At 40.0% G+C, this 245,330-nt stretch overlaps 1 protein-coding gene, 2 long non-coding RNA genes and 1 pseudogene across 6 annotated transcripts; 2 read left to right on the top strand and 2 right to left on the bottom strand.

Moving 5' to 3' along the window:
• The first annotated feature begins 69,346 nt into the window (after positions 1-69,346).
• On the top strand, positions 69,347-73,367 carry LOC116574266. The gene is made up of 3 exons (XR_004279179.1): positions 69,347-69,754; positions 72,382-72,582; positions 72,824-73,367. It is a non-coding gene; the product is annotated as an uncharacterized LOC116574266 (long non-coding RNA).
• Positions 73,368-79,444: 6,077 nt separating this feature from the next.
• LOC116574462 lies at positions 79,445-88,622 on the bottom strand. Its single transcript, XR_004279326.1, has 3 exons — positions 88,399-88,622; positions 87,824-87,919; positions 79,445-82,512 (listed from the first exon to the last, which is right to left on the bottom strand). It is a non-coding gene; the product is annotated as an uncharacterized LOC116574462 (long non-coding RNA).
• Positions 88,623-109,049: 20,427 nt separating this feature from the next.
• On the bottom strand, positions 109,050-233,159 carry CDK8 (cyclin dependent kinase 8). Of its 4 annotated transcripts, none has more exons than XM_032314528.1 (14): positions 232,331-233,159; positions 172,748-172,823; positions 161,040-161,150; positions 156,757-156,897; positions 129,380-129,437; positions 127,034-127,165; positions 119,939-120,082; positions 117,488-117,557; positions 116,628-116,700; positions 113,846-113,943; positions 113,244-113,282; positions 113,055-113,133; positions 112,777-112,932; positions 109,050-110,239 (listed from the first exon to the last, which is right to left on the bottom strand). In XM_032314528.1, the coding sequence occupies exons 1-14, from the start codon at positions 232,456-232,458 to the stop codon at positions 110,114-110,116; spliced, it is 1,431 nt and encodes a 476-aa protein (XP_032170419.1). In that variant the 5' UTR covers positions 232,459-233,159; the 3' UTR covers positions 109,050-110,113. The 4 variants fall into 4 exon arrangements, with proteins under 4 accessions (XP_032170419.1, XP_032170418.1, XP_032170421.1 ...); XM_032314527.1 differs by having other exon boundaries at positions 112,777-112,935; positions 232,331-233,157; XM_032314530.1 differs by lacking the exon at positions 113,244-113,282 and having other exon boundaries at positions 232,331-233,156.
• On the top strand, positions 190,830-191,015 carry LOC116574682 (annotated as a pseudogene).
• Positions 233,160-245,330: the final 12,171 nt, after the last annotated feature.

Genomic DNA, 245,330 nt, shown 5'->3' with positions numbered 1-245,330 from the left:
GTGTATTCATAATCACCAAACACTGGAAGCAACCAATCCTTCAGTAGGTGAATGTATAAGCAAACTGTTGTCATCCAGACGATAGGACATTATTCAGTGATAAAAAGAATGAGCTATCAGGCCATGAAAAGACATGGAGGAATCATAAATGTGTATTGCTAAGTGAAAGAAGCCAATCTGAAAAGGCTACATTCTGTAGATTCCAACTATGAGATTCTGGAAAAGGCAAAGCTATGAAGACTAAAAAGATCAGTGGTTGCCAAGGGTTGGGGGGAGGAGCAATAGATAGGCAGAGCACAGAGGATTTTTATGGCAGGGAAACGATTCTATATGATACTACAATGGTGAATACATGACATTATATATTTGTCAAAATCCATAGCATATACAACACAAAAGCGAACTTTAAGGTAAACTATGGGCTTTAGTTAATAAAAATGTGTTAGTATTGGTTCACTAATTAAAACCACAAAAATGCAAAGTGTTAATAACAGAAGAAACTGTGTGAGGGGTAGAGGAGGAGGGGGTTAGGGTAGACTGAGTCTGTGTACTATCTGCTCAATTATGCTATAAATCTAAAACTATACTAAAAAAATAAAGTCTGTCGATCATTTTAAAAAGGGAACTATACTTAACATAATAATATTAACATACTGAAGCTAACATAATAAAAAGGAAATAAGGTTTGTTTTTGGAGAAGTCACCTTCATTTTATTTATAGGCCTTTAATGGATTTACAGACAAATTGTATTGCCCTTCAGCTATTGCTAAATCTTAAAAGATTTAAATCTTAAAAAGTCTAAATCTTAAAAAGTCTATCACATATATATTTTTTCAATTAGGGGTTCCCTCCAATTTTTACATTGAAAATTTTCAAATGTAAGGACTGGTACAATGAACTCCTATCTACCTTGTATCCGGATTCACCGAATGTCTAGGCACCACCATATTTGCTTCTTCATTCTTCATTGAGTCTCTGTCTCTGTGTACATGACTTTTCTTCACTCAGCCACTGAAGGCAAATTGCAGACACCAAGACACTTTAAATACTTCAGTACATATCTCCAAGAGCAAAAATGTCTTGATTGCTTTAGTATATAAAAAAAGACAAGCAGAGCATATCAAATGAGACCAAGGAGACGAGGTGTGTCTAATTACTCAAGATGCATTGTTCCCCTTTTTGTGTTCTGTAAGTAACTGTCCAGTCTGACATAGAATGTCTTTATCCCCATGAACCGGTATCATGAGGAAATAGTAAAATCAAACTCAGGGGCAAGGGAGGCTGGGGTAAGGCACCACACTAAGAGAGTTCTGGTGATGCTAGGTGAGTGAGCCATCATTCATGTTTTCATGAAACGATTTGCATGAAGCCCAAGGTGCAGCCAGTTCTGGATCCACCAGCGAGCTGAATGCCTGATGTCTAGTGTTATTGTGACAACTGAACAAGCTCTCAAACGTGCTCCTAAGATCTTCCCAACGATATTTTTAAAATCTCTTGAAATGTGTCATCTTTGTTCCTCTTTACCCTTGCCTGGTCAAGCTCTTGGATAAGTTCCCACAGTTAAAAAAGTAGTTCTAGTGTCATCTTTACGTTAATCAGATGACGTGGGTAGTGATGATGCATTGTCTTTTTCACGAGGCTCTATAAATTAGATACTTTCCCAGTGATTAGCTTAAGATCTCTTTTACCATTCCAAATTCTTTGGTGAAAAAACAATTGCCATTCTTTTTACTTAATAGAGTGTCATAGTACATAAAAATTACAAACTCTTTTGCATTAGGAACTGAGTTCAGTCCTACTTTGGGGAAGCTAAAGAGCCAGAGTGGATACTGATTAAAAGAGTATAATTCGAATATGTAAGAAACCAAATTAAAAGCCTAATAACTGTCATACTTTCGACATGTTCATTTGTACTTGTTCTCAGAATGAAGTGAAATGCTGAGTACAAATACCTCGGTTTTCAAGAATTAATTTAGCTCCATACATAAATCTTTATAAACATGCTTCACTTAGTCTAGCTTCCTTTTGAAGGAGAATATCTATTTTTATCACGACGCCAGGGTGAAATAAATACACACATCTACATACCCACATTTTCCAAGAATAAAGTCTGCCTGGGAAAAATGAGGAACTTCCTCTTAACTTGGAATATTCACCCAATTATCTCATGAGGGCAGGGCAGTCTATTGGTACTAACTTTATTTTTAAGTGAGAAAAAAATGGGAAGGTAATATAACGAACGTGAATTGAGAATTCACAACTTACCATATGGTTTTACTTGTGATATTTAATACAATATCTGTAGGATATATGGTGTTATGCCCATTTTAAAGATAAGACACGAAGAAAGTTTTGTTATTTATCAGGGCTGCTCAAGGGGTACTATCACAGGAAGGCTGTTTTTACAGAGGACAGGACAGCCCTGAAAGTCACTAAATGAGTCAGCAGGACGATGTGGCCACACCATTCTGACGCCGCAGCTGGGACTTCACTCAATCTGTCCCCCCACTCCTTTCTTATTGCCACCACTCAGGCTGAGGGTGTTGCCATGGTCTTCTGTGCTGGAATGGCATTCCTAATCCATTTCCCATGGCTTCATTCCCCTCTCGTCTGTCTTTGCATTATTTCATGGTCTTTTTTTTTTTTAATACTTTATGTATTTATTTTTCAGAGAGAGAGCATGTGCACAAGCAGGGGGAGTGGCAGGCAGAGGCAGAAGCAGGTTCTCTGCCGAGCAAGGAGCACGATGTGGGACTTGATCCCAGGACCCTGGGATCATGACCTGAGCGGAAGGCAGAGGCTTTAACCCACTGAGCCACCCAGGTGCCCCTCATGGACGATTTTTAAAACACAGATCTAATTGCATGTCCCCACTGTTCAAAACCTCAGAGGCTCCTACCGTCTATGACGTAAGTCAAATACAGCCCTTAATAATGCCCAGCTCCAACTAATTTCCCCAAAGCCTCCCGCACCCCTGCCTTCCCGTGTGCCTGGACGTTTCCTGTCTGAATACCTTCCCTGCCTTTCTCCCCTGGGGAATCTCGTTTTCCACAGCGCACTTCAAATGCCACCCTCTGCAGAGCCTCCTCGGTGCAGGTCTTCACAGCGGCACCTGGACTCCCCTTACCTCCTTCGCCCCCCTCTCCTACCACATCTCATTGTCCGCCACCAGGCAGGCAATCCCCGGAGGGCGGAGACTTACTCATCTTGAACTCCTAGCTCCTAACACATGCCAGGTACATAGTTAATATTTGTTGAATGGATTTTCATGATATCATAGGGAAAACTAATATGGAAGCAATCCAAACAGCACTTAAAGACATCAGGCTCAGAAATTTCCATGGGCTTCTTATTATCATGAAGCTGATGACAATAGCACCAGGAAGAACAAAGTGCCCCGGTGATGGTGGGCCGGGCAGTGGGCACAGCCCCAAACACCATGGCCTGTGTAAGCTGCCTGTGTCCACACTGCCCTAGCCCCACGTGACACTTGTCCATTTTGCTTGACCCTCCTCCAATAGACCCACAGTCCTGACCTTGCTGGGGGAAGAGGGGATGAAGAACTCCTGGACCCGAGGTGTACTGGCTGCAGAGAGTGTTAGAGCAAGATGAACATGGGCCATAAGTAGACGCCATTCATTGTCTGCTTACTCTGAACCCCAGAACCTTAGGAGGCATGGGGACAGGATGCAAAGGGCATGAGCCCTTGAATGAAACCACTGGGGATTCACGCTCCGTATCCACCACTTCCTTAGGAAGGGAATTAATGCCTCCGAGCCCCCATCCATTTCCCTCACATAACATGAACCTAAAAGTCGCTGTGCAATTTCAGTTCCGGTGTCCAGAGAACATTAATGATGTTCAACCCTTTCCCTCTCCAGACTGCGCTTGTCAATGGAAGAGATCCAAGTCCTTCACCACCTGAAGGAAATCTGTTTCGAATCAGTATTTTACAAACAATACAAAAAGTTTACTGACTAACCCAGAGCATAGGAAGTGAACTGAAGTTCACTCTACACATTTAAGCAAATGGCCAGTAGACTTTAGGATACACCGATCTACTGCAATAGGACATTTTTAAAAACAAACCCCATTGCCTGATATTGTCAGAGGAATGGCCCTGTGCCGGTCCCCCAGAGAGCCTCCTCTGATTTGCTCATCCCTGTCTGAGAACTCTGCGGCTTGAAGACCCACATGTACGCCACCTTCAGATTACTACAGAAATTGAAAAGCAATTGCTCCAAATTCAGTTATTAAAATGCAGAGTCTTCATTCTACTGCTTGGGTTATTACTGTTCCTAATTTGCTCCTGAAATGGACGTACAACACTGTCTTGCAATGCATGGTTTTCAGAATTACCTGCTGCAATTGCCCAGGACGGCTTTTATCTCGGTGCTGTGGTCAGGTAGAGTTACATAAATCAACCGGGGCAGTAACTCCCAGGTTGATGCTACCTGAAGAACTTGCCTTCATTATCAGTCATTCCCCCTGGCCATCGGTGCCTGGGAATTTCGCTGGTTAAACACACCAAACCCATTTATACGGGGGTTATTTATGCAAAGACTTTTCCTATAAAATTTGAAGATCTTAACAGATTTGGGCAGTTTTGAAAAGTTTGTTTTTCCTTGGAAAAGCCCTTGAAGATATGATATTTGACAGATCAGTTATCTGAGATACAAGGAAGTTAAATGACTTGCCTTGGGCCTCAGACAATTTTTATTTTAACAAATCCCAAATTTCCTGATTACCTTAGTTCCCAGTCGGAGTCATTCTGCTGGGGGCGGGGGGGATGTTTTGTGATCCCCATGTCCTGTCCTATAGCGCTCTTAAGAGATAATTAGGCTTTCTTAGTTACTACATACAAAGGACTAATTATGTTCAGTAAGCATTCCTAAAAGGAGATATATGTTGCAAGATGTTTTGGAGGATGCCACGCCAAGAATAATGGTTTTTCTTGCCATCAAAGAGAATCCCTCCAGCACAGAAAGGGAAACTCAGTATGTTTTCAAATGCAAAAACAAACAAACAAAAATGTAAGTCAAGGGAAAAAATGTAGTAGATTCTAGGAGAGAAGTAAATTATAAGTTGAATTCCACTGGAATATCATGGAGAGGGAAAATACATCCATCCAAGTAGAAGCATGAAAAAAGTACCAGCCAAGTTGAGCTTCAGGGAAAGATGTCACTTGGCGTGAGCAAAAATGACTGGACGAGAGCCCCCGGGGTATGAAATGGCAGAGTTGAGAGAAACTGCAGAACTGGGAAATGCCAAGAAAGTTACAGAGAAGCTGGAAGAAGAGATTAGGTTGTACCTCTGTAAGGTCACTAGAGTCTTGTACAGAATTCAGACCAAGATGGTGAGGCATCCCTGAAGACAATTTGTCCATTCAACAAGGTGTGTGAACCCGGTGGCTGCGCCCAGCTCTGTGACAAAAGTGCAGAGATCCAGGGGGTTAGGGGAGGGTGGTGGCGCTTTTGAAGACTCCTCTTACCCATTTGCAGTGGATCACGGAAGAAAGAGGAGTATGTGACAGGCAATGAAGGTGCCAACTGAGAGGACCGGCAGGAGCACACGGGGGGTGTGTTCTGAGGGGTGTGCTCTAGAGCGATCTTCGGGGTTTGACCCTGCACTGGAAGAGGAGAAGATTAAAATGTCAGCTTATTTCAAGGTTTCAGGCTTTGGGGGGTGGGGTGGAGCAGGAGGATGTTTTTACAGGGCAGACCCGAGAAAGAGCAGGTTTGAAGGAAAACTTCTAGAACTGGATGGTGAATGCTAAGGCAATGTACTAGGTACTGTATAAAAGAAGAGATAGAAATGCCTAAACACTAGCTGTGTGAAGGTTTAGAGTCCGAAAACCTGAACCATCTCTCTACACAACTGAAAGCAAGGTCAGTGTGTAGAAAACCAATATCATGACAGATATTAATAGAGTGAGTGAAACCTTGCTCTCCAGGGGGATCCAGGCGATTTAAGGTAATGTCATCCATTGACATTGATGCATGATGAAATGACTAGATCAAATCTACACAGACTAGATGTATCCACCCAAACAAAGGCCCATACCTCTGGAAGTGTCCTCACTGCTTTCTATTTTACATTTCGTCACTCATTTCAATGTGGGCACATGTCCAGAGAACATTTTACTTGCACTTACTTAATGGGAATGTTCAAAAAGTGAAAGTCCCAGCCCCCAGGGAATTCCTAGTTTAGTGGAGAAGATCAAGAGAAGCAAGCAGACTATTACAGTCAAGATACACACTATTCTAGAGGGTTCTATGAGCGTTGAGAGAAGTATCTTAAGTGGAAAGGCAGGAGAGGGAAACTGAAGGAGGAGATTCAGCGGCCGGAGAAGGAGATTCAAACTCTGAAAGAATGAGTGGGAATCAGTAAAGTAAGCAAAGGCTAACTCGGGGGTAAAGTGATACCAAATGCAAAGCAGGAATGATGTACGGTGTGTTCAGGTAGATATCTCTGTTAATTCTGGATAGCCCTGCATATGAGTGTGTGTGTGTGTGTGTGTGCGTGTGTGTGTGTGTGTGTGCATGTGTGTGCGTGTGGTGTGTAGAAAAGAGCAGTGTGAAAAGACTTTTACAGAAATGAGACTGAGGAAGTGAATGAGGCAGGTCATGTTCATTTAGTTACTTTGTGAATACACTATATTATTACAAAGAAGATTTAAAGTGTCTGACAACACAAACAGGATTACAGATTAATGAGAAAATCAAAGAACAAACATGTGAGTTGGACATTTGCGAGATAATACTAAAATCATCAACAGCAACTGTTCTATTTGGTTCTGAGCTAGCTGCCAACCCAAAGAATGAAATACGATGCCCGATAGTTATTAAATAAAAAGAATTTAGTTGCTCAGAAGAAAGAGGAGCACTGGAACAAAGTACTCCTTAAGTTTCACTGGTAAGAAATTTTATGTTGGGAGATTTGGGGAGAACTCTCCTTGAGAGGCATGGAGCCCGAGGAGGAGGGCAGGAGGGTAGCTGCAGTGAGAAGCCGAGCCTCCAGCCTCCCCTCTTTGTAATGTGAGTTTCTGTCCTGCCACTAGGAAAATAAATCAAGGTCATTCATGGAGCCCGCAGGCCATATACAGCCAGCAGACATGTTTATCTGGCTGGAATAGTGTTTCTGTTATGTTGACTTTTGCTTTTGTTTTTACTCTCCCCTTATTATTATTGTAATTGACATTTGTAAAATGTTGAAAACATAGACAAACAAAAAGGAAAAAACCAAACTATAATCCTGCTCAAGAATTAGCACCATTAACTCCTGCTTTTCATCCACGATATTTGCATCAATGTTGCTTTTCTTCATTTGGATCTTCTAGTCAGGAAGTGCTCTCACCAGGGAACTGTGCCATCAAGCCCCCTGTCGTCTTCCATCTGGCTTAAATCACATATTTCTGTTTCCTGTCTGGTCCTGTGATCCCCCAAATCAAATTCTGAACTATGCATGATCCCTAAAATGAAATCATAAAGTATTTAAAATATCAGAGAAAAGAAAGGAAAGAATAAAAGGGAAGGCAGCTGTTTAAGGGAAGACTAAATCTAATCAGTTAGGATTAATTCATGGTACTTTAAAACATCAATTAAACATTTTAAGAGAATTAATTAAGCCACATCAAGACTGAAAGTCAAAAAAGTATAAACAATGAAACAGAGATCGGGTAAATATAATTTAGGTTTAAAATCTAGAAAAGTAGAGCACCTGGGTGGCTCAGTCATTAAGCATCTGCCTTCAGCTCAGGTCATGATCTCAGGGTCCTGGGATGGAGTCCCGCATCGGGCTCCCTGCTCAGCAGGAAGCCTGCTTCTCCCTCTCCCACTCCCCCTGCTTGTGTTCCCTCTCTCGCTGTCTCTCACTCTGTCAAATAAATAAATAAAATCTAAAAAATAAAATCTAGAAAAGTAAAAAATTAAAATGCAATGGTAGAAAATATAAAAGATGAAGGACTCTGAGCAAGGCCATGATCGTTACCTCCCATAGAAGATCTCCTCTCCCTGACAGTCACGACTCTTCTTGGGTGCTGTCTGAAATCAGGGGTGATTTTCCTCTTTAACTCAAACACTTGTGGGGTGCCTAATTCAATCTCAGAAATCATCCTTCAGTTATTTACACTTGTCAGTGGAAGACACACCACTTAGTCTAAACTACGTAGAATTTGTGCATAACCAGGTTGCCCTTGAGAAATGAAAAGCAGAAGAACATGCAGAGAAAGCAGAGCTTCACTGGACACTCACTGCGTGCTGGGACGCCTCTGCTCCAGAATCTGGTCTTCCTCTTGACAGACTGGAGACCTCATTCATGGGCTTACGTCACCAAGCAACTGGCAGTCCCCAGGGTAGTGTGCTCGACCCAGTGGACGTGGTTATGCTTGCTTGCTCTGAGCAACATAACGCAGACCAACAATGGCAGATTCTTAGGGAAAAAACAATTGTGTTATGACATTACCTTAGACATGTTAAAACTAATGAGACCTTAGCATAATTTCTCTTACTAGTAGCCACATTTTGGCATTTTTATTGAGAACTGAGGTTCACTTAACTCTTTTGGTGATACCAAAGGATACCCACGATGGGGCTACATTCTCCTGGACAGGAAATGTCCCTTTTTTTGTGTGGGATAGCCTAGGCAAGACATCATGCTAACTGAGAAGCATTCTCGCTAGTTTTCCTAATTCTTGATATGAAATCTATTTGAAGCTTAGATCTGACTATGCATCTTCTGCGCTTAGGTAAGAGTTCCCTATGAAAAGCCAAGAAGGATGAAGACTGGGTAAGATTGTGGCTATTTATGGTTCTCATTTCAAAAATAAAACCAAGAGCTAAAATTCACCTTGTATTTTTGTATCTCTTTTTGTGATTTTTTTTTTAAAGATTTTATTTTTGAGTAATCTCTATAGCCAATCCTGGGGCTCAAACTCATGACCCTGCAACCAAGGGTCATATGCTCTACCAACTGAGCCAACCAGGCACCTTGTATCTCTTTTTAATATTATCACCACTGTCACCCTCCCATCCACTCTTGACAACTAGATTACCTGGCAAAACAGTACCCAGATACCCTTGTAAAAATTTCCTTCCTAACTATGGCTTAGGATCTTTATAGCACTTCTTTCTGTGCTTCCCAAATCATAATGTTGATACTGGAACAGAGCAATTATGTATAGGTATGCAGGAACCTAAGCTTCCATCTACTTATCTATCTATCCATCCATCCACCCATCCACCTATTCACCCATGCATCCATCTGTCTATGCAACCAACAATCCATCTATCTATCCAACCAACCAACCAACCATCCATCCATCCACCCATCCATCCATCTATTCACCCATGCAGCCATCTATCTATCCACCAACCATCCATCCATCTAACCATCCAGCCATCTATCCATCCAACCATCCATTCATCCGTCCATCCATCTATCCATCCATCCATCCATCCATCCATCCACTAGTCTATCTTTCCAAACACCTATCTACCCAGCCATCCACCCAACTCTCCTTCCCCTTCTCCCTCAACAGGAGTGAGATTTCAGACCTTGGAAAGAAAGAACCAGAGAGCACCTGTTTCTTCTTTTGTGATGGATCTTCTGCACTTTTTCTTCTTCCTCCATTTCTTTAATGGACATTTATTTTATCTCTATTCTGGCCACTACACAAAAGTGCTTTCTTACCTATTCCTTTCCTTTCCTGTCCCATTTTTGTAAAGTTCACTGACCTGCTGATAGAGCCCAGGAGAATCTAGCATGGACCTCCGGAACGTTTAAAGAAGATTATGGAGAAGAGACAGTGGGGAAGGGAGCTAGTTGGGGGTGAAAGAGAAGGATGAGATTAACAGAGGACCTCCTCTATGCCAAGGGTTTCAATAGGTTTATAGGTTGTTTTCTTCATGACAATTTCATGAAGAAGGTATTTATATTTATACCTCCCCCTTTTAAAAATGAAGAAACTGCTGGGGTGCCTGGGTGGCTCAGTGGGTCAAAGCCTCTGCCTTCAGCTCAGGTCATGATCCCAGGGTCCAGAGATCGAGCCCTGCATCAGGCTCTCTGCTCAGCAGGGAGCCTGCTTCCCTTCCTCTCTCTGCCTGCCTCTCTGCCTACTGGTGATCTCTGTCTGTCAAATAAATAAATAAAATCTTTAAAAAAAAAAATGAAGAAACTGCAACTAAGAAAAAATACCAAAAGTGAGAGAAGAAGGAGAAAGCAAAGAAACACAGGGTGAAGGAGCGTCACTGTAAGTGCTGCAGGTTCTCTGGGGTGGGTCTTCTGAGAGAGGAATAGCTATCTCTGCTCCCACCCTCCTATGTGCCTGCTCTTCTCTGCCTGACCTTGAAGGGCTGTATCAATGCACAGTTCAGGCAATGGGAGGCATTGGCAGAGGTTAAGAGACCAGCAGGACAGAGTGGGCAGCTTATTTATCTACTCTCTACCCCCACCAACTCCTGCCATACTTGCTTACTGTTTCCATCCAGCTGCCTCTCTTCCACAGCTCCTGTTCAGCCAGGGGCTCCAGCAACACTTTCTTCCCCTTGTCCCTCAGGTCGGGTATGCTAATGGCATCCCACTGTTTGCCAGTCCCGGATTTGCCCCATCCTCCTCTGTCCCTTCTGCCTTGCACACACGTCTGGAAATCATCCCTTCCTTAAACTCAACGATGACATCCTCAGAGTGAACCATCTCCTTCTAACAGTACTATATCTGAAACACTTCCTGATATGCTTCTGTCCAAAGTAAGTATCATGAGATGATGTCTAATACTTAGCTATAAACATACCCAGAAGTGACTTAGCCTTTGTAAGAGTTTGCTAGAGCTGTTAACAAAAGTGCCAACAACATGCCATGGGCTGGGGGCTTAAATTTATTTCTCACCATTCAGGAGGCTGCAGGTCCAAAGTTACGGTGCCAGCAAGGCTGGCTTCTCCTGAGACCTATTTCCTTGGCTTACAGATGATGGCCACCCTCTGGCTATGTCTTCACTGGTGTTCCTTCTGGGCACACACCCACTGGTGTCTCATTCTCTTCTTATCAGGACAGCAGTCATACCGGTTTAGGGCCCCACCCTAAAAGCCTCATTTTGACTTAATTGTTTCATTAAAGACCTCATCTCCCAGCGTGGATACACTTTGAGGGCCTGGGGTTTGGTACTTTAACATATGAATGAGGGAGCACAGTTCAACACATAACAGCATTATTAATAAAGCTTCCCTGGAAAACACTGGCTTTGACTTATATTTATACAGTGGTTTCTTTTTTTTTTTAATTTTTTATTTTTTATAAACATATATTTTTATCCCCAGGGGTACAGGTCTGTGAATCACCAGGTTTACACACTTCACAGCACTCACCAAAGCACATACCCTCCCCAATGTCCATAATCCCACCCCCTTCTCCCAAACCCCCTCCCCCCAGCAACCCTCAGTTTGTTTTGTGAGATTAAGAGTCACTTATGGTTTGTCTCCCTCCCAATATACAGTGGTTTCTAACTTTGCATCTGCCCCAACACACAAGATACATCGCAGTCCTGCTTGTGAGGCCTCCCAATGATAGGTACTCTTTTTTTTTTTTTTTCCAATATATTTTTATTTATTTATTTATTTTTATTTGACAGACAGAGATCACAAGTAGGCAGAGAGGCAGACAGAGAGAGAGGAGGGGAAGCAGGCTCCCTGACAAGCAGAGAGCCCGATGTGGGACTCGATCCCAGGACGCTGGGATCATGACCAGAGCTGAAGGCAGAGGCTTTAACCCATCGAGCCACCCAGGCGCCCCAATGATAGGTGCTCTTAAGAACATGATGGAAGTGTGCAACCCCGCCCCAGAGAACAAATCAAAGATGATTGGAAGACAGGGTAGTGCAAATCCCCTCCCCTAGATGTGAAATCATAGTTTTTAAAGGAGTTTTTGAGAAACCTGTCTTTATGTCAATAAAAATTGCTGGGATCGTAGAGATTGATTCTTGTAGGTTTAAATATAGCTACAGTTAATGACTTATGGATTTGCCGTGAAGCCTTGCTAAAAGCAGTTTCCCACTCAATTGTGACTCGATTGTCAGTGGAAACCAGAAGAGGTCAAGCTCAACCAGGCTAGGGAGACTAGCAGTGCCCCACAATCTTTCTGTAATTTCAGTTTTCTGAAAGATAAAGCACCTTCAGCGTAGCACCATGATACTTACAGCACAACAGATATGTTGTCCACATACTGTGAAGGCTGTGAGGGCTCTGGGTGCTGGGCAGTTACACTCGCTTAGCGTTGTCCCGTCTCCCCTCCATGTGCCCACATGTCTTCCTCTCTTCCTTTTCCTAGCCTTGGGTCTTTTGATCTGAAACAACGGAACATTAATCTGTCACTCTCCCCACCTTGTCCCCACATGCCATAGTAACAGTAACATTTCTCTTTAAATGATTCAAAATGAAGTCATTTTCTCTTTTAAAATGATCCCCACTGTATTTTTAAAATCATAAATGAAAGCTGAAATCTTTCTGGATCAATAAATAATACATGTCTCTTCCCAATAACTTGGCCCGTTTGGGCCCGCATTATGTCCCAGGTTTAAAGGCTTGTTTTCAAACTCAGCAGACATCCATCTATCCATTCATGCCTAACTCCCTCCCACGCATGCAGAGGAAGTCCCAAGAGCCAAGGAGAAAAGCAGGAATGCTTCTGGATAAACAAAGACCCTGAGGTCAATGCTAGGGCAGATTACATTCCCACTACCTCCTCCTCACCCCAACATCCTGCTGCTCAGAAAAGTCTTAGAGAGATAGGTCTCAACCTTTCAAGGCAGGACATCAGTGGACACAATGTCCCAAAGCTCTGTGCTACCCACCATCGCCTTTAATTCTCTTTACGTACTCTGTATTTTCCCACCACCCTAGCCCAATTCAGGAATTCTTTGTCCGGTGAACACGGCAGGTTCCTTATGGGCAGACACCATTTCTACAATCACTGTCTTTCAAAAATTGGCATTAAACAAGCGTTAAGAGGCAACCCATCGATAAGCATTTATTGAGAGCCTATTTCACATCCAAAGCAACAACAGTGCTTGCTAATCAATTTTCAGTGGACTTGGAACAGGAGGTGGTGTAGTGTGCCATTGAACCCAGATCAAATGTGTTGTGACATTGAACTCTCATTTGTAGCCACGTCGCTTCAGTGTACACCGCTAACATACAGCTGTGTGCAAGGAGGTGTTCAACACTCTAACTGCTTCCCACTGACAGATGCTGATGCAACACTACAGTTCAGATACTGGGGCTGCCCCGCAAAGGTAATAGAGAAACATTTGAGAAGGAAGTATGATCTAGATGGAAAATAACAAACGACATATGTAGTTTATTTGCCAAGACATGTAGGAGGTAAATATAAAACAAAACTCTCGCAAGTTTAGCATTTTTCTTCTCCAAATAGAACGTCGCTGACTACAGGCCAACTACACAGCCTTGCACAGTTCCTCACGTTAAAATTGGCCGGGAACGAGATGCCATCCCTCTTCAGCACTTGGATGCCATCGCAGACATTTGCAACTTTGTGGCCAGATATGGTTCCCTCCAACAACCTGAGATCTTATTTGCAACCTACTTTGCAAATAACACAGATAGGAATGGGTGCACTCTTTGATGCAGTCAGCCTTTCCATGTCCCCTAAGTTCACCATTTTAAATGTGCAGTTACTCTTCCTTCTACGTGTCAAGCAACAAATATTCCACTAAAGCAGTAAATCTCAGCACTTCCCAGGGGCCCAGGTGAGAGATCGCGGTTAGCATTTTGGCAGAACAAATGGATCATCTTCAAAACGTGTGGTACGACTCCAAGAGTGAATGTGTGCGACAGCACGGAAGGGACGACACGGGTTCCTGGTGTCTGGTTCTAAAAAGGGAATGAAACAAGTCACACGCAACTGTGTTACTCCCCCCTCAACCCTCAACCTCCCTCAACCTCCCTGTCGGCCTTCCAGTAATAGCTAATGTTGATTGTGCAACTAACTGTGTACCAGGCACCCTTTAAAGTACTTGTGACATGATATGATCATTTTTGACTCCAAAATACTCCTATAAGCTTGTCCATGAAACTATCTTATCTCATTTTTAGTATCAGAAAAGCAAGGCACAGAGAGGTTAAGCAATTTGCCTAGAGTTGCACAGCTCTCAGGTGGTGAGCTGGAATGCAAACCCAAGCAAGATACTAGTAGTAGCAGTGTTAAGCACTCCCTTAAGTCTTAAGCACCTGCCCTCGGGATTGTGGGCCCCACACTTTGGGATTCTAGTCCTCAAACTGAACTCTGCTTTTGGGCTGGTGCTTGACGGTGGACCTCTGTCCTGTTTCTGAAAACCAGGATCCATGAAGTTACCTTGTGTTTTTTATTTGTAAAAAAAAAAAAAAAAAATCTTACTATTTTCCTTACTAAAAAACAATTCTCATTTACTATATAGTAATTAGACGATAGAGATAAACAAAAAGGAGACAACAGGAAGACTTCCATAACTCCACCCCAAAGACAACCACTCTTCACACATTGCTGAATACCCTTGTAGACTGTACTCTTGTACCCTTGTAGTATTCACATTACTGAATACCCTTGCTCTGTGCATGGTCTAACCCCATAGCTGGGCTGAACACAAAAAATGCACACTGAAAGTCTGCTTTTTTTTTTTTCACTTAACACCAACACCAACATTGATAGACATTTCTTTGTAGCGTGATTTTAAATTGTTCCCTCTGAGCGTTACCCTCTGATAGGGAGTTGGATGCAAAGCAGACAGATCGGGGAGGGGTCATTTGGGGTCTGAACCAAGCAAGAAGGCGGTGGAGCTGAACGCAGGCTGAAGTAGGAGTGAGTGGTAGCTTTGGAAAGGGATCACAATGACGAACCTAGCTCAGGTGAGCAGCGGGGGCATGACCCATTCAACCTGTTTCCCAGCCAGTACAGGAGCCCCTACCCCCCGCCAGGACCTCGTGGGGGTGGGGGGTGCTCTGCTAGGGTTTACCACTAGGCTGAGACTTCAGAAGGGCAGAGTGGAGCACGTGGGAGGGGCAGACGCAGAGCCAGGTCAGAGCTCAGGGTTGTCCAGGCCGTGGAGGTGCGGGAAAGCAGGAGGCAGGCCGAGCCCAGGAAATGAGGCTGCCAAATGAGGCAGGAGAGCACGCCCACATGGGTGGCTTGGTCTTCCTGCTGGTCTTCTGGGCTCCAGGCCTCCAGAGTCCGGCAACCAAGGACTGTGCCCATCCTACTGATTAGGGGGCCATCCTGAGCAGATGCTGTTTCCTTGGAGAGGGGGCAGGAGTGACAGATTTCCAGATCATTATTGTGAGCAGTGGGGACAGAGCTACACTGGGTCTGGGCTTGACATTCTATCTTATTGCCCAGCTGGGTTTGATAAGCGTTCCTTCTAGGGCTCTAGGACCACAAATTCATGGCTGGGAGCCTGCTTTGGTCTGTGATCTTCCTGTCTGCTTGAGCCTCTGAATAGGACTACCCAGCCTCATGTGACCCCTCCCGTCCTGCAGTGGGCTTCCCTCATGTTTGCACACATGGCCTGCAGGTACCACATCCTGCCTGCCAGATGGAATTTCCCTCCCACACCTGTGCCAGGCCTGTCCCTTCCAGGGCCCCTGGAGGAGACCAGGAGATACCCAGGAGATAACCAGGCCATGAGGCATAAGAAGAAGGCAAGCAAGTCACAGCGCTAAGGCTGCCATGGGCTGCCATGACACAAAGTGTCTCCAAAGACAGGCCAGGGAACCCGATCAATGTCAGAGGTAAATGGAGAGAAAATGAAGTGTTCCAAAGCATGAGACTTTGAAAGATTTATCTGGAAGCAGTGTGGAGGAAAGGCGTCCATGGGGAGAGGCCAAAACAGTGGATCGGGGCGCCTGGGCGGCTCAGTCAGTTAAGCCGCTGCCTTCAGCGGCTTGGATAGAGTCCCACATTGGGCTCCTTGCTCAGCGGAGATCCTGCTTGTCCCTCTCCCCTTGCCCCTCCCCTGCTTGTGCCCTCTCCCTCTCTCTCAAATAAATAAAATATAGATAATTTTTAAATTAAAAAAAAATAAAGCAGTAGTTCATTCTGGCTTCTTTAAAATCACCTGGGAAATTGCTGTTTTGTTATTTAATGCCTAAGGCCTGGCTTCAGAGACTCTGATTTAACTCAGGAAGATATTTTTAAAATACCATGAGAGTTTTAAGTGGGAATTGGAAGTCCTAAAGAAAAGAAATTCCCTCAAAGCATCGCTGAGTGGTATACCTAATCTTTTAAATGCAGTCATCAAGGAGTGCCTGGCTGGCTCCCTAGGTAGAGCATGGGAATGCTGATCTTGGGGTCATGAGCTCTGGCCCCAGGTTGGGTGAGAGCCCGCTTAACAAAAAATAAAAAAGAAAAGCAGCTGGTAAAAAGCTATTTCCAGGATTAAATTCATTTCTCCACACCCTCCTTAGCTCTTTGGTTCCTGCCCTCTCACTTGTGTGCAGTTCCAGAATTCGGGTCCACTACTCTGGCATCCATCCCTCTCCCCTTCCACTTCTGCCCCCTTAACAGCTGGCTACTCCCGCTCACCTAAGTCCCGGTCTCTCAGGGCAATGCTCACAAATTAACCTTGGTTAGGGTTCCAAATTCTTTTTTTTTTTTTTTAAGATTTTATTTATTTATTTGTCAGAGAGAGAGAGAGCAGAAGCAGAGGGAGTGGCAGCAGGAGAGGGAGAAGTAGGCTCCTCGCTGAGAAAGGGGACCTACATGGGACTTGATCCTAGGACTCTGGGATCATGACCCGAGACCAAGGCAGACGCCTAATGGACGGAGCCACCCAGGCATCCCACTTGGTTCCAAACTCTGCATCAACCTTCCAGACCGACCTTAGTATTTCCCTGTTGTCCCACTTCAAGCCCCCCGCACCAGTCCCCTTTCTGTGTCCAGCCGCTAAGAGGCTGGAAGCATTGCAAAAAGGAAGCACATAGGTCTGGGCAACGGAGTGGATATGACAGGACACGGCTGTCGACATTACAGAGGAAGAAAAGAATAGAGAGATTCCATTCAACCCGCCACTCATTCTTGCAGCTTTAGTAACATTTTCTGAGAATGCAGTGGGTAAAGTCTGTAGGAAGAAAAAGATTTCCTAGGTTGCATATCTTTAGATGTGGGAGGACTTGCGTTTCCGGCAACAGTGTGAGCGTGATGGTGAACTTGGAGAGGAAAATGAATTGACAGGTGTGGCAAAGCAGAGCAAGAGCCTGTCATAAGGAAAAGATAATAGAGATTAGTCAACCCTTGCCGGGGAGGATTACAGCTGCACGGGAGCTGTGGCCACAGAGATGCTGGAGTGAAGAAGAACGGCTCCATGGGAAGGCGTGTTCTGGGATCTGAAGGAAACCACAGTGAGGGAATGAGCTTTCCCCAGCACGGTGTAAGCACTTTCTCTTCCAGCACGACATGAAATGATTACAGTTGAAGATGAGCGTATGCTGAATTTTTCTATTTCCTCCGTGCGTTTCATGGTAAAGATGGACTCAGTTTGGAGCTGGCACCTAAGACAAGAAAGTTCTGGGCTAATGGGAACAGAGTCCTGCTTCTATTGGTAGAGAATTCCCATGGGTTCTGAGATGTGCTGGGAGGCCCATAAGCCCACAGAGCGCCCACCCAGGGACTCTACCATTTGATATTCATTCCCTTATGTTCCTTTCCCTTTGGTCCTCTTTTTAAAATTCAGACGCTTTCATTTAGAGGTAACACATCACGCACATTTGCAGCAAGGTGTTAATGATTTCTCACATCTTCTTTCCTGACGGCAGAATGTTGGATAGGGTGCGATCCAAAGGTTGGATTATGAAACAGAGAGAGGGAGAGAGAAAGAAGGGGACTTATGGGTCTTCCCACGTGCCTGGCAGCATTATTCACAATAGCCAAAAGGAGGAAAACACCCAGATATCTATTGAGAGGTGAATGGATAAACAAAACGAAGCCTGTATGCACAAGGAGATATTTTTCAGTCCACAGGCTACTATGGTGATGAATATTGAAGACATTATGCTACGTAAAATAAGCCAGTGATAAAAAAGACAAATATCAGGGCGCCTGGGTGGTTCAGACATTCAGCCTCTGCCTTTGGCTCAGGTCACGATCCCAGGGTCCCGAGACTGAGCCCCGCATTGGGCTCCCTGCTCAGCGGGAAGCCTGCTTCTCTCTCTCCCACTCCCCCTGCTTGTGTTCCTTCTCTCACTCTGTCAAATAAATAAATAAATAAAATCTTAAAAAAAAAAAAAAAGACTACTGAACTACACACTTGAAAGGAGTTAAGAAGATAAATTTTACATTAGGTGTATTTTATTACAGTTTCTTTTTTAAAGTTAAGGGTAGTGAAAGCCAAAGATAAAATTTGTCCATTTTGAAATTTTGCACTGAGCAGGCCCTGAATGATATTTTGTTGTTTTATTTTTGGTTTGGTTGTTGTTGTTGCTGTTTTTGTGGGGGGGGGTTGTTTTGCTTTTTCCTTTTCTTTCTTTTTTTCTTTTTTCTTTTTTTCAGAAACAGAAGGGAGAGATGTGTTGTAGTCATTGCTTTTCTATTCTGGAGCTCCCATCTCCGAATCCTCATTTGGTAGGTGTCTGAGTCTGTCGCCATCACCATCCTACGCAGGAGCGGCAGCCCTACTCCCTTACCATTTACCGAAGGCCTCCGCGGTGCCAGGAGCTCCAGGCTGTTGCTCTCCTGAGTCCTCCCAGGAGCCCCAGTGAGGTAGACACTATCATCCCTATTTTACAGACGGAGACACTGAGGTCTGGAAACTCCTCTAGGATCAAAGAACTGGTAAGTGGTGAAGTCCCATTTTGAAAAGTTCTTTTTCTCCCTGTCTGAGATCAATATTCATATTCCCCACAATCTCTTTAGTTATCTTAAAAGATTACAGGACCTTTGTAAGTAGAAAATTAGTGTCTCCGTGTATCTTCTTGAGAGCAAGTCGGGGAATCAAAGTAAGGAAATGAGTCCAATTAAAGGACAGCCCACCGTGTGCCCAGTCCGGGCCAGCTTCCCATATGCCTGATCTTCACTCTGTGCATTTAATCAAAACGCAGCACAAGAAAATACCCTTGGTTGTTAAGATACAATACAAGGAGCTCAGAGAAGTTTGTGAATTCTTGTGGCGCTGCCAACACGCTGGGCAGCAAGGATTTCTGGGCTTGTTGGCTTCTCTCTTCCAATCAGTTGAGGGGTAATGGGTAGAGATGGGCTTTTTTTTTTTTTTTTTTAAGATTTTATTTATTTATTTTGACAGAAAGAGACACAGCAAGAGAGGGAATACAAGCAGGGGGAGTGAGAGAAGGAGAAGCAGGCTTCCTGTTGATCAGGGAGTCCTCGAAATGGGGCTCGATCCCAGGACCTTGGGATCATGACATGAGCCGAAGGCAGACACTTAAACAACTGGGCCACCCAGGCGCCCATGGAGATGGGCTTCTTGAGACCCCTCTTCCCTTCTCTGTTCCACTGCCTGACTACCCCAGCTGTCAGTCCACACCTCACCCCTGTCCTAACTCAACCTTCCACCACTTCTCTGCACATAGCCCACACTCTGACCTATAACGTTCCCTCAGGGTGGCTGCTTCCAGCTCCTCTCTCTTGACTGTGTCCAGGTCCACCCTGACTAAGTTACTGGTTGTTCCCTCTACACATCGCTCTTTGATACCTTCCCCAGAAGAGTAAGCACCTCTATTTATCGACTGTAACCAGGCACTGGGCTAAAAGCTTACCATATGTCATCTTTCTTCACTTGTAGAACAATGCTTCAAAGTAGGTATCATTGATCCCGTGTCATAGATGAGGAAATGGAGCCTCAGAAATATGCAGGAATCTACCCAGGGTCACAGAGCCAGTACGTGGCAGTCAGAATTTGGATCAGGCCTGCCTGACTCCCAAGCCAGTGCTCTCAAACATGAACTGTCCATGTGGCCAAACTGCACTTCTCAGACACTACCCATACTTCCTCACCGCACACGCAATCCTGGATCCCATCACCTCTGCCCGCCGTGTGTGGGCGCATTCTGTGGCCTCAGCCTGCCCACCTTCACGGCATCCTGGTCATACTTACAGCTGTGAGTGCATCTGTACTGAGCACGTGGGGTCAGCTAGGCTTGTGTGGTGTGCACGTGACAGCAAGGGGAACTGTCACTCCCTCAGGGGCAGGGACTGGGTTATTCCTTGGTTGACCTCCCTCATCCTTCACAGTCCCTCAGTTGTTGAATGGACAGACCTGATTCTCGGTCTGAAAGCTAATGGTTAGAAAAGTGTTCACCCACCCGGGGACCCACTGCCTAGCTTTGTGGGTCCACCCAAGTTGTGTGTGTGGGGGGGGGGGGGGGCGGTTCTTCTTCTTCCCAAATCATTTGTGATGCCCACACACAACTGAGCAATCCAGAATAGACTCAGGGCAACAGGCCATGGACCCATTTCTCCCCAAGCTGTGTGACCACCACAATCTCCAATTTATCCTCTCTTTGAATCCAATCAACCCTTTGGGCTGAAATTCTATCAGCCCAAAAAGCCACAGCTTCCACATAACTTCTACAAAATACCTTGCTCACATTTGTCATAAGCTGGGTTATGACACCGTTGCCTGGGCATGGGTTACTGGGAGAGAAATCAAGGGTGACCTCTTCTTTAGAGGCCCACAGAGTATTTTCCTGCAGAAAGGGACGACCGTGAAGATTTGGTCCTTGTGTCCTGCAAGGTGATCTTGAGATGCTGGCTGCAAAGGCAAGAGATGTCCCATAACTAGGGATGTATTGGTCATGGACATCCAGCTCACTCATCTTCAACTTATCTCCCCTCGATGGGACGGGACTCCTGCCTCACCTGCCTGACACTTCCGAGGACCGCCAAGTCATCTGTCATCAGTTATGTGCCATGTTGCTAGAGAACAAAATGCTCCAGAGGAGGGGACTCTGCCCCTGGACAGTAAGCCAGAGGGAACCTGCATTAACTCTAGGAGGCCATGAGAGTGCCATTTACCAGATTACTATTTCACAGTAATCAGAGCACCTGCCTCATTAAATTAAATAATGATAATCACATGGCTACATTAAAACATGTGAATAAGAAATTAACTAGCACGTGGAGGCCTTGACTATTTATTTGGTGCCTTAGGAATCCTGTCTACTCCATGAAACGTGTCAAATCAGGGAATTTTCCTTATAAATTGTTAATAGGCCACTCTGTGAAAGGCTGCCTAATCTATAACCTCTTAACTACCTTGAATCATCAACGTGGAAGATGAGGCAGCTTTGAGAAAGATGATTAGACACTGCCAGCAGAGGCTTGCCTATGTAGCTACAACCTCGGTAGTATGGTTTCTTCCTCCCTCCCTGCCTCCCTCCTTTTCTTCCTTCTTTCCTCCCTTCCTTCTTTCTTTTTTTTTTCTCTCCGGAAACACATTGGAAGGGTACATCAATCAATGTGGGCCCAAACCTTTCACTACATTTTCCTTCCCCTCGAGAAATGTTGTATTTGTAAAGCTGGACTAACAGAGGTAAATATCTCCAACATCTCATCAGAAGCTCTCTTTTTTTTTTCCCTTCCCCTGTTTGTATTCCCTATATTCTTGGTGTTTCATGTCTTTTTTAGTCTAAAAAAAAAAAAAAGACAGTATTAAAACCTGTATTCTCATTGACTTCTGGTCTATAATTTTTCTTCTGGATAGATATTCCTTAATATAGCAGGACCAAATCATGATTTTTCTTTAAAAAAGGAAGAGGAAACCAGGTTTAGGGGTGATGGCAAATGAGATTTTAGCCTTTCTCTATTTGTGAATATTTTCCAAGGAAGCATATATTTGTGCATTACTAATTTACTTAAAAATTAAATTTAAATAAGTATAGACAATAATGTGGCAAAAGCATGTCAAAACTGATTTGGAGGTTGCTATTGATTCCCCCAGACACAGCTGAATGGATGCCTTCCCTAGGTCCTTGCTGTATACTGAGGAATTCGCTCAGCCTGTACACGCTCTGTTGCTGTTGCTTGGCCAGGCCTGCACACAGCCACCCTGGTGATGGCCACTCACCATGTCCTGATGATGTGGGAAACAGAGGCAGAAGAATAATTATTAAATTTCCTTACCTACTGACAAGCCCTTAAAATTGGCCAAGTGACTCTCCTCTAGGGAACTCAACTACCCCCACCTTAAGGCTTTGCTAAGGGCAAAGGACAATCCTAGCCTGACTGACCCCTACCCCCAACCAGGATCCTGGGTCTACTTTAACAATTCCTTTAGGAAACTTTATCTCTAAACCTCCAAGATAGTGTCGACAATCATTCCCAAGCATATGACTCACTGATCTACATCTAAAGGGTCTCACCAGAAGGTTTTATTACTGGTAATGAATAACCTTTTCCTCAGACAATAGCTAGCCCCTCAAGGTCTTGGAACCTTGCTTCCAAAATTCCTTAGAGACTTACGCCATCCCTAATCCCCTCCCTAACTTGCAGGTATATAATAGACCACTCCTGACATCCCCAGACCAGCAGCTCTTCCTGCCCATGGGTCCTGTCCCCGTGCTTTAATAAACCACCATTTTGTACCAAAGATGTCTCAAGAATATTTTCTTGGTCATCAGCTCCGGACCTCACCCCACCGAACCTCACCTATGTTCTAGAACTTCATCAGCTTGACAATAACCAGGACTCCAGTATCCTGACAGTCTTCTTTACCGTGACAACCTTTCTGAACACCCTCTTTGTCCTCACCTACCTAACTCCTGTGGATATATACACAGCCACTCCTCAGGATACCAGGGCAGCAGCTCTTCCTGCCAATGGGTCCTGTCCCCGTACTTTAATAAACCACCATGTTGCACCAAAGATGTCTCAAGAATTCTTTCTTGGTCATTGGCTCCGGACCTCACCCCACCAAACCTAACTATGTTCTAGAACTTCATCACTGGTAGTTATTTCTGCCAAGCCTTGGGGGGTGATGCTGCCCCTGCCCCCAGCAGCTGCTTCCAACACCCCCAAAGCTGCAAACTCTCTAGGAGCCCAGATAGACTTCAGTTCCCCTCATACCTCCCAGCCCTAGAGTCTGTCTTTCTATTCATGGATTGGGAGAAACGCTCCTCTCCCTAAAATTTATCTTAGTCTTTGAGGCTGGGATGAGCACCATATTGGCTCCAGGCTCTTTGACTCCTTCCTTTGGCTTAATTCAGGAATTTACCTGTTCGTTATTTGCTTCAAGGACCTTAAAAAACTTTCCCTTTGAAGACCCTCTTCCTCTTGCAAATCCCTCAGGAAGGTAATTTGCAAGAGAAAACAATAAATCCTCACTGGGCTTATATGGAAATAGCTTAGATTTACCATATATATTTACTAATACATGGGTGTAAGGAAATATATGTGTGTGTATTTGAAAACGTAAAACCATATTTATATATGCAGATATATGAATGAGCACAGATTTCAAAAAGGGACTCAAGCAGCCACTAAAAGTAGTGCCTAGCTATAATTTTCCCTCTTGTTGTTTTTAGAATTTTACTTTTACTGTGGCCTAATATACCTTTATTAACACAGTTCTAGCTTATAATTAATCCTCACTGGGACACACTGTGTTTGGAGAGAACTCCTTATGCCTTTAAATATAGTTTAAAAAAACAAAAACCAAAAAACCTTGCAAAGCCATCAGAGAGTAAAAAGATTTCAAAATACCAGAGGTTTATTATTAATGCTATTTTACAGGTTACATTATACATTCGGGTTAACTTGTAAATGATGAAAAGTGATGATATAAAATTCAGTGACTAGCCATGATCAACAGAGAAAACATACCAGCGGGTACTCCTCTTGTGTTTTCACATCCTGTATCCACCACATTTTTTTTTCAAATTACTGCTTACACAATAAATATATGTCCCTTGACACAAATACATGTGAGATACATATCTCTATGAATAAATGGAAAAAAAGAATGAAAATATGCTAAAACAAATGAACTTACTTGGTTTCTTAAATAACTCATTCAGTTAATTTCACTTGGTTCTTAGGGTGGCTAAGCTTGGAAAATCAGGCTCAAGAACATCTGTTGCCCAGCAAAAGAATCTGTAATTCCAAGCAAAAAATAAAAATAAAAAATGGAGATAAGATAGCCCACAGCTCATTTGGTTGGAACACATGGACTATTTCAGGTATGTGTATAGAGGGGGAAGAGGGTATGCATGCTTACCTGCATCTTTAATTTGCGGTGGCTTGGCTCCTGGCATAATCCATACGCTCAGCAGTAAGAGAGAGCGTGCTTAATTACTTAAGAGACCCAGAGAATAAGAGTAAGATCTTTATTAATGGAGGCGTTCCTGGCCTGTTGTGCTTCTTCCTTTGATAAGATGATTATGGCTTTATTGGTTCCAGTCTTGTCAGGACCGTGGACAGCTCCAACACAGCAGGGAGTGTCTTCCCTGCCTCCTTTTGCTTGTAGAGTTTTAGAGGAAAATAGACCTGAATGATTAACTATTTTCACACCTTCACTCCAGACAAGGAAACGGATGCTCATAAAAGTTAAACAACACGTTCAAGTGACACGCTTAAGTCCTGAAAGCAGTCTTTCCCCGAACACAGCACAATGTAGGGGAAAGATCATTAGAGTAAGGGGGTTCAAATCCACACTCGGCTTCTTCTTTTTTTTTTTTCCCCTAGTATTTTGTGTTTTTTGTTTTTTTTAATTTATTTTTTATTTTCAGCATAACAGTATTCATTATTTTTGCACCACACCCAGTGCTCCATGCAATCCGTGCCCTCTATAATACCCACCACCTGGTACCCCGACCTCCCACCCCCCGCCCCTTCAAAACCCTCAGACCGTTTTTCAGAGTCCATAGTCTCTCATGGTTCACCTCCTCCTCCAATTTCCCCCAACTCCCCTCTCCTCTCTTTCTCCCCATGTCCTCCATGTTATTTGTTATGCTCCACAAATAAGTGAAACCATATGATAATTGACTCTCTCTGCTTGACTTATTTCACTCAGCATAATCTCGCCCAGTCCCGTCCATGTTGCTACAAAAGTTGGGTATTCGTCCTTTCTGATGGAGGCATAATACTCCATAGTGTATATGGACCACGTCTTCCTTATCCATTCGTCCATTGAAGGGCATCTTGGTTCTTTCCACAGTTTGGCAACCGTGGCCATTGCTGCTATAAACATTGGGGTACAGATGGCCCTTCTTTTCACTACATCTGTATCTTTGGGGTAAATACCCAGGAGTGCAATGGCAGGGTCATAGGGAAGTTCTATTTTTAATTTCTTGAGGAATCTCCACACTGTTCTCCAAAGAGGCTGCACCAACTTGCATTCCCACCAACAGTGTAAGAGGGTTCCCCTTTCTCCACATCCCCTCCAACACATGTTGTTTCCTGTCTTGCTAATTTTGGCCATTCTAACTGGTGTAAGGTGATATCTCAATGTGGTTTTAATTTGAATCTCCCTGATGGCTAGTGATGATGAACATTTTTTTCATGTGTCTGATAGCCATTTGTATGTCTTCATTGGAGAAGCATCGGTCCATATCTTCTGTCCATTTTTTGATATGATTAATCAGTGGCTTTCTTATACACTAATAATGAAAATACAGAAAGGGAAATTAGAGAATGGATTCCATTTACTATAGCACCAAGAACCATAAGATACCTGGGAATAAACCTACCAAAGAGGTAAAGGATCTGTACTTGAGGAACTACAGAACACTCATGAAAGAAATTGAAGAAGACACAAAAAGATGGAAGACCATTCCATGCTCTTGGATCGGAAGAATAAACATTGTTAAAATGTCTATACTGCCTAGAGAAATCTATACTTTTAATGTTATTCTGATCAAAATTCTACCGGTATTCTTCAAAGAGCTGGAGCAAATAATCCAAAAATTTGTATGAAATCAGAAGAGACCCCGAATCGCTAAGGAAATGTTGAAAAACAAAAATAAAAGGGGGGGCATCACGTTACCTGATTTCAAGCTTTACTACAAAGCTGTGATCACCAAAACAGCATGGTACTGGCATAAAAACAGACACATAGATCAGTGGAACAGAGTAGAGAGCCCAGATATGGGCCCTCAACTCTATGGTCAAATAATCTTTGACAAAACAGGAAAAAATATACAGTGGAAAAAAGACAGTCTCTTCAATAAATGGTGCTGGGAAAACTGGGCAGCTATATGTAGAAGAATGAAACTCGACCATTCTCTTACACCGTACACAAAGATAAACTCAAAATGGAAAAAAGACCTCAAGGTGAGACAGGAATCCATCAGAATCCTAGAGGAGAACATAGGCAGTAATCTCTTCGATATCAGCCACAGCAACTTCTTTCAAGATATGTCTCCAAAGGCAAAGGAAACAAAAGCGAAGATGAACTTTTGGGACTTCACCAAAATCAAAAGCTTCTGCACAGCAAAGGAAACAGTCAAGAAAACAAAGAGGTAACCCACGGAATGGGAGAAGATATTTGCCAATGACAGTACAGACAAAAGATTGATATCCAGGATCTATAAAGAACTCCTCAAACTCAACACACACACACTCTGCTTCTTAATATCTGTGTGTAATTTGGGCTTTGGCTTCCTTATTCTGTAAAATAGCTCTAAGGAGTTTCCTGATGCACAGCAGTGAGAATCGGAGATGAACAATGTGAATTTCTGAACCCAACCTGACAAAGAGGAAGAGTTCCATAAATGAGAGCTAATGATAAGGTCAACAGTCAGTCCACATACCTCACAGAGAAATAGTTCTGGGCAAAATACCACCAAAGTGCTCTTGGCACAACCAAATGAGCAAGACTGAATTCCAGAGAGCTCAACCTTCTACCTGACTTATCATAAGGCATATACCTGCCTTTTAGAGCAAGCAATTTCAGAGAAAACCATGTTATCTTTTTTTTTTTTCCTTCAGATCACAAGGCTTAAGTATTAGCAAAACCATATGTACATAATTGAGTAGTTTGAACCCAGATTTATCACCTTAGCAAACTGGGACCTTCTACTCAATCTCAAAACGTTGTTCTTTAGCCTTCTAGATGGTGTCCTTTCCATCAGTCTCTCCCTTTTCCATGTCTTTCTCTCTCTCTTAGATAGTATTGATATCACTAATATCTATGCTCCCTTTCTCCACACCTACCTTCTCCACTTTGTATAGGATGTTTACTGAACACCTGCTGTGCCAAATATCATGTGAGAAGGCAGGCATAGTTCCTTGCTTTGTGAGGCTACCATCCAAGGGAGAAGACAGACATTAAATAAGCAATTACCATAAATAGGAGTATTATCACCTATAAGGATCTCCCTGTTTCAGAGTAGTGAAAAGTAGCTCTTTCTTATAAAGAGCTTAAGGACTCTCATCCAAACTGAAGAAAAGTGACAGAAGAAATCATTATCATTATAATGGCTTGGTTGTCTCCTGCACAATAGATGCATAATGGCAAAACCCAGCATTTCAAATCTTATAAAATAAAATATATGAATTTTCATAGTGCTGTTGATTTTTTCCTCCACTGGGGGGAAAAAAAAGGAAGATCAGAATGGAGTCTTTCTAATGTATCTACCACACAAAAAAGGGGAAATCTTCTAGAAGTACATTGAAATATACTTCAAAAAGCTCAACACTGCCAATAATCACATTGGAAAGTACACAAAGGATTAATTGGTAGCTCAGTCAGGAAGGAGCGTTTGGGAGTTGTTGATTAGATGATTAATGTAGATGCTGAATGTGTATTTTGTACATGCTTTCTTACTTTTGAGCCATGTTATTTGATTTTTTACATAAATTTCACATCTAAGCCTTATTATACAGAGCATAAATAATACTAATAAGGATTTGTGTGCCAATTTTCATTTTTAAAGAACTTTGTAAGCATTTATTAATCCGTTCAGCCCCTTGTTAAAAGATATGTTTTGCATCTCTAGTTTCAGAGACTATGGACTATATAAACTTCATCTTAGGGTATTGAGGGAATCAGTGCTACAGTCTGGGTATTTAAGCACATAAAATCCTTATGCTCAATTGTACTTGGTGTGTGTGTGTGTGTGTGTGTGTGTGTGTGTGTGTGTCTAAGTATGTTTTCCCTCACTCTCTTTGTCTTTTCTTTCTCCTATTTTTACTCACTAATCTTAAAGATCAGTAGTTAAAAAAAAACTTGTTAAAAAGCAATCTGAAGAAAAAGAAGCGAAATTGAGAAGAAAAAAATGTAGTTTATAAATAATTCATACTAACTTTTATGATTCCTAACTGTCCTTCCCATGATTTACTACTATTTTATTAGAAATGATCATTACAGCTATCCCGTGTTGAGTGACATAAACCGGACATACTGCCAGGCAGCAAGGATTTTTCAATGAAAGAGAACAAGGTCCTTGCTTTCAAGGAAATGGGTATTTGTGATATACTGTGGTAAAGATATGATAGCTGTACTCCTGGGTGTAAAGACAGCATCCAGAAGTGTTTGATCTAGCCTGAAGCAGTCATGGGAGAGTCCCTGGAGGAGATGAAGCCTTGGCACAGTCTTAGGAGGAGAATGAGAGCTGTCCGAATGAAGTGGGAAACCAGCCAGAAGGGCAGCACAAGGCAGCAGCAAGTAATCTGACCCAGCATGCTGAGGAAGTGTGTGGTAGGTGGGCAGCGGTGGCTGGGGAGAGAGGCAGGGAGAGAAGCAGCAAAATGTTTATCTTTGTTATGGCACAGTGACCCAGGTAAAGAATGAGAGGAGTTAAAGTTGGAACACAGATAGAAGCCAAGCCCATCTCTAATGGGAAGCCATAATTTCCCGCTGCTGACACCGTATTATCTATATTGTACACATTTTATGGAATGAAACTGTGTTTCTGAATATATTTTTCATAAAATTGGCTTCTTTCATTTGAGCCTCTAATGGCACCAGCAGCGACCGTCTTCTCAGGATGCCAAATGAGATAAGGATTTTTCTGCCTAGTCATTCATTCTACAAATATTGATGTGGAGCACTGCACTGTGTGATAGGGAGTGAATGCTAACAAGATCACATCACCCTCAAGGAGCCCATGATCCAGTGGGGAGAGGAAGCAGGGACACCAGGCATTTTCAAACTCTGGAATACAAGCTAATAGATATATGCTCAAGGTATCACAAGGGCACAGAACAGGGTTGAATTAGTCAGCTTAGGTGGCCGTAACAAAACCCCAAAAGCTGCTTTCTCACAGTCTAGGAGGCTGGAGCCAGGTGTCGGCAGGGTTGGTTTCTCCTGAGGCCTCTCTCCTGAGCTTGTAGGTCACATTGCCCCGGTAGGATCACGTGGCCTTCACTCTGCACCTGCATGTCTGGTGTCTCCTCCTCCTTATAATCCTTATAAGGATTAGAGCCCACCCTGAGGGGTGCTTATCTTAATGTAATCACTTCTTTAAAGGACCTATCTCCAAATAGAGTCCCATATGAATTTTGAGAGAACAGAATTCAACCCATAACAAGGGGTATTTAATAGCTTAATGCTGAGGTGGAGGAGGATCTGGAAAGACTTCCCAGAGGAGATATTTATTTATTTATTTATTTATTTATTTATTTATTTATTTATGGGAGGATAGATAGTAGGCAGGCAGAGAAGGACATGAATGAGACATGTGGAAATGAGAGGGTACATTCCATGTGGAGTGGGCTTGTTTTCAGGCTAGAGGGTGCCTTGGTGTCTGTCATAAAAAGTTATTCTCTCTGGGAATAACACAGGTACTCTGTAGATACCTGGCTCAGTAAGTGGAGACTGGGCTGGACGTCAGTCCTAACTTGTCCCCTACACCAGGAGCCCTTGGAGAGTGTACAACCTGTATGATCGTGGGTGGCAGCCCTAAAGAAGAAATAGCTTGGGGTCTCACAGGCCAGGAAGAGGACAAAGTGTCCAGGGTCAGGTGATTGCAATGGGATAATGTGAGGGACTAGCTTGAGGTCAGGTCAGAAAACAAATTAGGGACCCAGTGCTCAGGGGCCTTCTAAGGAAGATGAGGAAGATGTCTGAATCAGACATCTCTTGCATTCCACCTCACGTCCACTCAGCCTACTCTTTACACCAACCACTGCTGCAGTGACTGCCTTTACTCAGATGTAGCCTACAGAACCATGTCTCAGCTTCTGCTTGTACCTTCCCTTTGCCTCCTAGGGCTTCTCTGATGCCAAATAGGAGGCCAGCACTAACCCACCTGCTCTGCAGGATGCACAGCCTCAAAGATGGCCTTCCATGAGCCATGCTGGACCAATGCAGGAGAAAAGCAGGGGAGAGAGGCTCTTCTTTTCCAAACCACACAGGGTTAAGAACCTGTGGAGACAAGCCCTGGCTATACACAGAGGGACACCCTTTAGTGTTAGCTCTGCCACTTTCCCTGTTTCACTCTTTCTCAGTTTCACTCTTTCCCAGTTTCCATTCCTATTCCATGGAATCACGTCCCAAACCAAAGTGTCTATCCACAAATCCTCATTTCAGGGGCTGCTTTCTAGATTTATCCTGGGCACCTGTGATTATGCAATTTTGGGGCATTTTTAGAGTAAAAGGAAGAAACTAGAATAAATTACCTTGGGACAACAAGCATAAAACTGAACTATACCAGGCTCATCAGAACATATGGGTAATACTTTTGTTTTCTCACTTTTGAAAATTAAGGAACTGTTTACATACAGTGAAACTCATTCTTTTCAGTAGACAGTTCTGTGAATTTTAACCCATACATACACTTACATAACCATCACCCCGCAGTCAAGATATGGATACAGTTCCATACTTCTCCCCACATGCCCCTGCACCCTTTGTAATCAACCCCTCCCCCAGCTCAGCCCCTGGCAATCAGTGATCTTTCTGTCCCTTGTTGTCTTTGCAAAAGCGTGAATAAATGGATTCACCAAGTAGGTAGTTTTTTGAACCTGACTTCTTAGAGCAGTGCATATAAAATTCATACATGTTATTACTTCTGTCAAGAATGTGTTTCTTTTTATTGCTAAGGAGTATTCCATTTTACAGATGTCCCACAGTTTGCAATCCATTCACCAGTGAAGGGACTTTGGCTTGTTTCAGGTTCTGGCAATCATGAATGATAAACATTTGTATACAGACTTCTGTGTGAATGCAGATTTTCATTTTTCTGAAGGTAATCATGTAGGGATAGGATGCTGGGTCATATGGTAAATGTATGTTAATTCACACAAAATTCCCACACTGTTTCCCAAAGTGGCTGTATTGGTTTGCTTTGCTACCAGCTATGTAAGAGAGTTCCAGTAGCTCCACACCTTCACTGGCACTTGATAACATCGGTCTGGTCAGCCACCTTTCATACCTGCTGAAGAGTTTGAACTTAATCCTGAAAGCAAACAGGGGAAGTGCTGAAGGGATGTAAGCAGAAAGTGGCATTATGGGACCTGCATTTTGGGGAAATCACCTCCTCTTCAGGGGGACTGACGAGGATGTTGTAATTCAGGAAAAAAAAATGATGAGGGTCTGAATGAAAGCAGTGACAGGAGAGAGGAGAAGTTTCAAAAATGTGTCAGAAATAAAAATAAATAAGACTTTATCTCCTAGGGGTGTGTGTATGTGTGTGTGTGTGTGTGTGTGTGTGAGAGAGAGAGAGAGAGAGAGAGAGATTGAGAGAGAGAGAGATTGAGAGAGAGAGAGAGATTGAGAGAGAGAGAGAAAGAGAGGGTAATGTATTGAAAAAGCTACATAAAAACAGGTTTTCCTCAATCCTCTTGTCTGTTGCTCCAGAATAACTAGAAAAGATTACTGGCAGCTCTGCCCATTCTTCCCCCAAGGTGGAATTAGTTGTGTTGATGCAAAATAAAGCACAAATAAAGAAGGAAAATTTTATTAGTCTTGCAGACTGAATTGTGTCCCCCTGAATTCATACACTGAAATCTTAACCCCCCAGTGCCTCAGAATGTGACTCTATTTGGGGATAAGGTCCTGAAGGAAGTGATTAAGGTTAAATGAGGTCATAAGTGTGTAACCCTAGTCCAATATGACCAGTGTCCTTACAACAAGAGGAGGAGACACCAGACATGCAGGTGAACAGAGAAAAGACCTTGTGACGACACAGTGAGAATGTGATCTACTACAAGCTCAGGAGAGACCAACACTGCTGACCTCTTGATCTTGGACCCTCAGCCTCCTGGACCCTGAGAAAACAGTTTTCTGTTGTCTGAGCCCCCTGCCTAAGGTATTTGCTTATGGCAGCCGTAGCAGGTTAAGACAGTTAGTTCACACATTTCCCAGATAACTAAAATCTATTCCTTTAGGTGTAAAAAGTTTAAGAAATGTGTCTAATCATTTTGGAGAGCTGCATTTCTAAACTGTTTCTATAAATGACAATGTAATGGGCATATCTTAACCCCTTGTGGGTACCAGCAGACCCCATCTGTCTTCATTCTTACATCAGGCAGTAGGGTGGCACTGCTCTGCCCTCAGGTACCTGAGCGTACAGAGTTACCTACCTCCTCCTAGGGGGTTCCCCAGGATGCTGTGCTTAGTGAGGACTTTGGCCCGTTTTTAGGGCTTGTTTCAGTTTTGTCTTGGTCTCCTCCCCCATCAGGTTGTGATTTCCCTCCACTCTTTCAGCTCCAGCCTCTAGAAGCCTCCTGCCTTCTTCCAAAGGTGCTTTCTTACTGGCTGGGAATTGGATACCAGATAACCAATTTTGTCTAAAAATTCATGGATTTTGTCACAGATTCTGAGACATCTCTTTTAGCACCTCCAAGATGCATGGACTTTAGCACATCCTCCCGGGTTTTGACAGCATCAGAGATACTGGAGGTGGTCATCTAAATGACAACCTGGTAGGTGAGATATTGCGTCTTTGGCCAAAATGGTGGACAGTCCTCCCTAATAGGCACAAATGGTTTTCCAGGGGTCTGGAATGTGTGGTTCGTTTATACCTTTCACCTGTGTCCGTCTCCCTTGTCTGAGAGCCTGCGGTCTTCCAGCCTGTGCTGGCTGCTGGTTGGAGCTGCTGTACCTGACATTCTGCTGAATTTGTAACTCTCCTGGAAGACAGATGCAATTTATCTTCCTAGATCTCCATAAAGATCCAGAAAGATATACTAATTCATTAGAATTCATTCAGAACCATCCCCCAAATCAGGGCCCATAGACTGACGAGGCAATTTTTTTAAATGTCAAAACAAAAATCTTGAGGACCAAAATTGAATTTGAACAAATTGGTCCATGAGGCAGAAGCCATGGGCATTCGTTCTGACCTAGCACAGCTGGGCTGAAGGAAAAATGCTCAAGCCTCCTGTTCAGCTCTGGGTACAGCTGCATTAGGGACCCTGAGTACTGGCTAATGTGGACCTGTACATTGACCACACTCATGGTATGGATTCCTAAGCACAGTCACAAGGACCAGGGAGGGACAAAGTGGACAGATCAACCTTTTGACCATCTCCACTGCCACTTCCAGAACCACAGACCCGTCTCCCCTCCATGTCTTTCCCATGGTATTTTAAATCTAACATCCTCACAGCAGATATAGAAAAAAGGTATTTCCACCTTGTTTTATGGATACATTCAGACCCAGGTAAGCCAATTAACCATTCAAATCAAGGGTTTTTATACAAAAACACAGGCACCAAGTGAGAAAGCCAACAGTCCCTTCCGTACCACATTCCTACCACCTGTAGCAGCCTCCTTAGGCCCCAGGCACACCTCTCTACTGGAACACTGTTTCACAGGACTGTCCTTGGGATTCACACAATGGTGCTCTGTGACCTTGAGACTGCCAAAGAGCTTTCATAGGGTTTCAGAGTCCTCAGAAATAAGGCGAGCAGGTTGGACCATTTAGGAGGCTGTTTCTAATCAATCTTTGTTCCATAAATATTAAGCACCTACTATGTGCAATGCAGTGATCTAAGTTTCATGGGGAGGTTGCTAAGAAGAGACAGACGGGAACCCTATCTCTGAAGAACTTGCTGATTAGACTTCAGCAGGGGACAGAGAATCATCCATTAATGTCCAGACCAGAAGACAGAAAATGGGTGGATTTGAGATGGATTCTAGATGGCCAGCTATTCTTTCCCACCAGAGGTTGCATTCCCCTGCCCTTGAATCCAGCTGACCCTGTGGCTTGTCTGTACCAATAAAAGGAATGACAGTGAAGCCATGTGACTTCTGAGCTGGCTCTCAAGAGATCTGTAATTTCTGCCTTTGCTGCTTAGAATGCTTCCTCATAAAAGTGATGAAAATGGTTCAATTTCCCTGAGCCTGCCATGCTATGAGGAAGCCCAATTAGCCACATGGAGAAGAGGTTACATGAAGGATGCTGATCAGGATATCAATCCTAGCCTCATTCACAGGAAGTGCACACTGAGGTATTTAGACATTAAGAGGCCAAATATACAGTTGGCCCTTGAACAACATGGGGGTTGGGACACCAACCACCCATGCAGCTGAAAAATCCACATACAACTTTTGGATCCCCCAAACTTAACAAATAGCCCACTATTGACTGAAAGCCTTACTGATAACCCAACAATTAATCAATTTACATTACGTTACATTTACGATACATTACAATATATTATAATACATTTACAGTACATTTAATTAAGCAATTAATTAAACAAACACATGCTTTGTATATTATAGGTATTATATACTGTCACTTACAATGAAGCAAGCTAGAGAAAAGTAAACATTGTTGAGAAAATCATAAGGAAGAGAAAATACATTTACAACACTGTACTGTGTTTATTGGAAAAAATCTTAATAAACGGACGCACACATTTCAAAGTCATGTTGTTCAAAGGTCAAAGCTATGTAACTGACTCATAAACTTCAGAAAAATAGTCTTTTGCTCATATAATACATGATATAATGTAACAAATAAAAATTACAGTGCACAGGTAATAAAGCAAATGGAACGAAATATTAACAGTATGTGAATCTGGGAGGTATGGGTGTTCTGTGTACTACTCTTTTTTTTAAAAGTTTTTTTTTAATATTTTATTTATTTGACAGACAGAGATCACAAGTAGGCAGAGAGGCAGGCAGAGAGAGGAGGAAACAGGCTCCCCGCTGAGCGGAGAGCCTGATGTAGGGCTCGATCCCAGAACCCTGGGCTCATGACCTGAGCCGAAGGCAGAGGCTTTAACCCACTGAGCCACCCAGGTGCCCCCTGTGTACTACTCTTATCCTTGCAATATTTCTGTATATTTGAAGTTATGTATTTTCAAATTTAAAGTTACTGAAAAATAAATTCTGATGGTAGGGGTAGGGTATCCCACATCGTCACTGAACTCTGCCTGTTCCCACCTACAGAAAGGCAGCTCTTCCTCTTCTTGCGGAGGAGCACTGGCCTCAATTTTACTTTGTGCACTCCTGTGGTAGAACCTTCTTACACTGCTGGTTTAAGGGAAAAACCTACACATCCTCTAACCCCTCTAACGTCATCTTTAGGGCCTGGAATCTTTCTATACCAAAGATTTACCAGATAGAGCTGCGTGCCCTGTCGAGTGTCACCATTTGCCCTGTACTCTATCTTATTTTTTTTTTAAGATTTTTATTTATTTGAGGGACAGGGAGAGAGAGAGCGAGCAGTGGGGAGGGGCAGAGGGAGAGAAAGAGAGAGAAGCAGACTCCCTGCTGAGCCGGAAGCCGGACATGGGACTCGATCCCAGGACCCAGAGATCATGACCAGAGCTGAAGGCAGACACTTAACCAACTGAGCCACCCAGGTGCCCACAGTGCTCTATCTTAATTCATGGTTTAGCAAAGGGTGGTATTGTTGACTATTTTAATTTTACTGTACAACCTCTACAAGCTCCCATTTTAGATAGTGTCCACAGGAAGAGGGCTGATGTGAGTCCCTGGTCCTGATCTGTGCCATCCTCCACAACCTTCTTAATCTGAGATTTTTCAGCCTGTTTTAAGCAGCAGGGACTTGTCTAGTGCAATCAGAGGCGACCTTAATTAGAATCTAGATCTTCTAACATCTCCCTGCTGGTTAGTGCTACTTTCAGAAACAGACTGCTCGAAGCGAGTCTACAGGCTACTGAGTGTGTCGGAAGAAGGAGAGGGAGAGGAGTTCACGTGGTCGATAGCGGCTGAGAGTGAGGGGGTTCTTTGCTTGCAAAAAGGAATCCAGGCGAGAGAGAATCAGCTGATACTTTTGCCCTGCCCTCTGCCCCCCTCCCTCTCCCATAGCTCCGGTCCAGGGGTAGACTAAGGAGGGGCAGAGAAATGAACAAGAAAGAGCTCAATGGGGAGAGCATGAGTGCAGAGAGGAGAACGCTCTTAGCTCTTCCTACCCCATTCGACCCTCAGTCCCAACAACAGCTTAACCCTACCCACCCGGGGAAGTGTGGGAAAAAGCTGCTTTTAGCCTTTGCCATTTGAAGTAAAGACCGGAAAACAGAGGGGAATTTTGGGGTGGGGGGGATTGCTCTTTTTTATTTCTTTCCTCCAATCCCAGAGGAGAGAACTCATGTAAGTAAACAAGAAAAGTACAACCAAAAAAGGAAGCAAGGAAACCCTCCAGTAGATTGCACTGCTAGGTGCATGGTCTAAGCAATTCTGTAAAAACGAGCTGATCTCGGGGTGACACATAGCCAACCAGAAGTATTAACTAACAGAAACATGGACAGAGAGAATACCGCAATGATTACCTGCCGAAGAACTTCTGCTCATGGAATACAAATCACCCGCAATGTACCATCTGGTAAGCTATGGAGTCAGCTTTAAGCAAGCGCCCCTACTGCCATTTACATTTTAATTATTATATCATACGGGACAGTTAAATTTTATTGAAATACAAATTTGTTTACCCAAATATCCCTTTGCCATATGGCTTAATAATTGGGCCTGTCTCATTAGCTTCGTGGGGTCAGGATAAAGAATAATGAGGTTTCCCAAGAGCACGTTATTGCAGAATAATGATGGCCACAGCCACCATGGACAGGGGAGGCCCAAACCAGCCTTGGGAGTGAGACTCGAGGATATAAAATGCCATTTGAAAAATCTCTCCTCAAAAGAATTGTTCTCCACCACTGCTCTCAAATCATGTGTGAGGGATTTGAATTGATCTTAAAATAGAAAGTGTAGAAGCCAGTCTTTGTGTCTGGGGAGGGAAGGGCTACCTCTTATGAGGTTTACTCATTCCTGACCAAGGAACATTTTATTTTGTCATAATAGAAAAAAAAAAAAAAAGCTTTTTTCTGAAATGGCATATTTTGTGGTGAGACAGGAGGCTCCTTCTACCTTGCCAGGAGGAAGTAGTTTGTTTTTTTTTTAATAAATAAATTCAGTATTCCCTCTTTTTATTTAGAAATTCTCTCCTGGAGATCCTCAGAATTAGTCTCTGAAGACTGAAGAGGTTTGGAGAAGTTAACAGCCTCAGGGGTTCCCCATGACTTTCTTGTTGCCTCTCTCCCTGTCTGGTGCTGCCTGAGAACAGAGAAGGGGAGCAGAGGCCTGACCATTTTCACAGGGATAGTAATTGTTCCTTCCCTGTGTGAACAAGGAAAGAAAAGTTGCCAAAGGCAGAACTTGGGGGGTCATCAAGGCTCAAACCAAGTTCAGAACAAGTGGTAAATGCCTCCCTTGGATCTATCCCCAAATCAGGCTGGAATTACCCTTCCCACTGCCACGTCTGGATCACCCCAAATTGGTCTCAGTGGCTGGAAAAGACTGGAAGCCAGGGGCCAAGGGCCAAAGTGAATGCTGATTTGGGAGTCCGTCATTGCTGGCTATGGACTAAGGACATGGAAGTCAAGAAGGGATAGCCAAGCTGGTTGTAATTCTGGCTGTGCGAATATGGAGCCCTGTGGCAGTTGTCTAGGAACTGACTGCAGCCACATATGTGCTGGGGACAGCAGATGAGGGGAGCTCCAGGGATGCTCCTGGAACCCTGGCTAGGCAGAAGGGCCACCTCGCCTCCCTGCCCTTTTATTAGAGCTTCTATGGATGATTATGATGATGGTGATGATGACAAAAGTCACCTTTAGGATTCTGTCAACTGTTCAGTCACATGGCACGCTTGTCGTTATTAAGCAGTAGACTGGTTGGGAGGTTATGCCTATTTCAGAGACAAAGACATCAAAGCTCAGAGAGCTTAAAAGATTTTTCCCAATCTCATGTCAATAAAGTCAGGATTCAAATGATTCAGAGGATGTAACTCCAAATCCTATGTTCTTCACTACACCAAGTTTTCTTCCTAAAATCCCCCAAGAAAACCAAATATGAGAAAAGAGGGTTGGTCTTTAAGGAATGTCTAGTTGTAATGCTGAATAGTGTGCTTAGCCTACCAAGAGTGGGATTCTCAAAGTCAGGTGGAACATCTCAGTCTTCTGTTTATACTTTTTTATTTGACAAGTTCAAAGTTGCCTGGAAACAACTAGCAGAAGAAATGAAAAGCCAATATCCCATCTTTTCTTTTTAATCCAAAATTTTAATTCAATTTATTACTCAGATGGGAAGTCTAATTTTAAAAGTCTATTTTTATATGGCCTTTGGAAAGGTAGGTTTCCTTCACTTTAACTAATAAAACTTACTCAAAATGGCTTTGTAAATTCACAAGTGCTTTAGAAATCGCATGAAGGCCAATATAGTTTTCTATTAATCAGATGATTAATACTATGATTAATATAATATTATGATTAATACTATGGGGAGGGAATACAAAATGTAATCCTTACCTTCAAGCTGTTTATTATCTAGTTGGAATTGGCATTATGGTCACCAAAGAAAAAGAAAAGAGAGTGGATGAATGAAGGCCACAGAAGAAAAGGAGAGGTATGAGAAGGGATGGGCAGGACACACAGATTAGCACCTCAAGACTGGTAGGTGGGTGGACCCAGACTCCGCAGGCTAGAGAAATGCATAAGCATACAGGCAAAGGTGACCCGGAGTTTGAGAGCAGAGCTCTCATGGCCTGGAGCATTCCAGAAGGAGAGCAGGAGCTTGAACACGTGTGCTGGGAAGAAAGAGCCAGACAAAGGGGCTGGGGTTCTAACTTATCCACAAGGCAGAACCTTGGGTAATTTTTGAGCAGGGACACCACATAATCTGAAGGCTTATGCTGGAGGGAACCTGGATGAACAGACCCACCAGGAGACCGTTGGGCTGGGAGTCAGAGAATGAAAGCCTGCCCGAGAAATAGCAAAGAGGATAACAAGAGAAAAGGAGATGGCAAAAGGCACAGTGACTATGATTACCCTGCATTCAAGATTCCTGCAAAGCCGTAGTCAAGGACGTGGTGGGCTTTCACCAGGTTCGGGGACACCTGAGACAGTTCTTGGACAGGTGAGGAAGTGAGGATCCAAAAACACAACCAGGGCCAAAGGAAATGATGGAGATTTTCCATAGTCTCTACCTTTTGAAACACTCATCAGTGCTTTGCTGTTTCTCTATTTGTAGCTGCAAGAACACCGTCCATGCATCCATTTAACCTATTATGGAATGCATGGGTATTGTGTCCCATATGAGCAGGAGCCGTTCTGGCATGTTGGAAACCCTTGTCTTATGTTTTCTCCTCTCCATACCCAGTCCTTTCACTTTGACCAGGGCTGGCTTCCAAGCTTCCAGTCCCAGGACTTTTCTGCTCTGCATTGGTCCTCGTATGGTTTCCTCGTATGGTTGTTCGCATGACTTTCATTACTATTGACCTCGGGAATTTCTAGAATTAATTCTCTGTGTCACCTCTTCTTAGGATAAACCACAGCACACCAGATACCTCCCAGTTTGGTGGTCTGTCCTACTTCTGTCCATCTAATTCCACTTTTCACGCATTGGCTTCTAGATTCTCTTTGTAGATCAGTAGATGGTCACAATTGCCATGAGCTCATAGGAATTTATAGTCTGTGACTCAAGGCTTCAGACTTTTCTAACAGTGCTCCCTCTCACATATTCTTCCTCTGTACACACACCCTTTCTTTCTTTTCTTTTCTCTTTTAAGAGAGAGAGGGAGTGAGAGCAAGAGAGCAGAGAGAGGAGGGGCAGAGGAAGAGGGAGAGAGAGAATCTTAAGCAGTCTCCATGCCCAGTGTGGAGCCTGACATGGGGCTTGATCTCACAACCCATGAGATCATGACCTGAGCCAAAATCAAGAGTTGGACACTTAACCAACTGAATCACACAGACGCCCCCCACAACACACCCTTTCTGATTCAATGGAATATCAATCTATCCATCTGCATGTGTTCTGTTCTCACTTACCCATAAAGCATCAGTTACACCACTTTCTAGCCTAGAATACCCTTGGAACACTTGAACCAAATTTTCATGGCACTGCTCAGATTTCATTTCTTCCTTGAAGACTTCCTACAAGCACGCAATGTCAGCCAATCAAAAATGGCCTACAATCAGAACTTTTTTTGAACCAGAAGGAATCTTAGAGGTCATCTCTTTTAATTCCCTCTTTTTACAGATGAGGGAACTAAAGGCTTTAAATTTAGATGCTTTCCCAGCCTTTGTGTGGTGGATGTGCCCCCCGGACCCCCATGCCGCTTCTGTCCCCACACAGAGCAGATGCTCACTGGGCACCCATGGTACTCAGGGTCTGGGCAGGCACTGTGAGGGCTACGAGCCCTTCCTACCACCCTCATTCCCTGGCATTATTGATATCTGATTTCCAAATACTGCTGGTTGGTTGTGATAATATGATCTAAATAAGATTCTCTGCCCAATTGCAATCTGGCTGACCTTTCTGCAATTTGCCTTTGCCAGATCCCAGGAGATGTCTGAAAGGAAATTAATAATGAAGCTGATTTTTTTAAAGGTTAAAACCAGATCACTGTATTCCAGTTCAGCTTTGAAATTTTTCCAGATTTTCCAGATTTTTCCTTATTTATGAATGTACTGCTTTGAAAACTACACAAGCATCCAGGAGGTGGGTGCTAAAATTAACCCGTATGACAACTAATAGGAATAGTTTCTATGTTCGCTCCAAGATATCTGCAAAGATGAGCATAGACTATGCCCCAAGCAGGGATTCTTTTTCCCATCTCTTCTATAATTTAAGGTTGCACGGTTAAATAGTAAACAACTCACAGCTGCAAAAAGGAAGTTGGAGACAGACTATAATTTCACATCAAACACAATTCCAGAAAGGTCTGTAATTTGTGATAACGGTACTGTTACTCTGATTCTTTCCTTATATATCTCTTTCCCTCTAACACAAACATTCATAAAGGATTCCACATTTTGAACTATTAACACCTCAGTGAAAGACCTGAAGAGGAATTTAAAATTTGCCCTCAGACATAAAAATTGCTGATATTATAAGAGGACTGTGTGTTACTATTTAATGGATGCACTTTGTTAATATGCATATAATGAAATATTTTGAAAAAAATAAATTGGATTAAATTATACAAAAGATAAAATAAAATAAAATTTGCCCCCAGGCCCCCAGTCTCCAGATTTTGGTCAAGCACTTGGACCACAGCAGACACCACCAGAAGCTTCAGGGACAGTCTTAAACTAAGCAAGGTGGAAAGGAGGCATTTCTGGTGCTCTTTTGTCATCAATAAATCTGGGCATATAATTGTTCCTAGGTATTGTTAGCATGCAATTGACCTGCACGTGTACAAGTGTGGTGGCCTGAAATTCATCAGAGCACAGAAGAATTTGGCATTGAAAAAAAAACCCAAATGAAGCAATTTTATAGCCTCGAATTTTAATAGAAAAGATGCTAACAGTTAACGAGGTTTCAAAATGTTCTCGTCCTCCTCAAATTCCAGGGTTATGCTCCACTAAATCCACCGGAGATGACTTGGAATAAATGACATGAATTGAGAAGCCAAGGCAATTGGAAGCTAATGGTGTGTAGCACACTTCAGCAGCACTGGACTACGGTGAGGGCTGTGGCCTCTTCCGTGTCAGCGCTGAATGGAGCCGCAGAGACAGGGATTTGCCCCGCTGCCAAGGTTGGGAAAGAGAGAACAGACTCCCTCTGAGCCAACCTAGAGCCAGAGCCCTCTCTCCCCGACTCAGCAGGTGAGCAACAGCGTAGCTAAGAAGCAGCAGTGCATTTTCCTCTTCCAAACTTCCTCAGGATTTAGATATATCATGAAAGGGGGAAATCCTGAAAATGATGAGGAAATGGAGGAGGCGCTGGCAGAGGGGAGAGTAGAGGGGAGATCAGGAAGAGTTCTCTCCAGCTGGCCCTGGGGAGCAGATGAGAGAGACAGCAGGGCTCTCAGGAAGCTGGGAGGGGTGCCTGCAAGAGAGCCTTTAAAACTGAGTCTGAGGGAGTTGCATTTCAATATGAGACAATTTTCCTTGCTATCTATTTTTAAAAAGAATATCAAATCACCCCCAAGACAGTCCAGAGCCAATTAAGCTGCTTTTCTTCATCTTCAAAGCCCTGGAGGAGACAGGCCTTGAAATTTAACTACCTGTCAATTTTTTTTTTCCTTTTTCCAAAGTAGGAATAAAACCCTGCTTTAGCCAAAATGATAAGGAATTCCCCAGATTGGGGTGTGGGTGGAGGTGGAGGGTGTCCAGGTCAATGTTTATATTTAAAAAGACAATGTTATTCAAACAAAGCAAAACAAAACTCTTTTTAATCCAATCTGGTCTTCAAAACAGGAACCAACTAATCTCTTTCTAGAAAATTCTCCAAGTGGAATTCCAACTCCAGCTAGAAGTCCTAGGGCGGCCGTAACAACGTTCCACAAGCTAGGAGGCTTGCAACAACAGAAATTCACCGTGTCATAGTGTTGGAGGCTAGACGTCTAAAACCAATGTGTAAGCAGGACCTTGGTTGCTCTGAAACCTGCAGGGAAGGTTCCAGGCCTCCCTCCCAGCCTCTGGTGGCCTCAGACAGTTCTTGGCTTGTAGAAGGTCATCTTCTGTAAGTCTTCACGTTATCTTCCCTCTCTGTGTGCCTGTGTCCACATTTCTCCTCTGCGTGAGGATCGGGTCGTATCAGATCAGAGCCCACCCCTCAGCCTCTTTTTGACTGGATTGCATCCATAAAGGCCTGATTTCCAAAAAAGGTCACCTTCTGAGGTACTGGGGGGTTAGGGCTTCAGCATATCTCTTTTAGGTGGACACGATCTGACCCATAACAGGACTTTTAGTGAGAAAGTAGATGGCGAGCACGACATTGCTGCCTCACCTGGTTCCACTGGAAGTTGTAACCACCCTGAGCGTGGACCTTCCAAGAAGCACCCCCAGAACTGAAATCTCCAGACAGCCCTGAGTCTGTCTGCATTGAACCTCACACACAGGTTTTGAACTTAACCTATGTAACACTTTTCTTATGCTTACAGCAACCATCTTCCTTTTAAAAAGAAAAGCCATGGGGTGCCTGGGTGCTCAGTTGATTAAGCGTCTGCCTTTGGCTCAGGTCATGATCTCAGGGTCCTGGGATGGAGCCCTGTTTCGGGCTCCCTGCTCAGTGGGGAGCCTGCTTCTCCCTCTCCCCCATCCCTCCCCATGCTCCGTTCTCTCTCCCTCTGTCTCTCTCTGGCTTACAGCTGTAAGGAGATGGGCTTTGTGCCCAGCCAGGTCTGAACCTTACGCTGTTGTCACTGAAGACACTGAAGACACACAGCCTGTGTCACTTCCTCAGAGACCCAACTAAAGCCACCTTTTGCTTTCACATTCTCTCCTCTTACCCCGTCTTTTCTCTCCCATAGTGGTTAATGACCAAGTGACATTGCAGTGTATGCATACAGTGCATGCAGCAGAGTGTGTACGAGGATGCTTATTTGTATTTTCTTTATTAGCTATCTCCCCCCCCCCCAAAATATGAACTCCTTGAGAGGTTTTGTGTGCCTTATTTATCTCTGCTCAATGCCCAGAAAGATGCCAGACATGTGGTGGGCACTCAAAAAATATTAGGTTAATGCAATAATAAGTAAAATTAATTTTAAAAACAAAAAAATGGATGTAATCCTGAAGAGAAAAATGGCTCTACAGGAGAACCCTATATAGGATACTTTGTCTCTTAATTTGGCACCAGGGTCTAGGGAAAATGTGTCTTCCTCATTCAGGATCTTTTCAACATCTTCAACTGTGTAGCAGTAAAAAACAAAACAAAGCAAAACAAAACAAAAAACAGAAAAATGCTCACAGGCAACATTATATGAACAGGTCATCTAGCATTTCCTATTCGATTCATGCCCTTAAAAAACTGGTAATTGAACTTATAACTGTCATGGTCATCAGGAAAATCCCACTGTCAGTACAAATTCAGCCTTGTGGGTTCGTGGGTTGGAATCCCCGCCCTCCTCGGTGGACGGTTCCATGTTCTGGTGCTTAGCGGGAGGAACTTGCATCACAGGGCTGGTCCTTAGCTTGTACTTAGCAATTATCCCAGCTGGTTAGGACTCGAGCTCCCAGAGTGAGCTACCGCCAAGAAAATATTTTGCTTGAAAAGAAATCTTTTACTTTCATGTGCTCTAAGAAAATACAACTGATATTCTCATGAACTGGCCGGAGGAAGCCTGAGGCTGGTGCACTGAGTCTGTGTGACAGAGCCACTCACAAAGGCAGTTGAAGGTCATCAGGATATCAGGTAGCCCTCAGCTTCCGTGTCCTGTTCACACTCCGTCTTCGGGGCGCCTCCCACCTCACCGCAGCATAGGGAGGATTTCCTGTCTGCCGACTCAGAGAGTAGGGACAAGTAGGCACGGAGGCAAATCCAGCCCGGACGGAAGACGGAGGGAGGACCGTCAGCTCTGTCTCTGGGTTCTTTTGTTTTTAAGATTTTGTCGATTTATAGGGAGATGATTGAGAGTGCATGTGTGGGCGAGCAGGAGGGGCGGAGGGAGAGGGAGAGCATGGCAAGCAGAGTCCCCGCTAGCGCGGAGCCTGCTCCAGGCTCGTTCTCATGACCCTGAGACCCTGATCCTGAGACCATGACCCTGAGACCATGACCTGAGTCAAAACCGAGGGTTGGGTGCTTACCCCGTGGAGCCTCCCAGGCACCCCAGCTCTGTCTCTTTGGATGTTGCCCCGGACGTTTGCTCCTCCAGGTCTTCATCTCTAAGGTGCAGATAATCATAGTGCTCAACCGGCAGGGCTGGGATGAGTATTCAGTTAATACACACAAGTGCCTACCAACTGCTCTTCCTACCTCACTAGAACGTAGGTTTACTGGGGGCAAAGCTGTAGTCTCTTTGGGGTAATTTAGCACCCCCGTGCCTAGCGCAGGGCTGGCATGTGATGAGGGCTCACGAAAATGTTTGTGGCATGAATGGATTTGGACAGAAGCAAAGGAGGAAGAGCAGCAACTCTATCTATAGAAATAATGACGAGGGACGTTCAGTTCATGTCGAGTCGAAGCACTTACGAGGGAAGAATTCAGTGCCTGGCCAATCGGCCCTGACGTCAGGGAGACAAGGACCATGTAGGATGGTCACTGGACTTGACGTCGAGGGCATGGGACCCAGACACTCAGATCCAGGGCGACAAATGAAGAGTAACCCTTTCCTGGGTGGCTCTTGGATAATGATACCAACTTCCTAGGGAAGAGGGAGCAGATGTTAAGAACAAGACAAGCTTCCAGTTTCTCAGATATTTGAGGATGACCAATGGGCTGTTGCTACACCTTTTTGCCCAGCATGACACGCCCATCTGGGGACTAGAGCCGCTCCCATCCGGGATCCTCAGGTCCCTCGTCACCCTGACCTCTCACCTCCGGTCACCCCCACTTCCTGGCTGCCGTAACATGCAGCTCTGGACAGCAAAGTCCACGTTCAGGTGGCCAGTGCAGAGAACAGCAGGAGTTCTAGAAATCACACTTTAATGAATACCACCTAACCAGCAGTAGCCGTCCTAGCAACTACCTGCATGATCCACATGAGGCTGATTCACTGGTGACTCATGCTGAGTCACGAAACAGGCAGTCCTCTACACGGGGACTTCTCTCAAGTCATACACCTGACTTTTAGGTCCAGAAGAATGAGATGTCTCAGGGGGGTCTGTGCAATCATTTTTTTTTAAGGTTACATTCATATTTTTCTATTACAAATATACAATTATGTATCTGAAAATTTAGAAAAAAAATCATCCATGATCCTGCTACCCTTCTGCAATCACTGTTAATGCTTTAGGAAATTTTATGGCAGGGTTTTCCCATGTCTCTAGAGAAGTACATGGATATGATTTAATTTTACATCCTCATTTTTTTTTCCCAGTGGACTTAGCATTTTTCTCATCACTTGTAATGACTGAATAATATTCCTTCCTGGAAATTTACATGGATTACTTAACTATTACCACCCTATCATTAAATATTTAAAGTGTTTACTGTTTCTACATGCTAATAAGTAGTGCCATACTAAACATAGTCTTGAATGTAGATTTTTCAGAATTTAGGATTATTTTTTTGGCAAATTCCCAGCGGCAGACTGGCTGACACACTGGAAAAAGGAAGAGATTGACTTTTTACCAGGGACCAGCCGTCTTACCCGTTTTGCGAGAAAATCAAGTTATTCCTTTTTAAGTAGACCCTACAGCAATTGCTACTATTTAAATTTTTTTTTTTTTTTAAAGAAGCAAACATTCTTAGGGAAGCTAATGATGAGGCAGAACTCCACACACTTGAGAACCAAGCCTTCTGGAACAGGTTGCTGGCCCCACTCCTAGCTGGTAAGCAAATGGAATGAGAGAACAGAAGTGCCTTTTTTCCCTCTCAATACTCTGAGCTCCATCATCTATAGTTTATGTCCAGTTGTAGAGGAAGAAGTACTGATTGAGCCAAAGGGCCCATCTCCCTGCTTAGCCCTCCCCCACCTTATTTGCAAAAGCCTATTTTAAGGGCTGTCAGCCTAATCGCTGAAGGACAGGATTGCCAAGGACACTGGAGTTTTGCCTCCAGACACAGGAAGTCCTGGGGGTGAAACAGTCCTTTTCACACTGGGCACTTTCCTCCCAGATCTGCCATGAGGCCCAGAAGCTGGCAGCTCATTGGCGCCCTGAAGCATTCGGTAGAAAATCCGGGCTGCAAGAAAAGCCCATCATCCTGATCATCAGGGACGGTCTGTAGGCACTTGGGAGTTCCTTCGAGAACTGGTCTTGGAAATAAATCCGGAGCTGGAGCCTGGGGACAAGCTGTCATGCACTTTGACCCCCTAAGAATAAAACCCCACTGGTTCCATTCTTCCTGCTCAGTCCAGCTTTTCATCTTGGGGTATCTGACACACTTCTCCACCTGCCCCCCCTCAAAAAAAAACCCTCTTGGGCTCTTTGACACTGTCCCTTTCACAAGTATTTACTTTGAAAAGAGGAAATGGCTAAACTTCTGGTCAGCGCGGGTCCCATTGTCAGGAAGAAACAGGCGGGATGGGCTGAAAGTGGGAGAGAACTTCCCTCTGGCCGGTGACTTACAAGTACTTCCCTCCGGCCGGTGACTTACGGACCTGCGGCAGTGTGGTCTGCCGTCTTGGAAACCTTCCTGCTCTGGGCTTCTCTGTCTCTGTCTTGGGAGAAAAGAAAGCTGGGCTGGGAGCTGGGAAGAGGCAGGGCCGGGGCAGCAAGATGCTTCCTTGCCTCCCACTGAGCATCTGCCTGGCCTAGGTACTTCCGGTACCTTCATAGAGCCTTTGTTGCATCCACACAGAATTCTGACGCTGAATCGGAACCTCCAGGGTAATGTATTAGGAGGTAGGGCTTTCGGGATGTGATTAGGGTGTGAGAACAGAGCTCTCACGAATGGGATCAGTGCCCTGGGAAAGAGAGACTTGCACCTTGCTCCCTGGGAGGACACTGAGAAGGTGGCCAGCTATGAACTGGGAGGCAGGCTCTCACTGCACACGGAACCTGCTGGAGTCCTGATCTTGGACTTTGCAGTCTCCAGACTGTGAGAAACAAGTGTTTGCTGTTTAAACCCCCTGGCCTATTGTAGTTTGGATACAGCAGCCCAAACAGGCCTATGGCTGATTGTCTAAACCCCAGGGATGAAGGGCTTGGAGTTCTCGGGGAAGTAGCACCCTAAGAAAGAGAACAGCTTGCGTTGGGAAATTGGCTTCCCTCTCTGCTTCTAAACCCCCGCACAACCCTGGGGAAATAAATCACTTCTGTGTTTGGGGTGCCTCGTCTCTGAAATGCCATTCGTGGAACCTTGGATGTGTGGCATCAACGTCCCACAGGAGCTGTGACAGCCTGTGATTCTGTGAAACCAGTTGTTAATTGCACGACGGACTTAATTCCAGAAAGGACGCGCCACCCAGCAGCTCGGACCATTTTCTGCAGAAAGGAAGAAGTATATCACCGCGGCTCGTTCCTGTCCCTGACAAGGAGTCCCCTTTAATCTCGTTGTACTAACAGAACAGTCATTTCTACACCTCTTTGTGGACTGTCATGTCGTTCTGTCAGGGGTGCTGAAAGCCTCCGGTGATGGAACTCCTCCTGGGGAGGAGGGAGCCTCCCCCAGGGAGCACCTGTCAACAAAAAAACATGGTGTTTCATTCTGCTGCTATTTACAGCTTGAGGCCCTTTCTCTCCCTAAGGCTCCATGCTTTTGAGATTCTGGTTGCACTCAACAGACATTACATTAAATCCCCACAGAGAGGAAATACAAGGGACCCGTTGTACACATTACAGCGACGTCATGCCAGGCAAGCAGATGGGCTCTCTCGTCTCCCGAGGACCCGAGGTCCGGCACCAGGCAGGGGCCCACGCTGGCTGGCACCGGCCCCCACCTGCCTTGCCTGAGTCAGCTCTGGGAATGGTATCTGCCTTCCGGTTGGAGAAAGTAAATACATTCTAGCATTTTCCCTTGTCCCATCGGGCTATGTTTTCCAGTTTTCTGGAAAAATAATACTTCCTTGGGAACACAGGATGGATGAACACATGTAACTCTGATTCCAAAACCGGCCCCCATGGGGCCATCAATCCTTTCTCGTCTCTTGCCACTGAAAAAGAAAGGCTTGGATTTCAGAATTCTATGAATTCCACTGCCTGTTCGGTTGCTCACAAATTGCTGGGCTATCAAGGGAGGGCTGGGGTTTAAAGCATCTTTTATTGGCTGCCAGCCACAGTTTCACATACTATTGGAATTCAATATTAGCAATGACTTCTTGGAGACAGGAAGTGTCTGAAATTGCCCTGTCTAGAAAAATGAGGGTCGATGGATCTCTTAATAAATATGTAGAGTGAGGACTTCTGCGAATCCAAGCCGACTAATGCTGAATGGTAATTAAATTGAATGTGTTCTTGGTTCTTCAAAGCCAGGTCATCCTATAAACCAAATGTTTTCTCATGAGCGGTAGAATGGTAAGAACTTGCCAGAACCGGGTCTTGCTGGGAAGTGAGCTCATGACTCTCTTCAAACACATTCACTTTCTTCCTGGGGCTGCTTGTTTCATACTGGTTATCTTGGACACCAAACTAGAGAGGACTTGACTTTGGTTTCTTTAAAACTGTCAGAGATTGGGGTGTGGCCGTGTCTTTGTCCAGCAGTATTGAGTGGCTGTCATGCAGAGGTCCTGTGGATACAAGAGGAAAGACAGGCTCAGTCCCTGTCCTTGTAGATTAACTCCAGAGGTAAGAACACAGCGCGATCCTCACTAGCCTGGGGATGCTGTAGGAGCTTCTGGAGACAATGCTCGCCCGAAGGAAGTGACGTGATAGCTAAGGTAATACCAGAGGGATACAGATGAAGGCAGATATGTCAGTGCTCAAGGCAAAAGGAACGATATACTACAGCTGTAATCATCAAAACGGGATGGTTTTGATCAACGAACAGAAGAGAGAGCCCAGAAATAAACCCATGATTATAAGGTCAATTAATCTATGACGAAAGAGGCAAGAATATGCAATGGGGGAAAGATAGTCTAGTCTTTTCAATAAATGGTGCTGGGAAACTGGACAGCCACAAGCAGAAGAATGAAACTGAACCACTTTCCTAGACTATATACAAAAATAAACTCAAAAGGGATTAAAGACTCACATGTGAAACCTGAAACCATAAAATTCCTAGAGGAAAACATAGGTGATAAGCTCTTTGATATTGGTCTTTGCGGTATTTTGGCGGGGCCGGGCGGAGTGGTGGGGGGAGTCTGTCTCGTCAGGCAAGGACAACAAGTGCAAAAATAAACAAATAGTACTACAGCAAGCTAAAGAGATATCGCACAGCGAAGGAAGTCATCAACAAAATGAAAAGGCAGCCTACTGCATAAGAGAAAAAATTCACAGATGAATAATCTCTTAAGGGGTTAATATCAAAATAAACTCAATACTGAAATACAACCCACCTGTTTTAAAAATAGGCAGAAGACCTGAAGAGACACTTTCCAAAAAAAAAAAAAAAAAAAAAAGACAGACAATCAACAGATACATGAAAAGATGCTCAATATCACTGAGCATCAGGGCAACGCCATCACAACTACAACGAGATCTCACCTCACACCTGTCCGGATGTCTGGTCTCAGAAAGACAAGAAATAAGTGTTGGTGAGAATGTGGAGAAAAGGGGGAACCCTCATGTACTATTGGTAGGAATGGAAATTGGTGTAGCCGCTGTGGAAAACAGTATGGGGATTCCTCAAAAAATTAAAAATGGAGCTACCATACAATTCAGTTGCTCCACTTCTAGCTATGTACCTGAAGAAACCGATTTTGATATGTGCCCCCCATGCCCATGGCAGCATAGACAAGATATGAAAGTAACAGAATTTCCATTGGTAGATGAATGGATAAAGATGTGGTAGGGGTGTGTGTGTGTGTGTGTGTGTGTGTGTGTGTGTATGCATACACACACACAATGGGCTATTACTAGGCGGTAAAAAAGAATGAAATCTTGCCATTTGCAACCATGTGGATGAAACTGGAGGGTATTATGCTAAGTGAAGTAAGTCAGACAGAGAAAGACAAATACCTTAGGATTTCACTTACATGTGGAATCTAAAAAACAAGACAAATGAGTCGGTTAAGCATCCGACTCTTGGTTTTGGCTTAGGTCATGATCTTAGGAGTTGGTAATCCTGCTCAGTGGGGAGTCTGCTTCCCCCTGCCCCCCTCCCTGCTCACGTGCTCTCTCTCTCTCAAATAAACAAATAAATCTTTTAAAAATAAAAATAAAAGCCAAGACAAGTGAATAAAGAAAACAAGACTCGTAGATACAGAGAAGAATCTAGTATTTGCCAGAGGGGAGGGGTTTGGGTGAGGGATGGAGAAAACAGGTGACGATGACTAAAAGGTACAACTTCCAGAGATGTAATGTAGAGTGTAGGGAAAGTAGTAGTAATATTGTAACAACTTCATATGGTGACAGATGGGACCTAGACTTACTGTGGGGACCATTTTGTGATACACACAAACACTGAATGACTGTGTTGTACACCTTCAAAAAATACAATATCGTGTGCCAGCTATTCTTCCTTTTTTTTTTTTTTAGGAAGAGAAACAGGAAATCCAGATGTCTGTGCAAAAATCTCCCAATATTTAACTCTTGGCAATAAATGCAAACGTGTGTAAGGCATGTTCCAGGCCAAATCAGATAGTCTTGGGGCTATTTCTGTTTGTGACCTCTCAATGGGTGTTGTTTATTTTGATTAAAAAAAAATTCATCACTTCATTTGGTCACTTGGCTTTTTTCTTTTTGCTCTTGTTTTCACTATTTTTGATTCAGATGCTCTGTTTTGGAAGTAGGGGATTGTAGTAAGCATCTTCCATTAACCCCAGCCCAATCCATTCTCCATCTTTCTGCACCTTGATCTGTATGCTGGGAACACAAACAGTGTCTCCTGATCAGAGGCTTCCATTAGGTCCGCACCGGCAGGGTTTGAGGGTTGGGAAGAAAGTGAGGTGAGAAAACATAGCTCCCCTAGATCTCCTTCAACCCCACCTCCGCGGATCCTTATACGGGAGCAGGCTCAGGTCAGGCAGACTTGCCTATAGTGACCCTCTCCAGACTCTGGAATCTGCTCCCTCCTCTTGGCCCTTCTATGGCAGGTGAGCTCAGGAGTCTTGAGACCTTCTCCATAACCTACTGGTCTCCTTCAACCCTGTCCAAATCTTTGTGAATATCCCCTTCATGAAACTCTCATTAATTATGTAGTTTGAGGGTCCCACTTGCTTCTGGTCAGGGTCTGTGATTCCTGAAGTATCAAGTGATTCAAAGTAGCACATGGGAAAATGGGAGAATCATTTTCCTCAACAGAATATAAGCAACACGTTGGTTTCAGAGCATGGATATTGGTCGTACAGATGGGAAACCTACAACCTAAACAGGGTGAGTTTCTGGATTCCTCAGTCTCCGATCAAGTTCCCGTCATGTGACATGACTTTGAACCCTTGGTTGAAAGCAGCTCCTGGTATTTTCATGCAGAATGGCGTTCATCCCACATGGACACTGTGATTTCCAACATGGAAAGTTCGCCCTCGCTGTGAAGTGAGTGAAGCATTTCACAGGAGCCTCGCCTGCCTGTTCTCAACACTGCCTATCTCCATCGCCTTTGCTGACTTCTCTTTGGCCTCTTGCTCATAAAGACCCACCTGGGTTTTTCTAGGCAGCGCAGAGTAGTGGTGAAGAGAAACTCCAACACAATACGTCTGCGCCGGGGTCTCAGGTCCTATGGTTTTCCCCGGATGGCTGCGCATACGCTATCTCACTCCACGTCCACAACCTCCCAATGCAGAGCTCAGAGGGCGGCAGGAAGGGTGAATAAGAAAATGTAAAGAAAGCACTGAACATGGCTCATGGCACAGAGGGGGCCAGTAAATGGAAGCGATTATTAACAGATCAACCCCTGTTGCCCAGGAAACTGCTAACTGTTAGCAGTTAGTGTGTTAATGGGAACATCTGTCCATCTACAGTACACAATGAACTTGTCTAGGGTAATGGCCCTGAAGCAAGGCATGATTCTCAATAGCCCTCCAGATCGTCGAAGCAAAATTGGGTTATGTCCTGTCTGGCGTTCCATGTATTCTTATTGTTTCCACATTTCGACAGTTCTGGCCGCATTATCTGTCTCCGGTCCCTTGGTGCTTCTCCTGTGTTGCGTTTCTCAAAGATTCTGAAATGACATGTGCAAATCCCATTAGCAGTTTGCAAAGCAGCATGTTGCTTCCTTCTATTTTTTCATTGATTTGGGGCTGTACTTCCCATTTTATGTACCAGCTTCAATGGGAAGCCTGTTCTCGCAGTATACTCTTAACTTGCCAGGACAACAGATTTCACCTTAAAATCAGTATGTCCCTTGCTGGGACCATAAGACCAAATGTGCTGAGTTGGAAGAAAGGAAGACTGAAAGGCTGTGATGATTCAAACCCAATAAAGAAAACACAGAGTAAAAGGGAAAATATTGAACCCTCTCTCTGTATTTAATGTGAAATTTTATTCTCTTTTAAAAACTGAATTATGGGGACTTCTGGATGGCTCAGTCGGGTAAGTGTCTGCCTTTGGCTCAGGTCATGATCCTCGGGTCCTAGGATCAAGCCCCACATTGGGCTCCCTGCTCAGGGGGAAGCCTGTTTCTCCCTCTCCCTCTGCCGGCAACTCTCCCTGCTTGTTCTCTCCCTCTCTCTCTCTCTCTCTCTCTGTCTCTCTCTGCCTCTCTCTCTATCAAATAAATAAAATCTTTAAAAAAATAAAATAAAAACTGCATTATGTACCCCACACCCACCTCCCAAATAATCCTGCCCCTTAGGTTCTTAGTCAGGGGTGAGGTGACATAAACAGTCAGAAACCTGGATTATAGGCTGCTCCTGTCCTGTTGCATGGCTCTCAGTTCTGTAGCCTGTCAGTTTCACTACTAAAATCAGCAATGTTTTAGCTGGCATTTGTTGCATATTTGCCATGGGCCAGCACTTTATGAAGACTGTCACTTTAATCCCCCAAAACAAACCTGTGAAATGGAAGTCCCTGTTACGGTCATTCCCAATGAGAGACTGAGGATAGCCGAGGTTAGCGTGGCCTGGCATGGAAGCCCAGAAGCTCCAGGGACACGTGGCAAGTGAGGTCAGAGAGGTTCGCACAGACACATCAGCATCTGAGGTGTAACAGGCCCCGTGTCAGCCCAAAGGTGGCGGTTCTTAGCAGTGGGCGGGCCTGGCCGGTTTCCTCTGCACGGAAGGACAGACAAAGCGCAAGACCAGGGAGAAGAGCCAAGCATACAGAAATCCTGGGACAGGAGTGCCCTTGATGTGTCCGAGAAGCCAAAAGAGGGCCTGTTTGGCCAGGGATGAGCTGTTGCTCAGAGATTGCTCAGAGAAACTCGCAAGGGCTGGTCTTTGCATCCTGTGGGCTTCCATAAAGATTTCCTATTTTATTCTGAATGTAATAGGACATCGGAATTTTGAGACCAGGGGTTTCTTGGTCAGTTGGTGTCTTCAACAGGAGAGCATATTTGCTGTGGGACTTCTGTGTAGGTTGGTGGCAGGGGAAGTGGGAGGTGGTTTGGAGAACTATTGTGTGCAGGTGAGACATGACGGTGGCTTGGACCAGTGTGGCCATGTCAGAGTCAGGATCTGATCTAACAGCAGAGCTGGCAGGACTGGGTGATGGACAGGAGAGGAGAAGGGACAGAAGAAAAGTGCCATGGGGGACTCCTAGGGCTTGGGCTGAGCAACTGGGTGAATGGGAACCCTATCCACTGGGGTGGGGAGGAGCAGAGAGGTCTGCTCCGGGCACATAAAGTCTACAATGGCCACGAGACAACCATGTGGAAACCCCAAGTTGGCCCACCCACTTGTCATGGCTAATTTTATCTGTCAACCTGGCCGGGCATGGTGTTGATATTTGGTTAGATACCATTCTGGATGTTGCTGTGGAGGTGTCTTTCTTTCTTTCTTTCTTTCTTTTTAACATTTAAATTGGCAGACTTTGAGGAAAGCAGATTATTCTCCATGTTGTGGGTTGGCTTCCTCTAATCAGTTGAAGACCTTAAGAGAAAAGACTGAGGATCTTCAAGGAAGAAGGAATTCTGCCAGCAGATTGCCTTCAGACTCAAGACTGTAGCACCAACCCTACCCTGAGTCTCTAGCCTCCCAGCCTACCTTGCAGATCTTGGACTCGCCAGCCCCAAAATCATGCAAACTAATTCCTTAAAGTCTCTCTCTCTCTCTACACACACAGAGACACAGACACAGACACACACACACACACACACACACACACACACACACACGTGGATGCGCCTCCTACAGGTTCTGTTTCTCCAGACAACCTAATACACCACTCCAAAACTCAGAGAAAAGAAACTCAAGATAGAAATTTCAGAGTCATCAGTATATAGATCAGAGTGTCCCATAGAAATAAGGTGTGAGTCACTAAACTAATCTAAAAATTTCTAGTAGTCACATTAAAAACAAGGTCTAAAGAAGCAGGTGACACTAAGTTTCCTGTATTTGATTTAATCCAGTGGAGCCAACGTTTTATCATTACAACATATAATCAATACAAAAGCATTAATGAGATATTTTACATGTTTTCCTGCACTAAGTCTTCAAGATCCAGTGTGTACATACACTGATGGTGTGTCTCAGTTTGGGCCTGTCACATTGCACATGGTCCGGAGCCACACATGGCCAGTGACCACGTACTGGACAGCACAGGTCACAGCGATGCTGAGGTCTGTGGGGTTGGGCAGAACCATGTAAAATGAGCGTGCAGGTGGAGAAAAGGAGCGTGCAGGTGGAGAAAAAGCCCTAGACTGAAACTAGGACTCCCAAAGTTTTTCAAGGTAGGAAAAGAAAGAGGATCCCGCAAAGGAAACTGAGACCAAGCTGCAGTCCCTTACGAGAGGCGAGAGTTCACGTGTGTCAGCTCTTTGGGTTTTACGGACAAAAGCTAGAGCCTGCAAAGAAATACTGGAAGGTATAGTGGGTGAGGATGGCTTAGGCTAGCATCCATCCCCTTCCTCCATATCTCGAGTATGACTGAATCATCATCTACAACCTCAGTCTGCCCACCCCCAGGGAAAGGAGCCAGCTGTCCAGGAACTCGTCCTCGGCTGCCCTCGAGCTGGTTTGTTCATGCATGGTTGCATGCCTGCTGCGTGCCAGGCACGCACCGGGAGGAAGAAACATGAATTAGATATGGTCCACCCTTCAAGGAGCTCCTGGCTGAGCAAGGAAGAAAGCCAGGATGCAGCTGCCTCTCTGGGAGCAGCCAGGTAGATTCTCACATCAGCATCACAAGGAAAATCAAATATAATCAAAATTACTCTTGGGGAAGAAAAAAAAAATCCCTCGGGGAGGTGGTATGTTGGCATCTGAAATGCAGCCTCCCAATAACTACAACACAGCCGGCTTCCCCGCAGCCCTCGAACAGATGGCTGTTTCCGCGGCTGAGCACGCGAGGAAGCTCTTGGCTTGGCTCGTGTGTCGAGGTCATGTTGTATGAAAAATATGCATCGTAGCTTCAAACACTGGCGTGTGAGATGCTCCCGGCAAGAGAGGTACAGAACTGGATGCAAAGGCTCGCAGATTCACGCTCTAGGGCAGAGGAGGATCGTGGGGGTATGGCTGGCAGAAATCTCAGTCTTTCTATTTTTCATTTAACGTTTTCTTTGGGCACCTGCCGTTGAATTCACTTGCGCTGTGTACCTACGACGGGGTTCAGCCGCAAATAGACGATGACGAAGCGGTGTGGCACGTGTGATGCTCTTTCGGAGGAGGGGAAGGGTGTGGGAAGATGTTGCAGGAATTCCTGCTCTCGAGCTCCAGAGCTCCCCGAGCTCCCAAGCTCCCTGAGCTCCTGAGAGAGGCCGACAGGGGCTCAGGTCTTTGCCTCCGTGAACCGTGAAGCGAGAGGAGAGCCCTGCTGTTGTAGTCTCAACCCCAACTTGCTTCTTGTTGTAAAGGGAAGGAGCAGGAAGGGCCCATCGAATGGTCCTGCAAGGGAAGGAGGAGGCAGAGCCGCAGCTCCAGCTGGCCGCCGTAGAGAAGGTTCCAGTCCTACCTCTGCACGTTCCCTATGCCCTTCTTCCTCGGGTCTTCTCTGAAGACTCAGAACCAGGTTTCCTGCTCAAGTCCTGCCAGAGTCCCTCATCCCAGGCTCAGGAAGAGCTTCGCCCCCAGGCAGGTTCATGATTCCTGAGACCCAAAAAGCGTTAGGTCTGCCCGTGCCATCACCGGGAGCTGCTGGCACCCTTTTCCCTCTTCTCTTCTTACCTCCTCGTAGGGCCTCTCCAGCAAGCCCATCCCAGCCCTGTCACCCCCCTGGAGCTCAGTTGGCCTTCAGAACTGGATGCAAAGGCTGCTCACAGAGGGGCAGACACCTACCTGCCACTCCGTCTTCACCAGGTGGCACTGGCCAGGCCAGCCTTGCCGGACCTCCTGCCAGAGAAGGAGATAAGGCAAGATTGCAGAGAGCGGCCAGACCCACACTGGCGGTGAGAGCCTGTCCCCATGACGCCCTTGGTCCCTCCCACCTTTGCAGTGTGAAACATGGTGTCAGGTGGATGTCCACACACTTCTCCTGCCCAGGCACGCATAAGGTAGAAAGCCCTTCCAGGCCGAGGGAAAGAACAAGGGTGAGAAGACAGAAGAGGGGAGGAGAAATCACATGGCTAAATTATTGTGGGACAAGAACTATGCTGTGGATTCACAAACCCACTTCTCTTAGAGATGTCTCCCAGCGGATCTGCCACATGGCGAATGGTGGTGTGTCCATGGCCCAGATGGGAACAACCGAAGCCTGCGGCCGTGTCCCAGCCCTTGATAGCCTCTGTTGGACTACCTTCAGGGGTTCCCAGTGATTCTCTGCTCTTCTTTCCTCCCCATTGAAGCCATGTTTATTCTCTTTTTGGGCTGCTGATTCCTATAGTCAGTTCCAACTGGCGCTCAGCTTCACTCTTGATATGTGCATGTTACACGGGCTTTCTGTATCCCAGATATAAAAAGAGGTCACCGCTGGCGTAAGATTTGCAATGCTACCTCCATTCTGCCCTCTAAGTGACAAGAAAGCCACCATATAGCTGTGCTCCACAGCCTCCTTGGGACATGGATCTGTCCTTACACAGCCTGCCATGGGACTAGGCAAGTGACATAAGGAGAGTGACAGGCCGGGGCAGAATGAATTGGCCAATGGATGTAGCGATACAGAAAGCAGTGAGTTCAGAGGCACATCTGGATGGACTTGGGCACAGATTTCTGAACCTCTGCTCCTCACTTCTAAGCCAGAATTCCCAATCACGTCCACCTGCAAGGCGTGTGTTCCCTGAGTTCATTTCTATAAAGCATCTCGGCCACACGGTCGTCATTCAACGAGAGTGGCTCAGGTCCCGAGGAGGTCAGAAACGATGGTGTAGGCAGTGTGGCAGGGGCCGGACCCTTGGAGCTGCGCCCAGAGAGGTGATGGGCTGGGATTGTGTCTCTGCTTGATGGCATTGTGACCATTCCCGTTTGTCTGGCTCAGTGGTCCTCCATCGGTGGGGGTGGAGGGGTATTTGAACCTTGTGCAGGAGCCACTTGGTGATGGCTGGAGACATTCGTCACACCAGGAGAGGAAGAGCTGGCATGCGAGGTAGAGACCAGGGATAGTGCTCAATATCCCGCTGGGCACAGGATGACCCCATAACTGAGAAGATCCAGCCCCACGTGGCACTAGCGCTCACACTGAGAGACCCTGCCTGGCTAGTGCTGGGGCTCTCCACCCGGTCAGCTGGTGAACTCAGTAACAGGCAGCTTTTCCTGGGTACTACCCCCCGACCCTGACATTCTCAATCAGGAAGTTTGGGGTAAGACCTCTCCCCCACAATGGACACACCTTAGAGATTCAGAAACAGGTGCTCCCTGACCCTGGAACCCCAGGAAACTGCTCTACAAAGTGGACATGGGACTTGACAAGTATGTAACAACTGACAGAGGCTTTCCAAACTTCTCCCCCCTACCTGACTGCACTGAGTCCTAGAACAGTCTTTAAAGACCAGTATTGTCCTTTTTAGGAAGGAGGAAACGGAAATACAGGGAGATTGACTTGCCCACGGTCCTGATAGCCACCAAGTGGCAGAATTAGGACTTGAATCCCACTGCCTTGCATACAATAACAAATTTCTGTTAACTGAGTGAATAATTGAATAACCAGATAAATGAAGCACCTTGATTTCAAAATTCATTTTTTTTCCATTCTTGCATGATAACTCTCTAATTATCTCAGAAGGTGCTGAGGAATTGAGATAATGAAACTGAAAAGATAGCGGTTATAATAAAATGTAATATGCGCAAAGAATTGCTTTTTGGAACAATCGGTTTTGAAATTTCAAGACGTTCACACCCACTAATGGAAAATTATCTTAGTAGGTGATCCCAAAGTTTCAAAGAAAGGGAGATTCAAACCGATAATCACTCATGTTAATAAGCAGCACAAGGTTGTCTCTTCCTTTTATTTTAAAAAAGAAACTATTTAGGCTTATGAAGAGTTAAACAAGGCTTGCATTTTTAAATAGGCACTTTGAAAGTTTGCCCTCTGGTGGACAGAGGTAAAAATGCATATGATGTTAATAAAAACATGATGCCTGGGGCACGAGGGTGCCTTGGATGGTTGTGGCTGCCTTCGCTCGGGTCATGACCCCAAGGTCCCGGGGGTCGAGTCCCACATCAGGCTCCTTGCTCAGCAGAGAACCTGCCTCTCCCCCTGCCTTTCCCCTGGGCTTGTGTTCTCACTCACTCTCTCTGTCTCAAATAAATAAATAATCTTAAAGAAGGAAGGAAGGACAGGATAAAGAAAAAGATGACGCCTTACTTAGGACAGGCGGCACTTTATCTCTGAGTTCACCTGAAACAGGACAGCTGCTGCTTTGAGCTGAACTGTGTCCCTCTCAGATTCGGATGTTAAAGTCCTACCCCCAGAACCTCGGAATGTGACTGTATTTGGAGATGGGGCGTTTAAAGAGGAGCACTGTTAAAATGAGGGCAGGCGCTGATTCCATCTGACTGGTGTTCTTACAACAAAAGGGAAATTTGACCCGGGAGACACCAAGATATGATGCATGGAAGAAAGGACGCGTGAGGGCACAGCAAGAAGGTAGCCATCTGCAAACCAAGGAGAGAGGCCTCAGAGGAAAGCAAACCTGCCGACCCTCTGATCTGGAATTCCAGCCTCCAGAACTGCGAGCAATACATTTCTGCTTCTTAAGCCCCTCTCCCCACCCCACTCGCAGTCTACGGTATTTGCTGCACCGACTTTCTCAGACTAATGCAGCCACCATTCAGAAACAAGCTTCCCTGTTGATGAGGAAATTCAATAGGTGGTGTATCACCGAGCATCTATTCTTGATTTATTTTTTTTTAGATTTTATTTATTAGAGAGAGACAGAGAGACAGAGCACAAGTGGGGTGCGGAGGTGGGAGGGAGAAGCAGACTCCCTGCTGAGCAGGACTTAATCCCAGGGACCTGGGTTCATGACCTGAGCTGAAGGCAGATGCTTGACTGAGCCACCCAGGTACCCTGAGCCTCTTTAAATTTGTGTGTTACCTACCAAGGGGCCTCTTGGGGGTTGACTGCAGTCTACTTCAGGTCCAAGTCCAGCTAGGTCACCCGCGACGAGGTTGGGTTTTCCTATGGAGCTCGCATGGCTGGCAGGATGCACTGTCACCCCAAACAAGCATTTGCTTCCTTGTCTGCTTCCTTAGGCGCCCCTGTGTCTATGTCTCTTTATTCGCTGAAATTTTACATTAAAAAATTTAAAACCATCATTTGTTTCTTACATGTGGATTTCATAGAAAATTCAGATGAGCAAAAACAGGGAAATAAAACCCAACAATGATTCTCCTGTACTCAGAACTGGTCCCACTAACATTTATTTCTTACTCATGCTAGGATTCCTTTCTTTTTTTCCTATGACTAGAGATGTGTAGAGCTGGCTCATTTGCAAAGAAGGGATCAGGCTTTACATATCAATTTTTACCTTTTTTTTCACCAGTAGTAGATCATAAACCACTTGCCACATCCTCAAATATTATTCTAGGGCATCATTTGGACAGCTTTTACTACTCTGTTGTAAGAACGCATCTTAATTTAATCCAGTCTCCGGAGACTGATATTTGCTTCATTCTCAGTTTCTTTGCTCTGCTAGTCAGTGTTGGGATGAACCACCCCGTCATTTCTCATATGTCTATGATCGTTTCCTTGGAATGCTAGATTTTGATTTTTAAGTGTAACTACCGGTGACTGGGGAAAAAAAAAATCTCCATATACTCCCAAGCAATAAATGGCAAAGCCAGACAGGTTGAAGGAACAAAATTAGGTCTTGAAGTGCTCACCTTTAAGACCAGATTGTGAGGATGATAATTTCACAGACGGCGGATGGGAGATTAACCAGGGGAGAAGAATGAGGACAAAGAAGGGAGGAAAGAATTTTGCCTTTCCTTAGGGCAGCTGAAAAAGAAACCACCAGAAAACAACTAAGGAGACAAAAAGATAAGTAAAGAGAGTTAAGGAGTGAAGAAGGTGATCCTTGAACAGGAGAGGAGAGAGAAGGCACAGTTTGAAGATCTGATATGACTGGTAAGCACACCGTTTCTACTCCCTCCAAGACTAGTTGGCGTGTCTATTGTACACCAGGTGCTGTACCGGAAACATCTAACGGGCCTCCCCACTGTGGCCAACAGCATCCCCTCTATTGATGTGTGCTCAGAAAATACAAAAAAATGGGTGGGGCGGGGCGGGGGGGAACATTTGACTTGGAAAATAGACACAGATCTGCTGAGGGAACAAAATTTATTTAATGCTTTCCAAAGTAAAACTTAGATAAGTTCTAATATTTTTTTGTATACCTCTGGTGGCCCATTAATAAAAATCTGAAATTATGTAGAACGGACATCTATTCAGGGAGCCCCATTTAAGCTACTTTCTCATTAAGCCCTTTGTCAAGAAATGGAGATGGGTGTTTTAATGAGCTCTATTAACCATTAGGAGAGTGATACTTTTTGTTCAGAAATGGCCCAAGACTCCTGTGGGTAAAGACCACATCATGAGAGGAAAAGGTGTGGTAGGTACACAAAGCTTATTCAAGCTACAAGTGCTGGTACTTGAATTGTTCATTTCACGTAGTTTTCCTGGTGGTGCTTCTCAGTGTTCATTTACCAGCGTCTGCATCTTTCTGTGAACTCCTGTTGGCCATCATCAGTTCCCTCCAAACACAAACATGCTGAACCCACCTTCCTGTGTGTGTCCTGCTCACCCCTGGGGTTGGGCTCTGCCCAGGATCCATGTTTCCCTGGCCTGGTGGACTGGGAAGGCATAAATGCAATCTGCAGAATGAATTCGACCCTAAACCAACTTTAAGAGATTGACATCCGTTCTAGAAGTCCAGCCATGGCATTTGAGATCTCAGACATCCAGAAGGAAAAAGTAAGGAATGAGCGCTACCCAGAAGCAGACACAGAGATGCTTCCCTGAAAGGAAGGACTCTTGTCTAAGAAGGAGACCCTGTGACCACATCTGACTCAAGAACACAGCCCAGTCAGTCTTCTTGGGATGGTGCTATGGTCCAGTGGGCTCTGTGGAGCAGGCCACAGGGTCACAGCCCAGATCCATCATGGGCTCAGAAGACCCGACAGGAGGGAGGACAGAGAGGACTTGTTCTTTGTAGGAGCTCTGCACGGCCACAGGGGATAACCAGGGATGAGAGGGTGAGAGGAAGAAGAGCAGGAATCGGAGCAGAGAAGATGCGGATAGAGTACAAGTGGGAAGACTTGGGGACAACGTGTGACATATGCCATGGTTGCTGAAAGTCCACATACCATGGTTGACAGCTCTGGATCCAGAGTTTTTGCATGACAACACTCAAGCTTACACAGGATAAATATTTATCTGGAATTTTGGAATTGGCAAAGATTTCTTAATCAGGACACAGACATGCTAACCCTAAAGAAAAAAGTTAGTGCATTGGACTACCTAGATCTAAGAACTTCTGTTCATTAAAAGATACTGAGAAGAGTGAAGGCACCATATGGGAGAAGGTATTTGCACACACATCTGACAAAAGACTCATCGTGAACTCCTGCTAATCAATAAGAATAAGGCAAACAATCACTAGAAATATGGATTAAAGACTCGACTAGACATTCCTAAGGGAAACTAGCCAAATGGCCAATAACCATATGAAATGATTTCTCCTATTCATTACCATGGAAAAGCAAATTGAAGCCACAGTGAGATTCTGGGGCACATTCACCAGAATGTCTAAAAGAAAAATGGTGGGTTATATCGAGTGTTGACAAGGGTATGGAGCAGGAATCCTCATTATTTGCTAGTGGGAATGTAAACTGGTACAACCACTTGGGAAAACCGTATTTCTCTAAAACTGATCCTACATGTACCCTAGGACTTAATGATTCCACTCCTGGGGACACAGCCAACAGAAGTGCATAGACAGTTCACCAAAAGGCATGGACAAAACTGTCTGGAGAACCCCTGTTTTTAATAGTCCAAAAACTGGAAATCCACCTGCCCATCAGCATTAGAATGGACAAATGAATGGTGAGATGTTCCACCATGGAACACAATCCAGTGATAGGTCCCTAAGTATGGTCTCCTGAAGAACAGAATCGGTATCATGGGCAACTCATTAGAGCAATCTCTGAGGTCCTTACCTAGACCTATGGAACCCAAAACTCTGGGACAGGGCTCAGCAATCTCTGTTTTAGGAAGCCCCTAGGTGACGACAGTGTCCGCCCAAGTTCAAGAATCACTGTTTGACGGCAACAAGAGTGATCCAACCACATCTCCCAGCAAAAATATGGGTGAATCTCACAAACATAATGCTGAGCAAAAGATGTCAGACACAAAAGAGCATTTTTGGATCATGCCATTTCTTCAAAGCTCAAAAACAGGCAGAACTGATCAGGGCTATGTGAAGTCAGGATCAAGGCGGACTAGAGCAAGATGTAAGGAGTTTTCCTGCTAATCCTGAGGGTGAGTGCCTCCGAGGGGCCTCGCTGGCCTCACCTGACCCTGGTCTTGGTGTGGATGACCCTTACCCCAGAAGGAACACAAGGGGCCCCTCCAGGCTACTGTTAATGTTCTGTGTGTCAGTTTGAGTGCTGGTTGCCATGGGATGTTCAGTTGCACAAATTCATCATCATGTATACAAATTCATCATCATGTATGATTTATAAACTTTTCTATATGAAATTTGGAGTAATCGTTCAATAAGTAATTTTTCAGTAAGATTATGTGTGTATGAAACGAACAATATAAGCTGGGAAGTTCAGTGATGAAACAATGAATTTTTTGGTAGACTTTGAGTATAATTGCTTTCAGAATATGGGCCTTTTTTTTTTTTTTAATGAGTTCAGAAATTAACAACAACAAAAAAATTCAGAGCACCTGGGTGGCTCAGTCAGTTAGGTACCTGCCTTCAGCTCAGGTCATGATCCCGGGGTCCTGGGATGGAGCCCCAGGTTCGGCTCCCTGCTCGGCGGGGAGTCTGCTTCTCCCTCTCCCAGTGCTCCTTCCCCAACCCGTTCATTCTCTCCCTCTCTGTCAAATAAATTAAAATCCTAAAAAAAAAAAAAAAAAAAAAAAAACCACACACACAATTCAGAGTAAAGTCTGGTAGATGGTATGTGAGATCAAAATAATACCATTATTTTTGTTCTAAAAAATGAGATGGGGCTTTCAGTGGGACTTAACAAGACTCTGAAGGCCACTGCCAGGGAGAAGTGAGTCCCAGCTATGTCCTGGATGCAGGAAAAACTTCGGAACGAGATACAGCTCCTCAGGAAGCAACTTTGCACACACTCCCCTGATGTCAGGGATTGCTGACATACGTACAACTTCAACCACCTTGCTTTATAGGCACACCTGGCAAAGACAGAGCACCCATCCCGTGTTGCCCGCCTGCAGGAAAGAGGCGCTTTTTAGGCTTATGTCTTTATGCCTAAGAGAGCTCTAGGTCTGGCTTACCCCACCTCTGGGTTTTAACATGAAGGGGAAATATCCCCATGGGCTGTGCTTCCCACAGCTGGGCTGGAGTAACGGCCACACACGAAGGATGCGAGACCCCAGGAATCAAAAGCACTTTTTGTTTAGCTTATGAAGAAAATTTGAATAAGTCATTCTGGCGTCTCCTGCCTGGATACTGGGATGAGCCACGGTGGGGTGGAGGGACTGTTGAGGGGACTGAACCCCACGGACTCCTGAGCCTCAGACCCCGGGTCAGCAGCAGCTGCTTTCTGGATAGAGTCAGGATTACAGAATGGTAAATGGCTCTTACAACAAGTCTTTCCTGTAGCAAAGTCCTGGGGTTTCCAGTGGGAGTAAATGGGGTTCCGCTCTGGTGATGGTGCACCCTCTCTGGTTACGGACCAGTCTGGGAACAGCCCCGCTTCCAACCCACCAGCTCCGACTTGGGAAATGTGACAACCAACCAGGCCTGGCAGAGGGACTGTCCCAAGGCAGTGAGGAGCCAACTGAGCATAACTCTGGGTCTGTTTTGCTCTTACTTCACTGTCTAAACTCTCCTGGAATTTTATTGAAATTAAGCATTTCCACAAACGTGTGATCCTATCCTTAAAAGTACGCTGGAGAGGGCCTATTTTCATTTTGCTGCTTATGTGAGGAATCACTTTAGTGATCTGTCTGTCTGTCTTGTCTGTTCCACCCGCCGCCGCAGAGCCTCCATCCTTACCCAAGCCCTCACCTCCACTACCCTGGAATGTTGTGACCAGCACCTAACTGTCCCGTGTCCACCCTGTCCCCTTTTGGTGGCTCCCGCACCAGAAGCCAGTCCTGAATACGCAGCAGCCTGATCACACCCCTGCTTGGCTCCGACCCTGCAATGCTCCTGTTTCTCTTTGAATTAACCTCCTATTGCCAAGGCTTTGACAACCTGGGGACTTGCAGACCCTGGAGAGACTGCCCCTCCCTCTCCCCACCCACCATTGGCCTATTGGCAGAGAGAGCAAACCCCGGTCCACCTAGGAGGGAACTTTCATATGCAAACCAGCCAGTCCAGAACCCACACCCCCACCACCTTCTCCAGGGAACTCTTACCCTCCAGGGCCACCAAACCCCTGTCCTAATCACCGCAGGGCCAGCTACTGACAACTGGGGGCAGCCAGCCCACTGCAATTATTCAAACTACCAATCCTAAACCTCTCCTGTTCCTTCCCATAGAAACCACAAAAAGTCCACGTAGCTTTTGCTTTCCCCTATCCCTCTGCCTCCCAAAGGCCCCCGGTTCTCCTGGTGTGGCCCCTGTGGAGTGCCACGCCCCTTCTCTTGGGAACTGTAGGTGTAATTAACACATTTTTCAATGACCTTTTGTCTCCTGATCCATGGCCTTTGCCATACCTGAATAATAATAAGTCCTACATTTTAAAACACTCTCAGAGGAAAAGTTAAGGTCTTCACAGGGTCTAGACGCGGCTGCCCTCTCTTCTAGCCATTAGCTACATGTGACTATTGAGCCCTTGAAATGAGGCTAGTCAGTATCATGATGTAAGTGTAAACGGTGCACCGGATTTCAAAGACAATACCAAAATAATAATAATAATAATAATAATAATAATAATAATAATAAATTTAATTAAGTACTTCATCAATAATTTTCTATCGCCCACGTGTTGAAATAAGAATATTTCAGATACATTGGCTTCAGTAGAATATATTCAAATTAACTTCACCTGCTTGTTTTTTACTTTTTTAGTACGACCTCGACAAAATTTTAAAATGCACGTGTTGCTCTCATGTCTCTGTGGGACAGCCTGGTCCGCAGGGCCCTACGTGTTCCCACCCTACTGGCTTTCTGGCTTCATCCTCCCTCCTCCACGTCACCGCTCTGCCCCGTCACACTGGCCTCCCGAGGCTCCTTGAACGCTCCTGCCCCGTCACGTCCACATTTGCTGTTCTCTCTCCCTGGAATGAGCCCTTAGATCCCCTCATGACTGCTCCCTCAATGACCCCCGTCTGTACCCGACTTCATCTCCAAGTGAAGCCTCCTTCCCTAAAATATCCACATTACCCTCCAGTTCCTTTCTCTCTTCCTTGCTTTATTTTTCATACTTAGTATGCATCACTAGCTCAAATTTCCTTGTTTCTCTTGTTTATTATCTATGTCCTCATCAGCCTGAGAGCTAGTAAAAGGCAGGGATTTGGGTCTCTTGTGCTCTCTGCTGTGCCTCTGTATCTAGAAAGAACAGCGTTTTGCACAAAGTCATAATAAATATTTGTAGAACGAATGAACACAGGGTACAGGCTTTTAGCCTCAGGATCTTCATTCCAAATGAAAGAAGTCAAGTACATATAACAGATAAAAACAAGCCTGGGGGTTGGAGCAAGGAAATGCCTGCAGGGAGTCGGGAGCTACGCCTGCTGAGGGGGTCTGGCCGAGGCCGAGAGGCACTCAGACCCAGGCTGGGCTGCTCAGACCTGTCAGATAGCAATGGTGGGGGGCAGCTGGGAGTGAGGGACAGGGGTGGGGGCAGTTAGAACTGGCTAGAAAGGAGAGAATAGATAATCTATATTTTTAAAAGGCTGTCTGTGAGTTCTTTCATTCCTTGGTGCTACCTCTTATTTTCAAAAGTGGTATAGGACACGGTGCCTGAAGAACTGGACTGGCTTGGACCGGCAGGTGGTCCGGAAGCTTACTGCGATCTCAAGCCCCATCCCAGAAATACCGATTACAATCTGTTTAGCCCCATCTCCAGCGAGTCCTGTGTGTACTGCTCTTCAAAATGCAGTCAGTTACAGGAACAGATGATGGAAAGACAAAATGTGATCCATCCATACAACAGGATAGTATTCAGTCTCAAAAAGGAAGGACGTTCTGACACGAGCTGCAGGACAGATGACCCTTAATGACACGAGGCTATGTGAAATAATATGTGCCTTCCCGTGAAGGCCACACGTGTCTGCTGCCAGCCAGGCTCAGTCCTCTTGATGCGTGCTGATTTCAACAACAAACTCACAGTAATGTCTCACCCTCGCTGAGGGAGTATTTCCTGGGCAGAGGTTTGTAGAGGAGCTTATTATAGAAAGCTCATACGGAACAAAGAAGTGAGGGAAAATGGCTGAGAGTAGTATTCAAGAGGCATTTAATAAATAAGCAGCATAGATATAGGGCCAGTAAGGGTCAAAATGATCATTCTCATTAATCAAACAAAAAGGAAGAAAACATTACGAGAATGCATTTTTCATCTAATGGGTTGGAAAAAAAATATTAAAGTCTAGCCAGTGCTGGTGTAGGTTTGAGGAAAACAACCCGTGTCCTCAGATTGGAGGACTATAAAAGGTATTTCTAAGGAACAGAAGAAGCCTTCACAAAATACATACTCTTTACCATTCCACCTCCAGGAATTTGTTCCTACAAAACAGGTGTTTGAGAGGACAAACATGCATGCACAAAATTACTCACTGCGGTATTCAGAGCAACAGAAATAATCCGAAACTCTTAAATAATTGGTAAAATACATTATAATCACATATATAATTATTATAATAACATAATTATATCACATATAAATAATTGTAATCAAGTAAAAGATTACAACCATTTAAAGTGATGCTGAACATTATACTTAAATTTTTACGTATTTGGAAGGGTGTTCAGCATATATGTGTTGGAAAACAGTGTAGATTCATTTGTGTAATGTGAGTCAAATTTGTTTTAAAAGGTCATATATATTTACATGGGAAAAGTCTAGAATCAATGTTACAGTGGTTATCTCTGGGTGGAAAGATTTGGAGTGTTGTAATTGTGTTTCTGGTTGTTTATCTATATTGTATTATCTAATTTTTCCTACAACAATTAAGTATTATTAGAAAGTTTTTTGTTTTTGTTTTTGTTTCAGTTTTTTAAGCTTCCATTTTGGTGCAGGAAAAGGAGTACACATAGGAAAGCCTAGTTGTCAAGATTAAAAGTGTTTACCAGGCTGAGCTCTTGTGTACTGTGGGATCATCGCCGGCAAACTAAAAAGGGAGTAATTAGACTGAATGCCAAGGGACGAGCCATTCGGGGAAGCAGAGATCCCTTTGGAAGAAGCAGAATCCCCGGTGTTTACCAAGCTACGGGTCACCTAATGCCAGCAGAGACACTGGGAATCTGCAAATGGCACCAGGCTATCCGTAGAAAAGTGGTTTACTTGCTCACCAGGGGGCACATGGGGGTACTGGGCATGTGCCAGGCTCCGCACTTGACCATGTCCTCTCATCTAACCCCAACGATAACCATGGGAGGTGATGATGGTGCCCATTTGACAGTGGGGTGGTTAGTGGGTGCTGGAACTGGATTTGAATCCTCCAGGGATGAAGGGGCACTTTTCCCCAGGAGCCAGGCCAGGCCCAGGTCCCTTCCAGACTCCTTTCCCAGTTAGCCTGCGGGCCGCCCAGACAGTGCTGCTGGCCACTTGGCCCTGCCGCTGTGGTTTATCTTGCAGCAGCTCTGAGGGGTCTGGGTTTTGACCCGGAGCGCCCCCGCATGTTCCCACGGCAACCTGGACGCGTCCCAGCAATGCTGTGAGAGAGCCACAGTCCAGCTGGAGGGCAAGGTCATGGTCACGCTCTGAATGCCGTGGGAGGGAAGCCCGGCACAGTCTTCCCGTAGGGCACTTGGGACTTTTGTGATCCGTGTTTGGCGTCGCTGCGTTTTCACAGAGCAGCAAGCCTGGCTGGACCCCGTGCCCAGAGCCCCTCCCCATCAACTCCGCCAGTTCCACTCCAGCCAGAAACAATGCATCGGCCAGGAGCGAAGCCAGGGCAACGTTGCTGTGCGTTTCTTTAGTGGCAAGTTCAGAGCATCCCTGCCCAACCCCCTCGGCCCCTCCCCCTTGTGAAACGCAGCGCCGGTTATACCACCCCCGGAGCTCCTGGGGGCGCTGTTCGCGTAGACTAAAACATGGATGTCGCCTTCGGAAGGCTTGAGCCACAGCTGCACGGATTCCCCGTGACCCACTCATGGTAAGCTAAAACTAGGACAATCTATTGGGGACCCAAACAACAGCTCCTTTATTTAGGGCACGCTTTTCCAGGAAATTCAACTTACCAAACACAACCAAGTCATGGATGGGAAACAGAAAAATCTGAAGTGGAAATGCAGATTTCTAAAGGCAGGGTTTTAAAATCACTCACTAGCAAGTGAAATCAGGCCCTCAGTCGGAACAACCTGTCTTCTCTGGTGCACGAACTGCTTGCTATTAAAAAGCATCAAAGCCTGGGGGGCTTATAAACACCAGAAATTTCTTTCCTATGGTTCTGAAGGCTGGAAGTCTGAGGTCCGGGTGCCAGCCAGGTCAGGTGTTGGTGAGGAAAGGCCTTCTTCTGGATTGCAGATCACTTTCTTGTAACCTTATCGTGCTTATCCTAATCGCGCTGCTGGAGGGATGGGAGAGATCTTTGACCTCCCTTTTATGAGATCACTAATCCATTCATGACCTTTCTACTCACATAACCTAATAATCACTTCCCAAAGGTCCCTTCTCCTAAATTCATCACACTGAGAAGAGAAGAGCCTGGGAGCAGAGTGGGCCCCTTTTATTGTCCTCCTGTCCCTAGCACCTGGGGATATTGGCTGTTATGGACACACAGGTGTCCCCTTCTTGGGAGAACTGTCTTCAGCAGAACAAGCTCCAACTCACTGAAGAAGTTAGAAGCACCCCCTGCCCCACGCCCAGGCTCGTCCACTGCCAACAACCGCCTCACATGGGGGTACACAGGGTTGACTGCCTTGGGCATCAGAATCCTTGTCTCAGTCTGTGCTCTTAGAAGACCTGAGCTAGAACTGAGAGATGTTGATGTCCTATTAGCAGAAATGGCCCACCCCCCCACTCCCCACCTTTATCAAGTCAGACACTTGGGTGTCATCTTTAACTCCTCCCTCACACCAGACAACAAACCAAAACCGCAACCTGCAGATTGGGTGCCTCATCTTGGGTCTGTCCATTCGTCTCCGTGCTCTGTGATACCACCCGAGTTCAGGCCACCATCGCCTCCCCGAGGTCTTGCTGCTCCTGCTTCTTCTTCTCCACTCTTCTCTCCTCATGTCATCAGGAAGCATATTGGACCATGTGACTTCCCTAGTCAAACTGCACAATGACTTCCAGTCCTTTTAGAATGTAGTTCTCCTCGACAAGAACTGACATAACCGGGCCTGTGCTGACCCGGCCACTCACATGCCTCTGCCATCCTTGCATCTGCAAACCCCCAACAACCCCACCACCTCATCTCCCTCCAGACAGCTGGAACCATTCTGAGAGTGTCTTAAACATGTGCAGGGATCTCTGGTACCTTGGGCATGCTATGTCTGGAAAGCTCTGCCTCACCTCTTTTCCTGGCTCACTCCTTCCTGAGCATTCCTCAAGATGGGATTTGGACATTCTTTCCCACCAGAAGCCACCTGTGTCTCCCAGTGTGCCCCCTTCCCTCTTATGTCCTCTATTGGGACAATTGCTTGTATTCTTAGTATCCTCAAGCACATGATGTCAGGGATGGAAATGTTTTATTCATAGCTGTTCAATGAGCACTCAATAGTTATGTAATAAATTAACAAAATGGCAGTGCATGGCCTGATATCCAGAACTCAGAAAGCACAGCCATCTGAGGCCGCCTTATATGGGACAAGGATCCTGGCTACTTACTTCCATGGCTTCTAAAGCATTTCTGCGGGAGTCCAGAATACTCTATTCTGACACACGGAGGGAAAAACTAGCAGGTTCTCTGGAACTCTAATTTTAATAGGACATGTTCCAATTCTCTGCTCCAGTCACTGTGGCCTCCAAGAACAGGCAAGTAGATGGTGGCCCCAGGACCCACACCAGACACCAGCATGGCTGCCCGCACCCCACCTTGGAGGTGACTCCCAGTGAGACCTTCCCATCCCTACGCCCAACACTCTGTTCTTCTCCACAGCAGTAACTACCGTCCAACATAATTTGGCTTATTTCTCTTGTTTATGGTTTGTCTGCTGGTATATGGCCAGCTGCAGGGGGACAGGGCTGATGGCTTTGTTCAGGGCTGTGTCCCCAGTTAGTCCAGTGCCTGGCAATAGCTGGATAACCCCTTGTTGAATTAATGTATAAGAGAGAAACACACTGCTGAGAATGGACACACAGGATACAGTCGTGCAAATTTTGAGACTAGATTTGGGAAGCATGAAGCCCAGAAGCTTTGAAGCTCTTCTTGGCTGGTGGCCAGATGGTAAAAGAGAGCTTGGTAACGACAGAAATACATCCTAGTTTTCTCCTCTGTCTTCTCCATCAGTGAAAATGATCTAAACACCGGGAGGGAAGAAAGACTTATGATGTCATGACATCAGTTAGCTCTGAGATATTCCTGAGGGAGGACAAACCACTTTCTTCAATGTTTCTCAATCCCATCAAGCCTTCTCCAATCCCTCCTTCCAGGGCTGGCAGGAAATCCAATTGCCATGGTTTTGGGGAAGACTTTTCCCCATAAAGTTATTCAAGAGGTCCTTGGTGGGGGTTGCTTAAAGTGACTTCATGCCCTTTGCAGCGGCTCCTTGTCCTGACCCAGGCCATGCGTGAGAGGGTATGAGCCCCCCCAAATAACACTCTCACTCTTCCTTCCAGACCTGGCCACAGAGACCCATGTCGAGTCCCGGTTAACAAGGAAGTGTGTGGTTCAAGAAAGAGGAAGAAATTGGCAGCTGTCATTGAAGCCTTTCCATGAATTCAGATAGGCAAGTCCAAGGCAGGACCTCTCAGGAAGCCAGCACGAGGCTCCTTGGAGGTAGAGATGATTAGAAATCTTGGAGCAATTATGGAAAATTGGTAAGAGGCAAAAGGACTGTGGACATTCAAAGTGGGGGTGGGGGATACCAAACAAGGTGGATACCAGAAACAAAGACCCAATGAATGTGGCCTTGAGTACTAACAAATGTCTAGGTTAGATTAACAAACTAATGGCATGTCATTCAGTTGTTATTTCATGCAAATTAAGGAGAAGAATGAATGATTCTGGGGTGTTAAGTTGTGTCCAGTTAACCTCATACCTCACTAAATGTCTTGATAGATTGAATTGCAGGATAAAAGAGTACCTTCATTTTGGCAAGATGATTTGGGACTCTTCTTGATACTCCTCTCTGTGGACGCGGGGAACGGTTGGCCAGACAAGTCATCCCTATCATGTACATTGTACACTTGCTGTGCTCTGCATTGAAATCACAAAGATGAATAAAACATGGTCCTTGCCTTGGAGAAACTCAGCATGGTGAGCGAGACATCTATGTGAAGAAGTAATTATGATACACTTTGATAAATGCTGTAATTCAGTCATTTGCAAAATGCTGTGTGTGATGGGACAAGCAGGTGACCTTGTAGTTGGTTGAAGAACATTAATTATTCAACATCAAGATAGAGGGAGGTCTCTTCTGTGCCACAAAGATGTATATCAATTCTGTGTTATCTATGCTCTTTTTTAAAAGTTTATAGGAAGACATCAAAGTCATGTTGATCAAACTTGTCAATGACAGCAGCTCATGGGGGCTAGCTAGTACATTGGCCATGGAGCAGGCTTCAGAAAATCCTTCAAAATATAGAAAACGTATGTCAAGACTGAAAGATGAAATTGAAAAAGAAAAAATGTGAAAGTCTTGGGGCTCCTGGGTGGCTCAGTCAGTTAAGCTTCTGACTCATGATTTCAGCTATGATCGCGTGGATGTGAGATGGAGCCCTGTTTGGGCCCCATGCTCATCAGGGAGTCTGCTTGAGATTCTCTCTCCTTATCTCCCCCTGCCCCTCAGCCTTGTATGCTTTCTCTCTTTCTCAAATAAATAAATACATGTCTTTAAAAAATGTAAATTCTCGACTTATATTCAGAGCTGAAAGGGTTCTAGAGGATTTGGATGTCTTCAAGATCAATGGAAACCAGTCTTACTAAAAGCTGAATAAAGAACTTGGTAGCTACAACAGCAGTTTGATGTCCAGAACAAAGAAGATATTCATTCCACTTTATTCCATGCTGATTAGACCACTTCTGGGTTACGGTACTTGATTAATCAAAGGCACTCAATCAGGGTGACCAAGAATCCATGAAACCTGAGAGGTATCAGGAGACCCAAGTGTCTGGGGCCTGCCCCATCCTGGCACCACAATTGAAACTTCAAATGAATCCTTCTGCGCAGTCCCTGCCCCTCCTCAGAATGAAGGAGCCCAGGCACATGACAGCCCTTGCATTACTGGGACCTAGAAATAGCTTTAGTTCTGAATGAAGGGGACATCACCCCACTCTGATGTCATAAGCCAGCAGCAGGTCTTTTTCCCCCTCCAAGGAGGAATGGCTGATTTCCTTTTGCTCTAGTCGCTTGGGTATTACGGGGTTTCACCATATTATCTTCTTTAACTTCAGCTGGTCTCTGATGCTGGCTTCCTGTCCCCCACTTCCAGTCCTCCAGGTTTAAAGATCAGGCCAGTGACACTATGGTTGGAGGCACTTGAATAAGGTAGTCTTATGTCCATTTTGCTTCTGCATGCCTCTCTTTCCCATCCTGCCCTAATCTCTGCTTCTTGGAAATTGCCGGCTGTTGGACCGGGATGTGCCAAGTGCCCAGTTGATCTGTAAATGTTAGTTTCACTTCTGTCTTTTCTGCTCCAGCCAGTACCCCGAATGCATGCAGGCGTGCCTTCTTGTTTACACACACACATTTCTGCACATGTGCACACACAAATACACTCCTGTCCACAGTCCACCCATTCCCTTGCCCCGGGCTGTGCCCCTAACCCCCGACTTCAGAAGGCTTTGATTTATTGTGCCAAGGGGTAAACCAGGGCAGATGGGGAAATACTCCTCTGAGGCCGATTCCAGCTCAGTAAGAGAAACAACACTGTTAAGACTGTTTGGCTTGGGGATATTGTGGAAGGGATTTCTAAGCTTATGGGGAGTTAAACCAGGCCAGTGTCCCCAGATCTGGCCACACACCAGCCGGTTTAAGTGCAGATTCCCTGGCCCACTCCAAGCCTACTAGGTTAGAGCTCAGGGTGTGAGGAAGGGGGTTGTATTTTTAGCAAGTTTACCAGGCCAATCTGAAGGAGCTGGGCCTGAGACTGGCATCTGGATTAGGTTATTGTTTTCTAAAGCAAAGATAGCATTTGTGCTTTTTGACAATGATAATTCTAAGAGATCAAGAAACTGTGCAAAATTCTAAAGAGTTTAAAAGGTTAAGTCAGCGTTCCTCATTCCTGAACGCTGCCAGCAAATTCGGGATTGGTGGGCATATTCGAGGATGCTGTCGCTACTCGGGATTCTTCCTTTCTTGTGCGCAGCTAAAAGGTCAAGTGTGTAAGTGCCAGACCTTTCCAAAGGCTGCGTTCCCAGAGTGTTTCAGGAAGAATTCCCTAGGGCACTGTCATGGCCTTGCCTTGGGAGCACAGCCTTGATCATGGCCTGCCTCTGCCAATGCTGGGAACAGTCCTGAACATCTGCTTCCCTCTTGAACTTGTGAGCCCCATAGGTGAATCGACAATGTCGGGGCCAGGAGCCACCACATGGCAAATGGCTGTTCTGGCTAATTGTGCGGGAGATCAGATCCCATCTCCAGTGGGAAATCATCCCTTCCTCCTCCATCTCACAGCCTGACCTCCGTTTTCCTTCTCCCTAAAGAAAAAGGACTTTTGAACTTCCGTCATTCAGTACTTGAAATTAGCATCTCTCTATACTTTGAAATAAATATGTATCACATATATGAATATAAAATATAAATATGTATATATATAATATATTTATAATCTACCTACCTACCTATCTGTCTGCCTATAAAACCTGACATTTATTTGGCCAATTCCTAACTCTTATATTAGGGATATACACTCTCTCTTTTTCAGTATATCACCTTGCTACAAATAAAATCTTTCCAGTATCCAAAAAGAGGCTAATAATATCATTCATAGTTACCGTAGAACCATTTTACTTCTTAGTGTTACATTTCATCCCAACATACACTGAGATTCAAATAAGTATATACGAACAAACTAGGACACATTTTAGTAACGCTGGATTAAAAGGGACTTTTTACTGAACAAGCCCCAAACAGTTGCAGTAATAGCTACAGTAACCTCTGTGTTGAGGACAGAGAGAGGACAAGTAGAGGAGGGAGCATCCAAGGGCTTAGATGTCCCTGGAGCTCTTCATGGGAATGAATGTGCATTCAAAAGTCAGAAATCCCACAACAGCTGCTCAGTGCGCGGTTGCCCATGAAATCCACCCACTACAAATCTGAGGCCTCGGTGGGATTTATGCATCAGTTTGGAGGTAAAAAAAAAAAAAGGATTTTCTGATATCAAAAGGACATACCAAGGGAGTCAGAAGTTCCATGGTGTTCTTGAATAAGTAAAAGCGTGTGCAGGGTCCTGTTCATCCTACCATCTGCACGATACGGTGAGTGTGGTGTCTCTCTCGCTCTGACCCTGCCAAGGAGCTTGGCCATCCCTCCAGGGCCCCTTGGTCAGAAAGCACTGGAATGTATGGCACACAGGACAGGTCAGTATCACATTCCGTCAGAGATATCTCTGATAGAGGAGGGGTCAGAAGAGCAGAAGCACTGTCCCTGCTGGTCTTTGAGGCCCCTTGGCCAGCTTTGACAACCACTTCCTTAGGCTGGGGAGTACCCATCCCCACAGGGGCCATAGATCAGTCTTGCTCTTGGGAGAATCACAGTTTTACCAGCCTGTTCTGTGAGTCATCCTGCATATTGGATGGACAATGAGAGCTGGGGTCTTCATTACTTTCTGGCTGCAGACATGGAGAGTTGGAGGAAGGCTCTGGGAGGTGGTGTGTGGATGGGGCCATCCATATAGGTAGCGGGTGCAGTGGGATGTTCCTCAGAGAGTCCCCTTGCCCTAAAATATCTTTTTCAACAGGAGACCAGAGACCCGAGTTCCCAACTTCACAGTTACTTTCTCAATTAAAGTACTCCCTGAGGGTACTGTTTAATGGAAGGAGTAAGGAATAATGCAGTAGTTCCGTGAATGTTTGTCTAGTCTCAGTTGATTTGTAAGACTAGTTAAGGAATCTAGAAGAAACCAAGAACAGGTAAGATTTGGAGGGGAGCCACGCCCATGGGTGTGGTTTGTGGGAAGCTCCGCCCCTGCACTTGTGTAGACTCATATAAAGAATGAGGGCTTTGAGCAGCCAGCACGGGGCGGGGAAGGGGCGGAGGGAGAGGAGGAGACAAAGTCACCATAGGCTGGGGGTCTTGAGAATAAATAATGGTCATAACAGAGGTGTTGTCATGCTCTGCCTGCAATTTCTATCTGTTACAACGAGGTGGAGGAAATGCAAGTGGAATTGATCTAAAAAGCAGCACAAAATCATTCTGAAAAACAACTTTTTTTCCATTACCAGAAATCATTTGTTGATTGTTAGGCACAGGATCTGGCCAAAAAAGAATCACAGATTCAATCTCTGCCTCCTTCAAACCTTGCCAATCAAAGAAAGACACAGAAGTAGGACACAGAGAGCAGGAAGAGACATCTAAACGTGAATGGGTGGTGAGATATTTATAGTGTGTATAACTCTGGAATGCACAGCTGTAGTCCTCAGCACAGCTGAGAAATGAGCAGTGGGCAAACCAATCAGTCAGCCTATCCTTCATTCAGTCCCTCAGCATTCAGAGTGCAGGCCGCGTGCCAAGCCCTGCACTGGGAGTCTTGAGGTGTGTAAAGATGAAAAAATATATATATATGATCTGTAGACTCAAGGAAGTTACCATGAGAGGAGAGTTAAGACAGATGTGATGGAGTGGTCTATTACCACTATTAGTCTATTACCATCTATTAGCACAGTGTAGAGTCAGCCAGGCTGCCATTTGAATTCAATTTCAGGGTGCCACTCTGAACCACTGTTTCCTTTTCTGTAACGGAGGTAATTGTACCCACCTCCCTGGGTTGTGTAAACATTGAAGGTGCTAATCAAAAGTCCTAATGTCATGACTGATCTGGTGTTAGTTTTCCTCCTTTCGTTCACAAATTACTCTATGATGAGGCAGAAAGTGAGGTGACACAAGAAAATTGTTCTGAGTTCAGAGAATGGAAGTGCAATTATCTATAGCTGGGGAGCTCAGAAGAAAGTTCACGGGAGGGGTAGCATTTGAACCTGCCTTTGAAGATGGGTGGCTTTAGATAGGTAGAAACAGGGGGTAAGGAACTGCAGACAGGGGAAACAACATGGACAAGTCCAGGGGCAGGTGAATGCTGGAGTGGTCGATAATGTTGGGAGATCATCAGGGGCCGGTCATGGTCTTTAAGGACCTTGATGCCAAGCTAAGGTGAAGCCTCATAGAATCAAAGGTATTTGAGCTGGAAGGAGAGATTGGTTGGAGCTATTTTTTATAAATAAAACCTTACAGCTGCATTTCTTTTCAATTGAAGAGGAACTCCTCAGTTCCAGAGGCCAGAAGGTATGACAAAACATAATGATGGTCCCAACTGTGGAGGTGAAATGGAGTAGGAGGTAGCTGGAAGATTCGAGAAGCAGGATGTATGTGTGAGGAGTGCCAAGAAACAAACTCCATGGTATCTGCTACAGTCTCCAGGACTCAACGCAGACAGCAGGGAAGGTGCGGGTGTCAAGCTGATGGGGGTTGTTCCGGACTATTTACATTTCTGGGAGGAAAGGAACTATAGGCAAATGGGACACTGAACTGGAGCACAGAAGAGAGGTCCCAGATAGATCTGCCTGTGAGTCACCAACATCAAGGTTGATAGAGAGGATGAAGGGAAGAGAAGAGAGCTCTGGGGACCTGGACATTGTGTGGGCAGAGGAGGGAGAGGTGGGAGAGGAAGAAGGCATACTGGAGAGATAGAAGACAGGAAGGTACAGCCAAAGAAAGGAGACCTCCTAGTTAAATAAGATATATGTACCCCCGTGCTGACTGCAGCTTTATTTACAGTAGCCAAGATATGGAGCAGCCCAAGTGTCCATCAATAGATGAGTATATGAGGAATATGTGATATATATAGTGGAATATTACTCAGCCATGAAAAGGATGAGCTCTTGACATTTGTGACAACATGGGTGGACCTAGCGTGTATTATGCTAAGTGAAATTGAGTCATACAGAGAAAGAGAAATACCAAAACAAACAAATGAACAATGAAACAAATGAAAAATGAAAAGCAGAAACACACTTGTGAAGACAGAGAACACACCGATGGCTGCAAGAAGAGGAAGTGGGGGATGGGCAAAACAGGTGCAGGAGAGCAGGAGACCCTGGCTTCCGGTTGCGGAATGAGTAAGTCACGGGGATGAAAGGCACCGCACAGGGAATACAGTCAGTGGTGCTTTGATGGTGCTGTGTGGTGACAGAGGGGAGCTCCACTCACGAGGAGTCTGGCATCACACAGAGTTGTCCAATCACTCTGTTGTGCACCTGAAATGAAAGTAACATTGTGTGTCAACCATACTTCGACTTAAAAAATGGCAAGGAAAGAAGAGAGAAGAGTTCCTGGTGGAGGGGGAGGCCGCTGGTGACCAGGAGGGCAGAGGCTAAGGAAGACCAGGAATAAGAGTGTGGGTTTGCAGTTCAAAGCTCCCTGATGGGGCCTCTTTCATACTCCGACTCATTTTTGTTGATGGATTCTTTTTGTTCTTTGCTTTTGGATTTCACAGGAATCGCTTTTGTAGGAACAACAACAACGACTTGAAATACACCCACAATGAATGTGTTGACACCACAGACCTTGGCAAATACTACCCATCTGCCCCCTGCCCTCACCCCTAGACAGGGGTAAAACGCTTCTCCTCTGTTTAGATGGAGATAGCAAGCAGGGTTCTAGGCTGGGAGATGGAAAAGAGGGTTCAGGGAAAGGGTAGGAGGTGGGGAGAAGGGAAAGGGAGCAGATCCAGGGTCTGGGGACACCCAGCTGTCTCCATGCCAGGCAGGGACAGGGAGGGAGGTGGGTTTGTGAGGACAAGATGTTGGCAGCATCACTGTACGGACTCGGAGGAAAGAGTTAAGAGACTCCTGACCTACCTGTCTTGACTGAGCTGATGAGGATTGCCTCCATGTCTCATCAACTGGAGGAAATTAGTTGAACCATGACAACATAAAGACCCAAAACGCATCCTTCAGGAAAAAGTCATTTTAGCTGAAGTTGGAAAGCCACGCCTTTGTCACGGTGATACTTCTTTGGGCCATTGAGCTTGATGCCTTAGAAATTGCATCCTTGCCAATGTGGAGCCTTGTGGTGGCGATCTCTGAGTTTTATAGGATCGCTCAGTCCCGTTACCCACGAGAGTAGTTCAGTCATTCAGAAGAAGAACTGGGCAAGAACTTATGAATTTGGGTAAACATGACCCCCCGCCATATAACACACTCTGTGTTTTCTAACTTAGGAGAAAATGAACAATCCAGATAAACGTAGCCACCATCACCGGAATTTGAGGCTGAAATGTGAAACTTAGCTCTGTGGGGACGGTACCCCCCAAAACCAGATCTGAAGTTTCTTTTCTCAAGTAAGATGTTTGAGATTTACTCTTTCCTGATACTCCAGTGAGACAGTCCTGACCTTTCAGAACTTTAATTTAAAAGGAGTTACAACAAAAGTACTTTTTATCCTAAACATATTTAACCTTCATTAGAGGTTTTATTAAAGTTCTGTGTAGGTATACACGCACAAGAAAAGAAAGTACAAAGAAGGGCAGGAGAGCGAAGAGACAGAGACAGAGACAGAGACAGAGAGACAGAGGGAAGGACAGAAAAGCTTGGCCAGCTCTCCGGGGCCCAGGACCAGGTGTGATTTAAGCATCTGTAATGACCCGCTGTCACATCTCTCAGGCCCCTGGCACTGGCTGTCCAAAACAACGGAATTTCACAACATTTCAGGGCTGATTGTGGGAGAGAGCTACCAGCTGCTTCCTTGCTTCAGACACCAGTCCCCCAGGCTCCCTTGCAAATGTCAGAAATGTCAGACCTACTTCCAGACAAATACTCGGGAAAGACTTTCTCAGGGCAGCTGAGGACACTTGGTGCTGTTCCCTTGTATCAGTAGTGTCTTTGACGAACGCACTTAGCCCTTGGCTGCCGAGAAACTTCCAGTGGGGAATTCTTTGCAACTCTGTATGATACTTCATCAGGCCCATAAATAAAAACCTGCTTTTCTTTCCTTTGAGAATAAACGGTGTCATCAATGGACTGGAGTGGGGGGTGAAAGGGTGGGGGCAGGGGGAGGGGGTCCATTCTCAGAGTAAGACAGAGTCCAAAATCTTGGACTCAAAAGTTCAGGGAAGGGTCACCTTCTCTGATGGAGGGTTTAAATCCAGGAGACTTTCACTATCATAGCTCAGTGTGAATTAGCATGGAAATGTGACATGCTGTGGAAAGAAGCTAAAATGACATGGGGAAGACAGGAATAATAGGCCTGACAGAATCTAAAAATTGTGAGGTGGGTAATGACAATTTCCCAGTATGTCCCTGGCACTGTCCCTCAGGAGGGTAACGTGGTGTCTGATCTGCTTGGCATTCTTATCGTGAACTAATAATTCAGGGTCCTGGTTTCTAAAGTGGTGTGAATCTTTTCACCAGGATTTGAAGAGATCTAAGTTGTAAGAGAATTTCCGAAAATATTTCTTAAAAACTAGCAATTAAACTGTTGGTTGATATACAGAGACTTCACTGTGTGCCAGGAACTGTGCAAAGAGCTTTGGATACATGCTCTCATTTGATGTCAGACATTGTCGCTTACCTCTCCATCACCGCCACTGCCGTCCCCACCCCCATGTCATAAGTAATGACCGAGGCTTCGAGAGTTTAAGTAACCCCCCAAGGACAGCAGCTAGTGGCTGATATGCGCAGACCTGGAATTTGAGGCCAGGCTTTATCCGGCTTCAAAATCCATGTGTTTAATCATTTCCTGAGACCCTGAGGCTCCAAAGAGTTGGGCGTAAAGACACAAAATAGAAAGAGACCGAGGGTGTTGCGGCTGTGAGCCAGGAACTCTGGACAAAGGCCAAATATATACAAGAACTATATTTTGGTCATCTGAATGACCAAATGTATATTTGCTATCAATCACAATATTGCAGCAAGCAATCGTGTTATGACATGGTTATTGCTTTGATGGAAGTGTGAGAGACTGTAGCTGGAACTAGCAGAAGGAGCTCCCGAAGTATGCCTGGGAGAGCCAAAAGGGCTTGAAAAAATGAGTCGGAGTAGCCAGACAGAAATGGGGAAGTTTCCTTCCAAGAAAAGACAAGAGCATACGCAGGGAGACAGAAAGAGCTAGACAAGTCTGAGGAACGGCTGAAAGGCAACAGTCTGAGATGGCTGAAAGACAACCCTGGGGCAGTGGAGGGGGACAAACATGGGGGGGGATGAGGCAGGTGTGAAGGTCGGTAAAATGCATACCATGGTGGGGACTGTCATATACAAGATGCATAAACAATGTATGTCTCTCCAGCTCCAAGGCCCTATTACTCTACAAGTAACATGTGAGCTGGACTTTTATTTCAATTCAGTTTAGCAAAATCTGTTGAGGGACCTACAAGGCATAACCTTCACCTTTACTGAGTCTCCAGGTAAAATCCCTGTCCTTTAATTAAACCACAAGCAACTATTTCCAGCAAGTAGTAAACCTCGGAGAAGCTCTGCGTTCCTCCTCGGCAGGAATCTTTTCTCGGCAGGAATCTTTTCCCGGCAGGATCCCTGGAGAGTCTCCTGTTCCTCCTCCTCCAGGACATCAGCAAAACTCCCCATTGCCTTTGTGGACCCTAAAAATAGAAACTGCCTGTTATTTTGCCGGTAAAAGATGGGTTCATCTAGGGATGAACGAGAGTTGCAATCTGGGACAGACAAACTGTAGCAAAACTGTAGGCAAGTTCTGGAAACCAAAGGAGAACCACCTGTTTTTAGGGAGAAAGAGGGTAATTGAAAAAGGCTGTTGCAGATTAAACGTCCACTGGAGTAAACTGGGAGCTCCGAGTGTGGTGGCTTTTCATTGGCTGAGCTGTTGCCTGGAGAGGAGGAAAGCTTTTCTTCCTTCTGCTGGAGTAGGACAGTGGTATCCACGTGCAAGCTCAAGTCCGTGCAGGGTCAAGTCCAGCTCCTCCTGTCGGGTCTGCAGTTGACTACAAGTGATAGGGGTAAGGGGTACCCTTGCGGGGAAGACTCCCATCTCCATTTTAGTGAACTTCCCCATTGCTAGTTTTCACTATTCTGCCTGGATGTAAGACCCCTGAAGGTCTCCGCATTTAGTTGCCTGGAACTTTGAGGCCAACAAGCCCAGCCCCCTGCCTCTCATCCCTGCCATCCTGTCACCAGCCTAGTGGGCCTCCAAGTGTCCTCTTTTGTCCAGACTTTCCTCTCATTTTCCTTTTCCCTCACTTCCAGGGGCTACTCACTTCCTCCTAACCGGTGTCCTGCTGTTGTCCAGATTAGCTGTATCGTCATTTCCAACTCTTCCACCTCCCAGCCTTACAGGAAACATGGCCGAACCCCAAGAATAGCCCCCCCCACTCTCTGAAGTGGAGACCCCATTTTCCTTTGTACCTCAAACATCTTAGAGCCCTCAGCTGCAGCAGCACCCTTGGTCTCTCCTGCTTCTTTTAGACCATTACTCTTACTCTCATGTATACACCTTGAAGTCCAGGCCACGTTCACCATACCTACGGTTGAGAGCTTCTGGCCTCATACTCATCATTCACTGTGGACATTGTTGCCCCAATCCTTTCTACCCACATCATCCTGGGGACTTTAACCCTCATGGCAAGACTCACATGGCATCGTGGACTGGGCACCAATGATCTTTCCTCTCTTCCTCTGACTTCTCTGTTTTTCTTCCATTAATTTTAATCCCCACACCTCCGCTTTTGCTCCTTCCAGCCTCATTCCTGAAGGTCATCTCTTTCTCCATTTTGTTAAGACTCTTAAGTGTCCTCACCACCTTGCCTTTCTACCTGTTACATCCATATCTTGGGTCAGTTCAACAATGTTTTCCTGATTGCCACTCATACACAGTTCAGTGCTGATGCAGAAAAAGCAGAACCATTATAGACAGATGACACTGTGGACATATGGTGCAACTTCCAGTACCCTTGTTAGCTCACGGATTCACTCCCTTTCTGATACCTTGCAATGGCATTCCAAGTCTCACTTCTTTCCTCAAAACCATTGAGAAATGAATCTTCAGCTACAAACTCCCTCAACTTCCTTCCAGATTATCTTTATTTGGACTTGCCCTCTATGTCCTTCCTGAATTCCCAGAGTAAAGGGTGTTCTCTTCCTATTTCAGTCCTTCTGGTCTCCTTCATGGCTAAGATCTTTCCTCTCCCATGCTTGCTCTTCCTTGTATCTGCCATCTTGAAAAATATCACCACCAGCCACCCCATCACCCCAGCCAGGATCCAAGGAGTCCTGCTTGACTCTTCATCCTTCTCTCATGCAGCATCCTCCAACACTTCCAACTATGCTCTCTTAATACCCCTCATGGGTCTCGCCTCCACGTCACTCCACAGAACAAAACTCATGGTTTATCACATCTGAGTGATGGCTACAGTCTTTTAGTTGGCTTCTTAGCCTTCAATCTAGCTGTCACCACCCTCTGATCTATCCTCCAGAGCAATATTTATAAAACACCAAACTGAACCTGTTTATTACAGCTCCAAACTATTCAGTAGTTTCTCTTTGTTTATGGGACGAAACTTGAGTGTCCAAGTATGTGTTATGAGACCCTTCAACATGTTCATCTCCGGACATGCTCTTCCTGGAACCTTATGTTTCGACCAACTGCTTGCATTTCCTGGAATGTGTCTAGCTATTTCCAGCTTGTGAGGTTTTGTTCTTGGGCTCTTACTGCTTAGAACTGCTTTCTTCCCCTTTATCACTTTGCAAATATCTACCTATCTTTCTAGACTTGGGTCAATACCCCCTAGCCTGTTCTCCCTCCTCTGGTGAGAATCGACCTCTGTCTATTCTGTGTAGAGTTTCTGTCACAGCACTTTCAATGATATGTCACACTTATTTTTTTAATTGCAAGTACTTGTAGGTAGATGCCGTGTCTGGTTCATCACAAAGTTCCCAATGTAGCGCCCAGCAGGCCAAAGGCTCCAGTAATTTTTTGTCAGCTTGCTTGAAATATAATTTATATATAGTGAAGCTTATGGTTTTTAACTAAGCAGTTCAGTGGGTTTGACCAATATGTACAGTTGTGTACCATTATTGCAATTGCGATATCGAATATCTCCATCTCTCCAAAAGTTCCCTCAGGCCTCTGTATTCAATCCCCACTTCCCAAACCCTGACTCTTGGCAACCGCTGATCTGCTTGCTATCAGTATAATTTTGCCTTTTGTAGAATTTCACACAAATGAAATCAAATACTAAATAACCTTGGTGTCTGGCTTCTTTCATTTAGTATAATATTTTAGTGACACATCCATGCCAATGCCAGGTCTCTAATTCATGCTTTTTTCTTTCTGAGTAGTATTCCATTGTTTGGAGATACCATAATTTCATAACTTATTTACGCATTCATAGGAGATAGAGATACTTACATATATCTCAAGTATGGTCATCTCAATGATCTAGCATCATTTGTTGAAAGATTATCTTTTCTCTGTTAAGCTGCCATGTCAATTTTTTAAAAAATCACATTGCCATATATGTGGGGATCTATTTTGGGATTCAAGCCTCTATTTCAATGAATTACTTGCCTATCTTTACACGGATACACTATCTTGATTTCTGTTGCTTTGTAACCAGACAGTGTGAGTCCTCCAAGTCTGTACTTTTTTTCAGTACTGTTTTGACTATTCAAGGCCCTTTGCCTTTCCATGCAAATTTTAGAATCGGCTTGTTCATTTTTGTAAAAAGGCTTGCTGGCATTTTGATTGGTATTAATAATGCATGGAATCCATACATTAATGGAGAAAGAGCTGACTTATTTTTGTTGAATATATGAACTTCTCCTACATGCAAGGTGCTGAAACCCATTCAATTTGTATAATGCTTTCTAGTTTACAAAGCCAATTCACATGCTTTACCTCCTCTGACTCAACTAACAACACTGTAAGTCAGAGGGCAATGCCGATCTCACTTTGCAAATGAAAGACTGAATCTCAGGAGACTTGACTCAGGTCCACTGGCAGGTGTACGGAGTGTCAGCTGGCCTGATGTTCTCATTTCCTTTCTACAGTGTATTTGATACTTGCTCCTTTAGAGATCCATGTGGTATATTTAAAATGCTGGCATGTAGGTCTAGGCAGAGAAGACTTGCCCATACTGCAAATTCAACCCTACACTTTCGCTCCCTTTCTCCAGTAAGAAATGCCTTGAGACCCAACACCCCTGCTTTCACACCAGCTCTGGGGAGCTAGCTCCAACCTTCTCATGTATCGCAATCATCTGGGGAGCTTTACAAATGACACCCCCCCCCAAATTTTGATTCAGTTGTCTGGGGATAAGGCCTGAGTACCAATAATTCATAAAAGCTTCGCGGGTGATCCTAGTGTACAGCCAGGATTGAAAACTACCTCTCTGCGGTTTCCAGAAAAGGAAGAACAAAAGTCAGAGGGGAGATTTCTGAGAGTCAGGCAAGAAGTGAAGGCCCAGTGGTCATTGGCATAAAGGGTTCCTGTCGTGGGCAGGAAGGAAGATGGGAGAGCTGGTGAGAAGGTCTTGCCAAATTCCTTAGCAGATTTAAGAAGAGATACTAAAGGGGTCCTTGGGTGGCTTAGTCATTAAATGTCTGCCTTTGGCTCAGGTCATGATCCCAGGGTCCTGGGATCAAGCCCTGCCTTGGGCTCTGGGAAGCCTGCTTTGCCCTCTCCCCCTCCTCCTGCTTATTTCCCTCTCTTGCTATGTCTCTCTGTGTCAAATAAATAAATAAATCTTTAAAAAAAAAAAAAAAGAAGAGTTACTAAAATTATGGCAACTCTCCTTTGGGGAATTGATCCCTATTCTCTTAAAAATATCCTTATCCTTACTGAATAAGAAATTAGACTCTCATAGATTCAGATAAATTCATCACAGGAAAGTGTTGGGGATTATTTTGTCTAATTTTTGTGTTTCACAGTAAGAAAACCAAAGTGGGGTTGCCTGGGTGGCTCAGAGGGTTAAGCCTCCGCCTTTGGTTCAGGTCATGATCTCAGCATCCTGGAATCGAGCCCCACATCACGCTCTCTGTTCAGTGGGGAGCCTGCTTCCCTCTCTCTGCCTGCCTTTCTGCCTACTTGTGATCTCTGTGAAATAAATAAATAAAATCTTAAAAAAGAAAAGAAAAGAAAACCAAAGTGTCCAGATGTTGATGACTGTCAGCCTGTCCACCCAGTCCACACAAAGTCAAAACTGGAATTCAGAGCCTTGGCTCCCAGAGACGGCTTTTTCCACTTCTCTGTGTGGCCTAGGACAGAGGCTCACTTTTTTTATGAGGAAGTAGAGCTTACTGGGAGGCAGGGCCCAATTCACCAGTTCATGGACCATTCCTGCCAACGGTTCCCAGGTCTTGGAGCCATCAGAATTACAACCAGGGAGTTCAAAACCTAGATTTCTGAATGCAGCCTGGAATCCAAATCTTGGAGTTGGGGACTAGAATTGGATTCAAACCATTCACTTCTTCTCCCTTGCTCCCCTGTGGCCTGTTTTACTTAGTGTTTGTGAACTCCAAGGTCTGGAGAGGTCTGACCCTAGAGTCCTTGGAAATTCCTAGGTTTGGTGATTATCTGTGAATTATTCTTATTGGAAAGTCGATGCCTCCCTGCACAATTAGGAGTGAGCAACACGAGATTTATAGCCTTATGCCACCAAGATTTTTTCTCATTTCCATGAACTAACATACAGACTGAACATAGCAATTTTAAGGCCACAGAAAACCTAATCTCAAGACCAGAGCTTTGCGCAACAGCAGCAAAGCAGGACCTGCCCCAGCTCCCATGGGTCTGCTCTACAGGGCAGGCTGGGACTGAGGGCAGGGAGGCACCATTCCCATTCCCTTACCCCCACCCCAATGCGTACACCTGAGACCCAGGTTCGAATCCCCATGGGGCTACCACTGGGGTGGCAGCTCTCAGAGTTCCTCTGTCCTTACCTGCAGAGGGGCGGGTTCTTGCCACTTTACAGAATGCTGCACAGCTCCAATGAGTTACCTCCTGGGAAGCTCCGTGAGCGGCTTGCGGACACAGGCCTTATGCGGGAGACACGAGGTCGATCAAGAATAGTATTTGCAAGTGCCCCATCTCCTGGGCTCTGCAGGTCCCCAGAAGCTCTCTCCCTGCAGGGGTGTCCTGGCTGACTGCTCTCTGCCTCCCAGACCCCCTTCCCTGCTTTCCACTCTGCATTAGGGGTCTCCTGAAACTCCCTCCCTTCCTTCTTGAGTCACCCCCTCAGGGCAGTGGTCCTCAACCCTTGTGCACATTTGAGGAACCGGGGGGAGCATTTTCAAATGCACCCATGCCTTGGGCTCCCCGTCACATGCGCATTCCCACACAACGATGGGGTGGTGGGAAACCAGAGAAGAGGTTTACATTCCAGCAGTGCAATTATAAACTTAAGCATCTTTGTTTTTAAATGGTCTTTTCCCTGCCCCCTCCCAGGAGCTGATTACAGTCCCCCTGCTTCCCGCAGTCGCCCCATTAGCTGTCCTTCCCACCTGCCCCTCCTCACCTTTTCTTCCACCCTCTCCACGCAAGTCTCCTGCTTTGTGGCCTCTGCCTCATCTTCCACTCAAGAGCCTCAGCAGAGCAGTTCCCAAAGACGGCTCCCTCCCTAGGAAGTGTCAGCTTTTAAGGGAAACATTCATTCCTGTCCTCTTTCGTGTACTCCAGTTCCTCCCCTATGCTGGGCTGGCTGCTACGCTCCTCCCGGAGCTGCCCTGAGTGCTCCAGGCCTCCCTGGCCTACTGAACTGAGCTGGGAGCCGCACGTGGGCAGAAAGGCCAGCCCCGACCTTCAGTGGCCCTCACAATGTCCTTGGTGCCTGCCCTTGAACATGCCTGGCTAAGAGCCTCAGGTTTGCATGCCGGGGAAGCAAAGAAAGACACTGTTTCCATCCCAGGCCTGACATCCCCCACCCCGCCCAGCCACCCTCAGCTGAGAAGCAGGTTTGACTCCCCACAAATTGCTCACAGTCCCGCACACACACAGGTGTATGGACAATTACAGTCCAGCATGTAGTATTGCGGCCAACACACTGCTGCAAGGCAGGGGTCGGGTAGGATTGCTGGTGTCAGCAAACAGAAGTCACTGGAAGCTTTTGAACGCTTGACCAAGAGTCTTTGAGGCAAAGAGGAAGGGTTGAGGGGTGAACACACTGGGCAAATGGACTGTGTGTGTGAGTCCAGCACGTTCGGGGACGCTGTGGTCACTGGTTTGTTCCCACCTGGCCTGGAAGCAGTACCTTTGTCCTGTTGGGCTCCACCAACTGGAGCTGGCAAAAAGTGTATTACATTTAAGAATGCTGTGATCTTTTATTTCCTTGGAAAACGAAGCGAATAAATGGTTTAATGAGAGCCCACGAGCACCCGGGAAACAGTGGGTGGGAGAAGGCAGAGGACCCGGGAGATGTGAGGAGTGAGAGAGCCTGGGACAGGATGGGGACTCTGAGCCCTTCAGTCTTTGATTTGAGGCACTGGATCTTGCCCCGTGACCCTGAGGGTTACACAAAAGGGTTCTCTCTCTGACCCAGTTCGCCTCCAGCGGAAACCCTCTAGATGCCTGAGCAGCTGGAAACATCCCCGAGTGCTTGACCCAATTCTCATCTGCCTCCTCGTTCACCTCGCATTCAGACAGCACAGCATCATCTCGGGAGTCTCGGCTACACAGTCCTTTGTTCAGTCCCGTCAGAAACCCATAGGTGGTATTTGTCTCACTGTTCTGGAAGCCACAGTTCAGTAACTGTGTAAGGAACAGGGCAGAGAATCCCCGCCCCTGCCTCTCAGGGACTCAGCAATCACACCCACCGCAGGCCTCCCCTTTCCTGTCTGAGGTTCAAGGACAGCTTTGGAGGAGGCTGTGGAATGAGAGACACTGACACAAAGGAGGAGACGGGGGATCTGGGGCCTGGCCTCGGACTTTGTGAGCTCCTAACAATAGCCCTGATTCAGGACCCCAGGAGCCCACTTCCAAGGTCTCCTTCAGCCTGATTCTCACCAACCAGTCCTGGACCTGCCTTCCCACTGTCAACCGTAAAAGTAAAATTGCCAGGGATTTAACTAGCAAACATTGAGTTTATGTAGGAATAGGAGGGGAATTACATACAGTTCAGGGCATGAAAACCATAAGCAAGCCAGGAGAACAAAGGACAAGAGTGTCCTTTTACTGATGGAAAGGTACACATTGGGATTGATTGTTCAGGAAAAAAATTCATTGGAGGAAAACTAGAGTTCAAGTTGTGGCGGCTTCTCATTGGCTAAGTTGTTGCCAGGCAAGAAGAAAATCCTCCTTCCTGCCCGGGCGTGTAAAGTAAGCTACCACAAGCAGTAGTGAGTGAGAACCTTTCTTCCTTGCTTCCCAACTCCATCTGGAATTTGGTTTTCTATATTCATTGTCACACCTCGTTGACAAGAATGATCATCAACCTTTTTAAATGTACAGTCCAGTGGCATTAAGGACATTTGCCTTGTTGTCCAACCATCACCACCGTCCTTCTCCACAACTCCTTGTAATCTTCCCAAACTGAAACGCTGTGCACATTAAACACCAACTCCCCCACCCCACCTCTAGCAACCACCCTTCTACTTTCTGCCTCTATAAATCTGACATAAAACGGCAAAGAAAACTAATGTCCATAAAATGTTTATTGATGAAATTTAAAATATGATAATGATCATCAAGTACAGTTTTTTTTCTGGAAACTGGATGCTGAGTGGCTGGATCTGGTCCCTTCCTCTTCCTCTGGAGGAGCTCAGTGTGCTGCATCAGATGATGCTCACTCCTTAATCCCAAACACAGCCAGACTGACAGAATCCTCACACTGAGCCGAGCTGAAGACTGTCCCCAACACAGGACACACAGACAGAGGACAGAGTCCCAAAATCAGGCCAGATCCTATGGTTGCTGATTCATCTTCTCCTTGTCTTCCCAACATCTGTGCTTCTCGAAATTTCAGTGTGCTTAGAAATCACCTGGTGACCTTGCCAAAAGGCAGATTCTGTGTTTTGAACACATTCCAGGTAATGCAGATGTGTTGGCCCCGAGACCACACTTGGAGAGGCAAGGCCACCCTTCCACCTGCCAAACCTTGATGTCTAGGCCACGCAAAACCTCTTTGAGACTGAACATGTCCAGAGCCAATTCCTTTTTATTTTTTAGGATCACTCGATATATTAAGAAAAGAGATGCCAAAGCAGTTACAAAAATATTGACATATTTTAAATGTTCACAGTTTAAGGAGATGAATGAATTCATCATGCCTGCCCCAGTACAAAGCAATACGATTGTGCTGGTCCCAAAGTGAATTCATTCCTGGAGCACCACGGGTGCGGGCTGGGAGTGGGACCTAGTTCTCAGGTTGTGGGATTGTCATACAACTCTTATCAGTTTCTCTGGGACTGAGTATGTGACAGCTGATGCTCAAGTGTCTGAAATGGGGCTCCTTGAGCACAAGGTAGTCCGGCGATCCCGCAGGTTCCAGTGCATGACCCGAGTCAGTGAGGCTCTGAGACCTGGAGACCTAGAGACCTGGCCTTTCGGGCAGAGCCTGCTGGCCTTGTCCTGGGTTGGGGGCTGCCTCTTTCCAGATGACTCTACCAAGGGATGTCTAATTCCTCCAGGAAATTCTTACTCTCTTTCATCCCCAGAGGGGTGGGCCCACTGTGTCATCTTAACTGGACATGGCAGGCTGCGTCACCGTGGGTGGGAAATTTCATGCAGAACAGGCCAGGAAGGGGACTCAGGAATGTGGGAAGCTAACAGTGCCATCCTGTCCCTCTCCAGGGGCCGAGTGGGATCTGGTCCTACCTCGTAGGACTCCTTGTAAGAAATCTCAGAAGTTGAGTCTAGGTCCTTGAAGGCTTCCCAGCCTCTCGGGTGTTTTTTGAACCCCCAGTGTTTACAAATGGGGTGACTTTGAACTACACAGTTTTTATCATTTCAGGAAAGGAATTATAAAAGCATTTCTTTGAATAAGAAGCTAGTTATAATATTATTAGACTTGCAACCCAGACCACCTTTCCCCACCCATCCACCTAAAAAATCCACAGTTACTCTCATTAATCCTTGGAACCCAGCACAGGGTCTGGCTGGCACATAGTAGGCCTCTGTGAATGAGTCAATGAAGTTTGTTTGTTTTTTGTTTTGTTACGATTTTATTTATTTATTTGACAGAGAGAGAGATCACAAGTAGGCAGAGAGGCAGGCAGAGAGAGGGGGAACCAGACTCCACGCTGAGCAGAGAGCCCAATGTGGGGCTTGATCCCAAGAGCCTGAGATCACGACCTGAGCCAAAGGCAGAGGCTTAACCCACTGAGCCACCCAGGTGCCCCGAGCCAACGAAGTTTTACGAGAAGTCCTACTAAACTCTAATATCACAGCTATGCCTACAACAGCCCCATGGGAACCCCAGCATACCCTCAGGGGACAGTGCTTTCCTAAGCCCAACCAGCAATACAGGCCTATCCAGACTCAGTGGGCTGGGTCAGCTCTCTCAGTCAAGACTCCGTTAGGCTCTGTCCTCCCTGACACACTTGGTCCTGTCATCTTGTTCAGTGGTGGTGCTTGTCCTTCGGTGTGTCGTCTAAGCCACAGCATGAGGGAAGTCATCCTCTGTGGCATGGGAGCCCTGTGCCATCCACTCCTGAGTGCTGCGGTTGCTGTGAAGGCCCATGTGCACCCAGGTCACACACACCACGGGCACTGTCCCCTCACACTTGTGCCCCACCCGGCTGGGACAATTACAGCTACCTCAAGTGTCCCCATTTGTAAGCATTCTGAATCCCTGCTTGCCTGCCCATCCGATTTCCCAGGCAGCCTGTGTAGACTCCTCAGTCTATATAGGTTGGCACGACACCAAACCCTCCCAGCCTTTCAAACCACTTTCTCCCCAGCCATCACTCAGTGGCGGCTCACCTGACTGTGCGATTGCCCCTTCAACCCCCACTTCCTCCCATCCCTGGGGCTGGTAAACAAATCAGTGCTTCCGGGTAGTCTGAGAAAGTGGGCTCTGTTTAAGGATAAGAGCATCATTTAGACATAATCAAGGATGCGGAAGAGACTTGGTCTTGGACAAAGACAGAGAGCATTTCTAAACCAGCCATTGCTCTCCGAATGTGGGCGACTCTCTTCCCACAAGGCTGGGATTGTGCAGCTCTCAAAGAAATCAATTAGCTTGGCAGGGGATGATAAAGGGCTTTGCGATCAGAGAGCAGGCTTGTAACGCATCACCGAAGAAGAAATGTTAGCTCTTTCTCATTGAAGAGCCAGACGCATAAAGTCTTAGGGGTATGAAATAAACACGGAAGTTAAATGCTGAAAAAAGAAAACTGATAGAGACAGAGGTATGCGAACACATTTTCAATAATCACAAAGCCAATATATTGATGTAGTTTGAGCCAACTGGTACATGATAAATATCAATTAAAATTTCATTAAAGAATACGTTCCTACATAAAAGATATATGTAAATAATTAGTAAGCAGAAAAGGTAGCAGTGGGTAAAGAATCCCAGACTTAGCTTGCCCAGGGTATTAATGAGTACTTCCCATTGCAAATAGAAAAAAAAAACAACCCAAAAAACAAAAAACAAACAAACAAAAAACTCATAATGACTTAGAGAGCAAGGGTATTTATTATTTATGTACCCTGAAAGTCCAGAAAGGGTCGGGCTGCGAGGCTGGTAGGTCGACATCCAGCCGTGACTTCTGCTGGTCTCTGTTCTGCCTGCCTCTGCATCAGCTTCATCCCCCCACTTGCTGCTCACCTTCCCTTAACTTAACTTACCTTAACTTAACTTAAGTCACCTCCGTTGACTTAATGGAGCAGCCTGGGTTCTCGAATTCACTGTGCAGTTATAGATGAAAGCTGTAGAGGCAGACAGGCCTAACTGGAATCCTGGCACTGCCTGAGAGCTGTGTGTCTTGGGCAAGAAGCGAACCAATTAAGTACTAGCCTCCCTATCTGGAAAATAGGAATAATAATGTCTGTGCCCTAAGATCGTTGTGAGGATTAAGTCACAAGGTGAGATGGTGGCTGATGTGTAAATTTAGTGATTCAGTGCTTAGTAAATTTAAGAACTCACCTCTTAGGGTGCCTGGGTGGCTCAGTCAGTTACGCGTCTGCCTTCGGCTCAGGTCATGATCCCAGAGTCCTAGGATCCAGTCCCGCATCGGGCTCCCTGCTCAGCAGGAAGTCTGGTTCTCCTTCTCCCTCTGCTCCTCCCTGCCATTCATGCTCGCTCTCTCTCTCTTGCTTGCTCTCTCTCTCAAATATATAAATACGATCTTAAAACAACAACAACAGAACTCACCCCTTGTCTTTAGGGAATTTATTAAATGTTTACAAAGGGTTAGGCACCGTGCTCACTTGGAGAGACAGGAGTTAGAACACAGACAAGTTTAAGTTGGTGGTTAGGATGGAGGAGTAGGTTCCCTACGCTCGATCTCCTTACCCCTCTGATAGGAGCAAGACTAGGGCGATGGTAGACTGGTATCTGGTAACTGACAGAGACATAAGCGGGAAAAGTGGGGAGGACGGGGACACTGGTCTGTTGTGTCACTTTAAGGGCTTTAGTGTCCTTTCCGTAAAGTACAGATTTGGTTTCATGTCTATTTTCCCTTGAGATTAAATACTCTAATATCATGGAACTGAAAGGAAGGAAGGAAGGAAAGAAGGAAGGAAGAGAGGAAAAAGGTTGTTCACTCAAAGGGAGCAGAGTACATTTTTTGGTAACATGAGAAACTCAACATGCTCTCGGGTCAGGAGATCAAAGGGATCTTCAGCCCAGAGCACCTGTGAGGTGCAGAGCTCTGATGGGGGCAGGAGTCGGGGAACAGTACGTTCCCAGTTATTTCTTCCTGGATGATGTTAGGGAAAGTACTTAACTGTGCTTAGAAATGTTCAATGCTTTTAGTAGATATCAAAAATTGAAATGGCTAAGCAACCTCCCCCAGGAAAAGAAAAAGCAGTTCAGACCTATTTAAAACAACCATTAAACTTAAGACCTTTGACCCCTCTGAATTTTTAGTAGCATGCTACTAGAACTTTCTGCCCACTGCCTGCCATTCCCTGTTCTGTTCTGCTCACAGGTGGGGGTTGAAGAAAAGTCAACCAGAAACTGTAGCCTTAGACATGATCTTCCAAGATGAATTAGTTTAACCGACATTTAAACACCACGTGACCTCCCCACCAGCCGTGGTTCCACCGAGGAAGTAGAGATGGCCAGCTCCTGCTCCTATGAGGCTCGCAGAGTGTGACTGGGTAATGTCATTGGAACGGGGGTGTCGTGAGCTCATGTGAGCCCCATCCCAGTCCCACTGGGAGACTCACAGCACCCGAGTGGATGGGTGCTGGAACTCTGGAAAGAGGCCAGCCTCAGACTGGCGTTCACCCGGCAGCCCCAAGTTTGCCTGTTTGGATCTGTTCCTCCCGTTCTCCCAGAGCCATGAAGAACCAGACTGAGTTTCCCCAACGCTGCCCCAAGAGCCCAGCTTAGGTCAGAATACAGTGCCACTCTTCTCCAAAACACACCGTTTCCTCAGGCAAGCAGCTAATGGCCCATTTTTAGTCTGACTAAAGCCCACATCATCATTCAGTATAAAGTTTAGTGAAAGAGATCAGGTTGTAAAGGAAAGACGGTTGGGCATCTTTTCAAGTTGGCTTGGTAGTTCCTGAATGAGGGAGGGTGCCGGAAACACCTCGGCTCCAGGCGCGCTCGCCCTTAATGGGAGAAGAAAAGCCTGAAAGAAATGCCATTGGTTAAATTAATGTCATAGAAAAAAATACCCCTCTTTCAGGATGCTGGGCCCGGCACACATGAAATCTTTGGTGTAAAAATGATAAAGTAATATGGGTAAGGCACTGGGTTATGGGGCTGGTCAAGCTCTGGTTCCCATCAGTGGTCTGGCTGGTAGAGAAAGCATTGTTCTGGAAAGAGAAGCAAGGGTGTTCTTTCGGGATAGGAATGTGCTGGGAGAAATTCCTTTTAAGCCAGGGTATAAAGAAGTTGCTGGAGCAAGCAGTCCTGACCTCCCCACTGCATCAGCCTCCAAGGCAGGGAGCGCTCTAATTTCCCTTGCAACAGAGGATTCATCTGCCAACAAGAGCAGCAGCTGCTTTTCTGTGTCAGAAAGAAAGAAGAAAGCAAGAAAGGGAAAAACCGCTGCCTTAAAGAGGGCAGTGAATATTTTCACTGTGCGGAAGGGATATTTGCAGCACATCTGGGTAGGATTCTAAACTTACCGCTGGCTTAATGCAGGATTCTCATGCCTCCTAGGGATGTTTTATTGTGTTACTTCCAAGTTTTTATCACTTTATTTCCAATTTGCATCCTTGGGGATGAACAAAAATGCTTTTCTGAATCATAGGAAAGGCTTCAAGCGGGGCACAGTCTGATATTAACTGAGGATATTCAGGAGCCGCGAAGGAACTTAACACTTTTTCATAGATTCTAAAACGGGATCCGAAGTGGCAAACGTTATTTTCCCCCCTAATTTAATAAAGTGACAGAACAAGTTAAGTCATTAAAGATCTGACACCCCACCAGGATTCCACAGTACTGAGGTAAACCGAATTACTCTTTCTAAATAATACAGCAGGGGAAAATGAAGGCGTTATTGTCCTGATGCTAAAAACAAATATTAAGTTTTATGAAGAAATTCACTCCTCGAGACTTCTATTTATTTTTTAAACAGTCAATTTGATCAAAGAGATTCTTTAATCCTGGATTACTTCATAGATACACCCATTTGGCATTTAAATTGCCTCACAAGCATGTGTGGGTTAGGGGTTACCTACAAGCTGGGGTGTCAGGATGGTGGCAGTAAAGATAAATTTACCTCTGAAATGGGCTGGGATGCCCAGACTCCAAGAAAATAAGCCTGAGAATATGAAGAGAAAAATGAAAATACTCATCTAGCCCAAACCTGTGTTAATGAATATCATAATACTTTAATTAGGAATGTGGGTTCTGGTAGCATTTTCAGAAAATTGATGAATACAGTCTTCCAATATTTGGTTCTCTGAATTAATTTCTACCCATCACCAAGGGAAGATACTTGTAAGTATAGTCAACTGTGCTTATGGTATTACTATTAAGGAAGAAAATGATGAAGATTACTGTTTATGCCCAAATATAAAGGAGACTGTCTTTCAATATTATCACTCAAAAGAGAAGGAATCTGATAAGCAACATCTTCTGAAGATTATCTGAGGAAGACACAGATCTAAAATAGGGTTGTATCATCAATAGATGAATGGATAAAGACGCCATGGTATATATATACATACAATGGAATATTCCTAAGCCATAAAAAGAATGAGGTCTTACCATCTGCAACAACACGGACAGAGCTAAAGGGTAATATGCAAAGTGAAATAAGTCAGACAGAGAAAGACAAATACCACAGGGTTTCAAATGTGGAATCTGCAAAAAACAAAAACAAAACAAACGAACAAACAAAAAACAGAAAGAGACCCATAAATGCAGAGAACAAATTGGTGGTTGCCGGGGGTGGAGGGAATGGGTAAATGGGTGAAGGGGAGCGGGAGGTACAGGCTTCTAGTTATGGAGTGAGTGAGTCACGGGGATGAGTGTACAGCACCGGGAGTAGAGTCTATGGTATTGTAATAATGTTGTATGTGACGCATGGTAGCTACACTTGTGAGTATGGCATAATGTACACTGTTATCAGATCACTACTGTCCTATAACTGAAACCAATGCAACATTGTGTGTTAACAATACTTCAATTTTAGGGGCACCTGGGTGGCTCAGATGGTTAAGCGTCTGCCTTTGGCTCAGGTCATGAACCCAGAGTCCTGGGATCAAGCCTCATGCTGGGCTCCCAGCCCAGTGGGGAGTCTGATTCTCCCTCTCCCTTTGCCTCTTCTGTTTGTGCTCTCTCTCTCTCTCTCCCCATCTCTCAAATGAATAAATAAAATCTTAAAAAAAAACTTTATAGAAAAAAAAAACTATACTTCAATTTAATAAAAGAAATAAAATAGAATTGCCAGATTTAGCAAATAAAAGTCTGTATTTTTATTTTAGGGGGGCCTCCTGTATGCCCAGTTAAATCTGAATTTCAGATAAAAACCTTTTTTTTTTTTTTGTAATATAAGTATGTTCCATACAATATTTGTGGCATTTTATACTAAAATTTATCTACTGTTTATCTGAAATTCAAATTTAAGTGGACACCCTGTATTTTATCTTGCAACTCAAGTCTAAAATGAACTTAAAATGATCTTAAAATTTTGGATGATTACAGAGGTCATGTGATAAAATGGATTTTTAAAAACAAAGACAAAGAAATTGACCAGGTTTAACATTTCGTGATTATCTTTGGTGGTATGATACACCCAATTATAATTGCTGGTTATATGGTCAAGAAGCCTTACAAAAGTCACTTACAAAAAGCCACAGGTAAGTGTTTTGCATGTGGTGATTGCTAAATAAAAACAAACCAACAAATAAACAAAAACATGCACAAGACAAGCTATTTCCTGTAATGTGAATGAATACTTGTGGCCTAGGTAAAATTTCCAGTGAGATCATTATACATTAAAAGGAAAAAAATGCTGTATCTCATACAATTTCAATGACGTGAAAATGATATTTTAATCTTAAAAAGAGATTATGGCAATGATAAGGTTAGTAAAGCCAAAGATGCATGTAACAGAATGAATAAAATTCATACAAGTGAGGGAAGACAATATTCTAAAATAATGTATCAGTTTATCTAATGTGTAATTTTATGTATTTGTAACTAAACTGAATTATAATAAAACTTTATTTTATTTTATTTAGAGAGAGAGAGCTCATGAGCAGGGAGTGTGGGGGCAAAGGGAAAGGGAGAATCCTTTTTTTTTTTTTTAAAGATTTTATTTATTCATTTGACAGACAGAGATCACAAGTAGGCAGAGAGGCAGGCAGAGAGAGAGAGGAGGAAGCAGGCTCCCTGCTGAACAGAGAGCCTGATGTGGGGCTCGATCCCAGGACCCTGGGACCATGACCTGAGCCGAAGGCAGAGGCTTTAACCCACTGAGCCACCCAGGCACCCCAAGAGGGAGAATCTTAAGCAGACTCCATGCCCAGTACGGAGCTGATGATCCTGAGACCATGACCTGAGCGGACCAAGTCACCTAGGTGCCACTAAACTTTTTTTTTCAATCCTCTCATTGGGAAACCAGAGGGTCACATTATATACCAGATTGCCAAACCAGATGTTTGGGCAGGTGCACAAGTTTTAGGAACATGTATTGACTGTTCCTAAAACATGTGTTTTAGGAACATGTATTGACTGTATCAAACTCACTTATATCACAATGCTAATAAATCGTACGAATCTGCTTTATGTTTTACCCACCTAACAAAGTCTCTAGCTGTGACTTCTGCTTTCAGCTATGAGGAAAAATAGGACCAGATTTACTCTTCCTCCTTAAACAATTTGAAAATTGGACTAATATATTTATTTATTTTTAAAAAGATTTTATTTATTTATTTGACAGACAGAGATCACAAGTAGGCAGAGAGGCAGGCAGAGGGAGAGGGGGAAGCAGGCTCCCTGCTGAGCAGAGAGCCCGATGCATGACTGGATCACAGGACCCTGAGATCATGACTTGAGCCCAAGGCAGAAGCTTAACCCACTGAGCCACCCAGGCGCCCCCAGGACTAATATATTTACAAACTGATTTTCATGCATCAGATAATAGGCAGCACAGTATGTACTATGATCCCTGAGAAACAAAGTAAATTTTCCTCTTGCATGAACTTATTGCCTGAACACGGGTTCCAGTACAAGGGAATCCAAATGAAGTCCATTGGTCTTGGTGTGTTGAGCAGATAGAAGCTGTACTATATAAAAGCTAAGGAGGCTAGAAGTTAAGGCTTTGAAGTTAATGCTTTGAAATGCGGGACTGCAGAGAGAGAGGTTGCTTGGGAGATCTGTAGAGGAGTCCCTTCAAATCTTTTGCTGAGTACTGATCTGTGCATGCATGGGAGGACATTACCTGAGGTCACAGAAAACCACTTCCTGGAGCTCACATGGGGCTGAGGATAGTCTATGTTCCTACCAATCAGAGTGGTAGCTAGGGCACTTGGCAGAATTCTCAGAAGGACATTTCTTTAGTTATCACTACTTACTTAGCCCTAGCCAGTTCTGGACCTGACATAAAAGACCTAAAAGCAAACATCAAAAGGTTCCAATTAATTTAACTGTATGCCAAAGCAAAATTCAACGTTAAACAAATATAACAAGATCTAGCAAACCAACAAAGCAAAATTCAAAGCAAAATTCAGTATCCAGCATCCAATAAAAAAAAGAAATTACCAGGTTAAGAAATTTAAAAAGCAATCTCATTTACAATTGCATCAAAGGGAATAAAATACCCAGGAATAAATTTGACCCAGGAAGTAAAAGACCTATACACTGAAAACTACAAGACTGATGAAAGAAATTGAGGACGATGCAAATAAACGGAAAGATAACCCATGTCCGTTACATGGAAGAATTGATATTGTTAAAATGTCCACACTACCCCAGCAATCTACAGATTTAATGTAATCTCTATCAAAATTCCAGTGACATTTTTCACAGAAAGAGAAGATAATCCTGAAATGTGTACGGAACCACAAAATACACCAAAGAGCAAGGCAGCCCTGAGAAAGAACGACAAAAATGGCATCATCCTTTCTGATTTCAGTCTACACTACAAGCTCACAGTGAAATGGGGTCATACTGCAGGAAGAAGGGGACCAAGAGGATTTTGCAAGTACACAAGAGGAGCCTTTGATTAAATCAGAGGAAATTGTGGGTTGTCTATTTTGGCCCATTTGGAGCATATTTTCCACCGATGAAGAAACTCAACTGGAAAAGCAATTACTGCATATTACTCAAGCCGATTTTAGGGCCCAGTAAGCCAGCCTCTTTTTCACATCCGCTAGCACTGTTGAGTATGCTTTCAACAGACATTATCAGTTAACTACTGCAAGGATACAAATTATTTTTGTATTTCATAACTTTCATGAGAAAACACACTAAGAAATGGATCTTATTTGTCAACAAGACAGCCCTCACTGGCAGGCCACAAGCTTACCAATTTCTTCTCTGGCTACTGCTGCCCAGGACACGTTTTGTACTCTGAACAGAATGACTACTTCACCACGTATGACAATCCTAGATTTCTTCCTTTCTCTGGGGCTTGGAAGCTGAGGTAATCTTGACTTTACTACATAACTGATTTGAGTTAGGGCAGGGCATAATCTCGCCACACCTTTTTTTTTTTTTTCCATTTGTAAAATGGGGGAAATGATACTTACCTCCCCAAATTTTTGTGAGGAATATTATGTGTAAAATGCTTCACGTAGTGCCTGGCACGTGGTAGGCAGTCCGTGTTACTCTACGGTCCAGCTGAGACAATACACTTATAATTATGCAACTTTGAATAGTGATTGAGCTTGCCCCACACAGAGCCTTTTAGCATCTCTGTGACTCACTGAAAGCATCACAGTTATGACTATAATTCTTACTGTTTACAGGAACTTGGAAAAGAACGACGTGACCAAGGCCTTACATGAAGCAACTGGCAGAACCAAGCCCTAGGTCTTTTGGTCCTAAACCCATGTTCTTTATGATGCTTTGTACCAATACCCTCCCCTCCTTGCACCATATTTCTTTCTCTTTTCAAGAGAAACAATTATGGTTCTTAATCTTCCGTTTAGTGCTTGATCCAATAATGGCTCCCATTGCTGTATTTCCTGTGTGTATATCCTGACTCCTCAACTAAATTAAGTTCCGTGAGTATCTGAGGATAGGGACTGTGGTCTGTTCAGTTCTGTTTGGCCACAAGCCCTCATAGCCTATCTTTTTTTTTTTTTTTTTTTTTTTAAGATTTTATTTATTTATTTGACAGATATAGATCACAAGTAGGCAGAAAGGCAGGCAGAGAGAGAGGGAAGAAGGCTCCCTGCTAAGCAGAGAGCCCAATGCGGGCCTCAATCCCAGGACCCTGAGATAATGACCCGAGCTGAAGGCAGAAGCTGAACCCACTGAGCCACCCAGGTGTCCCCCTCACAGCCTATCTAACACAGACCCCATGTTCAGATGTGAATTCAATTCTATCGTTCCCTCAAAACACATTCAGTCTATGGGAAAATCCATAGCTGTCTCTAGGTGAGGTGAATATTGTGAGGACAATTAATTGTTCAGTGCCATCTTTGAAAAGCAGGATAGAATTCAAAAAGAAAAAAACTTAATGAAGGTTATTGAAGTCAGAGGTACCTTTAAATAGTTTAGCCCTGGAATTACTATGTCTAGCTCTCCACTTGTGCTCATATAATTGCTCTAAGCTGATTCATGAAAGGCTAGAAACATCTGGTCATGAAAGGACCTAGAAAGTTCAACTCACCTGCTAGAACTAGGTCATATTATAAGTCTTTGGAAAAATCAAATCTCCATATGGAGAGAACGCTAATAACAGTTAACTTTAACGAATGGCTCCATGCTAGGCTTGCGCTAAAAGCTTGATGAATTATTGGATTTTAAACTGACTTTAAGGCATCATTTACATGCCATACAAATTGCCAATTTACAGTGTACAGTTCCAGGAGTTCTGAAAAAAATGTATACAGATACCCATGTGACCATCACTACAATTAAGACTCTACTGAGTATCTATTATTACTGCTGGGTGATCTATCCCACTGTACGGATGTACTTCAATGTGTTTACCTATTCATCTGTTGCTAGACATCCATTTTGGTGCTATAATAAATAAAAGTGCTTTGAACATTGTGTGGACATGTTTTCATTTTTCTGGGGCAAATACACGAGAGAGCAGTCACAGGGTCCCATGGGAAATGCATGTTTAATTTTATAAGGAACTGTCAAATTGCTTTCCAAAGTGCCTGTTCTATGTCTGTTCCTACCAATAACGTATGACAGTTCCAGCTGTTCTGTCCTTGCCAGCACTAGGTACTGTTGCTCCTTTCATCCCCTTTCTGTTTGTTTTTCACAATAGTAGAGTTTAAAACTACTAAAATGTGCCTGAACAGTTCTGTGCGTTTTGACACATACATTTGTGTAGCCATGACAAAAATCAGGATATAGAAAAGTTTCATCACCCCCCAAAATACTCACATGTTCGTTTCTAGTTAAGTCCTCTTCTCCCTCCTGCCCCTGGCAACCAGTGATCTTTTTTCTGTTCTTGTAATTTTGCCTTTTCCAGAATGTCATAAAAATGAGATCACACAGTATGGAGTCCGAGTCTGACTTCCAGCATTTAGCAGAGTGAGCTGCGAATCATTCGTGTGTATTAGTAAAGCACTTCCTATTTCACTATATGGGAAATTCTCTATTGAACAGTATTTGGAGAATGTTCGGATAGGTTTCTGGCTTTTAGCAATTACAGTTAAAGCCCCTGTAAAGATCTGTGTACAGATTTCTGTGTGAACTTGTTCTTGCTTCACTTGGGATAGCTGAATTATATGACAAGGGTATGTTTAATTTTAAAAGAAACTGTTAACCTTTTCCAAAATGACTGTGTCATTTTACATTCCCACTAGCAATGTGAGAGGTCTAGTTACTGCACATCTTCACTGGCATTTGGTGCTGTTATCTTTAGTTTTAACCATTTTGATAGGTGTGTGTACTCGCTCTCTCTCTCTCTCTCTCTGGCAAATAAATAAAATCTGAAAAAAAAAAAAAACCAAAAAACACAACTCTCAAAAAAAAAAAAAAAAATGCAGAACCAAGATGGTTTCACAGGTGAATTCTACCAAACATTTAAAGAAGAATTAATACCTATTTTTCTCAAACTATTCCAAAATATTAGGAAATTGAATCCAATAATACATTAAAAAAATCATTCACCACAATCAAGTGGGATTTATTCCTGGTATGAGTGAGTGCTTCAATACTTACAAGTCAATCAGTGTGATACATTACATTAATGAGAAAAAGGATAAAAACTGAATGATCATTTTAAAAGACAGAGAAAAAGCATCTAAAATAGTATAACATCCATTCATGGTAAAAACCCTCAACAGAGTAGGTTTAGTGGGAACATACCTCAACAGAGTAAAGGCCATGTAGGAAAAACCCACAGCTAAAGTCATACTAAATGGTAAAAAACAGAGATCTTTTCTCCTATGATCAGGAACAAGACAAGGAAGTCTACTCTCACCACTTGTATTCCACCTAGCCACAGCAATCAGACAAGAAAAAGAAATAAAAGACATTCAAATTGGTAAGGAAGATGTAAACTTGCACTGTTTGCAGGTGACATGATACAATATGTATTAAAAAAAAAAACCTTAAAACTCTATCAAAAAACTACTAGAACTGATAAATGAATTCAGTAAGTTTGTAGCTAGCATACAAAATCAATATACAGAAATCCACTGCATTTCTATACAGTAACAATGAAGTAGCAGGGAGAGAAATTAAGAAAACAATTCCATTTACATTTATATCAAAAAGAATAAAATACCTAGGACTAAACTTAACCAATGAGGTGAAAGACCTGTATTCCAAAAACTGTAAAACACCGATAAAAGAAATTGAAGACACAAACATATGGAATGATACTCCCTCATGGACTGAAAGAACCACTATAGTTAAAATGTACACACTAGCCAAAACAATCTACAGATTTAATGCAAGCCTTTTAAAACACCAACAGTATCTTTCACAGAACTAGAATAATCCTAAAATTTGTACGGAACCACAAAAGAACCCAAATAGCCAAAGCAGTCTTGAAAAAGAAGAACAAAGCTGGAGGTATCACAATCCCAGATTTAAGATTTACTACAAAACTATACTAATCAAGACATTATGGTACTAGCACAAAAAGAGATACATGGTTCAATGGATCAGAATATAGACCCCAGAAATAAACCCATGCTTATATGGTCAATCTTTGACAAAGGAGGCAAGAATAGGCAATGAGAAAAGGTAGTCTCTTTAATAAATGATGTTGAAAACTGGACAGCCACATGGAAAAGAATGAAACTGGAGCAATTTCTTATTCTATTTACAAAAAATAAACTCAAAAATGGATTAAAGACTTAAATGAGAGACCTGAAACCATAAAAGTCCTAGAAGAGAACACAGGCAGCAATTTCTCTGACATCAGCTGTAGCAACATTTTTCTAGATATGTCTCCTGATGCAAGGAATACAAAAACATAAATGAACTATCGGGACTACATCAAAATAAGAAGGAAACAATCAGCAAAACTAAGGGCGACCTACAGAATGGGAAAATTATACTTGCAAATGACATATCCAAAAAAGGACTAGTGTCCAAAATATATAAAGAATAGCTACAACCCAATACCCCCAAAATAAATAACCCAATTAAAAAATGGGCTGAAGAGATGAACAGACATGTTTCCAAAGAAGACATCCTGATGGCCAAAAGACACATGAAAAGGTATTCAACATCACTCATCATCACAGAAATGCAAAACAAAACCACAATGGGATATCGCCTTACCCCTGTCAGAATGGCTGAATCAAAAATACAAGAAACAAGTGTTGGCAAGGATGTGGAGGACAAGAAACCCTCCTGCACTGTTGGTGGGAATGCAAATTGGTGCAGCCACTGAGGAAAACAGTATGGAGATTACCATATGATTCAGCAATTACCATATGATTCAGCAATTCCACTACTGGGTATCTACCCAAAGAATATGAAAACACTAATTTGAAAAGACACATACACTTTTACTGCAGCATTATTTACAACAGCCAAACTATGGAAGCAGCCCAAGTGCCCATGGATAGATGAATGGATAAAGACGTGATACACACACACACACACACACACACACACACACACACACACAGGAATATTACTCAGCCATAAAAAAGAATGAAATCTTGCCGTTTCAACAACATGGGGGTGTAATGCCAAGTGAAGGCACAGCAAGGAAAACAAAGGAGTCTAAAGTAATTGGAGTAGAGTCATCGATGGGGAGGGAGAGGGTAAATGAGAACAGAGAGGAAGCCAACAAACCGGAGTATTTTAGACAATGTTGAGAAACTCTGCCTTGATTCGAAGTGTGATGGGAAGCCACTGAAGGATTAAGAGCATGTACAATGATCATTCTAGTTTATCTTTAAAAGGATAACAAAGTCTTCACCTCCATGGGGGAGACAGACAATAAACAAATAAAAATATATATGTATAAAAATGCCAAGTAGTAAGGACTGTTCTGAGGGGAAAGGATCACTGCTATGTGGAAGGCAGGCTACAGAAAGGTGTGGGGGGAAGCAGGAGCAGGAGCCAGGCACCAGTTCGGAAGCTAGATGGTAGCTAGGGAGAGAAGATGAAAAGTTCTCTTTTATATACGCTGCGTTTGAGATGCTATTTGACATCCAAATACAAAGTCACTTATGCACTCATTCATTCACTCAGTAAATATTTATAAGCACTATTGTGTGCCAGGCGCTCTTGCAGTTGCTGGGATTATTATAGTACATAAAAAGCCTGCCTGGAGGTGCCAGCTAACTGTGGGGGAGATCACGTTGCAATACTGGAGTATATCCAATCAACACCTCTCACCCCCCAAACAAACATCATGTTACATGTCAGTGACATCTCAGTGAAAAAAGGCTGCCTTTGTGGAGTTTATCTTCCCGTAGGGTGGGGAGAAACAATAAACAAGTGTAAATTAGTGGGGTCAGTGCTGGGCGGGGAAGATGAAGCCGGGTGAAGGAGATAGGGAATGGGAAAGTGGAGAACAGGCTGTTATTTCAGAATGGAAAGGATAAGCCTCCCTAAGACAAGATCTAAAGAGGCCTGAAGAAGTGAGGGAGGCAGCCCAGAACTGACGGGGGAGAGCAGGGGGCAGATGCAGACAGAATAGAGCCTAAGAGCCGTGAGACCAGACGTGCTTGACAGGCTCGAGGAACAGTAAAGGACAGCACAGAGGACAGTCATAAGAAATAGGAGGCCACCATGTGCAGGGACTGGCCTGGCTTTCACTGAGCCAGAAGCACTGGAGGGATGAGAGCAGGGGAGGGCCATGAGCTGTGTTAAAATCGTCACTTAGACTGCTCTGTGTATGTGTGGGGGGTGCGGGGACGCTGAGGGAGTTTAGGGTGGAAACAGGCAGGAAGCTTGTGTAAGAGTCCAGGGAAGAGGGGCACCTGGGTGGCTCAGTCATTAAGTGTCTGCCTTTGACTTGAGTCGTGATCCTGGGGACCTGGGATGGAGCCCCGAATCGGGTTCCCTGCTTGGCGGGAAGCCTGCTTCTCCCTCTCCCTCTGTTTGTGTTCCTTTTCTCGCTGTGTCTCTCTCTGTCAAATAAATAAACAAAATCTTAAAAAAAAAAAAAAAAAAAAAAGTCCAGGGAAGAGATGGATGGCTGTGGTTTGGCACAGGGTGACACAGTAAAGGTGGTGAGGGCAGTTCGATTGGGGATAGAAAGGGAAAGCACCCAAGATTTGCATGTAGAATGGATATAGTGTGTGGGAGAGGGGATGGTGCCAAGGTTTCTGTGTGGCTTGGATGACTGGGAGGGAGGGGGTTCCTAGTCACTGAGTCACTGGGATGGTTAAGTCTGTAAAAGGAGCAGGGGGCAGTGGCAGAGCCAGGAGTCCTCTTTGGATGTCTTCAGTCTAGAACCCATCTTCAATAATGAGTCAGATACAGCAGGTAGGTCAGGATGGGAAATCTGGCAACTATCAGCCTACACAAGTCCTGAGCCTGGGTGAGACCACCTGGGAGCAAATGGAAAGAGGAGAGGCTGAGATGGAACAGGGATCCTTCCACGGAGCTTCCATTCTATAGGGAAGAGACAGAAAATGGTCAAAAATAGGTGGTGGGCGCAATGTAGAGAAAAAGACCAAGGAATGCGCTGGAGGATGGTGGTTGCTTTGGGTATGTTATTTGTCTATGTGTCACAGATGCAATTAAATATATGAATCAGGAACTATATATGAAATAGTCTGGATATATATATTTGATAGTCCCCAACATGTTGAACTCCTCGAGACTGGACAGAGCACGCCAAGAAAGGAGGTTGATAAATTTAAAAACCAGAGAACTGAGCCCTAGGAGTTTCCAACATTTACAGTGGAATTTGTGGTAATGGGTTTTGCTTTCTGAAATTTATGCAGGAGAAGGTGGGTTGTCAACAGGGCAGCCCTCTCTCCAAGCCACTGACTGAAATGTTGCTGTTTGCTCAACCTTCAGACCAGCTTGGAGGTGTTCTCCCTGTGTATTCCTCAGACTTCTACATCAGAACCAACTGAGGAGCTTGTTAAAAATGAAGATTCCATGTCCCTCCCCCACTCCCCCAAACTGTCCTCTGGGGACTAGATCCAGGGAAAACAAATTGCGGATGATCTTCATGCCCATGAAGGCTGGAAGTCACTGTATCAAAGGTAGGACGCAAAACAGAAGACAATCCGAGTGGCAGGAAACAAGAAGACATGGTTAGGTAAGACCCACTCAGTCCGTGGCCAGAGGGGATCTCCTGAAGGTGCTGAGGACAGAGCTCTAGGATCAGATCCTCACGCTGTGTGGAGGAGCTGTGGCGGGGGGAGAGAGAACGCGGAAATGCCGATTTGGCTCCTGAATTGTTCTTACTGTGATAGGGCTATCGGGATTGGAATTCCTCAGTTCTTCAGATGTTTTTTAGAATTTTTTTATAGGAATGAGCTGACTTTTTAAGAAAAAAACTATGTTAGCTTTTTAAATCTGCTCTGTTTTGTGCTGAAGGAGGGAGGAAAAATAATTATTTGGGCTAAAACAAATTGTTCTCAGCATACTGAATTAGACTTTATTCTAGAAATGGAAGGCTCATCATAATTCTTTCAATTAGAAAGGTAGTCTAGTTGACATCTTCTATTATAGTGCAGCAGAGTAAAGAATCCATATCTAAATCATAAGTCATTACTCCACTCCACTCCGGAGGCAGAATATATAGACATTACTAAGGAAAATAACTGAAAAGATTTAGTTAGAGGCCACTTGTTAAGGAGTACTTTAAAACACCTATGTGTATATAAAAATAGAGCCAACTTCATATTTTGATTTATGAAAAATAAATTTATTACATAACACCTTGTTTTTAACAATGTTCAATTTTTTTTTAAATTCAGAATACTTGTGTCATTCATGTAAAATAGTTTGATACAGTACATTGTATGTTATAGGTTTTTTTTTTTTCCTCAAAAATTCTAAGGCTCTCCTACTCCTTCTCCTTTGCTGAAGTAAGGGCACCCTAAACAACGTGCGAACAAGTTTTAAAAAGGAAAATTAACTGAACAAAATTTTAATAGCACTACACCAACCAGCTTTAAAATCAGGACAAAATATCTGAATGGGATGCCGCACCTTTCAGAGGAAGTTATCATTCATGCTTTTTTCATCTTAAAGCATGCTCACTAATCAGCAACACCAACAGGAAAAATAAAACACTGTCTATGACAATCATTTCAGTTTGTTTGCCGAACCAAACAGGTTTATATCAATGACAACATATTTAATTACTATCAAATAGCAGCTTTAATACCAGTCAAGTCATAGATTGAAAATAAAAACAAACTTATAAGTTGGAAATTAATCTTTGGGAGTTTTGAAACCTTTCTGGAAAAACTATGTGGTTTTTGTACTTTCAAAAAAACCTAAGCAATAGCCTTGGTCGAAAAACACTGATTAATGTAGAAAATGAATCAACCCACTGATAAGACACTAAAATGAAAGGTGTACCAAAATAATCTCACTTTGAGTCTTGGTTATTTTGTTGAGTTAACATATACTGTATGTTTCAAGTACCAGTTAAACTTGTGTGTGTGTGTGTGTGTGTGTGTGTGTGTGTGCGAGTGTGTACTATTGGTCAGATAATGTTGTTACACTGAAAGAATTCACCACATACAACGACAAATGCTCGCCCCTAGCACATTTCACAGCTTCAACTGCTACAGACTGTCACTGAAAAAAATGCATTGGTCAGTCTGAACCATGTCAAGTAAACTATGGAAGTAGCAAATCCACAACACAAACTGTGCTAGCACTTTCTTTCAAGTCTAACTCCAAAACAGGTACAACTTGGAAGCCACTACCCCGGTCTGTGAAAAGTGGTGGAACTTGGCTACCGGACAGTTTGAGGATGTGGGTGTACAGTACATTCCCATGGCCCATACCAGGTTCCCGCAGAGAGCTGCACCGTCAGTCCTGCAGCACTAGCAACAGTGCATCGACAACATTCCAGCGCAGCTCAGTACCGGTGTGTCTGATGTGAGTACTGTGGAGGCTGCTGGGAGGTAGCTGAGTATCCCATGCTGCTCTGTGGCTGTGATGTGCTTGGTCCAGGGTTGGGATAGGCAGCATGTGGATTGGAACGCTGCAAAAGAATGAGCAAGGAAGCAGAGTCAGGTGTTTCTAAGAGTTGGCTCCATCCCAAGCTGGTGAGGCTTAGGTTTGCAATGTCATTTATTTAGATGCAGTAAGAATTTAAAAGTCTCGAGCCATGTACTAGCTTTAGAATAAAAATGACAAAAACCCCCAATCTTTTAATGTCAGCTAAGGTCAGAAGTATTGCCAGTAAATAATACTAAGCTGAGTCTCATGACTCTGCTGTGCAGTTCATTGTTTTTCTATAGCAATAATCCCCTTTTTAAGCTGTTTTGTAACCACCTGATAAGTAATAATTAATTTGCTTGAGATGTTTATACGTGAACTTAATGATATATACACGAAGACATTCAAAGCTAATTTACATGCTGGTTTCTTCAACAGAAGGCTCCCAGTACATGTGTGACTAAAGAATAAAAATGAACAGGACAAGAAATGGTACTGCAGAATCATTTTCTTAGGCATTAAATATTTTTATGCCCTTTAATGAATTTTATTTTCTGCAACAAGTTATATACAAAATTAAGTTTATAATTATAGAAACGTAAGAACAATGTTATTCTCAATTCTAAAAACTGCACAAAGGGAAAGAACAGAGATAGAGTTGAGTCCTGTGATTTTGATCTATTATTCCCTTCCTGCACCTCTCTCTTATTATTAGCTCCCAAGACAAACATAATAACTTATTAACCATAATTTACTACCTCCTCCTTTCAAAGCACATTCAATAAATCATATAATTCTAAATTCTACCAACTCTAGCAAAATAACATTTTAAAAAGAGTAAACACATGAAATTATAGTCACTACAAAAACCAACCATCAGATGATAACATCAAGAAACAAAGAAGCACAGCAATTTTCTTGGTTTCAATAGCAAAAGTCCGAGCACTGCCCTGCTTCATTCCAAGGATGCCATCACCTTAGCAAGCAAACACATTCTTGAGCCAAGAGGGATGTACTTTTCCCACCCGGATAGGGACAAAAAGATGCTGGAACAAACAAGAGCCCCCAGAGATGTCTGTCCTTGATTTCCTTGTTTAGTTTCCCAGAAAAGAGTTATTTACTACCCAGGCAGACAAGAATTTCTATGGTTTGGTAGACTGGACCTTTCCTTAACCAAAGCAAAGAGTTAAGATCTCATTTCTGAAGGGTCATAGCAGGCTCTGGGAACCTTATTAGTTTAGTAAGATCTCCTTTTCTCTTTCAGTAGGTAAATAACTTTACTTGGTCCAGTTTCCAGTTTCCTCCCCACACTGAGACCCAGGTGAGCTGGCAATATTAGAATAAGCAGGGAGGTGGTATATGATTTTCCAAGTGGTCTTCCTGCAAAGAAAATGGCAATGCCACGTGAGGGGATCCACAAGCAGACAACGGAGCAGTCTTGGTTGTGAGATCTAAGCCTGTGTCCTGGGTCTACCCCCAGCTCAGGTGAACACGTGGAAGTTACCTCACCTCTCTGAGCATCTCTGGAATGACAATGATCACCCTTACCTCACAGGGTTACCACAACGATCAAAGGAAATATGTAGGTTTCATGTTTGGTATAAAAGCTGGCATAGTAAGCACCCAACAAGCTCTTATTATTACAGTCATCACTAGCACCACCATCACCACTTAAGAAGTGCTTACTGTGTACTATGAATGCTACTAAGAATTTTAATGATGGTAATGGTAATAAAAGCAGACAAAAAAGTGGTACCCTCTGTTAAGCACTACAGCAGGCTAGCCGCTGTGCCTTAGCATATGTCCTCTCATTTAATCCTTAGCTCCACCTCACACTTGCCATCAACCACTTCTGCAAATAAGGAAACTGAGAACATCTGAATTACTTACTCAAGGTTACCCAAAGTCAGCGGCTGGGATCTGAAAGTCTGTGTTTTTTTTTGTTTGTTTTTAAAGATATTATTTATTTACTTGAGAGAGAGCAAGCAAGAGAGGCCACAGGCTGGGGCGGGGGGTGGGAGGTAGTGCAGAGGGAGAGGGAGAAGCAGACCCTCTGCTGAGCAGGGAGTCCAACTCAGGGCTTTATCCCAGGACCCCGGGATCATGACCTGAGCCAAAGGCAGACACTGAACTGACTGAACCACTCAGGAACCCCTGAAAGCCTGTGTTCTTAATCATTCCTGGTATACTGTAAACAGCCTTGATTGAGCTCCTACCACAAATGAGGGGCTAGGATTTATTACATCTACTCCTATTACAACTATAAGTAAGGCTTGGCCAGGCTCATTTACAGATGAAAAACTAAAGCCAGGAAATGTTATATTATTTGTCCAAGGTCACACAGTTAATAAATGGCATAACTTAAGTTTGATCATTCCAGGTCTGTCTAATTCAAAAGTCAGTAAGTACCCTGTTCTGTACCAGAGTCAGTACTTTTCCATGTCAGTAACACTCAGGTCAACATATTTCCCCAGGTACATAAAGGTCAGCATTTTCTTAGTTATACTGCATTTTCCAAAGGTCACAAACCCATATACAAATACTGATATGTCAAGTAAGTACAAAATAAACTGGAAATACCTGATAGTCTGAGGTCATGATTAGTCCACCTGAGGTAGTGGTAGGAGGAACAACTCTCACTTTTTTCAATGGGGGTCCCTGTGTATGACTGCTGTCTTGATTCCCTGGGTGACCAGTTCCATTAGTATGGTTATTGCCCTGCTGCTGCTGCTGGTTCTTCTCAATTGGTTAAATAGAAAAATAAAGTTCAACTCAGAAGGAGAACCAAATACAAACAAGAAAATGTTACCATGGCATTGAATAAAACAAGAAGCAGACAGATGTACTTTAATACTTACTTTGTCTCCTTTGTCATCAGGTTCTTCTTCTGTTAAAAATTCTCGTTTTGGGTAAGGGATTTGACAACCGGCAAAAACACTGCTCAGGAGAAAAAAGAAAAATGATTTCTGGCATGCCAATCAATATTTCAGATTATTCATTTTATTCTTTCAAGACAGATTTTGTTTCCATATTTTTAGAATAAGTACCTTTCAACTGCGCAACTGTGACAAGATGAATCTTTTCTTCTAATCAGTGACATTACAGCAGGCCATGGGAGGGATTTCATTGTATAAAAATAATCAATAATCATCAAATATGACTCAATTTTCTTTTATTCCGGCCTTACTCTTTTATTATTACAACCCAAATATAGACTCCAGCGGAAATGTCACTATGTGAACACAATTTTTTTTAACTCTCCCTTCTACATATAAAAGATGACACGGGAAACACAAATTTATTTGGGAATGGAATTTGCCATTGAAACATAAAACTGTAATTGCAAGCAGCGGGCAATCTCCGTGAGTCTGAGTGCGCCACAGCACACATAAACAACCCACCACTGTGTACCTGGTGCCCCACTGAAGCCCAGGCTGGCCATGTTTCATTAAGGAATATAGGAACAGGAGTGCCTCTTACCTCTAAAAGCCTGAAATGATACCTCAGTCATCAGAACTCAGTTTTTGCTTGTCATTGGGATTTCCCTGGGTCCCCAGGTAGGAGGAGTGGCAACTTGGAGATGACAACTCAAACAATCGTGCTCCAAAAAATTCTACCATGCTGGTGAGTTAACACATTGATCACTTACTCTGATGTAGGAAGTGGATCTTCTAAGAAATAGGGATCCTGCATAGCCTGTTCTGAGGTAATTCGCTTTATTGGGTCCATGGTAAGTAACTTCTGAAGCTGAAACCATAAATCATAAAAACATTACTGCGTTACTTCTCATAGTTTTATATCCTTGGGCATATGTGGAACGTATATGCTTTTTGATGAAAACAGCACAATCTGAAGGGTATTTATTCCCCCAAATTAACAACAGGAAAAACTTGACTATTACATTTGATGTAGTAATTGACATTTAGTTGTTCTAATAATCAGGATCTTACTTGGTTCTCCTATAAGAGGCTACTAAACCTACTTCTTACTCTAAATTAATTATCTACATTATGCAAAGTGCTTTGTACAATTTAAAACAGGACTCAAATCTTGTATTTTCTATTCCTTTTCTATTAAGGGGAAATTATTATAGCACAAATAATACACTAGCCACATGTGGCTATTTAGATTTAAAACCAAATTAACTAAAACCAAATTAAGCTTAAAAAATCAATTTCTCATTCATATCAGGTACAATTGCAGAGCTCAAGAGCCACAGGTGGCTAATGTGTTCCCTACTGGACAGTGCAGATCATCAGAGAAAGTTCTCCTGGCCAGGGCTATCCTAGTCTAAATAAATATGATGCTTGATACAGAACTTGTTTAGTACAGAGGGATTATGAATGGAGACTTAAAGGTACTGCTTGGGTTCAAGTCTTCACCTGACATTTATTAGCTGAATGACTTCGGACAAGTTGCTTACTCTCTCTGTAACCTCATTTGTCAAATGGAAATTAGAAATAGCGCCTACTACCATAGGTTTGTTTTCAAAATTAAATGAGGAAATACATGGAAAGCAAGTCTAGTGATACCTAACACAAAGAAAGCAGTATGTGTTAGCTGCCATTATTAGTATTATTTTAATTATTTTTTGCTACCTACAGAAATGTCACGCTAATGTGAAAATTCAGAATTTTTTCATTAAAACATAGTTCACTTAAGACTTTATGAACTAGAATATTTGATTTATTTTTATTTATTTTAGAACATTTGATTTTAGTAGGTGATTTAAGAGCTTATCTAAATAGTGGTCTCTGCTTATCCTCTTTGATCTAATGTGGTGGTTTTCAGACTTCAGAGTACATCAGAAGTACCCCGGGAGCACCTCTCAAAGCAGACTGCTAGGCCCCACTCCCAGAGCTCTGGGATATCTGTGTAGGAGTCTGAGGAGTGGCCTTTCTACCAAGTTCCCTGGGGATTCTACTGCTAAGGACCAGGATCGCACTTGATAACCAACAGATGCATTGAGACTTGATGGGAGAACACAATCAGAGGACAGACATAATTTAAAAATACAGAGGAAATGCTGGGATGGGAAGATTTAAATTTAATTATGATGATCCGATATTTCAGTGGAAGCACAACTTTAATTTTAGAGGTGAAAGGAAAAGCATGGGTTTGCCATTTAAAATGCTCAACAGTTTTAATGGAGTTACATTAGAGCTTTCAGATGGGTCTACACAAGATAGGTCACTGTGGTAAAAACAAGCAACTAAGCTGCAAGGGAAATATATCTCTGGGATTTCAGTGGTGATGGTTGTGAGAGTCACTGCAGACTACACTGAATAGCAGCAAGTTGGGGTTAAGTAAGAGCAAGTCCCCTGAATTGTGACTCTGGGCCTACCACTATTATCATTATTTTATTAGAATAAATAAGGCTCTAACTTACCTTCCTGTTTGGGTCCTGTTATAAGTACATTATAAGAAACCATTATTTGGATAATAATATATTGTGTGGCAATAAGATAGGTTAGGCCTTGCTTTTAAAGTTGCTGATAAGATATGAAATATATGATATGTGACATGAAATAAAAATAAACAGAGGGCGTAGAAGCAGAAGCAGAAGACAGAGAAGAAACAAACAAAATAGATGAAATGTTTGCAAGTGGCCTGCTATTGTAACAAGGAAAATACAGTACTTTTAAGACAAATTCCCACTTAATGAACTCATTTAAAAATACTGAGAATAAAGGACGAAAAGAATTTTAAGCCAAATACAATACAACCTACTCCCTGAAATTTCCCCTTTGTATGTTATATAACTTTAAAAAAAACCCCAGAATCATTTTTAATTGTTATGATATAAAAATGGAAATTTTACTATAAACAAATTTAAGCTGCAAAGTTGACTATAATGTCATAAATTACAATAGTGCATGGATTCATTTAGATTCTAAAATAAACGATTTTTCCATTATACAGTAATAAATTCTGCATCTCATATTCTTCCAGAAAAAGCAACTAATACACACCATCACCGAAGGACTTCTAATACCCAAGTTTGTAAGAGTATCTTGGGAGTTAAAAATTTTTAAAAATAATCTTTCAAAAAGTTGAAATACAAAATAATTTGTAAAAGTTACTTCTGAGTACTGGGATGGTTTTCTTTTAGATTCTTCTCTCAAATTGTTGAAATTTAAAAAAAAAAAAAATCGATGAAAACCAATAAATGTAATTTTAAAAATGTTCTTGACAGACTTGGTACAATAACTATCTTTAAAAAACCTAATGTAACCAAACATTAGTCTGTTAAACCGTGTTATGGGTTTGGAAAAACAAGTTTTCATGCCTTTACTAATACGCAGCAACAAGATGTCTGGATTTACCATTAAAGTACTCTAAGAGTGTTAAATAACCGTATAAACTGACCCCAAAACACCTCTGGTTAGCTAACCAGGGAAAAAATTTTATTATTGTTCTCTAAAGCTTACCAAGTGGAATGCTTTACTATCTGGTTTAACTTTATGTTTTTCCATATACTTGATAAGGCTGCAGTTGGTATACCTGAAAGAGAAATACTATGAAATATCTATATGAGATTTTGAGGTTAATTTTACATTGGCTGAAGTTTTTCCAAACAATCATTTTAATCACAACCGATAAAGAATATTTATTGAAAATGGCATAATTGGCATAGCATTAGCTCAATTTCATATTTTATTCAATATTCACACTAGTCACTTATGAATGGATACCACTGAGAAAACACAAGATAATTTCATAAATAATATATACTGAATAGCATTTTTTATAAGACTGTTATTTTAACAATTCTCTTAAATAACATATGGGTCAAATATTTAATTCAGCCTTTCTAGTAGGTTTAAAACAAATTTAAAATTTTTAAAAAATTTGTTATAGGCCTTTAAACTGTCCTCTCCCAATGCTCTGATCTTGCATTATAAATAAATGAAATATTCCTTCTTCTCTACGAAAACCTGATTAAAATGACTATACAATCCAGGTGGGTGGGCAAGTGATGGCTAGCAAGGTTGCTTATTTCAGTTTCTGACTGCTTCAGCTGTGATCTTTTCCACTGATGCTTGCTTCCAGAAAATAATAAATATGGAAAGAGTTTTTTTTCTCATATCCAAATCAGCTGCTAAAACTAGCTGTTTACCTTCTTTATATCACTTAAATATCTTAAAAGATAAAATATTTATTAAGTAAAGAAGTAAAAGTATTTATTAGAATAAGCTTATGTTTAGTATTCCATTGAGTATTCAATCTTTGATACAGAGGATTCTGGAAAAGCAGAAATCAACAAAGGTCTATTTTCTTTCCAACTTACGTATTTCTTCTGAAATCTTTCATTAATGTTGAATGTTCAGGCATCTTTTTTATATCTTCCCAATCTTTATCTGTGAAATATATTGATAAAATTTTATGTTGTCTAGGTTCCTATTCTCAAGAATTTTAATAAAAGTTACCTCAATTTTCATCACATGTCTTATATACTTTGAATCTCCATGAAAACACAGACCTCAAATAAATGACTAGCTATAGTAAATATCTTATCTTGACCTATAAATACAATTCTCATCCCTTGTATAGCATTAGACCTCTATAAGTTTATCTTTTTAGGGCTTACTTTCTATGTAATTTACTATAATTTACCTCAATTTCTCTAAGTAGAGAGGAATAAGTTATTAATAAATATTTCTATTTCTGTTTGTAGGACCACTTTTTCCCCCTTACTACTCAATGTCTTGGTTACATCAGCAACCAGTCTCTTCAATGACAAATCTCCCCCCTCTGTAGTTGTAAGATGCATTATTTTTAACATGACCTCCTATGTTCACTTTATTAAATATACTGTTTTCCAGCAGTGATCAATGTAAGCAGCAACAACTGTCTGGAACAGAACAGGGTAGGACATAAGTAGTATGCAAATAAGTCTGCTGGTGGCTTGGCAAGTTTCAGTAACATTAACAACCCCAGCTTACTTATATGAAGAAGAAAATGTTTCAGTTGGCTTGCTGGCCTTAGAGTTGCCTCAACAACATGTGCTACTAGCTAGTTTTCTTCATCACGGTCAATGGACTTGTCCTGAAAGACCACCAGCTGCAGGACTACAGCAGGTAGCTTCACAGCACTGTTAGCTTTTCAATGACCTTTAGACATCTGCCTTCAATCTCCCTACACGGAGATGTGCAACTAGCCTCCAAAGACACCGCACTGTAAAGTCAACTAAATACATATGGGATTTTCTCAATTATTTCCTTGCTCTAGCTTCTCTATTTTGTTAATTTCTCAAGATAGACATCCTGAGATAATCTTTTACTTTTCCTTCAATTACATATAAAAAAATCTGTATTTGTCCTTTATTCTCCATCTTTTTTATCACCTTCCACCTGGAGCACTGCTATATAGGCAAACAGCTGGCTTTCCTGTCTTCAGTTACCTCTCTCTAATTGAGTTTTACCTACCACAACCATACTAATCTTTCTAAAATATAACGTAAACAATGTCACTAGTTCTCAAGAACTTATCATGGATTCTCATTCTTTTGTGCATTAAATCTAAACCCTACTGCCTGCTTTTCAACTTTCTTATAATCTGAGCATCCCCTAACTGTTGAACTATACATTAAGAATCATCTCTTGCAGAGGCCACCCCCCTCTTCCACTGCCTTGTAAACCACATTCCTTTCTCTCAGGCCTTAGAAATGGTGGACACATTCACATCTACTCAAACCATAGCTATTATTTATAAACATTCTACTTCAAGTAGTACAATACAAATTCCAAGAAGGCAAGAATCATGCCAGTTATATCAACATTATTTTATGCATAACACAAGGCCTGGCACATGGCAAGTACTCAAATGTTTAGTGAATAAATAAACTTCTCATCACAAAAAAGCAGTATTCACAGACCCACTGACCAATTCTGCAGTAAGTTAGTATCTGTGTTAACACTCTTACAAGGAAATGTGAAATTAGAACTCCCAGATATTTCTGTATTAGTCTTGAGTTACCCTGACCTGATAAAAATTCCTAGTAAGAAATAATTTCTAATAAATACCTGACTAGCCAATATTATGTAGGTTTTTTAAAGCAAAATTTCATTATGCTAGACCTCTGGGCAGAGTTTTTCGATACTGATGAACTACCATGCCATGGCATAACAAGGGATGGGGATACCGCTGAAAAACTAAGGGGTCTGACGCCTGTGATGAGACACCTAAACAACTTTCTCCCTGCTGCCAATCAGTGTAGGCAAAGTTGCTGTTCTAACAGAACACTTAAAAGAATGTTCTTACTGACAAGAGTTACAGGGTAAAAAATTCTGTTATTTAATATAATGTGATTCTGTATAGTGCCCTAAATATAAATAATGTTCAAAATTTGTATTTAAATACCAAGTATTGGCATTATTATATGTGCTGCCAGACAAAAATACATACTACTGAATTTATCTGTAAGAACTAAAGGTACCTTTTAATACAGATATAGCAAATATTTTATCATTTCGAATATTAAACAACAAAACAAAACAAAAGAATAAAATGAAACAAAAATATACTCCTCAAATTCAGAAAACCCACAAATATCTTTATGCTAATTTGTGAACTCTATAAATTTTTGCTATTTCTAAGGATCTTTGATTAATGCAAGCCATAAATATAAAGAATTGAGTAAGAATAGCTTTCATCAGCTAAAGATATACACCTTTCCAATGAAGATAACTAAGTTCAAACAACAGTGATTTAAAAACAAAAACAAAAACATAATGTGTACCTGCAGGAAATCCCATTACATTGAATATTCTGTCCAGCTGGTCATGGTGATAAGGATTACTAGTTTTGATGTCCTCTTGTCGACAGTGAAATATTGGTTCTGACGTTAGTAGTTCTGCAAATATACACCCTATAGCCCAAATATCTTTAAAACAAAAAGAAAAAAAAAAAAAAAGAAAAGAAAAAAAAAGGAAAGGAAAAAAGAAAAAGAAAGGAGGAAAATAAAGTGGTTCTTTCCAAAAGAAAATGCATTTTTATCTTGGTGGGGACTGTTTTTTCTTTCTTTTCTTTTCCTAATAAGTCATATTAATTCCTAAAGCAATTATCATTAAAAATATCATGGAATATTGCTTGTAAATATATATTCCCACCCGACACATCCCAATTTTTTCATTCCCTATTATACCTTCATTCCACCCAGGGGCTTCATTCCAAGTTCAAATCAAGTAAGCTAAAATTTTGGCAATTTTTAAATGGATCAAACATTACCTTATCTGTGAAATACATACAAAGCTGCATATGGAGCACAGGAGCCACAAACAAACAAACAAAATAAAACAGAAAATAAAACAAAAATAGAAAAACCAAATAGCTTTTGAAATTGGGCATACTTGCCAAAAACAATCAGCATAATTTTTTGAGGTAAAAATATTTTTTCTTTATCTAGTCTATGTATTTGCTAATTTGTAAAGTCTAATAATTATCCTTTCATGCTAGCACGAGTTAGCAAGGTGTTATTACAGCAGGAGAAAGATAATGCCTGATCTCAAGTATTATAATGAAACTGCATTTCTACTTGAACAGTTTTTTGTTCGAAGTATTTCTTTATGCTACAGTGGAGTCAGATTTTGCAATTTAATAAGGATAAGAAAATAGGGAGCAAAATACTACCTTTACGATAGGTATAAAGGGTATAAATTCACTAGAATTGGTTATAAAAGCCAGGCAAAATGGATTCCTCAAGTACAACAAATTCCTCTCATTCACTTTAAGATATAAGCTAACTTTCATTTATATTAAACTTTTACTCAATAGAACTATTATTAATAGAGGAAAGATCTACATGCCACTTCAGAATTTAAAACTGAAATTACTCAGTTCCAACTTTAACAAAGCCCTAAACCAGCAAAGTTAACTTCTCTATGCTAAGTACAATGGTGTGAACAGAGCAGACAATCAGTCGTTTCTGACTGATCTAACCAATACCTGTGGTAAATATAAACAACTATAGAGGGAAAAATAAAAACCACTATTTTATTAAAGCCAATTGTTCAGGTATGTTAACAATTGTCACATAAATAGAAAATGTGAAAAAGATCTTAATTTATAAAATAACTCAGAATTCCTAAAATCTAAAATTAGAATATAGATAATTAAGGTAAAATGATCACATTTATAGATTTCAGAATAACAAGTTAATCATCTATTAAGATTGTACACCATAACTACAAGCAAGTGATTTTTGAAAAGGACATGGTTTGCATATCCATTTTCTCCCACATCATGAGAACCAAGTTAGCCAATACCAGTATACAGAAAAGTATGAAGACATACTAGCCACGTTATTTTGTTTTTAGTATCAGAAAGTAAATGGAGAAATTATTTTGTGATTATTCTTTTGATGTATGTACCCCATGTGATAACTTGACTTATGATAATCTTAATCAAAGGAAAAGATATGCAAGCTAAGGAGCATCACAAAAAGGGTCAATGGGTTAATTTGCATGTTTAAAACTCTACTCATAGCATCTAGAAGACACCATAACAACTCATTCTGGTTAGCTATGAAAAATACTAAAGAAAACTAACATGTAAGGAAGATGAGAGGTAAGTAAGTGGTATAGCTATATCCTTAAAGTGACAAACTGCTTCTAAAATAAAAGGTCAGAAAGTAGGAAGAAATAGTTTATTCGACTTTATTTACTCTTACCCTTAGAACCTTCTTCTCTTTATCTTTTCTATTCTCTCTTACCTTTTGGCAATCTCATCACCATCCTTCCTTTCTTCAAATTCCTGATCCAGACATTAATCATGAAGTTAGCTAAACAGGTTATTATTTTAGAAAAATTTCTAAATCTGTGTACGTACGTCTCTCCTAACTATCTTAACTCCCCCCCGGCCCCGAATGTGCCAAGTTCATGGAAAAGTCCTTTCCTGGTCACCTACCAGCCTACTTTACTTCCTTCTAGCACTTTCCAAAGTAAAAACATATAAATCTCATCTACTTCTCAAACTCTGCGATGCTTTGTGCAGCTATTGAGCTAACTAGGCAAAGTAGATAGCAATTAGCAGACTAATTGGACCCAAATTGGGGGTGAGCTTGTTAAAGTATTAATCAATAGATGTATTAACAGCAAGTTTCTACCTTAATAAAAGAGTAAATTCTCATTCTCCCTATCTTATTTCTCACTTAATAGAATGTCATGTAATTAGTGGGCATTCAGTTATTCGAAAACAAACATCTGAGTTTAAAAGTCCATACTTTAGTAAAACTTTAAGACTGCTTCAGTGATGATTAATTAAAGACTGAAACTCCCTTTTCAGGTTTCTCCATGAAGTCAACCAAACAAAACCCCCAAATACTCAAAACTGAATTAAACTTTGTCACTGGGAGTACAATGTTTACTAACCTATTATTTACTCTCTTTGGCTTAATGATTCAGCTTGTAGTTTTGTACAAGTGAATAAAAGACTGCAGCACCAAAGTCTGTTTGCAATAGAGGATGGGAACATTTTTTCCCTATGCTCTTTGGCTGCTTCTTAGTAGCCTTCAGTTTAACATAATCCACCAAACTGCACTAGCAGATTTCACCCTTCTAAATGATGCCCTTAAAATGAACTATTGAATAAGTAATCTGTGCACTGAACTACAAAAGTTCTTCTATTAGCTGCTCAAACTACAACCATCTGACAGGGAAGTAAAAATGCTAGGCAAGTTCTTGGTAAGTAGCTTTCACTGTGGTGAGGGGAATTTATACTTTAATGGACCCTCAGGCTACTTACATAAGTAACAGAATGGGATTGTGTGGGAAAGATGGGAATCACGGAAGAGGCTTGCATTTTTATTCCTTTATTCTATTCTTTAAAATTTATATTAAAAATGGTTTACATAGAATTTCTCTCTCTCAAAAAAAGAAGTAATTGGAAAGATACCCATATTTAACATTTTTGAGCCAATGTCTTCATAAAGGAAAAATGTTTTAAAGATTGCTCTTGGCCAAGTCAGGTGTTCATAGGGCAGGGATCACCACCGCAGAGGGGCTGCCCTGACCTTGGTTTCAATCATCTGCACCCCAGTTTGTTCCCTCTATATTCTTCCTATCTCAGAAGCAACTGTTTTACCCAGGGTCACAGAACTTTTGGAGTTGAAGAGATGATTTAGTCTAAATTCCCACTTTCAAACAATGAGGCTAAAGAACTCAATGTTTTACCTGGGGGTGAGCATGTGTGCGAACGTGAGCAAGCACACACACACATCCCACCCTGAGTGACAAAGCTAAGGCTAGAAGTTGGATTAATTTGCATACATTTTGGTTTTTCTTAAGTTTTAAAAAGTTTAGCTAATAGTTATCCAATAAATTTGGATGATGAGAAGGAGGAAGAGAGGAAAAATATGAAGAAAGGCCTTCTCTTTTGCAAATTATAAAGCCATTTGAACAAAGGAATCTACCTAACTGCTAGTAGTTTAGCTTTGTGACAAATAGTCCTGCATCAAAACTGCCAACTGCAGCTTGTCCTAGTGAATAACAGGTTATACAAATTGCAATGTTCACAACAAAATATAAGTTTCTTGAGAAAAAGATAATAGAGTCAGAGTCTCTAGCTTCTGTGATGGCGTATTTTTTACTTAATTTAAATCAATTCAAAGTTTTCAGTGGATAACAGCTAAGATTAGGCAATCTTTTTTTTTTTTTTTTTTTAAACATTTTAGTTGTTTGCCAGGGAGAGAGAGAGAGAGCATAAGCAGGAGAAGTAGCAGGCAGAGGGAGAAGCAGACTCCCCACTGAACAGGGAGCCTGATGTGGGGCTTGATCCCTGGACCCTGGGATCATGACCTGAGTCAAAGGCAGAGGCTTAACTAACTGAGCCTCCCAGGCATCCCAGGCAATCACTACCTTATCTGTGTAGTCTATTAATATGTCTTATCAAAAATAACAATGCTTTTGAATATTCATTTCCTAGGTGGAAAAAATAGTTATGCATCATATTAGTTTATATTCTAAGCACTCAGAATATACTTATAAAAAAGATAACCAAACGTATGTGCAGGTAATAAAATAGCTTCAGTAATTTTTACTTTTCCTTCTAACTGATTTTTTTTTAAAATAAGCATTTTATTTGGGAGTAATTTTAGACTTAAAGAAAAGTTGCAAAGATAGTACAGAGAAGTCTTGTATCTAACTGACTTAATTTATCTGCCTTTACTTTTTTATAAAATGAAATATGATCTCAAAGCAGTTATGAACATTAGTGAACATAAAGATTTTCTGAAGAAAGACACGTTGGGTTAAGGATTAATATGGGGGAATGATCACAAGCATTTCTTCTTTCCCTTCTTGAGTATACACTGAAATGGCAGCAAAGTAAGAAAGGTTAATAGTAATCCATAGTAATAAAAAGAACAGGAGGAGATCACTGGTGATAAGACTGACTGATTCATTCATTCATTCACTCATTCAACAAAGAGTACTGAGTTCTCACTGCACACAGTGCCTACTAGGGTGACCAGCTAGGCAAGGTCTATCTACTTTAGTGGATTTTAGATACTATACAATGCTAACAAGGCAGTAAGATGGAAGTGGGTTGGGGAAGGCTGAATGACTACTTTAGACTGCGTGATCATTGAGGTTCTCTCTGAAGAAGTAGTGTTTTGACTAAGAACTGAAAAAAAGAGGGGGGGGGGGGACTGGCCATATGAAGACCTGATCTAGGCAGAGATACATAAGAACACTTTACTTTGGGAAGACGGAAGGCAGATGGAACAGCTCAGAGAAGGCCCCAGGCCACAGTATTTTTGCTGAGTGTGAAGCAGAATTGTCCTGTACAACTCTGGAAGATTCTGTCCTTAGAGGACAAGCTACAAAGTCTGTATTATTTTTTCTTCCCAAAGTCTGTGTTTTGAATAGTTGATTCTCCTTCTCCTGCTCCCCTCCACTGCCCTGAAACTACCAGGTACAAAACTAGGACCTAAAGTTGGAAGACTCTTCCCTTAAAGAATCTGAATGCCCTCAGGACAAAGGCTTGTCCATGCTAGCACCTGGGGATCCCCCTCTTAACGATAGTTCTCTGCTAGATCACTCTGAAATCTGCCACTCAACCAGCTCTATGATCTAAGTCCACAAAGTTCCCAAGCACTTTTCTGTAAGCTGATTCTTAAATATGAAGAGATAATCGAGGGTCAACAAATAGTGGACGAACACTTGCCACATGGAAGGGAGAAACTGAGACATATAAATAAAAAGAGAGCCTATAAAGAAAACACCTAATTATTTCAGGAAAAAAGCAAATTACAAACAATTAAAAAGCACTGTTATCACCATCCTCACAGATAGTTGAGATGCTTTTTTCCCCCCATAAAATAATACAAAAAACTAATAGAGAATAAGAAGGGGTTCTTAGAGAAAAAAAGACAAAGGCAGAAAAACCTAAGAAAAGTGCTATCAAGTAGTCCAGTAATAGTCCAACATATGCCCACACTCAGTTTAGGAAAGACAGGCACAGAAGACAGAGGAAGAGATCAAAGACTAGTTTAAGAGTTTTCCACAGACATGGGTTGTACAATACAAATTTCAGACTGAATGTGCCTACCAAGTGGTCAGCACATTACTGTAAAACAGAAGGATAAGAAATCCTATTTGTTTGCAAAAAGAAAAACCACCCAGGTAATCCACCAAGGAATGAGTACAAGACTGGCATGAATCTTCATTAGCAACACTGATGCTACAAGCCAATGGAAGAGCATCATCAAATACTGAAGGAAAGTTATTTTGTACTTAGAATTTTAAACCTGGCCAAACTGCATGATATAGTAAGACACAGGCATTTTTGAGAAATACAAGAACGGGAAAATTTACCTCCAAGACACCTTTCCAAAGCAAGCTGAGAATATGCTATAGCAAAATAATAAAGCACAGAAGGAAATATGTCCAACTCAAAGGAATTAAAAAAAAAAAAAAAAAAAAAAAAGAAAAAGAAAAGCCAGGATGAAAATCAGTCCAGAATACAGCATAGCATAGAAGACTTCTGGATGGAATCAACCAAGAAAAACAAAAGCAGGCTTAATGCTATTCTGGAGAACACAGCAAGTTAGGTAAACAGTAAAGACATATAACAATGGGAAAAAGAAAAGAAAAGCACATAAGAAAAGAACACGATGAAAAAATTCAATGAAATAAAATGAGGCACAATAAAGATGTCAGTAATGGAAAAGGTATGGAAAAAGGACTGTGGGAGTTGAGCACTGAATCTGTTACAATATATGATCTGAGTATAAATTGTGGAAATTATGGTTTGTAAATAGAAAATAAATGTTGTAAACATCAACAAAGTAGTAATAATAATAATGACAACAATATTTCTAACAGAGCTTATAAATTGGGAGGCTGAAGAAGTAAAAGAGCACTAATTTCCCAATTCTTAATAGTACGGAGGTAATCAACATAATCAAAAACTGAAAAGCAAATTATGATATCCTAAACCACTTTTCCCATAATTTTTCTCCTTAACTCCAAGGGGATCTTTTAGAAGTATTTCTTTTGGTGAAAAAAAGAAACATTTGTCTGAAGTTTAATGGTTTAGAAATTTTACTGTGCTTATTTCTCTTCTCAAGTAAAATTTAAAATATATTTTTACTTAGAATGCATAGTATGATCCCATATATTTAAGAAGTTTTAAAATATCTATCAGAGAGAGATGTTTAGAATAATACATTCCTAATGCTCATAATGGTGTTTCTAAGTAGTGGAATTTTAGGACAGTTTTTGTTCTTATTTTTATAGTTTTCTGTATTATTTGGTTTAATACACAGAAATACATATATTTTACAATAACAAAGCCACTTTTAAAATGCCATGGAATTTTAATTAGTTATACTCACCAATAGCTTTGGTATAATGTCTCGCTCCAAGAAGTAATTCTGGGGCTCGGTACCAGAATGTTACAACTACTGGATCCAAATCTGCTAAAGGCTTCAAAGGTGAATTAAATAATCGGGCAAAGCCCATATCAGCTGCAAATAAAGATAATAATAATGTTAAGTCAATATATTTTTACAAATTTAATTGATTAATTTTACCACTGTTAAGATAGGGAAAATGTGCTGAATTCTTCATCTGGGTTATAGATATGCTTGCTGCAAAGGTCAAGCGTGACCCTATACTCTCAGGCAGATTTCTTTCTGCCTGTCACACTACCACTGGGGACAGGGTTGTTAAACTTCATGTCCATTCTTTGTATTGGTTATAAGCACTGAGAAACTAGCTGAGTTATAATAAGGCTTTCCATTATTTGCATCAATAAGCCTGGTAACTGGGATAATCATGACTATACAGTATGTTAATACCACTATCTCTCCCCCATTTATTTAGGTTGAATTTTATTAACTTAAAGAATCACAGTAATTTAAGCTGGAAAAGACCTTCTAAAAGGTCATATAGTTCAATCACCTCCTTTTTCAGGAGGAAAAAAGAAAAAATTTTCAAAAGAAGAAATTAAATGATTGACAAATGTCATAAACTCCTACCTCAGAACTGAAGTTGTGGCATTTGACATAGTTTAATATGTAGTGTAGTTATTCAGGCATGACTGTTTATCCTATTAAACTGTAATCTTAAAGGCAAAAACTGTCTTTTTTCATCTCTTTTAGTATCTATCTAGTGTCATTACACATAGCTTTTATCAATTATACATTGAATGAATGATCACCTGTTCATACCACCTACCAAAAATTTCAAGATTCATCCACCATTTATTTGGTTTTGCTTTCCTAATATACATTTTTAATGAAGGAGGCTCTCATCTACCCTTCTTAATTACGGAGGTTAAAAAAAAACCAACACAGAAATTTGGTAAAGAACTAAAACCATGACTCAGATTACTAAATACTGGCTTATAGAAGAACTAATATTTCTTCTTAAATGTGAATGCTTTAAGCCTTTAGTATCCCCCAAACCTGCTCACATCATATGCATTACATCATATGCATAATTCCAAACTAGATTATTTTGTTACATAAAATTTCTCCAAATCTTAGTAAAAAAAAATGTCTGTAACTACCGTTTGGCTGGGTCTTTTTTATTTTGCACACTTTGAACTTACATTTGAAGAACTTGATGCAACCAAATTGGGCTTTTTAAAACACAAGTTAGGACTTAGAAGGCATTTGGTGACCCTATAGAGTTAAGTACTGACAGGGTCTGGCTGTCAAAGGGAGTCAATGCCTAGGAGTACTCCGAGGTACATCAAATTGTTTGTGATACTAAAAACCTTGTGAGGTTTGCATGATAAAAGAGTATTCTGAGGGTCTCATTAAAAGTGGAAAGTGAGATCTGGGGAATTTATAGGGGAGGATGGGGAAGAGGGGTTAGGAACATCTAGGTTTTTCTTTGTCGGTTAAATGGTACAAATTAGCTGATAATTTGCATTTATATTAAATGTTGCAATCAGAAAGTACTCTTTACTTTTTTTATATACTCCCACAACCCTGCTGCCTTTAAATTAACATAATTTAGTTACAACACTTCTTCTACCCACACACAAAACAAACTAAATAAATGTGACAAAGACAACTTAGAAATGACAATGAAAAAAAAAAAACAACAGAATTTAAAAATTCAGTTTTATCCTTATAGGTACCAGACCAGAACTGGGTAAAAATTTTGCTCTGATATATAAGAAAACAGAGCTATTAAAAAACATGCCAAGGTAAAGAATGCTTGTTACTTTCTTTTCCCTTTAGGCAGAGGCCTTCTAGAACTTAAGGTTCTGTACCTCTCCAGCCTCCACGGTTTTCCTAGTTTGTAATTCCTAATGTTGAAAGGTCAACAGAGGCATATGTTCTGATCTCAACTGGATCAGGTGAACAGAACTGATGCTGTTAATTACTAGTTTGCTTTATGCCTTTGTGACTAAATGTGAGGTTGGCTTCTAACATGGAAAGAAGCCACTCACCTCCACAGGCTATTTTTAATGAAGGCAAAGGTTTCTAAAAAACTTCCCTGGCTTATTTTATAATTAGAACACTTCAATCTCTAAAGATTGTCTGACACCTTTTAAGAGTGTGAAACATTTTTCACTTTTAATGTAAACTCTTTAGAAATGGCTTTGATCAAGAAGGAACTACATGAATATAGCATATCATTACAGCAAAAGTTAGAAGTGATATTGCTGTCTGCAAAAGTTTTAAAAGAGTGCTACACTGTGACTTATCAAAAATAAAACATACCAATTTTTACTCTTCCTCGCTCAGGACCTTCACCCATAACTAAAATATTAGCAGGTTTCTGTGGAAACAAAATAGTGTTTTTTTTTTCAGTAGACAGTAGTGGTTTCTTTTAAATAGACATTATGCCAATATAACATATCCACCTTTACAAAATCTCATTTACTCAAAAATTAAATCAAACACAGGAAGTCACCGAAGAAACATTATGTGTATATATGCAAAGCAATGTGCAAACATTAGGAAGGCCCAAATACGATAGTGCTTTTCTCCAGGCAGAGCTAATAAAGCTATTCTTGGCTTATTTAGCCAAGTCTTTGTTCATTACTGTGGAGCATCTGACTGGAAGTTACAATGTTGTGGTTCCTTCCAACTCTTTCAATTGTAAAAAATGTCTTGCAACTTTAAGGGAAATGTATCTTCAAAGATGACTTAATTCTAAATAGCAAAGGAAGGAGCCACCGGATATCTTTTTTTTTTTTTTTTTGAAATGCCAAAGTATGCACCTATGCTTTAAGAAATAAATTTTAGAGAATCAGTTTACTAAAGTATTTTCTAAATGAGTTAGTGAAGAGGAATTTTTTATGACCTGAACAGTTCTGAGATTTTTATGTTTAAATAAAGAGACGCTAAAACTTAAAGTGAGATTTTATAGAAGTAAAATTCCAAATAGTGTCAAAGTCTCTAAAAATATACAGGATTAACTATCATCTACAATCTGCTACAGTGGTATGTACAACATAGACATGTGAGATTTATGCCCTCACCAGCAAGAAGGGAGAAGAGAGGAAGAAGGAAGATAAGGGGGCTGGATGAACAGAGAGGAAAGGGTTGGGGAGAGCAACCCCCAAACCTTTCTTACCCTACTAGGCTGTCTACTTGGTATTTAATTTTGCCAGCCTGCTAAATAACAGTGAAACTAGATTAGAATACCCTTCAAATACAGATCAAACAACCTTAAAATTAAGGATTTTAATGAAGGCTGTTTACAGTGCTAACTAGTTCACAAGCTTCCCTAATCACATCTGCTAATAGCCCCCATGCTCTTACTGACAAAATAAAACTTAATATATTTACAGTATATTATTCTCTACGCTACTATCTACGATCTGCTACTACATATCAAAAAAAATTTTTTATCCCTAGCCAAAAGAAAAAAGAATTGCTGAAATGGTGTCATACACATATCAGAGGTTACAAATTCTACATTTTTAAGAAACTAGGCACCAGAGAGATTAAATGACTTGCCCTGTAAGCATAATCTACAAGACTGGGCAGCAGCAGCAGAATTTACCCCATGGCTTAAGTCTAGTGCTCACTTCCTAATATATCATCTTGGAAAGTAACTTTATGTAGCAAGTTTTTCAATTAATGTATACTACCATAATAAAAATAATAATAGTTTCATTCAAGAAAATATTTTCAGAACCCTTATCATTCACACACATACACACTCCTGACCCCTGGAAGAACAGACCGGCGAAGTAGCTGAAGTACATAACACTATTCCCCATTCACTACCTGCAAGTGCTGCCTAACACAAGTAAAACTGCTTTCATGCACTGTGCTAACCCATCACTGGGTTAGACTCTGCAGAGACTCTCAGAGCTCAGCCTACTTCAAAATGAAATCAGATCTCTGAAATTAGCATAATATATTGAAGGCAGAGGAGGGTTTCCAAGAGGAATCAGGCAGCATTTCTATCTCGCTGAGGAGTAAGGCTTGCTCTCAACTACCAACGTGGGCTCAGGAAGAGATGTCCATGTCTGTGATAGAACTCTTCTTATGGACCACTGGGGAAGAACTCCCTAAACATCTCTTGAACACATTCCCTATTCTTTAAGCCCATTATGATTCTTTTTCCATCCAATCCATCTCTGTAGTGTTGCCAGGGTAACCTTTCTGAAAGACAAAGCTGATCATATCACTCCTTTGCTTAAAATCTTCCATAGTAGTATCATGGAAAATTCTTGTTAAGACTGGGTGAAAACAGAACACAAAATGATATACAGACTGCGATTACAAACAGGTTAAAAAAAAAAAAAAAGTACAATGGGTAAAGACTAGAAGAACAAAGAGTTAGTGACAGTGGTACGGATGAACCTTTTCAAAGGTGTCTTTGAATGCTTTTGCTATGCTTTATTATTAGGCATATGTAGAGAAATATTATTTCTACTTTAGTCTCTCATCACCTATGAATAAGATCCAACGTCCTTATGAGGGGATGCAAGGCACCTGCAAGCTCATTCCCAGCAATCTATCCTGCCTCACCTGCCACTGTCCCCGGGGCTCCTGCCATACTGGTTTTCAGTATCCTATGACACTCTCAAATCTGTTATCCCATTATTACTGCCCCAAAGACCCTTCCTCTGTTATTTGGCAAAACCAAGAACCTTTCACCACCCATTGGTCCTCCACCATGTCCCAAACCCCATTCCCTTCTCCAGAGGTGCAAAGTGATTAACTGGTTTGCTGTGATGGACTTTTCCAGACTTTAAGTGCTCAATCCTAAAATATTATCTCTGTATCTGGCAAGTGCAGAGCACAACATTGACATCTCTCTCCTCCTTTTATTTTACATGAAGTAGAAAAATCTCCTTTTTTGCTTTCTTACTCATTCAGCAACTGGGCCCATATCTTAGAAAGTAAGGGTAAGTGGTACTGGTCTACCTGCTATGGGGTAACGAGAGAGAAACTCCCTCTCTTGTTTGTTTTGTTCGAGACATAACAGACTGTCAAGTTCCAAACCAGGGTTTTAGCACTGGTTGGGGGAATAAACAGTTTCTCTGTCAAAGATTTGGGGACAAAGCTCTAGTTAATAGTTAAAAATTGCTCTTCTAGGCAACTTGCTGCCTATTGTATGATCTGAAGCAGGTCTTGGGGCTAAAGGCCATTACCAACACTACTTTTATAAGTTAACTTAAAATTAATTCGGTTTGGGCATGCCATATAGTCAAAAACAAGAACGGTGCTGCGTTGTTTCAGTACGCTACTTATGAATGATGGGTCCCTCCTCATGTTATTTTTATGATGGCATTCTATATGCCTCAATATGTGATATTCTGATTTTAGTAGAGAAATCTAACACTAGATTTATTTTATGGATGCAATCTAATGGAAGTTTCAAAAGAAAAAGGTAGAAAGGCTCTAACGATCATGAATACTCTTTTGTCTCGTTGCTTAACCAGTATTAACTAAAGAAGGCTTCAAAGACTTAGTAATTTTTGTTTTAGTATTTAAGGCCATGCTGAAACAATATTCTCCAAAAAAGCTCATTTCTTTTCTTTCTTCTTTGTCTGGTAGTAGAATTTGGTAGTTTTTAGCTCTAGAGCCAGAACTTCCATTTTTTAATGACAATACATGAATCAAGTGGTAATAACCATAACTATGGTAAACGGTCTGTGATATTTTATATGCTATCCAAGATAATCACTTTGAAAGAACATATAAAAGTTTACATTTTAATGAGGAATACACTCCATTAACCATATTTCTGCTTATGGAGATCAGAGGTCCAACATGATTAGAAGCAGTATTACATCATAGCAACATCTTCAAATACAGCTATGCTATGCAGACATGATTATAGAACACCTTTCACTGCCTGCTGAACGATGAAATAAATCAATGACACACTTGTTTGAAGTATACTTGTTGTTTGAAACTATGATACCCTTCTCTTACTGCTGTTTTGTTTCTCCCGGGGCGGGGGGTGGGGGGAATGTGTTTGTAATTAAAAGAACACATCCTTGTTTTATATTACAGGCTCATGGCTTTTTTTGCTTTCTATTGTTATGCTCCCCCCAAAATTCACTGGTATTTCCTAAAGCAAGATGTTTGTATTGCACAGAAAACCATTCATGTAGAGGCTTTCTGTCCTCTAGAATTTGCCATGCTGTGGAACAGGACACTGATGCTTTTGGTATATAGCAGAAATGGCGAACTGGTTTCATCTGAGGGGTCAATCCTGATTTAAAAAAAAAAAAAAAAAGGTAAGGACTATAGGGAGCTCTGTCTTGAGAAAGACAGGAATTGGGCTGACTAGGAAACCACCATTATTAATCAGAGGCATCTGACATATATACAGATGTGAATGATGGCTCATCTGTCCAGGTAACTGCCAAGACCTTTTTACTCCAGGGGTGAAAATGGGGCCTTCATATGGGCACTAAGGTGTCAAGGCAAAATGGAGACCTTGAGGCAACATGAAAATTTCATTCTTGATAGATCTATGGGAAAAAATAGCAATCCATAAGAAACCACTATTAGGGGTGCCCCCACTCAGTTAAGTGTCTGCCTTCAGCTCAGGTCATAATCCTAGGGTCCTGGGATCGAACTCCACACCGGGCTCCCCGCTCAGTGGGGAGCCTACTTCTTCCTCTAACTCTGCTCCTCTGCTCCTGCTCTATCTCAAACAAATAAATAAAATCTTAAAAAAAGAGAAACCACTGTTAGTGCTGTACTCTAAGATTTATTCAGAATTTAACTTTCACAAATATTATAAACAACACAACCCAGTGGCACATTTTCTAGATACTCCAAACTTTCAGTTTGGTTGTTAATCATTATGTACTACAATACATGCTGAAAAAACTAACAAACTCTCTATATACATTTGAGATTCAAACCTGGGTGGCAAAATCTTAAATTGATATAGATGCAGTAATTTACAAAATTGTTTTAATGAAATCTTCTAAGGAGTTGGGTTAGAAATTTGGAAATCCAGGGGTGCCTGGGTGGCTCAGTGGTTTATAGCCTCTGCTTTTGGCTCAGGTATGGTCCCGGGGTCCTGGGATCAAGCCCTGCATTGGGCTCTCTGAGCCTGACTCCCCCTCTTTCTCTGCCTGCCTCTCTGCCTACTTGTGATCTCTGCCAAATAAATAAATAAAATCTTGGGGGAAAAAAAAAGGAATTTGGAAATCCAATGAATGAGATCTGGAAGATGTCTTTACATTACAGTTTTCAGTTTTTCTTCCGAGCTATGAATTACATTTTTTACCTCTAATACTGAATTTTACCCAACTGCTGCTGAATGAACACCTTTAAGCTAAAGGAGAAATTACCAACTTTTATTCTAGGAAAGTTGTTTTTAGCTCTTTGCATAGATCTAAAAAAATGCAAAATTTCTTAACAAATTCTGCTTCATGATTAGAAAGTAAATGCCACTTGTAACATGGAACTCCATCCCCTACAGTCAACAGTTCAAGTACTATACATTTACCCCTGTATATACTGAATTAAGAGGCACTGAAGCCTAGAGACCAACAAAGCAACAAGTCAACAGTTGCTGCCTCCAGAGAGGTCAGTCAGGTTAAACTAACGGGTGGGGTAAATTCAGGCAAGGAAAAACTTGGCAGAGGAGATGATCCCCAACCTGCCTGAAATGTGAAATCTCAGGAGCTGGTCTGGAAGATAAACAAGAGACAGTGCCTCAAGAATTCACTGTCATCTTTTACTAAACCTCCGTGGGAGTCTGTAACTCTCAAGGGATGGAGGCAGTGCTCACTGGAGTATCAAAACACATGGGATGCTGACTCATCTTTCACTTACCTAAGAACTCCTCTTTTCTAGGGAGAATAGGAATTAGGTTCTCACAGTCAATGCAAATCGAGGTATTTTATGAGACAAGCATTTAACTACATGACAGTAATCATGTTAATAATAGATGACAATTCCTTTCAATAAGCCCCTCCCACTTTCCTCCAGTCCAGACTACTAGCTCTACTTCTTGCTTTCATCTTGTATCTCCTAGGTAATACAAAATCACATAAAATACCACATGGTGAATATCATCAACAAAAATGTTTTGAATAATAAACATGATCCACATTATTACTTTAAAACTGGTATCTTTTAAAACTACAAATGTTGAGCTTTTAAAATTAAAAAAAAATTCTTAACCTGCCCACTTAAGGCAGTTGGGATATAAAATACCAGGTTAAGTGCAATAAGATCAATCTGGAATATAATCTCCTATTTTCACTGAAACAAAGGTCATTTTCTTACTGTCATAGAGTACCAGAGGCAATATTCATTTCATTAACAAAGAGACATGGGTGCACAGAACAGAAACATGGCAACAGAAATAAACTTTTAAATTTACAGGTACAACTATATCTTATTTATTCCTAAGAATGTCTGTGCACATATTAATATATATGTGTATATTTTCTTGTAGATGGAAATGTATTTTCCAAGTTAGATTTGCTTAATTGTACTTTTGTAAAGCTGTAAGATGTGTCATAACACAGTTCCAGCAAAGAATCTAATAAAGTACCCAATAAGAAAAAAAAAGTACCTTTAAGACTAGAAAACTGAGTAACAATAAAGAGATCAAAGGCATCTTAGGTAGAGGTATTAAGAGGCAGAGAAAGGATATCAAAAGTCTTTTAGTTTTCAAAACAGTTCCAGTTAACCAAATTTTACAAAAAAAAAAAAAAAAAAGCATAGTTTATATTCATATCTGAAAATCACTCTAATTCCAAACACTATTCTAAATAATATTAATTTATATAATTGTTGGTATAACAGTGATCAGTGGGTAGTATTGCTTTGTGCTCTATCTTCCCAAGTTATTATCTTCTGGACACATCTGCATGTTTGTACATTACTTTTGCTAATTACATCGTATTCCTCTATTAACAGAAAGCTGGCTGTATTTCCCCCACACCCCCACTTCTGACACCAACCCTGATGATGCTCCCACTGACAATGTTTGTATAAATTATACTTGCCTCCCCACTATCCCCTGAAAACCCTGACACATTCAATAGGTAATTTCCTTGGGATGGAATTTCCAAAGTAGAATTATCAGACCAAATATCAATAGCTCTATTGTCCTAAAATTAGAAGTTTGCTTTGCTTAAGTTTCAAAGGTGGATACGTGCTCAATGGACATAACTTGGAAAATGAAGACAAGAACAATGTGCTTGATAATAGATAACTTTTATATCTATAATCTTTAAACTAATAGATGGACCACTATAAACATTTCAGGTTACCTTTCGTTTTTTTCCTCTTTATAAAACTAAAGAATGGTATCATACAACTATAATGTTTATAACCTTTCCTCACCAGTATATCATGAAGATGTTTTTTAATTTGGAAATTACTTTTCTGATGTAAACCTTAGGAATCCTATGGATTCATCAAAATTTTAGATCAATCACCTCCTATTAATTGTTTAGGTTGTTCCTAGTTCCTTAATTAAAGAAAAATGATGCTATAACAAACATTTCTGAAAGTGCCTGAGAAATTCCAAGAAAGTCAAATTGTTGGGTAAATGTTATAACATTTTTAAGGTTTTTTGATACACATTAACAGATTTGACCCTTGAAACAGGTTCAAGTATCAATTTTATAAATTCAAAAACCTTTTATAAAAAATACCATTAAGTATGATAAAACCGGGTGGCTCAGTTGGTTAGGCGGCTGCCTTCGGCTTAGGTCATGATGCCGGAGTCCTGGGATCGAGTCCTACATCAGGCTCCTTGCTCAGCAGAGAGCCTGCTTCTCCCTCTGCCTCTGCCTGCCTCTGCTCACTCTCTCTGACAAATGAATAAATAAAATCTTAAAAAAAAAAAAAAAGTATGATAAAACCAATCTGGAAAACAATGTATATATGCAATGTATATAAAATTTTCTAATTTTTATTAGCTTCAATGATTATATAATAGTAAATTAAAACTCTGAGTATCTTTCACTGATACTCATGTTCTGATTTGTTCTGTACATTTGTTTAATTGAGGCTTAGATGATTAATTTACATATTCACCTCAATTCCCTATATTCTTTAAAGATATATTATTTTTATCATTTTTCTAATGTGTTACTTTCCTCTTTCTAAAAACTTTACATTTTATATTCTCTAAGGGTATTTTTACTAGTGTTTTTACATTTCAGCTTGTCTACTGTATCTTTAATAATAGTTGGGAATTTACTTAGTTGGAAATTTATCTTCAGCTAAAGCTAGAATAAATATCCCAATTTTTAAAAATACATTTTGCTACTAAGATCCATGTGGGTTTCAGTGTAATTTTAAGAAATAAGTAACAAAAAATTTTATTAGAGACAAGAAAATACTTCTCCCTAATGATACTAAAGAGTGATGCTCTTCTTTACTGTAAATAACTTATAATTACATAGTAAGTTCTTATAATAGTGTGAGTGTATTCATTCAATTTTTGTTAATCTCTGTGTCTTAAATGGCATATTTTTTCAATTGATGATGTCTAATAGTTAAGATAATTCTTTTATTTCTAGCTTTATTTTATTGTGTTCTGAAATGCAGAATGTGTGACTTTGTGAGGTCTTACCATGAATCTAATCTCTAGTACACACTGACCTTTTGTAGTATAATTCTGTGAGTGAATGTTTATTGAAAAAATACATTCTTGGGAGGAGTCAAGATGGCGGAGAAGTAGCAGGCTGAGACTACTTCAGCTAGCAGGGGATCGGCTAGATAGCTTATCTAAAGATTGCAAACACCTGCAAATCCATCGCCAGATCGAAGAGAAGAAGAACAGCAATTCTGGAAACAGAAAACAACCACTTTCTGAAAGGTAGGACCCGCGGAGACGTGAATCCAAAGCGACGGGAAGATAGACCCCGGGGGGAGGGGCCGGCTCCCGGCAAGCGGCGGAGCAACGGCGCACAAAATCAGGACTTTTAAAAGTCTGTTCCGCTGAGGGACATCGCTCCAGAGGCTAAACCAGGGTGAAGCCCATACAGGGTCAACGTAGCCTCAGGTCCCGCAGGGTCACAGAAGGATCGGGGGTGTCTGAGTGTCGTAGAGCTTGAGGGTATTGGAACGGGAAAGCCGGCTACAGAGACAGAGCCGACAGTAAGCTCGCAGCTCGGGGTTACCTTGAACCGGTCGCAGGCTCGGTGAGCTCAGAGCGCGGCCGGAGGTCAGGCAGACGGGAGTTACTCGGTGCTGTTCTCTGAGGGCACACCGAGGAGTGGGGCCCCAGGTTCTCGGCTCCTCCAGGCCAGAGACCAGGAGGCCGCCATTTGTATTCCTGTCCTCCGGAACTCTATGGAAAGCGCTCAGGGAACAACAGCTCCTGAAAGCAAACCCGAGCGGATTACTCAGCCCGGCCCCTGGTAAGAGCAGCGCAATTCCGCCTGGGGCAAAGACACTTGAGAATCACTACAACAGGCCCCTCCCCCAGAAGATCAACAAGAAATCCAGCCAAGACCAAGTTCACCTACCAAGGAGTGCGGTTTCAATACCAAGGAGAGCAGCAGAATTCCAGAGGAGGAGAAAGCAAAGCAAAACACTCATGCCTTTCTCCCTGTGATTTTTAGTCTTGCAGTTAATTTTTTCTTTTTCATTTTTTATCTCTTCTTCTGCTAAAAGTTTTTTTTAACTTTTACCTTTTTCTTTTTTAACATTTTTAACTAGTTTATCTAATATATATATTTTTTCTTTTTTATACTTTTCTTTATTCATTTTCTTTTTTTAATTCTTTTCTTTTTTTTCCCCATTTTCTGTCTTTCTTTCTGAATCTCTTTTTATCCCCTTTCTCCCCCCTCACGATTTGGGATCTCTTCTGATTTGGTTAAAGCATATTTTCCTGGGGTTGTTGCCACCCTTTTAGTATTTTAATTGCTCCTTCATATACTCTTATCTGGACAAAATGACAGGGCGGAAAAATTCACCACAAAAAAAAGAACAAGAGGCAGTACCGAAGGCTAGGGACCGAATCAATACAGACATTGGTAATATGTCAGATCTAGAGTTCAGAATGACAATTCTCAAGGTACTAGCCAGGCTCGAAAAAGGCATGGAAGATATCAGAGAAACCCTCTTGGGAGATATAAAAGCCCTTTCTGGAGAAATAAAAGAACTAAAATCGAACCAAGTTGAAATCAAAAAAGCTATTAATGAGGTGCAATCAAAAATGGAGGCTCTCACTGCTAGGATAAATGAGGCAGAAGAAAGAATTAGTGATATAGAAGACCAAATGACAGAGAATAAAGAAGCTGAGCAAAAGAGGGACAAACAGCTACTGGACCACAAAGGGAGAATTCGAGAGATAAGTGACACCATAAGACGAAACAACATTAGAATAATTGGGATTCCAGAAGAAGAAGAAAGAGAGAGGGGAGCAGAAGGTATACTGGAGAGAATTATTGGGGAGAATTTCCCCAATATGGCATAGGGAGCAAGCATCAAAATTCAGGAGGTTGAGAGAATGCCCCTCAAAATCAATAAGAATAGGCCCACACTCCGATACCTAATACTAAAATTTACAAGCCTTAGTGACAAAGAGAAAATCCTGAAAGCAGCCCGGGAAAAAAAGTCTGTAACATACAATGGTAAAAATATTAGATTGGCAGCAGACTTATCCACAGAGACGTGGCAGGCCAGAAAGAGCTGGCATGATATATTCAGAGCACTAAACGAGAAAAACATGCAGCCAAGAATACTATATCCAGCGAGGCTATCATTGAAAATAGAAGGAGAGATTAAAAGCTTCAAAAACAGACACATAGATCAATGGAACAGTATAGAGAGCCCAGAAATAGACCCTCAACTCTATGGTCAACTCGTCTTCAACAAAGCAGGAAAGAATGTCCGATGGAAAAAAGACCGCCTCTTCAATAAATGGTGTTGGGAAAATTGGACAGCCACATGCAGAAAAATGAAATTGGACCATTTCCTTACACCACACAGAAAAATAGACTCAAAATGGATGAAGGACCTCAATGTGAGAAAGGAATCCATCAAAATACTTGAGTAGAACGCAGGCAGCAACCTCTTCGACCTCAGCCGTAGCAACATCTTCCTAGGAACATCACCAAAGGCAAGGGAAGCAAGGGCAAAAATGAACTATTGGGATTTTATCAAGATCAAAAGCTTTTGCACATCAAAGGAAACAGTTAACAAAACCAAAAGACAACTGACAGAATGGGAGAAGATATTTGCAAACGACATATCAGATAAAGGACTAGTGTCCAAAATCTATAAAGAACTTAGCAAACTCAACACCCAAAGAACCCAATCAAGAAATGGGCAGAGGACATGAACAGACACTTCTGCAAAGAAGACATCCAGATGGCCAACAGACACATGAAAAAGTGCTCCACATCACTCGGCATCAGGGAAATACAAATAAAAACCACAATGAGATATCACCTCACACCAGTCAGAATGGCTAAAATCAACAAGTCAGGAAATGACAGATGCTGGCGAGGATGCAGAGAAAGGCGAACCCTTCTACATTGTTGGTGGGAATGCAAGCTGGTGCAACCACTCTGGAAAACAGCATGGAGGTTCCTCAAAATGTTGAAAACAGAACTGCCCTATGACCCAGCAATTGAACTACTGGGTATTTACCCTAAAGATACAAACGTAGTGATCTGAAGGGGTACGTGCACCCGAATGCTTATAGCAGCAATGTCCACAATAGCCAAACTATGGAAAGAACCTAGATGTCCATCAACAGATGAATGGATAAAGAAGATGTGGTATATATACACAATGGAATACTATGCAGCCATCAAAAGAAATGAAATCTTGCCATTTGCGACAATGTGGATGGAACTAGAGCGTATCATGCTTAGCGAAATAAGTCAAGTGGAGAAAGACAACTATCATATGATCTCTCTGATATGAGGAAGTGGTGATGCAACATGGGGGCTTAAGTGGGTAGGAGAAGAATAAATGAAACAAGATGGGATTGGGAGGGAGACAAACCGTAAGTGACTCTTAATCTCACAAAACAAACTGAGGGTTGCTGGGGGGAGGGGGGTTGGGAGAAGGGGGGTGGGTTTATTATGGACATTGGGGAGAGTATGTGCTTTGGTGAGTGCTGTGAAGTCTGTAAACCTGGCGATTCACAGACCTGTACCTCTGGGGATAGAAATATATGTTTATAAAAAATAAAAAATTATTAAAAAAAAATACATTCTTGGGGCACCTGGGTGGCTCAGTGGGTTAAGCCTCTGCCTCCCCCGCCTGCCCTTCTGCCTACTGTGATTTGTCAAATAAATAAATAAAGTCTTTTAAAAAATAAAATAAAAATACATTCTTTTAGAAAGTTTTAAATGCCAAGCAACTATATTACATCACATTGCTTTATTCTACAATTTTTGTTTCTTTATTTAAAAATTTTTGTCATGATCCGAGAGAATAATGGCAAGGTATACAATTATATATATTTTTAAAAGATTTTATTTATTTGATAGAAATCAAAAGCAGAGGCAGGCAGAGAGAAAGAGATAGAGAAGGAAGCAGGCTCCCTGCTGTGAGTAGAGAGCCCGATGTGGGGCTTGATCCCAGGAACCCGGGATCATGGCCCGAGCCGAAGGCAGAGGCTTTAACCCACTGAGCCACCCAGGCGCACCTACAATTATATATTTCTACTTGTTTTGGTACAAACCACAAATTCTTGCTGTATAGCAAAGAATCATTAATTATTCATTAATCATTCTGCTATTATAAAATGTCTTTCAATCTTCTGAAATAAAAAATACTTTATCTGATACTATAATTTTGTTCTCTATTTGAAAAGATACATTCTTGAGACCAATGGTTCTCAACTATTTTCCTCCCGTAAACATCTGAGGAATATGATATGTTTCTTTAGAAAATGAAGAAGTGGTTAAGAATAAGGCTGAAAACACTCAGGGGTGGCACCAGCTATTAAGTTGTTTGACTTTAATCTCCATTTCATCATTTATAAAATACAAATAAAAATGACAACCAAGTGTCGCTGCAGATATTAAATGTGATGAATTTTCATAAAAGGATTACAGTAAGATACTTGATATGTAAGATCCTAAATATATTATAATGGTAATTATGATTATCATTAGCTAGCACTATAATCTGTTAATGATTCACTGCTGTAGTCATTCTTACGTAAATGCTTTCTGGAGGGGGTGGGGGCCCATGCTTAAGTGGACAGCGCCCCTAAGATGATTTTTCTATATTGCCCTGTGAGACACTCCTAGTTGCTGTTGATCATCTTCTAGCTTTTAGTCATTTATACCTTTTAGAGATTAAAAAAACTGCCTAATCTTAGCATTAGCTGTTTAAAAAAAGTAATAAAAATATACATTCTTGTAGAAAGTTAAAAATATATGAATATAGAAAGTAAAATTTACCTAAAATCTCATCTCACAGAGTTAAACCATTACAAACATCTTGATGGATAAAATTCTAGTTATCTCTAAATCTGTATTATTTATATTTAATACAAATGTCTTATAAAGGCTCTTTTGCTTTAACAGAGCTGCCCCTATAATAACTATTTAGGTTATTTCTGTACCAGAACACTGTTAAATAAGTAGTGACAGAAGGTCAGAAGGTTAATGGCTGTTGATTTTATATATATATACTTTTCATGCTTGGAAGTTTCCTTCTTTTATTTTTAACAGGAATTTCAATCAGAAATTAATATTAAATTTTGTCAAATAATACTGCACATTGAATTTTGCTAAAGTTTTACATTTACAACTACTGAGATAACCACAGTTTTATTATTCTCTTAGCACCAGTAATATTGTGAAGCCTGTTAATTGGCTTCCAAATACTAAATCATGCATTCTTAAAATGAGCTTTATTTACTTAGAACACAGTATTCTTTCAGTTGTCACTCTGGATCTTTTTTGTTAACATTTTTACTTAAGAAATATGCACAAATATTTACATGTGACACTGGTCCAGGCCTGTGTACATTATCTTCACCAGCTTTGTGTGACTGTTATTTCTTCCTACAAAGTTACTAAGGAAACTTTCTTTTGCTCTAGTATAGTTTATACAGTGTAGTATTAGCTGTTGCTTGAGGGGTGAAGCAACTGTGAAACCATTTGCTATTGCTACATATTGTGGAGGAAGACCTGTGACAAATGTCTTCATTTCTTCCATAGTTACTGGTCTCTTGAGTTTTTCTACCTCTTCCAGGGCAATTATGGTAATTTTTATTTATTTTAAAATGCTTCTTTATTCTTGGGTTTTATAGAACACCAGAACAGTTCATCAACCACTAAAAGATTTTAAATTGTAGTCAAAAATCATCCATTCCCACTTCAGTGCACCAGAAGCAGAATTTCACAGATGACTTTTACTGACCTTTCAAAAATAATTTCTATATTGTACACGCTATTTAAGAGACTAAAATCATTTTCTGAAGCTGATGATCACAAAAACAAAACAAAACAAAGTATACAAACAGATGATTACTGACCAAACTCACTTGTCAATAAAGATGAAATAAAATATTAGAAGGGAATCCAATAGTGACTGAAAAAAAAAGTCAAGACCAAGTAGAGTTGCTCCCATGAATGCAAGGATGGTTCAACTTCAAAAACAAAACAAAACCTTATAAATGTAAGTTTCCACATTAACAGATTAAAGGAAATAGCAATATGACCATCTCAAAAGATGCAAAACAAGCACTAAATAAAACACACTTTTGATGTAGGAACAAACAACTTAACTAGATATAGAAGTAAACATCATTAACCTAATAAAAGGTATTTTTACCAAAACTCCAGAACAAATATCATATTTAATGGGGAAACTTGAGTTTTCATTAAAGACAGAAAAAAACTGTCGCCTCAATCACTTGCCACTGCACTAGTAAACAGGTCCTTGCCATTTATCATTACCACATAACAAGGGAAAAAATGCATTTCATACATTCCAATTTTTACTTTCCTTTAAAATTCTGTAATTCTGTAACTGGGTTCTATCTTATACCTACTGTGGGACAGTCAAATTAGCAAAATGTTTTCTTTCTTAGTAATATATAAAACAATACTGCAGGCTTTCTGCTTCCCAGTCTGCAGTACAAAGAGGTAATATGGTATGTTTGGGATAGATTCTATGTACCAGTCTCAGAGGTGGGAAGCTACAGAGGTATTTTAGGTAATGGAATACGATGTGGTTTACTTTTAAGAGGGATCATTCTCAAGGCTATGTCGATATTAGACCATATAAACTGCAAAACTAAAATGTTAGATCCCTTGGGTAGTTTTTGTAGTAATCCAGGTGTCCTGGATTAGAACAGCAGTAATAGAAATGATAAGAAAAGCCACAAGGCAATAAGAGGAGTCCAAAAAATTCACCTGGAAGGTCAGGTTACTCTGGGGTAAATGAACAGAAATTAATGAGACAAATAAAGTCAGCCTAAAGAACTGGAAGTCCACCTGGAAAATCCAAATCCATGTCCTGCCAGCAAAAAATTTTAGACTCTCCTTATTTGTGGCTCCTGATTTACTGGACTGATCTAGATACTGAACTACAAGAATGCAGACTCTTTGCCAAAATTTGCCCTTCCCTTCACGATTCACTCTCCCCACAGCTTCTTCTCCCTGACAATAAGCACCACAGTTTATTCTTCATTGGGAAATGACACTAGTCAGATGAGTAGAACCAATGGCCAATGTGTTATATTCAAATCTGAGTTCCTGGAGGTTCTTACTGTAGTCTGATCTATGTTTTGAAGATAGAGTTGACAAGAATCCATTTATTCATTCAATAAAAATTTGTTGTGCAAACAATATGTGTTATTCTGGGGACTAATGATATAGCAGTAAAAGAAATGGATAAAGTTCCTGCCCTTAAGGTATATTTATATTCCTAGGGGAACCTGAAAGTAAGTTGTAGTAAAATGTATTAAATGAACATTATTATGTGCCAATCACAGTCCTAATACTTTAAATGAAACTCAATCAAAAAGATAAAAATAGGGGCGCCTGGGTGGCTCAGTGGGTTAAAGCCTCTGCCTTCGGCTCAGGTCATGGTCCCAGGGTCCTGGAATCGAGCCCCACATCGGGCTCTCTGCTCAGCGGTGAGCCTGTCTCCCTGTCTCTGCCTGCTCATGGTCTCTTTCTCTCTGTCAAAATAAATAAATAAAATCTTAAAAAAAAAAAAGGATAAAAATAAAGGTTTGGCCTCATTTATAAATGAGGAAAGTGACACTTAGAGAAGTTAATCCTACCAAAAGTTACGTAATTAAATGGTAGACCAAGATTCGAACAAATTTGAGGCCCACTACAATAGGGGCTTAATTTTTCAAGATGCATAACCTAAGACCCATTATTGGTCCTTACCACATGCAACCATTTCTTATTTTTTTTTCTTAATTATTCCTGTTGTTATTCTTCACTTCTTCCTACCTTTCAGCTACTTCTTTTTTTTTTATTCTCAGATTCTCCTCTTCCTCCTTACCATAAAGGCCCAGACAACATCTGATTTTACCAGTTGGTGTTAATCAGACAGAAAAATAAATAAATAAATGAGAAGATCAATCAAAAGAAGAAAGGGGCCAAAGAATGAGTGTTATACCTTCTGAATTTTTGACTCTACCTTCTAAGGAATACATCTGTGAAATAACAAGTCTAGTACAGTAAGACAGAACACTAGTCACGGTTGGAAACTTTGAATGATGATGGGATGGTTATCTGCTGCACATATTATCAAGAATTACCACACCATGTAAGGGATGGGATTGGTCACTTCCAAGATGCCTTCCAACTTTATGGTCTATTAGTCTATGAAATTAAGGAAATAAAAAAATGGCCTTCATTTCAAATGGTACATGGTGTTTACATAAACACATTTTTAAACTAATGATTAAAAAATTAGCAGTCTTTCTCCCATCATTTATGGTTTTATTAAACAGGCATCTTAAACAGCACTGACCTATAGTATGAGCCCTCTATAATTTGAAAAGATTAGAGAATTGAAACTAATCTCGCAAATTCAGACACCTATTATTTTTTAGAGAGATTATTTATTTTAGAGAGAGAATGTGCACGTGCAAGCTGGGGGAAGGGACAGAGAAAGAGAATCTTCAAGCAGACTCCCTGCTAAGTCCAGAGCCTGCCACAGGGCTCAATCTCAGGACCCATGAGATCAAAGTCTGAGCCTTAAAACAAGAGTCTGTAAGCTTAACTGGCAACTCACACAGGCACTCCTCAGACATCTTAGTACGAGTTAGGAATCCTCACATTATATATCTACTTAAGAGTATTATATCTATGGCATGATATATGTCTGAAGGCAAATTATACATAAATTAAATAATAAAAACAGACCTTGGTGATTACAACAAAGTAATACTCTGAAAAAAAAGTAAAATCCCAGCTATACTGAGGGTTGGAAACTTTAATAAAGAAATATTTTTTCAATAGTTAATAACTACTACCAACTTAATATCTAATTATACCTGAGGAAAGTTTCATTTTTACTAAGTCTCAAAAAAAAAAAAAAAAAAACCCTATGTGTTGATTAGAATAGCATTTACAAGCATTTACACAAAATATTGAGCTTTTATGTTGAAGTGACTTTGAAATATGGCTAAACTGCATATGTTTGTTTCTTTAGGAAGACTTACTTTTCCCCTCCTATATGACCACTTCTCATTTGCTTTTATCTGGAAAAGACATATAGGAGTCAATCTGAAAAAAGATTTATTGAAAGATATATATTGCCAAGGGAGCCAGTGACTTCAACAGGTTTAAAAGACAATTTTAGCTGAAATAAAACAAAACCTTATCTAATATATTCTACCTTTAAAGATTAAATTACTTTGACAAATCTTTAGAAGTCTGGAAAAAAATACAATACTTTAATACTCTAAGGCCTGACCCTACCATTAGAAAGTGACTGGAATATTAATTTTTATATGGTCTTTCAGAGTATAATTCAGGTAATTTTTTAGAAAAACCATTTCTCTGTATTTTGACTACAGATAGTGTATTTCTCCTTTCCTGATATAAAAATCTAAAGGCCAAAAGAGAAAAAGCGGGGATTCACCGCTAACACTATGTCCAGCAGTAATAACTTATATCAGATGCAGGCCGAGACCTGGGAAATTGTTGTCTTTAATATGATTCAAAAGCCCTTTAAACAAAACCTTCCCAAATCTGTCCTCTTTTTAGAAACACACTGCTCTAGATGGTAGTATTTTGTTTATAAAATTTTGTTTATAAAAATGGAAGCAGTTATATAAATGATAGAATGATGATCACATCAATTATGTCAAAAGTAGAGAAAAGATATATCTGACTTAAAACTCTTGATAGTCATCTACTACGAAATTTTCAGGATCACTCAAAAATATTGTCTACACTCTTTTTTTTTTTTAAAGATTTTATTTATTTATTTGTCAGAGAGAAATCACAAGTAGATGGAGAGGCAGGCAGAGAGAGAGAGAGGGAAGCAGGCTCCCTGCTGAGCAGAGAGCCCAATGCGGGACTTGATCCCAGGACCCTGAGATCATGACCTGAGCTGAAGGCAGCGGCTTAACCCACTGAGCCACCCAGGCGCCCCTATTATCTACACTCTTTAAAAAAAATCTTGATGAGATTACTTAGGATAACCCTTCTTGATTGGTGAGAAATTTGACTAAAAATATTCTAGTACTGCACTGATAAATATCTGAAAAGATTCATTCAGAATCCAAGAAAAAGTAGCCTAAAAGCAATATGTAAACCAAATAACAATATTTTTATTACCAACTTGTAACCTGCCCATATGAACATGTATATTTGCAATTGTGCCGCTTAGTAAAATTAAATGGGCTACCTTTTCATTATTTACAAGTAACAGAACATGGTCCATTGGGTATGTTCAATATTAATATCAAAATTAAGCAAAAGCAGCATTTGTCAATAAACCAAACAGACTGTTTACAAACAATCAAATATTTTCAAGGAAAATTGCCCAATTGGTCACTTAAGTAAACACACTTTAGAATAAATATGATATTCATAATATTAATTAAAATGAATGCAAACCTCATTTAAGTTTGCCTTAATCAGCTATCACCAGTAAAACCCATGTTTTATCCTCAAGCCTAAATTTCATAGATGCAAGCTTAATGCTACACAATTAAACAAACGAGAAAACTGGAATAAATATTTGGAGTTTCCAATAAATGAAGCAAATCTCAAGCAATAAGCATGATTAAACCCAACATTTCCCAAAACATTTTTCTTCCCAAAAGCTCTGGGTTTTTGGTTTTGGGGTTTTGTTTTGTTGTTCTTTAGATTTTATTTATTTATTTGAGAGAGGCCAGGAGCGTGGTGAGGGTAGGAGTGGGAAGCAGACTCCCCGCTGAGCAGGGAGCCCAATGCAGGACTGGATCCCAGAATGCTGGGATCATGACCTGAGCCAAGGCAGAGCTTATAGAGCTTAACAGAGTGAGCTACACAGGCAGCCCCTTGTTTTTGTGAGATAACAGGCAGCGGTGGCAGGTAATAGGAGTGGGCAGAGGGAGAGGGAGAATCCTAAGCAGGCTGCAGACGGGCTACATCTCAGGACCCTGAAATCATGAAAATCAAGAGTCATACCCTTAACCGACTGAGCCACCAACACAAACCACACCCTAAAGTTCTGTTTTAAAGAAACATGCTTAACATGTTCCCCACATTCATGGAGCTAAAACACAGAGAAGGGGCAAAAAACAGAATGGAGGCTGCGAATGCAGGCTTCTTTCTTCCCAACTGTTCAATTATTTTGTTGTTTTTCCTGTTCCAGCATATGAGTAATTTCAGGAATTATTATTATTTTTTTTTTAAACCCCTAAAGAATTTACTGGCCCAGGATGCATGGGTGGCTCAGTCAGTTAAGCCACTGCCTTTGGCTCAGGTCATGATCCCAGAGTCCTAGGATCAAGTGCTGCATCAGGCTCCTTGCTCAGCAGGGAGCCTGCTTCTCTCTCTGCCTCTGTTTGCCACACTGCCTGCTTCTGCTTGTGTGTGCCCCCGCTTCTCTCTGTCAAATAAATAAATAAATAAATAAAAGCTTAAAAAAAAAAAAAAAAAAAAAAAAGAATTTATTGGCCCTCAGGTGCCTGGATGGCTCAGCCAGTGAAGCGTCTACCTTTGGCTGGGGTAGTGATCTCCTGCTCCTGCTTGCTCATGCCCACTCTCTCTCAAATAAGTAAATTAAATCTTAAAAAAAAGGAATTTACTGGCCCTTTTTTTTAAAAAAAAAAAAAAAAAGATTTTTTTTTATTTATTTGACAGAGATCACAGGTAGACAGAGAGGCAAGCAGAGAGAGAGGAGGAAGCAGGCTCCCTGCTGAGCAGAGAGCCCGATGTGGGACTCGATCCCAGGACCCTGGGATCATGACCTGAGCCGAAGGCAGAGGCTTTAACCCACTGAGCCACCCAGGTGCCCCCTGGCCCTTCTTTTTAGACAGAAAGAAAGGTATGGACATATTTTCTTTTTTCCTTTTTTTTTTTTTTTTTTAACAGCATCATCTTTAACAACATAAAAACACCCTAAGCCACACTGAATACCATGTGTGAACTTTAGTAACAGCCTAACTATACATTTTCCTCAGTTTCTAGTCTAGATAGAATACTTTTTTCTGATTATATCAATAATATATGTTAACTGCAAACTATTTGGACAATTTAGAAGTTATTAAAGGAAGAAAGTGAAAATTGCCTAGAATTCTCCCACCCATAAATAAACCCTACTTAGAAAAATGTATTCCCTAAAGGCAGCTATTATTCAAAATTATTTATCACTGTCAAGAAGTTTGTGTAAAACATTTAAGTACTTACAATTTGGGACCAAGTATTTTCTAAAGATTTTGAGTAAGTTTTTTCTTATCTTCCTAACCGTATCAAATACCTTTCAAGAAATAGTAAAGTGCAGTGGCTTTCAAACCTTTCTGAAGACTACCCACAGGAAGAAAGTCATTTAATAATAAATGACAAAATTCACATATAAACATATATAAGTGAAACAAGTAACTGCCCTTAATACATAATGTACTGATGTTTTTAATTCTGTTTCATTAAAAAAATAAAAAATAAAAAGGCTGGTTGTATTGTCTGCTCTCTTAAATTCACTTAAGGCTTACAACCAGCAATTTAAAAATCACTGACCTAGAAGAAAAATTTCTACATTTAGTGATCCAGCTGTTTTACCATTCTCCAAGTAACCAGAATCAAGTCATTTAACCTCTTTGCCTCTCAGTTTTTTCACTTATTAGTGACAGAATTCAAGAGACAATAAAACATGCACCTTAAAACAAACCGTATCACCATGAGCAAATATTAGTATTGGTAAGCAAAACCAATAAACCAGGCAATCTTTCACTCAAATAAAGAGAATCAGACCCAGAATACCCCCATAATTCATCATGCTACCATCAATACATGATAAAATGCCTTGATAAAGAAGGCCCTCTGAAATTGAGTTTCAGTGCTTGGCTCACTCAGAGATTTTGATCTTATTTGATGGTTGCTAGGAAACCAACCCATCCTTCACTAAGGACAGCTGAAGCCCCACCAAATGATTCCAAGTTACTGGAGATAATTATAATTAACTGCAGGGCAACAGCACTATCAGATTTTTTTTAAGTCAGATTAAAGCTTTGAAATGGCTTAAGCCTCTTTTAAATATGTATATAGAGTAGCCCACTGAACTATTTCTCATATGATACACTTCTCACAGTAGCACATCTCTACTGGCATAGCCCTAAAGGAAATCTCTGTAGAGATTTATTTTCTAAGAAATTTTACTGTAGCATAAAAAACGGTTTTGAATTAGTTTCGGGCAAGAGTAATTAAAGCTGATAGATGCAATACTCCAACAAAACAAACTTCATATATAGCCTTGTAATTCAGCTTGAATTTAAAAAAAAAAAAAAGCTATGGTGAAAAGTTACAGTATCTCTCACTTAATATTACACTCCACTTAGTGCAACATTATGTGTCTGGCAGTTCCAAGTTAAATACCTCTATGATAAAACCATTAAGCTAATAATTAAAATGAACTTTATCTGTTTTTTTCAAAAAAAAAAAAAAAAGTGGAACACATTAATGACCACATGAGAACTTATTATATACTTAACAAAAATTAATGGTACATTGGCCAATCATAGTAACTACTTTCCTATGTTCCTTAGCAAATGTGTTGAAAGCCCAAGTCTTTAATATTTAGAGTCTGATTTAAGTGTTAATCATTTCTGTGGTCTTATATGGCTGGATGAGCATTTTCAGCCAAAAGCATAAAATTCAACCAACACTGAATGCACTAAAAAACTAAAAGTGAATAAATATTAGCTAGAAATTAAAGTATTTACATTGTGACTAGTAATGAACTGCTCACTTATGGTAAAACAGTGAAATATGAGAGTTTCAAGTTCAGAATAGCTGCTATGTTCAGAAGGTAGGTACTGCTGCCTTATCTACAATTAAAGTATAATTCGCACAGAAGGGACTTTTAAGATGTGTTTGAAAAAAGTAAGGGACTTATGATGGAGATTTTCTTATGTTAAGATTAAAGGAAAACATTGGAAAAAATATATTACATCAAAACATGAAAAAATAGGTGAAACAGGTTTCACTGTGGTGCATAAACAATGAATTTTGGAACACTGAAAAAAATTTTAATTAAAAAAAAAAAGAAATTAACAGATCAATACCATTGGCTGAATGGTCTTTGGACTGACAGATAAGAGTCTAGTTCTTTTAGGTAGAAAGAGGGAGGCCACTGAAATGAACTAAAAAAATAGTATTGAGATATTTTGCACTGCTCCACTGCAGTAAACCATAGCAGAGCTAAGAGGGCAGGTCAAAAGAAGAAATGTAACAGAGCAGTAGCAGGAGAAACATCAGGTAGCAGAAACAACCTATGGAGAATCACCTTGGAAGCCACTTTGTTTCTGTTACAAATGAGCTAGTTTATTCATTCAACAAATATAAGTAGTATTGTATACTCTGATTGTGTATTTTGCTAGGCACTGGGAGGGATAAAAATACAAATTAAGCCAGTCTTTGTCCTCAGGAACTTATAATCAAATAAAGAACTTATTACCAAAACTAGTTTAAGTGCCCTTGATAGTTCAAAGTAGCTGCTATAGGACTTTAGATGTACACATTCTCACTTCCACTCACTTCCAGTGATTGGGGGGGGGGGCTGTTTTGCTGAGGTAGTAGGAACAGAGCTTCAGAGGATGAAAAGAATTTTAAACACCACAGATGAAGAGAAGAAAGGATTCAGGTAGGCAGGGCAACCTTTGAGTTAGCTGGAAGTAGCTATACAGTGTGAGAAGAAGGAAAAAAAAAAAAAAAAAGATTGTAACTAGCTTTCACTTCAATTCACAAATACCGGCATGCAGAGATTTTTAAATTTTAATCTACTCATGGACTTCTTCTCATTTAAAACAAACAAACAAATAACAGCCTGAATTTGAAATTTATTTTCAACTGCACAAGAAAACCAATCCTAAAATTAGAAGGTTATACCAAAAATATTCATTTTTACTGAAAGAGGGCAGATAAGAGAATGAACTGGCCGGGTGGCTGGTGTCCTAAAATGGTCATAGTAGAGGCACTAGTAGTGACAGCTTCTCATGGCCTTGCCAAAGTGCTTTACTCAGTCAAAGAGGACTACCATTTCAGAAGAAAGACTTCAGACACCATTGCCAAATCAAACTTTGGCTTCTACACAAAAAGTATCAAATGTGATTTTGATGCTTACTATCTCTTTATTTGTGCTCAGAAAAACCACCAAACTCAACCCAATCAGACTAATAAGACTTCAAACCTTTCCTTATTTTGAGTCATTTAAATAGTATCTTTATTTGAAGTTTTCATTAAGACTTAGTAGCAGGTAAAATATCTTAATATTCCTTAGCCCAACACTCCTATTTTATATAAGGAGATAACTGGGGGTTAAAAAAATATGGTTCCATATTGTTTCAACTTCGTGCCTCTGTTTACTCATTCCTATAGGATGGTTATTTTTTGCGTCAGCTTGGCTGGGTCATGGTGCCCACATATTTGGTCAAACATTTTTCTGAATGTTTCTGTGAAGGCATTTTTTTATGAGATTAACATTTAAATTTGTAGACTTTGAGAAAAGCAGCTCACTCTCCATAACATTGATGGGCCTTATTCAATCAGTTGAAGACATTAATAAAACAGAGATTGATCTCCCCCGAACGAGAGGAAACTCTGACAGCATACTGCCATGGACTTAACGGCAACTCTTCCTTTTAGTCTCCAGCCTTCTCGCCTATCTTGCACTTTCTGGACTTACCAAGCCTCCACAATTTGCCTGAGGGAACTCCTTAAAATAAACTTTTCTCTCTCTTTCTCTTTCTGTGCGTATATATATGTGTGTGTGTGTGTGTACACACACACTTACTGTTTCTCTGGAGAATCCTAATACATATGGTAATGCCAGAACGAGGACCAGAGCCTGTTGATCAGATTATTCATTTCCCAAGGAAAGAAGGAATTTATCTCTACTTACGGCAAACAGATTAAGCGTAAAAGCAAACCAACTTATACATACATATTTTAATGTTCTAAAACTAAAAAAATTTGGCTTAGATCATAAATTATATCACAAAAATAAATATTGCATGTGTTTTCTTTCAGGCCCATTCTTCTTAAAACAGCCACACACACATGCATTTATTACCAACTCAGTCCAATCAGAGTTTCAGAATTATTAAATCTCTATTTCCCACCATGGATGATAACCCCAGTTACAGATCTGCTACTATGTGAAAGTTAACAGTGACAAATTAATCTTTACTAAATAGGATTATTAATTGTTAGAGTTCACCTTCATGTATCAAAGAACTTCGTAACTCTATCACCTCAAACCAGTAGGTCTATTAATAATGAAGACAATTTCTTAAGCAAAAGCTTCAGTAACATTCTGGGGCATTATTAAAATGATGTTTTTAGGGAGTCTGTGCCTATTATCCATCTTAGTATGATGTTTTTCTTGGCAAGTTAGCAACTCAACCAATGAGTTCAATTCGTAAATTAGAAATCTATATAGGTCTTCTAAGGTCAATATATATTGCCACATTTCATCTAAACCTGAATGAAAAGAAGCAAGGAATGAAATGAACTATTAATTATATTTATTCTTACAGGGTAAATATTTCACCTGCAAATAATAACAAAGAGTTTAAAAAGACATACAGCTTCTGAAAAACATCTTGGAGATTGGAGATTCATATATTAAAAAAAGTAGCATTCATGTATGAATTTCTAATGTAACTATAGTTGAACATCATGACCTCAAAACTCCAAAATCTATTTTTCAGTTAGCAGAAGGTGGGTACATTTAAAAACAAAACAACAAAACAAAACTTGATAACGAGTATTTCTTTAAAAATTGAGAACAAATTCAAGCGGTAAGCACCTGACCCAGTAAGATCCAGACTGGGGGCAGAGGTGACCACTTTAATGACACAATGGTTCAGTGCGCCCTGTGGGCCTGCGATGCACAGAAGAGTTAGGTGTAAGGAGTCACACACAGATGATAAAGGAACTCTCACTCCAAAAGGAGAAATCAAAAAGGAAGCATGACACAAATAATATATTACAGTTTAGAAAATATTTTGGATAAACTGACTACTAAACAGATAACAGTGGCATATAAAGGGGGTAGAGGAGTGGGAGTGGTTTGCTCTGTGTACAGGGATATTTTATCACTGATATTGTTCACAACTGCCAGCATATGGTGACAATACACTGAAAATAACTACTTTTCATCTGTTTCATTATTACTTTTAAATCATCTCCAGAGAGTGTGTCCCTCTCTTACTGCAATCTAGAATGCACTGCTTCCCCTGGCCCCCACCTCTTGGCACACCACTAACAGACAGAGTACTTTGAAATGACATGTCCTACACCATCCCTGGGTCAAAGAGAACTCATTTAGGCTGCACCAATAGAAAGAGCTATCCCAAAAGAGAAATTTTTAAAAATTAAACTTTATAATTATCTTCACTACTGTAGTTAATATTACTGTGGTTTAAGTATATTATACATTAACAATTTAAGTACTGGTTTGTTTATCTGTATTCATCTAATAAACATATTTTAATGATGAAAAATAACTTACTATGAAAAGAAAATGTTGTGTCATCTCAGCATAATTAGGGGAAAATGCCCTTTTGCCAGATTTTATTCTTTTAGAGATCATAAAAAAAGGTCAGTAGCTCAAAAGTAGTAATTTTTCCCTAAGTTGACTCCATCCATAAAGGTTGAAAAAATAAAAAATTTTTTTTTTAATTTGTTTGACAAAGAGAGAGAGAGAGCATGCGCACATGCACAAGCAGGCAGAATAGCAGAGAGAGGGGGAGGGAGAAGTAGTCTCCCTGCTGAACAGGGAACCCGATGTGGGGCTCAATCCCTGGACCCTGAGATTATGACCTTAGTCAAAGGCAGATGCTTAATGACTGAGCCATCCAGAAGCCCCTCATTTTCAGATTCATAAAGAGTCAATGGATTTGTCCTACTTCTGTTACATATATCAACTATGAATTTTCCAGTAGTATTAAAAATAAAGAAGTTCTTTCAACCAAATTTCTGATGTTATTGGTCCCAGTCTAAATGCTTTCTAGGTATGAGAACTACAGATAAAATAAATACCATTAAACATATTGAAAGGAGATTTACTGAAGACAGAAGAAAGAACCAGAAATTATGACACTGGAAGGTATTGAATACACAGCAGCTTGGAAAGAATATGTACAAGGGGCAGATCAGCTCTGCCTCAAAGTCTACAGGGTTTTTTCCAATGTAACACATGTAACTAGAGACCAAATCACCAGTTCCAGCATTGTGTTTATAATTGTTTGGAATGAAGGCATTGTTATAAATTTTACTATAGTTACCACCTTTACAAAGAAAAGAACAAGAAAAGCACAATATAATTATGCAATAAGGGGAATTTGAGATTTAAATTTACATCCATGAAGATTAATGAACAATGCACAATTTAATGAACATCTTTATCCTAGATGGGTTTTAAAAAGGCATAAATTATACTGTCATGTAAAATAAAAATAAGTAAGCCAATTTCTGAAGCTTCCAAATTCTTAAAAATTCAATGTACCTTACTTAACATGGCAAGGCTTCTTTTGTTTTTGTTTCTGTTTTCATGGCAAGGCTTCTGAATAAGTTACTCGATTACAATTAATAAATGTGCTACTAATATAGTGAGGCTTAAAAAAAATCAGCAGATTGAATTAATATCTCCTCTTCTAATATGTAACTTAGTATATAATAGGCTCCAAAAATTTCATTTCCAAGTTATTCATAAATATATCAATTTCTCGAGTTTGCCTAGCACCTAATAATCAAGCAAGCCAATACTTCATTTACAGTCTTAAAAGCAAACAAAAGCTTAGGAAAATAAATATGCCCTCTTTCATTTCTTCAGTAAGTGTCGGCCAGGGTATGTCCGAGAAGTAGGATGTATCATATAAACAGCACAACGCTAGACTATATTATGAGACTATAGCACCCTCACTCCCTCTGTAAGGTTTGGAGGTCAATGCAGCACTAATATCTAGAGACAACTAGAAAATCATCCAACTATAAAGGCATCTTTCTAGCTTAGACCTAACTAAATCAACTTACCAAATCCCTGTGCAACACCCAGTTAGCATGCAGGTAGTGAATCCCATCTAGGATCTGATATAATAGTGACTTCACCATTCCCCGAGGTAACTGAACTGGCTTCTTGTTTGCTTTAGAAGCTCTGTGAAACTTGATTATATGCTGAAAGAAAGAAAAATATCACCAGAAGCTTAAAAAAGAAAAGAGGGAAAGATAATTTGATGTATAATATATTCCTGCCAGAAAAAGAAACACTCAGGGATTCCCAAAGATACTGAAAATATAACCTTAGATTCTGCTGGGTAACATAAATTAAAATTTAGAGCTAAAGTTTCATTTCCTAAGCATATAATCATGTCTCAGAAAATAAATGACTGCAACAGAGAAGCAGAGAAAAATGTGATTTTATTTTGAAAGCATAATTAAAAATCATTTTCAGAGTATACTCAATCCCTGTTTACCTGGTGGAAATTTTCAAGAACAGAATCTTTTTTTATCTGTAGTGATTAAATGAAAAGAAAGAAAAAACAGAACAACTGGGTTGGCTGACACAGCATAGATGTGGCACCTATTTATAATAATGAGTTATAAACAAAGCAAACAGGAAAATTATTTCAGTAAAATACACAGAAGCATAAAGAAATAACATGTAAATGACCAGTTCACACTGAAAAATATTTAGAAACATGAAAGATTCAGATGAGAAAAAAAACGCCTGTACTAACCACTGAAAGTTTTCCAGAAATAGTATCAGTGGACATCTGGTAAAACACAATACCACTTTATAAACAGAAAAATCACTTAAAAATTAAGGTACCCCAACAGAAACAAGATCCAATGTTTCAAACTCTCTTGACAGGTTTCTTCATTTTAATTAAAGCACATTTAAACTGTAAGAACACCTATAATTCAGCTGAAGTCAATTCTGCTGTATGTAAAACATAGGTATATGCCTGGCACCTCGTGTGAACATGAACAGACTCTTGAGCAGTAATTCTGAGTGAATATTAAGCATATTCTTGAAATTAATAAACATAATTAAGAGTGACTTATTTTATATTAGAGGTCAACATTTTTGCTTCCTATTTTCTGATGATATAAGAAGTGGAACATTGGTAAGAAATAACTAGTAACTAATGATTGAAGGAGTTTTATTTTCCAAAGAAAAAATATATAGCAAAGACTACCTGGTGGGAAGATAAAATATATCAGTTGGCATGCATATAGTATGATTCATCTATACTTTAACAGCAGCATTACACTATTTTAATTTTCTTCTCAGTTATTTTTCCAAAGTATTTAAAAACAGTCAAAAAAAACAGAGCTACAACTCAATAATCTAGAATGTTCTGTCACCTATCCCAAGAAATGGTGTGACAATAAAGTCTGTTCACCTTAATAAGGGCTAGTGGTTCTCTGGAGCTTAATAAAAATATATTAAAATATATATTTTTAAAAATTAAAATTTGCCAGAGTAAGAATAATATGTAGGGGAGGTTAAAAAAATGATGCCATAGGCATTTCTTCAGTTAACACTTTCATTAAGTTTTAACAAAATACATTTTTTTTTATCTAATATTTTATAACTACAAAAACTACACTGGGGAAATCTCTTACCTTCATTTTTATTTCAAGGCTATATAATAAATATGTGGTGTTATTATCATGAAATTTCACCAACATCTGAGTGATTTTTTTTTTTTTAATGACTTTTTTTACTGGGACTGTTTTGTTACACTCTGCCACCTTACCCCAGCTAATTCATTTCAATATTCCAATTAAAATAAGAAAATAAAATGAATAAAGGAGGTTTTAGTAAAGTGAATTATTTGATTTTTATTAAAATGAACATTAAAAGTACTTACTTGACTTCAATGAATATTATTAAGATGACAACAAAGCCAATGATGACCATATACACACATCTGGCAACAGTGCATGCAGCATAATTTGTAAAAGTATAATTATTTATACCTACATATAAAATTAGATAACACATACTAGCCTGTTAGGAATTATATTGAATATAATACTATCTCTTATGTTCAATTATTACAAATCACATTTTATTACAAATCATATTTATAAAACAGCCTAGAAATTTCTCATAAATTTGGGTCATATAATTTGATTTCATGTTAGCCTTGAATATGAGTATTCAATTCAATACTGACACCCTAATTTAACAAATTTTTATTAACAGAATCCCACTTTGATTTGATTAGATTTATTTTAAAAGAAGAGAAGCTACAACAACAAAAATATTTACAACCAGCATTGACTTTGGACAATAGTTTCATAAAACAGAAAATTTGATGTCTATTTTCCGTTCAAAAGCAATTCCTTCCAGATAACATAAAAACAATTTGAATCAAAATGCATTTACTCATGGGAAACAGGAATCTACAGAGCAAAAATATTTCTTATAAATCTGAAACTATATGAAACCCATGTAAGTTTCAATTTCTGAAATCTGTTGAAGCTAAAATTACGTAAATGAGGCTAGTTCTAGAAATTAGCAGAAGAGTTTAAAACTAATGTACTATTTTTAGAAGGCAAACTTATTTTTGAGCAATTTTACTAGAATCTGTACTAGTTTTATTTCAAAATTTTGTATTTATATTTAGAAACTACAGCTGAATGAAAAATATAAATTTTAAAGATATTTAAAATTGAGCCAGAAGATTATAATCCCTTGCATAGCAGTATCAGTGGTCCCGGTTTACTATGGTTCAACTTATGATTTTTTGACTTGATGGAGTAAAAGCAATAAGCATTCAGCAGAAACCATACTTGGAATTCTGAAATTTGATCACTTCCCAGGCTGGTGACATGCAGTATAATACTCATTTGTGACTCCGGGCAAGGGCAGCTACTATACCCAGTCAGTAAGGGTAAACAACCCATAGCATTTACTTCAATAAATGCACAACCAATATATAAATATAAATATAGAACAGTATACAAAACACAGTGAAATACTTAAAGATCTTATTAAATTACTTATTAAATACTAGAAAAAATACAGATCACAGAAATGAAGTACTTATTAACTTAATGTAATATTGCGTTTTTGTTCACTCGCTTTATTTTCTAAACTGTAGTCTGTGTTAACATGTTCTTTACACAAGACTGATCAGGATATAAGTTTTGTGAGTATATTTCAAAATTATTTTGGCTATCCTGCTATTTTCTTTAGATATATCATAAACTCTTATCCCCAAGATGGCATTTCAGACTTCCAAAGAACATAAAGGAGTAAATTTTATAGTTACCCAAAACTTCTGTAAATACCAATTTTAAAAACGATCTAGTGAGTAAATGCCAAATACTGAGTTAGCTGTTTGTAATTCAGCTATTTTGCTAAGATAAATTTAAATTCTCAGTTTAATAGTAATTTTTATCAATATAACATCATTTTTGTCATTGTATTAGCTAACCTAATAAAACTAATCTAATAGATTGTAATTACTTGACTTTGAGAATCTTCAAGGATTTAATTAGGAGCTCTCTTCCACAAAGAATTCTTCCTATACAAGAACATGCCCAATTCAAGTAAGTACAACACTGAACTTCTGCTGATGGAAATAAGAAATGCATTAGAACATGGAGTATTAAATATGAAAAATATTCAATAAATGATTAATAGTATGTTACATTTGTATAGTACACTTAGTTTATCAAGTTTTTCAAATACAAAATTGCTCTTCAGAAAAATCCTGTAAAAAAGTAGGAAAAGTACCACATTTCACAAATGGGTTTGGGGGAACTGCAACTTCAGAGCCATTAAGAGACTTGCTTAATGTCATATGACAAAAAACAAATAGACAAAATGTTATATGACAAAAAACAGACAAAAACGATTAAGTCTCAGTCTAGTCTTCCAAATATAACATATTTATCCTCCTATATAAGGATAACACTTTCTCATTTTATATTCCTTTATAGAGTAAAAGGAAACATGCTGCTTTTAAAATTCTATAACAAAATAGCTATTACAGCTACTTTTTAAAATTTTATCAAAAATCTACAGCTAGGAAACAATACTAAATAACTCTTATTCTTACACTCTTCAGATTGTACTATTTTTCTGTAGCATGTTACAAAGTTTACACTGATAAGATCAAAATGTAGTAATACAAAGCAAAATACCCTAGACTTGGTAATCCATCAATCACATTCTATGAGGTTACTTTTATTTTTAAAATGTAAATCTCATATTAAGATAAATTAAAATTGCTTCTAGTCACTCTTAATCCCTGACTGAAACCAATGGCTCGATGTCTACCAGCAATTCACCTTACCCAGAGGTCATGTTCAGCGTAGTCAAACAGAAGCCATACTTTCCTATCAGCATGAGACAGAAAAACCTTTTGAAGAGAGATGACATTTGGATGCTTAAGCTCTCGAAGTAACTGCAAAAAAAGGAAGAGCAATTAAAAATCTTTGCCATGAAAATAATGTTAAGTAAATCATACATTTGTAATTCACAGAAATACAAACCCAATGGTAATCAATCCTAAAAATCTATTAAGTACCCACACTATTTTGAAAGTGTCCAGATATATGCTTCAGTAACAAATGCAGAAAAACTCTGGAGAAAAGATACTGAGAAGATATAACTGAGTAAATCTATTTTGTTGTTATTGTTTAGTTGGTTTTTACTTTTGTTTTGGTTTTTAATTGCGATAAAATATACAACATTAAAATCACCATTTTAACAATTTTAAGTGTACAATTCAATAGCTTTTAAAAAACTAACTGCAATATTAGATAATATAACATTTGTCAATATCAAATATCAGATGAAAATTAAAATCTGTAATTCTGTGAGATATAGCATCTATTTTTTTAGGCACTAAATTATGCAGTTGATTAAGATTTTATAAACGTTTAATAAAATAAAGAACTTATACAGACAGAGGCATCTAAGCAGAACACATTTTTATGGCTTAACCTTTCTCATTTCCTAGAAGGACATTCTATTTAAAATCTTTTATTGCCTTATTTCATTCTCATTTATTAACCAAAGTGGGCCTAATAATCCATCAGTTAAAAACTATTCCTATTCTGCCAAGAAAAAAAAAAAAGGAACAACAGCAGTAACAATGTCAAGAAAAAATTTCTCATGAAGCCTGATACTATGTCTTTATCAGTTAAAACCGAGTTACACAGTGCCTTCCAAATGTTTTCCAAATACATGACAGCCATGTGAGAAAGTCAAGGTTTTAGAACTTATGACTTTAGTACCTTTTTTAAGAACACTGCTACCAAAACAAGAATTAATATAAATGCAATGTTAACAATATATTAGGGACTCTGAAATGAATTCAGCCAAGGAAAGACTATGAATGGACTATCTATTAAATACTCATTTATATTAATCATTATTCTCTGGAAAGTGATAATTACTTTATTCAGGAGGAAGATTAAATTCAAGTTATAGATTTCTGCTTTTAGAATATAACTCCAAACTTACGAGACTTCAGAGATTATACACAAAGCTTCAGAAACCTAAAGGTCAGTATCTAAGATTAACCATTTCCTAATTAATAAAGAAGGCAAAGAATCTGATAGGGAAAGTCTAGACTTCGGGATTACCCAGGATCATCCAGCTGGCTCCAGAGCTAAACCCAGTGCTAAGTTCATCTTAGTTCTGGGTCAGTGTTTTCTCCATTACCTCATGATTGGAACACACTTCTCAGGCACTATTTCAAATCCTTTCTGGAAACTGTCACGGTAGAAATTATAACAAACTCCAAAGCTCTGGCAAAAGTTCTTTCCAATTATTAGAAACCTACATATAAAGCTATTCTTAGTATCTCCTCAATTTCACCTCCAAGATAAGGCTTAGCTCCTATACTGGAAAAAAAAAAAAAAAAAAGAAACCAAAAAAACAAAACCAGCAGCACCCATTTTATTAAGTTCTTCGTAAGTGCCAAGTATGGTGCAAAACATATGACATGCATTATGTCACTGAATCATGAATTACCCTATGAAATATCTACATTACTTCTAATTTCATAAATGAGGAAATAGTGGTTTGAGGGGATTAAATAATTTGCTCATGATCACAGTGCTAGGTAGTGGTTTAAATCAGGATTTTAATGCTTTTAAAATTAATTAATTGGCTTTTAAAGTACAAAGTCAGCACTCTAAGGTCTAATAACAACACTTTTTTTAAAAGATTTTATTTATTTGACAGAGAGATAGAGAGCACAAGCAGGCACAGAGGCAGGCAGGGGGAGAGTGAGAAGCAGGCTCTCGGCTGAGCTGGAAGACCGATGCAGGGCTCAATCCCGCAACCGTAGTCATGACCTGAGCCGAAGGCAGAGACTGAGCCACCCAGGTGCCCCAAATATCAACACTTTCTAAGACCTAATACACTGGGGGACTATTTCTCCTTACATTCCAGAGGCACAGGTATTTTAAGTAAATACTAGGTTGTGAACTGGCCAATGGCAGCTACATGTTTTGCTCACGATTGCTACCTTCTAGCACCCTGTCCAGGTACCTGGTAGGCACTCATTAAGTTTTTGGTGAATAATGAATTTGTGAATAAACAATACATACAAATTAAAAGGCATCATACAACACACCCTTTGCTTCTGATCTGTGGACTAAGATCACTGCTTTTATCATAAAACCTTATTCCACTTCTTAAAAAAATCTACGTCTTAAAAAAGCTAGTCCTCTTCTACTTTTAAACCATCCAGCTGACTAGTCAGACAACAAATCTTCCAGGGTAATGATTTAATAATATATTAACAGTAAGAACTATCATTATTATAAGTAATTATAATCATAACTAAATAATTAAGTGTTATGGACTGAATCTCCCCAAATTCTTGTTGAAGCCCTAACCCCCGGTGCCTCAGAATGTGATTGTATTTGAAGACAAGGCCTTTATAGAGGCAACTGAGCTAAAATAAGGTCAGTAGGGTGGCCCTGATCCAATCTGAATGGTGACTTTCTAAGAGGAGGAGGTTAGGACACACAGAGAGACACTGGGGCAGCTTGTACAGATAGACAGCCACTGAAGAGGCCACAAGAGGGTGGTTGTCTGCAAACTCAGGAGAAGCTGCAGAAGAAACCAACTCTGCAGACTCTGAGAAAGTAAGTTTCTGTTGTTTAAGTCACCCAGTTCATAGTATTTTGTTCTGGCAGCCTTGGCAAACTAATACAGTAAATAATTACTATTACTAAGTAAAACACTCTAATATTGGGTGTTTGGGGGAGATTTATCAGGAGATGGGTCAGTATGGGGTTAGAGATGGAAACTGAGTTTCAGTGGGGAATTACGTCTAAGTCAATATTTTTATTGAAGTACTTCAAAAAAATCAGGGAGCTGGGCTCTATTTGGCAGGACTACCATTAAGCAAATGCCTCCTTCACACCAGCCACTGTGGAGATGCACTAGGTCCTGGCATATAAAATGTGCTAAGACTTGCTGAAGTCTTCGAGTGGGAAACAAATGCAAGTAAGCACATAATCCTAATGCTGTGGCTGCAGCAGTGGTAACTGATGATTTATTGAGAGCAGCTAATATTTACCTAGAGTTTATCGGGCCCAAAGAAGTATGCTGAGTTCCTCACAATAAACCCCATGAGACACTATTATCATTTTACAAATGAGAAAACGAGAACACAAGGAAATTAAGTAACTTGCCTTGAGTCCTAAAAGCTGGTAAGTGGTAAAGCTAGGTAAAGCACGGTAATCTGGCCAGGACTTTAAGTGCTACAGGCAGTACTTTGAGTCTGGTACTCTGACGCTGTGGAAACATCCCAAAGTTCTCCTAGCTGATGAAAAGCACTTCAGCATTTCATCACCACACAGAGGCAGCCCATAGCATGTAGATACCTTTTTTTTTTTTTTTTTGGTCTTTCTGAGGATTTTATGTTAAAAAAAAAAATTTAAAGAAAAGGTTTGAATAAATTTAAGCAATGGTTTCTATCACAGAAATCACCTAAATTCTTTTAATTCTACTGGGAATAAAATCTTAATTTCCTGTACTAAGAGTATTACTAAAAATACAAATGTCTTAATACATCATTCTTATCAACTTAATTCATTCCAGTTGTATCATACAATATCATACTTAATTTCAACCCTTAAAGTACAAATAAATAAAAAATAAATTAATAACATTTAAAACTGTATCTTGTCAATAAATAGCACCTAGACCAGTGAGAAAATAGGATATAAAACTTCTGATATTCTCAAAATAACACTGATTTCTAATATTAAAATGTTACAACATGGCAAAAATAATAAATTCTACATGGGGTAGAATAATAAATAATATATAAAATAATAAATAAAATAAAATAAAATAATAAATTTATGCCATGGGTATAATGATAGATGAGTTGAAATTACTATAACAGTATACAGAATAATATTTCAAAATTATTTCAATTATTTTGTTAAAGTAGTGGAAGCTTTCTTCAATCAAATTCTTGCGAATTGTTAAGAATAAAACCAAAAACAAACCCTGAGATGCCTAGATTAAAACAGATGTGAACTTTAAAAGTAGAGTCTGCAGTTTTACTTCTGCTCCCCTCGCTACCTCATTCCATCTACAAGGCTGCCTCTTGGAATACTGATCGTCCACTGAAGCACAGTTTAAAAACCACTAAGCTTAAGGGATTCTACCTAGCAAGAAATTCTGGAAATACAAAACAAACCACAAACAATACAATGAGGATGAAGACATGCAATGCTTTTAACTTTAGGAGAAGTGCTTGGAGTTCTCCCCACCGCCCTTTACAAGTACTTACTGAACAAAGAGTGCGTCACACCTAGCACAAGCTGGTGAAGAAATATATTATAGTGTAGTGAAAACAGAAACCAACAAAAAGCAGCACCTTATAATTTATTATAAGTGCTATGAAAGAAAACAAACTGGGGGCAGACTGTAAGAGAATAGAGGAGATGCCTGGTGAGTAAAAAGGACTTCTCAGAGGAAGACTTAACGAGGGAAGAGGGCTGATAAGATGTACCAAGAGACGGGATACTTTTTTCTTTTGGATTTTTTATTATAGAATTTTTTAAACGTAAATGAAATAGAATAGTAAGGGGTGCCTGGGTGGCTTAGTGGGTTAAAGCCTCTGCCTTCGGCTCTGATCGAGATCCCAGGGTTTTGGGATTGAGCCCCGCCCCGCATCAGGCTCTCTGCTCAGCGGGGAGCCTGCTTCCTCCTTTCTCTCTCTCTGCCTGTTTCTCTACTTGTGATCTCTGTCAACTAAATAAATAAAATCTTAAAAAAAAAATAGAGTAGTAAAACAGACCCCTGTGTATCATTATCCACTCTCAGCCTATCTCATTTTATCAACATTCGTACCCCATCCTCCCACCTTAGCCTGGATTATTTTGAAATAAATCTGACATGATTTCACCTGTAAATATTTCAGTATATGTCTCTAAAATATAGGATCTCTTTGCTCTGACCACATGGAAATAAATTAGCAATCAGCAATAAATTATCCCAAAAGACTCACATGTTTAAAAAAATCTTATTAAGTTTTCTAATTATAATTCCAGCATAGTTAACATACAGCGTTATATTAGTTTCAGGTGTACAATACGTGATTCAACAATTCTATGTTACTCAGTGCTCCTCATGGTAGTAAGTGTATTCTTTAATCCCCACCCCCTATTTCATCCACCTCCCACCCACTCCCCTCTAGTAATAGGTTGTTCTCTATAGTTAAAGAGTCTGTTTCTTGGTTTGACTCTTTCCGGTTTTGCTTGTTTTGTTTAATTCTATATAGTAACATAATATGGTATTTGTCTTTCTCTAACTGACTTACTTCACTTAGTATTATATTCTCTAGCTCCATCCATATTGTTGCAAATGGCAAGACTCCATTCTTTTTTTATGGCTGAATATTTTTGTGTGCGTATGTGTGCACATGCGTGCGCGCGCGCACACACACACACACACACACACACACACACAATTTTCTCTATTCATTCATCTATCAGTGGACACTTGGGCTGCTTCCATAATTTGGATATCAAAAGTTATATTGCAATAAACAGAGGGGTGCGTGTATCCCTGTGAATTTCTGTGGTAAATATCCAGTAGTGTGATTACTGAACTGTAGAGTAGTTCTGTTTCGGACTTTTTGAGAAAAATCCATACTGTTTTCCACAGTAGCTGCACCAGTTTGTATTCTCACCAAGAGTGCTCCAGGGTTCCTTTTTCTCCACAAGCTCACCAACAGTTGTTATTTCTTGTGTTTTTTATTTTAGCCATTCTGACAGGTATAAGTGTAGTTTGGATTTCCATTTCCTGATGATGAGTGATGTTGGGCATTTATTTGTGTCTATTGGCTATCTGGATGTCTTCTTTGGAAAAATGTTCATATTTTCTGTGCATTTTTTAATTGGGTTATTTGGTTTTTGGGTGTTTAGCTGTATCAGTTCTTTATATATTTTGGATACTAGCACTTTATCAGATATGTGATTTGCAAATACCTTTTTCTGTTAAGTAGATTGTCTTTTTAATTTCAACTCTTTCTTTTGCTGTGCAAAAACTTTTTATTTTGATGTTGTCCCAAAAGATTACTTTGGATTTCATATTTCTTGCTTCAGGAGACAGGTCTGGAAAAATGCTTCTATAGCCGATGACAGAGAAATTACTGCCTGTACTCTCTTCAAGGATTTTTATAGTTTCAGATCTCACATTTAGGTCTTTAATTCATTTTGAGTTTATTGTGAAAGAAAGTGGTCCAGTTTCATTCTTTTGCATGTCCAGTTTAGCTTCCAGTTTCCCCAACACCATTTGCTGAAGAGACTTTTTTCAATTGTATATTTATTCCTCCTTTGTAAAAAATTAACTGACCATATAATTATGGATTCATTTCTGGGTTTTCTATTCCATTCCATACATGTTTAAAAATTAACTCTCTCTCTCTCTCTCTCTATACACACACACACACACACACATTTTTTTTTTTAAAGATTTTATTTATTTACTTGACAGACAGAGATCACAGGCAGGCAGAGAGAGAGGGGGAAGCAGGCTCCCCGGCGAGCAGAGAGCCCGATGCGAGGCTCGATCCCAGGACCCTGAGATCACGACCTGAGCCGAAGGCAGAGGCTTTAACCCACTGAGCCACCCAGGCGCCCCAACTATATATATGTTTTAAATTTCAATTAATTTATTTGAGAGAGTGTGAGAGACAGAGAGTGCGTTGTGATAAGAGGAGCAGAGGAAGAGGGACAAGCAGAATCCAGGGTGAGCATGGAACCCAATGCAGGGCTCAATCTCACAACCCTGAGATCATGAAGTTAGGCCAAATCAAGAGTCAGACACTTAGCCAACTGAGCCACCCAGGCACCCCTAAAATTAGATAATATATATACTGTTTTAAAGATTTTATTTATTTGACACAGAGAGAGATATCACAAGTATGCAGGGGTGGGGGGTGGCCGCTGAGCAGAGAGCCTGATGTGGGGCTCGATCCCATGACCCTGAGATCATGACCTGAGCAGAAGGCAGAGGCTTACCCCACTGAGACACCCAGGTGCCCCTAAACAATGTATTTCTAAATAATCCACGAATAAAAGACAAAAATCACAAGAAAACTGAAAATATTCTGTACTAAATGACAATGAAAATACAATATAACAAAACTTATGGAATACAAGTAGAACACAGCTTAGTGGAAGATTGATAGTTTTAATTGCTTATTGAAAAGAATAATTTAAAATCAATTATCTAAGGTTCCATCTTAAGAAGATAAAAGAGATGTGTAAGCCCAAAGTAGAAGGAAAAACAGAAGAAAGATAAGAACAGAGATCAATGATATAAACAGAAAACAAATTACAACCTGCAATGAAATAGGAGATCACCACAGAAACTATAGATGCGAAATGATAACAGAATATTATGAACAACTTTGTGCTAATAAATTCAACAACAAAATAGACAAATTAGAGATAGACAAATTACAGAGGTGCCTGGGTGGCTCAGTCAGTTAAGTGTCTGCCTTCGGCTCAGGTCATGATCCCAGGGTCCTGGAACTGAGCCATGCATTGGGCTCTCTTCTCAGTGGGCAGTCTGCTTCTCCCTCTCCCTGCCACTCCCCCTGCTTGTGCTCGCGTGCCCTCTCCCTAACTCTCTCTCTCAATTAAATAAAATCTTAAAAAGAAAGAAAGAAATTGGGGGCACCTGGGTGGTTCAGTGGGTTAAAGCCTCTGCCTTTGGCTCAGGTCATGATCTCAGGGTCCTGGGATCGAGCCCCACATTGGGCTCTCTGCTCCTCAGGGAGCCTGCCTCTTCTCTCTCTCTCTGCCTGCCTCTCTGCCTATTTGTGATCTCTGTCTGTCAAATAAATAAATAAATAAATAAAATCTTAAAAAAAAAAAAAAGAAAAAAGCAACAGACAAATTATAGAAAAAATACAATATATCAAACACAAGATGAAAAATAAAATCTGAAAAGCTCTTTATCTATTAAGTAAATAATATTGGTTGGTGAATTCTATCAAACATTTAAGGAAGAAAAACTATCAATCTTATAGAAACTGTCAGAATATGGGAGATGAAAAAAGGCTGCCTAATGTGTTTCATGAGGGCAGTACAATCTTGATACCAAAGACAAAGACGTTACAGGAAACATAATTATAGACCAACATCCTTCAAATTCATACACTTAAAGCTCTTTAACAACATATTACTAAATCAAACCTAGCAATATATAACGAAGCAAGAATTATTTCAAGAATGCAAAACTGGATAAACATTACAAATCAATGTAGTCTACCAATGTATCAGAATAAAAGAGAACTACAGGGTCATTTTGGTACATGTAGAAAAATTTGATACACTTACAAAAAAAACAGAAGGAACTTCCTTAGTCTAACTAATAGCATCTATTAAAAAACTCTATGGTTAGCATTTTACCTAATGGTGACACACTGAAAACACTTTCACCAAGATTGGGAACAAGTCAAAGACATCCATCCTGATTACTCTTCAACATTATATGAAAGGCTTGAGCCAGTGCAAAAAGAAAAAAAAATAAAAATAAAAAGATGGAAAGAAGGAAAACTATTCTAAATTGCATACATAATTATTTATGCAGAAAATCTGCATGTATCATCAAAACCTGCCAGTGAATTTACATATGTATCTAAAATGTACAATATTTTAAAAGTTCTATTTTTTCTTTTTAACGTTCCATTTCTAAGTATAGAAGCAAACACATGGGAAATAAAATTTTAAATTAAAAATTTAAAAATAATCCCATATACAATAGTGCCAGAAAACATGAAGCTCTTTAGAAATGAATTTAACAGAAGGTGTACAAAACCTCTACAACTAAAAAATTATAAAATGCTGTAGAGAAAATTAAAGAAAACCTTAAAAACTGAAACTATATCTTTTTAGATTCATGGTTTGGATGTGTCAATATTCCCTGAATTAATCCAAACCATAATCCCAGCAGGCATATTACTGAAATAAAAATTGACAAGATGATTCAAAAGTTTATATGATAATGCAAAGGACCTAAAATAGTCCAATCCTGAAACAGAAAAATAAGGCTAGAAGCCATATACAATCTTACTTCAAATCTTGCTGTAAAGCTAGAGTGACCTGATAATGGCATAAGTATAGACAAAGATGGAACAAAATAGAGCCCAGAAATAGTCCATACTTACACAGTCACTTAAATTTTTACAAAGGTGCCAAACAAAGTCAATCGGGAAGAATCTTTTTTAAAAAGTGATGTTACAACAACTGTACATTCATAGGGGTTAAGGCGGGAAAGAAGCTCAAACCTTACATCACACCTATACAAAGAAAAATGAATTAAGTATATATAAATAAAAAAAAAAACAAAACTATATAGCTTTTAGAAGAAAACAAAGGAAAATTTCTTCACAACCATAAGTAAAGATTTATTCAGCCAGATACAGCAATCAATAGTCATAAAAAGGAAAAATTAGTAAATTTCATCAAAAATAAAAATTTCTGCTCACTTTAGATTGAAGAACCACAATCAAACACATTAAAAGTAAGTTTTTGTATTTCTTTCTATGCCAAACTGAATTTACAGTTATTAACATATACATGAAGAATGCCTGTTCCTAAAATGAATGAGTTGTTTTTAAAACATTTTGCTCAAGTTTAATAAAGAGAGAAGCACAAAAACCATATATGCACAGCGCAGTGAGTTCTCACATAGTGAACTCACATAACTAGACCCAGATCAAGATCAAGAAACAGAATCCTGAAGGTTCCTTGTCTCCCCCTTCTGTCACTCCTTGGCCCTCCCCAAAGGTAATCTCCATCATGACATCTAACATCACTAACCACAGTTTAATGGATTTTAATTCTTCAAAACTAACTAGAACATGTAGAAGTGTAGATACTGAAGAACTGATAGTTAAGGTACAGATATCCTTCCTTTAGATTAAAGAACATTAAAAATCTACCAATTACTTGAAATATAATTTCCAACATGGCATACCTTTGGTTATGAAAGAATGCCCTCCACCTCACCTCTACTCTTCCCTCGTGGAGGTAATTTTTTTGGGGGGGGTGTAAGATTTTGTTTATTTATTTGACAGACAGAGATCACAAGTAGGCAGAGTGGCAGGCAGAGAGAAAGGAAGGCAGGCTCCCTGCTGAGCAGAAAGCCTGATGACAGGCTCGATCCCAGGACCCTGAAACCATGACCTGAGCCGAAGGCAGAGGCTTAACCCACTGAGCCACCCATGCACACCTCATGGAGGTAATTCTTACATGTCTTCCAAAACCTGCAACCTTCCTTGATTCTCTTGGTTAGAGATGTGGGTAATTTTCTCACTCTCCATGTACTTCTATCATTGCTCTTCGTACACTATTTTTTTTTTAAGATTTTATTTACTTATTTAAGAGAGAGTGAGAGAAAACATGAGAGGGGAGAAGGTCAGAGAGAGATGCAGACTCCCCATGGAGCTGGGAGCCCAATGTGGGACTTGGTCCCCAGACTCCGGGATCATGACCTGAGCCGAAGGCAGTTGCTTAACCAACTGAGCCATCCAGGTGCCCTTTTTTTTTAGTTCCCGTACACTATTACTATAAGATTTAGGAATGCCTTTCATCAGTGTGTAAATATTTAAGGCCAGGGATTCTCACTTGCTCTGTTTCTTTACTTTTACCTACTCTAGTTCTCATCAACATAGTACACAACAAATGGCTGTTAACAGAAACCCCAGTGGTATAGAATCTGTTAAATGGGTAAAATTATTTAAATTAATATATCCAGGTCACAACAGCCTATTATCTGTAGACAGATACAAGGGCTAAAAGTGACAAAAACAGATTTTAATACATATTCTAGAATATTTTGATTATAGTCAGAAAAGACAAATTTGGATCCACAGTGTTACAACAGTAACAACTGAAGTAAAATCTCATGGAAGTAATACTCAGTTTAAATGTGTGAATAATTATTTAGTAATGCATTAACATGAATGTTTTCCTTTGGAATCAAAATGAGATTCTAACACCATATGGAAAGCTAGGCTTCCAAAAGAAAACAGCACATATTTTTACATATTCAAATGAACAGATAAAATGAAAATCAAATAATACAATCTCATTTTAAGTTCATGTAAGTAATGACATCAATCTCATCTATTAAAATGGGAATATTAATTTTAATGAACTAACATAGATTCATACACATTTACTTTTATTGCACCCATGAAATAATATGAATAACTGGACCCTTAATATTTAGTGACATTTATTGGAAAAATACACATTTATATAAACAACTAATATTGACTCACTCCCAAACAAATGAATTTACATAGTTATTCCTGCTAGAACTACATGCCACCTTTACTTCTCTTAGGAAACAAACATATTTTTCTATAGATTGTCAATAAGAAAAATATTTACCAACTTTCAATTAATGTGTATATGTGACAAACACAATTCAGAGACCTACATAGTTGACACTCATAAGTCAATTGATAATAATGATTATAAAAAGAACTTCACTTACTGCTATTTCTCTACATGCCGACATAGAGATCCCAGTTCCTTCTATTTGTTTTAAAGCATAGTCTTTATCATCTTTCCTGTAAAAACAAAGTTATTTTAATATTGGATAAAACTAAATGTATGTGCATTTTTAATAAAATATAAATATAAATCACATAATACATTTTTGATACCTTTCACATGTAATCATAGAATATCCTATAGGAAAAAGGTTTTGGATAATCTAGTTCAATCCCACTATTTGATGAGGAAAGTCAGATTCAAAGTAATAAAAAGATTTGTCCAAGGCTCCATGGTTTGGGAAGGCAAAGACTTAGAAATAGGTTCTTCCTGCTCTAATATATATACATTTCCTTTCTATATATGTAGGTGTTCGTGTGTGTACTGTAACACTCAACAAACACACATATACAACTTGTTTTCTAAAACCCTTTCAGATATTGGTGGGTCAAAAAATTAAGAAATGAATGTATCACTAAAGTACAAAATGGTGATAATTTCAAACAAGTTATAGTCCTCATATCCCCCAATACCTTTGAAGAGAGTCACTCAACATGGTTTATTGAGCACTTACTACGTATTCAGAACTGTGTTCAGTATTGGGGATAGAGCAGAGTTCCTTGTTCTATAGAGCTTTCTGCATCTACTGGTCTAGACAGATAAACAACTAACACACCACAGTACAGTATGATAAGTGCTATGATAGGGCAAGTGCAAACCACAGAGGTTATTCAATGGTCACTCTGGTAGAGGACCTAAGCAAAAACTTCTCAAAAGAACCACCACTGGAATGAAGCCTGAACAGCAATTCTTGAACTCTTTTGACCCAGGACCCCTTTACTCTCTTTGATATTACTGAAGACTCTCAAGAATTTTTGTTTTATCTATCATTATTTACCCTATTAGATTTCTTTAAATGGGAACTTCTAAAAACAGAGAATGCAAAAGCATATACCTACTAGCCACCAGAGCAATGACATCATCGTGTTATGACACCTTTGGAAAAAACCCACTGTACATTCATGAGACAGTAAGAAAAGGAAATACCGATGACCCTGAACAACATGGGTTTGAGCTGCGTGGTCCATTTATATGCAGACTTTTTAAAATAAATACAATACAGTACTAAATTTTATGATTTTCTTAACATTTTCTTTTTCCAAGATTACTTTATTGTAAGAATACACTATGTATCACATATACATACTAAATATGTATTAATCTACTATTTATCTGTAAGGTTATTAGTAGTGAAGTTCTTGGGGAAGTAAAAATTATATATGAATTTTATTTATTTAATTATTTATTTATTTATTTATTTATAAAGATTTTATTTATTTGACAGACAAAGATCACAAGTAGGCAGAGAGAGCAGGCAGAGAGAGAGAGAGAGGAGGAAGCAGGCTCCCAGCTGAGCAGAGAGCCCGATGTGGAGCTCGATCCTAAGACCCTGGGATCATGACCTGAGCTGAAGGCAGAGGCTTTAACCCACTGAGCCACCCAGGCGTCCTTATATATGAATTTTACATAGTGGTGGGCTATTGGAGCCCAAACCCAACCTCCATGTTATTCAAGGGTCAACTGTAGTATCATAGCACTACAATGAAAACAGTGCCAACCACATGGACCCTCTGAAAGGACTGTGTCTGAGGGGTAACTAGCAGTTCCCAGATCAGACTTCAGAAACTGCTGGTGTGTGTGTGTGTGTGTGTGTGTGTGTGTGTGTGTGTTATGAGTTAAGGGGAAAACACAATGTGAAGACAAATGAAACGAAAGAAAACCATCTGAGGGAGAACAGACACCATAAACAATGGGGGATAAGGCTGATGGCATTAATCAGGAACCACAACATGAAAGTCTTTTTACTCCAAGAATAACAGGAAGCACTCCATTTAAGATTTCTTTAATAAGAAATACCAATTACGGATGCCTGGGTGGGGGTGCCTGAATGGCTCAGTGGGTTAAAGCCTCTGCCTTCAGCTTGGGTTATGATGCCAGGGTCCTGAGATCAAGCCCCGCTTCGGGCTCTCTGCTCAGTGGGGAGCCTGCTTCCCTTCCTTCCTCTTTCTCTGCCTGCCTCTCTGCCTAATTGTGATCTCTGTCAAATAAATAAATAAAATCTTTAAAAGAAAAAGAAGAAAGAAAGAAAGAAAGAAAGAAAGAAAGAAAGAAAGAAAGAAAGAAAGAAAGGAAGGAAGGAAGAAAAGGGATGCCTGGGTGGCTCAATCAGTTAAGCGTCTGCCTTCAGCTCAGGGTCGTGGGATGCACGTCAGGCTCCCTGCTCAGTGGGGGGAATTTGCTTTTCCCTTTCTCCTTCTCCCTGTTTGTGCGCGTTCTCTCTCTCATATAAATAAATAAAACCTTTTAAAAAAAGAAAATATCAATTATATTTTATTTGAAAAAATATCTCTGGCTGCCATTTGAATGCTTAGGGGGAGTAAATAAGAACAGGAGGCAGAGAAGCCAGTTAAAAGTAAACAGTGTTAAAATTACTCAGGTGAAAGATGATGGTGGTGGCCACAGAATGGTGGCTGCCATACGGGGTAGACCGGAGCGATGTAAGGCAGAACCAATAGCACCTGGTGACTGAACTCTGGGCAGAAGGAAGAGGACTCAAAGAAAATGATTTCTGCTCTAGCAATAGGTTAATGGCATATTACTGACTGAAATAAAAAAACTGCAGGAGGAAAAGATCTGAGCGAACAAGAAGATGACAGTTCTGTCTTGTGCAGGTTGAGTCTACAGTACATATGAGACACCTAAGTGAAAATGCCAAGCTGAATAAACACGTCTAAAGCTCTAGAGAAAGCTGAAGACACCAATTTACTATAATCAACATATCCACAGTAATTAAAGCTATGAGAGTAAAGTGACACCAAAGAGAAGCACTGTCAAAAAAAAAAAAAAAAAAAAGATTTTGAAAAAGGGCAGAATAGTAAATAGTATCAGAAGCTGCAAAGAAGGCTAGTAAGGTAAGAATGGGGAAGTGTCCCCTGAATTTAGCAATGATGAAGTCACCAGACAGTAGATTAAGCAAAAATAGGGGGAGTGATGTTGCAGCAGGGTGTGTACTGCGGAAGGCTGAGGAATGAATGGGGCATAAGCAAACTAAGGAAGTATAGGTATCAGAAGGGGAAAAAGATGTCAGTAGCTGGAGTAATACACAGGTTAAAGAATTATTATTTTTTTCAAGACGGAAAAGACCTAAATAGAGTAAGTACTGACAGGAAAAACCCAGAGAAAAGGAGTTGCTGATATGAGAGAGAGAGGTAAAAATTTCGAGAGCAAAGACTGAAATGCTGGGGCAGGGGGTGGGTGGAGATTAGAGAGGGCTAGAAGGAGGAATATTTTAAGGAAGAGTTCTCATCTTGATGGCTTTCATATTTTCCTGACGTTGGGAATTAGGTCATAAACTAAAAGTAAGGGCAAAGGTGGAAGAGTTCAAGATACAATGAAAGAAGGTTTGGTTGAATAAATGAGTAAATCCTTATAAAATAAATTCCTTTAAGCTCATTTAATACTTTATTATCTTCAATTATTATTAAAACTTACATAGCTTTATCTTTGTTTTTACAACATACTTACACCAAATCCTTAGTTGTGGGGAAAAAATCCCAATTCCAACATTATTTTTCAGAAAAAAGATTTGTTTTACAACATTCAGCTTTATAATGTATTTTCTAGTAAAGAACCACAGGTACTCATTATTTTAAAAATACATTAAGTGTATATCTATACTTAATGTTCACTAAGTCTGAATGATTTCTGAAAGACTTAAAAAAAAAAAGAAGTTAAGGAGAGTGACACACACACAAAAATGAAGTCGAGGGGCGCCTGGATGGCTCAGTCAGTTGAGCAACTGACTCTTGGTTTTGGCTCCAGTCCTGATTTCAGGGTCATGAAAAATAGCCCCGCACAGGGCTCCACACTCAGGGGGAGTAAATAGTTAGCAGGTAGTCTGCTTGAGATTCTCTCTCTTTCCTTCTCCCTCTGCTCCTCCCTCTGCTCTCTCTCTCAAAATAAATAAATAAATCTTTAAAATAAATGAATAGATAGGAAAAAAGAAAGAATGAAGTCAGAGTCAGAATAAGTCTATTATTATACACTTTCACATATATGGTACTGATTTAACCAGAAGATTAACCCAGGAGTGTAAGAAATTGCTCTATGTCCTATTTGAGGATAGCATCTTAGATCTGAGCATTCTAAGGAGAAAGTGATGAGAAAGAAAATAAATTTAATCAAAGGCTTATCCCTTCACCTCCTTAACAATGACTCCGAATTTCTCTTATTTATAAATACCCAAGTTGCTAGATGTAAATGTCTTCTCAATGAACTGAAAAATTCTCATCTGTAGACAGTCCTCACCCCCATCCCAAGTAATCATATGTCTTATATTTTATAAAAGTAAATGATGAGAAAGGTGAAATTGTATAATAAAAAAACTGAAGATGTTTAATTATCAAAAAGGCCACTTCCTCTTGAAAATCACTGAACACAATTAACATCATAATGTAATAGTGCTTTGTGGTTTACAGAGCGCATTTATTTATATATCCATCTACACAGTCATAGTAAAATGGCACAATGGAGAGGGAAAGGATCTGTTCCCTAGTTTCAGTCATGATCCAGTTGAAGTAGTCAGACTATATAAATAAATAATCGTACTAAGGTGTTCTATGTGCTATAAATAGAGGGGATAAGACTATAGCTTGAAGGATTGAAGCAAGACGAAAGAAAGCTTCAGAAAGAGACTACTTAGGCAGAGATTCTTAAGACCTCAGAAGTCTGTCAGGAAAGGAGGGAGGGGCTGGGGAGAGAAATCAGTAGCTGGAGCCAACATCCCAAAAAGTGAGAATAGCCATGCACAACAATACAGAAACACAGGGGAGGTGTGACATGCTCAGAGAACAGCAGAGAGAAGCAGTAGCAGTTTAATAGCATCAAACATGCTGACAGCTCTGAGAACGGATGATTTCAGGAACAGGCAGAGGTAAGATGGGAGAGGGTCTTCTATGTCAGCTGTCTCCTAAGAGGGGTAGAGAGTTTATGTGATGTGCTTTACTTCAGGGAGAGAAAAAACATGTAAGTATGTGAAGAAAATATTACATTAAAAAATAATAAATAAAGCTGAGGAAAAGTATGCTATGTGAGAAGACCAAAAAGAGGAGGATGAAACCATAATGAACACTTGCCTTTAAAAGACAGGAGAATTAAGTCAATAATATAAAACGGTTGTTAAAGAGTAGTTTAAAAAAATGAGCAGTGTTTTGGTAAAATAGCATAGTGAAGGGGCGCCTGGGTGGCTTAGTGGGTTAAAGCCTCTGCCTTCGGCTCAGGTCATGATCCCAGGGTCCTGGGCTCTCTGCTCGGCAGGGACCCTGCTTCCTCCTCTCTCTGCCTGCCTCTCTGCCTACTTGTGATCTGTCAAATACATAAATAAATAAAATCTTTTTTAAAAAATAGCATAGTGAATACACATATGAAATTTCACTTCCCTCCTACAACCCTACTAAACCTATGGTAAAGAAATGTTTAAAAGATATAAACTCATATAGATGAAAAATGGAGAGAAGGCAGCAAAAAACTTCGGAAACTAAAAAGTAAGTGGACAAATACTGACTGAGAGGATCCAGGAAAACTAACTCAGAAGCTGACAGTGAAGAATGCTGAGAACCAATCAGATGTACACAGCAAATTCCTCCAAAATCAGAGAACTGAGAGTATTAGATATCTCTGGAGGTAGAACTGGTTGGATGGAAAATAAAGTTGAAGAGATATTCTAGCAAAGAGAACAATAAAATAAAGAAAAACAGAAAAATCAGACAACCAGCCCATGGAATCCAGTATACTACAAATAATTAAGAGTTCTAGAAAGAAAGAACAGAGAACAGAAAGAAAGAAAGTTAATGAAGTGATTCAAGGAAACTTCCTAAACTGAATGACAGGGTTTATAAAACTCGAAGGGTCCAATGAGTTCCCATCACAAATAGTTGAAAATAGATCTATATCAAGACACAATATTTAGACATTTCAGAAAAATGGAGACGAGCAGATTTAACATGCTTGCAGGGGAGATAGGTAATGGGTCACTCAATATTACTCAACCATGAGAAAGAATGAAATCCTGCCATCTGTGACAACATGGATGAACCTGAGGACATTAAGCTAAGTGAGATAAATCAGAGAAAGACAAACACTGTACAATATCACTTACATGTGGAATCCCGGAACTCATAAAAATAGAAAGTACAATGGTGGTTACCAGGGCCTGGGCACACTGGGGAGACACTGTAAGGGTACAAACTTGCAACCAGAAGATAAAAACGTCCCGGAGACTCAACAAACAACATAGTGATTATAGACAACACCGTATTATAAACTTCAAAGTTAGTTACTAAGAGACTAGATCTTAAATTTTCCCACCAAAAAAGGAAATGATAATTATGTGACATGATATAAGTGTTAGTTACACTACAGTGGTAATCATATTGCAATATATAAATTTATCAGTCAGTTGTATACCTTAAATTTACACAATACTATATGTGAATTATAACTCAATAAAAATAAATTTTAAAAAAGGATTAGGAATCAGGATACCTGTGGACTTCTCAATAGCAGTTTTAGAAGCTAGAAGTTCTAGAGCAACTGCATGCCGTAAAAACATGAAGTATTGATTACAGTGTCAGTAGATGTGGTTTGGAGTTTAAGACTCTGTTCTGGAGAGTTACACTGTCAGTAGCAATGACAGGAAAACATTATGGAGGAGTTGGCCGGATCAAGGAGCTTGAGCCAGAATGTGAAATAAGTGCACTGCTTCCTTCATGCTTTAGGGGGAAAAAAGTCATGCTGGGGGGGAGCGGGGGGGGGGGGGGTGGAAATAAACAGCTGAACTAATCACTGTGTTTAGTTATGTAGTAAAAATTGTGAATTACACAAAGTCTAATGTGTTAAACTGAAGATGTAATTATCTTTATTATGCAGTAATTTGGAAGCACATCATAAGCAACTGTCATTGTGTGCTGCAGTTTGATGGTTACTGCAGGGAAAAGGCCTGGGAGGGTGCTACACTACAGTATACAATCTTAGTGACGGTACAAGACAACAAGCTGAGCTGGCCAAATCACAAAGATGTGAACTCAACCACCTAACTTGCTGTAGTGTGATATACCTTAGGTATTTCTAATGATCTTAACATTTCTATTTTGGGAAAGAATGCTCTTAATATATAATACTGGGTCTAAGCCATTTTTAAAATCATTTTTAATAAAATCTCCTTATTTAAAAAGATTAAAGGTCCTAATAATTATTATTCCTATTGCTATAGTATTTTCAAATATTGCATGGAACTACTTTTTATCTTTGGATACCACAACTAAGGCTCATGTATTATTATAATTTAAAATTCTTTTTGATTTTGTCTTTTGTGACTTAGGTCCCCAAATCAAAATAATAAACTTTTAGACTTAGAGTATCTCTATCTCTGGATTTCCTATTTTGAAAACTGTATTCTCTCCAAATTGATTTATTTGACCAATCAAAAGAGAAGTTCAGTCTTTATAGATTAAATGCAAATAAAATGTATTCAAGTAGATACATATGCTTACTGTTTTATATACTTTAAGTCGAGAAAAGGCAGACTTATGTTCTTATAGAAAAACTGGTACAATAACTGTTTCAATTTGATTTTTGTTTCTAGGTTTTAATATCCTTGTCAATCAGAAACAAGCATAGCACACTTGATGGTAGAAATCAAGGAGTCCTGCAGGATGATTGAAATCCTCACTGTTCACAATACCTTCTAATTCTGTGGGTAATCACTGACTGAATCTTTAGAAATTGTGCAACATATGGTTAATACAGGAGCCTTTCTCTCCCATAAAAAATTCTAGTTAACATAAAATTTTTCCAGAGCTGTTCAATCTTATCTTCCCTTGCTAGATATTTAATCAGCTCAACATGCTCTCGGATTAGGTGACTGGCTATTTTTGCAGCATTGTTAGGGAAAGACTGCACTTGAACCCCCATGGAAATGACCTTGGCATATTTTGTTGACAACTAAAACAGCAGTAAAACTCCTTGGATGCACAGCTCTCAATTACAGTGACATAACACATCCTCAACTTACTGGAAGACAGTCCCAGCCAGAGACCTCAAATTGAAGATTCCTAAGAATCTTCCAGAAGATGATCCTGGAGAATGAGACAGCTTCCACCCAGGATCCACAGAACAAGATCTAAATGGCCTGAACCAAAGACTGTTGGGCTAAATCTGCATGCCCTCACCAACCCCCAACCTCTTTTCTATCTTCTATGCTGGTTTAAATTTCTGAATTGTTACTAGACACCTATTACGTCTAATAAAAATACTCATAATACTCATGACTAGGGAGTCATTCCTTGTATGAGTCCAATTCCTGGCTACAATTTGCTCATGATTTCACTAAAATATGCAAACAAACTAATTACTGAGATTGTAGCCACCTTCTCTTGGGTTCAACTCAACTTACTCTAACTCCTAGGCAATCATACTCAAATACGAAGCAACTTCTGAAATAGTAAACTCAAAACGGTAAACAGGACAGGCAGCCCCTGTGATGTCAAACCTAGGAAAGTTTCTGTCTACACCAAAACCACACTTGAACTTGGCTTTTTGCTTAGAAACAGATTACTACTTATCAATCTCTCTTAAGTCATCTGCCCACAGTGTCTGAACACAACTCTAACAAAAAGTAAAGTTATTATAGTCATTGCATCTTGACTTCAAGAACTACTATCTCAACATTAGTCACCTATAATCATTTTTCTTCTCCTTAATATTCATGGTCAAAGAAATAAGGAACGCTAAAACCATAAATTAATGCATAGCATTTTTCTTCCAAATGGTTGGTCTTTCCTCCTATTTCACATATACACTTATTTCTATTTGACTCCAAATATTTTTTTTCTTAAAAGTAGTATTATATCAGAATGTGAATATACCCAAACATTTCTTAAATGCTCATATATTATATTCCAAGTATTACTATCAATAAGTATTCAAGATTGAGGTTATTAAAACACCCTAAAAATGTCTTCATCTCCCTTAATCTACATTCTACCCTGTCACCAATACTCTATAATTGAAAAGAATGTTATGAATGCTCCTTGTTGAACAAATAAACTGGATGGGCTCTGAAGTCTTTACATTACAGCTTCTTACATGCAATCTTTATTCTATCATTAACAACAAAGTGTTAAACCTGAATTTATAAAGAAAAATTAGGCCACAAAAGTTTTTCTACTTAAATGAAGACACACCTTTCCTCTCACCTTTCCTCTCTTGCATTCTATTTTTGTTTCTAGTATCTTTAAAGACTAATATTTAACATTATTTAATGGTTCTCATTTAAACTGGTGAAAATATAAAGGAAGGATATCCCTCATTTCCTATTATTACTAAGCGTATAAACTAGCACAAACATTTTAGAAAGCAATCTAGAATAGTGATATTAAGAATGTGTATTTCCTACACCAGCAATTTCTCTTCTGATTTTACGTACCACAGGAAAGGTTTCATATAGCTGCAAAAAGTGACAGTTGTAGACGCAAACAGAGGTATACTGTGTGTGAATCACTGGAAGCAGGTAAGTGACACATGGTATATGCATATACTGAGAATACTTACAACCCTACACAAACAATATTTTCAGGAATACAAGTATGTTCTAAAGATATTTAGATTGGAATAGGGGCTAAAAGGATATATACTGAAAAAAGAAGACTGGAAGCTGATTATAATGGGATAAGAGAATTGGGCAAAGATAAGAGAATGAAAAATAAAGAAAAACAGAAGGCCTTACATGTTGACAATGATAGTATGCCATGTACTAAAATACTAAGCAGTATTTTCAATTCAATTCTATGTACAAAAACCAAGAAACAACCAGTTAAATGGAACACCCCTACTCAGGTACAAAAACAGGATTTCCTAAAAGTCTAGGGAAAAAATTACAGCAGGAGAAGAGTTAAATTTGGTATATGTCAAAGATATATAAAATTTATGAAAGTTTCAAAAGAATTACATAGATATTTGACAGTGTTAAGAACATTTAAGATCTGACTAGACTAAACTGACAGAAAAATCACACATTAGCACACACTGGAAGGATCAAGACTGGAGGCCAAAAAGGTAATTAGGAAGCTATTGTCAAAAATCTAAAAGTCAAGTAACAAGTGACCAAACTAAGATTTTGCTATTTTCAACATATAAATAAACAGGAGTGGAATTAGGGAGTGATAAACTCACCTCGCCTAAGCACAGTCCTTCCAAGTACAGGCTCAGAGCTTCACAGGAGTTAAAAACTGGCAAGAAGAAGCCTGCCTCTTCCATTTCCTACCACCCACTGCTCCAACACCGATTACACATAAGGTAGACTTGGACAGTCTCATTGTAATTAGGTAAATATGTAACATCTGACCAGAAATAGAGGGCCACACAGAGGAATGAAATATGCAGTCTATTTCAGAATGGATGAAGGATGAAGGGGATGGCATCAGCTGCCAGCAAGTCTCTCCTCACAAGGCAGGGTCATGCCAAATTAGAGAATCTCAAGTCCTACAGCAATATTAACATTAACCTGTTAAATCTGACACTTTCATACTGTTCTGTAGAAAATTACTCTATTAGTAGACTTATAAGTCCTGTGTTTTCCTAGTTCTTGAAGCAAGTTCAGTGTTTTCTGAGGGGAGGAAGCCGAGTCATGTCCCAGGAGCGGGAACTATATACTTTGCCTCCAACTTTCCAAAATACCAGAAAGCCCATTTCTCCCAAAAGTGAATATTCAATAAATGCAACTTCCTGGCAGGCAGAGAATGAATCAGATTCCTAGAAGAATATAGTATGAACCAAGCATTTTCCATAGCCAAGTACTACACATTAAGCATTTAAGATAAATTACAATGTAAAAGTCCATGCCATACATGCACTGGAATTATTTATACAAAATGTGTATTTTACACATATGTAGTTATGTATAGACAGCATTGGCCACATGCTTTTTCTGCAGAAATATTTATGTGCATATACATAAGCAAGTTTCAGAATATATATGTAAATATGTGTACATAAATACATATACATACATATGCACTTATATACCCACATATATACATAAACAGATATACATCTAAATATATATGTGTATAAATATATACACAGAGGAATAAGAAAACCATTATTAGGACAATTAATTTACTGACTACCCACAGTACTGTTTTAACTCTGGCAGTCATGAGAAGAATGTTATAGGTGGTTCACCAAAAAAAAAACTATCAGTTACGTAGTTTATATAGCTTATGATAGAGATTGTCCTTTATGTGCAAGTGTTCTTTAATAATGACATCACAACATATCATTGCTATCCTATTTTACATAAAAGGAAAGAGAGAATCTGTAGTCACAAGGCTAGAGAGTAGCAAACCAGGACCTCAAAACCAGGCAGTCTGATTCCAGAAAGCATTTTCCACCATATGCTACACTTGCTCAGTTCAGGAAGAAGGACTACCAACTCTTTTTTACAAATTGCTTCCAGGTAAAATACTCTTAGGCATTTTCACCACAGCAATAAAGGGGTCATATGTAAATGAACACATCTCCTCTACCTACATGAGTTAATATGCACATTATTTTTGCTTATCATTAACACACAGATTCAAACTCCCTCCTAACAACTTACCTGGCAATGCATGGATAACAGGCTATCAGAAACTCTTCATTTAAAGCTGCTATTATCATATAAACAACAAAAAGAGGACAAAAAGACCTTAAACAAAAGACAACTGGAGGTTTCAAGTTTTCCTTGAGGCATTCACAGATCTACGCTCTTTTAATTACATAAAACCCAAAAATAGCAAAGATGTAAACATTTAAATTGTGCATAAAAGCTATGATTTAAAAATTATACACTTGGAATGATTTGAAACCAAGAGACAAGGCACAAAAGACTATACAAAAGGGAGAAAATATCTTATGATTATCAGAACTAGATTAATCATAAAATGTAAAAGTAGTGGGGAAAACCAATTTCCAACCAGTTCTCAAAAGGAGATGTACAAACAAGTTTTGATTCTAATAAACTCTTAACATCTCCTACAGGTTAGATAAGCTTTGCTACTCCTAATAAATCGATCTTTTACACCTTTAAAGAGCTAAATACTTTTAAATGACACATCAGACAAAACAACAGTTCATATCATTTTGTGAACTAATCTGTATTATGTAACATGTCAGCTGATACAATTTTTGTAATTAAACACCTATAAAACTGTTCTTAAATAGACATCTGGAGAAAAGATCGATTGTGAGAAGACCGTTATCTGCTCATAATGAAAAGTGAATATATTTTTACGACTGCAGAGCAAGTATATCACAGACCACTGAAATGACTAATTTTCCCATACTACACACTGCTGCAAGACTAGCTTGGTGACTCTATGGATAATTTCTGTCTTCATTCCTACTATTATAAAGTCCTAGGATGAAAGTATATACATAAACTTCATAAATTTGATATCAAAGAATGAGAATACCTGCATGAAGGCCAACTCTATAATTATAAATCTATTCTGAGTCTGAAGCAGTGATCTAGATATGAAATAGACCTAGAAAGAGCTACAAATACATAAGCTATTTCATCCTAGTAACCCAGTTTTACAAAACATATTAGCCATAGCTTCAGAGTTAACTTGGATTCTAATGTTTGATTTCTTTAAGATGAATTAAAAGCGGAAGTATTTAAAGTGATGTTTACAGAGACTTGGAAATGTTCTTTGGCCTGCATTTCCACATTATATTTCTCAGAACAGATCTATTCTGACAGTTCTATGTAGAAAGTCTAAGGTAAAATTACTTCAGAAGATTTATCTCCAAAATAAAATGTGAGATAAGGAAAAACAAATTAAAAAATATCTGGTGAATAAGAGGTTAAAGTGATAGACACCTAAGGCCAATTCGAAAATTTAGACCTGTGAAAGCTGTCAGAGATCTTTCCCTTCTCCTGCAAACTCTGGACTACCAAAGAAAGCAGGGGAAGTGAAAGGATTCAAGAATCAGAGGGATCTGCTTCCATACCTGGAGATTCCAAATCACTGTCCTATCCCCACTTTCACCTCAGCCCTGGTCCTCAGACCTTCACAACTTGCCCAATTTTGTGGTTGATCATTACCCAACCAGGCAATTATTTTATTTTCCTCTTCCTTCACCTACCTAGTCAGTCACCAAATCCCTGCTCCCCAGTCTTACTGCCGTTCTTTGTCCGTATCATTCCCCTTCTGAACTACAGGAGCAGGTATCTAACTGGCTCTTTACCCCTTAGTCACTCTAAAGAGCATTCTTGGCTCCCTACTCAAATATTAAGAGACATATTTGTATTATTAGTCAAATGCTAGTCACATATTAGGATATGCAAGAGTTTATTTCTGAACTCTCAATTGTGTTCCATTGGTCTATGTACCATACCTTTTCACTGTGAGCTTATACTGTAGACTGAAATCAGAAAAGATGATGCAATTTTTGTCGTTCTTTCTCAAGGCTGCATTGCTATTTGGGGTCTTTTGTGGTTCCATTTCAGGATTGTCTTCTCTATTTCTGTGAAAAATGTCACTGGAATTTTGATAAAGATTACATTAAATCTGTAGACTGCCTGGGCAGTATGGACATTTTAACAATATTATTCTTCCATTTAACCAAAATGGGATATCCTTCCATTTATTTGTGTCTTCTTTAATTTCTTTCATTGAAGTCTTACGAGTTTTCATTGTACAAATCTTCTCATTACATTTATCCCTAAGTATTTTATGGGTTTTGATGTTCTTTTAAATGAGATTGTTTTGGGGTGCCTGGGTGGCTCAGCTGGTGAAGTGTCTCAGGTCATGATCCCTGGGTCCTGGGATGGAGTCCCACAACAGGCTGCCTGCTCAGCTGGGAGCCTGCTTCTCCCTCTGCCTCTGCCCCTGACTGTTGCTCTGTCTCAAATAAATAAATATCTTTAAAATAAATAAATAAATAAATAAGTAAGTAAATAAATAAGATTATTTTCTTCCTTTCTTTGTAGATGCTTTGTTGTTAGTGCACAGAAATGCAAATTATTTCTTGGGGCATGTGGGGGTGCAACTGGTTAAGCATCAGACTCCCAGCTTCAGCTCAGGTCATGAGATCAAGCCCCACATGGGGCTCCCCACTCAGCATGGAGTCTACTTGAGATCATCCTTCCCTCTGCCCCTCCTGCTTGTGCTCTCTGTCTAAAATGAATAGATAAATATTTTTAATAGTTTTTTGGTGGGGTCTTTAGAATATTCTAGGTATAAGATCGTATCATCCGCAAACAAACAATTTTACTTCTTCCTGAACTGGATGTCTTTTATTTTCCTTGCCTAATTGCTCTGGCAAGGGCTTCTGGTAGTATGTTGAATAGGAATGATGAGTAAGCACCCTGATCTTAGAGGAAAACCATTTTGCTTTTTACTCTGAGTATGATGTTACCTGGTCTTGTTTTATACGGTCTTTATTATTTTGAGGCATATTCTCCTTATATCTACTTTGTCAAGAATTTTTAGTCATGAAAGGAGGCTGTATTTGGCAAATGCATTTTCTGTATCTATTGAGATGATTGTATAATTTTTATTATCTATTTTTATCTTTCATCCCATTAACATGATGTATCACATTTATTGATTTGTGTATGTTGAAAGATCCTTGCATCCTAGGGATAAGTCTCACTTGATTATAGCATTAAGATCCTTTTAATATGGTGCTGAAATCAGTTGGCTAATATTTTGTCCAGTATTTTTGCATCTCTATTCAGTAAGTATATTGGCCTGTTTTCTTTTCTTGTAATGTCCTCATTTGGCTTGGTATTAGGGTAATGCTGGCCTTGCAAAATGCTGACCTCCTCCTCAATTTTTGTGAAGAGTTTGAGAAGGACTGGTGTTAATCCTTTCTTAAATATTTAGAATTTACCAGGAAACTATCTGGTACTAGGCTTTTCCTTGTTGGGAGGTTTCTGGTTATTGATTCAATCTCCTTACTTTGTTACTGTGAACAGATTTTCTATTTCTTACTGATACAGATTTTCTATTTCTTACTAAGTCTTGGTAGGCTGTATGTTTCTAGGAATTTATGCATTTCTTATAGGTTACGTAATTTGTTAGCATATAATCATTCATAGTAATCTCTTATGATCTTTTGTATTTCTTTGACATCAATTGCAATGTCTCCTCTTTATTTCTGATGTTATTTATCCGAATCATTTTTTTTTTTTTTACTCTAGCTAAACGTTTCAAAGCTATTTTTTGTTCAGCTTTCAAAAAAACAGCACTTTCTCTCATTGATATTTTCTATTTTCTTTTTGGTCTCCCTTTCATTAATTTTTGAAAATACCAAACTTTGGTATTTTCTTCTTTCTGTTAACTTAGGGTTTAGTTTGTTCTTTTTCTAGTTCCTTGAGTTATAAAGTGAGGTTATTGCAGATCTTTCCAGTTTCTTACTGTAGGCATTTATCACTATAAACTTCCTCACAGAACTGCATCACAAAGTTTTGAGATGCTGTTTCCACTTTTAATTCAAGATTATTTCTTTATTTCCCTTTGATCCGCTGGTTGTTCAATAGTGTGTTAATTTCCACATAATTGTGAGTCTTCCACATTTCTTCCTGTTGTTGATTTCCAGTTTCATACCACTGTGGTCTAGAAAGATACTGGGTGTGATTTTAATCTTCTTAAATTTGCTAAGACTTGTTTTATGACCTACCATATGATCTATCCTGGAGAATGATCCACATGGGCTTGAGAAGAATGTATATTCAGCTGCTGTTAGATGGAATGCTAAATATACAACATTGTTTTTAAAGATATATACGTGCAGGGACGCCTGGGTGGCTCAGTTGGTTAAGCAGCTGCCTTCAGCTCAGGTCATGATCCCAGCGTCCTGGGATCGAGTCCCACATCGGGCTTCTTGCTCAGCAGGGAGCCTGCTTCTCCCTCTGCCTGCCATTCTGTCTGCCTGTGCTCGCTCTCTCCCCATCTCTCTCTCTGATAAATAAATAAAAAATCTTTAAAAAAATTTAAAAAAAAAGATATATACGTGCATAACACATACATATGTTACATATATTATATACATATAACATTGGTTCAAATCCAATGTTTCCTAATTGATTTTGCCTAGGTGATATCACATTCACTGTTGAAAATAGAACACTAAAGTTCCCTACTCTATTATATTATTGTCTACAACAAATCTACAACATATGATCTCCCATCATATGTTAGCATACACTTAACACATTCAGGTGCTCCAATGTTGGGATCATATATATTTACAATTATTACAACCCCTTAAAGACATAATCCCTTTATCATTATACAGTGTAAAATTCTTTATCTCATGTTTTAACTTTTGAGTTAAAGTCTACTTTGTCTGACATTAAGTACAGCTACTTCTGCTCTCCTTTGGTTTCCACTTGTGTGGAATATCTTTTTCCCTCCAGTCGCTTTGAGTCTATGTATATCCTTGAAGCAAAAGTGAGTCACTTGTAGGCAAAATACATTTGGGTTTTGTTTTCTTATCCAATCGGTCATTCAATGCTTTTTGAGTGGGAAATTTAATCCCTATTTTCAAAAATACGTTTGTGGAACATAAGTAAGCACAAAAAGGTAAAAAGGGTTAGAGGAAAAGAATGCAGAGAGAATAGAAAGGGTAAAGAAAAAAAGAGTGAGGATATTTAACAGGGTAGGCTACCAAGAATTAAGATGAAAATCTATGTATGGTTCATAACTACTGTGATTCCACTTCTATTACATACATGAAACAGTTCAATGCATAGAGATAGAAAGTAGAATGGTGGTTGCCACAGGCTGGTGGAAGGGGATGGGGAGTTGCTCTTTAATAGGTACAGAGTTTTAGTTGTGCAGGATGAAAAGAGTTCTGTGGAAGAATGGTGGACGGCAGCATATGTGAATGTACTTAATACTACTGAATGGTACACTTGAAAATGGTATACAGTAGAGTAATTAAATTTTATGTTATCTATATTTTATCACAATTTTAAAAAACTCCTATGGCTATTTTCTAGCTAAGAGATGATAGTGGCTTGGTCTAGATTAATAGCAGAGAAGCTACAACTGATTGGATAGTAAAAAGTGGACATTTTGGAATTTTATTTTGAACGCAAGGATCAACAGGTCTTAGTGACTGACTAAAAGAAAGATATCCAAGATAACTTCCAAATTACTGACATAAGTAATTCAGTGAATAATGCTGCCAAGTGCAAAGGAGAAAAAAGAGAAACAATTCAAATTTGAATATGTTCAGTTTGAGAAACTTGTCATACATCAAAATGGAAGTGAGTAGACGAGTGTATAAATGGGTCTTGAGCTCAAAAGATACATCTGGCCCAGAGAGGCAAATCATACAATCTTCAGTATTTCAAAGATATCTGACACCTGCAAGTTGATGATATTACCTAGGAAGAGAGTGTAAGGGAAAAAGAAAAGAAGGCCTGAAAACCAGGCTTTGAAGGATCTATTTATGAGAAACTCTCACTTTTACATTGGAAAAAAGACAAGAAGAAATTCCCACAGCCGAATGAGAAAGAGAAGCCATACATACGTACAAAATATAAGTGAAGTGTAATAAATCAAGAGTTTCCTATTTCAAGAAGGAAAGGAAATGTGTTAAAATATAGAATGCTAGTACTAATAATAGGAGGCATTCATTCAATGACTGTAACATTCCTAGGACTAGTGTAAGCACTATAAAGGTACTGATTCATTCATTTCTCACAACACCCTATCAGAAAGCTTTTTTAACCCCTTTTTATAGATGAACTAATTAAGGCCTAGAGAAAGCAAGTAGCTTGTACAGGGCCATAACTAGCAAACTATATAGAACCCGGCGCCTGAATTCTTAGCCATTATGTGATACTGGCTCTGTAAGTGTCCACTGGATTTAGCAACAGACAGAATGGTGATTATTAGCCAAGTAGAGTTAAATGGAATGGTGGAGGCAGAAGCCAGACTGGAGTGCATTTAAGAGTAAATGGAAGCTTTGCGCAGTGGCAGTATCGTAGCCAATGAGGTTTATCCGAGGCGCGATTATTGCTAATTGAAAGAGTAAATGGAAAGTGAGGAACTAAAGGTAATATGAACAAACAGGTCCTAAAAAGTATGACTATAATAAGCTCAGTCAGTTAAGTGCCTGACTCCTGATTTTGGCTCGGGTCATGATCTCAGGGTCGTGACACTGAGCCCCACTTTGGGCTCTGTGCTGGACATGGAGTCTACTTAAGAAACACTCTCTCCCTCTCCCCCTGCGCCCCTCCCTTTAAAAAAAAAAGAAAGAAAGAAATATGCCTATAATAAAGGTGAAAGATAGGGTGGTAGAGGAAAGAGGATTCAGTGTCTAGAAAGTTTCATTGTTGCTTAACTTGCTACTAAAAGCAGGGCAGCATACTCAAGTATTCAGAGATATCAGGGAGATAATTTACACAATAAGGACAATCAGCACTTACAAACATTTACAATGCACCAGATACTCTTCTTATATATTAACAAATGTAAAGCCAAGAATAGCTAATTAGTTAGCCCCATTTTACAGATGGGAAAACAGACACACCAAAACGTCTGGTAGTTGGCCAAAGTCAGAGTTGGCTGGGATTCAAACCTTCATGAGCAAGTATCTTCTATCAGAGAAAGGGCCAAAAATGTGCATGTGATTTGGGAGCTTTGGTGAACTCAAGAGCACAAGTACACTAAAGAGGGTATTTATGACTCCAGTAGCCAAGCACGGTCCAACAGAGCATTCTATTAGACAGAAAAATGTTCTATGCTCTGTCCAAGGTAGCGGCCATCAGCGTTGTATGAGTACTGAGCACTTGAAATAAAGGTAGTATGACTGAGAAACTAAACTTTAAGTTTTATTTCATTTAATTAATTTAAATTTAAACAGCCACATGTAGCCAGTGGCTATTATACTGGATAGCACAACTCCAGAAAATTGTTTATGAGTGTTCTAATTTTTTTAAAGGTAAGCCAGAGATATTTTTTAAAGATTTATTTTATTTTAGACAGATGAAATGTGGGGGGTAGTAGGGGGAGGGCAGAGAGAAGGAGAGAAATCCTCAAGCAAATTCCCCACTGAGTGTGGAGTCTGATGCAGATCTTATCCCAGGATCCTGAGATTATGACCTGGGCTTAAATCAAGAGCCGAGGCCTAATTGACTCTGTCACCCAGGTGCCCCAACAATAGACTTTAATTTGAAATCTTCTAATTTTAAAATGTTGATTCCTTTAAAACAAAATAAAAACAAAAACAAAAGTGCTTATCAAACAATCCAAATGTACATTAAGAGAATACCTATATAATTTTTACAAGTTACAGTGAAACTTCCAGCAATAAAATGCATAAGGTTTAACAACTTGTTTTAATATGTGTATCTCAAAAACAATATTTACCACAAAGCCACAGAACAGGAAGTACCATTCAATACCATTTATATTAAGTTTAAACATATGCACAGCATTACTTAACATATATACAATATAAATAATAAAATACATGTGGTATAGAAGTACAAAGCCATTCATAGGAATTATTAACACCAGAGTGTTGGTTACTTCTAGGGTAAGAGATGTAAATGTGATCAGAGAGGGGGTATTAGTTTCTTATGCTGCTGTAGCAGATTACCACAAACTTGGCTGAACAACACAAATTTATTATAATATACAACTGCAAGTTGAAAGTCCAACATGGGTCTTGGGGAGCTAAATTCAAGGTGCCAGCACAATTATATTTTTTTGTCGAGGCCCTAAGGAAGAATCAGTTTCCCTGCCTTTTCCAGTTTATAGAGGCAACCACATTTCTTTGTTCATAGACCTCTTCTTTCATCTTCAAAACAAGAAATAGGGGTGAAGAAGTCCTTCTCCTATCACATCACTCAGACCTTGCTTCTTATGTCACATCTCTTTCTCTAACATTTGTACCTCCCTCTTCCACTTTTAGTACTACTGTGATTACCTTGGGCCAACCAAAGTATCCAGAATGATCTTCCTATTTTAAGGTCACTGGATGAGAAACTTTAATTCCATCTGCAACTTAAATCTCCCTTTTCCATGTAACTTAACATATCCAAAGGATCCAGCGGTTAGGACATGGATATCTTTGGGGGGACTATTCTCCCTTCCACAGAAAGGTACACAAGAAGCTTTAATTTTGTCATGTTTTATTCCTTAAGCAGAAGGTAAAGGTATGTTTTTTATTATATGTCTTTACACTTAAAATCTTTGATGTGAAATTTTCTTGCAAGGTTAATTTTTCAAACTTGCATGGAGCCTTAAAATTTTAATGAGATGACTCAGGACAGTAAGGGGTAAAGGGAAAAAAATATGGAAGAATTAAGACATTGGCCCTGTCTCCACCTAAACAGATCCTCTTTTTATTGCCTTTTACTTAACTACAAACATTTCATTTGAAAAAAAAAAAAAAAGGATTCCAATTATTCAAACAAACAAAAAATGGAAAATATAACTGGCACGTGACTCCAAGAGAAACTATAATAAAATAAATTTATATGGTATAAGAAATAAATAATTAACAAGCTTACTCAGGATTTAATGATAGTCAAAGAGATATGTTTTGTCCTACAATAGAGCTGAATGATGTTTTGGACAACCCTGCAGTGTTAAGGAGATAAAACTTACAGTCTGTGCAAGGACCATTGAAACCAGGGAAAAAGAAGGAAAGGATGCAAGGAAATGCCCAGGCATTTTTGGTTAAGACCATAAAAAGAAGTACTTTAAGAGTACTAAGAATAAAAAGCATACTGACTCTCATAAGGACTACAGCTGGCTTCAAATATCAAAGCTTGAAAATTGATCAATACAGTCCTAGATTGCTAGCTCCTTCAGGCACTACTGAAGTGCTCACTGTTGGAAGATAGCATCTCCTAGGTATAACTAAGTTACTTCTAAAGAAAAATTTCAAATACAACATCTAAACCTAATTAAAAATAATAATAATAATAATAACCAGGCACATGAAGTGACAAGACAACTAGCAGAAACCACAAACAACAGAAACAGACTTGGAAGGGCTCCAGATAGGCTCTGCAGTTCTAACTGCGCATACAATGCTTAAGGTAACAAAAGACTGGGGTGCTCAGTGGGTTAAGTGTCAGACTTTGGCTCAGGTCATGATCTCAGGGTCCTAAAATCCAGCCCCACGTTGGGCTCCCTGCTCAGTGGGGAGTCTGCTTCTCCCTCGCCCTCTGTCCCTCCCCCCACTCCTGTGTGCTCTCTCTCAAATAAATAAATAAAATCTTAAAAATGAAAAACAAAACAAAAGACTGGAAATTCTGAAAGCCTCAAAAGTTCAAGAATAGAACACAACAGATTTTTAAGGAGAAAACAAATTATAAAACTGAAAAAATAACTTCTTTTAATAACACAATGAATAGGTTTAAAAGCAAAGGAAGTACAGCAGAAGGGATTAATGAGCTGGAAGAGAGATCATAGGAAAATATTCAAAATAAAGACTAGAATGATAAAATGATAAAAACCATGAAGGACAGGATAAGAGACATAAATAATACAGATGAGAAGGTCTAACATACATGTAACTGGATCTCATCAGAAAAGAAAGAGAGAAAAAAGAAAGAGAGAGGGGGAATAAACAAATTTAAAGAGACAATGGCTAAGCATTTTCTAAAACTAATGACAGCAAATTATAGATTCAAGAAGCATTATGAATCATAGAGGCATAAGTAAAAAGGCTATTTTTTAGGTAGAACAAAAATGATCTACAAAGGAAGTCCAATAATGCAGGAAAGAATAAGAAATGGTAATGGTGGTAGTAATTCTAAATGAATATTGACTGTATATAACAATGATAGTATCTTGTAGGGTATTAAACATACAGCATTAAAAGATACAACAACATGGTCATATTAAGTCAGGGATAGAGAGTAATTGGATTTCAAACATTTTAATATTCTTTCATTGTTTGGGGAAAGAGTAAATGCACCAATTAATATTACTTAATGAGTCAAAAATGCATGTTTTAATCTCTAGTGTAACTACTAAAGGAATAACAGAAGTGTGGAACTTGTGAATTAATAAAGTGAGTCTTCAGATAAAGATATCTGTAGATAATATAACCAGAAAGGACAATGGAAAAACAATAGTTCTGCCACTGATAAGAAAGTGAAGGGAAAAAATAAAGTAGGTGATCAAGGAAGGTGATATGATGGAGAGTATCCTATTTTATCCTTAAACTCACAAGAAGAAATTTCTCTAAATATTAAAAGGCAATCTTGCAAAATCTGTGTTAACACTGATGCTATATCTTAAACTCTACCACTATTACAGAACCTGTGTCTCTCTTGGAGCTGACAAACCACTTCAGTGATGGCATCTATAACCCTTCACTACCCTCAACTTACTGGCAGGCCTTTAACAAAGGAACATTTCCGCCCCCCTCCTTTTGTGATGTCACTCCAGGTAATTTAATAGGGAAAGATCTACTGTGCAAAAGAAATTACCATATTTAGTGTTCTCCTAATGGTCCTTTCCTTGAAATCATGATGTCTTCCTATTCAATAATCAGGTCATAGCTAATATGAACATTGATTTATGGTGTCCCTTTATTTAAATCAAACCCAAGTTCAACATCTTTAGGAAGTATGCCTTTCTGTGGAAAAACAAAAATTTGCTGACATTGGCAGATTTACTGAGGCTGAACCCATCAAAGCTCAACTGAGCCATCCAAATACCTACCCACATTTGGAGATACTCTCTAAAAGCAACAGCTCCAAGAAGGGCTAAAAACAACAGCTGAAAACCTATAGGGAAAAGGGAAAAGCTGAAAACCTATAGGGAAAAAAAAAGGGGGAAAAATCTCATTGTACTTCACATTATATTCCCATCTTCATGACTTGAAAGAAAAAATGCAATGGAAAAGAATATAGATTTATTCAGGCTATCAGGCCATAAATAGAATATTTCATCTCCCCTCTCACCTCACTTTCATACAGACCAAATGAAAATAATATTTTATCTTCTCTGCCTCCTAAAGCTACATATTTCACACTTAGAGATCTGTGTCTTTCTGGAGTGTTTCTTTAGATCAAAATAGTCAATACTTGTTTGTCTCAGGAAAATAATTATATCTGGACAGTTATGCCATAGGGGTTCCCTGGGGCACCCCCATTTTTCAATAGGTCCTCAACCTATATCTTAAGGATCTTAAATTTCCCTGGGTTTCTACGCTAGTCCACTACGGATGATCTTTTGTTGTGTTTGAAAGATGAGGTAAGGACTCAGGCTGATTACATTTTTTTGTTTTAGCTCAGAAAGGAAGTAAAATTTCCAAAGAAAGTTATATTAAAGTATACTAACTGGCACATGATTTATCCTAAGGAGATAAATCCCTTACTCTTTACAGATTACAAATCATTCAAAGCTTTCCAAGACAAATAACTAAGAGACCATTACAAGGATTCCTAGATCTCACTGACTACTGCAGGTAATGGGTTCCAACTTTTCCATAATGGTATGATTATTAAATAATTTAACCAAGACCTCCTCAATAACCAAAGCTATTCCATGAAAACCTAAATACAAATAGATCTTTTGCAATATAAAGTGAGCACCTCAGCCACTTCCCACAGAGTTAATTATTATAAGATATTCTACCTAGTCATCCATGAGAGACCTGAACAAGCCGTTAGTGTTCTGACTTAACCTCATGAAAATCATCAAAGATCAAGAGATTACCGAAGTTTCTCTTGACCCAGTGGCAAAAGACTACCCACTTTATCTAAAAATAGCCACAGTAGTTAAAGGCTTCTGTCTACTTCATTTAAGGATCTTCTTCCATCCCCAAGGTCCTTCATACTGTACAATCTTTGTTCCTCACTGCAAAGACAGAACATGTCTCAGCAATGAGGCTTACCTCATATAAAATCCCATTATTTTTCTCTCACATATTTCCATTCACTGTAATACTTAAGGGGTCAGCAAAATATGGCTCACAGGCCAAATTCCACCCACAGGATGGCCTATGAGCTAAGAATGATTTTTATAATGTTAAATGGTAATTAAAAACAAGAAAAAAAGAATATACAACAGAGATTGTTTTACAGCCCACAAAGCCCAAACATTTACTATATGACCTTTCACAGAAAAAGTTTGCTGATCTTTGCTACCCATCTCTTCTCTAAAAAGAGGAGAAACTAGTCTATATTGGCAAACCATGCCCTAAGTAGACTTATCAGAAACTCCTCAAAAAAATTCACACTCAATCTTCATGGTTGATTGGTTGTATCTTGAGAATCAAACAAGAAAACAATATGCTGGAACAGATCTCAACTCCCCTAGAATGTGACTCCTTTGCTAGAGGCAAGAGATGCCCAGATGACAGAACTCGAATTCACCAGAGTTTGCCAGTTGAATTGGTTAGCTAGAGTTAAAAGGGTTAACACATATAAATTCAAAGTTGATCTACTTTGGGGGTAGTACGTAATTTTGAAATGCTTTGGAAACAATGAGGTTCTTGATTCCAGCATTAATACTTCCCTTTTTTAAAAAAAAAAAAAGATTTTATTTATTTATTTGACAGAGAGAGATCACAAGTATACAGAGAGGCAGGCAAAGAGAGAGAGAGGGAAGCAGGCTCCCCGCTGAGCAGAGAGCCTGATGCAGGGCTCAATCCCAGGACCCTGAGATAGTGACCTGAGCCGGAGGCAGCAGCTTAACCCACTGAGCCACCCAGGCGCCCAATGCTTCCTTTTTAAAAAGGTAACTATTATAAAGATAGAAGCCCATTTTAAAAAAGGGAGATAGAGATGAAAGAAAATGCCCTGGCTGACCATTATGGCACACAGGCATTCCTTACCAAGATCTTAGCCTTCATGACAGGAAAAGTTCAAATCTTTAAAGAGGCTCAAAGAGGCTACTATTACACAATGCTAGCAATTGTCTCCAGAGTTGGAAAAGGAAGGGTTTGGGGGAGAAATCTGGGTGACTACCCAAGTTAGCTTATGGTACTCTCAGGGCAGTTTCTTCGTGGCATCAGAGGTCCTCAAAAGAAACCCGGAGAAAATTTTACATAAAACTATATACTCTGGTAAGGACAAACTGGTTAGTGAACTCACTCAGTAGGAAAACTTCACAACTCTGAGCATGTTGTGATTTATTTCCCACCTCTTACCAGCATAAACCTTGGTTAAAACAGTAAAAGTGGAGCATGGGCGAAGAGTCCAAACCTCAAGATCTCTTTGAATACCCCCAAATGATTTTCATACAAGAGTTCCATATATGTTCTGGTCATCATTTGCTTATTCTTGGGAGAGACATAAACCCTTCCTTGTTGGAAATCTACATCTCAAAGAGTAGCAAACCTTATTTAATGTGTGTTCCCAACCTCAGAAATTCCAGCTTCTCTCTCTGATGAGAGGTACTCATCTGAAGCTACTATTAAAGAGTTCCCAAAGCTCTTCCACTTACTCAGAAACTTTACTGTCCAATCTTCAAGAAAGGTAGAAAGAACAAAGGGAATTCTGAAACTAGTATCAGCAAACGCCTAAGAGTCTCTCAAACTTCCATGGTCTAAGATACTACCATTGGCTTTAATGACAATCAAATCAAATCCTTCTGGGGCTCAACCACTCTCCAATTGTGAGTTATTACAGACTAGCCCGTTTATTTAGGAATGTTATCTCTGATAATAGACTCTATAAAACTCAAAGCAGACATAGCCAAATACTGTCTGCCAGGGAGTCATGCAATATACCCAGTCTTACCATTAATAAGTACAAGCAGCCTTTCCTCAACATCTTCCTAAATGATTCCTATCTAACTTAAAACCCGAAGACATGGTCTTTTGGAAAAGACAGAGAAAAATAGTCCTTGACTCTGAGGGAAAGAACTATCTACTGTTAGCAACTAGTACAGCAGTGTAACTCTTTGGAATCATGTCTCTCAACTCAATAGGCATAAATCAGCCTTGAATCACTGGAAGACTATTGCACCCAGAAATCTCGAGCTGAGGATTCTTAGGAATCTCCTAGAACTAGATAAATCCCTCAAGAGAGGGTTCAATCCTTCCAGAAGCAGAAGGTCTTTAGAAGGAGAGGGCTTCAACCAAAGACCTTTAGACCAAGATCCACAGAAGACTAGTGACTGTCATGCTTTAATCTCTAGTATTCTGCTCTTTATTTTCTTAGCTATCTTCTTTTCCTCTTTTGCTGTTAAGGTTACCTTTAACTATGTTAACCCTAAAGGACCCTATTCTTAAAACTGGTTTTTCCATTTTTAGTCACTCCCTCTTATAAACCCAAAACCTGGTTAAAATTTACTCATGATTTGACTAAAGCATATAATCAAACTGACCATCTTAGTCCACTCCAGTTGCTAGAACAAAAATACCACCACCCAGGGGCCCTGTTAAGCATCTGATTCCTGATTTCGGCTCAGGTTATGATCTCAGGGTCATGAGACTGAGCCCCACACCCAGCACTGCTCTGAGCACAGAGCCCACTTAAGATTTTCAATCTCCTTCTGCCCCTTCCCCTCCCCATTGCCCCAACCCCTCACTCCTGCTAGCACACATGTTCTCTCTACAAAAAACAAAAAAACTAGGATTGCTAAAGGGGAGGGGATGGGGAATGGGGTAACTGGGTGATGGGCAATAAGGAGGGCACCTGATGCAATGGGCACTGGATATTATGTTAAACTGATGAATCAATGAACTCTACTTCTGAAACTAATAATACACTATATGTTAACTAAATTTACAAAAAAATTTTTAAATGCCCTGGGTGGTTTATAAGCAACACAAATTTATTTCTCACAGTACTGGAAGCTGGGAAGTCCAAGATCAAGATGCTGACAGAGTCAGTGTCTCGGGGGCCTGCTTCCTGGTTCATAAATGGCTGTCTTCTAATGAGTTCTCTGGGGTCTCTTTTATGAGGACACTAATCCCATTCATGAGGGCTTGCCCCCATGTCCACATTATCTTCCAAAGGACCCCCTTCCAAATGCAAACACATTTGGGATTAAGTTTCAACGTATGAATTTTGGGAGGACACAAACATTCAGTCTGTAGCACTGACTATTGGGTTTATACAGTTTCTTTTGGTATTCACACAGCTTTACTTGGTACAAGTTTCTTGCTAATGAGTCAAATTGCTTTCTGGATAAAGGTAACTGGACTCAACTTTTAACTAATTTTTTAAATGGCAGGTTCCACAAAAGATGATCCATCATATTGTTCATAGTAAAGGAGGGTCCTATCTTCACGAAAACATTACTAAGGGATCTTTCAGGGGAGCTAGCTTCTATAACTTAACTTTCACAGGAGTAGACCTCAGAAAAAGACAAGAGAATACAGGGTGTACATGAGGAAGCTCTCTCGTTTTCACAGACCTCACAGTGAAGACACACTACTTAAATTCAACCCCAAGTTCCTCTGCTTTAGAGCTAACCAATGATATTGACACTATAAATTTCATTACCTGGTACTGAATCATTCTTGGTAAGTGACATCAAAATGTTATAGTATTCTTAGACAATTACCACAAATCATCAGGTGTTTCCTAAAGACTACCATTAAATCTATGACATTAAAGTCTATTGGTTACAAGCTACCAACTAATCAGAGATTTGTGACTTGGTAAACTGAAGCTTCCCTTCAGCTCTCACCCAAAGCCCATTTTGGTCCATCAACTTCCCCTCGTGCTAACAATCTGAGAATCTAATTCTCTAACCACTCAAAAGGAATCTGAATTACTTCCTTCTCATATCAAGCTTCTTCTCTTCTAGCTTCAGAAGAAGCCTATTAAGTAATGAAGTATTCTACACACCAAGGTTCAGAGCAAAAGAACGAGACAATGCAAGTAAGACCAAAGAATTCTTTATCCCAAAGGCTCATAAAACAAGAAACGTAGGAGCCCAAAAAAGAGCTACTTTAGATGTAATATTAGTTTGTCTTAAGGGGAATGCGGTGTGCTTACAAACCTTCAGTCCTCTCTTGGATCTTTACAATTTGTATTATTTTTTAAAAATTTATTTATTTTAGAGATAGAGAAAGAAAGAGGGAAAGAATCTAAAGCAGATTCCCTGCAGAATGCAGATCCCAATACAGGGACTTGATCTCATGACCCATGAGATCATAACCTCAGCCGAAATCACAAGTTGGACACTCAATCACAGCTGAGCTACCTAGACACCCCTTGGATCTTCACTATTATTAAGGATACTGGAAGAGCAAAGACAATAATCATAAAATTGGTAATTCTGCCAATAATCCCGCATCTGGTTTTGTGGGCTCTTTGGATAAAGTGGGATCTATTTTCTTGGCTTAATTTTGGCACTCCTGGATCCTACAGACTGCAGACTCTAATCATAATCCTTTTCTAAGTATTTGTGTTGCAGTGCTTAAGTGTAACGTCCAGAGTATTACATGCTGCTGCACAAACACTATCCAGTCAAATGGCCCCCAAATGACCATGTAACAGGAGGAAACTCTAATTCTTAAAAAGCTGAAGTGACCACCTTCCCCTTTCACACCCCTGCCCCCAGCTTGTTATTTCATCACAAGATCTCATACAGTGAGATAAAGATCTGGACTGACCATATTATTGGATGTTAATGGGGGGGGGGGGGGATTGAGTGCCAAAACCATGTAAAACCACACTCTGTCTACTTTAACATGGATTTACTATTTGACTTGATATACTTTGCTACTCCAGGAACTCTTACCCAGGACGATAGTTACAAATAGCCTTGTTTGTTTTCAGGAATATCCCCAAGATACATTTATCCAAAAATAAATAAACCCCCTTCCCAGGACAATAAATAACTCAACTAAGTTTATCAAAGACTTGATTTAACTCCTGCTTATTGCCATTATCATCGCCTTATCCCAATCATGCTTCTGTAGTGAACGATGTGCATTAAACCAGACCCCAATATCCTCATAAATATCCTTCCCCTCTCTGAGACACTACTAAAATTCCATAAATTTCCTTACTACAATAGCAATAAACTGGATTTTGCTTTATTAGTGAGGTATTTTGGTCATCTTTTGGGGAAGCCCATGAGAAAAGATATACAGAAATTGTAATCTAGGGGGTCCATAAAAAATGGCCTATTCCTTCCTGATTTTTTTTTATAAGCAAGGATCTGCTTCCACAGGCAAAATTTTAATGTTTTAGGGCCTAATGCTTAAGTATAAATGGGTTGCTGAGAATCACCAATTTAAGGAAAGGGCTCTAAAAAGGAGAGATTAAAATAATTCAGAGGAAACAGAGACAATGCACAAAGGAGAGTATTAAAACATCATATTATCACAACGAGATAAGTTATTGTACCCATAAAACATACACAAGTTTATATAAAACAATATTCAGATGATAAAAATACATATGAAAGTAGAATAAAAAATTAACTAGAAAGGTTGAAATATAAAGTTGAAAAACAGAAGTCCAGAAGAAGATAACAAAGAAAATACAAAGAGAAATTATCAAATAAATAGTAACATTTTATACAACTGAAAGGTGTTTTCTAACTGAAAGCCCCTTTCCCACATCTCAAAACTCAGCACAATAAGGAAAACCCAAAAATAATCCAGCAATCAAAACAGTTAAAGAAAACAGAAGTTTAAAAAAACCTTAAATGCTTTCAGAAATAAAAAGAAGTTATATACACAAATAAAACATTGGAGTTTTCAGCCACACTCAAGTTAGAAGACAGGATAACAATATATTCAAAATTCTGGGGTTTTCTTTTTCTTTTCTTTCTTTTTTTTTTTTTTTTTTTAAATTTCCAACCTAGAATTCCATATTCAGCCAAAGCTATCACTCTTAGTTTCCTTACCATATCCACTTTTCTTCCTTTTGGTATCACAGCCCCACCACGTATAGCTGAGCACATTCCTACCCAACTAAATATACTAGATTTTCCTGCTCCCTTGTTAACTACTAATAGGTGTGACTATATGACAAACTTTTGGCCAATGAGATATAGCCAAAAGCACTGTGGGCAGCTTCCAGTTTATGACTTAAAACAAATCTGCATGCCCTGCAGTTCATGTCCTCCTTCCCCTTTCTCAGTAGATGGAGTAAGAATACAGGGTGATAAGCCATCTTTGAGCATAGAGTTAATAAAGATAAACCATAGAGCAGTTCTTAATGTATACATGCATCACCCAGGAATCTCATTAAAATGGAGATTCTGATTCAGTAGATCTGGGCTAGGCCTGAGATTCTGCATTGTTAACAAGTTCCCATATGCTGCTGCTGCTGTTTCCAGCAATCATACTTACAGTTCCAAGGCTCAAGAGTAGAGAATGACATAACAACTAGAAAGAAGGCACCCGGGTCCCTGAACAATCCACTCCACCTTCACTCAACTGTTAACCAGCTCAGTAATGAAAGAGAAATAAACATCTTTATTGTTTAAACCATCAATACACTACTAAAGAACAAAACAAAACCAAAAACTGCTAATGGTGTACTTAGTTGTCTAATAATATTTCTACCAAAAAAATTAGTGATTTACAACTTGCATTAAAATAAACATATGGAGGTGCGCCTGGGTGGCTCAGTTGGTTAAGCATCTGCCTTCATCTCAGGCATTCATTTATTCATTAATAAATACAATCTTTTTAAAAAATAAAATAAAAATATGGAATCTTGTCAAGGAGTATTTGTAAAGCTTAAAGACTATATCACAACTTAAATCTCCTAAAGTAGAGAGTCTATTAATTACTTTATATCCCCATGCCTAAATAGGAAATAACACAGCCTCGCTTCAGAAATTTTGGAATGTTACATCATTTGTTTGTCTACCACTCAGAAAGAACTAATAGCTTGGCATGTTCACTTCCAGTCTGAATTTGTTTGTCGTTCTACATGTGTGTTCATTTAAACACTTTCTATGATTTTTTTTTTTCCAAAATGTCAACAAACATATATCACATGATATGAAAAAATGGGGAAAAAAGAGCGAGAGAGAGGCAAACCAGGAAACAGACTTAACTATAAAGGACAAAGCAGGTTGCTGGAGGGGAGATGGTCAGGGAATGGGGATTAAGGAGGGCCACTTTGTACTGAGCACTGTGTGTTGAATACAAGTGATGAATCACTAAATTCTACACCCAAAATTAATATTAACTATATGTTAACTGGAATTTAAATAAAAACTTGAAAAAATATATAAAAAATAATGAAATAAAAAATTCCCACAAAGAAAAAAAGAATGTTATTTTCTTTTAAAACCCAAACAAATACCAATACACTGAATGAATACAAATATACGAGCACACAAGTGATGAATCACTAAATTCTACACCCAAAATTAATATTAACTATATGTTAACTGGAATTTAAATAAAAACTTGAAAAAATATATAAAAAATAATAAAATAAAAAATTCCCACAAAGAAAAAAAGAATGTTATTTTCTTTTAAAACCCAAACAAATACCAATACACTGAATGAATACAAATATACTGCAATACATATATCTTGATTTAATGAGATATCAACTCATCTGTGTGCTAACTAATCAGTGAAAAGAAGCAAAAAATAAACATTAAAAAAAAAATAACAGGGGGGCAGATTTAAAGTAACCTTCAAGAAAGCTCACAGGGACCTGGGAGAGGAGAATAAGTTTATATAGAGTGCATAAGGGCTTCCTCCACTAAAAGTCAGACAACACTTCTCTTTGCTCCTATAACACTGAGAGGATACTACAATTACATTAATATCACTTTATTACAACTACTTATCTGTCTCCCAACCCCTACTTCTATTCTTGTTGAATTCTCAACTCTGAGCAGTTAAATGCCATATACAACAGGTAATTTATAAATGCTTGATAAACCCATAATAAATGAAAGAAAAACAAGGAGTATTTCCGAAAAGTGTGAACTAGCAAAATCTGCATAAATCAGATAATGGTTTTTCAAGTTGTTTTAATTAACACATTTTATTTTTTAACTTTTTTAAGATTTTATTTATTTAAGAGAGAGAAAGAGCAGGAGCTGGGGGAGTGGCAGAGGGACAGGGAGAAGGAGACTTCCCACTGAGCAGAGAGCCAGATGCCAGGCATGACCCCAGGGTCCTGGGATCATGACCTGAGCTGAAGGCAGAGGCTTAACCAACTGAGCCACCCAGGAGCTCCTTAATAACACATTTTAACACATGGTTATGCTAAAGTTATTTCTAGAAGAAAGCTCAAGGTAAGAACTAGCATTTTCCAGGGTCTGGTTTCTCTTTTGTTAGAAATGAGAAATCCTGTTTAATAAAATATTTGTACTACAACTGGTATATACTAATGTCAAACATTATAACACATTATTTTAATGTCAATTGTTTGTGAGTTCCAATCTAAATGTAATATAGTACTCAAGAAAAGCTAATAGATTACAATAGCATTGGTAGATTAGACTGTGGTAGGATGATCTTAGAAATAAAACCAAGAAGAACTGGAAGAACTTTTGACAAATCATTAAAATTAGAAGCAAATTTAAAGGTTGCTGGAATCACTTTCCACATACAAAAACCAACTGTATTCCTACAAGACAGCAAAAACAGAAAATAAAATTAATAACAAATACAATTTATAATAGGATTAAAAAAAAGTTCAATGCCTAGGTATAAATCTAACAAAAGATGTATAAGAAATCACAGTGACATATCATCTCATATCAGTCACAATGGCTAATATCAAAAAAGACAAGAAATAACAAGTATTGATTGGTAAGAATGTGCAGAAAAGGGACCCCTCATGTACTGTATCTGTATACACAGTGGAATATTACTCAGCCATTCAAATACTAAGGTCTTGTCATTTTTCAACAACATGGATGAACCTAGAGGGTATTATGCTAATTGAAATATGTCAGAGAGAAAGGCAAATACCTCATGACTTCATTTATATGTGGAATCTAAAAAACAAGATATGTGAACAAATAAAGCAGAGACAGAGAACAAACTGGTGGCTGCCAGAGGGGAGGCGGGCAGAGGGATGGGTGAAATAGATAAAGGGGATTAAGAAATAAAATAAGTCAACAAAGCTGAAAAGTACAGCATAAGGAATATAGTCAATAATATTGTAATAACATGGTGACAGACAGTGACTAAACTTATCATGATGAGCACAGAGTAAGGCATAAATCAATATGTTATACACTTAAAACTAACAGTGTACATCAACTATATTTCAATAAAATCGTTAACTGAATTAAATTTAAAATAATTTTAAGATGTGTAAGAATTTCTCCATATGAAATACAGAAAAATTACAGACCTACATAAATGGAGAGTATACCATGTTCATGGATTGGAAGGTTCAGTGTCATAAAAATGTTAATTTTCCCTCAGACTGATCTACAGAGTCAAAGCAATCACAATTAAAACCCCAGTAGGGTTTGTGGTGTGTATCCATACTTGGTAGATACTGACAAGCTAATTCTAAAATGTGTAAAGAAATAAAAAGGAGCTTGAATAGCCAAGATCATCTTAAAAAACAAATTAGAAGACTTATATTATCTGACTTATTACACCTATTATAAAGACTTATTAAGATACAGTAATTATTACTGTATAAAATAAATCTTGATCCTAACATACAAAATCAATCTGGAATGAACTATAAATCTAAATGCAAAAAAAGCAACCTTGTGGTAGGCAACAATTTCTTAAACAGGACACAAAAAGTGTTGTTCACCAAAAAATTAATTAATTAATTAAACTGTGTTAAAATTAATAACTTCTTTTAATCAAGAGACACTGTTATGAAGGTAAAAATGCAAATCACAGAATGAGAGAAATTTTCTGTAATACATACATATTCGACAAAGCACAAGAATTCCTACAAATCAATAAAGATACACAAGCCAGTAGAAAAAAAAGGCAAAAGATTAGAACAGTATCTCACAAAAGAAGATACTCAAATGGCCATCAATCATATGAGAGGATATTCACATTCACTAGTTATCAGTGAAAGAAAACTAAAATTATACTGAGATATCACTATAGATCACCAGTGGCTTAATGGCTTAATTTATAGACAGCTAACATAAAGTTCCCACGGGAGTCACATTGAGCTACTTACTACCATAGAACTGTGGGACCTGTAATGGTGCCAATCCCTCCATCTCACTATTCCATATCCTTCCTTATCAATTCAGTCTTCTGGGAGGCTCTTAATGAAGAGTCCCCAATGAAGGCTGCAAGGAGGAAAAGGTGAAATGTTCAAAGTTATGGAGTCATTCAAGATTACTATTAGCACTATTTTTGTTACAGATTTAAATGAATATTTGAGAGTTTAAGGCCTAAACCACCATTTATAAAAATCATCCCTAAGTAATCTCATTGAAAGATTTACATTTAACTATTTAACAAATCGTCATACAGTATGCATGATGGTCATTAAAAATCATGCCTTCACAAGGGAAGCAAGGGCAAAAATGAACTATTGGGATTTTATCAAGATCAAAAGCTTTTGCATATCAAAGAAAACAGTTAACAAAACCAAAAGACAACTGACAGAATGGGAGAAGATATTCACAAACGACATATCAGATAAAGGACTCGTGTCCAAAATCTATAAAGAACTAGCAAACTCAACACCCAAAGAACAAATAATCCAATCAAGAAATGGGCAGAAGACATGAACAGACATTTCTGCAAAGAAGACATCGAGACGGCCAACAGACACATGAAAAAAGTGCTCCATATCACTCGGCATCAGGGAAATACAAATCAAAACCACAATGAGATACCACCTCACACCAATCAGAATGGCTAAAATCAACAAGTCAGGAAATGACAGATGCTGGCCGAAGATGGGGAGAAAGGGGAACCCTCCTACACTGTTGGTGGGAATGCATGCTGGTGCAACCACTCTGGAAAACAGCATGGAGGTTCCTCAAAATGTTGAAAATAGAACTACCCTATGACCCAGCAATTGCACTACTGGGTATTTACCCTAAAGATACAAACGTAGTGATCCGAAGGGGCACGTGCACCCGAATGTTTATAGCAGCAATGTCTACAACAGCCAAATTATGGAAAGAACCTAGATGTCCATCAACAGATGAATGGATAAAGAAGAAGTGGTATATATACACAATGGAATACTATGCAGCCATCAAAAGAAATGAAATCTTGCCATTTGCGACGATGTGGATGGAACTAGAGGGTATCATGCTTAGCAAAATAAGTCAATCAGAGAAAGACAACTATCATAGGATCTCCCTTATATGAGAAAGTGGAGATGCAACATGAGGGTTAAGGGGGTAGGAGAAGAATAAATGAAACAAGATGGGATTGGGAGGGAGACAAACCATAAGTGACTCTTAATCTCACAAAACAAACTGAGGGTTGCTGGGGGAGGGGGGGAGATGGTTGTTGGCTTATGGACATTGGGGAGGGTATGTGCTATGGTGAGTGCTGTGAAATGTGTAAACCTGGCAATTCACAGACCTGTACCCCTGGGAATAAAAATATATTATATGTTTATAAAAAATTTTTTAAAAAATCATGCTTTCAAAAAATTTATTATTTGAAAAATTTTAAACCTAATGAAAAATTGAAGGGACAATATAATAAACACCTATAGATTTAAGTTAAACATTTTGGACAAGAATAACTCAAAGGTGATTTTTTCAATCTTCTAAATGCATCACAACAGATAGCGATGGGCTCTCCCACTATTTGTGACACTAAGATTGATCATTTTGTTAAGCTGGTGACTACCAGATCTCTTCATATGTGAAGGTCTATTTTCTTCTCTGCAATTAATAAATTATTCATGAGATGATACTTGGAGGTAAAAGGAATATTCTATAATCCAACAAACTTTCACCAAATCACTTTAGTATCCATAGATGATTCTTGCCTCAATCAATTATTATACTGCAAGTCTCAAAATGCTTTTTTCCAATTCTATCATTCCTTCTGCATTTATCAATTGGCAATCTTCTGTAAGTAATTCCCTCTCCCTCCCTTTTTTACTGTCAATAGGGATTCATGGATTCTTCATTTGACATATTATAATCTATTATTCTTTTTGTTGTTCAAATTGCCCCAAATTTGTCCAGTAAAAATCTCTTCAAGTCTACTCTTATTCCTTTTGAAGTAAGTTGACATCTTTGAAGACAAAATGTCACTAGAAGGCAAACAAAAAAAATTTTTTTTGAAGGCAAACAAAATTTGAGGCCTAAATAATTAAATAAGACAAACAATATTAAGACAATTCAGTAAAACTGTCCCATACAGCTTCCTGTTTTTCCAAGAGTTACTCCATCTCTCCCCTAATGGCACCACCACCAACTCAACGATTCTAGCCAGGAATCTCAGAATAATTGCAACCCTCCCTTTCCCCTCACCAATAGTTGGAGAAGGAAATAGAGTAGTTGGAGAAATGGAGCACCATTGCCTTCCAGTTCAGCTCTTCAATGTATTATGTATATACATTGTTTATACTGCTTTCTATGACCACCTCATTATTTAAAAAAAAATTTAAATAGTTTTAAAAATTCAAAGTGTAGGGTGCCTGTGTGGCACGTCAGTTAAGCATCTGACTCTCCTTTGACTCAGGCTGTGATCTCAGCTCCACACTCAGCATGGAGTCTGCTTAAAAGACTCTTCTTCCCAGGGTGCCTGGGTAGCTCAGTGGGTTAAGCCTCTGCCTTCGGCTCAGTTCCTGGGATCGAGTCATGATCTCAGGGTCCTGAGATCAAGCCCTGCATTGGGCTCTCTGTTCAGCAGGGAGCCTGATTCCCACCCCTCTCTCTCTCTCTGCCTCTCTGCCTACTTGTGATTTCTGTCTGTCAAATAAATAAATAATAAAAATTTAAAAAAAAAAAAAAAAACTCTTCTTCCCTCTACCCCCTACCATGCATTCGTGTGTGTGCTCTCTTTTTCTCTAATAAATAATAACTTACTGCACTTCTTCCAGATCTAGCCCATTCGGTCCAATGTTCTCTGATAATGGTTCCTCGTATTTTATTATAAAATCTCAGATCTGGTAGGACCGCAAAAGTTATCTAGTCCAAACACCCATCCAATACTTGAGTTTCCTATAAAACAACTCCATCAACTTGTCATTTAGGATATGCTGAAACCCTGTGTATAAGGAAAGAATCCTCTGCCTCCTACCTCATGTTTGGACAACTCCGTCTATTACAAAATTGCTCCTTATGTTACTGTGCCAAAGTGTGTTTTCTTTAGTTTGTTATCTATCAGTCACAATTCCATATCTTGGGTCACAAAGAAGTTTTGTTAGTCTTCCACATATTTAAAGTAGCACCCATACAGGAAGGTATGCTGCCCCTTCATCATTAGAAGACTGAGAACAAAACCTCAAGTTTCATTTAGTAACTAATTACAGATTTATCATTCATAAATATACCTAAACTTTTCCAGAAATTCATTATGTTTTTGACAGCGAAATATAGTATTATAAAGATTCTATCCAACTGTCCTATTTCAAGATTGGAAAAGGAAAAAATAAGGACTCATAAGACTGAGATTTAGAAACAAGGTCATATTCAACTTACCTGAGTTTCTATACTTTAAATCCATCCTTTCAAATTTCTAAGCAGAAAGACACAAACCCTCTTAGTTTATATAAAAGCCTTCTCCCGGGGCGCCTGGGTAGCTCAGTGGGTTAAGCCTCTGCCTTCGGCTCAGGTTATGATCTCAGCATCCTGGGATAGAGCCCCACATCAGGCTCTCTGCTCAGTGGGGAGCCTGCTTCCCTCTCTCTCTGCCTACTTGTGATCTCTCTGTCGAATAAATAAATAAAATTAAAAAAAAAAAAACCCTTCTCCCAATCATTTTACTTGCCTTCCTCTAAGCCTGTTCTAGTTTGTCTCCCTACAAAGTGACACTTGTAAAAAGTAAAAAGGTACTAAGATTTTATACAATAGTAGGATTACATTTTTTACTTTGTTTTTAATACATTGTCTAATGATAACAGCAAATAACTGCTTCATCTGCCCAACTCCTACCCCCACACATGTGTTTTCTAGAGATGCTCTCCCCTACAATTTTCTGGAACCCATTCAAAAGTTTATAATAATAACCATATTTATACACCCAGATCCTATTCAATAGGCACAGTTTACTGCACCAAGCTTGAACACCTGCACTAACCAGAGCAACAATAGTGTGTCTCAATATATGAAATGGGTCATCTGGCCATTTGTAATCAGGGAGTACTTACAGCACTTAATTATTTACTCTATACTAGGAAATAGGCAAGTCTCTTAGAGCATGAGTTTTTAATAACACAATGTGGTTATAACACTACCAATTAATTAGGGGTAAAAATCAGTACACAAAGCCATTGTTATTACAATGCAAAATGGAATCAGCATAGAGTAAGTAGGAAAAATAATAGTTGCATGCAAACAAGAGGCATGCATAGATGCATTGTTTGAGTGTATGGACATTCTTCTGTAACAGAATTGTTCTATTTACCCAAGCACAACTTTACTCTTTTGTTTACCACTGCCAGAAGTAAACAAAAGAATGCAAGGTCAAGGTGATAGGGGTATCTAAGAACCCTCTCTGTGAGTGAACTAAATGGTAAAGGAGTAAATACATGGCTTGTTTCTATAAAATTTAGTCAAGAGATGTAGTACTTTTAGATTACAGCTATAATATAGATACATAGATCATAGAAAGTCAACAGAAACCTTGCAGTCCTCTCTCCCCAATGAAACAGCTGTTTTTATAAGAGATTTTTCATAATAAAACATTTCTCAGGAACACAACTGTGACATTATAGCAGAAGCACTATAGGTTACTATGTACAAACAGACATTTAAGAAAATCGTCTACTAATAAACATCTCAAATTCTTCTTGACAAACACGAACTACCATAATTGGGCACTGGAGAAATAGAGAATCGCGAATGACTAAACTAGTGAGATTAATTTAATAAATATATTAAAGTATATGAAACTTAGACGGCCTTACAAGAGCTTGAAAACTTCATTTACATGCTTTATCTTATCATATTACACAAAAGATCTCCCCGGGATGAATTCATTTTACAGATGAGAAATCTGAAGTGCTCCAACAGATTAAATTGCTCAAGCTCACAAAGCTAGTATATTGCACATAAGATATCAATCTCATATGTAATAATATTATGAAAATAAAAACTAATAAGAGGTCTTACCTAACGAAGAAAAAATTAGTAACATTACCATTTAAAATTAAAAGTAAGACAAAACTACCCCACCCCCAATGCTGCCATTATTAAAAAGTTATAGCCAATGCAATAACATCAGATTTTCTAAAGTTGAAGTACTAGAAAAAAAAATTAATAATAAAACTAAAAATGGGGCGCCTGGGTGGCTCAGTGGGTTAAAGCCTCTGCCTTCGGCTCAGGTCATGATCCCAGGGTCCTGGGATCGAGCCCCGCATCGGGCTCTCTGCTCAGCGGGGAGACTGCTTCCTCTTCCTCTCTCTCCTCTCTGTGTGCCTCTCTGCCTACTTGTGATCTCTGTCTGTCAAATAAATAAAATCTTTAAAAAATAAATAAATAAATAAATAAATAAATAAATAAAGCTAAAAATGTAAAAGGAAAGAGTCACAAATGCAATAAGAATTTTTAACTAGACGGGCACCTATGTGGCTCAGTCATTAAATGGTCGTGATTCCAGGACACTGAGATCGAGCCCCACATTGGGCTTCCTGCTTGGCAGGAAGCCTGCTTCTCCCTCTCCCACTCCCCCTGCTTCTGTTCCCTCTTTTGCTATGTCTCTCTCTGTGTCAAATAAAGAAAGAAAGAAAGAATTTTTAACTAGAGAGGAAGAGAAAGTTTATGGCTCTTTTAGCATCATGGTAAGGTTAATGGGGATTCACTGAACTACCCTTATTTTGGGTATTTTTTTAAAATTCAGTAACAAATAGTTAATGAAAAATTGTTAGTGTATCATAAATACTGCATGAGACAAGTAACACATAAAGCTACACATAATACTAATAAATAAAATACCTAGTAATAAACAATATACCTAGTAATATACGATATGTAGGATCTATATGAGTAAGATTATAAGGTTTTATCAAGATTCATAAAATTTGAACAAATTAAAAAAACACAACCATACTACTGAATATGGGAAGTAATTAATCAACACACTTAACACATTTAAACCCAAGTCAAAAAATACTTTTTAGAATTTGAATTGCTGTATTTTTTTAATTTATTTATTTAGAGAGAGTGTACATGTGTACAAGCATGAGGGGGAGGGGCAGGGAGAGAGAAGAGAGAGAGAGAGACTATCAAGCAGACTCCCCACTGAGGATGGGGCCCCAGGTAGGGCTCATGGGGCTTGATTTCAGGACCCTGAGATCATAACCTGAGCTGAAACGAGGAACTGGATGTTTAACATACTGAGCCACCCAGGAGCCTCTTGAACTGTTGATTTTAAAGGTTACTTGGAATAAATGGACACAAACAACTACAATTTTTTTAAAGAGTAATGCAAGGGTATCTTACCATTTATTATAATCTATGACTTAAAAACAATAGGAGAGTAACACAAGAATAGACAGATAAGTGGACTAGCAGAGAAACATAAGTATACATGGGAACTAGGGAAATGATAAAGGAAGCATTTCAAATCAATTGTGAAAGAATTACCCAGCAGTATTAAAAGGACTAGAAAACTTAGAGTTAGAACCCTACGTAACATATTATTAACATAAATTAAAGATTAAACATAAATTTAACTGTAAAAATTTTAAAGACCTTAAAAATTTTAGAAGATCTAAGAAAAATGTATGCAATGGAGAAAAGTCAGAAGCAGTAAGACAATGATGAATTTTATTACACATTAAAATTTCATAAATGTAGAAACAAAAATTAGAAATATTTGCAATATGAATAAAAAGAGTTGATATCCCATTAAACAAAACACTTTACAAAAAAATTTTAAAGAAGAATATTATAGGAAAACAGATAAAATATAGGCAATTACAAGACACTAGATGAATAAAAATGAAGCTATAAATTTAAGTATTAATGAAACAAATGTAAATAAAACCATGATTTCATGTTTCCTATCAAATTTGCAAAGATTAAAATAAAATCATTTTTTAAATTAAACAATAAAGATACTGATCAAGAAAGTGGCAAATATTACTCCCGTTCATTATGTATGAGATTACAAATAAGTTTGGTAAATTACCTAGAAAGAAAACTTAGTAACCTAAAGCCATTCACACACATTCCGCTCTATTAGAAAAGTAAAATATGGGGTGCCTGGGTGGCTCAGAGGGTTAAGCCTCTGTCTTCAGCTCAGGTCATGATCTCAGTGTCCTGGGATTGAGCCCCATATCAGTCTCTCTGCTCAGGAGGGAGCTTGCTTCCCTTCCCCTCTCTCTGCCTGTCTCTCCGCCTACTTGTGATCTCCCTGTCAAATAAATAAATAAAATCTTAAAAAAAAAAAAAAAGTAAAATATAAGACCAAATACAATCAGGGTTTAAACTTTATGAGCCACAGAATAGCCTAAACAATCTTGAAAAAGAAGAATAAGGCTAGAGAGAACTCACATCCCTGATTTCAAAACTTACTACAAAGCTACAGTAATCAAAACAACTCTGGTAGAGACATAAAGACAAATATATACACCAAAAGAATAGAATAAAGAACCCAGAAATAAACTCTTGCATATATGGTCAAATGATTTTTGGTTAGTGTGCTAAGGCCACTTGATGTAGGAAAAGATCTTTATGACAAGTGGTTGAGAAGTGGATATCCACATGCCAAAGAATGAAGCTGGACCACTACCTAATACCACATACAAAAATTACCCAAAATAGATTTATGACCTCAATATAAGACCTAAGAAAACAGGATGAAGGCTTCATAACATTGGACTTAGCAATGATTTCTTGGATATATAACACCAAAGGCACAGAGGACAAAACAGAACAAAACAGAAAATAGACAAAATAGCTATTGGACTTCTTACAGATTGTTTAATTGTGTATCAAAAGACAATATCCACAGAGTAAAAAGGCAACCTGCAAAATGGCAGGAAATATTTACAATTCATATATAAGGAATTAATATTCAGAATATAAAGGGAACTACTAAAACTCAACATCAAAAAATAAACCACCAATTCAAAAATGAGCAAAGCATCTGAATAGACATTTTCGCAAAGAACTTACACAATGGTCAATAAGAACATGAAAATGTACTTAATATCACCAATCATCAGAGAAATGCAAATCAAAACTAAAAGATACCACCTGACACCCATTAGGATAGCTACAATAAAAGCAAACAAAACCCAGAAAATAATATATGTTGGCAAAGATGTGGAGAAATTGGAACCCCTATGCACTGCTGGTGTAAATGTAAAATGGTATAGCCACTGAGGAAAACGGTATGCCAATTCCTCAAAAACTTAATAATAAAATTACCATATGATCCAGCAATTTCACTTCTGGTTATACACCCAAGAAAACTGACAGGAGGGTCTTGAGGAAATATTTGTGTACCCATGTTCACAGCAGCATTATTCACAGTAGCTATTATGTGGAAGCTACCCAAATGTCCATCAAATGATGAATGGATAAGCAAAATGTGGTCTATATATTTAATGAGATATTACTTAGCCTTAGAAAAGAAGTTCTGACATTTGCTAAAAATATGGATGAATTTTGAGAATAGTCTGCTAAGTGAAATAACCATTTACAAAAAATATTGTATGATTCCACTTACATGAGGTACTTAAAGAAGTAATCATAGACACAAAAAGTAGAATGGGGGTTTTCAGGGGCTGGGATGGGAGTAGAAGGGGATGTTATTACTGACCAGATACAGAGTTTCTGTATTGCAAGACGAAAACAGTTCTGGAGATGGATAGTGGGATATGGCTGAACAACAATAAGAAAGTACTTAGTATTCCATAAATTGTATACTTAAAAATGACAAAATGGGTAAGCAGTAAATTTTATATTATGGGTATTTTACTGCAATTAAAAAAATGAAAAATGAAATTTTGAAAATAGAGCACTTACATTTCCCAATTTCACTCTCAATTCACACTTCCCAATTTCACTCACAAAACTGGAGCACTCACATTTCCCAATTTCACTCACAAAACTGGAGCACTCACATTTCCCAATTTCAAAATGGACTTATATAGTAATCAATACAAAGTAGTACTGGCTTACGGACAACATCTAGATCAGTAAAACCAATCAGAGGGTGCAGGAAAAAATCCTACATTTAGGACCAACTGATTTCTTAACAAAGATACCCAGATAATTCTAAGATGCTGGGACAACTGGATATCCACAAGCAGCAAAAGAACAAAGTTGGACCCCAACTCACACAACATTCCAAATTTATCACAGACCTAAATCTAGGATTAAAATTATACAACTCTTAGGAAAAAACACAGGAATAAGTCTGTGTGACCTTGGGTTGGATGGCAGTTTTTAGATACAACACCAAAAGCACAAGTGGCAAAAGGAAAAATAAACACTGGATTGCAGCAAAATTAAAAAGTTCCGTGCTATAAGAACACCAATAAGTAAAAAGACAACCCAGAGTGGGAAAAATATTTGCAAATCATGTATTTGATAAGGGGCTAGTATCCAGATTTTAAAAACGACTCCTACAAGTCAATAATAAAAAGAGAACCCTATCTTAAAATGAGCAAAAGATGTGATTATGTTTTCCCAAAGATATACAAATGGTCAGTAAGTATAAAACAAGATGCTCAACATCATTGTCATTAGGGAAATACAAATCAAAACCACAATGGAAAAAAAAAAACCCATAATGAGATACCATTAATACCCATAAGGTTGGCTATATTAAAAAAAAAAAAGAAGAAGAAGAAAATATGTGTTGGCAAAAATGTGAAGAAACTGGAACCCAAATTGTTCGGAAGTAGAATGGTGCAGCCGCTGTGGAAATTGTCTGGCAGTTACTCAAAAATTAAACAGAGTTACCGTATGATCTGGCAACTCCACTCCTAGGTATATACCTAAGGCAGGAACTGAAGGTAGGAACTCAAATAGTTGTACACCAATGTTCATAGCAGTTGTTTTGATAACCAAAAAGTGGTAACAACTCAAATATCTATCAACTGATAAATAACTAAACAAAATGTGATACATCCTAAATCATTGATGAACCTTGAAAACATTATGTAAAGTGAAAGAGGCCAGTCACAAAAGACCACATACTGTATGATTTCATTTAAATGAAATGTCCACTGTAGGCAAATCAAGACGCAGAAAGCAGATTTGTTGTTCTTAGAGCTAGAGGATGGAAGGGAAAGGGTAATGGTTGTTAGTGGGTACAGGGTTTCTTTTAGGAGGGCCAAAAACATTCTAAAATTAGATTGTGGTAACAACTGCACAACCCTCTGAATATACTAAAAAACAGTGGACTATACACTTTAAATAAGTAACTATAGTATGTAATTTTATCTTGATAAAGCTACAAAGAACTTTCATGGGGCGCCTGGGTGGTTAAGTAGGTTTATCAGACTCTTGACCTCAGCTCAGGTCTTGGTCTCAGGGTTATGGGTTCAAACCCCACACTGGGCTCTGCACTGGGCATGGAGCCTATTTAAAAAAAAAATTTTAAGAACTATAAATTTGTAACTTCTTGGAAGGTATTGCTAATATTTTCTCCATGAAGACAACTGGGACTTAATTTCCCAACCCAGTACAATACGACTAGATCAAAAGTACTTTTAAACACTTTTAAAATAAATAACTAGCGGCAAATGTTATCTTACATTCCAAAATGTTCTGGGATAATTATAGTACAGAATTTCACTAAGGCAAAATGTAATTGTACCGCATTCTGATCTGAGAACCAGCAAGCAAACTTACACTCAATGAGTCCAGTTACACAAAGTGCAAAAGAAATAGAGCAAAGACTCTGCATGATCAAAGTCAAAATAATAAGGTTTAAAAGTGTTAAGAGTTTTTAATTGCACTGAATACTTCAAGTACTTAAAGAATATCACGCTGAATCACCTTTTAGAATTGAATGATCCAATCCAAAAAACAAATAAAAAGCAGAAGAGAAACAGATAAGTATGAGAAGTATATGCTACTTTAATAGATTTCCTTATTTTTTTTCACTTATGCACCTCAAGTCTAGCTCATGTCACAAGCCTAAAGAGGATATGCAGAAGTCAGCTAGTCTTGGCTAAAACAGGATAATAGTAACTTTCAACTTCAGGATATCAGGTTTAAATTTTCAAGTAGAGCTGGACTTATTTGTACTAACAGATTTTAAGATAAAAAGATACAAGTGCCTGGGTGGCTCAGTCCGTTAAGCATCTGCTTTTGGTTCAGGTCATGGTTCCAGGGTCCTGGGATGAAACCCTGCATCAGGCTCCTTGCTGAGCAGGGAGTCAGCTTCTCCCTCTCCCTCTGTTGCTCTCCCTGTTTGTGCTCTCTCTCTCTGTGTCAAATAACTACATCAAATCTTTAAAAAAAAAAAAGACGAGAAGAGAAAATGCTTGTGAATTTCTTCAGCTTTGTATCTCTCTATACAGAGTAAATACCTTCCCAAATTCTGTCCAGCAGAAATTATGCCTATGAAGAAAGAATTATTTATAACAGTATCTAAAACTTTTTGTAAGTTTCTTCAAAATTGAAATGCATCAAAATTATCTTAATAATCACCTGCCTGCTTATCTACCATGGATGATTATCTCTGCTGAACACACAGTCAAGCAATTTCATTGACAGCAGGAGCTCCAGTTTCCCAATCTGTGGAGGTAAGCCCAGAGGTCACCTGAGACAGGTGACAAAGCACAAGGCCAAAACCAAAATCAGTGTAAAACAGAAAAAGCAAATTGGGACTTCATCAAGATAATAAATTTTTTCACAGCTAAGGAAATAGTCGACAAAATCCAAAGACAACCTACAGAATGGGAGAAGGTATTTGCAAATGTTTTATCAGATAAAGGGCTAGTATTCAAAATCTATAAAGAACCTATCAAACTCAATACCCAAAGAACAAATAATCCGCCCAAGAAATGAGCAGAAAATATGAAAAGACATTTCATCAAAGAAGACATACAAATGGCCAAAGACACAAAAAAATGTTCAACATCACTCTTCATTGGGGAAATACAAATCAAAACCACAATGAGACAACCACCTCACCCCAGTCAGAATGGTTAAATTAACAAGTCAGGAAACAACAAATGTTGGTGGGGATATAGAGAAAGGGGAACACTCTTACACTGCTGGTAGGAACGCAAGCTGGTGCAGCCACTCTGGAAAACAGTATGGAGGTTCCTGAAAAAGTTTAAAACAGAGCTATCCTCCAACCCAATAATTGCACTACTAGGTATTTATTTACCCAAAAGATACGAAGTGATCCAAAGGGGCACCTACACCCCAATGTTTACAGCAGCAATGTCCACAACAGCCAAATTATGGAAAGAGTCCACATGTCCATTGATAGATAAATGGATAAAGAAGATTTGGTGTATGCATCTACACCACACATACACATATATATGTATATGTATATACATACACACACACACACACACACACACACAATGGACTATTACTCAGTCAGCAGATGATGAATAGTTAACCATTTACATCGATGCTGATGGAACTGGAGGGTACTGCGATAAGTGAAATTAGTCAATCAGATAAAGACAACTGTTGCGTGATTTCACTTATATGTGGAATTTAAGAAACAAAACAGAGGAGCACAGAGGAAGGCAGGGAAAAATAAAATAAGATGTAATCAGAAAGGGAGACAAACCACAGAGATTCTTAACTATCAGAAACAAACTGAGGGTTGCTGGAGGGGAGGGCAGCGAGGGAATGGGGTAAACAGGGTAATGGGCATTAAGGAGGGCATGTGATATAATGAGCACTGGGTGTTACATGCAACTGACAAATCACCGAACTCTACCTCTGAAACTAATAATACACTATATGTTAATTAACTGAACTTAAGCAAAAATAAACTAAATGTAAAAAAATAAAATAAAATAAAAAAATAAAAAGCAAGCCAAAAACAGGGAGACAGTAAAAAATGGGTGAAGATCAAAGCTGGGCAGAGAATGAAAGGATGACCAAAGCCAAGCCACAGGAAAGAGAAGGAATCATCTAAGTAAGAGTCAGTATGTTAAGCGGCTGGAGGTAGAACACATCTAGAGCATTAGTCATTTGTAATAGGAATAAAGTGTACCAGCAATATTAAGTGGGAATAGAGAAATCTGATGAAATGAACATAAGATGTAAATATAATAATGACTATAACTTTAAACATCCATGTGGCTCTTAATTTTTTCTATCCCAACAAGTAATCTAAAATACAAAGAACTATGTGGAGAAAGAAAACTCAAAACAAAAGTTCCAAAAGAATAATCTAAACAATTCCAACTTTACAATGTATTTACCCCCATGATTCATTCAAACATATCATTACTATATCTATTCCCACTTCTTCCTTTCAGATAAGTTTTGTTTTTGGAGTGGAGATGTGTAATTGGTGCAACCTTTTTATAGGACATAACACTGACCCATAGAAGAGCCTTAATCCAGGCCTATTAGAACCTATTCCTAAGAAACTGACCTGCACTTCACCAGTCCTGCATTGGGGTACCAGGGTTGTTAACAGTAACTTGTTCTTGCGCATAATGACATTTCTAGGACCACTGAAAGCCAACAGGGATAAAACTCCCTGTAGATAGAACAAGGGAGCTTCTCTTGCTACAGGAAAAACTCTACTCTTTGCCAGTGGTATCAGCAAATAACTCTGTGGGGAATTTGGGGGCCCTGGGAAGTTGTGCTCCCACCTGAGAGAATGCTGTGTGCAAAGATAGATGTAAAGGACATTTATTGCAGTGCTTTTAAGGAGCATGAAAAAGTGAAGGAATCAAAATGCCCTTCAACTGGACCAGTATATTACATCCATAAAACAGGATGATGAGCTGATGAAATGAATTGTGTTATATGCACAGATACTGATCATCAAAACATATGAACTGAAAAAAGCAAGGCACAGAATTATATACACATTATCATACAATTTGTGTTTAAGGATAATGACATATAGACCTTTCTAATTCAGACATATAACCCAGCAGCCATTAAAGAAATGAATGATAAATGTGACTTCACAAAAATAAGAGTTGCATGTGAAAAACAATAACATAGTCAAAAGATGTTTGTTCCCACAAACCATACCCAAGAAAGCTATCAGTGGAGAGCTCTGGAAAGAGGACCTGAATGGCTGGAGGAGACAGGATGACAACACTTTAGTTTGCACTCAGTAAATTTATGTTCTTTCTCATATGCATGTGTGGTATGCTCAAAATGAATAAAGTATTACAATAAATTTTAAAATCTATCCATACATATAAATGCTTCATGTATACACACGAGGAGCTGCTGACAATTATTACTCTAAAAAGAAAGACTTAGATTTTCCTAGTTATCCTTATGTACTGACTGAATTTTTTATTATGAGGATATATGAATTTCATATCCTTATCTTATTTGATAATAAAAAGACAGTTGTTTAAAGTATATAACTTTTGACCCTGAAATTCCACTTCAAGGACACTGCATACATATTTTCTAAAAGGCCCTTTGATAACTGTAATGGTTAAAATTTGGAGACTACTTAAATTTTTTCTATCACTAGAGAACTGGTTCACTAGATACATATTTATATTCATATATACGTAATGCCCACAATAATTAAAACTTAATTATAGCTATATTTACTGATGGGAAAAGATGCATAATATTCTTGAATGAAAAAAAGGTAAGATCACACTAGATTTCATTAATCTCTACTTATATGCACAGCATTATCTGTGAAGATGATAAAATAGTAACTGTCTTTAGGGCTTTTAGTTTCTGTATATATTTCTGGACTACAAATTTTCTACAATGTACCTATATCACTCTTATAATCAGAGGGAAAAAAAAGCTATTTTATTTAAAAAAATTAAGAACTACCTTGAGGGGCGCCTGGGTGGCTCAGTGGGTTAAAGCCTCTGCCTTCGGCTCAGGTCATGATCCCAGGGTCCTGGGATCGAGCCCCACATTGGGCTCTCTGCTCAGCAGGGAACCTGCTTCCTCCTCTCTCTCTCTCTGCCTGCCTCTCTGCCTACTTGTGATCTCTGTCAAATAAATAAAATCTTAAAAAAAAAAAAAAAAAAGGGGCGCCTGGGTGGCTCAGTGGGTTAAGCCGCTGCCTTCGGCTCAGGTCATGATCTCAGGGTCCTGGGATCGAGTCCCGCATCGGGCTCTCTGCTCAGCAGGGAGCCTGCTTCCTCCTCTCTCTCTGCCTGCCTCTCTCCCTACTTGTGATCTCTCTCTGTCAAATAAATAAATAAAATCTTTAAAAAAAAAAAAAAAAGAACTACCTTGAATAGCATGGAATGAATGAACAAATAAGGAAATAGCAAGCTATTATCTACAGGTTTAGCTTCAATAATACAGCCAATGTGGAACCAAAGATGGAAGTAAAGATTCTCACTGCTTGGCCTTGAATGATAAAGCTACCCATAAAAGTACCACAAAACATTTTGGATAAAACCTACAAAGTGAGTTATAATTTCAGCTCTAGGGTCCAAAAACCTTTCACTGAATTTTCCTTTTGTTTAGCATACATTACTTAACCCAAACATTTCATCATCTCCCTTCCCGGTGTGTGCCATACAGTATGCCTATCGCTCCTGAAAACACTCTCTAATTGGTTGTTATACTTTTACCTACAAAGCCCTGGTTTTTCTCCAAGTTGTTGTGTACATACTGCGTAAATCCTGTTGCACGATGGGGTTGATCCTGAGTTTTCTCTTCCTTCTCAGGACTCAACTTATTGGCCTGGATGGACATTATTTTTTTCTACATTCTAACCTAAGACCTCTTCTCATTCTACACTTTCCCTAGACAATTTTAAGATCGCTCGAAGTTTCAAGTACCTGTTAACTCCCAAGTTTACCTCTACCCAGATCTCTCTCTCGCATGTATCTGCCTAATGAACATTTCTTCTTAGATGTTTAACAGGTACACAAAATTCAATACAACAAAACAAACTTGCTCCTCTTCCTGTTTTGGCTATCTGTGTGAATGGCAATATGCTGCTGCTCACACCAGAAACCTAAGCCTTATCCATGGTTCTTCTTTTCCTCCTCTCTCACTTCCAAGAAATTAACAAGTCCTTTCAATTGTTCCTCATCCTCTGGGTCATTTCCTAATTCCAGCCTCTCTCACCTAGAATACTGTCACATTCTCCTTAACCCATGTTCCCTGTAGTTATTCTGAATGTGTTGCCAAGCAGTCTTTTAAAAATTATTAATCTGAACTTGTTACTATCTATTTAAAATCCTACAAATGGTCCTCATTGTCTTCGGAATAAAGTACGAAGTCCATGACATGATTTCCAAGACTCCGCTTACTCCTCCAACTTAATTTTTTATACTTCTCACCTCACCTGTTACTACTCTCTAAGATCTGGCACTGAAATCCTTTCAATTCCCTCACTATACTATCTTTCTTTCATATCTCTATAAATGCTACTCAGTGGTGGTTCCAAAGGGTCCTGAAGAGAACTTTAGCCTTCCCACCTACAACATGATACAAAGTTTCTGAGATCAAGTCAAATAAATAATTTAAGTTAAAATTTATTACACACCATACAACCCCTACCACACTCCCTTTTCAACAAAATAGAAGCCCTTCCTTTATAAAGAATTTCCAGAACCAGATGCTACCCCTCTAGCCTGCACAGTAACTCCCCAACACTCACTCACTCTTATGTACTGCCCATTCACTTGTGTAACTTCTAATTATCTTTCAAGTCGCAACTGAAATATCATCCTTAAACCCCCAAGAGCAGATCAGGTACCCATATGGCAAACTATATATTTTCCCCTATCTCAGCCCTATCCCACTATGCTTTAACTACCTTTTTACTTGCCTGTATCCCTCAAAAGTCTGTAAGTTCCCTAAGGACCAATGGCCTATTGACTGCTGTATCACCCATATCTGGCACAGAACCTGGCATATTACAGATGTTCAGCAAATAGTCACCAAATAAATTAAAAACATTTTTAAAAATTTTACCAAAAAGAAAACAAAACAAACAACTACAGCTAAAGAGAAACTATAATGAAATGTCAGATATCTGAATGATCTGATTTTACATTTAAAAGGATCTTCAATGTTAAGTTAGCATTAGAAAACAAATTATAAGCTTGACATTATTTTAAAAATTGCATATGAACTGAATTTTTTGCAAACTGAGTCCCATGATACACTAGGAGAGCTCATGTAGTTAAAGAAAATGAAAGAAAAAAAAAACCTCCACATAAATTTATTCTATATGAACTTAAATTTTCACAATTGGCTTTCCTTAAAACAGAAGCCTTATAAAAATCATTTTTTCAATACTTAACTCTGCTTTCCCCAGAAATATGACTTGCTTAACATAAAATATAATATCACTGATGGACAAGTTTTAGTTTTTTCTTAATCCCTTTAGTTCTCTGAACAGCCTCTAAATACAGATGTCTAGAAACATACAGACTGAGCCCTGCATCATGATGTCAAGAATTCCTCTCCTTGGAATGATTATTTGTTACAATTCGTGAGCTATAATAAAACTATAGATTTTAAAGAACTGTCTAGGGAGAGGAGAAACTGAGTTACCTTGAGTAGTAGTAGCCTAAATAATTTTGTATTCACACAACAAAATTAAACTTCAAATATCAAATAACCATGGAATTTAAACAAAAATGTCAACTCTGGTCCCAAGACTAATTATATTTTCCTTAAATTTATAAATATAGGTTTGATTCCCCCCTTAAACTGATTTATTTACAAGGTATATTTCAGAAAATACCTTTATCCTTTGTAATGGTTCAATTTTTCAAATACCTGGGACTTATATTTGGTTCAGATGATTAACAAAGTTTGCCCTGCCTCTGGCTTTTGGTTTTCTTCAATTCTTTTCCTGGTTTCAAACTTTGCTTGTCTGAGTATTTTCACAAGATGCTCTTCTTTTAGTGTCCTATAATATGCTCAAGTTTTTAATTTCAGCGAACTTAAAAGGAAGACTTTCAACTATGAATTTCATGTACACCAAAAATAAAAAAAACATTCAATGCCTGTCAACATTTGGCAAAGTGCCAGGAACTGAGGGGAACACAATTACTGCCCTAGAGGAAATCTATAATATCTAACCCATAAACATTCACCAGAAAGACCCAAAGGACATATAAACATTAACCACATATACACTGAAGTAGTTACATAATACCTCTATGAAGGACTGAATATGTTGTGTGGAGTGATGAGTGAAGAGGGAATTATTGGAGTTGTATGTTAAGATAAAGCAGTTAGGATTTCCGAACCTAAATGTTAGAACCCACTCCAGTTGGGAGATAAAATTTTCAGCACAAGTAGAAATAACACAAATGTCCACCAACTGATGAATGAGTAAACAAAATGTGTTATATCCATACAATGCAATATTATTCAACCATAAAGGCAATGAAATACTGATACATGCACAACACAGATGAACCTTATAGACATTATGCTAAGTAAAAAACAAAATAAAGCCACACACTGTATAATTCCATTTATATGAAATGTCCACAATAGCCAAATCCATAGAAAAAGTATATTAGTGGTTGCCAGAAGCTGGAAAGACAAGGATGTGCAGTGATGGCTAACTGATAGGGGGCTTCTTTTTGGAATAATAAAAATGTTCTGGTATTAGATAGGGGAAGTAAGTGCACAGCCTTGGAAACATACTAAAAAGCAGCGGACTGTATACTTTAAAAAGGTGAATGAGGGGCACCTGGGTGGCTCAGTCATTAAGGGTCATCAGGTCATGATCCCAGGGTCCTGGGATAGAGCCCTGCGTCGGATTCCTGGCTCTGTGGGGACCCTGCTTCTTTCTCCCTCTGCCTGCCGTGCACTCGCTCGCTCTCTCTCTCTCTCTCTCTCTCTCTGTGTCAAGTAAATAAATAAAATCTTAAAAAATAAAGTAAAAGGGTGACTGTTATGGTATGTAACATATCTCAATTTAAAAAAAAATTTTTCCTGCCATAACACATCTGAAGGACATGACATTAATTCCGTCACTAAAGGCAGCTTACTACAAATGGATGGTTTTGTGACTTTGACAACAACTGTACTTAAGAACCTTGAGAATCATGACACTAATGGGTCTTCAAGCATCAAGATCAAAATAATAGCTGAAGGTCACTTTTTAGTGACAACATCAAGAACTTTCTTGAAGTAATAAGAGATACCTAAAGACAAAAAATATCTTAGTAGTTTCTAAGTAACAAAGAGATGACCAAGGCCTACCTAAGCTGTGTGAAGGAAAGGATTTACAAACTGTTCTGAAGGAAGAAAGGACAGTAGGATTTTCATTCTCTAGCTAAGAACAGAAAAATAATTAAAAAAAGAATAGACAATGAGGATTGGATTCAACAACAAAAGGCACTACAAGGAATGACACCAGCCACGGAGAATATCTGTTTCTCAACACTGATTTAGTACACACAGTTGCAACTTACATATGGGTCATATTTCAAATGTTTATACATGATAATTCTGACCACATTTGCTAAGAGAAATAATTTTTGAAAAAGCAGGTAAGTTTGCAAATGCCTACAATAATTTATCATAATCTGTTGTTATTTCCATTTTTCTAGCTGAAATCCAGCCTGCTGGAAGCCATCTCCCCACCTCCCTCCCATCTCTTCATACATCAGATTCCAACAACAGAAATTCCCCCTCCAATCTGTTGTCACCACCATCTTGCAGCATAGAAAATTCTGGCTTCCTACTCCTCATGGAGGTGAGACCACGCTAAAATCACCTGCTATTAGAGTTATAATCAAAATGGAGTTTTGCCATGGGAGCTTTACCTATGAGAGATCATTCTTAAATCAGACAGCTGAATTTCAGAGGCTGCCCATACTCTGATTCAGCAACATTCTTGTGATGGAAAACGGCCACACAGAGAATTAAGGTGTTTGCTGTTAAGTAACAGAAACGTCATCATGTCCTCTGGGTACAATGGACCATCTGTAGCATGTGTACATAATACAACACGCACAGCAGGAGCTCAAAGGCAAAAAGGTGTGGGGAGGTAATGTGTGAGAAGAAAAATTCAAACACACAAAATCTGCTGGGGTCTGTAAGCAGACAATAAGAAAGCACCCTTCTTTATCCCAGTCATCTTAAAACACCCTTTCTGATGAGATCTTCCCCATCAAGTCAAACAAAATTTTGCCATCTTTGAAAGGCTTTCCTTGAAAACCCTAAACAGTTGGATCTATCCATTTCTGGGTTCCAATCGCACCTTGTATTAATTATTATAGTGCTTATTACATTGCTGTAGTTTATTTACATTGGTTTCCCCAGTAGATACCTTCTCAAATAATGAAATATTTTACTCATCTTTGTATTCCCAATACTTTAGACAGTGCTCAGCATATAAAGGGGTCCAATAAATATTGGTTAATGAATGACTGAACAGATTTCTTCAAATGTCCAAAGAAAGAGCAAAACTAAAAATCAAATAAACAAATTCCAGATTAATTAATTTACCAGTCTTGCTACTAACAAAATGGAATTTAAACATGAAACCTCAAAGTGGTTTCAACCAGTGGCTCTGAATGCACTGAATACCCAGGGCAGATAAAGTCAACAGTAAGCAGACATAAAGTGCATAGTAAATACTTTGCTAGTCCCTTTCTATCACATTTTTAAAAAGTCATAAGGAATACTCCTTATTGGGCATGCAAAATCCCCAACAATGGGTATACATTTTGTATCTTGGCATTTCTGACATCTAAAGAAATATTTAAAACAAATTGAACACAGATACAGAATTCAGTAATATCTGGAAGAAAAACTATTAGATTCCTTCAGGGGAAACAAAGGGTTCCACCAAGTTCTGATCATAATTAAGGAATTAAAACTGAATTAAAGCTCCCATGCAGACTAGATCAGAAGAGTCCCTTGTGCTAGCCACCAAATGAATGGTTCACAGAAGTGGAAGCAAGCACTAGCCTGTAAATCCCAACAACTGCAGAGCTAAAGATGATGGAATGCTATAGCAGTATAAGGCAGGTAAAGTAGCCGGTAAGTCTTTGGAAGTTGACCTAACTTCTTTTAGCCAGTTGGCGAGAACCCACAGTAAGACGTGACACAAGAAACATAAAAATGCGGGCGCCTGAGTGGCTCAGTGGGTTAAAGCCTCTACCTTTGGCTCAGGTCATGATCTCAGGGTCCTGGGATTCAACCCCACATCGGGCTCTCTGCTCAGCAAGGAGCCTGCTTCCTCCTCTCTCTCTCTCTGCCTGCCTCTCTGCCTACTTGCATCTCTCTGTCAAATAAATAAATAAAATCTTAAAAAAAAAATGTATCATTGTCTAAAGTAAAATTTTAGTGGCTGTTTATCTCATCTTGCAAAAGTATTATATTTTATATTCATAATTTTTACTTTCTGAAATCATAATACTAGGAAAGACCTTGAAATTTTCAACTCAAATCCTCTACTCTTACAAATAAGTAAACCAAGGGCTACAAAAGGCAAGTCATACTGGTAAGCAGAGGCAGAATCCAAACTCAAAGTCAGTTTTCTAGTCTCCCCGACTAGAAAACTGACTTTGAGTTTGGATTCAAGAGTTTTTCCCACTAGATTAAGAACTGTCTTATCATAACATGCCTTATTAGAGTTAGATTCTCCCTCCACACATGTATATGTATGTGTGTGTATATTTATACACATAAAATGTATGTGTGTATGTATAGATACACCCACATACCTACATACATACTCGTGGCACTGGGAAAAACCAGGGCTGTTCAGAAATATATTTAAAAAGTAAACCAGTTAATTGAAAAACCTAGTCCTATGATAAGGTATTCATGTTTTCTGAATGACCCATTAAAACACCAAATCTCCATGTCTAGGTTTATATTTACTTTAATATATTAATTATATAAGGCATAATGATTAAGCACATGGGCTCTGGAGTAAGAGACCTCTTTGTAACCCCTAACTGCAGCTCTGACATTTAATCAGTTGTATGACCACTGACAAATTTAACCTTTCTAACTAATTTAAACTTTTTTACAGTTTCCTCACCTGTAAAACTGAAAAACAGAACTGACCTGATATGGTACTCATGAGGGTTAAACAGATGATAAACGTAAAGGACTTTGCCAAGAACTTAGATCTTATTCAATAATTTATTGAATATAAGTTTATAAGTTATTATCAATATTACTGCCTACTAATCTGCGGGTTGCCTACAAAAGTGCCCCAACAAAAGTTTTCTTTATATTTCTTACTCTCTCTCACAAAAACACACACAATCCCAATTATATATTATCTGTTCTTCTGAACATAGAGTGTAGCAAACTGACAACACTGTTCAAGAGAATTCCTTTTGCTTTTCTTTTTTAGAGATCAAACTCTTATCTCAAATTGATTTTTAAATTCTAGAAATGTCCATTCCCTATAATGAGAGTTTAGAATTTAAAAATACAAATTGCTTTCTGTCTTCTTGCACCTTTCCATTTTTTGGACAAAATGAGTTTGGCTGCCTAAATTCTGCGAAAGGAAATGCAATTGATTCAGAAAGAAAATGAATCTCCTTGCTTCCTACTGAGTACCCTTTGGTGTTCAGACACAAAGGACACACTCTATCTCATTTATGGTGACAGTGAGAACAAATTATTTCCAAGATTTATTGTGCACTTATGTTTTAACTCTGAAATTAACACAATTATAAAAAGACCTTTATGGATACATATATTCATGCCTCAAATAAAGTATTTCCTCCTTCCCCACATTCCCTATAATGCGGAGTTTATCATAAGTATAGGATACTAGCAGGACAGTATTAATTCTTTAAGTCAAAGCAACAACCTTTTGGGCTGTTTTGTTTCCTAAAAATAATTTAAGAAGCTAAGTCATCTGGTTTAAATTCTTTTACTATGTATTCATGTTCTGTGATGCTTGTTGAAAAACTGAAAGGATATAACATTTACATACGTTAATTTTAATAGTAAAATATGTCTAAACAAAACCTATTTTATTGTAAATCTCTGGATTCTCTTTGAAGGTGTTATTCTCTGGGTTCCTAGAGTAAACTGCAATTTCAGTTACAGAATGTATAATTTAATTTGAAAGTAAATCAATACTAGAAACAAATTATTTCATCATCATCTTTTTACAAAGATTAAACAGCCACAAATTTTATTTTACCAGGACTAAAATGCATTAAATTACATTTCACTGACATAAGATCAAAAGAACCTCATAAATACAAAGCTGTATTTTACCAGAGTGAGGTTATAAGAAGCCAAACCAAAAATATTCCCTCTGGAAAACAAAAACTGTCTTAAGTAATTTTAAAACTCTCTTGACATTTGATGCTTTTTTATTTTTTTAAGGTTCATCTTATAAACAAAATCATTGAAGGTTGCTAGAAAACAAGCCTAAAGAATTAAAAATAAAGTTATTTTTTCCAATAAGCAATGCTACTTTTTAGCTATCAAAAATGACTAAGAAATGTTCACATACTATACATTTGGCTATTTTTAAGTTGTTTAATTCTTCTAAAATTATTCTTGGTCTAAAATAAACCTAACCATGAGATATAAAATGTGGTTATAAGTACCACTTGCCAATAAAAAATACCATAGTTTTAAAATAAAATACAAAATCAAAGTTAATAAATGTATGTTTTATTAGCTTAAACCGGTAATTTATGAAAACAGAACTGGCTTCTCTCAGAGATTAAAATAATTTCAAGTCACCAGAATTTTATAAAACAGATGACAGACTAGTCAAATATACTACTATGCCTAATCTCATGGGATTGGGGATTTTCTGAATATGCCCCAAATTACATAATATTGGGGGAAAGGGAGATGGTTTAAGGCTTTTGGAAAAATATTATATGAGGATCATTTTTAAAATATGCTGGAATTGTTCAATAAAAAGTACAAAGAACAGAGTCAACGGTAGGTATCTCCAGACGCTGATTTCTCAAATGTCACCAGATTATCCATTCCACTAAGAAGTACTTTTAAATATCTGCAGCACAGAGTATCAAGTTTTCAAATCCGAAGCTTTTACAGATATCTGTCCTGCTTTAACTGCTCCATATTAACACTGAAATGCACATACCCAATTTATTAGAATCACTATCTTCCTCTAAAAGTCCCTTTTAATTTTAAAAAGATCTCACTAAATCTAAGAAAAATGTTGAATTAAAATAAACACTTCTTTTTCCAGTATCCAGAATATTAAAATATTTATAAATATGGCTCCCCCAACTTACTTCGGCTTTATGAATGGTTTCATTTTTTCAGTGCTAATATAGTTGTGAACATACCCTCCTACCTAATGTGGAAAAAAAAGCAATTATTTTAAACCTTGAACAGCAGCTAACAAATTAACAGTGATATTCAAGTAAACCTACTTTGTTTACACTGAAATCTAAAGATTATATAATAAGCTCTGACATTATCTTCCGAGCAATTTTCTATACTGTCAAAGGCAACAGAGACAACATACGTTTTAACAAGAGGAAAACAAGGAGTTAATAAAATGTATTTTCCCCTCAACTAAGAATTGCCTTCTCTTTTGTCAATATTACACGACATTCATCTACTGACAAAGGAAAAAATGAACACTTCACTTGCCTGCTTAAGAAACTAAATTGGGAGCATTATCAGTCATAGACTTAATTAAGTTATTTCTAGGGGAAAATATTTAAAGCAAAGAGGCTATTTACAGTTCACTGCCAACTGCTAAATTTTGGGGGAACAGGCCTGAACAAAATAGTCCCTATTTGTCCCTTGCCTTTTCCCCACCACCCACCCTGCACCAAACCCCCATTGTTCTATCTAAAACTCACAGGTTAATGATATCTAAATAGCAACTGCTACATTTATGTTACGAATCATCACTACGAAGAACTCTTCAGCATCACATTTACTTGCTGCTTTCTTTCCCCCAAATAAAATCCAAATTTGGTAATAAATCAATTACAAACTGGTGGGGGAAAGGATCACAGCTTCCCTTCCAGACTGATGGATGTCACTCCAGAGGCGTGAGGAAATCTCCTAGAAGGTTTCCATAATAAATCGAACCCCCTCCCCGAAAATCATTTAAACTGACGTTTTACTACAATTTTTTTTTTTTTAATCTATAACCGAAACCCTTGAAAAGTATACAGCCCATGGAGTAGAAGCTCCTTTTCCCTATTCGCCACCAAAGTAGAACACAGAAGCAGCAGCACGCAGGATTTCGTGTGGGTTTGGATCCCTCGTACACCACTTCCTCCCCAAACCTGGCTAGCAGGGCCAGATGCTGGTGTCGAGGAAGTGGGAGACCGGCACGCCGGCGCCCCGCTCTCCCTCCGGGCTACCTGCCTCGGCCTGCGGGAGCGCCGCCCAGCGCGGACACTGGCAAAGACACAAACACTCACCCATCTTTCCTCTTGGCTTTGTAGACGTGACCATAAGTGCCTCGGCCAACTTTGCAGCCCTCGTATTCAAACAGGTCCTCGACCCGCTCCCGCTCGCTGCTCAGCTTCACTTTAAAGTCATAGTCCATTGTCACAGCCTCCGGGGCCGGGGAGCTGGGTCGGGGGGCCGGGGGACAGGGGTGGGGACCGGGGAAGCACCGGCAGCCGCAGCCCCCGGGAACCCGCCCGCTCTACACCCGGCGGCCGCAGCACCAGCCCGACTGATGCGGCAAGAGCAGGAGGAGGCCCCGCGAGAGCGCCGGGGACATCCAGGGGGATGGCGGGGCAGAGGGAGCGTGGGGGGACGGGGAGCTTCCCCCGGGCGAAGGAGAGCAGAGGGACGAGGGCTGGGGGTGGGGAGCGGCGTCTCTGCCCTTGTCCCCGCGGGCTCCCGGGGCGCCGGCTCTCCTGCTCGCTCTTGCCGCGCGTTCTGCTCCCGCTGCGGGGAGCGGCGGGGCGGCCGCAGCCGGCTCTCCTTCTCTTACACTCGCACTCACGCCTCACCCTCTCACACACACGCTCACACTCACTCACTCACTCTCTCTCCCATACACTCAAACAGAAAGGCAGCGCCGCACAACAGCCGGTACCTCCTCAGAGAGAGGAGGGAGGGAGGGGACTCGCGGAACACGGCCACGGCTGTCGCAAAAACGTCGCGAAGGCTCGGGTTGCCTCCGGGCCTCCCTGCAGCTTGGTCCGCGGCGCCGGTCCGGTCTCGCCGGGGCCCGCACCTCGAGGACACGGTGCAAGAAGCAGGGTAGCCACTGCCCAAAGCTGCCGCCAGACGCACCACGTGGACTGTCCCGACGCCGGCCAGGGCCCTAGACTACAATGCCCAGAATGCACAGGCCACCGCCGTTGCCGCCCCTTCTATGACTCCACCCCACACAGTGGTAATACGGGAACGTTGCATGCTGGGATCAGTAGTCCAAAGGGAGCTGAGTTTCAATAGCTTGGAGGAAAAATAATTTTTATTTTATTGCAATATCGCTAGAGTGTGATTTGGGCCATAAAATTAAACAGAGAAATTTACGTGCGAGGGAGGCTAGTTTGCATTAGAACCACATTTTGTTCCCCTGCCGAACTCCAGATGCTAAAGGGCATCATCATTATCAAAAAGTCTGTATGTTTGTAAACACCTCGCGGAATATTATTTGGTGTATTCTTGTCGTTCACAATCTGATAAGGGCTGCATAATGATACTAACATATTGACACATATTACAAACATGAGTGAAAGGCTCTGGATTTCAGCTCAGGTCATGATCTCAGGGTCATGAGATTCAGCCCCAGGTTGAGCTTTGCATTGGGTGTGGAGCCTGCTTAAGATTCTCTCTCTCTCTCTCTCTGCGGGACTCCTGGGTGGCTCAATTGGTTAAGCGGGTGCTTTCGGATCAGGTCGTGATACCAAAGTCCTTAGATCAAGTCTCACATCAGGCTCCTTGCTCGGATGGCAGCCTGCTTCTCCTTCTGCCTCTGCCTGTCACTCTGTCTCCCTGTTTGCTCTCTTTCTCTCTTTGACAAATAAAGACATAAATCTTAAAAAAAAAAAAAAATTCCCTCTCCCTTTCCCCACTCTTTAAAAAATTCTATAGTTTTAAGATGTACAATGTGATGTGTGTGTATATGTTTGTATACACACACACACATACATATACACAGACATAAATAGTATTATCATAGTCAATCTAATTAACAGCATTATTTCTATCAGTAATCCTGGGGCAGGAAAGGAAGCCAGCCTTGGACTAGGGCAGAGAACGGCCTTCTTCCCTCTCTGAAGCTAGGGTGGAGTTGAGGATCTGAACTCCAGGTTGGGAGAATATGGTGGTTTGAGGTAAGCAAAACACAGCATCAGGATGGAGAGCTAAGGAAGAGATAGACATTAGGGACTTTTGAGGGAGGGTGGCCAATGTCTTAGGAGAAGTAACATCTAATATTCAATTTTGGGTTTTTCTTTTCTGTGTGGTAATGCCCTCCTGTCATCTCCAGGTTATCGGCCTGGTCTTACCTGTGTCCATGCTTGGAGGAAAAGAGAGGGCAGAAGCCCGAGATTCAATTATGAAATATAAAAAGTGGCCTGCAGAGCCACTTTTCCTAGCCATGAGCTAGGAAAGGCTAGGCACATGTTATGTTTCCAAAAACTTGAGGAATGGAATCTGTTTTTAGAATGGGCTTCCTATAGATCACAGAATGAGGGTTCATACTTAACTGTTACTTTAATGAATTGAACATATCAGGAACATGGAGCTGTCATTTTAATTTGATTTTCAATTTCAGGTTATACTGATATCACATGTCTCTTTACATAGTCACTGGAGGTCATGATGGTGCAGAGTCTCTGACCCTCATTGGTTCACATTCCAAACAATGTGCAAATAATGCTCACGCTTTTTATAAATGTGGTTTTTATTTACATTCTAAATTTAACATCTCCAGTCTTAACATGCCTCCCAAACACGGGCCCCACATTTCAGCTACCTCCTGTTCAGCCTAAGGGAATATTCTGCTGCCATTTCAAACTTAAAATTTCTGAAAATGATCATACTGTGCCCCAAGCCTCCCAAATCCAGTGAATAGCAATGCCAAGAGACAGACATTCTGTCGTTTTACTCTCAGTCCTAGGAGTTCATTAGTTGCACATTGTTCTTCATGATCCTGCCAAATATGCCTTTGTCTGGCCTGTCCTCAAAGGCTGGATGCTTCCTCATACCATCTCTGACCTTTGCAGTCCTACCCATCCTCCAAGGTACAGCTCAAATGCCTAACTTAGTCATGAAGCTTTTCCTGGTTCTTAAAACTGAATATAATCCTTTTTTTTTTTTTTTTTTTTTTTTTTTTTTAACACCCGCAGCTCCTACTCCAGCCCTGGTGCCATTATACTTTATTTGTAACTCATGTAGAAACATCACAGCTACTTTGTATTTTAGCCATTTCTTTTATGTACTTTAAAAAAATGTCCTTTAATGAACACCTTAATGACTGAGTCTCTGACTTACTCATCTCTGTATCTCTTAAAGTGCCCAGAACTTGGTTGCATAATTATATTTGATTAGCATGTGTTGAATTGGATTGATTTCTATAAAGGCTGAAATAGACTTTGGGGGGGGGGCGGGGAAGAGTCATTTTAAAATATTTAACAGTTTACCTCTGTTTTGCCTCTGAATGTGTATTTTTTGCAGTGTGCTCAAAAAGAATTTGATGCTGTATATAACATGATGTACTGATGTACAAACAAGCCCAAGTGGGTCTTCTCAGAGTTGATCCCCTCATCTCTACCACTTTTGTTTTCTCGCAATCGAGAAAAGAGTGCGTTTTAAGCAGAAAGTTTCTAACCTTCCATTCTGCAGGTGGAATGTTCAGCATCTTCATCGTCAAAAAGCACATATTAAACATCCACATTTGAGTAGCGTTGTACACAAGAAAGAACAAGTTAGGTCAATCAACACTCTACCCTTTTAAATTTTTACAAAGAAAATACTAATGCAAAATTGCTCAATTGACTCCATATGCATCCAGAATATAATTGAATTTTAAAACTTAGAAATGACCAAAACCGAAAAGCACTTCCAAAAATAACTTTCTTTCTCTCCTTCATCATGTGAATGTGATTTGTTCTTATAGACTCATTTTCACATGACTGGAAAGATGACCACTAACAGTTGCCGAGTTTGTCATCAGACATCTATCATTAGAGAAGAACTGACTCTGTTTCTCAACTCCAGTTCTAAAAATCACAGGAAGGACTCCAGCCCAGCTAGGTTGGGGGCCCATTCCTGGACCCCCGAAGTGCACCCACGGGGCAGGGTCATATAAAAATATGAAAGCTCCTGCATTCAGAGGGATGAGGAAGATGGGGTGGGGAGCTCACACGAGAAGGGAGAAGGCTCTAGGTACAGTGAAGTTTCTGAAACAAAGCAGTGTGATGGAAAGTGAGCCCGAAGGAGATTACTTCAGATTGCCTGGATGGTCAAGGTTTCGATGAGGTAATACTTAAGTGAGACCTGAATGATGAGGAGAAAAACCTGCTAAGGTAGGAGATCAGGGTAATCCACATGGATGGATGGTGTACAGTGAGTGCAAAGGCTTTAAACTGGGGGCATCTGGTGGCTCAGAGGGTTGAGCCTCTGCCTTTGGCCCAGGTCGTGATTTCAGGGTTCTGGGATGGAGTTCCGCATCAGGCTGTCTGCTCAGCGGGAAGCCTGCTTTCCCCTCCTCCACTGTCTGTCTCTCTACCTACTTGTGATCTCTCTCTCTGTGTCAAATAAATAAATAAAATCTTTTTTTTTTTTTAAAGGCTTTCAGCTGGGAAAGGAGTCTTTTTTTTTTTTTTTTTAAGATTTTATTTATTTGAGGAGAGTGAGCATGAGCAGGGTGGAGGGACAAGGGGGAGAGAGAGAAGCAGACGCTCTGCTGAGCAGGGAGCCTGATGCAGGGCTTGATCCCAGGACCCCAGGATCAAGACCTGAGCCAAACGCAGGTGCTCAACCAACTGAGCCATCCAGGTACCCTGGGGAAGGACTCTCGTGTGATAGGAGTGTTATGAGTTAGGGGGGAGGTTGTGTGAGAGAAATACAAAGAGGTAGGCAGGGACCAGATTATACAGGGCCTTTTAGACCATAATAAGGGGCTTGGATTTTATTTTTAGGGCAATAGGAAGTCATTGGAAGGTTGTACACAAGGGAGCCACCAGATGTGATCTATACTTTAAGAAGCATATCCCAGCTGCTATGTTAACAATGGATTGCAGGAGACAAGATTGAAAGAGAGACTGACAGACAGATGAACAAGTAGGTATGGCACTTGATGCTCAGTTGGTTGTGAGGAGAAGGAATGAATCAAGAGGACTCCTGAAGATGCTGCCACTTATTGAGATGGGAACGACTTTGCAAGGAATAAGTTTAGGTCGAAGCAAGATACAAGACCAGCCCAGATTCAAAGAGAGGCAAGCATACTCCCCTTCTTGGTTACAGGAAGGGTACAATACCATTGGTTTTTTGGTTTCTTTCATGAGTACGTATAAATCTGTGGACTTGGTAGAAGTTGAACAAGTTCCTTTGCAAATGGCTTTGGTTTTCTCTATAAGCTACAAGAAAAATTTACCTCTGTGAGTCAGGAGACAGGAGTGGAAGGAGAAATCAGTGAGATCTTTTCATGTCTGAAAAGACTACAGGTTTAAAACACGCTTTGGATAGAATGAAAGAGAGAGCTGGCAGGATAGCATCGTGGGACTTGCAGTCAAAGTCTCGGGTCCGTTTGCAGGTGCAGCCATGCATTTTTATCAATATCCATCTGCCCTGTTGTAAGACTTTCATCACCAGCACTCAGCAGCCCAGGTGGAGGCCTGGCAAAGACAGATGTTACATTCATCCAGGGTTAGAGCCTTGCCAGCTGGGTTTAATGAAAAGAAGATGAGGCGACAGAGGTTAGAATTATTGGCGATAGAGTAGTTAAAATGACAGACCATGACATTTAAGCTGGGGAAATGAGGAAAATAAGAACAGGATCCCTTTTATAGCATAACGGTAGCTTGAAATTTTTTCACTTAACTTTTTTGTAGGATAATTTAAAAAATAATTACCTTCATTCCTGGCTTCTTTCATATCTATGTATGGTAAGAAGAATCCATCAAATACATACTAAGTAAAACAGACAGCTGAATAAATAATATAAATAATAGGTTAAAAATGATTTCTTCTAAATTGGAAGGGGAGGTGAACCAGGAGAAACTATGGACTCTGAAAAACAATCTGAGGGTTTTGAAAGGGCGGGGGTGGGGGTGGGAGGTTGGGGGAACCAGGTGGTGGGTATTAGAGAGGGCATGGGTTGCATGGAGCACTGGGTGTGGCGCAAAAACAATGAATACTCTCACGCTGAAAAGAAATAAAAAATTTAAAAAAATTATTTCTTCTTTTCTTAGCTAACAGATTCCCATTACAGAGACCGATAAGGGCATCCCAAACTGAAAAAGTCGCAGATTTGTCAATGAAATTCTGCTCTTGGGTTCTCTAAGAATTAAGGGAAATTTACCTCTTTAAATTATAAACAATATTGTAATCTTGTCCTTTTTTCTTCTATTGGATGTCTTTTTTCTTGGAGCAAGCATGGTACTTTCTGTTTTTCAGTGCAAAGTATATTTTGCTACACAACAGTGTAGCAAGTGATCTATAGGAACACAGTTTAGTTTTGTGTTCAGTATTTCAAGGCTTCAGATATTATTCTCGCTTCTCATTGCAATATATTTCACCCTATAGCTAGCTGCACTGTTATTCAGGTCCACTCACCAGAAAAGCCAAGTTTTTTCTGGCTGGTTCCTGTACAAACATGGCTCTCCTGTGAACCACATAGCTCCCTTTTCTCACATAAACATGGTTAGGTCACCTCTGCAACCACCTGATACTTGATACCCGAGGCTATTTGTTTCCATGCAACTTCATGCTCGGAACTTCTGGAACTTTTTCTCCTTTAGTAGCCCTTCCCCCTACCAGCCAAGGTCAAGTTCCATCAAATATTGTTCTTGCTCCAAAACTCTACATCCTGTTTAAATTTTAAAATGTTGTTTTATTTACATCATTCTTGGGCTCAAAAATCTTCAAGGACCCTGTGTGACCTTTCACTGCCGACAGCATGAAGTTCAAACTCCTTCATCTAATGTTCCAAGCTCTGTATTTACTTTCTCCTGACTTAGGAAAAATGCGTTAAGGCAGCTTGCACTAGAAACGTTAGAGTGAGATTAAAGTAATTAGCTCTGCATAGCCAAAATTTCCACAATCTGAGCTCATCTGTATCTCTAGTGTAACTCCTAGCCAGTTTCTCATAAGCTGTTTCCTGGTCAATTTAAAACAGTGGTCCTGGGGCACCTGGGTGGCTCAGTGGGTTAAAGCCTCTGCTTTCAGCTCAGGTCATGATCCCAGGGTCTTGGGATCAAGCCCCACATCGGGCTCTCTGCTCGGCAGGGAGCCTGCTTCCTCCTCTCTCTCTGCCTGCCTCTGCCTGCTTGTGGTCTCTATCTGTCAAATAAATAAATAAAATCTTTAAAAAATAAAAATTAAAAAAAAAAATAAAACAGCGGTCCTCAGTCTTGGCTGTCCTTTGGAAATACCTGGGCCAATCACCCGGGCAATTCACACGTAATTGATCTGGGCTACAGCTGGGCAGTGGGACTTTTAAAGCTCCCTGGTGATTGTAATGCGCATTCAAGGCTGTGAACCACCGCATTAGAAAAGTTTGTTGATTCTCCCTAAAACATTCATCATTCCACTCCTTTCTTCATCAACACCCCCACCTTTTTTTTCTTTACTTGTCTACACCCTACCCACTCTTTGAGATTCAACTCAGGTTCTACTAACGTCTTTCCTTGTCACCTAAAACTGATATACTCATAGCCAGTACCTTGTTTACACTTACTTGGCATTTGGCACATACTTCTTATACCTTTGTGTATTTATCCTGTATCTTCAGAAGAATTCTAATGGGTAGAAGGACAGGATTTTTTTTTTTTAATCCCCAGAACATGACACAATGCCTTTTATACTATATACCATTGTGTGTCTAATGGGAGGTAGTGATGATGATAATGATGATAATGTTGTAGCAGATGACCTTTCAGAGCACTGACCTGGGGCTACATGTGGGGCTACTCTTAGGCTATTGGAACCCATCTTACTTTTCATCTGCAAAACTAAAGTACCTGCGAATTAAGCCACCCCCCGCCTTAACTTAATAACTATAGGTACAAGTATGACTACTCCAGCTCTCACAGCCTCTGACTGGGACAATGTAGGGGTGACCTACATTATCTCCCGTGTCTATGAATTTAGGTCAAAGTTGGCATAGCATTCCTTACTTAAGCTCCTTTCATTTCCAGTTCCATTCCCCTGTACCCTTACTGGTTTTTCCCAGGAAATACTTCCGAAATAAAGTATTTTTACATGCATCTTGGTCTAAGGTTTTGCCTTGAGATAGCCCACCATAAACAGACAATAATATGATAATAGATGTAACAGCTATTATTTCTTGAATATTTTCTATGTGCAAGGCATGAAGTCATTTAATCCTCAGAATTAAGTAGGTCCTGTGGTCATCCTCATTTTACAGTTTAGAACATGGAGGCATATAGAGATTAAGTAATTGGTCCAAGGTCGTAGATGTAAAAGAAGGAACAACAACAACAACAACAAAAAATAAACTTACAGGGCAAGGACAGTAGGGGAGTCAAATCAAATTTTTAAAAATTTAATTTCAACCAATTTACCAGTTAAGCTTTGTAGTAAGAAACTGAACCACCATGTATACTTTTCTTTTTAATTGAGTTCTGAGTTCTGATAAACAATTTACACATTTTCAAACACAATCTATTTTTAGGTTAGAAACTTCATTTCTGGGGTGCCTGGGTGACTCAGTCAGTTAAGCGTCTGCCTTTGGCTCAGGTCATGAGCCCAGGGTCCTGGGCTCCCTGCTCAGCAAGGAGTCTGCTTCTCTCTCTCCTCCTGCTCCTCCACCTTGCTCATGATGTCTCTCTTGCTCACTCTCTCTCAAATAAATAAATAAAATCTTAAAAAGAAACCTCATTTCTAAGTGACTGTCAGAATATCCCCTTCTTCTCCCCACTTCTCTCCCTGCAGTATTTTTATAGTAGGCACATCTGATCACAGGAAGTAAAACCCATATTTGGACAATTAATAATTTAGATTCACTACAGATTAAATGTGAATTTGGGGACTAGGCTGGGAATTATATGCATGCTTTCTCTAGAATATGCGTTCTGAATCATAAACAATGCTTACTGAAATGAATTTCCAGCACTTCCAGATTTAAGTTCTTGTCTCCTATTCTCCTCATTCCCAGTCCAGTTCACTGTAGTTCTTTCCAGATATAATGTCCTTCATATTTTAAAGATTTACTTATTTTAAAGAGGGAGGGAGGTGCAGAGGGATTGAGAATTTTTTTTTTTAAGATTTTTATTTATTTATTTATTTGACAGAGAGAGATCACAAGTAGAGAGGCAGGCAGAGAGAGAGGAAGGGAAGCAAGCTCCCTGCTGAGCAGAGAGCCCCATGAGGAGCTCAACCCCAGGATCCTGGGATCATGACCTGAGCCGAAGGCAGCGGCTTAACCCACTGAGCCACCCAGGTGCCCCGGGATTGAGAATTTTGAGCTGAGCTCAGAGCCTGCCTTAGGCCTTGATCTCACAGCCCTTAGAACCTGACCGCACCAAAATAGAGTCCTATTCTCAACCGACTGAGCCACCCAGTGGCTCCCTTGATATTTTAAAAAGACAGTTCTCAACAGGGCATGTGTAGACTATTTCTTACACAGGAGTCATTCCCCCTCCCATCTACCCTCTGCTCCATCCCACCCCATTATTCCTGTGACAATATTTACTGAGCTCCTATTGTATACTGTGCCCTTCTAGCTGCTATGAAAACAGCTGGTATGTTTTCTGGAACATGGAGCGTATTTCTAAATGTTTATTTCCTTTCCCACTGACCTTATCTCCTTATGAACTTGTCCATCCCTGTTCTCTTGCCTTACTCTTCCACTGATTTACCAGAGCTATCTTTTTCTAAGTCTGAGTAGAATTTGGTAACTTTACCTCTTCTGGGGATATTTGTGATCACAGGAATGGAAAGTTTGCTTTATTTTTTATTTTATTTATTTAATTGATTATAAATGTGATTTAATACTGTTAAACATCAGTTTGCATCATAAGTAGGGAAGAAATTGCACTTATTGCTCTACCTTTTTTTTTTTTAAAGATTTTATTTATTTATTTGACAGACAGAGATCACAAGTAGGCAGAGAGGCAGGCTGAGAGAGAGAGAGGAAAGCAGGCTCCCTGCTGAGCAGAGAGCCAGATGCGGGACCCTGGGATCATGACCTGAGCCGAAGGCAGCGGCTTAACCCACTGAGCCACCCAGGCGCCCTGCTCTACTTTTTTCAATCATTCATTCATCTATTCAATATTATTGTATGGCTTCCACAGATACTGAGGTAGACCCTGGAAATATCAAGAGGAATAGGACCAGAAAACTGCTCCAAGCACATCATAGTCTAGTTCAGTCTCTTTAGTCCTAATTGCACACTAGACTTGTGGATTTCCCATGTTATATCCCAATTTTCCCATGTAATATCCCAATTAAGGCATATTAAGATCCTCAGAGAGTGGAGTACCACAGGTGTTTTGGAAAATTGTTATCTTTTCTCTTCCTCAAACAAGTTGGAAGACAATTAATTACGTGATAAGTGAAAGACACTGGTTACTATGGGTTCCTATAAGATCACAGAGAAGGAAAACGTAACCAAGGTCAAAGAGTCAGCGAATATTTTGAGGGAGATGTCAGAGCTCATGAGTCCTAAAAGAGTTAGCTTGGCAGAGAGAGACAGGATCGATTTTTCCCAAATAAAAGAATCGAGCTAGGCTAGGCATTAGCCCATCATTGCTCAACTTTGCTCTCTTTCCAGTCTGTCTTCCCTCGCTAGTGAAAGATTTTCCTGAAGAACACTCCATCAATAAATCACTGACCCTGCTCTGTTTCTGGGGAATCCAACCTAAGATAGTTACTAGCTGGAGGAATCCCAGCAAGCAAGGATGACCTTTCGGAGCTGCGTTACCTACTGCGGGAATGGCCAGGGGAAAATTCACAAAACTTGGTGGAGTTTGGACAGTCCTGGTGCATGAAACAGTGCAGTGCCTGAGGTTTTGCCCTGTGGGAATCTGGTGTGTTTTGCAGGTGGAAGTAAATGGCCTGGATGGTTGTCTGGCATTCGAGAGGTATGGAGGAAGCAGTTATTATAAGGGCGGTGGAATTGGATGGCTACTGCTGGGCACCACTGATGTACCAAGGAAAGAAAATGGTAGGCTCAAGACACTTGAGTTAATCATGAATTAAAAGTGAACTGTGAAAGTCAGAGGGCATTCCTGATAGCAGATCTGTCTAGATCTAACTTGCAGGAGCAGCAGAACTGTGGAGAAGGCTCAATACTCAGTCAAGGCAGAGCTGCTCAGAGAGGGAGGGCATGGGACCCTGAGATATGCAGATGGCATTGCTGGGTAGACACAGTGTGAACCCCCACCCTCCCCTGAATTAATGGGCCTGCTGAAGTCGTTCTTGCCCCTTGCTAGGAAGGTTCTGTCTCCTACCTTCCTTCCCTTGCTGAGCAGGAATCTCAGATGAAGGCAAAGATTTCCCAGCGCCCACTTCTGGATACCAGACCAAAAACTTGGGGGCTCATTTCACTGTGATTCAATTAGGGACATGCTTGTTGTGCTATAAGCAGAGAGGGGTTATAAGCTAAAGAGTAATTGGACCTAAATAATTTTTCACTGGGAACAACAGGGAGAAAACATCTGGGAGGGGCCCGTGATTGTGCTGGAGCAAGGCAGGTAGGCCAAAAAGCTAGAGAAAAGAGAATTTGTCAGTATCAGGGCATTTCCCCCATGAAACAGGATTTAATTCCCTGTAAAACCCCTCGAGAATGTTTCTATTATGCTGCTGAATGGCTTTTGGAAGCTTGGAAGAAACCGTGGCTTACGTTAAATGCAGTAGAAATGCCAGGATTGCCATGACAGGCTGTGGAGGAAGAGAGCAAAAGGCTCAGAGAAGGGGTGCCTGGGTGGCTCAGTGGGTTAAAGCCTCTGTCTTCGGCTCAGGTCATGATCTCAGGGTCCTGGGATCGAGCCCCGCATCAGGCTCTCTGCTCAGCAGAGAGTCTGCTTCCTTCTCTCTCTCTCTGCCTGCCTGTCAGCCTACTTGTGATCTATCTCTCTCTGTGTGTCAAAAAAATAAATAAAATATTTTTTTAAAAGAGCTCAGAGAAGTGGACATGTGTCTTGGTCAGCTTGGTGGCTGTAGCAAAATGCCACAGATTGGGTGTTTTATAAACAACAGATACTCAGATACTTATTTCTTACAGTTCTGGAGGTTGGACGTCTGAGATCAGGGTGCTGGCACAGTCAGGTTCTAGTGAGGATCTTCTTGTGGGTTGCAGAATGTTGACTTCTTGTATCTTACACATGGCAGAAAGATGGTGAACTAGCTCTCTAGCCTTTTCTTGTTAGGGTACTAATCCCATTCATAAGGGCTCCACCCTTGTGACCTAATCGTCTTCCAAAGGTCCCACCTGCTAATACTCCCACAAGGGGGTTTTGATTTCAACATATGAATTTTGGAGGAACACAAATAGTCCATAACATCATGATAGAATGGATCTACTGTAGAAGATCAGAAATCCCACCAGCTGATTATTTTTCTCAATTGTTTCCAGGGAAAACTAAGGCAATAAGAAATTCCCAAGTAAAAGGGCTACCAGCATCACTGAGAGACCATTCCCTGTAGGCTGAGGCTGATAGTAAGAGATGGCATTACAGAACTGGGCTTCCTGGTAGCAAAGGGGATCAGAGAATTCCAGAACAGCAGAGGCAGGTGACAGCACTTAGCCATCAGAGCACTTAAACGTTAGATCCTTTTAATGCCTATAATGGGTGGCCACATCAGAACGTCAGCCGAGGGGTCTGACCTTTGAGGATTCATGGAGAGGACTCCACAGGGTGCTTGTAGGAGCATGAGAGATGGGCAGTCAGGAAGAAAAATAATAAAAATATGTAAATAGAATATGACCCCTAATTAATAATAGGCTAGCAGAAGGTTGAGATCAGGCTCCGCAATGGAAAGTCATGATCTCGTGCAGTTTCCAGACTGGAGTCATTTCTTGGATGGAGAGCCAACCAGCGGAAAGGGAAGTTGCATTCTTACAAGGAGGGACCAACAGGGAGTCAGGTAATAACTGGAGTTCTGACTGCAGGTCCGCCTAAAGTGGGTCCATTGATTCCATGGCCTCGGTTATTTACCTGGTTCCCAGATGTAGGATCAGAATTAGAATGCTCAGGTGTTGGCAGAAACCTCACATTGGTTCCTTGAGCTACTATGGTAGGAAACCAAGAAGTAGTCCCTAAAACCACC

The sequence above is a fragment of the Mustela erminea genome, chromosome 15 (assembly GCF_009829155.1).
Source record: "Mustela erminea isolate mMusErm1 chromosome 15, mMusErm1.Pri, whole genome shotgun sequence".
Classification (NCBI taxonomy): domain Eukaryota; kingdom Metazoa; phylum Chordata; class Mammalia; order Carnivora; family Mustelidae; genus Mustela; species Mustela erminea.
Note: the sequence above shows the minus strand (reverse complement) of the source record. Positions and strands in the feature narration are given on the sequence as shown.

What these genes read in the sequence shown, in the direction of transcription:
- CDK8 (XM_032314527.1), bottom strand. Translation starts at nt 232,458, where the DNA reads ATGGACTATGACTTTAAAGTGAAGCTGAGCAGCGAGCGGGAGCGGGTC. An exon ending in GATCCACTTCCTACATCAGA is followed by an intron (nt 113,283 to 113,845) that starts GTAAGTGATCAA and finishes GTCACTGATTAG; the next exon opens with AAGAAAAGATTCATCTTGTC. An exon ending in TCATGACCTCAGACTATCAG is followed by an intron (nt 110,240 to 112,776) that starts GTATTTCCAGTT and finishes ATTCTTTTGCAG; the next exon opens with CGTTCCAATCCACATGCTGC.